The 288358-nt window shown below is 41.6% G+C and overlaps 1 protein-coding gene across 1 annotated transcript; it reads right to left on the reverse strand.

Annotated features, from left to right (window-relative positions):
* Positions 1–7714: 7714 nt before the first annotated feature.
* On the reverse strand, positions 7715–183378 carry SMPD3 (sphingomyelin phosphodiesterase 3). The gene is made up of 8 exons (XM_073307569.1): positions 183290–183378; positions 75668–77291; positions 51023–51098; positions 35966–36121; positions 29793–29882; positions 28136–28199; positions 16417–16579; positions 7715–12697 (listed from the first exon to the last, which is right to left on the reverse strand). Exons 2-8 carry the CDS (start codon positions 77009–77011, stop codon positions 12596–12598), a joined length of 1995 nt encoding a protein of 664 aa, XP_073163670.1. The 5' UTR covers positions 77012–77291; positions 183290–183378; the 3' UTR covers positions 7715–12595.
* Between the last annotated feature and the right edge of the window lie 104980 nt (positions 183379–288358).

Here is a 288358-nt window from a genome sequence, read left to right on the forward strand (position 1 = left end):
ATTGTAGGCTCTAGAGGCTGCTCTCTGACTCTACCAGAGTTGCCACAACTGGGCACCAAACTTAGACATCAAGCTCTGATGTCTACGTAGGAAAGAAGAAGGAAGGTTGTTGGTGCTTTTTGCCTCTGTCGTGAGACAATGGTAAAGGCACAACTTTCTAGGCCTAAGCAAAAAAACTTGATTAGAATAATCACTGTGCTCCATTGAGTTGTCTTGGACCCTGTTTGGGTCTGGCCCTGAATAGCTAAAACCGGGGGGAGTTATCCATGGTTAAAGAAATGAAAAAAACACTTCCAGGAGGAACACTTCCCTTCCCTCCCCAGCAGCAAGATGCATGCATATGGGCTCCTCTTTGATTTTTACCCTGGAATGTCTTTGACTGGCCAGCAGTTTGGGTATTCTCTAAATGAATGATTTTTCAGGGCAAACCAATTGGACTTGACGTATTTGTGTGTGTGTGTGAGTGTGTGTGTGTGTAGCTCCTCTTAAGGTTTAGTGGACGTACTGATTCAGCTGAAATGTGGAATGTTCTGCAAAAACCCAGTATACTTGAGTGCTTTGGAGGGACAAAAACCTGATCTTTTTGACTGGCCAATACAATATTTATCTACTATTATTTCTGTCAACACATAAGTTAGAACGTGTAAGTGTGGTGTTTAACAGTGGAGCAAACAGTCGGTCCATAGAATAGCAGAGCTGGGAAGGGTTCCAAGGTGAGGTTGAAACCTATGCAAGGCCAATTGTGGGTTAGTGGAGAATTCCTCACTGGGGTAAGCAGCAGTGTGTCCAAGAGTCCCCCTCCCCCTTCCTGTTCCAAGTAGTTAAAGAAGCAACAACAGCATAAGGTCCTTGCTGTGAACTACAAGACCCTCTCTATTAGAAAGCAGAGTGTATCATGGCTACAAATAACTTTTTCCAGCAAACATGGCAAAGGGAAATTATATGTAACCAAGAAGAGATTTTTACCAGAGTCTGAACTGCCATTTTTATAAACAACTTTATTTTGGGGGTAGGTTAGTACAGAGGATTAGTTTGAGTACGTTGCTAATGACATTTACTGTTTTCCAAAGTATTTTGAGCACAGTTGCTGGCATGCTATTAGACTAAAGATAGATTTCACTTAGTTAGTGTCTTGTATGTGTCCTGCCAGCCATCCCTTGGGATCCCAAAGGGCTTTATGTGCTTAATCATCTGACATACAAACACTCAGTGGGAGTTCTGACTTCAGCTGGGCCAGGATTTCACCCAAAGAGATCACTTTAACCACCAATGAAATGCAACCACATCTTGGTTGGCATGCATCAGGTATTTAACAGCACACTGCAACACTAAACGATTGTAGTTTAAACTAAGAAGTGAAGAACACTGTACTCAGTTGAAATAGTAGAGAGAATTTAAGTAGCGAGAATGTTATCAAAATTGTAATTTGGCCAGGACGCTGAAGTTAACAATGCCCCAAAACCCTTGTGATTCCTTGGCATCTTTAATAACCAAAAATAGTCAGGATCTCTGCTTCCGTCCCATGTGAAAGATGGCACCTTCACCATCATGTTGCCCCTTATGTTCCACTGCAGGATTGATTTAGAATTCATGCTTATATGCACAAGTGCCACCTACTGAACAATGAATACATCACCTTCAACAAATACCTAGCTATCCTTTGGAGGCCTCCCATCCAAGAACTGAGCTAGCCGTACTGAGTATGTGAGCGCTCAGCAAGATCCCAGCATAACGTGATATGGCTGCAGTTGTAACTACAATAGTTTAAAATGACTGTATTGTTTTATCATATAAATAGAGCACAGAATTACAAGAGAACAGATCCTGGCCCTGAAGGGTTTACAATTTTAAACAGACAAAAGCAGATGAAGGGTGGGGGAAAGGATTACAACACAGAAACAAAAATGATTGAGGCAATGTTAGGCACATAGCTTATAGTTTTCATTATATTTGTAGTTCCAGTTTTTAAAATCTGGACCCTGAACTACTGACACCCTTTGCTACCTTATTCAGAGATCACAAAACCACTGTTTAGTCCTTTACCCATTGTATTTAAAAAAAAAGTCTTCACAGTTTTCTCTTTCCCATGTGGGGTGTCACTGCTATTTTGTCTATAATTTAAAACTCTTCTATAATTATTGAACCTGTTTGTTGACTCATCCCATAGTTGGCATACTGCACTGTACCATGTGCACACGTTATCCTGCTTGGCATTCACATGGGTTAGTGGTTTAACAAGGTTAAATTGTAATCCTTTTTCTCTTTGGAAATGCACTTCTATCCTTCACCATTATTTGCAAGTAGCACAGCTCCTCTGACACAATACAGCAGTAAGCTAGTAATAACCCCTGCATTTCATATAGTTAAAGCAAATGGATTTGTATCAATTACTTGCTAATATAGTGCTTGGCATATGTATCTGTGAGGCAAATTCCATTTTAGCGAGATGAAAAGTGGTCCGAGACATCAATATTCACTATGCTAATGACAGCGCAGCAGCGAAGAATGCATTAGGGTTCCCTCCAAAGCTCATCTGACTGACCTTTCCTGTTGCTGTGCTTTGCAAAAGTGTCAGAGGCAAACATGTGTCTGCTGTTTGCTTTTCCACTCTGAGGTTGAGTTTACAAGCTTACTGGCTGCTATTAAGGTAACTATGTTACATCATGATTTGCACAGTGTTAGGTTCGGTTTTTGTGCAAAGCCAGTGGTGAGCTGGAGCCGGTTCCCACCGGTTTGCTAGAACCGGTTGTTAAATTTAGCAGTTCTTTTAGAACCGGTTGTTCTGTGAGGGAGAACCGGTTCTAAAAGGGCTTCTAAATTTAACTGGCCAAAAGTGGTGCCTTAGGCGCCGACTCCATTGGTGCTCCAGCCCTGGAGCACCCAAGGGGAAAATTTGGTGGGTGCAGAGCACCCACCAGCAGCTCCCCACCCCTGGCCCCAGCTCACCTCCGTCTCCTCCTCTGAACGCGCCGCCCCGCTCTGCTTCTCTGCCCCCCCCAGGCTTTCCGCGAATCAGCTGTTCGCGCGGGAAGCTGGGGCGGCCTGAGAAGTAGACGGTGGCTTCGCACTCAGGCCCAGGGAAGCAGAGGTGAGCTGGGGGAAGGGGGGGGGCGAAGAGGGCCGCCTGCGCCGCAGCAGGTAACATGAGGGAGGGAGGGCACGCAGGGGAACCGCACCCTGCCCCAGCTCACCTCCGCCACCCTCGGCCTGAGCAGGAAGCCGCTGCCTGCTTCTCATCCCTCACAGGCTTCCCGTGGGAAGCTGGGGGAGTGGGCGGAGAAGCAGAGCAGGGCGGCACGTTCAGGGGAGGAGGCAGAGCGGAGGTGAGGTGATCTGGGGCCAGGCAGGGAGCTGCCGGTGGGTGCTCTGCACCCACCAAATTCTCCCCGTGGGTGCTCCAGCCCCGGAGCACCCAGGGAGTCAGCACCTAAGGCGCCACTTTTGATGTGATCAGTGGGGGAGCAGCCGCTCCCCCCAGCTACGCTCCCCTGCCCCCTAGGAGCCAGAGGGACCTGCTGGATGCTTCCTGGGAGCTGCCCCAGGTAAGCACCTCCTGGACTCCCCACCTCGCCCCCTGGCAGGTGCCTCTGGCTCTTAGGGGTGAGGTGGGCACCCACTACGGTGTCCCACAAGACCCTCCTGCCCGGTTCTGGGGGCAGTCAGGGGACAGGGGAGGGGGGTGGATTGGGCAGGAGTCCCGGGGGGTGGGGGTGGGCAACAACCCCCTCGTGGGGTGAGGAGGGAACCCGTTGTTAAGATTTTGGCAGCTCATCACTGTGCAAAGCTCTGCTAATTTAGATGATGAGCATTTGCATCTACTTTTAAAATGTTTTAAAAAGCTCTTCTTTTGGGGGGAACTGGATGAACTCTAGAGGTCTGGATTGGGAAATGCAGCCTAGGTTGTTGTTTGCTACTTAACCTGATTGATAGAGATTTGAACCAACTGTTGTTACTATGGGAGCGTTTGGTGGGCTGTGTGAAATGGTCTGGTCCTATTTCCCATTTTGCAGTCAGCAGGCGTCCACATCACAAAATGTATCCCTATGGCTAATGTTAATTGACACACTGGTGAGCACTTTCAGCAGTGAACTGGCCTGAATTATCCACCCATCCTACACACACATGGTACGGAGGGTGAACTAGAATTGTTCCTTTTGCAGATTCAGATTCTACTGATTTTTGAGCAAGGGTCTTTATATAAAAATGGGTGTATGTGTGTGGCGGGGGGGAAGGGAGGTAGGAACTACTGTTGTACTACAGCAACAATGAAAAATAGTACACCATAAATTAGAGATAGCGGTGGTTTGGGGTTTTACTGTAGTGTTTTTATATATGACTCCTGGCGGAATTCTGCACTAGTGCACATGCTCATAATTAATGAGCCATGGTTGTTATTAATTTTTTGCGCAGAACAAAAGCTTCTGCTGAACAGTTGCTGCAGTTCCGCCTTTTGCCCACCAGAGGGCACTGTGGTGATAGAACAAAGCAGCAGCTCCCAGACAGCTGGGGAAGAAAGAGAGCCTGCCTTCTTTGCTGCACTTGTCAGGCCAGATCAGGGGCTATGGGGAGACAGACAGTGTGGAGTGCTGGGGGCGGGGGCTGGACAGGGGCTCATAAGGGCTAGTGGGCGAGGACAAACTGGGGCAGGGGCTGAGTGGGAGTGGAGGCACAGGGCCATGGGGGCGGGAGGAGCAGGGCCACATGGTGACTGGGGAGGGGGTGCAGAGCTACATAGGGACAGGGGGTGGATGAGTAGGAGCACAGACATGAGGAGGGGGTACAGGGACACAGGGATGGGAGAGGGGATGCAGGGCCATGTGGGGTGGGGGGAGTGGGGGTGAAGGGACACCTGTGGACAGGGGATGCAAGGACACACGGGGGGTGCAGGAACACGGGCAGATGTACCTGGCTGAATGACTCAGCTCCTCCATTATCCCTGACTCCCCCATGCCTTTGCACTGCTTCTAAGTGGTGTGGGAAATACGGTTCTGTATTGTAGTTTAAATGAATTACTCAGTTATGTATTAATATGCCTACTAAAGAATCTATTTGTCAAAAAACATTTCCTGAATCTTTTTTGTTGTCTGTATTGTTAGACATACTTGGTCATTTATTTCAAAATACCTGTCAGCAAAAATAATTGAAACAGGTGTGATTATATTGTCATTTCTGCATATTTTGTTTGTCAAATTCTAACATATTGTGTGCAGGATTTTTAATTTTTTGGCACAGAATTCCCCCAGAAGTTATATATATATATATATATATATATATAAAGGGATGCTGTGTGTCTTTTCCAGTTTCAAATACTGTGCACCTGAAGCAGATGACCATGTTTTTCATTTCCAGTGAGGCTAAATTCTGGGAACCAAAGGTCAATGGACATGAAAGAGAGGAGGGAGAAGGTATGCAAGTGAAGGGTATATAAGTAACTAATGCAACAACAAAAGCTGTAAATGAGATAATCCATAACACAGGCTCATTTGGGAAATGAGGGAGGTTAAGAGTGGACTTTTGAACACTGCCACAGGGACAGAGTCAGCAGGAGTCCGTCTTTAGCAAACCTGCAAGTGGAAGGTACCTAGACCCATTTTTTGTAATCAAGTGACCATTTGAAGTTGGCAAGAAATAAGTTTTCAGGCAGTCTCTCAACTTAATGAGAATGAAGAGACTATGTGCTTTGAACTGTTGTGAAGAATTCTACAGCCGTCCTGTGAACTTAAGGTGATGAGATAACTGAAGATAAGAACGGCCACACTGGGTCAGACCAATGGTCTATCAAACCCAGGGTTGGGCAAACTTTTTGGCCAGAGGGTCACATTGGGGTTGCGAAACTATATGGAGGGCTAGGTAGTGAAGGCTGTGCCTCTCTAAACAGGCTGGCTCTCGCCCCTATCCACCCCTCCCACTTCTTGCCCCTGACTGTCCCCCTCAGAACCTCTAAACGCCCCCTGCTCCCTGACCCCTATCCACACCCCTGCCCCTAACCACCCCCAGAACCTCCGCCCCATCCAACCTCCCCCTGCTTCCTGTCCCCCGACTGCCCCTCGGGACCTCCTGCCCCTTATGTAACCCGTCCCCACCCCCTTACCAGGCCGCTCAGAGCGGCAGGACTGGCTTATTGGAAAACCTGGGAAGTGGGCTGGTGCAAGCCATGCTACCTGCCTGGTGTCATGGCTGTGTGGGAGGGGCTGAGGGCTAGCCTCCCTGGCCGGGGGCCATAGTTTGCCCACCTCTGATCTAACCCAATGCCAGGTGCTTCAGAGGGAATGAACAGAACATGCAATCATTGAGTGATCCATCTCCTGTCATCTACACCCAGCTTCTGACAATTAGAAGCTAACTGAGGCTAATTGAGTATAAATACAAAAAGCAACCCCGTTTCTATTGAGCTCAGGGTGCTGTGCATAAACTCATAATTAACCAAATTAAAAACTTGGGAGAAGGAGGGAATTATAATTCTTAGCAGGGCTATAATTGTCATACTGCTTTATATGTATAAAGTGCTCTATAAGCCTTTAACTAATTAGATTGTAAACTATCTGGGGCAGAGATTGTATCTATGTTTCCATAATGCCTGTGACAGTGGGGCCCTAATCTTGATTAGGGCCTATTGTAGTGCAAAACGGTAACATCTGAGGGCTAACACTACTGCTGGTAAAGAGTGAAGTTTGCAGGTGGTGAAGAGGTACAGACCAAGAAGGATGTCAAAGAATGAGTAAGTCCGACACCCCAGGGGTTCACCAGAGCAATGGTCAAACTGCCTGCCAACCCAAGGTGCAACAGTGACAGTAGGGTGCAGACAGGATCAAGGAGGTAATAAGGGAGGGGGCTACAGGGGCCAGTTTCTGATTTCCCGTTTCACAAGATGAAAAGGTCCCTTCCTAGCTAATTAAAAGAAATACCTGCACTGTACACATTCTTATTGACTTGTGGTCTAGTGATTTCTTTTTCTATGATCATAGAATAAAAAAAAATTCTAGTAGGGCCCCTGTGGGTTTTTTTCAGGTGCCTTTGGGAATGGTCAAAAAGGGCTGAAACACCATAGTGGATTCTCTTCTTAGTAAAGTGAATTGAGTCAATAGAAACTGAACTCTGAACACTCGTGTATTTTTTGATTAATTTTAACTGAGTTGACTGGAAGCACAGGCTTTTTCTGAATCTATACTGACTAGTTCAGGGATTGGACTAAAGTCACGGAGCCACCAAGATTACAATTATATAACAAGAAACATGGCTCTGTGAAGTTTTCCTTTGCAAGTAGCATTTATTAGAGAAAGAGGAAGGAAGATTATCTTGTGGCTAAGGCACTGGACTGGGACTTGAGAGATCTAGGTTCAGTGCTATGTGGTGTACCCTAGATTTCCTGGGGGATGATGTGAAAGTCACTTAATCTCTGTGGCACTGATCCCCTCCATCTGTAAAATAGGGCTAATGCTTTATTTCTCCCTTTCTTTAGTAGTTTAGATTGCTGAGCTCTTCATGATGGGAACTAATGTCTTCCTATGTGTTTGTATAGTGCCTAGCACAGTGGAATCTCTGTTGGGCAGAGTAGATATTACAATAATATAAATAATGATAACATGATGAGACTACATAGGAAAACTTAATAAAGAATCATAGTTCTATCAGCTGCATTAGACTCTTTTCAGCATTAATATTTTTAGACTCCAACACATTGAAACCAAAGTAATAAATAGACTCCAGAGAAATGTTTGAGCCTTGAAATTTTATTATCTTGTTTGCATCAACCATTAATTCCTTTCAGCACCAGTAAAGAAAAAAAGCTTTTTTCCCCACAAAATATCTGGTTTTTATCAGGTGTAAGACTGTGGTTTTCTTACAGGCAAAGAAAACAATGAACGTTTGGTTTCTTGTTTTTTATACATTTGTAACAAAATGTCAGGTGTGTGCTTACCATATAAAAACATTAGGTCCCAGAAGGATACAATACCAAAAAAATCATTGAAATAAAAAAGTTATTTTTATATTGGGTTTCTAAACCTCAGCATTAATACAATATTTTAAAAACATCAAGATTAATAGTCATATTTAAAACAAGATGGTTATGGACAAACAATCTTAATACCTATTTTTAGTGACCATCGTCATGATGGAGGAGAGCCAGGAATTCTTCATCACTCTAGACTCCTATGTGTTCCTCTTCTCTCATCCCTCTTGACCCAGAAAGAGAGTGGAAAAAATAACTTTCTGAGCTGGGCTGAACTCAGGCCAACCGAAAGTGGCCTGAGAGCTGCTCATATTAATCCGAGGACAGTCAGATCTGTTTAATTTGAATCACTGGACAAGTGCAATTTAAAAAAAATATTTTTTTTTAAAGAAAAATAATTGCAGGCCCCATCGTAAATCTTCATGCTTTATCCAACAGGTAGGAGTCAGGGACTGGCTGTCACAGCTACTGGGACAAGATATTGCAGTGAGGTGTAAAAGAGAATTTTTATTAGGCAACATCCTCTCCTCAAAGTAACCGCAGATGCAGATCTCGGTTCAGCAGCGCAGCTCTTCTTGAAGTCAATATTGAGTACAATTCACCTTTATTAGGTCACATTTATTGAGCAGCCCATTTCTAAGTCTAACTACATACTATGGCAACTCCATCAGAATACATAAGCCAAAATATAACTGTCATAAGTATAACATTACACTATGTGGAATTCAGCCATAATGTCACAAGCACTCTTGCAGGCTGTAGCATGGTATCTCATTTGATCGCATATAGTCCAGTGATGCCTTTCAGAGCCCCAGGCAGGCAAACAAATAATACACAGATTAACCAGATCTGAACGAGCCCCGAAAGGCTAGAGACTGTTCTTTTGGGCTTGGATTTTCGAAGGCCTAAGGGAGTTAGGCATCCATCTCCCATTGAAAGCCAATAGGGTTTGGATGCCTAACACCCTGAGGCCTTTTTTAAAATGCTATCCTTAGTTTATACGCATTTAAGGAACATTCTCCTGTTCTTCTGAAATTACTTGTAAAATGAGAATTGAGTGTAATAAAAGCAGAAGTTGAAGCTTCAGGGCGTGTGTGTATATTATGTCTTTTTAAAAAATCATGAGGTGACACTTCTGCTAGTGTCTGCTGTCCATAGTCATCCCATAAAGAAATAGTACTGATGTTCAATGATGCTACATTATTAAACACAAAGTAGTATTATCACCCACTCTTTGGAGATAACTGAAGTTCCTATGCCCAATAGGGTGATAGCTGTTGGAAGTTTAACTCAAACCCTTTGTAAATCATATATTGCTAATGGGGCTAGTCATGCTGTCCTTAATCAGGCTGGAATTTATTTTAGAAGAATTGCTTGCATCTTAATTTCCTGTAGTAGTTATTTTTTTAAAAAAGTAAGGAAAATAAAAATATCCCATCACATGACCTGGGTTCTAAGGCTTTTTTGGATCGATATTCTGCCAACAGAATTACTGAGTGGTTCTTTTTGAGTCAGTGTGGAGAAAATGGTTTCTGTTCCTCTTTCACATGGCACACTGTCCTCTGGAGTGGGAAGTGTGTGTTCTACAATCTTCTAAATGTATTTTCTAAATCCTTCAAGTGTATCAAGGCATCAGAAGGCACAGGATCGATGCAATAAAGCAAAGAGCATTTGTACAATGGAGTCACAATACTGTACCTCCCAGCATCATCCTCTTGCAAAGTTAGATCTGTAAGATTAGTAACAACTAACTATATTGGTTAGTTGGTGTGTTTTGTTTTGTTTTAAATAGAGACTGTTTTACAACTATCCATTGATCAACAATTAAAAACAGAGAGCACTGAAAAATTAAGAACGTCAAAATCTAAGAAACTGCTTACTTCAAAATTGAAAAGATCTCTCATCATATCCCAAAAGGGCAAGGAAAGTGCCTGTGTTTGAGTCAGCATGACTTCACAGAACTAAACTGAAAGTAATTTAGACATCATTAGTTTTTACTGTAAATAGCATAACACTGTTTGGCAGTAATTGTTTATGTTTACATCCCACACTGTGTCAATAAATTCAGCAACTGTAACTGATACTCAGTGAATTTGATATCAAACTAATTTACACTGTTAGGAAAGCTATTAAAAATACTGAACCTCAGATTTAGTTCTACTACTGATAGCAGTATGGCAGCATAGCTGCTGGGCAGTACACAAATTGCTATTGGTACTGTTGTTTTTTTTTTCTTAAAAACGTTAATAAAATACAAGCAAGATAGAAAATAGGATTACGAGCATTTTTTTCAAAGTCTTTCTGAGTTAACTGCAGAGCTAAGAAAGCAGGAAACTGTGCACACACACTCTGTATAAGGAGAGAAATAATTAGTGCTTCAGACGTCTACCTCTTGGCACTTGGTTTCAATTCTTGTTTAGACCATGAGGGGTGCTAAATTTGGTCTCTTTCTAGTCTCCATTTGTTGTATGTCACAAACCCCCATGCAGTTTGGCACAATTCAGTTGTGAGAGGCAGTATGTGTTCAAAGGAGCCCAGAACTGGAAAATGAGGGATGTGACGGGTCAAGATTGAGGTGCAATGGCAAAGCAGTGTGAGGGAGAAAACTTGCTAGCACCTGCCTGGCTCTAGCCAGTGATATCCGTCTGTTTCTTTCATTAAGGGCTTCTCTGCATGCAGAGTGACACAGGTTTAACTGAGTGTTTGGTTTTTAAATTTAGGTAGTTAAACTGATGCAAGAATCTGCATGCACTCATTTCTGTTTTAAACAGGCTTATTTCAGTTTAGTTTAAGTCTGTAGCAGGTTTAAACTGAAGCACAATATAAGTATTCACATGGATGTTTGTATCCGGTTGGCTAAAAATTGTTTAAACTGGTGCATGTTTGGGCCCAGATGAGATGTAAATTCAATATTTATTTTTCCTTTAAAAACCTATATATATAAGAGAATAGGGAAAACATTGTAAAAACAGAGCAATGGCTTGGATTAAAGAGCAACAGGTAATTAGTGGATTGTGTGGGCCCAGAGGTATCCTTTTGAGTAGAATACTCTTCTCCCTAGGAACAAAAGCCTATTTCTTCAGTGTGGTGTTTGCTTCCATCCCCTCCTTTGCTCGTGCCCCATTTTACATCCCTAAATGGACAAAGGGCCGAGAAGCTCAGTTATGAATCCCCTTTTTAATTACGAGTCGGGGAGGTAGGAAGGGGAAAAGGGTAGGGTACTGGGATAGGACAATAAAGAGAGAACTCACTGCTAACGGAGGGGCTGATGTACATGTTTGTGCAGTGGAAAGAGAAAACCACCACCAAAAATATACAAATTAACTGGCCAAGTCTCGAAGAAGGATTTTGTTCCATACATTAAAAATTATTTTCAGTTCAGGAGGAGAGTTCTCCTTTACAAAAGTCTTCACATTTCAATTCCCCATTCTTTCTTTCTTTCTTCCGCCGCCACTTTTTGTTCCTTTGAAAATCAGAGTCCTAACCAGTCTTTTGTCAATCACACTCTGCTTTCTTCATCTGTTCTCTGAAATAGTCGCGTCTTTTGTTTTCCCTATGTCTCGCATGTTTGTTACAAGCCTTCCTTATTCATTGTATCCAGTCAGGGCAGTGAATTGACTCTGGTATTATCAATGGTACCACGTGAATCTATTCAAAATGACCATAATATTCTGTTACTGTATACTGTAAATCAGAACTGCCCTAAATGTGGGAAAGGAAGTCTATGACATTGAGAGAGAATATGGTCCCCTTTTTAAAGTAATAAAGTGATTAAAGTGATATCCTGTGAATAGCAAACTTTGGGCTCTATTCTGGAGCTGTTACTCAGGCAAAACTTGTTGATTTTAATGGGAATATAGTTGGAGTAAGGATTGCAGGACTGGATTCTTAAACTTTAATGTCTGATTTTTAATCATAATCCTTAAATGGAGGACTCTGAAAAAGTAAGATTCTTATCTGCCAATTGGATACAGATTTTTGTTTTAAAGCCCATCAAGTTGGTTGGAAAATGTTTAGCCAGTCCCAGAATGCTTTTCTTTGGCTAGTTTCTGATTTTGAATTCCCATTTCTATTCTTGTTTCCCCATGGTATCTTAATGACTACTATCTTAGAGTGGCATGCAATGCGGGCGCATGCTACTGATGCAGGCATGCTACTACGACATTAACAGGCTTGGAAAAAGAAAAGAAATAAAAAGCTTTAGCTTAGTTTTACAAAGATATTATGCAAAAATCCATTGAGCAGCACTAACTCACAGACGGATTACAAACTAAATTGTGCTATATATTAGTATAAAAACATGGTTTAGTAAGAATGGCACTGGTTCAAAAGGAATAAGGACTTCCATCTTGGTTCCTTACAGTCCACAGTGAAAGCGTTGAGATACAGCCCTGCCCTGTTGCCTGACCAACTTGTGACAGTGGTTTGTTATTGGTCCCAACCCACACAATTTCTTCCCTTTATATCCTCCAATGCTGGTACATTCTGAGAGGAACTTGAAAGCCAGTTGAGTTGTGGGGGGGAGCCTGGGTCAGGTCTAGTAACCTTTTCTAACGTGGCACCAGAAAAGTTCTTTCCTATCCTCTGATATAAGTCATAAACTGAAACTTCCCTCTTCTAATCTTCTGTCTAAACTGGTCAGTTTTAAGAATCCTCTTCCCCTGTAGATACCATCAGACGCATAGCAACTGGCAGGTGGTCTGTCAAACCTGCTAACTGTGTAATAAAGTTGAACTCTTCCACTTCCTGCAAAGGAACAAAAGGGGAATGCAAAAATCAATGCAAGGTATTCAGAATGCACCAGGCTTAGATTTTCTACATCTCCTCCCAGTTTACTTTCTTAAGCCCAAAACCTATCTCCCTGATTCCGTGGATGCAGAGGGCCCAAAAGACAGTGGCTCCACTGTGCTAGAGGTGGAGTAAGCTGCCACAGAAAGCTCCAGGGGAGAGAGTAATCAGTGCTCTGGGGGTGGGGTTCTGTCTGCTGGAGTACAAAGGTTACACTTGTAATATATACACACCTACTGGATGAGACAGGTATCCTGTTTGGGGGAAAATAGCATGTGCTTATGTAATTCAATACTGTCATATTGCATATGCATGAGGAGACTGAATTTAAGGCTGCAGAGACAATCTTAATTTTGGCAATTTCCTAACTCATGAGTGCTTAGCAACCTAAACCTTCTTTAATGTAACTTCCTGTGTCCTTAAAAAAAAAAAAGAAGAAAGAAAAAGGCAGCAAACAGGCAAAAACAAACTGTCATGTGTAACCATATTGGTATCAACAGGGTTAGAACTTTTAATCTATGTCACAGACCTCTGTTACTTGAGGAACACTTGATAGCACTAGTAAGTTGACAAACTCTGTGGCCAGCCACTAGTGGGAGATACGGCACACATTTTGCCAGTGGGCATCAAAGCTATCTGTTAGCTGTAGAACAGTCGTTCCCAAACTGGGGTTCACAGAACATTACAGGGGATTTGCCAGAAAAACTTCACTCATGGCGGCCAGAGGATCCTGGGCATTGGAGGCAGCAGGTGGGACCCGGTTGCAGGGCAGACATGCTGAGCCCCAGGGAGAGCGGGGCCGGGCAGTTGGGGCTGGCAGCCTGAGCCCCGGCAGTCAGCGGGACCTGCAGCCGGAGCTCAGAGATGACTGGGGCGGTCAGAGGGGTTCAGCAGCAGGAGCCCCATGGAGTGCGGAGGAAATTTAAACTTAAATCCCTCGAAATATTCATTTTTAGGAGGGGGTTCACGAGATTTCACAATTTAGTGAAAGGGGTTCGTGGGCTGTTAAAGTTTGGGAATGACTGCTTTAGAAGAATACTGAGACTCAGGAATACTGTTTTCAGTTCCAGATTTGGAGGAGTGTACCGTAGTTTATTACAGCGACTTCTGCCACCTGGCCCTCCAGTCTGTCCTTGTCCCAGTCCTCATCCCAGGCTCTCCTCTCCACATCTCCTGACCCCTCTGAATTCAAGTCAAGTTGATTCCTTCTCCTCTGCCCGGGCTTCAGCAGCAGGAGCATTGAGATATTCAGAGCACAGGACACTGTCTCTCTGCTCCCAGTTCTGGACCTGTGTCACAACAGACCCCAGCAGCCAGGAGGAACAATAGCAGGGAAAGTCCTGCTCAGTCCCCACAGCCCTTGAGTGGTGCATGCCCAGTGCAAACAGAACCTTCAGACAGTCTGCCTGCCAAACTTTAATGAGCCTGTGAGCATCTGTGAACTGAGACTTTCAGAGGCTCATAATTTGGATAGCTGTTCACAGGAATGGCAAAAGGCACACCCCTGACCCTAACAACACCTCTTCCCCTCCCCCCATGGTCAAATCACAAACTCTTGCTTCAAAGCATAGAGGAGCTAGTGCTTGTCAATAAAATGGCTATGCAAATCCTTTAACCCGGACAAAACCAAGTATTTTCCCCTCACCTCCATCTCCGAAAGAGCTGAACTATTTTTTTTTTCCCAAAAAAATTCCATCAGGCTGACATCCTGGCACAGAGAATGTCAGCTCAAATTGACTGAAGTTTCACAAAGTCATAACGAACCAAAACCAGGGTCTTCTGATGGCAAGTGTTGGAGCAACTTTAACTACTGATGTTTCCAGGGATGCCCCAACAATTTTTCCACCATCTATCTCTGTGGAGCCATCCCCAATGCAGCTGCTGATTCCATGCTTCATCCACCAAATCTGTGCCACACTCAGCCCCCACCTTGCAGCCTGGCCTGCCCAGGTGCAGTGTCACTTCCCATCTCTGAGGAGGGACACAGGCTTCTAGAAGAAGGGGGAGGCTCCATGTGTGGCCGGGAGCCCTAGTGCGGGAGCTGGCCCCAAAGCAGCAGTGTTGGTCACCCACTACCCACTCAGGTTTGGCTCCACGGCCCCTCTCTCATGATGGGGCAAATGGGGTGGTACAGCAGGGCCAAACTGGTGTTGCGACATGCTAGACAAGGCGTCCCCACAGAACTCACGTTTAGCCCCACAGCCCCTACATTATGTGTACAGGGGTCATAATACCACTCAAATTTTAGCCCCTCCATCATGACGAAGGAGCCACATGCTAAAATCTGAGGAGTGCTGCAACCCCTGTGCACTGTGGTCCCAATGCTGCTCACTTAATTTTGGCCAAAAAGACATGATTGAAGGGCTGCCAGGCCAAACCTGAGTGGGCAGCGGGGCTATCCGTGCCGCTCTTCCTCACCACTGCCAGTGGTACGCACTATTCATACTATGCATATGGCTGCGGGCATCATAGGGTGCCCCTATCTGCACCAACTGTATAATTTCACAAAAAACTACATGCCATCTTAATTTGGCTCCCTTGTGCGCATGCATTATGATAATATTTAAGTATGCAATCACATTTTTTTCCTTCTGCCTCATTCAGTGGCCTTATAATGAGACATTTTGGGCAGCCTTAAGAATAGGCAGCTTTATCAGCTCTGCATATAGTATCACATAGCAAACAGGTTTAATATTACTTTGAGGGCCTCCCAGATTCACGGTGCATTGGCAGTACAGTGTATTTATTTTATCATCATCATCGTGTTACACTGGCCAGGATATTCTATAAGGTTTTGCAAAAGTTCAAAAATTGGTGACCATCAAATGAAAAACTAGAGAGTAATGCTAGAGGGCATAAGAAAAAGCACCTTCTGCCCCCACAAAATTACCCCTGCCAAATTTAAGGCTGGAGGGGAAAAAAATTCCCATTTTTATTTTGTAACATCCTTCCACTTTCCAACAATCCGTATGCAGTATTATCTGTATTACTGTAGCTAATAATCCTACCACCCTAGCGGCCCCTACCAAGACTGGACTCCATTATGCTAGTCACTATATAAACATGAAATAAGGGAGAGTAGAGGATGTACTTATTGGTGCTATGTGAGATATTAGAATCAAACCCATTTGAACTGAGCCTATTTTTGAGATCTGATGCGTTCTTGCACAGAGCCCATGCTCATGGAAGTTTGGCAAACATTATCTTAGGCTGCTTAAACACTTAAGTAGCTGGTTAACCTCTTTACCCCACCCCACTTCCGAGACACCTTCTCTCACTTCCAAGAAGTCCCAGACCTCACAGGACAGAAGCAGGAGAGAGGGTCTGAATGGTGAGTTCCCTTTGGAGATGTGAGTTTGAATTTAGCCCTATGCACAAATCTGCAGGGCCTTATGTGCCATCCAAGCACTTTACATTCTGAAAAAAGAAAAGGAGTACTTGTGGCACCTTAGAGACTAACCAATTTATTTGAGCATAAGCTTTCGTGAGCTACAGCTCACTTCATCGGATGCTTCCGATGAAGTGAGCTGTAGCTCACGAAAGCTTATGCTCAAATAAATTGGTTAGTCTCTAAGGTGCCACAAGTACTCCTTTTCTTTTTGCGAATACAGACTAACACGGCTGTTACTCTGAAACTTTACATTCTGAGTTACAGTTCACTTCACGGTAGAACTCACCACTTTCCATTCCAGGTAGACACCGTCTTCTGTGTAAAGCATGTAGTCAATCCTCCTCCCACTGCCTTTTAGTGATGCCTTCCTCCCCTTTTGACTTGAACTGTGGTTCTTGCTGGTGGGATAGACCACGTATCCTTTCCTCCCTTCTTCACTTTCCAGCACCCTGGTTTACAAAAAACACAAGCCTGTTAAATATCTCCCAGCTCTACCCCTATGTGTAGAATAAGCTATCATCAGTATTTTTAATGCAGCCCCCCCCCATCCCCTCCCCCCACGCACATTGTGTTATGTGCTGTCCGGAGGAGTCTACAGTGTAAATAGTAGTGGAGTGAAATCCATTATTTCAGGCATGCATAAGATTATATTAATCTAGAGCTGACTGAGGGGACAGTTCTGCTTGGATGTTCTCACAATGAGTCTCAATACTGATATCCCACTATGTGTGTGGATCTGACCCTGATGTCACTAGGAGTTTTGCATTGGGAAGGAAAGTAGAATATTGGCATAAAGATCCACCATGTGAATTTGGTATATACAATTACTGCATTTGCAGATACCTGCAGCAACTCCATTTGCAGGCTATCAAACTTAACTGGTCATCAGCATGTGCAATCACAGAAATTTTGAGTGTTAATTTAGGCATGCAGATAGGTACACCCTTTTGTGCATGCAATCTTATGAAAATCTGGGCTAAAATGTACAAACAAATGATTTCTAAAACCAAGTAGTTGAAAATGATTTACTTTACTTACCTGCCAGAACCTGAGCTCAGAGGTCTGTGGTTTCCCTTATAAAAGTTGATTACATCATTAAGCTACATCATCAACTGTTGCAGCAGAAACACTGAGCCATGAACTTGGGTCCTAGCAGGTACAAAGCCTTTAAATTCATCTTGAGAAAAAAAATGACATTTTGATGTCCTGGCTTTTTAAAATGATCATGAAAGGGTTTAGTTTTTGTGTGTGTGTGTGTGTGTGTGTGTGTTAAAGGTGACAAGTACAGGACTCTTATAAAATGATTTGATGTTAGGAAGAAAAATCGTCCCTGATTTTATCATCATCTCTCAAAATTCCCTCCTTCAAAAGAATCTGAACTGGGACAAGGCAAGAACTGCAACACTTAAGAGGACAGTTTAGTTTTTTGGCAAGTTGGGAGTAAATGCAAATTATAATTGGCTAAAGTTGATTCTTATAAGAAGTACTTTACCCACCTTTACAAGATAATAGCCAACCATACATGTTACGGTGGATTATTAAGTCTATGGAATATAAACGTATTGCAGTTCATTTGTTTCCTCTGATTAATTTAAATATGAATGTTCTGATAGTTATCTAAGACCAGACAGATTATTTTTAGTAACCATCTTATAAAGGGAAATTTTCTTTCATATAGGATGTTTCAAATTTGGACTGTCATGTAATTTAATTGTGTTAAATTAGCTTATTAAAACATTCTGATCCTGTTACATGGAGAGTCAGACTGTTCATTCTACAGCTTGTTTCTGAAAATTGTGCTCTTTGTGAAAGTCTCATTTAGATTCAAGAAAGTGATCTGGCTATAATCAAGCTGACCTCTATTGAAAAGCAGCAGCCCACGCAGACTTGGGAAGCGCAAATTAAATAACGAAGTTGAGCAAAAGCTGCGCAGAGCTGGACAAATACTGGGATGGGGACAGACACACACACACACTTTTATATTCACTTCCTGTGACCATTTCAGTGACTGAGTTATCTGCACAAATGTTTATGGAAAAGGAATTTTCATCTCAAATACTCCAGGACAATGAATTTTAAATTTGTATGCTCAGTAAAATTAGTATCATTTATATGTGAGGGGATACTGCTTGATACAGCAGGGTGTATGCCATGCCACAGAAGTAGCACATAACTACTCCATGTGAATGTAATAGGTTATGCCAATATGATATACACAGCAATCTAAACTTTATAGGGCTGATGCCTCAGATAGGACCTAGGACACAGGAAGGAGAAAGGGTTTAAAAAAAATCTTCCGAATCTTTTCTCCTTGAGAGATTTAATATCCCCAGGAGGCTTTTTTTAAAAACTTTCTTGCCTATTACAAAATTTATGACTCCTCCAATTAGAGCATGTGACTACAGTGGCCAATCACAACTAATCCGCACAGCTCATTTTTAATACTGAATATCAGACTGTTTGATGAATCCACACAGAAAAGCAACACCTGCAAAAAGTATGATGCATGAGTGAGAGAATGTGATCTGGTATCTGACATTCTGGAGTCAATTTCACTCCACCTGCATAAAGCTTGGGTAAGCCATCCCACAAACCAGGGGGGCAGGAAACTGTGTAGGCCCCATAGCCCTTCTGCTGATGTTGTTCCAGCTTGTGGCATGGAATTGTGGACCACACACTCTACACACACATTGCATTGGGGCCACTGAATCTTCATAAATGTAGATCTGAATCCCATCTCTTGCCTGGTCCCTAATGCGGCCTTCTGTGCTGGACTATGGAGACCTTGTTCCAGTATAGAGCTCCGGTACTTCTGTAAAACCAGTGAATACTCCACCCGCCACTCCACCTCCACAGACCTTGTGTGGTGTTTAAATGATGCAGATGGCCTTGTGTTGGCCCTCTGAATCAGGGTACTTTTCACCTTCTGAGAGAAGAAATTACTTGCCCTAAATTAAAAGCTCAGCATTACAGCTAAGGCTCTTTCAAAATGGAAGTGTGTTCACCTCTGAACAATGGTGCACTGTAGAGTCCAAGTTGTAAAAGATCAATATCTACCTTATTAACTTGTCCCAGTTTTACGGAAAGATTAGTTAATAAACAGCTTGCTCACTATTTATGCTTATTATATTCTTCTAATGAGGGGGTCAGGCTTGTTCTGGCTCATACGATAGTTCCCATTACTTATCCTTTTAATAAGGGACAAGTCCGTGCTGTACCTTCATTGACTAGTCTAAAGCAATTAATGATGTGGACGGTGATTTTATTAATAGACTGTAGGAGATTGGCATTGATTGTGATTTGCTGAACTGTTTCCAGAGCTACCTATGTCAATATAAACAGTTTGTTAAACTGGATGGGTTTATATCACAGCCAAATTTTATTACTGAGGGATTTCTGCAAGCATCTATTTTAAGCCCAATCTGGTTTGCCATCTACATTAACAATATAAGTCGGACAGCTGGAAGCTCCTCTCCATCTTTATGCTGATGATACCATTTTAGATTCTCTATGCATATCAGTTATGAATGAGCTTTGTAAAAGTTAATTAAAATGCTTTTAAAAATCTAATCAATCTAAAATCATTAATGTAATGTGGATTCTAAAGTTACAGATAAATGTTTTTATTAATAGTACCTGCAAATCACTGGCCAAGGCCTGAAGAGGAAGTTACTCCCTTGTGCAGTAATGATGGTTCTTTGAGATTTGTGCCCGAATGGGTGCTCCACTTTAGGTGTCTGTGTGCCCCTGCACCTCTAATTGGAGATTTTCGATAGCAGTGTCCCGTTGAGCTGCGCATGTGCTCTCCCTCCCTTGTGGTCTGCCTCGAGGCTATTTAGCAACGCACAGGAGAACCCCCCCCCCTCACTTCCTTCTACCACAGAGCCCTATAGAGAACTCCAAAGTAGAGGGGAGGAGGGTGGGTTGTAGAGCACCCATAGGGATACACATCTCGAAGAACCATTGTTACTGCACAAGGTGAGTGACTTCCTCTTCTTCTTCGAGTAGTGTTCCTATGGGTACTCCACTTTAGGTGACTCCGGAGCAGTACCCACCACTGGAGGCTGGGACTTCGGAGCGGAGTCTTTTACTTCAGAGAGTACTGTGGAGTCGAAGATGGTGTCAGCGGCCAAATCATCAGTGATCACATAATGTTCTGCGAAAGTATGGACAGAGGCCTCAATCCTTACTCTATAGATAGGGGAGATAGGGGTATCCCTATGGAATGTGACTGAGGTAGGAACTGATCTAATGGAGTGTGTATGGACAGAAGCAAGTTGCGCCCTTGCTAAGCGATTAATGCAACTAGAGACTCATTTGGATAGTCTTTGAGGAGTTATCACAGAGTTTATCTTTCTGTGGACGAAAGGAAGAATTTAGGGGATTTCCTGAAGTCCTCAGTCCTGTCCAAGTAGAATGCTAATGTCCTTCTAATATCTAGCATATGCACAATTGTCTCCCAGTTGTCACAATGTGGTTTTGGGAAAAAACAGGGAGATGGATTTGTTGATTCATATGGAAAGTACAGAAAAAGTAGGGAGAAACTTGGGATATAGCCTTAGAGTTGTTTGTTTTTTAAAGACAAAGGCCGTGAATGATGGGTGTGCCATCAGGGACGCTTTTCTCCTATGTGCCTAGCTGAGGTGATGGCAATTAGAAATGCTGTCGTCATGGACAGGTATAAGAGAGAACAAGTTGCCCTGGACTCGGAGGGAGGTCTAGTCGAAGCCCTGAGAACTAGATTAAAGTCCCAGGCTGGAGCGGGTGGTGTCACATGGGGGAAGAGAGTCCCAATGCCCTTAAAGAGTCTACGCATTAGTGGTTGAGCAAACTCTAAGTGGGAAGCCATTTTCGCCATGAGATGTACCTTAAGAGAGCTGAGTGAGAGTTTAAAATGTCATGAAAAATCACAGGGAGGAAAAAAGAGGTTGGGTCTGTCCGTTTGGAATGGTACAAACTTTGGAGTCATTTCCATTCTGTAGATAGGTATGTGGAGTGGTCAACTTGTGGTTGTGTTGTAACGTGTTTCAGCTTGTCAGAGCATTCTGCTTCTAAGCCTTGGAACAAAGAAAGATCCAAGCCTGGAGGCGGAGGACCCAAGGGTTGGGGTGAAGGGTCAGCCCACTGTTTTGAGAGAGTGGGTGAGGAATGGGCTGACGTCAGAAGAACAGGAGGGCACTTGCCATCTATGTCAGGTAAGGGAGCCAGACTTGTCATAGTCAAGAGGGGCAATCACAATCTTGCTTTGTTTTGTTGGATTTTCAACAGAATCTTGGATAGGGTAGGAAACTGGGAAAAGACACAGAAGTGGGCCCTGTCCGCTGGGAAGATGAGGGCAACTATCAGTGAATGTTTCCCCAATGGAGGCTATATCTTGACACCTGTGAATGAAGTATACACTCATTGTCATGAGAAAATTCTAACTGAGACTGTTGGTTATCCCGTTCTGTATCCCTTGTAGACAGACAGCTGAGATGAGCACATTGTGATGGGTGCATCAATTCCAAAGTTTGAATGCTGTCTTGCAGAGAGAGGGCGATCTGGCAGCTCCTTGGCAGTTAATGTGACCTGTATGTTTTGTATAAAGTCTATCATAACCTTTGTGTGTGTGGGTTGTTTTTTTGTTTGTTTGTTTTAAATGAAAGGCAGAGTTTGTGCACAGGCACTCCTGACAGCCCCTAGCCCCAAAAGAGTGATATGGAAGGTCATTTCTGTGGAAGGCCATTTGTCCTGAACCTTGTTGCTTTGTAGGTGAGCTCCCCAGCATATTACAGAGACATGTGTCCCAGGGTGGTGAATGTGGGTAGTAAGAGGAGCACTCTCACTTGTACTACATCAGGTTGGTCTTGATACAGTCCAGTCACTGTACCAGGGTTAGTATGCCACTACAATGAGGTGAACCTTGGAGACTACCCTGTGTGGAGCAGTCTGTACCTATAATGATCCTGCCCCAAAGGTAAGCAGTAGGAAATCTCCTGCACAATGGTTGTACTGAGATATGGAAGTAGGCACCCTGTAAGTTCAGGGCTAAAATCAATCTCTTTGCTCTAGAGCTGGTCCTAACTGCTGTGAAGTAAGGTGACTTCTGAGTGGTGTGACAGGTGTATAGATGGCAGCTGATGCTATCATTGTTCAGTGCTTATAAGCGGCAGTTTGAGAGGTCATGGACTGGGTTGCAGACTGTTCTCACTTTTGAGACCTGGGCCTCTTACACTGTGGCTCATAACAGCACAGAGATGGTGAGTACTGAGAAGATTGTGATCTGTGGTGTGGTTGAGAGGTATATCTTCTCTTCTGTTCCACAGCGTAGATTCCTAAGGAGTGTAGTGTGGTCTGAGAATCCTTCAGGATGTGGAGAGAAAATCTGTCTTCTCCGCAAAGAGTTTGGCCCTTCAAATTGGAAGTCTGTAGTTCTTTGGGCAATCTAGAGAGGTGTGGCGAACAAAAAAAACAAACAAACCCCACAACCCACCTCAGTACCACTGTCATGGAGACTGGGCGGGCAGCTGTAACAGCTACATCCAGTGGTGTCTCTAGGACCGGTCTATCTCTTAACTGACCTTCTCTAAGAATGGTCTGAATCTGTTCTTTTTGTGTTTCCAGTAATGTTTCAGAAACATCTTGGGTTTCCCAAGATTAACAAAATTGTTTTGGCCATGACAGTTTGGTAATTTATGACTCTAAACAGTAATGCTGTTGATGAATACGCCAACTTGCGAAGCCTGATCATAGGGAGTTGACTTGGCATTATGTTGCTTGCTTCATGCATTAACCACATCCACTATGATGGAGTTGGGTTACAGATGTTGAAAACAAAGTCTGCCTCTTTGGGAAGAGATGTAGGATTGTTTGTGTTTACACTCTGTTGCTGGTTGGTGCGATGGAGGCTGTCTCGGCAAGACTATTTTGGCAGGATCTAGAATCATCTCATTAATTGGGAGGACAGTTCTGGATGAGAAGGTAGTGTGCAGAATGTCCACCAACTTGTGATGTGTATCTGCCACCACCTGTAAGGGAATCTGCAGCTCGTCTGCCACCCTCTTGATAAGATACAGAAAGTTCTTAAATCTTCACCTAGTGATGAGGGGTGGGCAGCACACTCTCATCTGGGAGAGATGAGAAGTGTGCTGAAGAGGTAGCTTCCTCTTCAGGTGGTTTTTTTTCCCCCTTCCCCCTTCTTTCCTGTTCTGAAAAAGCTTTCTCCTGTCCTGGCTCAGGTGCTCTCCTACCCTGGCTCAGGTGCCAGGCTGTAGCAAACCATCTGGTGGACTCTCCCTGAGAGACACCGGAGACGGTCGCGCCATGTGCGTGTATATACCCGAAGAGTTACAATATGGCCTTGGGAGGAAGAGGCAGGAAGGCAGGCACAGGCGGTTGGCGTGATGGAATTGGGGATGACCCTTGTAGTGTGGTGGTGGGCCACCTTGAGGGGCCAGGGAATGATCTCCTCCTTGCCAGTGTCAGATTCGTCAGTGGGTAAGGGTGCTGCTGACTGGGGTATTGGCAGTATACAGTCCAATGCTAAGAGCGATTCTGGGTGCCGGGATGTGCTCGATACAGGGGTCCTGGTACCAAGTAATGGGGATTGTGGCTCTTCCCCAATCATCAGGTCTCCACGGTACCAGAGCTCATGCAGTACCACAGGTTCATTTGGTACCACAGAGAAGGGTCCGGGGTACATTGTTAGTACCGATAGTTGGGCAGAGCACTCCTAAATGAGAGTTTTGCCCAGTACAAAAAGTTTGTTGGTGCCACTTTTTTAGAGACAGTATGGTAATTGTCTCTCTCTGGGTACTGAGGCCACAGGTCTCCAGAGTATCAGAGTACCTGTGTTACCATGGGTTCATCCGGAACCCCGGAGGAATGTCTGAAGTCAGTATCAATGGTTGGGAAGGTACAGAACACTTCCTAGATGGGAGTTTTGTTGCATCTGGTACCAAAGGGTTTCTCTATGCCACTCTTTTAGAGATGGTACAGTAACTGTCCCCTCTCCTTAGGGGATGGTACCATTGCCTCAGAGAATGAAGGTGGAAGCCTCTGGTGTCTCTGTGCCAAAGCAGAGCTGACAGCCGGGCTTCTCTGTGTCGCTCTTTTAGAGATGGTACGGTAACTGTGCCCTCTTGGTGCAGTAGTTGCCCAGATTAGAGCTCAGAGCAGCACAGAGCTTACAGAAGCCCTTGTAGGTGTGGAGAACAGAGCTCAGAGCAGGGCAGAGCTCACAGCAGGAAGCCCCTTCTCAGGTTTCAGCTTCCAGAGCTTCTGTGCTGACCCCCAGCGGCAGCTGAGCTCACAGCAGGAGATTCCGCTGCTGGTATTGTCCTACCGAGGCAGGAGAGGCACCGCTTGGGGCAGAGAGAGCCAGGCAAGCCCCCGGACAGGGGGTGTCGTCCTCTAGCAGGGAGGAATATGAAGAAGAACATCGTCTTTACTTTTTTTTTTTTAAACTGAAAAAGAAAATAATTATGAGTCTACTAGATGTCTGCGGAGAGGGGGGAATGCCCCCAGACAGGGAAGGAAAGTGAAGTTCTTTTCCTTTTTCTCTTTTCTTTTTAAACCAAAGGAATAAAATAAAACAAAATACTAGCCCGAGTACTTTTAGGGAGAACAAAGGTAACAAAACAAACACTACTTATGCTAATGACACAGATAAGGAAGGGACAACTGCTCCTTCCCTCAGAGGCCAAAGGCGGTAGAGAAGGAAGTGAGGGGGGTCCGCCCCCCCAGTGCTAAGAGGCAGACCATGAGGGAGCGAGAGCACATGCGGGGGCTCAACGGGACACTGCTACCAAAAATCTCCGAATAGAGGTGCAGGGGCTCACAGACACCTAAAGTGGAGCACCCATAGGGACACTACTCGAAGAAGAATCCAAGTTCCAATGCTTCCCTCCTATAGGGGATGGCCTCTCTAAAGCCTTAAATCACTTTCAGAAAAGTTATGAAAATCCCTGTCCTCCTTTAGGGCCTGATTAAAAGTCCATTCAAGTCAATGCCAACTGTGTCCACATATCTATTCATAGGGCCTAATCACATCAGCCACACTATCAGAGGCTCGTTCACCTGCACATCTACCAATGTGATATATGCCATCATGTGCCAGCAATGCCCCTCTGCCATGTACATTGGCCAAACTGGACAGTCTCTACGTAAAAGAATAAATGGACACAAATCAGACGTCAAGAATTATAACATTCAAAAACCAGTCGGAGAACACTTCAATCTCTTTGGTCACTCAATTACAGACCTAAAAGTGGCAATTCTTCAACAAAAAACCTTCAAAAACAGACTCCAACAAGAGACTGCTGAATTGGAATTAATTTGCAAACTGGATACAATTAACTTGGGCTTGAATAAAGACTGGGAGTGGATGGGTCATTACACAAAGTAAAAACTATTTCCCCATGTTTATTCCCACCTCTCCTCCCCTCCCCCCCCCCCCCCCCCGCGCAGTTCCTCAGACGTTTTTGTCAGCTCCTGGAAATGGCCCACCTTGATTATTGCTACAAAAGGTTCCCCCCACCCCCCCGCTCTCCTGCTGATAATAGCTCACCTTACCTGATCACTCCTGTTACAGTGTGTATGGTAACACCCATTGTTTCATGATCTCTGTGTGTATAAATCTCCCCACTGTATTTTCCACTGAATGCATCCAATGAAGTGAGCTGTAGCTCACGAAAGCTTACGCTCAGATAAATTTGTTAGTTTCTAAGGTTCCACAAGTACTCCTTTTCCTTCCACTGACTTAGGTAGGTTTTGGATGAGGACTTCAGAGGATGAGGGAATTGCTAAGTGTTCCAAGAGAAGAAGAACCCCAATGCTAATCTTGGCAGGTAAGAGGTCTTTCATTTAATCCTGTAACAAAACTCCTGAACCCTTTCTTTCAGTCATACTTTATATTACGGTTGCACATAAATAGTTTCTAGATAGTTAATAAATGACAGATGTTTGAATAAATGGCTAATAAATTAAGAGTTCAGTGGGTTGCTTATAACAATCTATACTATTCACCTATTCATGCATGTAACGTAAGTATTAATCCTTTATAAACCATTTATCAATGTGACCCATCTTCATTACTAAATGCAAATAGCTCCTTTTATGGTTGGGGTTTTTGTATATTTGTTTTTTATTTTAATAGGAACAGTAAATCTGTTCAATGACAAATTGTCCCAAAGGAGCCCTTGAAAATTAATCCACAAAAATTTTAGGGAGCTCCAGTTTGTAAGTCTCCCTGCCTGCACTTGGAGCCAAAAAATGGGGAATCGTGCACATGCATATTTACATGTGCAGATTTGCTTGTGCAGGCCAATTGGACCCCTCTTTTACTTGCATAAATGCCTTTAGTACAGGATAGTTTTGCATCTTGTACATCTGAATGGATGCGCCTGCAAATGTACATGTAAGAGAGGGGTCATTTGGCTTGCACAGGCAAATATGCAAATGTAAATAGATTTGTAGATTTTGGAGGCCTGTTGAGAAGTTTACCCTTAATAACTGCTCCTAACTGCTGATTAATAAGGTGTTCCTAAAACAGGCTACAGCTTGTAAATTGTTGAATATAGGCTAGGCACAGATTTTACCTTTTAAAATCTGTAAGTTCCATACAACTAAATTTTAACTTAGTTAAGTTTCATGTCAACCCTTGTTTTACATATTTAACCAAGTTTCAAACAACCTTATTATCACTGTAGTATATTTCATTTATAGACTTGCTTCCAGAAATTCTGTAGAAAGTATGTTTTGATACCATGCAGCAGCTGGATCTTCTGTACTTATCATTATGATTTATACAATCTACTAATGAAGACAATGTCCAAAGGACAAGCACATGCTTGTCTGTTAAAGATGTTGCTCAGCAAAGTACTAAACTAGCATCGGAATTGCTTCAACAGTATATTATCTAAGGTCTCATATAGTCCTTAAAGAAATGTCTCCTCAGGTTTTGTCAGCCTTTGGTAAGTGGTCTTTTGCAGCAGTAAGTTGGAACATGCCCAAGACATATAGCTAAATCAAACATACCTTGAAAATAAACTGCAAGTACAGGCCAGTACTACTGGCTGATACTCAGCTTCCCTCCCTCCCTCCCCCCCGCCCCCCCCCACCATGGCATGTTTGATGTAATGATCATCTTCTCTCCCCCTCCCCCCCCCCGGGTTGGTTTATATACAATGAATTATGGGAACTTTCTACTACTATGACAGCATCTACATAACCTCACCGGGTTAGTCTGGGTTGAGTTGTAGTTCTTGGGCCAGTTATTTTATTCAACCAGTTCCCTCATTGTTAGTACCAAGTCCACCGGACTGGTCAGGTGTGGAGAGATCTTCAAACAGGCTGTGTTAGGGCCAGTCTAGTAGCATTCAGACCTTTGTTTTGTTGTCCTGTTCCAACAAACCGAATGTATACAGAGGTGTGAATTCACTGAATATTAGCCAGCTTTGAATTTTATAGTGCATACCTCTTTTGATAATATGGTTAATAGCCACAGGTTTTGGAGTCATGATCCAAACTTCCTCAAAATTCAAGGTTGGTTAGACCCAGAGTTTACTTAGTCCTGTTTCTGTCCCCCCCCACACCCATTTCATTTTTTAACTGTTTTGGTGTAAATCTAGTGCTGGTTAAAGATGTCAGAGTTACATCTCTAGAATCTGAAGTCTTCCACTTGGGTATAAGACAGCATGACTCCCCTATCTGGCTTGGGCAGTAATACGATAGTGCTTTATCCTTTTATTATCGATACATATTTACATTATGCCACATTCACAGTATTCCTGGGGGTCAGGCAGGACCACCTATAGAGATGCAAAGTAAGTACAGTTTCTAGAATTAATTAAATCCTTAGTACCTCTGCTGCTGTTGCCAAATCAAAGGTAAGCAACATTTCTCAAAGGCAACCAAACAGCCATCAGATAATAAATTTTAGTCACTTATAACCTGAATTAAAATATTAAATGGAAAATGACAAACTAGCTTTTCAATTAATAGTGAAAGAGAGAATGAGTGCATACTTCTGTAGGTTATCTGGTGTGCACACTTCTTCGTCATACAATCCTTCAGGATCTAACAAGGTACCTGTGAACAAAACAGAAAATGTGACTAACTCAGCATATCTATTGCTACTTGCACCTTGCGTAATTACTTGTAGCTGTGCAAAGGGAGGGGAATCAGAAAGTGTTCCTTTCTGATTTGATAGCATTTTATACTCACTTAGCACCCTTATATTAAACCGACTGCATTTGCTTTGGACATGTCCTCCCTTCAGGGACTGTATCTTGCCCATGCAGGCTATGCTTTTGATCTAATGGGACTCTTCCATGTCAGAACGAATGCAAAAAACCTTCTAATTGCAATGAGGATGGGAATGCTTGCACTCAGTTCCTCCATCCTCCCTCTTTCTGATCCCTTTGTGTCTCTTCTCCCTTGCCTCCTGCACAGAACCTCTTCCCCCCCCCCCCCCCCCGAGCTTTTTAAACCTTCCTGGCGACCTACCCTCCACTCTGTTGCAGACATGGTCTATTTTTTTCTTCCTCATTCTTCCCCACAGCAGAGCTGTACACTCAGGTGTTCCTCACCTGTTGCTATTTCCAGGCCCTGATAAGTTGAAAACTGGCTGCAGGGAGGCAGGGTTTAGTGTATATAGGCTATCAGCAAAAGGCTTCAACAGCAGGGAGCTGGGGTGAGACTCCCTCTCAACTGCCAGAAACCCTCCTCCCAACCCTGTATATTTGTACTTTCTACCTAACCCTTAAAAGCAGCCAAGTGTCCACATCTGAAATTTTTTCTATCACCACCTCTGCAATGCTGTCTGGGTAAACCACTGCCTTGACTCCATCTCCACTGAAATCCCTGGGTCTTGATTGTAGGGATCTGCTTCTCTTTAGCTTTTCCAAGTCTCAGATTTCCTGAATCCTGCTGTCTACTTTCTTCCACATGTGACTAAATACAACCACTTCCTCAATCAGTCAAATAAAGGTAATTAATTAAAGTGAATCCTCCTCCACTCCTGTTTTTAAAGCTTTTCAGTGGAAGACCAGTGGGCAAAGTAATCTCCAGTGTAACTCAGTTGAAATCAGTGGAATTACACCAGGAATAAATTTTTTCCTAAGGTATGCCATTTGAACTGGATGTAAAAATGAAAACAGTGCCAATGGAATTGTTTAATTACCTTGTCACAAACAATGGTTTATAATATTATATATAATATAAAATTAATGGGGCTGGAAGAGTCAGATCATAAGCTGAATACTTCAGTTTACATATAAATAGCTTGGTGCAACTGAGAGATTAGAATTGGAATACAAAGAAACCACAATGGTTCAACTGGGTTTTAAAAACTAATTTTAACGTCGCTAAACTGTGGCAGGGTACTTGAGTAGTCTTCGAAACTGATGCCATGTTCAATTCCAGCAGGGGCTGCGTTTTGGCAGAGATCACCTCATCCACTATCTGGGTACAGGGTATAGTACAATAAAGCACTCTGAGGTTTGCAAAAGATATGACATGGGTTGAGGACAGTACTTTTAAACCATAGTTTGTAAATATTTAGTCCCCACTTAATTGCTGTTACTGCCCCTTAGTTATACCATGTGCTGCCTGGAGGTGGTGTCTCAGGGCCACATAAGGATAAAATAGGTTGCCTCTGACCGTTTTGAGACAAAACCTTACCAATTGCCCATGATTTTTCCTCCCCAGGACCAAGCCGGCATGGATCTTTGTAGCGTGTAAACAGGGAGTGCTGCTGCTCCAGCTTGTCCTCTGCAAGGAAATAACAAGTCCAAGGAAAAGCAAATCAATCACATAGTGCAAGCTTTAAAATACAGTGCAAAAACTGGTACGATGCAAAAGCAAAACTTGACTCTCCAGTCTGTGTCCTCAGCTCATGCCCCTGGAAGGGAGAGGAGGGTCCTTCCATCACTCTGAAGCAACCTCTCTGTTCAAGACTACAGCAGCACCAATTTAATTTGGAACCTGATTTCATTTTGGTTTCTAAGGTGATATAAGCAACATTCTGTAATGAATTTTAAAAACACACAAAAAAAATCACAATAGTAGTCAAGATTCTTAACTATGAGCTACATTTTATAAATTCTCTAAATCTTAGTCCTCAGAGTTGACAAAAGTATTTCCTAAATGTCTCCCTTTCATCACTAGTTTAATGCTAAGTCGACAGCTGAAGGAACTGATGCCCCTTATTTATCTTCAAAACAGGTCTGATTGCAGGCAATGGCAATGTAGATTTCCCACCTTGCCTGGGTAATTTACATAACCCCTGTCCTGGAGGGACCAGTCACCGTGCCTTTTCGATTTCTAGTCTCTGCAAGACTGCCAACAGCATACCAATTAGTGCCAGTTGTGGTGGCGGCACACGGTGGGTTAATATAACTCATTTCAACTGGCCCATTGAACAGACAGCAAATGATGACTTTTGGGCCCTAATTACCTGGGCTGGATTTGAACTGGTGACCTAAAGGTGAAAGACCTTAGGCCCGTTGAGATTAATGGCATTAAAAATGTTACCTGTATATCTCAAATCCTCCAAAACTGTAAATCATGAAAAATAGGCCACTTTCCTATCCCTGGTCCTCTCCACCCCAAGCCTCTACTTCCTCATTATACTGCCTTGTTGCACCTTGTCTTAATTAGGAGCCTAAACTCTTTAGGGCCAGATTTTTAAAGGTACTTGGGCACCTAGAGGTGCCCAATGGGAGTCAGGCATTGCCTAATTTTGAAAAATTCCAACAAGGCACCTATCTGCATTTTTAGGTGTCTAAATACCTTTTAAAAATCTAGCCCTTACTGTTACTGTGCATTGATAGAGCACCCAGCATAATGGAGCCCTAATGTCATTGCAGCTGGTTGCTGCTACTGTATACAATTAGTTAATATCCTATTCTCAACTTCGTGAACTCTCCAAATGCCCCTGCCAACAAAACTCCACTAAGTACAAAGATTCACTGTTGGAAAATATAGCACTCTAAAACAGAAGAAAATGTCTAAACAACAACAAAAAGTGATTCACTGCTGAATCCTGCCCATCTGATTTTTGGGAGCAATTAATGGGCCTGATTCTCCATTGCCTTGCACTATATACTGATGTAAATGACTACACAATGTAGGTATTAAATGTTAGACAGTGCAGAACTAGCTCCGCTGGCTTCATATTGACAATACATATGGAGAGCTGGGCACGTATATAGTTTCTGCAGTGCAGTTGTTGAAGTTAGAAGCTTGTGGTATGACTGCCTTACAAGATGCACTGTTCATGAAACACTTAGGTTACATAACAGACTGAAAGAGACAGAGAAATGGTATTTTGTGTTGTGATATTGTTATCCTGAGTATTAAAGTAGTACAAATTACAATCAGAATACTACATGCATTTTCAATGCTTAATTTCTGTCAGAGCACAATTAGTACCAATTATTCTACTTCAAGTCTAATAGCAAATATATGCCTCTAGGATTATTTAATGCAACAAACTAGTACTATTGGCACTGGATCAAGGAGAATTATAATTCAGGGTACACTATTGATTATAGTAAATCTCGTATCTAGTAGGATTTGCAGGATCAGACTCTCAAACTGAAAATACCAACACTGCTGTAAATCCAATAATATTTTTTAAAATCTTTTAAACTGAAAGCGTCCCTTGACAATCTTCTTCTTTGCAGCACTTCCACCGTTTTAGAATTTCTTATCAACAGTTCAAGTTCCCTCTAGGGATCCTTGGAACATTCACAAATGCCTGCACTTGGAACTAATGATGTCATTTGTCACAGTCTATTGTCAAGGCAACAAAATCCATAAATGTGTATGAAAATGGACACACTCAAAAACAAGGGAGGGGGAACTTCTTTGAAGTTTGAGCTAGATGCATCACCTAAGGAGGACATTGATCTGCATCAACAGGAGCAAACCAGACCTGCTTCTACAGGACAGCAACATTATTCTTGGCAAGGGATGATGCTGTGTGACAATCTCAATTCCAACTAGAAGGGGTCAGAAAATGGAAACACGAATGTTCAGTCTGTAGCCACGTTCGTACTAACCATCTACTACCCCAAGGCTGTTACAGGCTCTTATGTTATTGTATCTGTTTTGTCCCTAGCTATAGGGCCACAGGATCCCATTCTTGCATTTTGTTCAGTGTATCTTACTGAGCTGAGAACTGATACCCCTATTTCAACTATTGCACCCGCAATGTCTCAGCTGCCGTCTTTAGAACCACAAGACAATTCTGGGGCTAAGCAGTAATAAATTAGCAGTGACATCTTGGAGGAATTGGAGAGGATCAGAAAACTAGGGTATTTAAGACTTGACAGGTACGCTTAAACCAAATCCCTCCGTTCTCAGCAGGTTATTGATTTTGTTCAGGTATTTTTATTTAAGGACCAGATGAAATCTGTACAATTTTATTTCTTCAAGTTTTGCTCTGTCACAAGGTTTCATATGCCTATAAACTTTCATCAGCGAAGCCATGGAAAGGAATAACGTTCTGTGATGATTAATACACTTTCATACAGCAATTGTTACTATTCATGGCTGAGAAGTACAGCCTAGCCCCTCTCATTGAACGGTTTTTTCATCTCATAGCGAAAGGTTTAAAATATAATAGATTTCCATCAGAGTCAGACTACATCGGCCTGACATTAAAGACAGCCTTATAATAAAGTTCCTGATAACTGAGAATTCAATGTACTGATGTTAGAAGTGTGATAACTCTCTAGTACTAGGGTACAACTGACTTGCTGCAAATGGCCCTAAAACATGGGATGACCAAGGAACTTGCGAATGTAAGATGGATTAATGGTATAACTTTCAACAAAGAGTTAGAGCTAGATTTTCACGGGAGCAAACAAACTATTCTACAATTTCACAGTTTGTAAAGAAAGTTGGCATGTCTAAAAATATTCAGTTAATATTTTTTTCCTTAAAACCTTCCAGACTCTTTACAGTGCAAAATTGGTAAATATCAAGATTTAGTACTTAAAAATACAAAACTTACATTTTCGGTCTAAAGTACATTACCTAACAAAGATCTGTGACTTTTTAAATTAAAAACATTCCCCTGCAAAGTTGTAAACACAAATACTGCAGCACTGTTCTAATTTAATGCATGAGAACCAAAAAGTGAGACCGACTATAAATAGAAAATGAAAGTGATCAACTTAATTTCAACTTCCATTTCAAAAGTGCAAAACAGTAAACTTCATAGCTAGCAAAAGTAAAAGATTTTAAATGCTTTTAATAATTTTAATTGTTAGCAACACATCTAAGAACAGCTTTTACCTTGATAGCATCCCCTTTAACAATGGGTAAGTTTCAATAATTTAAACCCCTACGCAAACATGCCTACAAAAACTCAACCACTGTACCCCGGTTCACAAGTATAAAAATAGATTGTCAACCAAGTAACATCTGACACTTGGATAGAATGCACATACTATGTTGTACAATTGCTACATAGTGTATAAAAAGATTATTCTAGCTCATTCATTGACTGAAATGATCATGTTTTCAAGCCAGGAAGCTTCTTTTATTTAAGATTTGGAGCAAAGCTACACAAGCATGTAAATAACTGAATTCTGATTTGGCTGTATCTGAGTTCAGCTAAAATTGATTTACCTCTGAGCCAATAAAGTATAGGGAAATTTTTGCTTTACTAATAAACTCCGGTCAATAAATCTTGACTTTCATTTCTAGAATGCTGATTCATAATTCCAGATGCCAGCTCAGAGTGTCTGCCAACTTCATGTTCTGTTCTTCAGATACCTTTCTACTCAACTTCAGGGTTCATTTGAGATTGGAGATGCAATAACTAAATTGACCGTGAGCATCTGATCCAAAGCTGAGCATGGTAGGTTATTCATCTCCTGAGAATCCTGGCTGCCAAGTAGTAGCACAAATGAGACCAGACTAGGCAATGCAGGGGCAGTCAATATTTTGAATTTTTTCATTTGAACATCTATCTACCCAAACCAGATTAATTAACCTCTTCAGTGGTGATCAGCACTATATTGATCTCATCAGCCATTTCAAAAGAAAAGCACATGATATGAGAGGATAGTCGTTATTTTGGACTGTACTGGAGGTATCTTTTTCTTTGACATAACTGGTACACCCAGCTTCCTTAGAAGGGATAGATTCCCTATGGACACTAATATCTCCACTAAGCAAATGGGCATGAACAGTGACTACGAATCCATAAATCTGCTGGTCCTAAACTTTAGATCCCAATCTGAACACTTGAATTTATCTCTAACCTAGCTGACTAAAAGCACAGTATAAACCACTATGCATAATAGAGAACATTTTAAGAGACTCGTGGGGATCATGATTCTTCCCACCCCTTGTCTTACTGGTTCGCACTCTGAGGATCCTAGTGGATCCATCTCTTTGTATGCCCATGTAGTAGTGGTAGCTCAGACACTGACCTTTCCTCTCAGATGTAGCCCTCTCCATGCCTTTTGCCATCTCCAGGCTGCACTGCTATAATGTGTTCTATTTAGGGTACCATTTGAAGTCATTTGGATGCTTCAGCAAAAGCAGTTTGCAACTACCTGCCTATTTAGTGGGGCACGCACACACACACACACACCTGTGCTTTACACCCTGTCCTGGCTTCCAAGCTGCTTCTTGGTGGTGGTAGCTAGTATCTATAATGCTGGCTGTCTTAGACAACCCCTCTCCCTATACTCTTCAGAGCAGTTGCTGTTCTGGCAAAGCTTGTGTTGTTTGGGCCCAGGGTTAAACTCCTTTGAGCAAGCAGTAGGACATCACTAGCAGACAGCCTTTGGTTCCGGAATTTGCTCTCTCCTACAGTCCACCAGAGTCCAAGTTCATGTACTTTTGGAACATAATGCTAGACTTTTTTTACTTGGAATATTTCTTACTTTTAGAACATAATTTGGAAGGATCCCGCATTAACTGGCACTAGTGGTAGAAGCTGGGATGGATTTTTTTGATTTGTGCCAATTGCTGGTAATAATTGTTTTTTAATTTCTGTGGTATGCCCAGCTAGTATAGTGATGAGCCAGCTAAAATAAATTCACATCTATTTATGTAACTGCCTATACACACTGTGCAAATCTATACAAACACATACAGTTCATGCCATTAAAAACAACATTTACTGTACCATGTTTGACTTTATCCTAGTGTGTGAGATATTCTTTACTCCGAATCCCACTGTAAATTTAACATCTATTGGTAGTAAATGTCTATTTTTAATGGTGCCCTCTGCCCTCCATATAAGGAATAACTTCCAAAAAATAAGTTAAAAGAATATTAAAGTTGCAAATTCAAGTCCTTAAAGTTAGTAAATGCCAGAATTAAAGTTGCCTTCGGAACATTAATTCAGCCCCCTTGTGCGTATGCATTATGATACAGTCTTCAATTACATAGTTATGTAAGATTTTTTCCACAGGTACCCCGTGATTATATGCCTGTTGATATATATTAGTAACTAGAAAGAACGGGTATATAGGTGCCATAGTGACAATAAAAATGCAGAGGAGATAAGAGCCACCTTTCTGATTCTTCTAGACTTTGGTGGAGATTGTCAAAGGCACAAATGATAGAACTGCCCTTTGTGCCTTAGAAATCTCCCCTTTAATGAATAGATGTCTCTTAAACATTGGGTTTGCCCACTCAGATTAACAATCTTTACTCCCATTTTTAAAAGTTTTTATAGCAGTTTATTCTTATTTAAATGTGATTGCAAAAGCCATATACAATTGCAGATCACTGCTCTAAAGCAGTTAGACGTGACATTACAACAACTTACTAGCTCACTGTGATGCTACGTATTCGAGAGGAAGGAAAAAAGCTTGATTTACCAGATGAGCAGTTGTCAAAGTTGAGGTCTCCACAGATCACATCAAAAGCCACCAGCTCCTCTGGATTGGCTGTGCTGGAGGAGGAGGTAGATTTTCGGAAATCAGCCAGCCAATCTTGAAGCAGATCGAGTTGCTCACATCGAACAGTAGTGTCTCCTATGGGAAGCACGAAGTAAAAACGCCTGAGTACAAGGGAATGTGCTTAAAACAATATTTAACTTTACAGATAGATACTCTGAATGCTGCATGCCTCTCGTGCAGTTAACGAACACAGTTAGGGACGTAAAGCAAAATACGCAGGAGGGAGATAAAAAGAATAAAAGCATAACCCACTCCAATCCCTCCTATCCACCCTCTCCCTAAACAAGCCCTTGTATTTCATCTTTTCTCCTACTGCAGGGTGTATATTTAAACAATTTGGGGAAAGGAATATCTTACTATTTGTATGTAAAGTGGCTGGTATTGTTTTGGACAGTATGAATAAAATTCACCCTCTGTGCAGAGACCTTTCACAAAGCCTATACACTGTGTAAGTCCTTGACATAAGGTTGAAGTGGGACTTAAATGGTTTGTAGACCTTCTGCTGGCTCTCTGCAAAGGGGTGAATTACACTCTCTTTAAATGTAGTTTTTATATGTAATTTGTATAATATTAAGGTTGCAAAGTAAAGCAAGTTAAGTTAAGAAGTTCCAGAATTAAGGTTGTATACGCATTATGATACAGTCTTTAATTTCATGATTGCAAACTATTTTGTCCACAGGACCTCCACTCCATTCAGTTCTCAGAATGGATGGTCATTTTATACTCATTGTTTGATATGAGGCTATAGGCTTGCTAACCATTCAAACCATTCATAGACTACAGAATTATTAGTTTCCCCAGGGGCTTTACTATAGCATGCACCACCATAAACACCATGGACGAAGAAGAGCTATTTAAGCTATACGACAGTGTTGGCACAAGAACAAATGGGTATGAACTGGCCAGGAATAAATTTTTTCTGGAAATTAGAAGGTTTCTAAACATCAGAGTAGTGAGGTTCTGGAACAGCCTTCCAACTGGAGTAGTGGGCGCAAACAACCTAGTTAATTTACCCTAATTGTGAGCTTGTCATAAATGTAAAGGGAAGGCTAACCACCTTTAAATCCCTCCTGGCCAGAGGAAAAACCCTTTCACCTGTAAAGGGTTAAGAAGCTAAGATAACCTCGCTGGCACCTGACCAAAATGACCAATGACGAGACAAGAAACTTTCAAAGCTGGAGGGTGGAGGGGGGAACAAAGGGTCCTCTCTGTCTGTGTGATGCTTTTGCCGGGACCAGAGCAGGAATGCAGGTCAGGACTCCTGTAAAGAGTTAGTAAGTAATCTAGCTAGATATGCATTAGATTCTGTTTTGTTTAATAATAAAATAAGTTGCGCTGAATGGGATGTATATTCCTGTTTTTGTGTCTTTTTGTAACTTAAGGTTTTGCCTAGAGGGATTCTCTGTGTTTTGAATCGGATTACCCTGTAAGGTATTTACCATCCTGATTTTACAGAGGTGATTCTTTTACTTTTTCTTTAATTAAAAATTCTTCTTTTAAGAACCTGATTGCTTTTTCATTGTTCTTAAGATCCAAGGGTTTGGGTCTGTGTTCACCTATGCAAACTGGTGAGGATTTTTATCAAGCCTTCCCCAGAAAAGGGGTGTAGTGCTTGGGGGGATATTGGCGGGGGGGGGGGGAAACGTTTCCAAGTGGGCACTTCCCTTGTTATTTTTATTAGACACTTTGGTGGTGGCAGGTTCAAGGACAAAAGGTAAAACAGTTTGTACCTTGGGGAAGTTTTAACCTAAGCTGGTAAAAATAAGCTTAGGGAGTCTTTCATGCAGGTCCCCACATCTGTACCCTAGAGTTCAGAGTGGGGAAGGAACCTTGACAGAGCTCATCTCTGAAAACTGAATGAAAATTAATAAAATGTTACAATAACCTATAATAACAAATGTTGGTGTGAAAAGATGCAAAAAAGAGACAGAGACAGACTGTATCAATCCAAACAAAAACACCTACTTATGTAATGCAAGGACTGTGTTACGAGCACGCCACATAAACAAGAACAATGCAAGACCAGAAATCAATTAATCAAAACTGGTGTCAGAAATTAGGCCTGCAGGTGGACAAAATAGTGGGTGGATGGACTATTCTGCCCTTCACTCCCTTTCAGTGTCCTTAAAATAAAAGAAGCTTTGAGATCAAAGTTGTTACAGAGGAAGTGAAGGGGGACAACTGCTGACTAAAAGAAGGGGAAAGAGCAAGCTTCACTATCATGGCTGCCACCGTCATTTATCCTTGAGATCCACTGTAACATCAGTGGGCCTTCGTAGTCCTGATCCCAAGAGCTGTCCTTACCAGACCGATCTAACAGAGGAACTCGGATGACATTGCCACCTCCACCAGTTCTGGCTGATTCCTTACTGCCACCAGGCATGTGAGACCTTGTCACCCCAATCCAATGAGTCTTTTTTCTTCCCCACCTTTTTTCTTCTATTTCCTATGCTTCTCCTGTTGTCTTCTAACAAGAGTCTGGCTTAGCTGGCCAAGACTGCATATTTTGCAACATTACTGTAAGCCTGTGAGCAGAGGCAGATAAAAGCAATCCCCTAAACAGCCTGATGAATAAATTTGCCAGTTCTTGGAGTGGTTGAAAAGCTTGTATGCTGTGCCCATGTTTTTCCAGCAGTGAAGTTGCAATTGAGCGTAAACACCAAAGAAAGAACCTGCATTTTCTTTCTTTCTTCTGCTTTTGTGTGTGTGTGTGTGTCTTGTTTTGCTTTCTAGGAAACAGGATTGGACTTTAACAACAATGGTAGCTCCAGCCTCTCTCAATTAACTTCTTCTTTCCCCCCCAAAAAGAATACCCTCTAAAGACTAACTCCAGAGAAAAGGAAAGGGAACAAAGGATGTTGTTAAAATGAAAGCCTTACTTAATATGTTACATTTCAAATGCTTTAACTGTTTTTTCTTCATTTTCTGTATCTTTAATAAAAGGTTTAAAAGGATTTTTAATTGTTTGCCATAGTATTTAGCAGGCTGAGGTTTCTGTATATCAAACTTTGTTTAAAATCATTTAATGTTGGACAGCTACAGGATCATATTAACACCTTTGACTCTGTGGGCCCATATATTCCATCTAAATTAATACAACAGATAATCATCTCCTTTTTCCTATGCCAAGGTTGCGTAGGGCCAATCTTATAAGCAGATTCCATGCAAGTCTGTTTTAAACCAGCATTTGAGCCTGTTGGGGGTTGCTAGGATGGCTTTATATACTGTATTGTACTACTGTCTTCTTGGACATCTCTGGACTCTCTCATTTTCATAGACAACACTTTTGGGCAGTTTTAAGATGAAGCTTGATAAATTATGAAAAGGATTGTATGACACTGTTCCCTGCAATAGCAAGGGACTGCATGAGATGATCCAGAAAGTCCCTTTCAGTCCTATTTAGCATCTGCGTGTTACACAGACACTGACGGATTTAGCTTCACAACTCCTCTTTCAAGGGCAACTGAAGCACAGACCTTCATGTCAAAAAATGGGTACCCAATTCGAGAGCCCTGTGGCCTGATTTTTCAGATAATTTATCATTTTCTAGAACCAGCCCTGTGCTGCCAATAATACTCCATCCATTCAGCACATCATTGAAGAATGACTTTCCTCTGGGAAAAAACTGGTGGATCCAAACAACTGAACACTCAAAGAAGAAGAAACAAAATGTATGCAAAAAGAAGTACTTGTGGCACCTTAGAGACTAACCAATTTATTTGAGCGTAAGCTTTCGTGAGCTACAGCTCACTTCATCGGATGCAACTGATGAAGTGAGCTGTAGCTCACGAAAGCTTATGCTCAAATAAATGTGTTAGTCTCTAAGGTGCCACAAGTAATCCTTTTCTTTTTAAGGTAGCTTTAGAGTCTTTCGGTGTTCGCAGAGACTCCTCCATGCCATCTGCAAATAGCTGGACTCATCAAAAAAAAGGTCCTGTACTGTACTCTGGACCTCTTTCAGAAATTCAGAGAGTTGGAGCCAGGAGGCTCTTTTCATTCCCACCGCTGAAGCAATCGAACAGGTGGAGGTATCAGCGGCTCAGAAGAGGCTTGCGGGGTTGTCCTGGGAAGTAGCTGGCCCTCTGCAATAACTGCCTGGAACTGTTCCCTGTATTCTGTCAGTAGATGGTCCACAAAAGAGGTCGGTTTGGTGTAATTCACATGGTTGTTGTTTGCCATCGAAGCCTGATAACTGGCAATTCTAAACTTTCTCCCCAGTATGTCCCTACACTTGTGGTCTTTGTCATGAGGCATGGTCTTAGCATGGTGCTAACTACCATGTTCATTCACTGAGTCAACTATCAAAGAGTAGGTGATGGATAAGAATATAAACATTTCGTTTCCTAGGACATAATACTACTTGTCTACTCTTTTGTATGTAGGCAGAATCGAAGCTGGGGTGTGCCAGACGATCTTCACTGGGTTCAGAAGAGCCTCATTAACAGGCAAGGCTCTGCAGGTTGAGGAGAGTGAATGGATGATGCCAAACAGTTTATGATGAGGCTCTGTCACCTCCTTGAAGGTCATCTGCAGCATCTGCGGCCCTCCTAACCAGATCCTGGAAATGTTTAAAATCATCTGCCAGGGATGGAGGAGGAGGAGGCATAAGTGTTTCATCTGGCGATGAAAAGGAAATGTTAGCCATAGGAGAAATCCCTTCATCAGCTCTAGCCTCCTGTTCTTCAAAGGATTCCCCTGGAGGATCAGGCCTCCTGGAGGGAATAGGTGATGCTGGATGCCTCTGTCTATGATGGGTGGAACCTGATGCTCTGGAAAACTGTTGGTGATAAGCTGCCCCTGGGTCCCAATATGGACATGGAGGAGGTGCCTAAGACATAGGAGGAGCCACCCAAGGGCGCTCATACTAGTGAGGCATTGGTGGTAATCGTGGGCCACGAAAAGTTGCAGCTTCAGCAGAGGCTTCTAGGAAGGGGCTTCTGTTGGAGTTAGGAGGAGAGCCCTGAACTGACATTTGAGAGAACGAGGCAAGGGCTTCATCAGAATCCTCTTCCTCAAGTTCACTCTGGAATGGTGGCGTGCCTGGAGAGACGTGAGGTGAAACAGCTGATATCGGGCGAAGTTCAGGCAATCTGGATGTTCTCAGTACTGACAGCACATTGGAGCCAAGGAGCAGAGAGCCGGGCATCTCAGATACAGCCAGGTCCCAGGGAAAACAGAACTCCTGAGGCTGAAGTCTCTGCTGAGGTAGTTGTGACCAAGGACACTAAAGGTACCCAGGCTTTGGGCTCTTGGAGGGAAGAGCAGTTGTTGATGGTACTGAAGATCTCGTGAGCTCCAAGGGAAGCATGGTCAGAGGAAGCACAGGAAAAGCTCTTCTTGCTGTCTCAGTCTGATAATGGTACTGATGGTCTCTCTGGGCCTGTGGCTTTGCTGCCTTGCAGTCTAGCTGTGACATGGGTTCTGAGGAACTGGGAGCCTCAACAGTACCTGACTGAAGAGCTAGTGGTGCCATGGTAGCTGAGAAAACCAATGACCTCTGCTTTTTAGAGCCAGGGGCATGTTCTTTCAAAGGCTTATGAGAGGAGTCCTGTGTCGTCTTCTTAGATGCCTTGGAAGTGTGGGGTTCCGAGGCAGCAGACTTGCTTGGGGACCAACATACAGGGGAAGGGGATTGTTCCTTGGCCTGGGTCAGAGGCTGGATGTAGAGAGGTCTCCATCATAAGGAGATGAAACTTCCTCTCTCTTTTTTTCTGAATCTTGATTTCCGTGCCAGACAAAAGTTGCACTTTTGAGCAATGTGCAATTCCCTGAGGAAATGGATACAGCAGGAGTGCCCACTGCTGACCGGGATCACCTCCCAGCACAACAGACAGTGCTTGAAGCCAGGAGAACTGGGCATTACCTCCCAGTAAGTAGTAGTAACTATCAAATATCTAAATACCATATAGAAAAAAGAAAATAATTTTTTAAAGAAAAAAATCTATATCAAAAGTATTTACTAATTATGGAAAACTACCACTGCGACTAATATCAGTAAGACTGAGAAATTGATTGTGGAAATCTCAATAGGACAACTGCCAGAGCTCCAGCAGAACTGAGGGCAGTTCACCCATGCAGTGATATTAACAATGGCACTTAAGACTGACTAACACGCATGCGCGGGCCAAACAGACGCTGCTATGAGAAATCTCTGATCAAAGGTGCAGGGGTTGCTAGCGCACCTAAAGTGGCGCACTCATAGGGACACTCCTTGAAGAAGCCCCATTCCCTACATCTGAGAGATTAAGGTTAACTGATCCCCAGAGGCCAGCCCCACCAAGAATTTCTTCAGGAATGCAGGAAGTCCAAAGCTGCACGACAGCTACTCTACACTGTGTATCTAGCAGCAGGGGGACTATTGGTGGTGCCCAGTCCTACCAGACCTGAGCAATCAATAGCTTCTGATGCAAAACTAATGACAACTAAGAATGGAGAAGTCCTGCCAGAATACAGAGTACCCAGCCAAGTAGTCATTCTACAAACCACTCACTTACTGTTCACTAAACACAATTGTCCCAGCAAATCTTAGAATAGGGTTGCCAGACTGTAACTAAAAACTGTAATTTCTTTGCCCCCAGGCATGCAATTCTCAGTAACTGTTCAGACTCAGACTCTCTGTGTTCTGATTGGCTAACATCAGTACTTAACCAGAGTACAGAGATTTGCACTAATTGCTCTACAGTTATGTCTCTACAACTGATTTAGAAAAAGACAAAATCCTCTGTTTTAACTGGTTCCTGCATTCAACATTTTCAAGCTCTTGCCACCAAGAAAGATGCTTCCTAATCCCTTCAACTCCACCATTTTCAAGGAAGAACATGGTGGGAAATACCAAAGAGCAACAAAAACCAAACTGTCAAACCACAGAAAGAGAATTTTTTTAAAAACCCTCTGGATTCTCTCTTCCACTTCCTCCAGGTCAGCCAGTCCCTTTTGCCCAGAATGAATGGCTTGTTTGTGTTTCCAGTGGAGAATCACAGCTTCTCCTTTCCATTCATTTTTGAAAAGCAATGGGTGAGTTCCTGGCCCCAGTGAAGTCACTGGCAAAGCTCCCATTGATTAATATAAAGCTAGGGAGGAGGGCCTTGGTTATCTGTAGGGAGAAACTATGCTGTTTTTAAGAAGGAAATAAGGTGGTAAAAACATGGGAGTTGGTGAAGCCTGGCGACAAGTGGGGAACGAAAGAAAAGTGAAATGTGGATTTTAATTTTTTTGTTTTTAATAAAACTTATCCCTTACCAACTTCACTTATCTTGATATTTGTATTTTTCTTTCATTTAAAATATGAATATTTACTTACAAATTGTAATTCAATAATAATAGTTTTGGAGTACTGTCTGTTCACTGGGTAACAACCATATCCTGTGCTAAAACTCCTCAGCCTGCATCCTTGAAGATTTAAATGGTTTTTTTGGTTGATTTGTTTTGCTGTCAACATGTCAACCTCAGAGTTCATTCAGGACTATTGTTACCTTGTAAACAGAAAGCATCTTCAAATAAATTAATAATATAATTTGGAGATCCACTTGCATAGTGGATATGCAAACTCCTCCGGGACCATTAACAACTGAAGTGTTAGTTGTACTTCACTGAAAAAAATGGTCCTTACATTTGCAATAAGGTCTCTGACTTCAGCCAAGCCAGAAGATGATTACCCCACCTTCCAAACAATAATACCTGGCACTTTTAAAGCAGCTTTTATCAGTGGATAGCAGAACATTTTGCAGGCATGAAAGAACCAATCAAGCTTCATAATCCCCCTGTGAGGTAGGTAGGTAAGAAGTTCAAGCCTCATTAAAGGAACACTCCATCTACCACTGAAATGCAGCTACTTCTGGAATGATTCTAAGCAGCAATTTAATAACAGAAACACTACAAAACAGGTCCAGGACAGTAAATTAAAAAAAAAAATCTATATCCAGTTCCATTTTAATGAAAAGGGTGAATTTTAGGTGTAAAAAGATATATAACTGCTTACAACAGAATTTGGCCAGGACATCTCTTGCAGTAAGTGCTATGGTATCTTTAATAGCCATAAGGGCTCAGATCCCTCCATTTTACATCTTATCCAAACATCAAAGCTGTTGTGTGCAAGTTTATATATCCTAGAAGGGGGTCCAAATTACCCTGAGCAGTATCTTATTATTTGAATGAAATGGTAACCTTTTAAAATGTTTGTCTTTTTAATAGATGCCACACCTATTCTTTTTCTATCATTACTCTTTTTTAAAAAGGTGAAATGTTTTGAATCAAGTCATTAATACACTTAACAGAAAACAGCTGTGCCAAACTGTTAGGAGTTTGTTTTCCATTTCATTACATAAAATAATATGACTAACTGAAGGACATGTAGGCTCTTAAATGTAATTCTGTTGTCTTTGATATAGCTTGACAGATAAGCCTGAAAATATGAAGCAAACATACGAAAGTAGAACTACGAAGGGTACTTCTTATTTTTAAAGGGAGAAGCTCAGACTCTGAGAAGTGAACATGTTTTTCCCCATTCTGTTAGATTCCATAAAAGATTAGAGGACAAACAGACAGCACTGGTGTCAAAACCTAGCTGAGAGAGTGGGTTACTGGGTGGTGAAAAGGGACCAGAGCTAAATGGAAGCTAAGAATCTAAATCAGGACTCAGAACAACTGCAGCCCTAGGCTCCAGAAAATGAATGCTCAGAGCAAGATGTTACCAGAATACAGAGATAAAAATAGAAAACTGAAGAAGAATCTTACATTATTAAAATGGTGCTGAAAAGTCATGTCTCTTTTTAAAGCTATTCAGTCTCTTCAATTTACTATAGTGATTGCCACTTCTGTTCCAGACTGTCTCACTGTTGCTGAAACACTGACCAAACAAAATGTGTGCTACTTGTCCTTGTCTAGGTTAACGTGAACATGCTCTGACCTGGAGCATAGGTTCAAGGTTCCATCCATTTATAATAAATCTATGTTTTGCATAAGGCCATATCTGCAGTAGTCTTAGTGCAGCCCAAAAGGGATTGTTCTTCCCATCTACTTCAAGCACAATTATAGCCACATTAAGTAAAATACAGCTCATTGTGGGCACACACAGCTCCTGCTAACTTGGGGTCTGATCCTATGTATTGAGTAAGGGTTTGCAGGATTGTCCTTTATTTTATTATTGCAACTACTATAAATTCTAACCTGAACAGGACATTTTTGGTTTTAGAGATAGGGCAGCTAATTCTCACAGCTTATTTTCCAAACCTGAATTGCTGATATTGCAAAATATATTATGAACTTTTACAAATCAAATCCTTAGAATCCAGTTAGTGTAATAAATGAAACCACCTTTGAACAAATAACTTATTTTGCTAAGGAACACTGACTTACCCTTCAGTAACTGATTCTTTGAGATGTTGTAGGCAGCGTGAAACCAGCTGTAGGGGTCAGTGCTCCTTGTGGGCGCAAGACTGAATTATTCTGAACCGCAGTGTTCATTAGGGCCATTCATATACCCTTTACCTCCTTGTGCTCTTGTATGAAGGCACAAAGGGTGGAGCGGCTGCAACTCTTTGTTTCCTCATAATTCAAAGTCTGCACTAGCCAAGAACTATGAAAAGCAGGGACAGAGGGCAGGCCACTGGATCCACACTGACTACAGCACCTTGAAGAACCACAGTAACTTATTTTTTTTTCCTTCAAGTATGTGTCAGTTTGGATCTCACTAGATGGTGGGAAAGAGGTGTTTCAGCTGCATCAGTCAAATAACAATTGCAGAACGGCTCTCTCAAACTCAGCATCAGCTCTAGCTGCCATGTCAAGGGCAAAAAGATCAGTGAGTTGCTCCATGTTGCAGATCATGTGTCTAAAGCAGGCGGAAGGCGCTGCCTGTGCCCCCGGGGAGTATGCCTTGACGTTTAGAGGGAGCAACTGTCTGGCAGCAGGTGGAATTACACTGCATGATCCACTTAGATTCTCTGTCACAAGAGGCCTGGCCTTTGGATGAGACTGACATGGCTACCAAGAGATGGGGAGACAACATAGGTCTCGCTGTAGCTGTATAGGCTAACTACAACATCTCAACATTTAGGTCCATCAATGGCTAGTAGCCGGGATGGACAGGGATGGTGTCTCTAGCCGCTGTTTGCCAGAAGCTGGAAATTGGCGACAGGAGATGGATTACTTCATGATTATCTGTTCTGTTCACTCCCTCTGGGGCACCTGGCATTGGCCACTGTGGGAAGACAGGATACTGGGCTAGATAGACCCAGTATGGCTGTTCTTATGTTCAAAGAACCACTCTTACTGTAGGGTAAGCAACTGTTCTTTATCAAAATCATTTATTCAACGACTGTTTCATTTATTACATTAACTGGATTCTAAGGACTTGGTCTTGGTAAGGTAAGAGCATGACTCTTGAAACGTCCAACTTATGTAGCTTCTTCTCTTCCAGCATCGAGTGAGTTTTCAGGAAGATGACTGGCAGGTTGATGGACTGTTTTAGGTGAAACTCCAAGACCACTTTAGAGATGAACTTATGGTGTGGTCTCAATACCACCTTGTCCCTATGAAAGAATGTCTGTCTGTAAAGGCTTGGAGTTTGCTGACTTTCCATACTAAGGTGATAGCAAATAGAAAGTCCATCCTGAGGGTAAGGTGATATTTTGAACAATCTAAAAGTGGCTTGAACAGAAGCTCCCTGAGTTTCTTGAGGACAATGTTGAGATCCTACATCGGAGTCAGGTCTCTCATAGTTGGATAGGTACATAGGAGGCCCTTGAGGAACCTTGACTCTGTCAGCTGTGAGAAAACCAAGCATAACTGTGTAACTGAAGCTGAGCTTGCACATGTATTTGTTCAGTCTCCTCAGGTCCAGAAAGGGACAAAGATGTCGTTTCTTCTTTAGGATAAGGAATTACCAGGAGTAGAAGCTTCCTCCCCTGAATTCTAGTGGTACTTCCTCTATGGCTCCTTGATGAAACAACCAGGCGACTTCTGCCTGTAACAGACTTTTGCAAGAAGAGTTCCCGAACAAGGATGAGAAAGGTGGGTGGGTGAATAGGGTGGAAGAGTAGAACTGAAGAGGGTAGCTATTGGTGATGATCTCTAGCACCCAACTATCCAGTGTTATGACAGACGGTGCCCAATGGGATAAGGCTGCTTCTGAAAGTCAGTCATGCACTCAAACCCTTTTTAAAGGGACTTGGCACCTCTGTTCCACTCATAAGAATGGCCATACTGGGTCAGACCAAAGGTCCATCTAGCCCAGTATCCTATCTTCCGACAGTGGCCAATGTCAGGTGCCCTAGAGGGAATGAACATAACAGGTAACCATCAAGTGATCCACCCCATCGCCCACTCTTTTCACTATGGGTGGTATCATGGCAGGTATTTGCCCAAGAGCCTTAGCAGGATTGAGAAACCCTTCATTTATAGAGAGGACAATTCTGGCCAGGCCAGAAGTTGTCAATATTTCAAATACCTCATAAGACTTTTCTTGCATCATCATTGTCTCTATTTCTAGGGTTTGTGCAATTGTCATGACAAGTTCTTGAAATGACAAAGTACAGTGCCAGTACCTGTGCTGATGGCACAGCTTCATCAGAAGATGAAGAAAGGTCATTAGGTGGTGAATTAGGATGATGATGATACTCTGGACTGAGGTCTGGTTCCTCGTGGTACTCCTTGCTGTCTGTTGTCAATGGTCTGGCGAGGGATGCCACCAGGGAGTGTAATCTTTTCTTCTTCCTCGAATGCAACAGAGATTGGCTTGCAGAAGAATATGAGGGTAGATCCCAGTAAGCCCAACAGGGAAACAGAGGTATGTTGAATGGATATGTATGGCTTATCTGATACCGTACCATTCCTGATGTGACAATGGCTGAGCCCTGTAACAAGAGACAGCTGCCTTTTCTAGGATATCTCCATGGATCTAACAGGAGAGGGTTCTCCACTTTGAGGAAAGTGACAATGTGTGCTCTGGTAGTGAAAAGGAGTACATCTCCTCTATGGACAACACTAAGGCATATGGTGCTCTCTGTACCAAAGTCTACACTGACGTTGGAAGGTGTCCAGCACCAAAGCCACTTTCAGTTTTTTCAGGAGCATCTCAGGTGGCCTTGGTTCAGCTGTTGACATCAAAGGATGTGTTGCCAGTACCATGGTCTGTGCTGGGGAGCTTTCACTCTGTGCTGTGCTGGTAGGCTGCTCTTTACCACTGGGTTTTATGCCATGAGGGGCTTAGTGATTTTCTTCCCAGAAAGTATGTGGTCTGTCCCTGTAGAAAGACATTGAGTTCACCTGGAGTCTCTGCTCCTGTGCTCAGGATGGCCTCTCTTCATACCAGAGGCATTGGTTTCTACATCAGTGCTGGTATCAGTATGAGCACTGGGTCTTTTCTGGGCATTTTCTTTTCTATGCTGGTCTGAGGTGTGGCATCTTTGTTCATTGGGGCACTCAAGAGGGTCTGTTTATCTGGTATCTGAGTTTTGCCGTCTCCTCCCAAATCTTCAGAGATTGCTTTAGTAGATGAAACTTCAACTGTGCATGCTCAATGAGAATGACTAGCATACCAAGCACCTCTCCAGTATATGGGTCTCTCCTAAACAGAAGAGGCATCTGCTGTATCCATTTTACAGGAGAATTAATCCTTTGCAAGAAGAGCAGGGCTTAAAGTCCGCAGGTGTTGAATCTGCCATGTTCAGGTGCTCTGTACCGACTGGGGGCATACAAGTCGGTCTACATTCAACATTCAGTCCAGATGGTAGACATTTTTTGGTTAGCTGATAAGTCCAAAAACATTTGGAAAAAAATTCTTTCAATCCAAAACAATGTTTTATTTAAATTTCAAGCTTTTCTACCTCTAATTAAAAAATAAACAAAGGTAATTTTGAAATTAAATGTCATTTTGAATTGAAGTTGGAACATTTTATTTTGAAAATGTCAAACATTTTGACTCTCTTTTTTAATTGTAAATGGTTTTTCAACTGAAACAATTAGCCAATATTCACAAATTCTTTAAATAATTTGGTTTCAGAGTGACAGCCGTGTTAGTCTGTATTCGCAAAAAGAAAAGGAGTACTTGTGGCACCTTAGAGACTAACCAATTTATTTGAGCATAAGCTTTTGTGAACAGTATGCATCCGATGAAGTGAGCTGTAGCTCACGAAAGCTTATGCTCAAATAAATTGGTTAGTCTCTAAGGTGCCACAAGTACTCCTTTTCTTTTTAAATAATTTGGTTATCCAAATCTGCATTGTTTGAAGGAAAAAAAAAAGAGAATTTTACCCGGCTCTACCACATGGCTTGATTTTGTTTGTGGTGGTTCTTTATCAATGGATCAGAAAAGTTCTGAACGTTTCAAATAATTTCAGAAAGACTCAGTGGGTGGTAAAGGTTAGTTCGTCAGACCGCTACCAGGTTCTGTCTCGCTGTACAGAAAGAGCTTAACGAGACGCAGGGCACATGCACAGCCCCAACACATACTGCTAATCAAGACTTTGGTCTCATGTACATAAGGGGCATATGTACCTACAGTGGGATCCACAATGATATACATACACTAAGAAGAGCTGAGAAATCTACTGATAAATAACATCTTCCCCATTCTTTTTTTAAAAGAGTTCAAAAACATATACAATTCGTAGTCTCCGAGCCACTGCTGGGCTTTTTATTGTATTTTATGTAGTCTGTTTTACATGATGTTGGAAAGTATTTCATGAAACAATGCATATAACATAGCAAGCACTATATATGGTAGCAGCTGAAGAAATGGAAAACGTTTTTAAAATAGGACCAGTAATATTTTCTAAACAGAGCATAAACTTATTAACAATTTATGTTGGAGATGGCAAGCAAAAATCAGGCAGAGAATCTGGGCTTCTTCCAACTTTTTGATTTCTACTTGAACTGCTCTGCGTGATGATGGATCGGCTTTACTTAGCATGGTTTTTCAGGGTGCAGGAAGTTATTCTATTTATAAACTTTTATTATGATTTTCTGGTGCGTTAGAATGAGTCTCAGAAAACACTGTTCCTTTGGATTCTGGGAAATATCTTTATAGAAGCAGGTCAGAAACTTGGTATTTCAAAGTTTTTGGTTTTATCCCCAAGTTTTGGGATGAGAAATTCAAAATTTTTCATGGACTGGAGAATTCAGAAAAAATTTCATTGGGGAATCAAAATATTTTGTGTAGACTTGGTTTGACAGTAATCTGTGTCCTCCCTGAGCTGCTGAATTCAGGAGTCTCATTGCCCCCAGTTTCCCATAGGGGTCTGCTGTCTTCATGCTGCTATTGTCCTCTACAGGCCAGGAACATTAATGTGTCTGCCTGATCAGAAATGTGTTTTGATTTGGGTTAATCTGACCCTAACTAAATATTTTCTTTAGATTTTCCCAACAGAAAACTGAAATAATTTCCATTTTCCCATGAGAATGTTGCAATTTTGCGAAAATTGTATTTTCTGTCTCAAACATTTTGATGGAAAATTCCTGACCAATTATGGTACTGTCATCGACAATTTTATTTTATTCTTCTTCTTGGTGCAGCAGTGTGAGTTGCAGCGTAATATATAAAAATAGTGACAGTTTTGGATCACCAACGGATGCTTCAGAAAAGAAATGGTTTATTTCTCCATTGTACCTAATGCCTGGGAGTTACTTTGATACTTATCGGCCTGATCCTGCATGGTGCTGAGCACCCTTGATTTTTAAGCCAACAGAATGTAGCGGGTACTCAGTGCTGCACAGGTTCAGGTCCCAACATACCATCACTAAAATCTTTACTGGTGTGCAACTTTTGTTTGTGTTTCAAGAAGTGGCTGAAGAATCTATGATGTGTGGCTTTTACAGATATCTTATTCTCTCTTTCCATTCCCTTGCTACTTGCATGACATTGTTACAAATGCAGAATGGGGAAAGATGTACTGCTCTTGCACTTGATTAGAGAAACTTCTGGCACAGAACTAGAAACACAATGAGAACAACACTCAGAAAAGGAAATCCAGACAATACCTGCCAGAGCTTGCAAATGAGTGCAAGAAATGTATCCCACAATTCTTTGGTCCTGAGGTGTATTTCCCACTTGCACCTAAGAGAAAGGAAGAAAGAAGGCTGTTAATGAACATGTCACTACTATGGTCAAGGCCCTCTGTCTTGTGCAGCATGTAAGATTTCAGTTGTTCAACAGAAGCTCTTGAGTTACACCCCTGAAAATACTCCTTCCCTCTCTCATCCAATACCACTTTAAGCATTTACATGGATCTAAGAGAAGCAAAAACCACAGGAGATTTTGCCTTAATAGAAGTCCTACTTTCCCTGTCTGTTCACTGCCTAACTTCTCCGTCCACTGCTACTTCAAACTGCAAAGCATTCCCTGTTACTCTCTCCTGCCCATTCACATCTCACTGGTTATCTGCCTGCAAACAACTTCCCAGCCCCAATCCTCCCAGCCCCTTCTGGCGGGTGCAGGATTAAAGCCCCACTGAGAAGCACCATGAGACTAATTAGCAGTCTCCACACACACAAAAATCTAGACATTTACAGAAAACTGGAATTCAGAAAAAGGGAAGGAGGCTTTGAAAAACAAAATTATACACTGTTTTCTCTATTTCACTATGTTTTCCCATTATTTTCTCTATTTTTGTTGTTGGGGGAGAGGGAGTAAGGGTGTTGGAGAATTTTGCTTTGTGTTTCAATTAGACATTTACATTTTCCTCCTGCAGATTTTCATAACAGCAGCCTCTGTACCTGTCAACCAGAGCAGGGAAAACGTAATTTTTTCCTCGCTCTTCTAGATTCCCCCCCAACTAGGGCATTCCACACCCTCTAAAACACAGCTAGGGGATTCTTCCTTACAAGTGTTTACTTCCCCAGTAAATGTAGAGGGGGTTTCGGAAGCCCATTTTGCTACAGTGTAATGTACTCCGTCTCTCCCCCACACACGTTAGACTGTAGATCTGTAAGACAAACCTGTTGGAGGACACACAGGCACTAGAACTAAGTTGTGCTTTAGTCTTTTCATCTTATTTAACACTAGATCTGCCTCAGCCTTATTCAGCCACCAAATAATAGTGGTGAATAAAGAAGGATAATAAAGAGAAGATTTAAAAATATATTAGGAACATAAAGAATCCTGACAATGTTATTGGTCAATTACTAGGTGGAAATGCTAGAATTATCAGTAATAATGCAGAACAGGCAGAAGTGCTCAATAAATATTTCTGTTCTGTATTTGGGGAAAGACAGATGACATAGTCTCCTCAGATGGTGATAACATACTTTCCATTCCACTGGCATCTTGGGAGGATGTTAAACATCAGCTACAAAAGATAGACATTTTAAAATCAGGATGTCTAGGTAACCTGCATCCAAGAGTTTCAAAAGAGTTGGATGAGGAGCTTGCTGGACCATTAATGCTGATTTCCAATAATTCTTGATGCACTGGAAAAGTTCCAGAAGACTGCAAGAAAGCTAATGTTGTGCTAATTTTTTAAAAAGGGAAAATGGAATGAGCCAGCTAAATATAGGCCTGCCAGCCTGTCCTTGATCACAAGCAAGATAATGGAGAGGCTGTTACAAGACTCAATTAATAAAGAACTAAAGGAGAATAACATAATTAATGCAAAACAACATAAGTTTATGGAAAATAAATCCTGTCAAATTAATCTGATATCTTTTTTTCATGAGATTACAAGTTTGGTTGTAAAAGTAATAGTGTTGATATAATATACTTAAGACATCTGCAAGGTACTGAATTGGTACCGCATGACAATTCAATTAAAAACTAGAATGATGTAAAATGAACATGGCACACACAAATGGATTAAAAACTGGGAATCAGCCTCAAGTGGATGTGTTTCCAGTGGGTTCCCAAACGACCAGTTCTTAGCCATACATTATTTAACAATTTTATCAGTGATCTGGAAGAAAATATAAAATCACAGATAAAGTTTGCAGATGACACAAAAATTGGGGGAGTGGTAAATGAATAGGACCGGTCATTTATTCAGAGTAATCTGGATCACATGGTAAACTGCGTGCAAGCAAATAATATGAGTTTTTAAACATGGCTAAATTTAGGAACAAAAAATGTAGGCCATACTCACAGGATGGGGGACTGTATCATGGGAAGCAGTGACTCTGAAAAACATTTGAGGGGTAGATAATCAGCTGAACATGAGCACCCAGTGAGACTGTTACTGGAAGAGACAATGCGATCCTGGGATGCATAAACAGGGGATTCTCTAGTAGGAGTAGAGAAGTTATTTTACCTCTGTATTTGGCACTGGTGTGACCACTGCTTGAATACTGTGTCCCGGTCTGGTACCCACAATTCAAGAATGATATTGATAAATTGGAGAGGGTTCAGAAAAGAGCCATGAGAATGATTAAAGGATTAGAAAACCTGCCTTGCAGTGACAGCCTCAAAAACCTCAGTCTATTTAGTGTAAAAAGGAGAAGGTTAAGGGGTTTTGATTACAGTCTGTAAGTGCCTACGTGGGGAAAACTATTTAATAATGGCCTCTTCCATCTAGCAGGAAAAGGTATAATGAGAGACAGTGGCTGGAACCTGAAGCTAGACAAATTCAGACTGGAAAAAAGGTGTACATTTTTAACTGTGAAAGTAATTAACCATGGAAACAATCCATCAGGGGTCATGGTGGATTCTCCATCACTGACCATTTTAAAATCAAGATTGGATGTTTTTCTAAAAGACCTGCTCTAGGTATTATTTTGGGGGAATTCTATTGCCTATGTTGTACAGGAGACCAGACTAGATGATCATAATAATCCCTTCTGGCCTTAGAATCTATGAAGTAAGGAACTTCCCCATGCTTTATATCGTCTGTGTAAGGGTCAGGCAGATTTGCAGTTGCTGCCTTCATTGAAGCACAAGGTCTGGTCATTGGCTAGTTCTTGTGGGAGCCCTGGACCCTCAATGAGTGTAGATGGAGTCATGGCTTGTTCCCCCAAAGTACTGGCCAGCTGTACCCAAAGATGGGGAAGTATGCTAAGCTCCTTAAAAGAGTACAGTAATGTGGACACTCCTCCTAGGAGTCTGAGAACTTCTCCCCATAGGGTGGTGCATCTCTGTAAAACCCCAGTGACGGCATGTGGTCAGCAGACATAACTTAGCTCTTAATGGGGAAATAGTCACCAATGACAAGATTAAAATGAAACCTACCAGCTATGCTTTATAGACTGAGGGCACAGATACCGCGTGCACATCAAACCAACCCTCTACCAGATTTCTAAAGAGCAAAATTCGGAGGAAGGTCCGCTTGCCTAGAACTTACGACAGAGCACAACAACACAAGAAAACATCATGAAAATCACTTGATAGACACAGACTTCAGGCGGATTTTTTTTTTTAAACTGAATAAGGGTGGAGCATGTGTACAGAATATGTTCTGGCCCCATTGAAATCAATGCCAAAACTCCCACTGACTTAAATGAGATCAGGATTTGGCTCTAGATGGATGGAACAGAGAAGCTGCTGCAGGTGCTTGATTTTCCTACTCAGGATTTAAAACAGTACAGTAATACAGTATGTCTATCAAAGAAAATGCCTGGAAGGGAAAGTTTTATCTGAGCCTCAAAAAAAAAAACAACAAAAAAAAAACTCCATAGCTTTGCTGATGACTCCTGTATCACTGGACTTGATGAAGCCGCCGTAAATGTCATCTGACAACCTTAAATAAAAATGTAACCTAGTTTTAAGATGGGTAGAGTTTTGTCCATTTGTTTGGATTTTCAGGTTCTCCAACTGTCCGAGAAATATCCCATTAATTTTACAGGCTTTGCAGGCAGTGAATTTACAGGTCATTTATGCTTGATAATTTCCTGTCAATGTTCATTATTTTTCCATCTGGAAAAAGAAAGCACATAATAAAAATCTTACATTGTTCTGGCCCTAGCTTTCTCACTCATCTTTTAACCAGTTTTCCAACTGGACTTTTGAAGCTCATTAGAGTTATTAACTGTGTATGAATGGTAAAGATCATTTCCAGCTAAGTGATGCTTTTCTATAGAGATGCTATGCTGAGCCTATAGGTGGCTCTATGGAAAGTGTCTATTAAAGGCATTTTAATATAATAATATATAAATTCCTATAGAAACTACTCTCATTGCCCTTGATGGATTACACTTGCACAGCGGTAGAGAAATTCAGTGTTCAGACTTTACTTTGTGTTCTTCATGGAAGTGGAAGGGGAACAAGGATAGGGGAGATTTGGAATTAACTCAGCTTTACTCCAAAGCCAATAGATCCTTGCAGACCCACAGGGATATCAGGGAATCCTGGCTGGATGCCACTGACTCTTGCAAGAGTCTTGCTGCGGTTGTTTCTGCAGGCTGCCTCATTACATACACACCATTTTCCACATGCACATTAAATGAGTCTCTTATGCAGTAGGTGCAGCCCCAGTACAACACTGTGGGATTGTTTTACTTTAAAAACAACAAGCCTCTATCCTATAACACAAACCAGGGCGCAATATATATTTTTCAAGCCATCTACCTGCAGCCAAGTGAAATGAGATTTTTCACTCGACTACCAAAAAGGACATCTACACCTCTAGAGTTTCTGGCAAATTACACATTTCTCCCACATCTGAGGAGAGACAAGCCTCCCACTCCACTCTGCAAAAGGAAAAACAGCAGTTGCAAAACTGTTCTTTATTGTGGCAAGAGTGTACACTTTACACCTCGGTGTCTAAAACTGTCTGAACCATTTTCACTTTCAGGCTGTGACCAAATGTGGAAAGTTTCAGTCTGAAAGGTCAGTCTGCGTAAGTTTTATAGCCAGCTGAAAAGGCCCGTTAGAATGGAATCACTTATGCCACATTACCTTTGTAATTGATCTGAGAAGCACAGCTACGATGTATGTATGTACATGTAATTGTATTTACATTATATATCAAATTTATTTTATACACATATCTCACACAGAAACACGAAGTATATGTATGAATATAATATGTATGTGTGTGAATAATATGTGTATGAACAGAAATGGAAGGGACCTCTCTAAATGTTTTTGAAGTTTCCAAAAAAATAGTAACAAGTAACAGCCAAAAAGTTAACATGGCCAATATTTCCATGGAAAGTATCAATGTTCGAGTGCTTGCTGAATAGCCCGTTCCCAAAACCTAAAATTCTGCCATTTTGTAACAGGGAGCTGATTTTTCTGTTTCACTGAGTGGCACCATTACCCTAAACTACTGGGCAGGGTCCCTGTAAGCAGTCATGATGGAAGAAAAGATCCGTGGTTACAAATTGAAAACAAAATCCTTGCAACCTCTAGCCCAGTACAGAAAAAAAACCAAAAAACAAAAAAACAAAAATAAACTAAATAATAAGTAAAATTTGATTACATATCTATTTGTTCTGTAAATGAAAAAGCACTGAAGTATGGACAGCCATGATAGCTACTGGACCTCCACAATATTACTAACCCTATAATTCCGTACGTAAGCAGTGCATTGTTTTGCTGAATACTGCGACTCCCCTGAGAGTGCTCCATTTTAATGGCTATATTATATTGTGAGAACGCTATCTGGACAGCTCTGCAGGCAGGACAGTGGGAAAACAACCCAGAGCATTCACTGTCCCTGCAACACAGATCTTGGTGTGTTAGTTTAGCTTTGGAAGGAGTTTCCACCTTCACAGAACTCAGTCATATGGTCAATATTTGACCAGCAGATTGCTCAAGTCTGGGACAAGAAATAAGTGTATGTTTCTGGTTCTTGCTGCCAAACACAGAAGGTGCTCTCTAATCCACTTTTGTACAGAAAATAGCAATTATACTAGGGCAACCCAATTCAAAATCACTCAAATAGGTATTCACTTTACCTGAACTGCATTGTTGGTGCTAGAAGGTCAGTGCCATAACAGATAATCTAGAAGACTGTCCCATGAGGCATTATCCTAGATAGTGTTTTCCAAAAATGTCAGATAGTCCACAGGCTGAAGTTCACATAAATCCTGTTTACTGGCACCCAGGGCCCAATCTTCCCACCTTTCCTTTGAAAATTTGTAGTCTATTCAATGGGACTACTAGTAAAATGAGATACACTGACTGTGCATAAGGATGGGGATGTGGGACCCCAAGAGCCTAGATTACAAAACAAAATAGTATGGTCTGCACAGTGTGATTGCAGACCACATCCAAAAGCACCACAATCAGAGTCAGTGGACAATTCACATAGTAAGGGATGCAGCATTTATGCAATAGTTTTTAAAGTGCTTTGGCATGTTTTAGGTTGAAGGGTCGTAAGTGTCAAATATGACCACTATCACAAGGAAATATCCTGGGTACGCCCACTAAAACAAATGTTTGGTATTAATAATCTCAGGAATGGCCTTTCAGTCTCCTTTTCTACCTTGTTACAGAGAATATTTTATACCACATATGAACTTAAAGGAAAAATCTTGCTCTGATCAATGCAAGAGTAAGAACCCCAAATTAGGCAGTTTTGGAAAACTATATCACAGGTTATGCTATGGCTGGGTCTAATACAGCCACACAGGGCAATCTGGGAGAGGAAGACCCTTAACTCTAGTTGCATTAGAACTGCCCAGATTGTGATTCCAGGTGTGGGGATGAGACCAGGGTTCCATTTCTGATGCTCCCCACCGTGAAGCTGGCAAGACAGGAGAAGGGAGCATGCTGTGCTCTACAGGCCTGTAACAGATTACTTCTGCCTCAGCACCAGCTCAGAGGACCACAGGAACTGCATTGCAGAAGGGTGCCTGAGGTACACAATGCCTCTCAGGGCTACACTCCTGTGGTGGTGCCATTTTCACACCAACCCTTGCTCTGGAATGTACCTAAAGGCAAAACCTAGCTTAAAATGCATAATTTATTGTCACCTGCCATTGCATCCTTCTACTGAGTTTCCTGTTATAATGGCATGGGATTGTGAAGAAGTGCCTAAAACAGATTCCCTTGCAAATTCAAAATCCCATTGCAGTATCAGGCTCAATATTGCTCATGTGGACATTTCTGAAGTGTATCTGTATGAGTTATAGATTCCTTCTCAAACTGTATCTACTAGGGAAAATTCCAAGAAACTAATATTAAAATATGCCTTTAAAGATTCCAAACCATTTTCGGTTAGATAAACCACAGCAAGAGGAGCTAATTTATAACGGCCATACATAGCATCCTGCTAAACTCTGATGTTATCTAAAGCTGAATTAAAATTGAGAGAATGTGTATGTGATTGAATAAAGTGACCTGCATATATAATTATACATTGACAAATGCAAAATTAGTACCTCTCAGTATTATACTGCAACATACAAAACATGTTTCAGTTCATAGTACATCTGCAAAGGTAAAACAAGATATAAATGCACACCCATTAATCAAACATTAAGACAGGTATGGAAAGATCCAAGGACAGATTCTGATCTCTGTTACACTGTTGGAAATCTGAAGCTTGTTAGTTACTCAGCTAGTAAGGCTCTGAAAAGATCTTTTTATTTCAAAAAGGGTTTAGGAGGCAATTCTATTAGGAAACAAGCATAAGTCTCTGTTGCTCCTTGTTTACATTGGACCTCCACTTGTGAACTATAAAATCAGTGAACAGCTCTGGTACTCTTTCATTTTGATTCACAGGAGACTGAAATCAATAAAAAGCTCTACAAAGGGGATTCCTTCTTTTCTTACACTACTCCCCCAAAATACCCTAGCACTGACTCTGGGCCTAATAGAATAAGACACTCATTCCCTAGTGACTTACCTCTTTCCTTCCCATAAATGAAATCAAGCCAATAAAGCTTGTGACAAAACAGATACTCATTATCAGCAACAAAAAATCCACAATGCTTGCTAACAGCAACAGTTATTTGAGTGCCAGAGCTAAGGGAGCCACTTTCATTTCATCACATGACTGGTCATAGTGAGATTTTTCTGAGCTGCTCTTTGATCGAGCGTCACTTGGAGTTACCATATCCTGGCATGACTGTCATACTGAGCTGGAGAACATTGATATCCTGCCTCCCAGGGGGATACATAGAAGTCCCCAAGATATTACTTGCAAAATAACAGTCAAATTCTATCACATCTTTGTATCTTTTAGGTGCCGACATAAGAAAGGTTGGAAACAGGTACACACATTTTAAACCCATATTGAAATGTGCTAGCATAGGTTGGGGGGGAATGGTAAACTCTTTGCTCACCAATAAGCACTGTAGCTCCTGAGCAGGGACTGTTGGCATCACTTATCTCCATGCTACTATTAAATTAATATACAAATTCTTGTTCTTTCACAATACCCACATGCAATTAAAAACTGATTTCCGAAAAGCACTGTAGCGAAGTGACGACTCACAGGTGTGGTGCCTCCTGCTGGTCATCCTGGGAATTAGCTTTCCAGCATATGGAGCGCCATCTGCAGGCAAGTGTCTCGCCCAGACTCCGGTCCCCTTTACCTCAGAGTTCTGCCCATTGCAGTACCCCACAGTCTGGGTCTCCCCTCCCAAGGGAACCCCCAACCCTCTATCCCCACCTCATCTCAGTGGCTACTGCCAGTCATCATCTAGCCCCCACTCACCGGGGCAGACTGCAATCTGTAAACTCATCATTGGCGAGGAGGTTTGGACCTGGTGCCTCTGCCTATCTCTGGGCTGCACCTCCCAGCCCCAGTATGTGCATAGGCTTTTAACAAAGCCTCAGCCTGGGGACTTGCCAGGCTGGAGCTCCTCTGGCCTTTCCCCAGCCCTGCTCCACTCTAGGTACCCTTTTCTCCCAGGCAGCCAGGTCCATCTCTCTCAAGAGCTAGAGAGAGAGTGTCCCCCAGCTCCTCCCTGAGCCCTTATACAGGGCCAGTTGTGGCCTGATTGGGGTGTGGCCCAAACTGTGGCTGCTTCCCCAATCAGCCTACCCTATTGGTTCACCGGGGCAGTCCTTTCCCAGGGCTGTTTTAACCCTTTCAGGGCCAGAGCGGGGTGACCGCCTCGCTACAAACCCCAAGCTGGAAAAGGGGAGAAAACAATGTAATGCCACAAATCTCTCCAAAAGACAGAATTGTGCGATGCAGTATACATCCAGCACCCTCTGTTAGGGTGAGAAAAATCGTTCATTTTATAGGGTTTGGCTGCTATTCAGATTCTAAATTTGTCTTTATAATGAGTAACAAAACACAAGCTGTCATAGTGACGAGTTAATTTGAAGATTTACCTCCAAATGATAGAACTCCATGATAAATTTGCCTAACATCATGGCAAAACTCCAGACAGTTACCTTAATACTGTGAGGTAAGACTAGCTCAAGCTGACAAGCATAGTGGTATGAGATTACAGCAATAATTCTCTCTCCTTAACGACAAACATTGTGTTTAGGAGCACTGCTGCTCAAACAAACTACTCAAACAGGGGCTTTCCATTCTGATATATAAGTAGACTCAATGGTGTTATTATTTTCCATGGAAATAAAGCATCCCAGATTAAGAACAGGAGCATGACACATAAATAGGACTTTATAATATATAAAGCACAGTAGGCTACCACTACAGGAAAATCCTCCTAATAAGATTCCGTCAACGTGGCTCAAATGCAAGGGAATGCTGAGAAATCTCAAGAAGAACACAGAATGTGAGTTTGAACTATATGTTATAGACAGAGCTACTGAGAGAGGGAGAGAGAGTCTGTATATCTATATATAAAAGCTATATATCTATCTCTATATAAAAGCTAATAGAGATAGATACATATTGAGAGACAACACACGTAGTAAAGGGAAAAAACTGGAGTATCTAGTTTATCCCCGTGATTGGAGTAAGAATATTCCATTATAGTAATCTCTCAATTTTTTTCAACAAATCACCTAATGAATACTTCTATCAAAAGTGCCTCAACGATTTCCCATGGCAAAACATTTTCTAAGGGACATGTCTAAGCCAGGGAAATTGACCAGCATATCTGAGCAATTTCTTCCCAGTAGACAAACCCTAATTCCTATTGTTAAGAGATGTGTTCTACCTTCTCCCTTCAGTTTCTCCTTTTCTCTTTTTCAAGTAATTGCTTCTCCTGATGCTATCTCAGCTCTTGTGACTAGGCAGAGCTATTTATATACTTAATTGAAGACTTCACTTTCAGGATTGGGTTCAGAAATCTTGCAGGATGCTGAAGTTACAACCTATCTTTTCAACTCGCAGTCAAGAGGCAAGACCATAAATCGAATACAATACTGAATTTGCTTTGGGCACCTAAGAACCAGAATGGTACAAACATATTGGCAAGGATAAGAACAACAAAATGATTGCTGGGTTGGAGGGATTCACTTATGAAGAATGAGTGAAGGGCTATATACACATTCCATCACCAAGCTATATTTAAGGGGTGACACGATGGCCATCTACAATTCCTGTAAAAACCAATAATGCAGAGGGATTATTGAGAGGTATAATTAAGCATAAGGGGATGAAACTACCAGAAGAGAACATTTAGATTGCATATCAGGAAAAATCTTCCTCATAGATCAATTAGACTGGAATAATCTCCAAGAAAAGTGGTGGAAATCCTATTGCTTGGAATATCTAAACTAGATTAGAAAAAGCACTTAAAATATATTGCAGGAAAGAATTCTCCTATACTGGAATTGATTTAAGGTTGAAACAAGTCAAAATATTTTGATTTACAAATGGTGAACCACATCATTTTGACCAGAAATGTCTAAAAAAGTATTTCAACATGTCCAAATTAAGTTGTTGAGTTTTGTCTGGAAATTTTCAGTTAAAATTTTTTGGTTGTTCTGCTCTTTGATTAGAAGTCTAAATTTTCTGCAGAAAGCAGTCTTTTTTTCATAAAAATTTCTTTTAGTCAAAACTAAATTTTCTATTGAAAAACAGCTGCAATGGAAAAACGTCCACCAGTTCTACTGGTGATTCCATTGCATTGCTATCCTATGGGTTAGGTGACCAAGCCTAATGACTCTGTGAAGCTTCCAAAGAAGATATATTTTATTCCTACACTATCTGCCTGTAGTCTCTCTTGGTTAGTTTAGATAGGTTCTACAAGATCTCCAAAAATTGTTATTTTACTATTTTGGCAGCTTTCTGTCTCTCTTGCCTTCAGGGATCTGTTGTAGTTTCTAAAGGAGATAAATTATTAACATAACATAATTAATGTATTATTACTATATTATTTAAGCACATTAAATTTAAATAAATTACATGTAAGTTAAAATGTTAGTGAGATTAGCTCAAAACTCTCTTTGGTACCCATCCTACCAACTACTGCTCTGAGTTCATGTCACAGCAGTTGACTTCACATTGAAGTTGGGGGGAAAATATGATGCTGAAACAACTGCAAGGGAGAATGGGACTAGCAAGATTTGCAGAAGTTTTAAAGTGGAGTGAAGGGGGAAAGTGAAACTATTTGGATATGATCAATACCATTAACTGGCAATTACTGGCTGTGGAAAGGATACGCCTATGTTCCATAATCTCTCCACCCATGCTCTATCCTTGTAGCATTTTAACTTCTCCCAAGCGCAAAAAGAGAAAGGATGGGGCCGGTAATTCAGACTTTCCTGTCACTAAAGAGGGAAAAATATCCTTCTTAAAGATATTAATTGTAACAGAGTGGAGATACATGGTATTAAAAACAAACAAAACCCCCAAAATATACCAGTGTCTGATACATCCAGGCCTAGCAGATGCTAAATATTTTTTGCATTAAAACTATATGATGACAGAAGTTGAGTGTGTAGAAAATATTTAGGTCACCTACCTGACTTAAATGGAACTGCTTTTAAAAGTTGCTAAACAAAACCATGCATGGCAGTATATGCCCCTTTTATACATATTAGGATAACTGCAGGTATGCGGGTAACAAATTTATAAAAAAACTCAAGAACCATCCCAACCCTCAGCCCAGATCCCCAAATAATCTTTTATTCAGTTCACAAAATAAGTAAGCTAACTACCTTTATACATACATTCACATCCCTTCCCAGTCCCAAATCCAAGATGGATTTCCTACCAATGCTGAAATCCATCTTGGAGCACCAGCAAATCTAAACACCTACTCTGGGTTGGCTGCTTTCCTGAATGTTGCGAGTTCCAGAAATCACTGATCTTTAACTTCACTCCACACCTGCCCCTCCTTACTCTCTTCTCCCCAGCCCTGTCCTCTTCAGTCCTTCTTCCATTCAGCTGATTCCATCCTAAGAAAACCCACCGCAGTGCAACAAAAACAGTACAATTGCTGCCATCACACTGCTCTTTCTGCTTGTGGTTTCTACAACTTTTGCCATCTTTTGTCTGCCTTGTCTATTTAGATAGTAAGCTATTTGGGGTGGAGACCATCTACTATGATGTGTTTGTACAGCACCTAGCACAGTGGAGATGCATTTTTGGTTGGCCCTTTGGCACTATCATAATAAACATGATAATAAAATATGACGTCACTGAAGGAGGGGCATGTTGGGCGTCAAAAAGGGGGAGCTGGTTGTCAAGAAACTTGTTGGGTGTTGGTGAGAGGAAGCTCTTTGCTTGAGAAAAGGGATCTAGGGACTGGGGTTACGGGAGTTGTTGGGAAATGGAAGATAAGGTCAGGTGGAAAGGAAGAAGTTAGATGGCTTGGGAGGTGGGAAAGAGAGACTTCAAATGGTTCAAATGCATTGGAATAAATATCCAAACTACACCTTGTGAGCTTGGAACATAGGGTAATAAGATTGTACAATTTCCATAACCCATTACAAGTACAAGCACCTAATGAATGTTCCACACTTCAGGAAGAAAGTTTCCAAATCAATCATACAAATAAAACTAAATGATGGTAACTTATGGTATCTGTAATCACATTACCACTTACTGTTCTACAAAACATAGGTATTTGTTGAATGTGGTATTGAAACAGGGAGTCTGTCTGGAAAGAAACAGGAAGAGCTGGTGAAGGAGAGTGAAGAAACTTTATCAAAGTAAAAGCTATTTAAATCACTAACGTAAAAAGAAAATCTCTCCCTAGAGGGTGATTCAAGGAACTCCTCTTTGATCAGCTAAAAGAAACCTCCAGGGAGTGACAAATGCTAAAAAGTGCATTTCAGAACAGACTTGGAATAGAATCAGCTGCATTCAGAGTCATTGACTATCCTATAATCTATGATGGAGATATTAGTGGTAAATCCATAATTAAGGATGTGTTGTGTTGTGCACCTGAAGTAGTGATTAAAACTCTTCTTTTGAATGTATGAAAAATATAGTGTATCCTCACTAAAACTACAGCACTTACTCTGAAGAGTCTGAGTACAGCATGAATTTCTGAGAATTTACAAGTAAATCTGTTCCTTACTTTAGGAATTGAAATTCCTATGGGTTCATAAAGAAATTTAGCAACCAGTTTCACTCTATTTTATTTTTTATTTTTTCCTTCCCCCAATGGCTCAGTAACAAAACACCTTCAAACTTCTGATATACTTAAAACTCACGGTAATCTTGCGCATTGTTTACATTTGAATATTTTGTTTTAGGACATATGGTCACTTTTTCTCATTATTCTTCATAGCTAAAAGTTTCTCTTTCAGGAGAGGCTGAAGGATACAATAATTTCCTGCTGAGAATTCCACAAATAACTGCCTTCTTTCAAAATGGCAGCCATCTTCCATCGTTCTCAATGGGACTGAAACCACAGCTGTGCTCATTGTTCTCAGTGGTTGTCTGAATGTCTTAACTCTACATTTACATACTCTTAAGATGTTTGGAATTCTTTTAAGTTTAACCTGTGAACTTCCTGGGGCTATAAAGCTTATTTTTGGAACAATTACAACATCTCTGTAATTTACCTGAAATTGTGGATATTTACTCTTACCTTTAACTCTACTTAAACATAGCTTTTGTCTGGGAAATATGTATTTATTCAGGCAAATTGTGAAGTGGTGATCATATTTGTAGCCGAAACCAGCAATTCATCAGGACTAGATCGGTTTTAGTGGCTTTCTTGATACAGATGCATTATTAGGATGGAATCCAACAAATTACACAACATGTTTATCAAGAAATGCTGCTACAGGGTCAACAATCACATGGTCACCAAAAGCTTTGGTTACATGATAAGATTGCCAGTAATGGACACAGAGTCAACATCCACGTAGGTCATCGGAGGGCCCTACACAGAGATCAGCTTTAACTACCCAGGTATCTGTTGGAAAAGTAATACAGCAAAATACAAAATCTCCATTTAGTTCTTGCACTGTACTGGGGACAACTTCTAGGTTCAGCAGGTGGGGGAAGTAACCAAGAGGCCAGGCATTTTAGACTGGCTTCTAACAGGGAAGAAGTGGTTGTGAATCTGATGGTAGAAGACAATATGGGTGAAAGTGAACATGAAAGGATATGTAATTCTAAAGACAGGAAAGAGTGAGAACAACAAGGTAAGGACAATGGAGTTCACAAAAGCAGACTTTAACAAACTCAGAGAACTGGTAGGTAAGGTCCCATGGGAAGAAAGTCTGAGGGAAAAAAGGAATATAGGAGAGCTGGCAAGTCCTCAAAGAGACAACACCACAAAAACACAATAGCAAACTATCTCAATGCAAAGAAAAGACAGGAAAAATAGCATAAAGCCAATATGGTCCCATCAGTAGTTCTTTAATGACCTGAAAATCAAAAAGAATCCTACAGAAAGTGGGAACATGGCTAAAGGTGAATACAGAAGAATAGCAAAAGCATGTTGGGACAAAATCAAAAAGGGACACAATTAGTTACACCTAACAAAGCACATAAAAGGCAGTAAGAAGGTGTTCTATAAATACATTCAGAGCAAGAGAAAGAAGAAGGGAAGTGCAGGTCCACTATTTGGTGTGGAACGAGAGGTAATAATGTATGACATCAAGAAGGCTCAGATGTTTAATACCTATTTTGTTTAACTTGACACTAAAAAGGTTAATTATGGCCAGATGCTTAACACAGTTAATATTAACAAGGGTGAAGGAACACAAGCCAGAATAGGGAAACAACAGGCTAAAGAATATTTAGATAAGTTACATGTATTCAAGTCACAGAACCTGACGAAATTCACCCAGGAGTATTTAAGGAACTAGCTGAAACAATCTCGAAAATATTAGCGATTGTCTTTGAGAGTTCATGGAGGACAGGTGAGGTCCCAGAGGACTGGAGAAGGACAAATATAGTACCTCTCTTTAAAAAGGGGAACAATGAGAATTATAGACCAGTCAGCCTAACTTCAATATCTGGAAAGATACTGGAACAGTATCAATTTGTAAATACCTAGAAGATAACAGGGTAATTAATAATAGGCAAGATGGATTTGTCAAGAAAAAAACATGCCAAACCAACCGAATTTCCTTCTTTGACAGGATTACTGTCCTACTGGATGGGGGGAAAGCAGTAGATGGGATATATCTTGGTATTAGTGAGACTTTTCACACAGTCACACATGACATTCTCATAAGCAAACTAGGGAAATGTAGTCTAGATTAAATTTCTATAAGGTGGGTACAAAACTGGTTGAAAGACCATATTCAGAGTAGTTATAAATAGTTCCCTGTAAAAGTGGGAGGATATATCTAGTGGGATCCTGCTGGGGTCAGTCCTGGGTCCAGTAAAATTCAACATTTTCAGTAATGACTTGGATAATGAAGTGGAGAGTATGCTTATTAAATTTGTGGATGACACCAAGCTAGGAGGAGTTAGGAAAAACTCTCTATAAGGATAGTTAAGTACTGGAATAGGCTTTCAAGGAAGTTTGTGGAATCTCTACCATTGGAGGATTTTAAGCACAAGTTAGACAAACACAGGTCAGTAATGGTCTCTAGGTTTACTTGGCCCTACCTCAACATGGGGCTGGTGGCTGGACTAGTGACCTCTTGAGGCCCCTTCCAACCTTACATTTCTATGGATCAGATGGTGCTTGATCTGCAAGGAAACTACACTCCTTTTCTATATGTCATGCTTCTGCTGCTGCTGCTACTACGAAACAATTATTAGACGACACTGTGGATGAAAGCTCCATTACCTATTTGATTGAAATTGCACACAACTGGAGTCTCCTTTTCAAAGCAACTTCCACTTCGGAGAGTTCAGAATTAAGATTAGGTGGTGGCATAGTTTTCCCACTCAAATGCAGGGCAAAATGCCATAGAACACACTGCTCTATGAGAAAAACTATGGGTGTAGCTACACTTCAATAAAAGACAACTGCAGTTTGTCTGAGTCAGTTGACTTGGGTTCAGGGGTGTTATAAAACTGCAGTGTAGACAGTCAGGCTTGGGCTGGTACCCAGGCTCCATGAACCCCACGAGGAAGATAGGTCTCAGAGCCAGGGCTCCTGCCTCAGCCTGAATATCTACACTGCTATTTTTATCTCTGTGGCCCAAGCCCCACAAGCCCAAGTTAGCTTATCCAGGCGCTGTCACAGTGTAGAAATATCTTATGTCGATGAGAACTAGAGATCCTAGAAACCTATTTGCCATGGAAAAATGCAAAATTTGCGTTTTTACAGAGAATCTTTAATTTTTACATTTGGTTTAAAAAAAAAACAACATATACAATAGAACCCCATACCACTAGTGTTCACACAGGAATATGGGAAACTGATGCTTCAGGGCCGGGCAGCAGGGCTCCCATGGTCAGATTTCATTTTAGTTATGGAAAAATGCAGATTTTTATGTTTTTTTATTGAAGAAGTTTGTTTTTTTTTCATGGAAAACTAGGATCCCTGATGAGAACTCACAAATATTTTCTTATCTTTGTCCTATCAGCAAAAACATTGATTTATAAAGAACAGGCCACTGTCAATACAGAAATATACAAGTTTCTGAGTTTATCTAAACCATTACATAAACTTGTTTATTTTAAGCCATTTTCCTGTTCTATGCAGTAACATTGTATTTGTAAGCATCTATGAAATAGACACAAATACATAGTAACTGAGGACATGCTGTATTCTGTAGCATGTTGCGTGTAAGTAAAGATGTCCACATACCAGGACACTTCATTACAGCACTGTGCTATTCTTTGTTCAGAAGAGGAGAGAGACAGGGTGTTAATATTAGCCAGAATGTACTATAGTGAGATGGGGAGATTGAGATCCCCAACTTGTACCGTGGTAGGAAAGAAGATTAGGTCATAGGATACAAAATGATATCACAATGCAGACATAAAAAATATCAAATATCAGAACCCAGCTTGGAAGAGCATTGGAGTTTCAGTGGCAGGGAAGTGGACAAATTTTATGGCATACACTCTTGGGTAGAACAAGTGGATAAGACAAAGTCCATGCTTAAAAGAGGTTGCGGGTAAGACCTCACCTTCTGACAAATACAGTGCACTGTTTGTTCAGAATAAAAATGGACTGATTTTTTCCCTTACCTAGTGGAGATAACACATTCTCTTTTATATAAAATTTATGATACTAAGTTATTCTTCAGCTGAGTGTAGGACAAAAAAATGTGTGTGCTTGTGTGTGAATGCACTCACGCTAAAGCAAAGTTCATGACTACCATGGACGTTCACAGACATCATCATGAGCACAGAAGAGCATGTAAGCCAGTCATACTTTGCAAAGATATCTCTCCCCTTTTTGTAGTGAAACAACATTAAAGGATATGACAGGAGATGTAAAATCTGCAAAAGAGTCTAAGGTTGTTTCCCGAGGCAACAAATGGGGAACTCTGTGCTAGAACACAATGTCACCAAATCCAAGGCAGAGTCTTGCAGGGCCCAAGTTGTCAGAGTATGAAAATGGATTGGTTTTCCGGAGTGTTTGGTAACTTTTTCTCATTAGTCTTCAGTGGCAGCAGAGACCAGTTGATTTAATGCATTAGCTATTAAATTGTCTCTTAGATGTGAGTAGAATTTTTTTCTCCTAGATCTCTGTTATTATGTACCAAAGGGACCCTCATGTTTGAGATGGAGAACCCTGCCAGAGGTTCAGGGGAACAAGGTGCTGGGTTGACAGTTCTGAAGACTTAAGTTCTCCACTTACCAACAGAACATGGAGCATACAGGAAGCAACAGCCCCTCACTGTCTTGCTAATACATAGGCTTGGCAGGATTCTAATTAAATTGAGAGATGTCAGTAAACATGGATTTCAGCTCACACACTGAAATCACAAAAAAATTCCAACAGTAATTCCAACAGTGACTCGGTGCAACACCTTGCGCATGCAGTGATTGGGTGTCACCAACCCTGCAGCAGTAGAGAGAACCCTCTGTAGCCCTGCAGTTATGGGAGGGAGGGAGGGAAGGACAATGGAGCTGCAGACAGCTCCTTGCACAGCCACAGGCCAGTGACACTGGAATCCTACATGCACAAGGTGTGTGGAAGGCTGCAGTCTTGGCAGGGCAGAGCAGAGACCCCAAGACAGGGCCATCAGGAGAAGGCCAAACCTCAACTGTGCGGGAGGCCATCCCACTGTTGAATGGCTCCTGCCCAGGGACGGAGCTGTTCAAGTGGGGAGGTATCCCCAGTGACCGGAGGCTCATCTCCCTCTTCCTCCTCCTCCTCGCAATCCTGGCCAGGGGTCTCTGCTCTGCCCCACCAGGACTGCAGCCTTCTCTACACCTTGCACCTGCTGGGATCAAGTGTCATCAGCCCTTTGCAGCTCTGCTGTCATGGCCCTGCTCACTTACTCACCAGCCAAGAGTGTTGGAGCCCACGTTGGGCAGGAACTGTTCAGCAGTGGGGTGGCCTCCCCTGCAGCCCAGAGCTTGTTTTCCTCCTTGCAACCCTGGCCCAGGGTCTCTGATATGCTGGCCCAGGACTACAGTTTCCCCTGCACATTCTGCCCAGGTGTCTTTCGCCCCGCTGCCCAACAGGGAGCCCCCTGCAACCCTGCTATCAGTTCTGGCAACCCCCTGTAGCCCTGCTGTCAGCGCTGCCCTAGCCCTAATCCCAATTCTACCCCCTCCATTTCCCACAACTGTAAAAATAATTAAAAATCAGGAAAAATAAAATAATCAGTACCAGTTGTCAAAATTCGAAAAATAATAAAAATTGAGTTCTGCCAAGCCTATTAGAATGCCTTAATCTTGACCTGGAGATATCACCTTCTACAGAGGAGAAATTAGTTCAAGCTTCCATGCCTAATCCGTGGTCTAGCTCATGAAATTGCCAGCCAAAGTGCCAAGGATGATGGTGGCTTCTGTGATGGACTATAAAATCCACCTTTACACAGGCCTATGAAAAGCGGTCAGCTGGCATCAAGTCAGCCACCACTGATCAAGGCTAGGTTTGAACCAATATTAAAAGGCTCTGGATTCCATTCTTCTCTCTCTAGGCCTGGCTCTGCCACTGACCTACTATGTTACCTTGAATATGTCACATCAGCTTTTTGTGCTTCAATTTCTTCTTCTGCAAAATAGAGATAAAGATACAGACCTTTCTTTATAAAGTGCTTTGAGATCTATAGATGAAAAGCACAAGGTAAGAGTTGAGTGTTTTACAGATACTACTACTGATACTTCAGCTATCTATAGCCCCAGATAAACTATATTGTTTGTCTACACAAGCCCCTCAAAATCCAGAACTTCCCAATCGGGGGCAGGGTAATCCTAATTTATAACGGAGCTCCCTCTTGACTGGAAAAAGGGCTTATTTCAAAGATGCAAGTGTGTGAAATGTAGGGAATTTTTTGGTGAAATAGTCTCATTTTGTAATGCAAAAGCCACTCAAATTTCAAACAGTTTTGAATTTAAATTTAATCTAGCTTCATGCTGCATTTGCTCTGTAGCAGGGGACAGATGATACCAATAAAATAAGACACACATCCACACCCTCCTTTCCCCTGTGAACATTCTTCTGATTTTGGAAGCTAGCTTTTTTTCTGAGATTCTGCAAGATTTAAGAGTTTGTCATCATGATGGCTGGAAACTGTACATGATTAAATACATAACCCCATGACACTCACCCCAATCAACTCTTCTTCCCCCCCTCCCCCAGCCTCTCCCCCACAGTACGGAGGTCATTCCTCTTTTACCTTGAGAGCTGAATCTGTGGTATAGGAGAGGTAAGAGGAAGACTCTGAAGTACTACTCTGTTTTTGAAAGAGATAGCTTTCCTCTTCCTAAAATGGCAGCATGTTCTCTTTTCCACATGAAGCAGACAGAATCTAATCACACAGTCCTGCAATATGCCTGCCTGCATAAAGAGTAATTTTAACTCCATCCCTGAAATTAGAATGGGGAGCAGCTAGGCTCTTCCTCAACAAGACTACATGGACTCATGCTGAGATAAACCCTTAATTTAAATCAGATTAGGTTGAATATGGTCCAAAGCAATCTGGGAATAACTACTAGCAAATGAAAAACTTAATCTGGAAACTAGCGACATCCAGTTCCAATCAGGGGCTCCCAAATGACTATGGAAAATCAAAACAGGATCTAAAGAATGTACTTTGTGAGAAGATAGATGAGGATTGCTTGGGAATATATTTGCAAAATGAGCATGTGGGGGACAGCAAATTGAAGAGGGGTTCCAGGGAGCATTTGGAGGCTGAGAATGAAGAATGAGATAAGACTAAGAAGAGCCAAATGATGAAGCCTGTAAAATTAGTGGAGAATAGGACTGCCAGACACCTGGCGTTATGTCAGGGACATTTTCCATGTTATAACTCTTGTAAGACACACCATGTTCCAGCTTGAAGGAAATAGGCAGCTGATTACCTCATGGCCATGTGGCTCCCCCATGGTCAAGGGAGAAGCTCAGATGCTGCTCTCCTGTATTACTGTTAAGCATGGTCACCATATTTTCTATGAAACAGTTAATTTGAAAAGACAACTTTCAGGTATGGCAAAAAAAAGTATTTTACAATCAGAGAGATTTTATGCTGATGATGTGATGATTTAACTTAGTGCTCCCTTGGTTTAATGTACTGGCACTTGGATGACTTTTAGGGACAGAGATCTGCTGAAAATTACCTAGAATGGCCTCTCCTCACATGTAGTCTAGTTAAGCTCTTATTAAAAACACAGTTGTCTGTCCTATGAAATCTCATTACTATTGTTCCAAACACAACAAAATGAATTATGTCACTCCGTGATAAGAGCTCTAGAGCTTTACAATACCAATTGTCCTCCAGGCTGTGTTCCATTGCATGGTATTTGCTTCCCGCAGGAAATACACTTCCCAGCTGCAGAGATGTCTGCAGGACTATATGTTCTGTACAGATGCAGACATCCCCATATAAACCCTTATCTACAGCCCACTGAAATCAGTGGAGATTCCTGCTAACTTCAGTGGTCTTTGGCTCAGGCTCATAATATCCAAGCCCCTCATTTGTTGTAGGTTACCGTTTCAGTAATACATAAACTCTGCTGTTTGTGAAGTGTTAAAAACTTTTTTTTACTAAATAAGTTGTGTCAAAGCTAAACTATATAGATCATCCTGCATCTTCTGATGCAAGAAATGACCTGTGACCACTAATGTACAATTCAAACTGAAAAGCATTTCATAGTACAGAGTATACTTAATTCAGAATAAAAACATTTGGGGAATAAAATACAATATGTCAGAATCGCACAGGCATGAAACAAATATTGTTTTCAAGCTGGGTCTGAGATGTGTACCAATTTAAGTGATCTTGGCCCTTCTGGAGTCTTTATAGTAAATTGGTCCCTCATCCCCTACTAAACTGTGACTTTAAGAACTTGAATCAATAATTAAGTCTATTATCCCAATGGTATCTGGAAAAGAGGCTTAATTTTCTGCAAGGGGAATGGAAACACTGCTGACTTCCTAGCAGGGTAACAAATCAATGACGCAGCAATGGGCAGCTGAAAGCAGATTAAAAACAATCTCTTAATCCTTAATATATGCACAAATTGAAGTGGAATCACTGTGACCTGAGTAGTTTCCATATTGTAGAGAGTTTATACTTGTTTTATGTATGCAGCTCTGAATGATGACAGAACAAACTTTAGTTCTTTTTTTATTGATAAACATACCTCAGGCTACAAAATTCAGGTCCAAAATGTGAACCTCATTAGCTCATGGTGTACAGACCTCAGATTTTGGTTCTGTAATATGTAATATACATTAGGAATGGTAATTGATTACAAATTATATACCGTATGTATGTGTATGTTTGCTTGTCTTCTAATTCCCATATTTAAAGGTTCTGATTTGATTGTTATTAGGGTTTACCAAAACATTCTATCAGCTATCCATTCACCTATACACCTTATAGAAAAAATTACAGGAGCTCCCATTGTTCATTACTTGCATTGAACCTTATTAAGCTGTACTTTCAGTCTCTTATTCTTAATGACTACTGCAACAATGGATTTTGAACAATCTAAACTGCACTTCTGCAAGAAAAATGTATCTGCTTGAGCACTTGAAACATTTTATTGTTTGTAAATGAAACCTTGGACTTAAATTATTGGAGAAAATTCTTAAACTGGAGGTATATGTGGCACTCTGTACCTTAAAGCAGTACCCTGGAACCCCCATATTCACCACTGACACATAATGATGATGTTTTGTACAAGGTATGCCTTGTGAGGTATCATTTTAAAATTCTTGATCTGTTGAACTTTAATATCCTGTTAGGTTGTATGTGCTATCATTGTATGTGAAGTAATGAAGTTTTGCACTATGTGTGTTACTGAAATATGTTTGAGGTTGGGAACACCCACAACCAGCCTTTCAGGTACAACGATGGAGTAGCCAGATGTGCTCATGGTCTGTTAAAGGGAATCCACACTCCCAACCATCCCAGAAGACTTCTCAGAGACATCATGTAGACTATGGAGGCTGCTTGACCAATGGGGGTGGATCTCCATGTCACAAGCATAGATCTTTCCAGCAAGCTGGAAGAAACTATCAAGAGGGGAAGTGACATTATTACTTGGCCTCACTCTCCCCACAACTCAACATCTGGAAACATGTCTGGAGGACAAAGACTTTGAACTGGGAAGGGTGGTCCTGGGCTGGAGGAGAGTTCCAGCCTGAGTACTGAAGATCTGTGGCCTGTTTATACTATCAGGGTGAGACACTGCTCGATTCAAATCCTGTTTAGATTCTAGTACTCAGATAGCAAATTTACTTTTATTTCTTAGATAACCAACCTTGAGCTCTATACTTACTATTTATAATCACTTAAAATCTATATTTCTGTAGTTTATACCTTTGTTTTATATTTTACCTAAAACAATGTGTTTTGGATGAAGTGTTTAGGAAATCTCAGCTCAGCTTACAAAGGCTAGTGTGTGTCCTCTCAACATCGAGGAAGGGGCAGACTGGGTAATGAACTTACACTGGTCAGGCTTCTGTCCAGGGCAAGATAGTACAGTTCAGGGGTGCAAGGCTGGGGAGCTGGAGGGAATTTGCTGGAGTCTCTCTATTGTTGGTTCATGAGTGGCTAGGAGAAGCATTCGTGCAACTCAGTTGGGTGTGTCCCTGCCTGTGGATGTCTGCGTAAGTGCAGTACCTGCCAGAGGCTTTTAGCTTTCCAATAGCATCACAGTGTAAGAGGGAGCCCAGGTTGGTGGGACAGGATGACTCAGCAGACCCACAGTCCAGGTTGCACCCTGGGAAAACTCCTCACACTATATCAAAGGCCAGAACCTAAAATCTAATATTCCTGGGGATTTTTGGATACGTTTGGATTAGAAACCCTGGATCTGAGTCTAGCCTTACAGTTTTGGTTCTTGGTCAAATCCAAAATGAGAAGGGGTGTGCTTTGTAGTTTCCGGTGAGATATACAGCCAGTCTCATAAGAATTCAACACAATATGTTGCCAGTCTTGCAAAACCAGCTCATTTTATGGAGATGTCTAGTATCTGCCTCCTCTGACTCTGACAAGCACAACTCTTTACTTCAGATCATATATTCTCACAACTATCATCTTATTTAAATTAATTGTCCTAAGAAAGTGAAAAAAACATAATGCTCCCAAACTTCTGATGTGGAAAACAGAATGGGCAGTTGCACTCTGATTGTAGAAAACTGTCCTCCCAAAGAGAAGCATCTCAGACCTGCTCTCCAAAGCCTGGAAAATTTTACAAGACAACCCTCTTGAATAGTCACTACGTGAAACAGGCTCCCCAGACTTTTTGGTCCACTCGTTTTGCACTTGGTACTCACCACTGTCCTCCACTACATCTTTTACTCTGCATAAACTACTATCATAATTTTCAGTGCCAAACATTTTCCTTTGGTTTTGCTTACTTCTTTATCAACTGTCACCTCACACAATGGGAGAGGCATCATTACATGCTAAAAAGACAGTTCACATATCTCTTGAAATAATTTTAGTTTTTGTTTTGTTTTGAGGCTGCCTGTCCCTCAAACATCCCCAGTTTGCTCTGTAAACACACAGTGCGAGTGAATGCTAGCATCATTATCCCTCACCTGTTAATGAGTCTCTCGAGGCTTATTTAAAGCATACATGTTTTATTAAAAAGAGATTTCGTCAAAATGAGAGCAAAATCCCAAGAGAACAGCTTGATACTTTGACACCCTTAAATCTGAACTCAAACTCTACCCCCAAATCTTCAACGTTTCATGCACGTCTATCACCTTAGTACATTCCCTAAACCACAAATTCTAGCCTAAATGTAATCCAGATCTGAAAACTGCTTCTCTGACCCATCTCTAACAAAGTTTATTGACCAATAGTACAGGTTATTTATAACCAAGTGTGCACTAGAGACAATTACGGGTTTCAAAAAGAAAGGGCCTTACCTTGAGAAACAAGGCCCCCTTGGAAGCCAAGGAGTCCGTTCCTTTTCCATTGGGGTAACAGTGATAGGCAGCATCCATAACTGGGTAGCGGCTGGCAAAAAGCAGGCCACTGTTAACAAACTTAAAGCTACAGCAGCCATGGCAGCCATAGACCCCAACATCATATAGAATGTATTCAAAATAGTGATGGAGCTGCTGTTTCAACTTCTCTGCTGCTCTTTTGTCAAACACTTCCTGCAAACACAGGAAGTCCAAGTTGGCAGGGAAGAAAGCAGAGATCTCATGGTCAAAGATTTCATCCATATGCTTCTTTTTCCTCACAGAGGTCTTCTTCATGACCGAAGCTTTGTAAAGGAGCTTGTTGTTAATGTTACTTTGGTCCACTGTTCCATCTCCAATGCGAACCTTAACCAGGGACTCTCGTGAGGCAGTGTAGCTGTCTAAACTCCCAGAATCTCCTTCTTTCTGTTTATGGTTGGGTATTTGACCCTTTGGGCTCTCTCTTTCACCTTCCAATGAGTGTTCTGCTGGGCTACTGATATGAGCCTGGCCACTAATGGCATCCGCTTCTGGGTCTGAAATGTGGCCATTATCCTCCCCACTTATGCGCACAATACATGTGTTGTTGTCCTCTCCCTCATTTAGTTCCCCTCCAGTTTTAGCATCTCTGCTATCCTCACTGTTATTTGAGCCAGAATTGTCTCCTTTGTACTCCATAGATGATGTCCTTTTGATGCCTACATTGACAGCACGATTAGTGCCATCTCCAACTTGGGGAGAGACCAAGCTGCTGAAACTGGCTGCACTGATGGATGTGTTAGTGGGGGAATCTATATATATTTTTATCTGTGGTCTGCTTGCCCCATTTCTGATTCTCCGCCCAATTTCTCTAGCCCGTGCCTGTGTGTTGAACACATTGTTAAATCTTGCCAGAGAGTCTGGTAGCAGACAAACATTGGCACTACCAAAGCAGAAGCTTTTCCCATTGCCTGTAGCTTTCCATTCAGTAAGTAGTGTAGCTCCATTGACCTGGCTCTTGTCTTCTAACCTGGAGTAGATATATGGCCTTCTAGCTGACTGGAGAGGTGACCATAACAAGAAGCCAATCAGGGCAAAAGGAAGAGATGCCACCAGCAGTGCCAAGTAGATGGGAGTGGTAATAATGATGCAGAGTGCTTGAAAGTAGCATGGATCATCTGCCCTTTGACGTTTCTCATAGGTGGTAGGAACAAAGGAGGCCACAAGCCTATCTGCAAACCAATAACATGGGAAAATCAGGCCCCAGGAAAAGGAATGCAGAACTGATAGAAAGCTGTTGGGAAATGGGGAAGTGTATAAAACCATTGCAACTCAGTTATGACAACACTTCAGGGACTACTACATGATGTCACTGTCAACCGTCCATCAGAACACTGCGGTGGAGGTCAGGGAAAAATTGTCCAGCCAACAGTTTGGGTTTGCAAGTGTAGTAAACACTTATCACCTTAAGAGCACCATTTCACTTTGTCAAGTACGAGGGAAACAAGGCCACTGTCTCTCTCTTTTTGGCACCTATAGTCTTCAGAGGAGGTCATTGCTCACTGCAAGGTACCATAATGAATCTCAGATGGGGCAGATGAAAAACCTGGAGAGACAAAAAAGTAAAAATATACTTAATATTTACTCAAGGTTTAAAACATGTTCTCCCCTCGTTCCCCCCACACTCACACCAGTTTTTCTTCTAAGTCAATGGTTATTTTCCTTTTGGTTGCTGTCATTTCATTCTAAATGGCAATGTGTGATTGTCTGCCAAACATTGGGTGATATCTTCTTTCAGCTATATGATGTAAATCTGCAATAACTCCATTCACTTGTACTTCTGAATCCGGCCCATTCAATGCAAATGAGTTTAAGGTTACCATGAAAATTATAGGTTTCAGAGTAACAGCTGTGTTAGTCTGTATTCGCAAAAAGAAAAGGAGTACTTGTGGCACCTTAGAGACTAACCAATTTATTTGAGCATAAGCTTTCATGAGCTACAGCTCACTTCATCGGATGCTGTAGCTCACGAAAGCTTATGCTCAAATAAGTTGGTTAGTTTCTAAGGTGCCACAAGTACTCCTCTTCTTTTCATGAAAATTATAACACTGAATTCTCTGCTGTTGCAAATTTAAAGTCTTAACCTGAGTACTACATTAGCAAGTTTTTTTAAATTTTATAATCTCTCTCTCCTTGAGGCTGCACTGTTATTTAAATCAAATATATCTACATCTCATCAAATTCTATTTGCCAGTTATTTGTAGGTAGTTGTAAAACAGTATTATATTTAGCATCTTATCACTTAAGTTAATCTGTCTTGGAGTGACATAAAATTCCTTGGATGAACAAGAAAATATTTATGTGATGAGGGTTTGAAGGCAAAGGCACATTGTGATAAAGGACTGAGAACAATTTGATGCTTGTTTACCAAAATGAAAAAGTCTTCGCTATACTGTTCTCTAAAATTTGCATTAGAGTAGCAACAGTTATGGCAACTCCACTCTGCTCAAACTGAGAAACAGGGGACTTAACCAACAGGTGGACAGCAGTGAAGACAGGAAAAGGTAAGTAATCAGTACAGCCATGATAAAGGAGCATGAAATAAGCATGCCCTTGTTGCCAAGTCAACAGTGTGCCCTGGTTGCCAAGAAGGCCAATGGCATTTTGGGGTTTATAAGTAGGGGCATTGCCAGCAGATCGAGGGACGTGATCGTTCCCCTCTATTTGACATTGGTGAGGCCTCATCTGGAGTACTGTGTCCAGTTTTGGGCCCCACACTACAAGAAGGATGTGGAGAAATTGAGAGAGTCCAACGAAAGGCAACAAAAATGATTAGGGGTCTGGAACACATGACTTATGAGGAGAGGCTGAGGGAACTGGGATTGCTTAGTCTACGGAAGAGAAGAATGAGGGGGGATTCGATAGCTGCTTTTAACTACCTGAAAGGTGGATCCAAAGAGGATGGATCCAGACTATTCTCAGTGGTAGCAGATGACAGGACAAGGAGTAATGGTCTCAAGTTGCAGTGGGGGAGATTTAGGTTGGATATTAGGAAAAACTTTTTCACTAGGAGGGTGGTGAAACACTGGAATGCGTTACCTAGGGAGGTGGTGGAATCCCCTTCCTTAGAAGTTTTCAAGGTCAGGCTTGACAAAGCCCTGGCTGGGATGATTTAGTTGGGGATTGGTCCTGCTCTGGGCAGGGGGTTGGACTAGATGACCTCCAGAGGTCCCTTCCAACTCTGGTATTCTATGATTCTAAGAGAGTAACAGCATGGATAAAAGGATTTTATATTCTTTACCTTAGGCTAAACAAATTCAAATCAGTGTCTTTGTCAACACTGCTAGTAAGACTGAAGTGACAAGTGTTTATTAATTTTTGGAATAAAAATCCCTTCTATAATTGATTTCTATAATTCTAAAACCTAGAATTTGTACAGTATTAAGCCATGCTGACTAAAGGCATAGCTACCAAATGAGAAAGAAAGGGGATATAGTGAGCTATGCTACAATGCTCATCTCTTTCCTTTCGTACTTGGGGAGGGGACAAAATGAGGATTGCAAGAGAATATTTATTGGCATGGTCAGAGTTAATGTTTGGGGCTGGATCCACTGATGACTGCTTGAGCACTGACAGTGAATTTAAGTGATTTAGTGCATATTTAGGTCTTCTAATGGGCATTTCTATTAAATGTGTTACAGCAAGCAAAACAACTGTATAGGAAGAATAAGTCTAGCTATTGAGAGAGTGAACATGTGCAGAAGCTTGGGTTAGACACTGCACTGAATACTATTGGAGGAAAAACAAAAACAGTTCCTCAATTTTCTTTCACTATGTAAATTTCCCTCCCATTGGGCCAAGCTCTTAGTATTGATTTATGTTGCCACCGCTAACATATTTCTTTGCTGTGCTTAATATGAAGAACCAGAGTGCAGCCTCAGAGTCTCCTGTACAGGTCAACAGTAATAATAAAAATAACACCGTTATAATTTGTGGTGTCAATAGTTCTCCTCTTTCCCAGCCATGTTATCCATTTAAAAGGGATGAGAAATTCTTCCCTAGTTCTAGGTTTTCTTTCCATTGTGATAAGGCCTTCACATCACATTTCTAAAATCGGAGTCTTGAAACCAATGATTACTAAGGTGAACTGGAATTCCTCTCTTTTCACACAAAACTACCATCAGCAACGAGCCTGTTTTGTTCTGGGAAGTGCAAACAAAAATCTAAATTACCCAATCATTAGGCTGAGTTTCTTTCTATATGACAATGCCTTGCAAAATCCAACCACCACAGTAAAGAGGAAATTTAGGTTCCTCCCAAAAATTACATTTCAGCCCTACTCCTTCTTCCACGCAGGTAAAAGGCTGAACTTCCATTGACTTTAGCGATAGTACAGGAGGATCTGAACCTTTACTAAGGATGTGGAACAATCCCTCTTATTTTAATTAAAAAATGGATGTCTAGATTGCTTGGTTTGGAGGCTGCAATAAGACTCACTTTTGCAAATCTTTGTCTGATCCTTCTCTGGAGCAAAGAGCTTAGAAGTCTAAGCATCAGATCTGAATCTGTTTCTAGATTCCTTGGGACCACAGGTTAAAGTTTCAGCATCAGCTCAGTTATTCAACCTTTTGAAGCAAGGTGTGCAAGAAACTCCGTTCAGTTTTTACTGTGTGGAGGTCAGATGGATGAGACTTCAAGTCAATTCCTATTCAGAAATGCACTTAAGCATATGCTTAAACTCCTACTGACTTAAATGGGACTTCACCACATGCTTAAATGCTCTGCTGAATAAGATACCTGAAAGCTGAAGTTCTTTCTGTTCTATGTGAACAGAAAAGATCCCATGAGAGTGTTCATAAAAGCAGGGGTTTCCCCTTCAACCAAAATTCCATCAGCTTGAATCTCCTCTCATTTACACTAGTGGAATAACTATTTAAGTCAATGGTAATACATCAGGAAAAAACTGAGAGGAGAATCTGGCCCACCAACAATGCTCCACACAAGTACGGATATAGCGACACTCGGAAGAGGGTTCAAATGAAAAATTAAAAGGAGTCCCTTTCCCTAAACAGCTGACACCAAGTCCTCTCTTTGAGAAGAGTCATATTCTCCCCATCACTCAAAAGCTAACCACACCCTTTGCTAATGTCAGGAGGCCAACATTATTCACTGGAGTTTCAGTGAGCCCTACAAGTCTCTCAGTTCTCTGGGCCGATGGAACTGCTCCAGCCTCCCAGAGTCTGACTGAGAAGTGTAAATTTTTTTTAAAATCAGCTCAACACATTTTTTCATAATCTCATAAATAACATAAAATCAGTTATTCAGTTTAAAGAAAAGTCTTATTTTGCAAGTGTCAAGCAACTGACTTACTATTTACCATCTAACAGTTGTTGGCACTTTGGGGTGGTGCTGATGGAGAAAAACTAATAAATCTGCTCTCCTGAATTTTTCCAAAAGATTTTAGGGCTTTTAAAATAATGTAAAGAGACTACACAGAAAGGCATCTTTCCAGTCTGGTATGTACAAATCAAAGTAACTTAAATCCCATCCAATTATGTAATTATCCAGTAGACCAGAAGATGTGTGAAGAACCCTCTCTAATCTACTAGGTACTTAAAATGTTTTTTTAAAACCCCTGCCTAATTACATGATTACCCAGTAGGCCTGAAAGGCTCTAATCTGCAACTGTCTCCTGGCTAAATAACACACAATTGTTTGGGGCATGGGAAGAGAGGGTAGAACATGGATTTATATTCCAGTTTTTTGTCTAATGATATGTAACTTTTTGGTGAGACTGATTTTGTTCCACATTAGAAACTCAATTTAAATTTAATATTTCCTCTCTTTTCTACCTCTTTAAAAATACCATACCAAACAAGTAGAACTATGATAGAGACATAATTTATCACATCGATTTTCCTTGGACAAAAGCATCCTTAAATAGATCATGGTAGATCCAATGGCTCCCAGGGGGACATATGATTCCTGGTGTCAATTTTGTAAATAATATAGTCAACACCTACTGGATGACAGGACACAGTAAAGCTAACTAAAGTAGGCCTTCACACACTCAATGCAAGTCTGTTATGGATTTAAGGGTCAATAAATTGTATATTAAGTATTCTTCAAGTGAGCTATAATATGATCAATGAAAATGGCTTCACCGAGTCGATTATACAAGCATAAAGAACTCTTGCATTCAACATGTTCTCAATATGCTGTTGTATACCTATTTTTTTAAAAAAGGAGATTTGTACAAAAATATTGTTGACTATGACTTCTGATGGCAAAAACAAATCAATTCAGAGGAAGGGCTGAACAATACCCCTGAGACAGTAAAATATCCCCATTTTACAGAAACAAAGAGAGAAGTTAAGTGATTTCCCTGTCAGAGAATCAGTAGGAGCCAGGAACAGACAGACCCTAGATCTCTTGACTTTCAGTCCTGTACCTTAGCCACCAGAACGTGCCCCCACCCACCCATCACCTACAAGATGCACAAAGAGCAAATGAACCAACAGAACAAAACAGGGGAAGAAATGTGAAATTTGTGCCACTCCAGCTCTCTGCAATGCCAAGAAGGAAAGGGCTCTGTACGTGTCAGCAGCAGTTTGTGGTTTTGAAAACATGAACAATGACATCAGTAATATTTCTCCTAGTGCAGTGGTTTAAATGGAACCTGAGGCTAAATGCGTAATTCCTCATGTTGAGGGATATTACTTGGTAATCCAATGCTTTATTCACAGGGGTTGGAGGGATTAAGGGAGAACTGAAGATTGTGCAAGGAAATGTATTCTTAAAGCATACAGAAGGTAAACAGCAGTTGTCTTTAGTCGTTTACTAAGTGTTTGAAGTCTTAAAAAAAGAACTTAATTTCTTAAACCTGCTGGGGTGGAAGTTCTTGGTTGAAGTGATAGCAAGGCATCTGGTGAAAAGATTTCAACTAAAGATTTTTAGAATTAGTATTTTCTGTTATCTAGAGTGGCCCCAAAAGTGCACTAAAGAGAAGGTGAGGTAATATCTTTTATTGGACCAACTTCTCTTGGTGAGAGAGACAAGCTCTAGTGGTTCCTTGGGTTGTTTATTTGCATGTCTTATTAATTTAACAATAGATGCACCTACTAAAAAATTAAATTAAAAATTCCCTATCTACTTGCATAGTGATTTGATGAAGAGTTAGGAGCTTTTAAAAATTGTACTGTAAATGATTTGGGAGCATACGTCCCCTTTTCAAAAGCACCTAAGTGACTTAGAAGGTTACATCAAATTGGCTTACAGTGAGTTTAGTCTCCGAGCTGCCTTTTTTGAAAATGGGACTTAAGCTACTGAAATAAATAGTCCACTGGTTTGATCCACTATGGCAGGTCCTATGTGAGTCAGCTTTACCACAATGAGAAACATCATCTGTAACCACAATACCACTTAAGGTTTCTGAATTACCATTCTACAATCAAATTTGCATGACTGTAAAGGGTAGAATTTTAAAAAGCTCTTAAATCCCTCAAGTCAATGAGATTTAAGCTCCTAAGCAACTTGGGAGCAGTGTTCCCTCTAATTTTTCCCACCCATGTGTGGAATCAATTTTGTTATTTGCACCAATATGGTGGTGATGTGTGACATATCACCTCCATATTGGTGCACATAACAAAATTCATGTGGCGGGATGGGATCGAGGCATTCAGAGTGTGGGAGGGGGCTCAGGGCTGGGGCAGAGGGTTGCGGTGCAGGGAGGCGGTGAGAGCTCTGGCTGGGCGTGCGGGCTCTGGGGTGGGGCTGGGGATGAGGGGCTCAGGGCTGGGGCAGAAGGTGGGGGTGCAGGGGGGTGAGGGCTCCGGCTTAGGGTGTGGGCTCTGGGGTGGGGCTGGGGATGAGGGGTTTGGGGTGCAGTGGGGCTCCCCGAGGCACCGGTGGGGAGAGAGGACTCCCCCCAGCAGCATCTGAGTTGGGGGGAGAGAGGCGCATCTCCCCCGGCCGTGACAGGTCCAGGCCAGACTGGGTCGGGGCGCCTGTCCCCTGGCCACGGCAGGTCCAGGCCAGGCTCGTTTAGGGCCAGGGGAGGGGCACCTGGCCCCCAGCTGCAGCAGATCCAGGACTGGGCTGGGTCGGGACGCTGCAGCAGATCCGGGGCTTGGGGAGAGGCATCTCTCCCTGCTGCAGCCCTGAGTGCCTATGCGGCGCTTAATAGGCAGCTGCACGGCCACGCAGCTTAGAGGGAATTTAGCTTGGAAGCTTTTGGAAATTTTACTCTTGGAATCTATTGATTAACTTATAAATAAATCGGAATATAGTAACACAAAGTTTGAATACAGAATGATAAACTCAGAGACCTTAAAGGTGTTAATGTTATAGACGATGTGTCTCTCTGTGGTGAAGCTGACTCACACAAACTGCCATACTGGATTAGACAAGTGGTCCATCTTGTTCAATAGCCTAGCTCTGACTATGGCCAGGGCTGGCAGCTTCAGAATTGTGCTCAAGAACCCCTGCAATAGGCAGTTATGAGATAACTTTGCCTGGGGGCAGGTTTCCTACAAATTAGAGTTGTGTAAATAACTGATCTTTTGGTTCACTAGCTGTTACAAAAAACCGAAAAAACTCTCATTGTTTCAGATTGACCCAAAATAAAGAAATATCAAATTTTTCATTGAACCAAAAAAGTCTTTAAAATTTTGTTTCCAGTCTAACTAAACATTTTGGTTCAGCTTTTTAAGATGTTAATTTTAAAAAAATTAAACTAAGTAAATTTATAAAAAAATCATTTTGAATCAAAAATATTAAATGTTTTGTTTCCAGACTGTCAAAATGAAACATTTTAATTTTTTTTGACTGAAACAATTCAGCGGATTCAACACAAATTCAAAAAATGTTTCGATCAATCCAAAACTGCATTTTTCAGTGAAAAAAAGTTTTGGATGAAAAATTTTGTCCAGCTGTACCACAAGTAATTAGAGGTTGATGGATGCCCTGAAGCATGAGGATTTATATTTTACTTCCAGAATTCATCTTTATTAGGGAGGGAGAACAGAAGTTCCCAATCTACCTTCTGTATACATTACTTTTATCACAGAATCATAGGACTCAAGAGGTCACCTAATCCAGTCCCCTGGACTTATGGCATGACTAAATATTATCTACACCATCCCTGACAGGTGTTTGTCTACATCAGGGGTAGGCAACCTGCGGCCCGTCAGGGCAATCTGCTGGTGGGCCGCAAGACAGTTTGTTTACGTGGACCGTCCGCAGGCACAGCCGCCCGCAGCTCCCAGCTCCAAAGCACTTGCAACCCCTCCCAGTTTGGTATCATCTGCAAACTTTATAAGTGTACTCTCTTTGCCATTATCTACATCATCGATAAAGATATTGAACAGAACTTGACCCAGAACTGATCCCTGTAGGACTCCACTCAATATGCCCTGTCAGTTTGACTAAGAACCACTGATAATTACTCTCTGGGAATGGTTTTCCAACCAGTTATGCACCCACCTTATAGTAGTTCCATCTAGGTTGTATTTCCCTAGTTTGTTTATGAGAAGGTCATGCAAGACAGTATCAAAAAGCCTTACTAAAGTCAAGATATACCACATCCACCGCGTCTCCTCTATCCACAAGACTTGTTAATTTGTCAAAGAAAGCTATCAGGTTGGTTGGACATGATTTGTTCTTGACAAATCCATGCTGACGGTTATTCTTATCATGTCTCCTCTTATTCATCTCCTCTCTAAACAGTCCCAATCTTTTAAATCTGTCTTCACGAGAGTTTTTCATACCTCAAGTCATTTGCCACCTATCTCAGAACCCCCTGTATTTCTGCTATATCCTTTGTGGGACAGAGTGACTGGAACTGAATACAGTATTCCAGGCGAGGGTGTATTATTAATTTGCATAATGACATTTTTGATATTATTGTCCATGACACTCTTCGTGCACCCTAACAGTTTGTTTGCTTTTTTGATTGCTGCTACACATTGAGCAGATGTCTTCATTGAACTGTCCACAGTGAAGGGATACAGTGATCCGATAAATGCATTGGTAAAGGATTTAAAGAAGGTATTTGTTAAAGGAGTGGAAACGGGGGGTGGAGGATCTGGGCTCCTGTGACTGGCATGGCAGGGAGCCAGCCCCTCTCCTTTATAGCTCACCTTAACCCTCACTTGAACGGGGGATAGTAAGGTCCAAATAGTGGGTAGGCTGGGGACCAGGATGGCAAAGGGGGAGGGCCAGAGGTGAAAGTAAGCTGGTACGCCCCGGTACGGCGTACCGGTAAGAGCCAGAGTGCTGCACTGGGACCGGCTTTCCCAGAGGGCAATTTAAAGCCCTGGGGTAGCGGCGGCGGGGCTGTGGCAGGGATTTAAAGGGCTCTTTAAATCCTCACCTGAGCCCTGTTGTCCGAGCCCTGGGGTGGGGGGGCTCTGGCAGGGATTTAAAGGGCAGGGCCGATAGCAGTGGCTGGAGTCCCGGGGCCCTTTAAATTCCCGATGGAGCCCAGTTGCTGCTACCCCAGGGCTTGGGCAGCACGGCTCAGGTGGGGATTTAAAGGGCTCGGGGCTCCGGCAGCCGCTAGCACAGTGGAGCCCCAGGCCCTTTAAAGCTCTGCCAGAGCCCAGGGATAGCGGTGGCAGCCGGGAGCCCCCAGGGCTCTTCAGTGATTTAAAGGGCCCGGGGCTCTGCTGTGGTAACGGCAGCTGGAGCCCCGGGGTTCCCAACTGCCTCTGCATCTGGTAGCTCGGGGGTGATTTAAAGGGCCCCGGGCTCCCAGCCGCCACTACCGCAGCTGGAGCCCTGGTCCTTTAAATCAAGATTTAAATGGCCCAGGGATTTAAGGCCCTGACTCTTCCAGTTGAGGCCACGCCTCCTGCTCAGGACTCCAGCATACCAGTAAGTCCTCTAACTTACTTTCACCCCTGGGGAGGGCTGACAGAAGTCCCCCAGGTATATACTGAAATGATCATGCACTGTACACTTTTACCTGCACAGTACACTCCCAGACAGTTAATAATAAAGTTGTGGCCTAATTAAACCACATCCAGGGTCTCCTGTCCTTCTGGCATAGCAAGACAACGATGCTCAGGTCTTTTTCCTGAGCTGATACTGATAATTGAATTATCTGACAAAATTACATTATATATATTTTTATTTTTCCTTAGTATAATACTTGTAATTTGCTAATGATTCATTAGTGATGAGAGTTTCTAAAATGTAAATAAAGAGAAAATGTTAACTGATTCAATTAGTCTTAATTATTTGCTCAGCTACATTGTGAATACCATATTATACCTCAATCGTATTGTACTATTTCATTGTTCACAGATTTAAAACTGGTGAGAAAAAAGGGCACATCTCTGGAATATCTCAGTAAATATTACCTGGATTTTTTAGAGAGTGTGTGTTAATTCTAGACAAAGCGATTCTTCTTATTAACCCTGATGGGGGGCCAGCCAAGCAAAATTTAAGTGAGTTGCATGACATTGTGACATGGCGCAGAAGGTCACAATGCCACTTGCTCAAATTTGGCACCCTCCCCTCCCCAGAACCAAGCAGCACTATGACCCCATTGTTGGAGCTGGGTTGCAATGCCTGGAATGGGGAGCTAAACCCAGCCAGCCCCACAGGACAGGAGCCACTTCAATCAGCGCAGGGCAAGGGGATTTGTGGGTCAAAGCAGGACTGTCCTGCAAAAACTGGGACTGCTGGAAGATTTGCATATGCATCACACTTATAGAAGTCTCCAAACAATAGGCTGTGACACCTTCTCAAAGACAAGGTGACAAGTATCTTTTATAATGGAAAGTGTTGAGCACCCTAAAGATAGGAGTTGCTATCTTAAATCATTACAGACCCAAAATTTTTTACTGAAATCTTGTTGTCCTATATGAGAACATGACATGGTGATGCAGCTCTAGGCAGTCATCGTAGATATACTGTGAGAGAATTTCAAAAGCACCATAACTCTGCTCCTACTGAAGTCAATGAGAGTTTTACAGCTTTTGCAAGTTCCACTCACCACCAACTCCTGGATGCGAATTCTCACAGGGTCTATGGCACATGGTATTGAAATAAGAGTATTACTGACGCAGATGAATAAAGCTGCATACAGTCCACCTAAGGATTTGTTATGCAGGGAGGAAGGAGTGTTGTTATAGACTTGAATTTTAATATGTATTTGGCACATTTTTTCATGATCTTTTAAAATGAGCTAATCAAACAATCTCCAAATGCCCCGTAACTTGAATCTATAAGCTACCGTCAGGCATAACCCATTGTAAACATGCTGTTAAAATTAATTGAGCTATCCTGTAAAAACGTATTTAAATGTGTACTCATAAGTCTTGTAGGATGCCTAGCCAGGGCTGTCAGCCAGCAAATGAAGGTCCACAGCAAAAATCCACAAATGCTCAGATCACTTTCTATTTAAATGAATGGACCCAGCACTGCATTTAGCATGCTTATTGAGGAGTTTAGTGCTATGCACTCTGCAACTTTTTATAAGAACAAAAAGGTATTGAGGACTTGGGCTGGAATTTTCAAAGGAGCCTAAAGGAATCAGGCACATCACTACTATTGAATTTGTATAAGAGCTGCACACCTAACTCCCTGTGGCACAGCCTTGGTAGCTCAGGGTATTTGGAATGGGATACGAAGCATACCAACTTTATAGATCTAATTCAGTCCTGGGGTAACTGTCCAACTCTATTAGAGTCAGATCAGTAGGAAGAGAAAGTTACCTTCTGTTGGCTACTTAACAGCTTATATAACATGAGTTGGCGGTTGCAGTTGTGTTTACTCAGCAGAGCATTTGGTTTTAATTGACATCCTTTCTGTGTCTCAGCAGAGAAACTAAGTACTGAATTGGCATGGAACCTAAACTACTCTCTCACACCTAGAGGTGGGTTTCTCTATTTTCCGGTTGAGACCTATTGGTGGTCAATATTGCACTGTGCTTTGCCTCTTGTGTGGATAGACAGGAGACTACTACCATCTCCAGAGCTCTCAATCAGGTATTTTTACCAGTCCCAAATTCTCTACAAATTCTCAGACCAAAACCCCCACAAAACCCTATATCAAACTGGAGTTAAGGTTGAAAATACATATCACTAACTTTAAATGATAGACTGTGGTAATTAACCAGAATACAAGTATTGTATATCCATGAAATTCAGAGTTAAGATTAGATTTAAAATCCAAACATGTTAATGTATGAAAATACATGTTTATAAGACAAATAATGGGAGCTAGCTGAAAAATGGGATACATTTTTCGTTATAATTGTCACTCTTTTTTCTATCAAAATTGCTAAAAATGTTCAACCAGCCCTGCAAGTAGCCTTAATTCTGCCCTGTTGCAACAGATTTATTTTAAATTTTCTGGGAATTTATTTCTGTACTCTAAATGCTGTAAATTTGGAGAAGACATAATGTATCATTCAGACATAAGAGATTTAACCCTTGCTTTAAATGTAAAACTCAGCTCTAACAATGGAATCACAACCAGTGCCCCCATAATCTGGGCATTAATACTACCATTGTATCCTCTGCCCAAATGGAGCCCTATTGATTTCATTGGGGTCTGTCCATGCAAATTAGGTTGCAGTATTTAGGATCATAACAAAAAAGAAGGAAGCATTTTTCCAGGTAAAAACTGTGCAATGTCATTTTCTATTCTTTTGCTAACTGTCTCATGAAACCTGAATAAACGTCATAAGTGAGCTACATGCATTGCTTGAGAAAACTACTAATTTTCATTTGGCTGGGGACACCACCTTGAACACAGGTGCATTTGGACAATGCATGAGAACAAACATATCACTTGTTTGGGTTGTGGTATTGCTTGGAGAGGTCTGCATGAGTTCCACACAAGAAAGAGAAAGGATAGAAGCATTTTCTCAGATACTAGAATGAGCAGCTGATAAGGTATCAAAAATAACTAACTTAGCATTATCTGTAGAACTTCACAGAGTTTAGCATGGCAGAGAATGGAGGCTCTCAGTTAACCTCATTGCTGAAAAAAGAATTTTGGCCATTAATTTTACCAAAATCCTCTGCCCTATGAATGAATCTCTGTAAGTTAAACCTTCCAAATGGAAGTGCCTCAAAAATGCAAGCCCCAAGTTATGTGGACATGAAAACAGACATGCACACTCAACTCTTTTAGTGATGTATAAAGACCAAGGATACATACTTCATTATTAAAACCCTTATTTTGTGGGTGATGTCATTACACTTTTTCTTCCACGTGAAGTCTTTATGGGATGTCACCCAGGCTGTTCTTTAATCAGTTGAAGCATTATGATTGAGTGATGTAGGATACTCCTCTCTCAGCCCCAAGAGATGGATATCCTTCTACCACAGTACTCCCAAACCCTTCCACCCTGAAGAGCAAGAGATTGGGACTGTGATGCAAACTTCTGACTCCTGCATAGCAGTGTAGAGTATATACTCTTAGGCCAGAGAACTCAGCAAATGGCTTTTGTTAAAGCGTGTTTTATTAATGATTATTAATTATGCAGTTTTGTAAGGCATTTTGAAAAGATAGTATTAAATTTGCAAAAATGGCCTATAATTTTGCATTATCCAAGTTTGTGTGTGCCCCAGGAATTTGTACAAACAACCTGAGCAGTTAGACATCTGCCACGTGGAAACCTGCGTTTTAGGGTGTGCAGTTCTATACAAATTGAGGAGGGGATAGACCAAAAAAAATAAAACCAAAGCTACCTCTGCTCATATATTATGCTGTTGCACATAACGTGCCTCTCAAATTCTCAGAATGCTCCTATAGTAGCACATTGCAATAAATCTTAAGAAGGTTCTCGCAGTCTCTTGGACTGGCAAATGATGGAAGTAAGACTCCATAACATATATTTCTGCCAAGTGTGGAAAAACAGCAGGCATACAACTAGGAGTTTCAAGGGAGACTTGCTATTGGGCAGGACTTGGAAAAATCTCATCCACCCGCTTGCTGATCTCATTGAATACCTGAAAAGTAGAACGATCTTTATTTTGAGTCCTTATTTGGTGCAGAGTGGTAGTAGGCCAACCACAGCATGGAAGCATGTGAATCTGTGCTACGAAGTTCTGTTTATACAATAGAACTGGAATGGGCTCTATTTACAAAATCATTTTTGGTCTGGTTTAGCCTCCTCTTTCACAGGAGCTGGTGTAACTCAATAATGGCCAAATAAATCTGATCTTTGCAGACAGGTTGTTTAATTAATCTTAGTGAAGGAAAACAATATTAACTTTGGCTGCCAGAGCCAGAATTGGAGAAAAACTTTTCCTGTTCATATGTCACCATCTCTGCTAAAACCGACAAGAGGCCAGAATACAATATCTGCTACATACATTGTGTGTGGGTTTCCCATTAAGCGGTGAGGCTATACATTCTCACGTGACACCCATGACCTTCAAGCTTCTCATTAGCCAACTATGGGTTGGTTAGTGGTCATTCTCCATAGCACTGGCCTTTTTATACTGCTGAACTGGTTCTTACCACCTGGTAAGAAGTTATTGTAAGCTACAGTAAACACACGAGTCTTTGCTAATAAATAATAGTACTTCTATAGAGATTCTCATCCACTGCTTACAAAGTACGTAGGAGAAATTAATTACAATTCTTCACATATAGAAAAGTTGAAAGGCAGACAGGCTGTGACTTGGCCAAGGTGTCACAGAAAGTCTGAGTCAGAGCTGGTAATGGAAATCAGGTTTCCTGACTTTCACTCCCATATCCTATCCTGATCATGTTGCCTCTGAGCAGATAGAATTAATATTGTACTGTGGTGATCATAAAAGAGTCAGCACTTGCCAAAATGCACCACATAGTGTTCAGGCTCAGAAACAGGATGTACTGAAAATCTTTCAAGACCCTGTTTTCATGAGTTGCAGTCCTCATGACAGATTTCCAGAGAACTATCCAACCATTGAAATTCTCATCTAAACCAAAATTTTTGAGATTCACCAAACACAGCTCACTGACCTTCCGTAAATCAGGAATTTGATTAAGATTAGGGCACTACTTCTTGCATCATGGTGTTTCAAATCTGTTCCAGTTTCTATCATAAATGATTTTTTGTTTTGTTTTTAAACCCACTCCATCACTGTAACATTGTTAGACTGGATTGTTTTAATTCTTTCATATCCGTATATGCAACAGAGAAGATATACAGTAACTCCTCACTTAAAGTCATCCTGTTTAACGTTGTTTTGTTGTTATGTTGCTAATCAATTAGAGAACATGTGCGATTAAAGTTGTGCAATGCTCCCTTATAACGTTGTTTGGCAGCCGCCTGCTTTGTCTACTGCTTGCAGAAACAGCAGCCCGTTGGAGCGAGCTGGTGGGAGCTTGGAACCAGGGTGAACCGGCAGCCCCTCATCAGCTCCTCACTCCCCTAAGTTCCCTGTGTGGCAGCCGCCCAGCAGGCTACCAATTGCCGGCAGTTCAGCTGTCCCTCCCCCCACTGCCATGTGCTGCTCCTGCCCTCTGCCTTGGAGCTGCTCCCGGGACCCTCTTGCTTGCGGTGCGGAGGGGCAGGGGGAGAGAGGTGCTAATGTCAGGGTGTCCCCCTCCCCCCGCTCCTGCCCCCACTTACCCCATCTCCACAGAGTGGGGTGGGGGCGGGGAGAAACACGACAGGGCTCAGGACGGAGGAAGCTTGCTGGCAGCAGCTGCTGTCTTAACTTAAAAGGGCAATGTACTTAGAGTGGCGTCAGAGTACTTAAAGGGGCAATGCGCATCTCTCTCTCTCTCACACAGGGTGTGTGTCTCTGTCTGCCATGCTGTCTCCCCTCCCTCCATTTGTGCTGCCTTGTAGAGTGTGAGGCTACATTAACAACAATGTGTTTACCCTTGAGGGCTCAGCCGAGTACTAGTTCATCATTTAGCAGCAAGGCATTCCCTGGGAAATATCCCACCTTCTTCCACCCTCTGACTTCACTACCTCAACCAAGCTTCACAATGATCATTGCTGTGTACAGTATTAAACTGTCTGTTTAAAACTTATACTGTGTATACTGTATATACATACTTATATACATACTTATACTGTATATACATATATATAATATAGTCTTTTGTCTGGTGAAAAAATTTCCCTGGAACCTAACCTCCCCCCCCCATTTACATTAATTCTTATGGGGAAATTGAATTCGCTTAACATCATTTTGCTTCAAGTCACATTTTTCAGGAATATAACTACAACGTTAAGTGAGGAGCTACTGTATAGAATAATAGATTTTTATATTCAGTCTAGTTAACCTGTACTTTGGCTGGGGGAACAGAGGGATTTCTTGACATCTTTAAACAAGCTATGGCTGAATTTTGTTCAGATTTTACAAAATATTTTGCTCTTAAGTGCTGGTGTCTACAATATTTGATAGATAATCCCATCTGATTTTGATCAAGGGACACTGGAATCACAAAGTTTGGATCAGAATCCAGGACAGAACTTTCCCAAAATTAGCAGGATTCCAGAGCCATAGTTAAGAGGCTGGGGCCTAGTGCAGTGATGAGGACCTGCTATGCAGTTTGGAACAGGAACTGGATCATAAAATGTGTGACATTCACATGGGTTCAGATCCAAGGGTTTGATAAAGACCCATTTCTGGTCTTTCATACATACAAAGGGGGTAACTAGCATTTGCATATGCAGCTGCCCATTCAATTCCCCAACATAATGAAATTCTTTGATACACTATCCGGCATCAGCTTTGCTCTCAATTATTTACTTTTTATTCATGCTCCCAAAAGAGCATCCTTGAACAGTCTTTCCAGACTCTCACTTCTTACAGGAAAAAATGGCTGATTGCAACATACTCCTACTTGCTCTTAAAGTTAAATTTCTTTTTCAGTTTTAAGCATAATAACTTTACAGTTTTTCAAAAGACAAAATCAGTATAGATAAAGTCTGTTCCTCTCCTTTAGGAATCCTGTTTAGAAATCCTGAAAAATTACAAAATATATGTTCTGTATGATTGGACGCCGTTAGTGCTTTAGTATAGGAAGCATTGCTCAAAAATAAAGCATCTTTGGAAATGTATTAACACTGATTGACAAGAACCAGGTTTCTGGCACTTTCCACTTAATAGCCTATAACTCTACTGTTCTTATTGCTTGCTAACAGATACTCGCTCATGTCAGAATGTCTCTAATTGCATTACAGTGCTGCCTTTCAGTCTCAAATTTCCAGCGGTTCCTAGTCCATGTGTCCCATTGTATTTATATATATGAATGGGTGGGCACATTTAGCACAACCAAACAGTAGTGAAACCTCAGAAGTGTTTTTCTCATTTATAGCTGCTGGTGCCAGCCACTCAAAATATTTTAAATCTTTGTATCAGAAAAGCAAGAATAAGAGCAATCTTGCTACTGCTCATTTCTGTTGTTTGAACAGTGATCCTTGTTTAAAAGAAAACAGGCAAGCAAAACTGTGACAACAGCAGCCTAGTCATTATACCACACTACATAATACAAAATAATATATCAGTATGAGACGTTTACTGGCATCTTAAATATAATAAAAAAATTAATGAACAAGCAAACAATAAGCAACTATTCAGATAATTTGGTGTTGCATGTTAGAGCACAGTATTGTATAGATCTCAGTATTGTCATCAGCTGGAAAAAATTAGATGTCTCAAAGTTTCTGGAGGTTAAATTCTATACGTTTCTTAAATTTTGTTATTTTAATTGTCCTTCAGTTAAGTGTGGTTATAACCATGAGTTAACCAATTGTTAAATTGACCAAAGTTCTATTTTTTCTTAATTCATGTTGCAACAGAGCTTTGAAGGTGTCAAATCTTCCATTTGTTCCAATGGTGAGCTGCATTTTCCTTCTCACTTTTTTTTGGAAGAGGTGACCCCATCTAATGAAGTATTAGCAAAATATCAGACTCAGAGACAGCTGCACAATAGATTTAGTGAAAAATGATAGGATTTTAAAAAACTGTTTCAAAATATCATTTCTATATATGTCTATAGATATTTGTGTGTATATATATTTATATACATACTCTTTCTAGAGAATATTTAGCAATTTAAAATTAATAATTACAGTTTTCTTTTAGCATTATCATATGAAGATATAGTAGCACTGAAGGTAAATATGGTTAATACTTAATACACTGGGTTTTTAAAATTTTACTGTGCCAACACTGTCATAAATTCTTTTACTTGCAATTGAAAGTCAAATGTTTAACACAGCAGTTGTTATATAATCAATCAGCAGAGGCTATGTGCCTAACTAGAGAAGGAGATGAGACAACAAATCAAACTCAACAAATCAACTAATCAAAACAACACTGATTTTTAAGGTGTTGGAAATCTGCATCTTCATTTAGACGCGGGCTTATCCCCAATATGAACAGTATGGTCCTCACAGAACTTTTAGCATACAAACATCTCCCAGACCCCTGTTTTCTCAATTGCGGTTCTATTGCTGTAATGATATTGAAGAGGAGCCATTGGGAAAACAATATCTTGGTAGTATAATTATTTAATTGAAAAAGTGATCGTAGTGGACTAAAGTTTGACGATGGTCAAAAGAGTGACAATGTAAAAATGGCACCTTTTTATTCAACAGGGCTGCTTTCTGTGTGTATACTCAGAGCCAGAGGAACTAAGTTTAATGTGAAAAATTCTATTTTTACTAATCAGCCCCTACAGAGCCAGCACAGCTCTGGGACTGAACTTGATCTTTTTTTATTGTTTTTTTTTTTGGCATGTGGATCATCAGTATAATAATCAATTACGTAAAATTTACCAGGCCATTTGTGTGGCCCATTATCATCAACTGGTACCCTCAGTAACATCTGCAAATCACCATTGAAGTTAATAGGTTTGTGCAGGTACAAATGAGGGCAGCATTTCCCTGTAGAATCTTTATTATTGGTGACGCATGAGCCATAGCGGATTTCCAAATCCAATGACAAGCTTGCAGTGTTGCAAGTATTTACTTATAACTAAACAAATTTAATCTGGAAATCACCAAGCTGTGGTAAATGTGGGACCCCATATAATTTTTAAAGAGTCAATTTATGTAGCAGAAATGCATCTCTAAAAGTATTAAGGAATCCTTGCAGATTCTTTATTAGGATAGATAGCTGTGCATGTCACATGCTCAACACTGCCATAAGATACCTTGGTCATGAAACCAAGTGGAAATGGAACTCTCATTCCATTATGAGTAGGCTTGAGAGGATTATATTTGTATTGGTAAATGCCAATAAACAGTAATTTCACTGTACACACATAAACTGAAGACAAAATATTTCCACAGATGATCATCTGAATGTACAGATAGGCAAAGTAAGGAAAATAATGCTTGAGAATGTACTAGAGTTTGAATTAAGGAAATTTACTTTGTATATTTTGAAGTGTGATGTTGGCTCCCCCCCCACACCACACACACAATTTCATACAACTGTGCAAGTTTTCTTCAATTTAAATCTAAAAAATGCTTAAAAATAAACAAACATCGCTATTTGCTGCTGAAATAATATTTAAAAAAAATCAGATTCTGCCAAACCTAACGTTGAGCATGCGCTTCCATTTGGCATCGAAGTGGTTGCCATTAAAAAAGTCCACCCTTACCACCTACTGGTGGTCTGACTGTCTCACTGTACTTTGAATAGGTTAAAACGATAGCGACCAAGTGACATCTGTTGGCTTTTAAATGGCCACAACAGTTCTCTGCGTTAGTTGTTATGGCTGTGTGCAGTGCCATTGCTGGGAACTCCCCCGACCTGTGCTGTATTTTGCAGGTCCTATCAGGTACACTCATATAAATGCTGCAAGTAAAGAAGCCCTTTGTTGGTCATGCCTAGATCTCCCACACAGCCTTTACAGGGATTATTTCCAGAGACAAATTTGCATTAATGAAGCAAATGCATACTGAGCATCAGAGCACTGCTAGGCAGAGTAACTGATTATTAAACATCCTGAGTTCTGTAAAATTGTAAGTGAAGTGGAGGGAACATACTGTTAAGCACCTTACATAATTCATCCTGATCATTTAAATACATTCTTAAAACAGCATCCTTTGGAATCCTAGCTTTTTAAGTGTTTAACAAGGTGTACATAAAGAGGGTAATAATTATAATAGGGGTCTAATGAGCTTCACTGTCAATGGGAGTCAAACACAGTAGATTTCTATCTGAGATAATTATTGCTGGGTTCACCAAGTGTACCAATAAGACTGAAAAAACAACAACAAAAACTGGAGCGAACACAAGAGCAAACCTGCTAAAAGAAGAACGCTTATTTAATTTTAGTCCTAATATATCATGTGAATTTAGCTTCTGACAAGTGCTAGATTTTCAGCACTAGGAACTGAAGTGTATCCACAGAGAAGTGAATCCACAGTACATGAAATACCTGAAAGTCCAGTGTGCCATGGCCACATACATGCAGAAACCATTTTCATGAACAGAACAAACTTGGATGCTCAGAACCAGAAGTACAAGCTACTACAACGTGACCTAAAGGAGTAACTCCCTTGACTGTATGTAGCAGGCTGTTAAAATCTTTAGGTCCAGCCACTGAAAGACATGCCCCAAATCTGTATATTATACAAGTACCTCTATACCATGATCTGTGGAGCCCTTTTTGAGGGTGAGAATGTAGTTATCTCCATGCTCCTTCACTGTTAGCAGGCAATGCTAAATAGTTTTGTGATAGACATCTATCTATCTATTGGGGACTAGAGTCGGAGACTATAAACTCACATGGGGCACTAAACAGCCTTCAGCTGGTTCAGCTTTTGGCTATAACTGCCTGTGCTGGACTGAACAGATGACAGAGATAAAAGGCTGGATAGCCCATTAGCAATTGCCTAAGCACCCAGTCTCTAAGCTATGAACCATCATACCAAAGGACATTTTTTCTTGTCCAGCATTTTTATTTGTTCCCTTTGGTATTGCTATTGAAGATATGTTCTAATGAAAATTCTCTTCCTTCTAGCACATCTTGTCTTGAGCATGCAACGAATTCATCACCCTGTGATTAAGATCACAGCCAATCACTTTGGAAGTGACTGTTCCGTCACCAGCTAAGCCCTGTGACTTCGCTGAAGCAAAGAGGCACAGATAGTGAGCAGTAAAGGCAGTAAGATGTTGCTGTTGCTCATGCCCTCACTAGGGCTGAAATTTTCAGAGTGTAAAGGACTTAGGCACCCAAGTCTCACAGGCTTCTTTGAAAACTCCAACCTAGATAAACAGCAGCCTAGAAACATTCATGTTTAAGCATGGCTGCTTCTATTCAAAGGGCTCTTGAACATGATTCTTTGTATATAATTATCTGTAGCCTTTCCATGACTTTTATGTACATGTACAAGATATATATTATATACACATATGAACATACATGTATACATACATCACTAAAATTACAAGAGAAAGAAAAACAAAGAGCAGCAATACGCAAATGCTACGGATTAGTGTTTAAATTTGGTATGTTCTGAAAACTTTGTCCAAGAAGGAAATCCTCTCTTTAAAATCAAACATTAATTATTAGGTTAAATATTGTCACACTGAATATTCTCTGCAGCACTCAGAACTTCCTTTACTAGACACACCTGAAAACAGATACTTCCTAGTTTTGTCTTTGTGATAGGACATACAAAATAAAGCTGGTTAAATATTTTTTTTAAAACCCCATGTTTGCGAACCTTTGTTTGGATTCCAAATAGCTATTCTGTTTGACTCTGTTTGTATCTCTTATTTCCCATTTGCAAACAAACATTCTCAAGTGCAGGTTTTGTTTGCTCAAATGTTTGGGGAATGGCCGTTTTAATACCAACCCCTGTTTCCCTAGGTGAAAAAGAATGTTGGCTGTTGACCATTTGTTATCCTTCTGTTCAGCCAGTTTCAGTCACCCAGTCAGGCAGGAAAAATGACATTATATGACATGGGCAACCAACCACACACCAGAAATTATGAAATGTTCACTTTGACTACTTGCTTAGGACCCACTGTCTACACACACACACACACTCAATCAACCAAATCAGCAAACAAGTCTCCAATAGAAAAAAGCGTGAAGTTCCCTGGGTAATTCATTGCAACAAACAATTTGAGTCAACCAATTCTAAGCAGTCTTTCCATAGCTGGGTCTCTTCAAAAATGCCATTCAGCCCACGCAGTTTTGCAGTCACTAATGCTCAATGCCAGTCTACACATTATCTTTTATCAAGTATAGAAATCTATCCGGAATCTACTGTGTGATGAAGTGCTGTGAAACAAAAGTTGATTGGTGCTGAGAAGAGCCAGGAATCTCATGCTTAACATTCCTGTTTCAGTACTTTAGTCACTGATTATCTAATAGGGTACAGTTCAGTTCAAATGTTCCCCCATTGTGTTGCTCTCAATAGTGTATTTAGAAGGCTAAAACAACAAAGAGGTTTATGGGCTTTCCAGGGAAAAAAAATAATTTTAATAATAATCAATTTTGTATTGTCCTCCTACCCACACATGTACTTAAGCTGCATCCCCTCAGGGCTCATAACAAGGCCTACTTTCATAATCATGGGTAGATTATGTTATAAAAGCAACATGCTTAAAAACACAGTTTAATGCTCTTTATTGCCAGTGCTATATTTTTAAATAAATGTCACAGGCTTCAAGACTTTAATAACACTGGATGCACAACACTCATTTGTGCATTTATTACTGAACACACACTGTGATGTCTCCTGTAAATTCTTGAAACAGCAAAGCAGCTGAGTACCCGCTTCTGCTGTAGAGATACAAGGGGCTTTCACGCAGCATTGAGGTTGGAAAGATGCTGCAACCCACCCAGAAGGACATAGTGTCTCTAGTCTTCTATGAAATGCAATTAGTTATGTTGAAAATAACCTTCTATCTACAGTACTTGCACAGCCCTCTATCTTTAATGTACTTATTTTCCTCACAACACCTCTATGAACAGGGCAGTACCACTATCCCCATTTTACAGATGAGGAACTGAGACACAGAGAGGCTGAGTGACTTGCCCAAGATCTCATAGAAAGTCTGTGGCAGAGTAGGGAATTGAATCCAGGTCTCCTAAATCCTAGGCTAGTGCCCTAACCCCTGAACCATCCATCTTAAAAAGGTAGGTGATGCAAAGGAATTCCTGTGCTCTTAAAAAAATCAGAATCGTTATTCATACTTAAATGTTCAAAGGTGACTAGCGACTTTGGGTGCCTCAGTTTAATTTGAGACATCTTAAAGGAAAAATGGTTACTTACCTTCTTGTAATTTTTCCTTCAAGATGTGTTGTGTGTGTCTATTACACTATAGGTGAGTATACAACCTGTGCACTGGTGCCAGAGTGTTTTCCCTAGTGGTACCTGCTGGAGTGGCCCTGCAGACAGCCAAGTGCCTCATGCTCTGAAAATAATACATAAAAGGTGGAGTCACCACCCTCTCCTTCAGTTCCTTTGTACTGGAAGCCAATAGTAGACTTCACTGCATTGGGAAAGGAGGTGGATTGTGCAATGGACATATGTAACACATCTTGAACAAGTTATGAGAGAGTAACCATTTTTCTCCTTTGTGTGCTTGCATATGTCCATTACACTGTAAGTGATGCTCAGGCTGTTATTCCAGACAGCAGGGCTCAGAACCTCATTGGAAGAGGGACTGAAGGGCCGCTTTCCCTATGCGTGTACCTTCCCTTGATGCAGCAGACAGTGCATAATGTCTGGTGAATGTATGAACGGAAGACCATGTCACTGCCGTGCAGATGGATATCCATAATTGAGATGTGTGCCACAAATGTTACACCGAATGTGCTCTGAGTGAGCTGTGAGTTTGTCAGGAGGCGCAATCCCTTTGATAGCATAACATACTGAAAAGCAGCTGTTGATCTATCAGGTCAGAGATTATAATATCCTTTCTGGAATGCATACCAACTTGTCTATATGGTGAATCTGAGGACGACAGGCTTACTCAGGCCATGCCTGCAACGTTCTGAGATGCAGCCTGGCACAGAATCATAGAAATGTAGGGCTGGAAGTGACCTGGAGATATCATCTAGTCCAGCCCCCCCGTGGTAAGGCAAGACCAAGTAAACCTAGATCATCCCTGACAGATGTTCTTAAAAACCTCCAGTAATGGGGATTACACAACCTCCCTTGGAAACCTACTCCAGTTACAAAACATTTTTCCTATTATCTAACACAAATCTCTCTTACTGCAGTTTAAGCCCATTGCTTCGTGTCCTACCTTCAGTGGGCATGGAGAACAATTGATCAGAGTCCTCTTTATGACAGCCCTGAATATTTTTGAACATTGTTATTTGGTCCCCTCTCAGCCTTTTCTTCTCAAGACTAAACATGCCAAGTTTTTAAAACTTTCCTGATAGGTCAGGGTTTTCTAGGCCTTTTATCGTTTTTCTTGCTCTCCTCTGGATTCTGAAATTTGTCCAACTCCTTCCTGAAGTGTGGGACCCAAAACTGGACACAGAACTCCAGCTGAGGCCTCACGAGTGCCAAGGAGAGCAGACAGTCACCGCCCATGTCTTACACGGAACACTCCTGTTAATACACTCCAGAATGGATATTAGCTTTGTTTTTGCAACTGCATCACAATGTTGACTCATATTCAATTTGTGATCCACTAACCCCCACATCCTTTCCAGCAATACTACCACTTAGCCAGTTATTCCCCATTTTGTAGATGTACGTTTGACTTTTCCTTCCTAAGTGTAGTATTTCGCACTTTTCTTTATTGAACTGCCTCTTGTTGAATTCAGATCAATTCTCCAATTTGTCAAGGTTGTTTTGAATTCTGATTCTGCCCTCTAAAGTGCTTGCAGTTTCTCCCAGCTTGGTGTCATCTAAATTTTATAAGCATGTTCTCCACTCCATTATCCAAGTCATTAATGAAAATATTGAGTACTACCAGACCCAAGACTGACCTCTGCAGAACCCCAAAAGATACAGCCTCCCAGTTTGACAGTGGATCTTTGATAACTACTATTTGAGTAAGGTCTTTCAGCCAGTTGTGCACCCAACTAGACCACATTTCCCTTATTTGCTTACAACAGTGTCATGTGTGACTACATCAAAAGCCTTACTAAAAACCAGACCTATTACATCTAGTTCTTCCCCCTTATCCACTAGACAAGGAACTCTGTCAAAGAAGGAAATTAGGTTGTTTTAGCATGATTTGCTTTTGACAAAATAGAAGCTGGCTATTCCTTATAATCCTGTTATCCTCTAGGTGCTTACAAACTGATTGTTTAATAATTTGTTCCAGAACATTTCCAAGTATCAAAGTCATCTATAATTCCTGGGGTCCTTTTAGTTACCCTTTAAAAAAAAAAAAAGATATTACGTTTGCCCTTCTAAAGTCCTCTGGGATGCTGCTGGCCTCTGTGAGTTCTCAAATATAATTGCCAATAGTTCCAAGACTGCTTCACCTAGTTCCTTCAGTATTCTAAAATGAAGTTCATCAGGCCCTGCGGACTTGAATACACCTAACTTATTTAGATATTCTTTAATCTTTTATTTCCCTATTTTGGCTTGCATTCCTTTCCCCTTGTTGGTAATACGTGTTGTGAATCTGGTCACCATTAACTTTTTCAGTGAAGATGGAAGCAAAATAGGCATTAAACATCTCAGCCATTTTTATGTTCTCAGTTATTAGCTCTCCTTCCCCACTAAGTACATCACCTCCAATTTCCTTCATCTTTCTATTGCTCCTAATTTATTTAAAGAACCTCTTCTTTCTGCGTTTTATGTCCCTTGCTAGGTGTAACTCATTTTGTGCTTTAGCCTTTCTGATTTTGTCCCTACATACTTGTGCTATTCTTTTGTACTCCTCCTTAGCAATTCATCATGTTTCTACTTTTTGTAGGGTTTCTTTTTGATTTCAGGTCAATAAAGAGCTCCTGAAGTAACCATACTGGCCTCTTCCTAGTTTTCCTTTACATCAGGATAGTTTGCAGTTGTGCCTTAATATTGTCTCCTTAGAAACTGCCAGATCTCCTGAACTCCTTTTTCCCCTTAGGTTTCCTTCCCATGGGACTTAAACCTTACCAGTTATCTGAATCTGTTAACATCTACTTTTTTGAAGTCCCTTCTCCTTATTCTGCTGCTCTCATGCCTTCCTTTTCTTAGAATCATGAAATCTGTCCATTTCATGGTCGCTTTCACCCAAATTGCTTTTCAACTTCAGATTCACTAACTGTTCCTCCCTGTTGGTCAGAATCAAATCTAAAATGGCTATCCCTCCTGGTTATTTCCTCTACTTTCTGAAAAAAGAAAAGAAAAGAAAAAAGTTGTCTCCAGAAGCTGGAAATGGGCGACAGAGGATGGATCACTTGATGATTACCTGTTCTGTTCAATCCCTATGGGGCACCTGGCATTGACCACTGTCAGAAGACAGAATATTGGGCTAGATGGACCTTTGGCCTGAGCCAGTATGGCTGTTCTTATGTTCAGTACATTTGAAGACCTTATTGGAAAATTGGTGTTTTGCCTTATTACTTTTCCAACAGATGTCTGGATAGTTAAAGTCCCTCCTTACTACCAGGTCTTGTGTTTTGGATATTTTTGGTATTTGTTCTAGAAATGCATCATCCACCTCCTTTTCTTGATTTGGTTGTCTATAGTACGCCACTTTCATGATATCACCACTATTTTTTATCCCTTTTATCTTTACCCAGAGACTTTCAACTGGTCTGCCTCCCACCTCCTTCTGGACCTCAGAACAAGTGTATGTATTCTTCATGTATAATGGAACACCTCCTTGTCCTTCCTGAACAAGCTATATCCCACTATACTAATATTCCAGTCATGAGACTTACCCCATAAAGTTTCTGGGACACCAATTAAATCAAAATTTAGCATATGTACTAATACTTCCAGTTCTACTGGGTTTATTCCCCATACTCCTTGCATCTGTGTATGGACATATAAGATGCTGAGCAGATTCCCCCTGGTGATTTCCCTCTTGTTGATCCTAGGACCCTACTGTAAAATTTTATATCCCCACCAAACAACGAGCCCTCTGTTAAAGTCACCTTTTTTATGCTTAATTGTGGGCTTTTCTCACCTGGCCCCTTAAAACCTAGTTTGAAGCCCTCCTGACTAGGTTGGTTAGTCAGTGCACAAAGATGCTCTCCCCATCTTAGTCAGTGGGCCCCATCTCTTCCCAGAACAGCATCCCATGGTTCAAGAAGCTGAAGCCCTCCCACCGACATGATCTGCACAACTATACATTCATATCCAGGATGTGCATATACCTGCCTGGGCCCTTACCCTCAACCAGGAGGATGGATAAGAACACAATCCCTTCATCCCAGCTCCCAGACCCCTACAGACACTGTTGATCTGCTCAGGGTTATGCCTGGCAGTATCATTAGAGCCCACGTGGATGAGCAGCCTGACATGGTGGTCAGAGGGACGGATGAGCCTTGACGAACTTTCCATAATGTCTTGGACACAGGGTCCAGGCAGGCAGCACACCTCCTGGGACACATCATCAGGTCGGCAGATGGATGCCTCCATCCCCCTCAGAAGGAAGTCACTGATTATCAGCACTCTATGCCTCCTTCTCTTGGGTGCAGTGGCTGTAAGCCTCCTATTTTTGATCTACTCCTCACCTCCTGTTGCAAGTACAACATACTAGTTCTTCACCTTGGTGGCCAGCAGCCAATTGCCTCCCATAAAGTAGCCAGTTCTCCTTCCTCCTCTGGTGCTGGTGTAGTCATCTGTGACCATACGTAGCCATGTGACCTAGGAGCCTAAGGCAATTCCTCTCAGTGATCTGAGGATGGTCCTTGAGGAATGCACTGAGGTCCCATATGGTCTGAAATCTTGAGAGAGGCAAAAATGCCCTGGCAGAGGTCAAGTCCAAGACCATTCTGATTAATTCTATCCTTTGCAAAGGTGACATCAACTTTTCTTTGTTTAATTTTAGGCTCAGGGCATTAAAGAGATGCAGAGTTTGATGGACAGCGGCCTGTGCTTGGTGTCTGGAACAACCGCAAACCAATCAGCTGTCCAGGTAAGGATACACATGGATCTGTTTTGCAAAGGTAAGCTGACACTACTGCCATGTGCTTGGTAAAGAACCTCAAGTTCTGATGACAGGCCAAAAGGCAGGATGGTGAACTGATAATGGTTGTCTTCTGTGACAATCCTCAGAAACTTTCTGTGGCCAGGAAGGATTGCCACATGGAAGGAGGTATCCTGTAAGCCAAGGGCAGTGTGCTTATATCCTGGATCCAGGGAGGAGATAATCGTAGCTAGGGCTACCATATAGAACCTTTCTTGTTGTATTTGTTGAGATTCCAAAGGTCTAGGATGGATTTGACACTTCTCCTGGCTTTGGGTATTAGAAAATAACAGGATTAGAAGTCCCTACCTCAGTGTAGAAGAGTACCTCTTCTATGGCTCCCAAAGAACATAGGGTCTGCATTTTTTGTCTTAGTACAGATTTGCCTGAGGAGGACCTGGGAGAGAGAGAAATAAAATACAGTGTATATACTGATTCCACTATGCTTAGCGCCCAGTTGTCTGAGGTGATGGAAGGCCAGTTGTGCAGGAAATAGGAAAACCTGTCTTGGAAAGGTGGGGAAGGGCCAGTAAGATCCAGCTCAAGGGAGTATGCTGTTCTTGACACAAGAGTCAAATCAGCTGCTTCAAGGCCTTGGGATACCAAGATGAAGAGACCAAGAAAGCAGAAGTCCTTGATCTCCATCTGGTACTTTTGTCTTCTCTTAGATTGGACGGCCTGATGTAAGGTGTAATACTACTGACTAGGTTGGTATTGAGAACAATATTTTGTCCTCTTCATCATCATCTTTCAGCGTGTGCAACACCACATCTGTTTTGATGAGAACAATGCACATGCCTCAGTTGTGTTGCACCCCCATAGGAATCCCATACTCATCCATTGCCCTAGCTGCAGAATCTGCCACATCCAAAGAAACCTGTAGGCCTGACTGAGAGATGAGGTGGCCCTCAGCAATGAGTGACTAAAATTATTCTCTGAAACCTTCTGGCAGCTTGCTCACAAACTGAAATATTGTCTCCCAGTTAAAGAAGTCAACCCGCAACAATGGAGAATGGTGATTGGCAATGTAAACTCGCTGCAGAATAAATTTTTCTACCAAACAGGTTGAGCTTTTTGGCATCTTTGTCTTTGGGAGTAGCCTTAACCTGTCCCTGCCAGCTCTTCTCCTTCACTGTGGCCACTACTAGTGAGCCAGGTGTGGGATGTATATAGAACTGCTCAGACCCATGGGATAGAACCTGGTATTTATGTTTCATTTGTCTGTCAACAGGTGGAATGGAAGAAGAGGGTTGTCAGAGTATTTTGGCTGGCTGCATAATGGCCTTGCTGATAGGCAGGGCTTTTCCTTCCACAGGGGGATGGAGAATGTCAATCAGTTTGTAGGTTTTCCCCTCCACTTGAATCCCAGAGATGCTATAATTTTTCTGAGGAGCTCCTGATATGTCTTGAAGTCATCAGGAACTGAGGATGATGCCTCTGGTACCAGAGCTTCATCAGTTGATGAGGAGGATGCCTGAAGGAAAGGTAAAGATTTCTCCTGAGGCTGTTCCTGCAGCACCAGGGCAGTCTGCAGTGAGTCCTGAGCATCGGAATCTGAAGGCTGATTGGTACCAACCATCACAGTTCTCTTGGTACTGTCAGGAGAAAGCTCTCCCTTGGGAAAGCTCCATATAAGGTATGGGTGATCTAGATCCGGATGCTGGAGGCATCCCCCAAGGCATGTCTGGTCAAGTGTCCCAATTGCTGGCTGAAGTCTTCTCCAACCCAGGCCAATACATGTAGGAACAGGATTGGCAGAAAGTGCTGGACTCTGAGCACTGAGATACCTAAGAGGCTACCTCACAGTCTGATGAAGAATCAGAGTATCCTGAGCCAAAGTGGCACAGTACTCGGAGAGGTCCTTGGTGACCGAGATCTAAATCTGCATTGGGGATGCAGTATCAGGGAAAGCATGGACAGCCTCCTGGCTACCAGGAATGTGCAGTGTGGGGGATCCAGTACTGAACCAGAAGAGGTGGAAGGAGACAGTACAGAGCCCAAAGCTGATAGCCCCAAAATGGAGTGTACTGGTGCCAACAGTCTCAGCAGTTGCACTTGTGCCAGATAATGGACTTTGACCTGAAGCAATGGTGACAACAGTACCAACAGGCTTAACAAGTCCCTGGCTGTGATATAAGCCTTTAGCATAATTGGTACAGACATGAGCTTCTGTTCCGCAGCGAGCAAAGATGACTGCTCCATTGCCGACGGGTAACCAGTCTTGATGGTCCCTGGGAGGGCACTGGAGTCGATACTCAGGTCTCTCCATGTGAGCTGGTACTGGGGAACTGTGGTACCAGAATGATCTTCTAGAGAGGAATCCTGGGTTCTGGACTTTGAAGAAACTGATGCCAAATTCTTCTTATGTTTCTGTTCCCTGGCCTGATCTGAAGTTTTGGGCCTCCGAGAAGACTGTTCTGAAGAAGCAGATCTCCTATGGGCCTTGTATGCAGGCAAAACTGGGGAAGCACTTCAGGATGGAGTCAAAGAACTACCCTTCGACCACCATAGGGGTTCCAATGCCAGTCTAAGGGTAGCCTCCATGAGGACATAATGGAGACTCTCCTCCCTCATCTCCTTTGTCCTGGTCTTGAAAGCAGGACAAATACAGCACCCATCTCTAATGTGACCCTTACCTAAGCACTTGAGACAGCATGAATGAGGGTCACTGTCAAGCACAGGGTTTCTGCAGCCTGAGCATGGTTTAAAACCTGGGGACCTTGGCATAGGCTCTTCCAGTACTGGGCAGGACCCAGAGAACCTGCTGCCTGGGGAAAACAAAACAAAACAGAACAAAAAGTTCTTGAAATAAAATAAAGATTTTTAGAGTATATGAAAAGTTTATGTTCTCAGGGAACATAAAAGTTCCAACCACAGATGATGGCATGCAGTTTGCAAGTCAAGAAGAAACTGAAAGAGGACTGGCACAGTTCTGCCCTTAATACTCTTACTTTGGAGTTTGAGGACCTCTGCTGTGGGCAGAACCACTGCTAGGAAACCTCTCTGTGACCTGTGCATGGGATGCACACACACCTACAAGAACTTGAACACCTCGCCCTTCAAAAAGTGTGTGCTCAGCACTTTCTGAAGATCAGGCCACTTAAGGCATCTTAAGCTGAGCATCCAAAAACTGAGCCCTCCCCCCCACCAAAGATATGCTCTAGAGTCTAGGAATTATTTTGGGGAAGTTTGATAACCTATGTTATATAGGATGATTGCAATGGTCCCTTCTGTCCTTGTAATCTATGTAAATCAGTAGACACCTTGAAATATTGAGGTTTCAATATGCAATATTATGAGTAAAAGATGATAAAAATAGTCACCCTCAAATGAGTGTTCAGAAGTCCATGTGAACTAAGTTGGTGATCTCAGCCCATTTCCCAGTACATGAGTCCCCACATCACAGAAACCAAAATACACTACAGCTTATTGGCATACATCTATGGGCCCAATGACTGCACATTTTTGAACTATTTTCTGTGCACATTTATCCCCCTATCTTTGAATTGAAATAAGGCATTTGAACATAAAAACAGGGTATTAAGGCATGCTAATATCCAGCATACTGACTGCAACTGTAGTAGCTGCATATGCCAGAGTAGATTCACAAATCCATGTGAACTTTTGACTTCATCCTAAAGACACACTGATGTGGCAAGCTGAGAAAGCTTAAAATGCTGCAGAACATGATGTATCTGGTTAAGCAGAGGATTTAGGTGCCCCAACCTTTAAATAATTGCTGAAGGGGGTGGTTAAAAAGGAGAATAATCTTGTGGATAAATCATAATATACATAAAGGCTCCCCAGCTACATATTACAATAGAAACTTCTTTGTCAATTCTTCAGTAAGCTGCAATATTGGTGGTTGTCTCTCCCCATTTCACAGCAAAGATTTAGAAGAGGGCTCTACTGAGGTCTATGACTAAGCCTTTCTTACTTCTACAAAACCTGTAATAGTTAATTTACTAATACATCATAAGTAAAACTAAACAGCAATTTGCCAATATTGAAGTACTTTTTTTGTAATGCATTCTTGGGAATTTTTTTAATTGTATTCTTACTTGCTATCACATAACGTAACATAAGAACATAAGAATGGCCATACTGGGTCAGACCAAAGGTCCATCCAGCCCAGTATCCTGTCTACCGATAGTGGCCAATGCCAGGTGCCTCAGAGGGAGTGAACCTAACAGGTAATGATCTAGTGATCTCTCTCTTGCCATCCATCTCCACCCTCTGACAAACAGAGGCTAGGGACACCATTCCTTACCCATCCTGGCTAATAGCCATTAATGGACTTAGCCTCCATGAATTTATCCAGCTCTCTTTTAAACCCTGTTATAGTCCTAGCCTTCACAACCTCCTCAGGCAAGGAGTTCCACAGGTTGACTGTTCGTTGAGTGAAGAACTTCCTTTTATTTGTTTTAAACCTGCTACCCATTAATTTCATTTGGTGGCTCCTAGTTCTTCTATTATGGGAACAAGTAATAACTTTTCCTTATTCACTTTCTCCACACCACTCATGATTTTATATACCTCTATTGTATCCCCCCTTAGTCTCCTCTTTTCCAAGCTGAAAAGTCCTAGCCCCTTTAATCTCTCCTCATATGGGAACCGTTCCAAACCCCTAATCATTTTAGTTGCCCTTTTCTGAACCTTTTCTAATGCCAGTATATCTTTTTTGAGATGAGGGGACCACAACTGTATGAAGTATTCAAGATGTGGGTGTACCATGGATTTATATAAGGGCAATAAGATATTCTTCATCTTATTTGCTATCCCTTTTTTAATGATTCCTAACATCCTGTTTGCTTTTTTGACTGCCGCTGCACACTGCGTGGACGTCTTCAGAGAACTCTCCATGATGACTCCAAGATCTTTCTCCTGATTAGTTGTAGCTAAATTACCCCCATCATACTGTATGTATAATTGGGGTTATTTTTTCCAATGTGCATTACTTTACATTTATCCACATTAAATTTCATTTGCCATTTTATTGCCCAATCATTTAGTTTTGTGAGATCTTTTTGAAGTTCTTCACAGTCTGCTTTGGTCTTAACTATCTTGAGCAGTTTAGTATCATCTGCGAACTTTGCCACCTCGCTGTTTACCCCTTTCTACAGATCATTTATGAATAGGTTGAATAGGATTGGTCCTAGGACTGACCCTTGGGGAACACCACTAGTTACCCCTCTCCATTCTGAAAATTTACCATTTATTCCTACCCTTTGTTCCCTGTCTTTTAATCAGTTCTCAATCCACAAAAAGATCTTCCCTCTTATCCCATGACAACTTAATTTACGTAAGAGCCTTTGGTGAGGGACCTTCTCAAAGGCTTTCTGGAAATCTAAGTACACTATGTCCACTGGATCCCCCTTGTCCACATATTTGTTGACCCCCTCAAAGAACTCTAATAGATTAGTAAGACATGATCTCCCTTTTCAGAAACCATGTTGACTTTTCTGCAACAATTTACGTTCTTCTATGTGTCTGACAATTTTATTCTTTACTATTGTTTCAACTAATTTGCCCGGTACTGATGTTAGACTTACCTGTCTGTAATTGCCAGGATCACCTTTAGAGCCCTTCTTAAATATTGGTATTACATTAGCTATCTTCCAGTCATTGGGTACAGTAGCTGATATAAAGGATAGGTTACAAACCGTAGTTAATAGTTCCGCAATTTCACATTTGAGTTCTTTCAGAACTCTTGGGTGAATGCCATCTGGTACCGGTGACTTGTTACTGTTAAGTTTCTCAATTAATTCCAAAACCTCCTCTAGTGTCACTTCAATCTGTGACAATTCCTCAGATTTGTCACCTACAAAAGACGACTCAGGTTTGGGAATCTTCCTAACATCCTCAGTCATGAAGACTGAAGCAAAGAATTTAGTTTCTCCGCGATTACTTTATTGTCTTTAAGTGCTCCTTTTGTATCTCAATCGTCCAGGGATTCCACTGGCTGTTTAGCAGGCTTCCTGCTTCTGATGTACTTAAACAACATTTTGTTATTATCTTTTGAGTTTTTGGCTAGCTGTTCTTCAAACTCCTTTTTCACTTTTCTTATTACATTTTTACATTTAATTTGGCAGTGTTTAAGCTCCTTTCTATTTACCTCACTAGGATCTGACTTCCACTTTTTAAAAGATGCCTTTTTATCTCTCACTGCTTCTTTTACATGGTTGTTAAGCCACTGAGGCTCTTTTTTAATTCTTTTACTGTGTTTTTTAATTTGGGGTATACATTTAAGTTGAGCCTCTGTTATAGTATCTTTGAAAAGTGTCCATGCAGCTTGCAGGGATTTCACTCTCGTCACTGTACCTTTTAATTTTTGTTTAACTAACCTCCTCATTTTTGCACAGTTTCCCTTTCTGAAATTAAATGCCACAGTGTTGGGCTGTTAAGGTGTTCTTCCCACCAAAGGAATGTCAAATGTTATTATATTATGGTCACTATTTCCAAGCGGTCCTGTTATAGTCACGTCTTGGACCAGATCCTGTGCTCCACTCAGGACTAGATTGAGAGTTGCCTCTCCCCTTGTGGGTTCCTGTACCAGCTGCTCCAAGAAGCAGTCATTTAAAGTATCGAGAAATGTTGTCTCTGCATTTCGTCCTGAGGTGACATGTACCCAGTCAATATGGAGATAATTGAAATCCCCCACTATTATTGAGTTTTTTATCTTGATAGCCTCTCTAATCTCCCTTAGCATTTTATCGTCACTATCACTGTCCTGATCAGGTGGTCGATAACAGATCCCTACTGTTATATTCTTATTAGAGCATGAAATTACTATCCATAGAGATTCTATGGAACATGTGGATTCATTTAAGATTTTTATTTCATTTGATTCTACATTTTCTTTCACATATAGTGCCACTCCCCCCCGCATAAGTTTTAGATATTCATAACGAGCTCCCCAGTCACATTAGTGCTAATTAAACAGGTATTTAATATTAATAAGATCCCTTATCATGGTGCATGCATTATCCACCAAGTATAAACTGTCAGTGTCTCTAGGTAAATCTGTGTTTTGGTACAAGTGTTGATATTTTAAAACATGCATTTGCTTTTCAATCACCCTTAGGTTGAACTCTCTAGTTGTTTATGAAAGAGCGGCTCTCTGTCTGAGGAAAAACACTTGAGCTTTCCCAGGAATCACAACATACCAGACAGATCATCTGTTGGAACTGTGACAACCTCAGGGAAAACTTTCTGGGAGCATCATTTGATTTTGAAGGCTGGGTCTGAAATGAAGAAGCTGAGAGGTGCTGAGAGTTTAACTGTTTTCTTGATTTCAAACAGTGACATTGGAATCCGAGTTGATGCTTTAATATGAAAATCTCAGCCAGGGATTTTATGTCTGGACTGGAGAAGTTTCACCTGAGTTAAAAAAGTAATGAAAGATGAGTATCTTCCACGCTGCTATGAAAATCATAGCCTCTGTGTTGTGAAATAAGTCAGTTATGTAACCTTTGGGTAACTAGTTTACTGATCAACCAGTTATTGTGCATTATCTCCAGAAATCCTGAATCTCTTCTATTCCCTTCTTTGACTCTTGTCTCTTGTATAGAAGCATCTGTTGTATACACCAAAGATACTGCATTCCCTTTCTGTTAAGGTTGAAAATGATCATTAACCTATTTCATTTTATATATATATATTTGGTCTTTCCGCTCTTGTGACATGACCTGAATATTAACATCTCAACTGAGGAGCAGCATTTAGACACATTCCTATAATGGGCAGGTGAAAAAGTTCAATATGCACTTGAGCAATGATTATTTCCAAGAAATTAGTTAATGGTAGTTGGGCTTCACTTGAATTTTAATTTAAATATCTGAACGTTTAGTATACATGTTTGCTGGTTATTATGAATAAATGCTTATTCCTGTCATAATTATTTACCATATGTTGCTCAGACTGTTTTATAGGGTTGATTCCTCGATTGTGTTGTTACTGAGAAGATTCACTGGGGAAATGCAAATACTAGTGAGATGTTGTGACAAATCTACAACCATAAGTTATTTATCTATTTATTTACTATAAGTGCAGAATCATTGTGTTAGCACAGATGCAGAGCTCATGAGCTATACAGTGCCCTCAGTCTGAAAGTGCAGCTCCCACGAACATCAGTGGAAGTTCAGTAGCAGATTAGTGCACGGTCTGAAGCCTGAAGTTTACAAGTCATCCAAAGAGCTTTCTCTCCTTCTTAGCTACTGGGTGACAGAGGAGTTTCAGTCACTCTCTTTCCACTTATCTAAACATTAGTGGGGAACTGCAAAGACTGTAGGAAAAGCAGAATCCTCTCTTTCTTTAAACTCCACCCACACACAATTTTTGTCCAGTTTACTTAACAAAAACATTTAAATAAAAAAATAAAAAACCTTCCCTTTGTCAGACTCTCAGAAAAACCCCTAAAAGCCTGTTCTCCTGCCCTCCAGGCTAGAGATACAGCCTACATTTAAACATTTTAAATATACTGTCAAATTTCACAGACAGAAAATGGATCGCTCTCACCCTCTACCCCTCACTCCAGATAATTACATTAGAAAAAAAAACATTCCTTCTGTGCCACAGTGCTATCGCCCCACCAAAATGAAAACAATCCCTGATTCTTGGTGGGCAAAAGCACCAATGTCAGGGAGTTAGGCTTCATGCATTTTTTGGGCATACATTTTACAGTGTGCATGGATCCTGTATGGTATTCCTGCTTTAACTGCTATTCTCACTCAATTTGAGCTGGTAGAATACTGAAATTTACAGGAATCCTGAGCTTCAGCACTAGATTATTGTATGTGTCAATACCCCGTGGGCTTCCCATTGAAATCTGTGAGGGTCCTGTGTTTATGGGCAGGACTGTTGTCCATTTCAGCACACTGCAGGCTCACAATAACAGAGCCAGCTGGCAGAAGAGAGCAGACAGGATATGCCTTCATGAATCGCATGCATGCTCATGCCTGGAAACTTGAAACAGAGCTGGAAAGCCTACTCTCATGCCTCCCAGACTTTGAAATGTCTGTGAAAATCCATCCTCCCTTGGAGATTCTTACAAACTGATGCTGCTCTACCCCATCTGCTTCAACTAGTATCTCAGCGTGGGGACCAAAGCACTCACTGAAGGTCAGCAGATGCATTTTCTCTGTGGTTCCCTAGCTAACTGAGTTACCAGCAATGAATATAGCAGCTAAAGAACATGAGCATGGAGGGGTAACTCTAGCCATCATACATTATTGTTATGTGGTGTCAGATCAGCAACCGTGATGCGACTCTCAGTTATGTAATTCACTGGTGCATGCTCTCTCTTTTTGGATTGAAACTCTTTATTATTAACTGACTGTGATAATCTGCAGCAGCACCAATCCTAATGCAGCAAAGAAAAAACAGAGACGGGAATAAAGGAGCTTGTTTCATGCCACATTTTAAGACTGAGCTCTGGAGCACAGCTTTAGAGGGGGTTCAGGTGCCACATTGGAGCCCCAAACCCTGAAGTCCTTATGAAACCCCTCTTTGCCAATACAAGGACTTCAATGTGAAGAGGTCCAAGTGGATTTCCAGTGATTCACCGTTTCTTTCTGCTTTACTTTTCTTTGCATTTCTTCTTTTCCCATCACCATAGAATCTGAGCCCCTCCATAGGAGACCTCCAGAAGACACTCTCCAAGAAAACTAAAGGTCACAAGACATGTTTTGAAAAGAACACGGAATAAACCTACAGCCTCTACTCTCCTGTTTCAAGTCACGAATAGCTGCCATTAAATGTGACTTAACTCAGTCACATCTTACTGCAGAAGGTTGCAGCCCCTGGTCAGCTTTCCTTCTCTCAATAAAATAAAATGTCCCAATGTCAAAAGCTGTGTGTGCAACCCTTACCTATCTCCAGCCTCACTTGTAACCAGTCCCCCTACTGGCAAGTCAGGCATATGTACATGGGATTCCTGGGCAGGGAGGTCCCTATGCAGTTGCATAGATAACATGGGTCTAAGTAGTGAAGTAATGCTGAGTGCATATGCAGGTGGCTGTCACATTGCACCACATGCCATCTAAATCATTCCTTGTAAAGGGACTTGTCTTACCTTTATTGTGAATGCTGTGCAAACAAAACCAGATTTGATTCTATTGTATTTTAACTTGTTCAGCCAAAACAGGAATAAAACAAAAAACAACACAGGACTTTGTACTTACCCATCAGGAACAAGCATTTGCCCAACACAGTGGCTTTCTGACTGGAAACAGTGTAATAGACAGTCATAATATCTTTAATTGATTTTCTCAGTGGTGGATAGAGAGTATGATTGGGAGGGTTACAGTCAGGTATCTCCACTGCAGTCACACTGAGAATGAGATGTTGGTCTCAGGAAGTTTGTCTACGTTTTAGGCTCATCTCAGTTGGGTGATTTCATCAACTGAACCAAGATGGCTACAAAAGCCCCTGCAATTAACATGCAATTTTCAGTTGATAGACAAACCAATCATTGCACCATGGTTTACAGTACCACTACAGTACCACCACAGTACCACCACTAAAAATTCTTACTTGTGCTACAATCCATTCAGCTGCACTGCCAGTTGCCTAGTGCAAGGCTCCTCAGCAGTTTAACTGACATAATGGGAAAAGCTCTGGGTTAATTCAACCGACTCTTGACTGGGTTTCACTACCAGGTAGTTAAGCTGCAGGAAGGTGCTACAGTTTTGTTAATACTTGGGCTCCCACCAGTACTATTCCAGTGTTGTTGGACCAGTGATAGCAGCCATGAGAATTTTGCTTAGATTTCCTAGTGAAGGGCACAACCTTTCAGGTACCTCAGACAGAAGCTTCCCATTGTCAGAAACTATGATGGGGATGATCAGGCCTTGAGGTCGAAGCCATGGCTGTCAGTCCCAGTGGTCAGAGTCAGGGGTCAGAGCCAGTATCAGGAGTCCACAATGGAGTTGGAGCGAGACTGGAATGAGAGCAAGGCTGGAGCAGGACTAGGAACAGAGTGGGAACAAGAGCGGGAACAAGAGCAAAGCTGGAGCAGGCTCAGGGAGTCTTACCACATTAGGCAGGAGAGAGTTCCAAGCCCTGAAGTGAGGTAGAGCAGACTGAGCTGCTGTTCCTCCTGAGGAGCTTATATATTTGCCCAGTAACGAACAGAAGGGAATAATCACTTCCCTTGATCTACTGGCAATGCTCCTACTAATGCAGCCAAATATGCCGTTAGCCTTCTTTGCAACAAGGGCACACTGTTGACTCATATCCAGCTTCTCGTCCACTGTAATCCCAGAGACCTTTTCTGCATAACTGCTGCTTAGCCAGTCGGTTCCCAGCCTGTAGCAGTGCATGGGATTCTTCTATCCTAAGTGCAGGATTCTGCACTTGTCTTTGTTGAACCTATCAAATTTCTTTTGGCCAGTCCTCCAATTTGTCTAGGTCACTGTGGACCCTATCCCTACCCTCCACCGTATCTACCTCTCCCCCCAGCTTAATGTCATCCAAAAACTTGCTGAGGGTGCAATCCATCCCATCATCCAGATCATTAATGAAGATGTTGAACAAAACCGGCCCAAGGGCCGACCCCTGGGGTACTCCGCTTGATACCAGCTACCAACTAGACATTGAGCAGTTGATCACTACCTGTTGGGCCCAACAATCTAGCCAGCTTTCTATCCACCTTATAGTCCATTCATCCAATCCATACTTTTTAAACTTACTGGCAAGAATTCTGTGGGAGACCATATCAAAAGCTTTGCTAAAGTCATGCAGTAATTCACCTGGACTTTTGAGGTTAATTTGCTAAAATAAAGGTGTGTGTTCCACTGAATAACTGGGAAAAATACTAGATGCAGTATGCCTAATTCTCTTCTTGGTTACACTGCTTTTACAGTAGTGCAACTCCACTGATACAAGTTTAACCTGAAGTGTACAAACAAACAGCTTTTTAATATAAATACTAACAAAGCCAGGATAGTCAAAATATTCTAGCAAACAAAAACAATTAGAAATAACATGGATTTAAGATCACTGGGGAATGACCAGATGAGTGATTCAAACCAGCTGACATATGAAAACTGAGAAGAAAGGGCGTCTCAGATTAAAGGGATTTGATTCAACTAGATATTATTGCATAGAAAATAAGAGCCCCAATTTAAATAATAATAACAACAACAATACTTTGTATTTAAATAGCATCTTTCATCTAGAGATCTCAAAGTACTTAGCAAATGTAGTTAGGTTTCAATATTTCCACTTTACATCTGGAAAAGAATGGCGTCACACAGCCTTTATGGATTAAAAGTAAATACGTAAAAGCAAAATAATAATAATAAAAAAATAAAACAGTCTTTAATACCACAATCAGTTTCTTGTAAGCCCCCTCAGACCTTCTATCAAAACATTTCCTTTTCCCCTCTGTCCAAATCTATTCTCAGTCTTCCAGTCTTGCAAATGAAAAAGCAAGAATTTAGACTTTACCCCTTCAAATCCTTTGCAACTGAAAGACTTCACCTAGAGAGATGCAAGAAAATTTTCCCCAGCTATTTCTTTTACTGTTACTTTGCAAATTGTTTACACTTAAAGAAAGCTTTCTGGAACCACCTAGATGATGTATCCCTAACCCACTAACCATGTCATCATGTTCCCATAATCTATGTCCTATCTTAACCTTGTGCTTTCCTCATGTATATTACAATTTTATTTGTCAGTCATGTCTGTTCTTTAGCATCCAGTTCTGCCACCTATACTCATGGTGAGTAGCACATTACTCCATCCTACAGATTAAAATTTATTGTAATAAAGTTTTAACCCCCAAGAAACACGTTGGGTTCCCAAGTGACAGAGTAATTTTATCTCTGGATCCGATCCAATGCCCACTCAAATAAATGCAAAGGCTTCCATTGTGTTGGTGGTTTGTAAATAGTTCGCCCCATTCCCCAGGTTCTTGACTGGGTGCCAAATCTCACCCCTATACAGAGGGCCAGCACAAGGCCTACATACTTCTTAATACAGACTAACGCCCTCAGGGAGGGATTTCACACTTAGGCATTCACTGGCTGACAATGACAAGATTTTAGAGTGTTTAATATACAAATGCTAGAAGTCTAAATAATAAGATGGGTGAACTAGAGTACCTCATATTAAATGAGGATATTGATATAAGAGGCACCACAGAAAATTGGTGGAATGAGAATAATCAATGTGACACGGTAATATCAGGGTACAAAATATATCGGAAGGACAGAACAGGTCATGCCGGTGGGGGAGTGGCACTATATGTGAAAGAAAGCGTAGAATCAAATGCAGTAATAATCTTAAATGAACCAACTGTACCATGGAATCTCTATGGATAGTAATTCCATGTTTGAATAATAAGAATACAGCAGTAGGGATATACTACCAACTACCTGACCAGGATGGTGATAGTGACTGTGAAATGCTCAGGGAGATTAGAGAGGCTATAAAAATAAATAAATAAATAATGAGGAATTTCAACTATCCCCATATTGACTGAGTACATGTCACCTCAGGATGGGATGCATAGATAAAGTTTCTTGACACCTTAAATGACTGATTCTTGGAGCAGCTAGTCCTGGAACCCACAAGAGGAGAGGCAATTCTTGATTTGGTCTTAAGTGGCGCACAGGATCTGGTGCAAGAGATGAATATAGCTGGACCACTCGGTAATAGTGACCATAATATAATTAAATTTAACATCGCTGTGGTGGGGAAAACACCACAGCAGCCCAACATGGTAGCATTTAATTTCAGAAAAGGGAACTACACAAAAACGAGGAAATTAGTTAAACAGAAATTATAAGATAAGTGCCAAAAGAGAAATCTCTGCAAGCTGCAGGGAAACGTTTTAAAGACACCAATTTAAATGTATACTCCAAATTAAAAAACATAGTAAGAGAACCAAAAAAGTGCCACTGTGGCTAAACAATAAAGTAAAAGAAGCAGTGAGAGGCTAAAAGGCATCCTTTAAAAAGTGGAGGTTAAATCCTAGTGAAGAAAATAGAAAGGAGAATAAACTCTGGCAAATGAAGTGTAAAAATATAATTAGGAAGGCCAAAAAATAATTTGAAGAACAGCTATCCAAAGACTCAAAAAGTAATAGCAAAAAAAATTTTAAGTTCATCAGAAGCAGGAAGCCTGCCAAACAACCACTGTGGCCGTTGGACGATCGAGATGCTAACGGAGAACCCAAGGACGATAAGGCCATTGCGGAGAAATTAAATGAATTCTTTGCATCGGCCTTCATGGCTGAGGATGTGAAGGAGATTCCCAAACCTGAGCCATTCTTTTTAGGTGACAAATCTGAGGAACTGTCCCAGATTGAGGTGTCATTGGAGGTGGTTTTGGAACAAACTGATAAATTAAACAGCAATAAGTCACCAAGACCAGATGGTATTCACTGAAGAGTTCTGAGGGAACTCAAATGTAAAACTGCAGAACTACTAACTTTGGTTACTATTTAAATCAGCTTCTGTACCAAATGACTGTAGAATAGCTAATGTGAGGCCAGTTTTTAAAAAGGGCTTCAGAGGTGATCCTGACAATTACAGGCCAGTAAGCCTGACTTCAGTACCAGGCAAACTGGTTGAAACTATAGTAAAGAACAGAATTTTCAGACACAAAGATGAACATAATTTGTTGGGGAAGAGTCAGCATGGTTTTTGTAAAAGGAAATCATGCCTCACCAATCTATTAGAATTCTTTGAGGGGGTCAACGAGCAAGGTCCCTCACTAAAGGTTCCTAAGCAAAGTAAGCTGTCATGGGATAAGAGGGAAGGTCCTCTCATGGATCGATAACTGGTTAAAAGATAGGAAACAAAGGATAGGAATAAATGGTCGGTTTTCAGCATGGAGAGAGGTAAATAGTGGTGTCCCCCAGGGGTCTGTATTGAGCTGAGTCCTATTCAGCATATTCATAAATGATCTGGAGAAAGGGGTAAACAGTGAGGTGGCAAAATTTGCAGATGATACAAAACTGCTCAAGATACTTAAAGTCCAAAGCAGACTGCAAAGAGCTACAAAAGGATCTCTCAAAACTGGGTGACTGGGCAACAAAATGGTAGATGAAATTCAATGTTGATAAATGCACATTGGAAAACATAATCCCCACTATACATATAAAATGATGGGGTCTAAATTAGCTGTTACCACTCAAGAAAGAGATCTTGGAGTTATTATGGATAGTTCTCTGAAAACTCAATGTGCAGTGGCAGTCACAAAAGTGAACAGAATGTTGGGAATCATTAAGAAAGGGATAGAGAATAAGACAGAAAATATCATATTGCTTCTGTATAAATCCATGATATGCCCACATCTTGAATACTGCATGCAGATGTGGTTGCCCCATCTCAAAAAAAAGATATATTGGAATTGGAAAAAGTTCAGAAAAGGGAAACAAAAATGATCGGGGTGTGGAACAGCTTCTGTATGAGGAGAGAGTAATAAAATTGGGACTTTTCAGCTTGGAAAAGAGACGACTAAGGGGGGATATGACAGAGGTCTATAAAATCATGACTGGTGTGGAGAAAGTAAATAAGGAAAAGTTATTTACTTGTTCCCATAATATAAGAACTTGGGGCCACCAAATGAAATTAATAGGCAGTAGGTTTAAAACAAACACAAAGGAAGTATTTCACACAAGGCACAGTCAACCTGTGGAACTCATTGCCAAAGGATGTTGTGAAGACCAAGACTATAACAGGATTCAAAAAAAGAACTAGATAAATTCATAGAGGATAGGTCCATCAACGGCTATTAGCCAAGATGGGCAGTGATGGTGTCCCTAGCCTCTGTTTGCCAGAAGCTGGAAATGGGCAACAGGGGATGGATCACTCGATAATTACCTGCTCAGTTCATTTCCTCTGTTGCACCTGGCATTGGCCACTGTCAGAAGACAGGATACTGGGCTAGATGGACTTTTGATCTGACCCAGTATGGCCGTTCTTATGGCATTCAAATGTACTGCATATCTCATATACTGTTTATCCCAGTAATGTTATGGTCATTTGGCCAGCCACCAAAACACTTTTCTATTAGATTTAAAAAACAAAACACAACAAGAAAGCCTGGTTTAGGAGCACTGAACATACCTAATGTCCACATGCAGTATGCCACAACAAAGCCACACATAGCCTCCTCCAAGGAATGGGGAAGGGATTGCATTATAAATAGGTCAAAAGGTGTCAGTTCCAAAGACTAAAAATGAGAATATGGGAAAGTGAGATTGGAATAATTCAGAACAATACATAACAAGAACTACATTACAAGAAGTAATTATAAAATTGCCAAAGAAAACATCTGCAAATGCTGTCAGAAAGCCAAATGTTACAGCTGCTGTTAGATAGTATCTTCCATATTTTGTCATCTAAGCCTTGTGCCACAGTTACAGGATAATTTGCACCTTTGACTCCTCACTGGTCTCTGCAGAATGCAGTCCCCTGCCTTTTCCTATCCCTGGTTAGAATCCTGTGATTCACCCACTGACAGACCGGATCCTGAGTTACAGCCTCACCAAATGTGATTCCTCAGCAGTCCTAACTGGGTTTAGCACCTGCAAAAGAATTCTCTTTGGAATTCATTTACCAGCAGGTAAATGCAGTGACTCAGAACAGCTTCTTCAAAACACCATTTTATTTATTTATCCAGAGGAAAATAGCAGTCAGAGAAGAGCACATCAGAAGAAGGAAACAACCAGTGGGGCCACTGGACAATTGAGATACTAAAGGAGCATTCAAGGAAGACAAGACAATTCAAACACTTGCTTACTAGGTCTCCCATCTTCTATATGGTGTACATGCCCAACCACCTAAACCTTCTTTTTTGGATAAGGATGATATTTTCTAACATATGCAGGTCTGGCTTAAGAGGAGTAATTAGATGTGAGTAAGGACTCATTTCTTGAGAGAGACAGGATTAGGCAGGTAAATGGATCAGCAGGCTGGAAACAGAATGTCTGTGCTAACCAAGATAGGTAAATGGGTTGGTGTGACCGGAGGCCCAGGGGAGCCAACTGAGGACACTCAATTAGGGTGAACTGCAAAGAATGGGGTAGACAATCCCCAAAGCTGGTGAACATTCCAATACTTAGATTTACCAAGCCAGCACAAAAAAGCTTCTATAATACCTCATTGGTTACCCAGAAGCCAACAATACAGTTCCCTTAAAGTAAACCAGCCTTAGGCCTCCACCCAGATACCCAAGTTAAATATGATGAGGGTCACTGAAAATCTTATTCATCATATAGAAAAGTTCTACCAATTCCAACGGATTGGACACATTAACTTCCAGGTTAATGAATATTCCCGATTTTACCCAAATACACGCTTGCAGCCAATTCTCACTAACTAAACTAAATTAAAAAAAAAAAGAGAGAGAGAGTGTATTGGTTAAAAGATCAGTATACATACAGATCTGAGTACAGTGTTTGAGATCAAATTCATAGTAGAGATGGTCAGCTTTGTAGTTGCAGAAAGTTCTTTCAGAATTAGTTTATAGGGTATAGTCCAATGTCCATTTTCAGGGACATTCAGTCAGGACTGAAGATCTCAACCTTTTGACTTAAGCTTCCCCTGAATGAAGCATTAAGCAGGTCTGAGATAAAAAGGATTAGGACCAAACGGGTTTTTATACAGTTTCAGATCTTCTCATAATAATAATAATCATAATCATAATAATCTTCTTTGACAGCTCAGAGTCCTTCGGCGAACAATAGACAATTATGGAGACAAAGTAGATCTATTTCCTAAGCATCATCAGTAACTAGCTACACAAATTAACATAAGTCAATTTATCCATTAGGCAGTCTATCACAAACTTTAAAGAGATATATAGACGATCACATTATTTCACCCAAGATTCATCTAAATGTTAATATTCCCTTTTGATCTCTGAATCAATAGCTATAGTGACAGACAGGAACTGTCTATTTACATGGCGAACATTTAACAAGATAGGAGTACACACATACAATTAGCATCACCTCTGATTTCTAACAATATAGGTTTGTATTTCAAAGTTCTAGGCTATCTACCATGGAGTGGCCCTAATTACATTCACATACTTTTCTAACATGTCACTAAAGGTTGACTTTGGGTCATTTAGCCTGCAAGCTGCTTAACCCTTTCTGGCCATATGTCACACTTTGTATAAGATTTGTTGCAATTATATAACAGTGGGAGCAACAATGGTTTGCATGGTCATACTTTAATCAGATGATGTCACAGTCGGTAAGCTAAGAGACACAACGTCCATACTAGCTAAGATAAGTGGGTACACCCAGTGAACCATTTACAATAGACAAGATAAGCCTAGAATGTAAGATGAGGTAAACAGTAAGTCGTGCATGGACAGTGAGTGGATTGAGCAAGCTGTCCAAGGAGTGGTTCAAACAAAGTAACCAAGCCAATCCCAAAATGTGTGATGCAATGTACAGTAAAGACAACATAATGTGTAAGTGTAAATTTATATAAAGGAAGAGGTTTTCTGTGTAACTTTTGATGTATGGTACTTCCTATACACTCCCTATGCTTGAGACTGATCAACTAAGTTTAGCTTTAGTGTATGTCAAATAAAGGAACCTGAGTAATGAGACTGGAGTCAAACTAAGCTCTCAGAAGCTGAGTGGAAAGGAGTCTCGGAGGGAATTCCAACAACATGAGGAATCTGTAAATCACAAAGGCCACAAGGACATAACAGATACGTCTTTCCATGAGGTATAGCATAACTACTGTGTAACAGAGTGGGAGAAATGGTGGGGAAGAGGGGCAGAAAATCAGCAGACTCAAATCCAGTTCAATTTCATCATAACTCTTAACTTACTGAAATATGATCACGGTTTGCTTTCCTCTTTCCTCCACATTTGTATTTGTTATTCACAGAGTGGATTTGGTAGGCTTTTACCTGTATCTTTGTCTTTTCTTTTGTGACAATCCTCTGTTTTCTACCACTGAATTCATTTCACTCTGTGCATGTCAATGAGCATTAAAGTTATCTTTAGTTTCAATGTTTTCAAAATGCAGGTGCTGTGCACTGTGCTTGTACAGACAGCAACATGCGATAAAAGGAAGCAACAATCTGGAAGAAATCATCGTCAATGGTTCATGTTTGGTGGCTCATCTCATGTAAATGCTGTTATGCAAAAATAAGAGATAATTTTAATAATGCAGAGCAGAGAGCCATCTGGCATTGTGGTTTTCACCCTTTGAGCTCTGACATCTTCTCTGCAATAGAATACACCAATAGAAACACCTTTGTGAGCTGACCAGGAAGAGATTAACTGGCAAGTTGCAAGTATGTTGGTTTAGAACACTGTATTTGTAGTTCCAAGAAAAATTACATTATCTAAGGATGCCTGAAAGCTATTCCAAGGATACAGGCTACGCAGAAAATAAACCAGTAGATAACCTAAGTGTTTACAAACCTAGCACCATATAGCACCATATAATCCAGGGGTGGGCAAACTTTTTGGCCTGAGGGCCACGTCTGGGTGGGGAAATTGCATGCAGGGCCATAAATGTAGGGCTGAGGCAGGGGGTTGGGGTGTGGGAGGGAGTGCAGTGTGCAGGAAGGGGTTCAGGGCAAAGGGTTGGGGCAGAGGAGGGGTGCAGGGTGTACGAGGGGGCTCAGGAAAGGGGGTTAGGGTGCAGGAGGGGGTGGATAGTGTGGGAGGAGACTCAGGGCAGGGGATTGGGGTACAGGAGGGGTACAAGGCGCAGCAGGGGGCTCAGAGCAGGGAGTTGGGGTGCAGGGTATAGGAGGGGTTCAGCGTGCGGGCTCTGGCCCAGCTTACCTGGAGCTGCTCAGGGGTGGCAGCAGCACGCACTGGACAGCAGCTCCCTGCCTGCCTGCCCTGACCCTGGCCCCACGCCGCTCTGCGAAGCTGACAGCACCACGTTCCTGCAGCCCCTGGGGGAGGAGGAGCAGCAGAGGACTGAGCGGGCTGCCCTTGCCTGTGGGTACCTCTCCTGAAGCTCCCATTGGCTGCAGTTCCCTGTTCCCAGCCAATGGGAGCTTCGGGGGAGGAGTTCCCCGTTCCCGACCAATGGGAGCTTCGGGGGAGGTACCCACAAGCAAGGGCAGCGCGCTCAGTCCTCTGCCCCTTCTCCCCCAAGGGCTGCAGGTATGTGGTGCCTGCCACTTCCCGGAGCAGAGCAGGGCCCACAGCGCCACGGGGGTGCCAGATCCAAAGCCCTGAGGGGCTGGATCCGGCCCGCAGGCCGTAGTTTGCCCACCCCTGATATAATCAAAACTGCCATAAAACTTGGCAATGCACTGGTCATGGAAGAACACAAATGCTTTCAAGTGTGGCTCTGGAGAGCATGATCTGGACCCAGTCCCACCGTTTATGCCCACAGAAGTGTTGGGTGTACAAAGACTGCAGGACCAGTGGGGCTCCATGCACTATTTTTGAAGCAGCATTACAAATCTGAAGGGATTACACTGGCTCAAGCAGGGTTCTCAGACGAAGACAGGTCTTGTCTAGGCAAGTAGAAATGCTCTTTGCTTTTAGAAGAGCCAGCTACATGATTTACTAAGGGGGCTTTATCAATAAGTATCAATATTTTGGTGACATATTGCATGGATATTAACTGCATGATACACACTTCTAGTGTTTCACAACCACATTACTCCCTTTTTACACTAATTACACGTTTTTCCTTCAATTTTTATAGCTTTATTTTCTTTAAAAAAGGAAGAAGTTGCTCAAACCCTTGTGTATCTATAGATAGGCCAAGACCATTTATCCAACTCTGTCACTAGCTAAACTTTGCAGAATTGTATAAATAAAATCTGGATCACCTCTTATTTGGATTTTATAAAACCAAGAGCCATCTGACACAGGTTTTACAAAACAAGAATCATCTCCAGTTTTGCTTGTGAAATATCAGTATGTGAGGAAAAGTCAGCCAAGCTGACAAGAAATGTTTGTTTTTAAATTGTAGTCTAGGTAATTACCTTGAAAGTGTTGCAAAAAAATAAAGAGAGTGTCTAACCTATTTGCTGTGAGTAGGTTAGCTGGCTGTTCTCTGTCTTGGGTACATGTGATCACCTCACAGGTAGGTTTCTCTGGTAACTGCACTGTTGTTGATTTCGTAGTAAAGTACACACATAGCGGGGACACACACAACAACATAAAACAAGAGCGAGACCATGGACTTCAGAATCTGGCCCACTAAAAGTATTAAACACAGCTGTCTTCCATTCATACAGTGCTGCTGGCACTGGAGGCTTACTTATCTGTTTCTCCCCACCTCCTTTTAATTGTTTTATTATTGTAGCACTCTAGGAGCACCAGTCATGGACCATGATGCCATTGCGCTAAGCGCTGTACAAACACAGAATAAACAGACAATCCCTACCTCAAATCTCTTACAATCCAGGTATTTCTTCTTATAAAAAATCATATATGTGCAGGGGTGGAATCACAAAGTAATGAGAAATGCTTAGTAGTTAACCAGATGGTAAATTACTAAATATTAGCACTTCTGCAAACCACATCAATGTATTTGAAGAGTGTGGCTATGATAAATGCCCAACCCTGAATCCCATACTTCACATTATTTAAATACAATGGGCCCAGTTCTACATGCTATTACACTTGTGCAGTTTGTGCACCTCAGTGGGGCTGCACACTGTAACTAAGTGCAGACCATGGCCCACATTACAATTGATAATGCTGTATTTTTTCCTGTGGGCCAGATTCCTCCTTCAGATTAGGTTAGAATAGACTCAATGGGAGCTAGATTATCTCAGAGAAGAATTTGTCCATAGGCCCCAATCTTTCAAGTTTGTTCCATATGGGCAGACCCATGCTGAGCCCTGATAAAATTAACAGGGTTTAGCATAGGCTCTGGGAACCCGCTCAGGCAGAACAACGTGGAGGATCGGAGTCTTAGTCTTTATGTGAGTTGTTCATTTGTACTGTACATGCCTGCTTGACTTTTCCACTAAGATTTTGTCTGTGTGAATTAATGAGTGTGTAGATGTGCATAAACTTTAAATTCTATATTTGCATATATTAATATTGGCTGGTAAACCTGTTATGTGATTATACAGCAGCTTAATAATAGCAGGAAAGAATTGGGGGCTTTTTCTTGGTTCTGGTCTGCCTACCTAACACTGCTTGTCTTCCCTCTGTTTGGTGCTAATGGCTCTATAGAGGAGTGCTTTCATTCATGCAATGCAGAGTATTTTATTTTATTATATATATATAGATACACACACATATATACATATACATACACACACATATACATGTATACATAGACACATATATACATACGTACGTGTATACACACTCACACACACACACTTTAATTTACCACAAAAAATAATAGAGACAGAGAAGAAAAAAAATAAAAGGCTGCAGCAGTGTTCTCTTCATACAGTCTTTTCTCTCCAGTGCACAGAATGTCATGCTTAAATATTCATCACAGCAGCTCTGGAATCAGCAGGGGTAATTCTACTGTGCAATGATCCCAAAGGGGAGTGAGAGAAATTTCTCATAGATCTGGAGACAGGTCCATTCTGGATCCTTCTAAAACAGTATATAAAGAAACTTCAAAATATACTATTAAGAATTTTCACCTGACCATTTGGAAAGGGGGGGGGCGGGGGGGAAACGGGACAGGAGAGTTTCAAAGGCACAAATGGGAGTTAGGCACCCGACTTCTATTGACTTTATATAGGAATTGGGCATTTAACTGCTCTTTGTGCCTCTGAAAATCTCCCCCTGAAAGACCAGCTACTCTAAGGGTATGTCTATGCTGCACGTGAGAGGGGGATTATAGTTTTAATCTAGCTAGTACAGGTGACAGTAGTAGTGTAGATACAGCTGCCTGGGCTCCAGCATGAGCTAGCCATCTCAGCAGGCACACAAGGTTCCCAAGACAGTTTGTACTAAGGCAGCTAGCTCATGCTGAAGCCATACCATCACATCTACATGTGCTTATTTACCCATGCTCACCAAATTAAAGGTAGCACACATGTATCTTCCTATGTTACAATCACACCTTCACTTGCATAATATTATGCAGATCAGTGTCTACTAGGGTAACATATGAAGTGTCTTTGCCAGAGCAAAAGATGCTGTTTGCACTCAACCATTGAAAACAGAACCTCAAATATAACATGTGATGAATATTTATATTCCTAGAACATCTCACTGTAAGTGTAAATCTGTCTCTAAGAGGATAAGGTAATTTATATGCTGAAATGAGAGATCCCTTCTAATTTGCAATGGCAGGGAGAGGTGTGCTTTTGAACAGTCACACATCAGTAATCCATCAATCCTCTCTAAATTGGCAGAGGTTTCTAATCAGCCAGTATGCCAACTAGTGGCTCATTATTGCTTTCTGAAGCAGATGGAGCTGCAAACAAGTAAATTGCAAGAAACCTCCAACTGTGCAAAAGCCAGACTTCTAAACCCTATTCTCTCATTTGTACTAGCCTTCTCTTTTCCTATAATTTGCAAAGAAAAAAGCCACACAATTCATTACACTTCAGTTTTTTCAGTCAGACTCAACACAACTAAAATGGTGGAATACTTTATCTCCTTGCAGTTCACCAGCAAACCAGAAAACATCTATTGTCTACTACGGGTCGGGGAAGTGAAATGTCTACCGGGGGGGGGCAACGACAAGTACTATAGGCTGGTGCCACATGGCATGCAGAATCACAGACTGTATCATTCAGGGGTAATTTGTGTAGATAAGAAAAATTCAGCTCCATCAATAGGATTTTGCTTTTGCAGCAAAGTAGCTATTAATTTTAAATATATATTGTGGCATTAACTGAAAATAAGGAAACTAATGCCAGCCACTGAGCAACAAAGGATGAATGCATCACATTTCTTCATAGGAGTTGTAGGAGCAGTAATGGGATCATAAAATAAAAATATTCCTATCTATGAAAACAGAATATTTTCTGAGGTGATGGTATTTAAATTATTATTGAAATTTAATCTGCTCATGGATGTGTGTTCGGCAAACAACAAAACCAGGAAAAGCACCCTAATATTACTATTACCATGTAATTACAATTACTGGTCCATCACAACCCTCTTTGTTTCACCTGCTTGTTAAGGCTTTTCTTAAACTAACATTTTCAACTCTTTGGAGCAGGGACTATCTTACTACATGTCTATACAGTATCCACTAAAATGGAGTCCTGATCTAATTGGGGCCTCTAGATGTTACTGGATATATATTGTGACAGGGTCGGGCCAGATTCATAGACACTAAGGTCAGAAGGGACCATTATGATCATCTAGTCTGACCTCCTGCACAACGCAGGCCACAGAATCTCACCCACCCACTCCTGCGAAAAACCTCGCCTATGTCTGAGCTATTGAAGTCCTCAAATCGTGGTTTAAAGACTTCAAGGAGCAGAGAATCCTCCAGCAAGTGACCTGTGCCCCAGGCAACAGAGGAAGGCAAAAAACCTCCAGGGCCTCTTCAATCTGCCCTGGAGGAAAATTCCTTCCCGACCCCAAATATGGCGATCAGCTAAACCCTGAGCATATGGGCAAGATTCACCAGCCAGATACTACAGAAAATTCTTTCCTGGGTAACTCAGATCCCGCCCCATCTAACATCCCATCACAGGCCATTAGGCCTATTTACCAGATGGCTACAGGAGAGTGACAGAAGGCAGATATATTAGCCCCAGTCCATTAAGTCCATTAAGTAGGTCCATTTTCCCTGGGTAAGGTAACAGGGAAGGTTCCAGAGCAATCAGGAACTTTCTGGAAACAATTAAGGCAGACAGGCTGATTAGAACACCTGTAGCCAATCAAGAAGCTGCTAGAATCAATTAAGGCAGGCTAATCAGGGCACCTGGGTTTAAAAAGGAGCTCAGTTCAGTTTGTGGTCTGTGTGCGAGGAGCTGAGAGTGAGAAGGTGTACTACTGGAAGACTGAGAAGTGCAAGCATTATTAGACATCAGGAGGAAGGTTCTGTGGTGAGAATAAAGAAGGTGTTGGGAGGAGGCCATGGGGAAGTCGCCCAGGGAGTTGTAGCTGTCACGCTGCCGTTACAGGAGCCATTGTAGACAGCTGCAATCCACAGGGCCCTGGGCTGGAACCTGGAGTAGAGGGCGGGTCCGGGTTCCCCCCATCCCCCCAACTCCCTGCTTGATACCGGAGGAGTTGAACTGGACGGTGGGTTCCACCAGAGGGGAAGGTCTCTGGCCTGTTCCATGATCCACTAGGTGGATCAGCAGAGACTGCAGGGATTGTTCTTCTTCCTTTCCCCATGCTGGCCAGTGATGAGGCCAACTGAGTGAACGGCAGATTTGAGCCACGAAAGTGGCCAAACTGAGGGCTGCCGTGAACCTCTGAGGCGAGCAAATCCACCAATAAGCGCAGGACCCACCAAGGCAGAGGAGGAACTTTGTCACAATATATATAATTGACTGATTGACAAGGAGTTGAGCTTCTACATCCAAGGAATAAGCATACAGTATTTTAATTATTCACAGTAGTTAGTTATTGGCGATAGAAATGTTAGTATAGAAAAGAACTTGAATCTAGATACCTCTGACAAAATTGAAGTCTAGAGCAAATACAGGTACAATGAAGTCAACAGCAAAAAGAATTTACTTCAGTGGGACCTGAACCTAAGCCAACATGTTTTATAACTAGCAATAAACTAACAAAGCCTTCATTTTTGTTGCAGACTGGAGCCATGAAAATGAGTATTAGGAAAGCTAACACATTTATTTAATAGTCAACAATGAGTTATTATGCTCTGCCATTTTTAGGTAGCATTTTTCAGTTTTCGTTCACAAGACTCATCCTTTCCACAAGTATCAGGGGGTAGCTGTGTTAATCTGTATCCACAAAAACAACAAGGAGTCCGGTGGCACCTTAAAGACTAACAGATTTATTTGAGCATAAACTTTCGTGGGTAAAAACCTCACTTCTTCAGATGCATGGAGTGAAAGTTACAGATGCAGAGATAAATATACTGACACATGAAGGGAAGGGAAGGGAGTTACCTCACAAGTGGAGAACCAAATTTAAGACCTGTTATTCCAATAGGCATTGTGGTTGCCTATATTATGAACAACACATTTGGGAGAGTGCAGTTTTATTGCTACGTGACTGCAAGTTAGATTACAAAGGTTTGAACTACAACTGTAAAACTGATTAAAAGAAAAACTTGTTCAAATGAGAGGAAAAATCTTTTGAATGACCTTTAACGTGCCTTGTATGGTCGCGGCGCACCACAAGGAGGGGCATAGCTCCCAGCATTGGGGCACTGTTTACTCTGGCGCTTTACAGCGCTGCAACTTGCTGCGCTGGGGGGTGTTTTTACACATGCTCTGAGAGAGAAAATTGCAGCACTGTTAATTGACAGTGTAGACAAGCCCTAAAAAGATAGGAGAGGGATTTTCCAAGGAACAAAGGGCAGTTAGGCACACAAACTCTTTGCGCCTTTGAAAATCTCCCCTTTAATTAGGAAAGGAAGCAGACAAAGAAGTCTTGCAGTTCTTATTGCTCTTTTTCCTAGCATTACAAATCAGTGCTATGCTCCACTACTGCAAAAACACCGACATAGATTTATTCACTTTCTTGGAGGAATTAAGAGTGAAATACTCCCCAATATAAGCAAAATATCTGAGGTGGGATTATTTTTTTTGTCTCTTTATAAACCAGCAGTTCAAAGTTAAATCTTCATTTTGCCCCAAAAATCTCAAAGAACATAACTGCTCCAGAATGTAATAACGACAACGACACTATGAAATCCTCCTTTTGGACAGAGTTGACCGAATTCAATAGTATCAATGGAATTAAATAACTGGGGGGACATGCCTCATTCCTAAAGAGCATTTGTAAAGAACTGTACTGAATACAGAGAAGATCACGCCAGTTAGTGGAGATCAAACCTAGGAGCTTTGGCAAGAAAAGCACAACTTATCTACCATGTGATCTTGTGGAGAACTCATAGTTGTAAGAAATCTGCAATCTGTTAAAGCTATTAAAATCAGTCAGGGGTGCGGTGAGGGATACAGGGAGGAGAGCATGAGCGCACACACAAAGTTACAGCAAAAGGAAAAGAAGGGTTGCTGACAAGACAGTAGATCAAAGTGAAGCTCAGAAACTGGTCCAGGTTTGAATTTCAGGTGAGAGTGTAACCAAATTGCTTTTATATAACTCAGTAAGGTGGGGTAAGAGCATCACTCTTTAGAATTCAGGACTGGGATCTGCAAGCTACTGTTACATTAAGTGACTCAAAGTACTTGAAAATACAATTACCAAGAAGCACTTTAAGGGATTCTGCTAATGGAAAAGGTCACATTATTCCAAGTGACAACTGTTTGTCATAAGATGTTTTAAATCCATGCACACACATTTGAATTTATATACAAGCACTGTATTCTGGAACACAATAAGATGTTGTCTCCTTGCCATGAGAAGAACGAAGACAGAGACCATTGTAGGGTACAACTGCAGAATGGATATTCAAAGATCTAACAGGAAACAGCATGTCTGAAATCCACCATTTAGAATCATGAGTCCATTTTCAGATTCCTGAGCAAGGAGACAGATGCGCAGCACACACTGAAGCAATGTTGCCCAAGTCCCCACTTGAACTCCTCTGCATATCAGACTCCTGAAGGCCTTGAGAAGAAAGGAGCTTGCACAGAGTTATCAGCTATGTGAAGACACTGTACCTAGAAAGAAATGTGTTGTGCTCAAGGGCTATTCTGTTCAGGCAAACCTGTATGAATAAACCCCATGACTAAGAATTAAATTGATCAGAGTTTAGTAAAACTTATGTATTTGATTTATCCAAATTAGTTACCAACTTAGGGATGGAAGAATTCCATGTGTTTTAGAATATTCAAGTTTAACAAGAGATTTCCCTTCATTTAAACCAGTATTTTTCATGAGAATCTTAATTTTAAAATATGCAGTTCTAATGAAATGATAGCTTGTGCTACACAAACCATATGTCCTTGCTCATCAATAATCTAGCCTGCTTCTAGAACTATGGTTTTCAACCTGTGGTCCGCGGACCCCTGGGGGGCCACCGACTATGTCTAAGATTTCCAAATGTATCTGCACCTCCATTTGAAAACTTTTAGGGGTGTTCACAACGAAAAAAAGGTTGAAAACCATTGTTCTAGAACTACCGGAGGAATACAATAGTAGTAATAAAAAGGCATGCAGACGCTTCCAACTTGTCTTTTTGCTAGAGCTCCGTGTAGTTTGTATATCAAAAGTTTGGCATTCTCTTTGAAATCTAGAGTTTCACAGAATAATAGAATCATAGAAATGTAGGGCTGGAAGCAGTGATGAGCTGCCAAAATCTTAACAACCGGTTCCCTCCTCACCCCACGACGGGGTCCTGCCCCACCTCCGCCCCCCGGGACTCCTGCCCCATCCAACCCCCTGTGTTCCTTGACGCCCCTCCACCCAGAACCGCTACCCCATCCACTCCCGTCCCATCTGCCCCCAGAACTGGGCAGGAGGGTCTCATGGGCCACCGTAGTGGGTGCCCACCCCGCCCTGCCCCTAGGAGCCAGAGGGACCTGCTGGGGGACAAGGTGGGGAGTCCCAGCGGTGCTTACAAGGGGCAGCTCCCAGGAAGCATCCAGCAGGTCCCTCTGGCTCCTAGGGGTGGGGTAGCATAGCTGGCGGGGAGCAGAGGGAGCAGCCACTCCCCCCACTGATCACATCAAAAGTGGCGTCTTAGGCACCAACTCCGTTGGTGCTCTGGGGCTGGAGCCCCCACCGGCAGCTCCCAGCCTGGCCCCAACTCACCTCCGCACCGCCTCCGCCTCCTCCCATGAATGTGCCACCCTGCCCTGCTTCTCCGCCCCCTGCCCCAGGCTTCCCGCGAATCAGCTGTTCGCATGGGAAGCCGGGGAGGGCTGAGAAGCAGGCGGTGGCTTCGCGCTCAGGCCCAGGTAGGCGGAGGCGAGCTGGGCCGGGGAGTGGTTCCCCTGCTTGTCCCCCAGGTTACCTGCTGTGGCGCGGGAGGCCCTCCTTGCGCCCCTCCGCCCCAGCTCACCTCTGCTCCGCCCCTGCCTCCCTGGGCCTGAGCACAAAGCTGCCACCTGCTTCTCAGCGCTCCCCGGCTTCCCGCACAAACAGCTAATTCGCAGAGCGGCACGTTCAGGGGCAGAGGCAGAGTGGAGGTGAGCTGGGGCCGGGCGGGGCAGGGAGCTGCTGGTCGGTGCTCTGTACCCACCAAATTTTCCCCATGGGTGCTCCAGCCCCAAAGCACCCACGGAGTCGGCACCTAAGGCGCCACTTTTGGTCGGTTGTTAAATTTAGAGACTAACCAATTTATCTGAGCATACGCTTTCGTGAGCTACAGCTCACTTCATCGGATGCATACTGTGGAAACTGCAGAAGACGAAGTGAGCTGTAGCGCACGAAAGCTTATGCTCAAATAAATTGGTTAGTCTCTAAGGTGCCACAAGTACTCCTTTTCTTTTTGCGAATACAGACTAACACGGCTGTTACTCTGAAACTTGAATTTTCATGCAGCACTGCTGCGAGTCCCTGTTATAGCCTCTGTCCTTCATGCCATTGGAGATTTTTTCAAATATTTTGGCATTTCGTCTTTTGGAACGGAGTTCTGCCAGCATGGATTCATCTCCCCATACAGCGATCAGATCCCGTACCTCCTGTTCTGTCCATGCTGGAGCTCTTCGGCGATTCTGGGACTGCATGGTCTCCTGTGATGATAAGCTCTGCATGGTGACCTGTGCAGGTGAGCTCGCCACGCTGGCCAAACAGGAAATTAAATTCAAAAGTTCATGGGCCTTTTCCTGTATACCTGGCCAGTGCATCTGAGTTGAGAATGCTGTCCAGAGCGGTCACAACTGAGCACTCTGGGATAGCTCCTGGAGGCCAGTACCATAGAATTGCGTCCACAGTATTCCAAATTCGACCCGGCAAGGTCGATTTCAGTGCTAATCCCCTCATCGGGGTGGAGTAAAGAAACAGATTTTAAGAGCCCTTTAAGTAAAAAAAAAAAAAAAAGGCTTCATTGTGTGGATGGGTGCAGGGTTAAATCGAGATAACACTGCTAAATTCAACCTAAACTCGTAGTGTAGACCAGGCCAAAGCCTAATCAGATGGACTATATAGAAAATCTTATCTTCAGAAAGAAATATTTCATTCATAGTGACTGAAGTATACATATGCCAAATAACAGCAATGGTTTTATAATGATTCTTGCAGCTGCTGTTACACTCCCATCGGTCATTTAATGAAAAGCATGCCATATTTCTCAAAGTTTTTCTTGATTACAATGAACAGATTTTGCATATAATTAAAAAGCCCATAAACAGACAAAGGTGAAAAATCTTGCAAACAGAAAAAGCCTAGTACGTGTATAATACTGTGCTTCTTTTTGGGGCAGTAAATTAATCTGCTTTATGACAACAGCTCCTTGCAGCATACCTGAACACTGCAGAATAAAAATGTAAGATTACCACATTGCTGCTGTCTTCCCTTTAAAAAACAACAACAAAAACCACGATGCTCGTATATCATCATTTTTCTGTGCTCTGAGATACTCTATGCTCTTTTACCTAACCACAGGATTTCAAAGAGTTGTAATCCATTTTCATATCTTTGCCTCTTCCTTACACGTGATCTCAGAATGGTCCCTCACCTCAGGTACTTCAAAGCTCAGCTATTTTATTAATTTGCACTATTTCACCAAGCAAAAAATATACTGAGATTGAATGATCTCATTTCTAACAGGGTGGATAAAGATCAATTTAAAAAAAATTGGATTTTTTTTATTTAAATCAGATTTTTTTATAAGTTTTTTCCTCAAAAAGCATTTTATATAAAGATAGTTTTAATTAAGATACCATTATAGCTCAAAGATATCTCATCATGGAATAGGGATTATAAATTCTAATTCTATAGTATGAGATAATATATTCATGTAATGTTTAAGAAGAGTTTTGTAAATGAATTCCAATAGTTCATGGATTAGGGACCCAATCTTATGGGGTTCCACAGGCTTCTGTATAGATTATTTAGGTTAATCTTTCTATCTACCCAGTGGGACTCAGTGTTCAGTCTAGAAGATACCATCAGAGATGCTTAGTTTGTTTTGCAGTTCTCAAACTGTGGATTTGTGTCTCCAGAGATAACATGTTTGTTAACAGCTAAAATGTTTTTAAATAAATAATATATAGAGGTAAGAAATAACAGATTTCAACTCTATTGTCCCTCTGCAAATTTGTGTACACAGAGCCAATCCCTTACCTCTCTCTAAAAGTGCAAAGTTTCAAAAAGTTCAATGAATAGAAGATTTTGGGGGAGGAATAGATCTGGACAAGGAGAAGAAGTCTGGAGATAAATGTGAGACGTGAAGGACATATGCTTGTTTTGTTAAAATATTATGTTTGCTGTTGAAGAAAAAAATCCAGAATACTTAATATTGTTGTTTTAGTTAAATAAAACAATTTAAATGTCTGTCTGGTAAAGTTCTCCTCCTAATACAGCATGGCAAGAAAATCTTCCGAATATTAATGATTAACCTGTTGAATTGGAGATAGTTCACCTCCCAATGACTTCATAAATATTTGCTTCAGTTACCTTTGGTAAATGAAATAACCAAACAATCATTCATTTTCTGATATAGCCATAAAACTAATCTGAAAAGTTTTCAAAATAAATCACTGTTTACAAATGTATAGTGTGTACCTTCAAAAAATGAAACCTACATCTATCTCGGAGTTGTGAAGAATATGTATTATGGTTATAACAACCAACAAGAATGCACTTTTATGTAGAAAACTATGATTAAATCGAGTCTTCATATCCACCGTTTCTAAGGATGTCCTGGGGCAAAAAAAGGAGGGAAATAATGTATTTTTAAAAGTGATGAACCCAGATTCACTTGAGTCTACATAAGTGGAAAGTGTATTAAGGAGAGATGATAAGCAGGCAGCAACCTGCCCTGTAACAGAGGAACACAGAGTGCCAGTCCAATGTGGTTAGTGTTGGCTGGAGTGGATGTGACGAGCTGATACTGATTAAAGTGAACCCTCTACCTGCAGAATTCCAATGCAGCCTCAATAGAAATTTACACCTGGCCTTCCCAGTGGAAACCCCAATGGAATTCAGTGGGTAATAATACCTGCCTTTCCTGGGAAAGGATACAGGTTATACAAGTGGCATAACCCTCACTTCTCTGTGGCATCTCGGCAGACTTAGCCTTCCAACATCACTGAACTGAGCTTTCGCTCTTGTATAAAATCTCAGTTTATTTGGTAAATAAAAAATGAGCCAAATATGGCAACATATTCATCATTACTCAGGCTTAAATGGTGACTGAACAGTCAAGAGAAGAAGGTTTTTGTTGTATCTACTCTAGCTGTAATAGCCAATAAGATATTGATTCATGATATTTAGTTTCTCGTAGCAGTGCTGGCTGGTTCCCATCACTCTCCTTCCAAGAATTTCCATAAACATTTCTCATTTAAACTCTCCAGGCTTCGCCCACAACTACTGAACTCATTATTTCTGTATTTGAAAGATGGGTAAATCCTGATTTTAGCACTCTTCAGGTAGATAGCTGACCTACATCTCTGCAGCCTGGTTAGGCTCCATAATCACAGAGTGCTAGTTGTACTTTGAAGGGCAAGCCCCTCTCCAGAGTGCCTTAAAAGTAACTAGCTCCAGCTTCTTTTTCATGGAACAGCAGAGAGGGGTAGGGGGCAAAACGACCGGGGAACTATGTGATGTGGGAAAGCAACACCTCCCTCTACTTCAGTTCATGAAAGGGTGGAGTCTCCCAGATTTAGTGGCTGAAAAAAAAAATATTCAGGGATATCATCCAAGTGGCTCTCTCCTTTAGATACTAAGTAAACTTAACTCCTGTTACATTTTCCCTTAGTCATTCCTAATGGAACAGTACAATCTTACAAGAAAGTATACTCCTAACAGGATCTCTGGGGTAACAGATTTTGTATGTCATTATTTCAAGGAAGCAATTTGCAAGCTTTCTTCTCAGAGTATAACAGAATCCATGCCTTTATCTCTTTCATAAAGAACTGTTCTATACATATCTCTCCTTTCTCCAGTGGATTCCAATCAGTTGTCTATACATAATTTCATTTTCCTTCCAAAGTTAGTCCACTATATTTGTTCAGTTACTTCCTGAGCCTGCCCTAATCTCACTTCTAATTACAATATCAAATGATCAAATCACTGAGGTTCAAACTATTTTGTGTCTTTTATATATCTTATATTGGCTCATTTCCTAAGGTAAACGTATAACTGTCTTTCTGCTAGGAAGCTGTTAGACCCTCCTCTGAAAAGAAGGAGACTCTGCAGTGATTCTTTTAAAAAAGGGAAGCATATTTCCATTGTTGTTTTGAAATTATAATTCCAGTCAATGTCCAAATAGGCTATGATCAGTGTCTTGGCCTGTTCGCAGATATCCCTTATCATACCAAATCTTTGCCTTTTCTTTTCATGCTGTCCTGAAGGGTCATAACAGTCTCCTATAATAAAATTTTTAATATTATTTCTGTCATTCACCTCAAAGTAACTAGCCCTGCTCAGGTAGCCAATTTATATCTATTATTCTTCCCTGAGCAGTATAAGTAATAATCTTACTCACCATCATGCTCACACACACCCCCACCCCTGATTCAGATAATAATAGTCCTGTTAATTTCCTGATTTACCCTAATATTATACTAAATCAGGGGTTCTCAAACTTAATTGCACCACGAACCCCTTCTGGCAACAAAAATTACTTCACAACCCCAGGAGGGGGGGACCGAAGTCTGAGCTTGCCCAAGCCCCATTGCCCTTGGGGGTGGGGACGGGCTTAGACTTGCTGGGGCCTGGGGCTGAAGCCCAAGCCCCACTGCCCAGGGCAGGGGGCCCAGGGCTTAAGCTTTGGCTTTGGTCCTGGGCAGTGGGGCTTGGGCTTCAGCCCCAGGCCCCAGCAAGTCTAAGCCAGCCCTGGCAACCCCATTCAAAAGGGGTCATGACCCAGTTTGGGGTCCCAACCCACAGTCTGAGAACTGCTGTACTAAATCAGACATTTCCTTTAAATTTTTGTTTGGAAGTCAAAAGGATTTCTCTCTGAATCCCTTTATCCATGAAGCAACAGCGTTTATTTTCTACTCCTTCCTCTCTTTTCACTGATAATTTTCCCTCTACTGTTCCTTTCTGACTCATTAAAATTGACTCCTTCTAGACTGATTTCTGATAGCTGAGAAATGGGCCTAAGCACCATTCTCAAGCACATTTAGTGTTTGTGGACAATCTGCTCCTTCTCTTATTCTTTAAACGACTATGTACTGCTATGACTACCTGAAACCAGGACAAGCTGCACCACGTCAGATCACGGATTACAGCTGCGTACCCTCTCTAAACTAGGAGTTTGCACTACTGCTGCTACAGCAATCGCTGTGATCAGGGCAAATCCACACTGCAGGCATAACTGCTCTTTCCCACAGAGTGAGTGCAATCTAACCGGCTGTCTCAAATATTCTCTCCACTGCTCTAGCACTTGTACAGCATCACCAGGGCTAGCAGCAATGCATACAAGGCACAGGCTTCATATCATTGTCACCTAGACATTTTCAGTGCAGACAAGGTGACAGGAGTCTAACAGATAAAGTTCTATACCACACTACACACATTTGTGAACCTATCTTCTTCTCTCTAATGTGCAAAAGTTGTACACAGAAGTTAAATCTTCACAGAAAAAATCTGCATGATGTATGAATACATCTTGAGTACAGTGCGCAGTTCTGGTCACTCCACCTCCAAAAAGATATTGGAATTGGGAAAAATTCAGAAAAGGGCAACAGAAATGATAGGGGTATGGACAGAGTCCATATAAGAGGAGATTAAAAAGAATGAGACTGTTTAGTTTAGAAAAGAGATGACTAAGGGGGGATAGGATAGAGGTCTATAAAATCAAGAATGGTGTGGAGAAAGTAGTAAGTGTTATTTACCTCTTCACATAACACAAGAAGCTGAGAATGGATGACAGGGGATGGATCACTCACTCAATGATCACCTTTTATGTTCATTCCCTCTGAAGCACCTGGCATTGGCCACTGTCAGAAGACAGGATACTGAGCTAGATGGACCACTGGCCTGACCCAGTATGGCTGTACTTATGTTCTTATTAGTCTAATTATTTGCAATAGGAACTGAATTGACTTCCACTAAATTAGATAACCTTGTGAAATTTTGAAACATTAATTCTCTTAGTCAGCAAATAAAATCTAATATTGTTCATGAATTCTTTATTTCAATTTAACTTAAGGAAAAAGATGAAAGGTAATGTATTGTTTTTATTGAACAAACATTGCGGATTTGTCTTAAAGCATGTTTGTTTGTCTGTCCAAGAAGTACTGGGACTCTGCATACTATAGGGAGATGCTTTGCAGAGACTTTTTTAGCATAACATATATCCTTTACAAGGTCTATATGTAAGATTGAGCCTCAAATTTAAGTTTTAAGAGGCTTTCATTTGACTAGTGAGGAAGTCCCTTTGCAATTTGACAACAGAAAAGAATGCTGAAGGGAAAAGCATCTCATGCTGTAACAATTTTGAATAAATTGAGATGAGTAGTCTCTTTTCCCTGTTTGCTAGAGGTTCGTGAGCAGATCTTGAAATTAATTTATTTGATTCTTTGAATACTTTTTCCCAATAAGAACTGTTTATGAAAAAAGTCATTAAAATATTCAGAATTTGCTCAATGTTGGTAAGCCACATGCATCACATAGCACGATTTTCATTCTTTGACTGATGGAATTTACCAACGTAGTGCAAAGTCTAAATTTCAGATACTTTATCCTTATGAATTTTTATAATTTCATTTTTAGTGGATAGTTGAATTTAAAGCCCCCCCAGTACTTATGCGGTGAAGCTTGCCCTCTTGAACATTTGCAGAAAAGAGAATCCAGAGAGTCATGCAGGGGGACTAAATGAAATTAGTATTCAAATGGATTATCATAGAATTTTTCCTGTACTCTTTGCTGAACTCTAACAATAAATAATAGCAGGTGAAAACAGAAATTAGAAGGTGCACACAAGGAAGAAAAGGTAAGTGTTCCGATGAGATTCGAAAAGAGCTAAGCTGGAGAAGGATGCTCCAAGTGGCAGGAAAGGCAGACAAAAAAGTTGTCTCACCATATTTAATGGGACCATGAAGGTACAGAAAAGACTAATGTTGAGAGTCAAGTAAAGAAATACAATAAAGGCAAAATAGACTTGTCACAGTTCAGGGCAACTGCATTTGTATTTTTCCTCAGTAGTCCAGAAAGTGCACCCAAACGTCAGACTTCCAGCTCTCCAGCTGTTGCCTGGATGGAGACACAAATTCCTCTCTCTTCTGACTGGGGTATTTCCAATTGAATACCTTCACTGTGTATTTCCCAGCACAGTCAAGTTGCCAGGACACCTGCTGGTTCTCTCTTAAGAGATGGTTAACAGATGTGATTTCATAGATGTAGGTGTAGTTGCAATTGGTAAATTTTTCAGAACCATGCAGTTTCTTCTATCAAGCCTATTTTATTCTTAAGGTAAAAATCAGTAGAGACAACACATTAAACAATAAAAGAACCCACAGGCTTACAAGAATTAACCTCAACCCTAACATGGATTCTGACAGGACCAGTCTGTCAACCCCTCGCCCAAGGGAGATTCCTTGTGGTTACCCGTTCATCACGGGTTCATCCCAAAACCAGTACCCAGTCTTTCCAACCCTACCCTAAGGATTCGGGTCCTCTGCGGACCAGGTGTCTTGTCCATTTGCTGGATCAAAAAGAAGTCCATGAGGCAGTTTAAAGCCAAGCTATTTATCCAAAACCCCTTTCATTGTCTGTCTCTCCCTGGAGAATCCAATTTGAATTAGTATATGCATACCAATCAGGGCAGAGTGGGAGGAAGGAGGAGCTTGGCTTCTCTGAAGATGTTACTACCTAGTGAATTTGCCTAATACCCTCTGCTGTTCTCCTATGGAAGTACACACATTTCCACAATAACACACATGCAATGGCACTTTTAATACAATGAACTCCAAAGATGTTAAAACTTACTCAGTAAGGTTTAAATTTAATCTTAATTCCATAAAGCTTGCCCAGGGTAATACAGGTCAGTCTGTCACAAGACTGAAGCAAATTTATGGAATATTTTACAATCATGGAAGGCAAATTTGAACTGGATAGTGAAATGAATGGGAGAACACAGGTTTTTGTGCAAAGAAAGGTCTGGTTCGAACAGACAATGCAAGTTGAGTAGCAAATTATGTGGTAGATATACTATAGTAATGATCTTTCCTGTCATCACCAATATATACTGCTGTTGTCATCAGAAGCATTCAGACAAGAAGGGACACTGGAAAGACATACCAAAGAAATTTAAGAACACAAAAACGTACTAGATAGAGGCTGTATGCCATAGGGAGCTGTCTAATGACAGAGAAAATGTACTTTTGTTTCTGAAATTGACTGCTACAGAAAGTATGCAGTTTCCTACTGAGATACCTGTATTATTCACATGGCTTTGAAAACAAATAGCGCTGTGGAGATAGGAAATTTCACGTACTATATATAAATTCCTGCTCATCTGTTCAATAGAAATCATTAACATTTGTAGACTCATTCACCTCCTTTTCAGTGATTTATAGACCAAATCAGATAGCTAAATGTTTCACATGCTGGGTGGCTTTGGCAAGAACTCAGATTTCTAAGATAAATTGATCAAGAGCTTTCAGCATCCAGCAGTGAGGGTGAGAATCTTTACAAGAACACCTCATTCGGAGTATTATTGGAATGCAAGCTGGCATTGAAATATAGACAACAGGGGTGAAATATTACAGTGCAGACACTATACAAACACATAGCAAGAGGCAGGCCCTGCCCAAAAAAACTTACAGTCTAAATATATGCAGGTGGGAATTTGAATACTGGGATGGACTTTCCAAATCACATTTTGTCTTGCTTTTTTAAAATGCAACTTTTAGAAAACTACAGCACATGTATTCCAATATTTTATTGATTTTAAAGAAACTTTATGCAAAATAGTGGTCTAACACCATTTACTCCATAGATCTTATTTCTCTTTACTCCCTTCTTCAATCACTCCTTTCATGCAATCTCACCTATGTTGACATGCGAAAGCCTTTTCTACAGCTGCCATCACATAGAGCATCATTCCTGCATCTCCCCCTCTTCAGCTCTCCATCTTTCTTCCAAAACACATTTTTCCTTTGCTTACATCTCTTTTTAATTGTCCATTTTCAACTTTGACTACTAGTAAATATTTTGATCAACAGTATTAAATATATAACAACTATGTACAATACCTGTTGAATTTGATGGTAGTCTTATAGTGAATACTCAAAAATATTACCCTTATATTAGCATGTAAAAATGACATTGTCACCAGTACTAGCGGGTATAGAACAGTTTACTAACCTGTGTTGATAGAAACAACCTGAGCTGGTATTAGAAGTCCACATTTTACCTTAGAATATGCTACACTGTATTTGTACTTTTCACTGCTAGTATATATAACTGTATTTATTTAGTTATAAATACTAAAACACACACCTATAAGACTTCAAGGTGCTCTGACAATTAATGTTACCACAATAAAATATCACCAGAGACATTAAAAAACAAAACTTTCAAATGGGAACAAGTATCACATTACCTTGCCACCACTACAAACAAGACTTAGAAAACACTCATGGTGGGTTTATTTATTTGTTTTAAGGGCATTTTTATTTGGCTGGTTTTTGGGGGGGAGGGAGTTGTTTGTTTCTTTGTTTGACAGCCAGCATGATCCACTGGCAGAAGTAGACAATTTTCCAAATGGCAGAAGCATCTCTCTCCTCCAAGAAACAGAGCTTGCATTGAGACCTACTCGGGAAATATCTTTAGAGACTTCCAGCAACAAGTAATTAATGTTTATCAATTTTAGTTATGATCATGTTAGGAGAACCTTTGTTGGCAGATTTTCATAAATTCCCCATAATATGGTGTAATTTAAACTCTCTCTGAGTCTAAGTGGTAATTAGCTGGGGTGAAATGATGAAAAGAATTTCAAAGTGAAATTCTAGAGCTATTTCAGGAAGCTTGTCAGACCTTACTATCATCTTGGAAAGCTCTAGTCACAGAGCTCTGCAGCACTGGCATAAACATTCAAATGGTTGCCTCTGAAATCAGACCAACCACAGCATAATGCTACTCTTAACATCTTTAACTCAAATCCCTAATGTTTGTATTAGATCAGCATCAACATCCAGTGCAATCATAGCCCCTTCCTGAGTTTCAATTTTCTACCCCTCTATTTCTTCACAAATCAAGGCTATTTTAGTAACATTCAATCCAGCACCCTACTGGATCCAGCTGTAAACTCCAGACTCTGCTCCTTATTCAACAAATTAATCCACTGAGGGAAAGGTCAAATGACAGGTTTCTCCTGCAACATCCCAGCAGAAAATGGAGTGGATAAAGAGTAACGAGTGCTAAGGAGAGGCCATATGTTTATTACGCTTGATGTTTTAATATGCCTTCTATTTTTAGAATGCAGTCAGAGTTAATATTTATAAGGTGCACTTTCAATCAGGTGGTTAATTTCCACATTCAGGCAATCTGATGCGTTTTAATTCGGGGCAGAGCTTCACTTATGTATCAGAATACAAAGTTCATTTCCTGTTTAGTAGGAGGCAGATGGAGTGAATAGAGTTACCTCTTAAATCAGATTTTCATTTGTTCTGCCTGAACAATGCATGGTGTAAGATTAAAGTGTATTTAGCTTGGTTTGTGCTAGTTCAGGATTAAAGGCTTTGTGTTAGCCACAGACATGCTTATTACTGCTTAGAGGATGAAATTTTTGAAGTTTAATCTTGGGGAACAGACATATATATTGCATGTTGCCTTAACCTTGCTGTCATGCCCCATGTCAACTGGTTTCCACACTGTCTAGCTCTTGCTTAGCCAGGCATACCACACTTCATAGGGTGTCAATTTATAAGTTTTTTTAAATGATACTTAAATTTGTTAAAATATTTTATTCCCCTACATTGACAGCAAGAACAAGGGACTTAAAAAAACAAAAATCCAGCACGTTCAGAGTAACGTCAAATGTCAGTAAGGATGACAAACTATGAGTATTATCAAAAAGAAAAGGAGTACTTGTGGCACCTTAGAGACTAACCAATTTATTTGAGCATGAGCTTTCGTGAGCTACAGCTCACTTCATCGGATGCATACCGTGGAAACTGCAGAAGACATTATATACACACAGAGACCATGAAACAATACCTCCCCCCACCCCACTGTCCTGCTGGTAATAGCTTATCTAAAGTGATCATCAAGTTGGGCCATTTCCAGCACAAATCCAGGTTTTCTCACCCTCCGCCCCCCCCCCCCACAAACTCACTCTCCTGCTGGTAATAGCCCATCCAAAGTGACCACTCTCTTCACAATGAGTGTGATAATCAAGGTGGGCCATTTCCTGCACAAATCCAGGTTCTCTCACTCCCTCACCCCCCTCCAAAAACCAGCTGGTTTGTGTGTGTTTGTGTGTGTGGTTTTTGGAGGGGGGTGAGGGAGTGAGAGAACCTGGATTTGTGCAGGAAATGGCCCACCTTGATTATCACACACATTGTGAAGAGCGTGGTCACTTTGGATGGGCTATTACCAGCAGGAGAGTGAGTTTGTGTGTGTGGGGGGGGGGGGGGGCGGAGGGTGAGAAAACCTGGATTTGTGCTGGAAATGGCCCAACTTGATGATCACTTTAGATAAGCTATTACCAGCAGGACAGTGGGGTGGGAGGAGGTATTGTTTCATGGTCTCTGTGTGTATATAATGTCTTCTGCAGTTTCCACGGTATGCATCCGATGAAGTGAGCTGTAGCTCACGAAAGCTCATGCTCAAATAAATTGGTTAGTCTCCAAGGTGCCACAAGTACTCCTTTTCTTTTTGCGAAGACAGACTAACACGGCTGTTACTCTGAAACCTATGAGTATTATGTAGCACTAGCAGGTCTACAATAAAATACTGTCAGATTTTTTTTCCAGTGGGATCCCTCAGAGATCAGTTCTTGGTCCTATGTTATTTAACAGTTTTATCAATGATCTGAAAGAAAAAAAACACTGATAAAGTTGGCAGATGACACAAACATTGGAGGAGTGCACTGATTCAGAGTGATCTGGACTGCTTGGTAAACTAGGTGCAAGTAAACAATGTGTGTTTTAATATGGCTACCTGTATATGTGCACATCTAGGAACAAAGAATATAGGTCATACTTACAGGATGGGGGACTCTATTCTGGGAAGCAGTGACTGAAAAAGTTTTGGGGATCATAGTGGATAGCCAGCTGATCATGAACTCCCAGTATAATGCTATGGTGAAAAGAGACAATGCAATCTTGGGATGCACAAACAAGGGAATCTTGATTCAGAGTAGAGAGGTTGTTTTATCTCTATATTTGGCACTGGTGCAACCACTGCTGGAATACTGTGTCCAGTTCTGGTGCCCACAATTCAAGAAGGATGTAGATAAATTGGAGAGAGTTTAGAGAAGAGCCAGGAGAATGATTAAAGGATAGAAAATATGACTTACAAGAGTTCAATTTATTTATCTTAACAATGAGACAGTTAAGAGGTGACTTTATTACAGTCCATAATTATCTATATGGGGAACAAAAATTTAATAATGGGTTCTTCAACCTAGCAGATAAAGGTATAACATTATCCAATGGCTGGAAGTTAAAGCTAGACAAATTCAGATAGAAAAGGAGGTGAAAAGTTTTAATGGTGAGAGTAATCAACAACTGGAACAATTTACTAAGGGTCGCCATGTATTCTCTATCACTGACAATGTCTAGGAATTATTTCAGGCAAGTTCTTTGGCCCACGTTATATATAAGGTCAAAGTAGATGATCACAATGGTTCCTTCTGGCCTTGAAAACTATGAATATATTGTTATTCCATTGCCTTCAATGGCAGTTTCATCTTAGTATTGACTACAGTATTTGGCCTACTAATAATATTCAGCTCTTGGAGAATATGAGCTGTCTATGACAACAGAGGGATTCTAAGACACCAATAAGATTAGAACTTACAACTTCTAGTCTCTCAGAGACAACTGTGCCACAATGCTGCTTAGTCACTGACATCTTCATAATGGTAAATGCTTACAGTAAGAAGTATAGTATGGGTGGTCATTATTCAATCCCTGGTGCCCACAGTATATCAAACATTTATGATGAGCTCCAAACTCAGATAAGGTGTATGCTAAAAGTATCTAGGAAAAAAGAAATTTATCAAGCTTTGCCCTAGAAATCTGATTGTAAGAGTTATGCTCATTCAATGAAGGAAAGGAAAAAATGCGTTGTGACCAATGACGAACAACCAACAGCTCAAATCTCATGATTTCAAGTAGCTAGCCACAATAAATTAAATTTGTAAATAATTTTGGGAAATTTGATCTGTTCAAGGAAATTCCATGAACAGGAAAAAAGGCAAACTTTGTTGAGTAAGTTATTACTCCAAATTATTATCTCAGCAGTGTTAATAAACCTTTACTATGAAGGTTTGTGGCTTACAAAATGTTTTGCAAGTCAGGTGTATAGTTCTCAAGCTTCAGTGGCTAAATCATTCTGTTACATATGTAAATTTCACTTTTCATCCTGAAGAATTGCAACTTATATTACAAAACCCTGGCTAAATCCTGCCTTTCTTACATAAGTAGTGTTAATGAAGCAAATGGTGCTATCCCATGAGTGAGATGACCCACTCATGTGTCAAGATCACTTTGCACTGTATCACAGCTGCTCTGCACTATCATCATCATAATGCCGGCTTTAGGAGGGCACGCTAAGACAAATTCATCTTAAATGGCATTCATATGCTAAAAAGACTATATGATGATGTAGTATGAAAATTTGATTAGTGTGTCTGGGTTAGGAGCACTATTCTCAAGTGGCAAAGCCATATGTGAGTTATTACCAGTCATACTTACGTATCATACAACATCATCATGTATTCTGATGATGTATTTTCAATTTTCTTTTTTTTTAAATTTAGGACTATTTTTGTATCCATCTGTTGGTAACTAAGACACCAAGCTTAACAAAGACTCCAGCTGTGCAGGGATCAGATATGGAGGAAAAAATGACATTTTTGAACCTCTAAAAATGATACCAGATAGCTTTTTATACATAGTAATGTAATAATATAAAGTCCAACATCTCAGACCCTTCCAGGGCTAGAAGTGAGTGCTGGCTTCTGTTGGAAAGGGGTACATCTCTACAACCCAATGGCATAAAGTTCCTGTTTCTATCCTTCTAGGTTCACAAGATATTGAACTTTAAAATCATGACACTTTGGGTCTAGAAAACCTGTCACTGGCCTAGCACTCAGAGCTGGGTGAAATATTTTTGGAAAATTGTAAATTCTCTGAAAAACGCATCTTTCAGGGCATTGGAACTGTTTATTTGCCAAAAGCATATGCAAAATTCACAAACACACATACAATCCACCCTGAAAGCAAAAATGAAAGTTACATTTCTGAAATTAAATATGAAGGAACCAACATGAAAAAGGCTTTGTTTGACCTGAACTAATTTTGGGTGGTTTTTTTTATTTTGTTGAGAACAACAAAAACAAATCCGTTTCAGTTCAAAAGGATATCTACTTTCCACCCTTTCTTCATGGTTTTTGGTTTGGCCACCAAACTAAACCTATCGAATATTTGCTCAGCTCTAATTGCCAATCCTGGGCCTGAGCTACTTCTGATTCTGGAGTATTTTCATATTTTTGGGGTAGAAACATTTGGAGCAAACATTTTGGAGGCTGACTAAAACAAAACAACACTGGTAGATTCTCAGGCTCTTCATATATTAAAATAGGTCACAGGGAAATACTTCAGTGGGCAGAGGGCAGGTGAGCCAGTCAAAAGTGCATGACAAATAAATGTATCACATGGCTTTCTGATTTATCACCTGTATACCATCTCCATGTATGTATATATTTAAACTCTGTATTAACAATGTAATCTGTTACACAACGACTCCCAGTCAGAATTTCAGTATCTATTCCCCTCTCTCAGCCCTACTGAGAAAGTACCTGGGGATTAGATTTACCTTTTGAAGGTTCTCTCTGGAATATGAAAGACTTCCTTCTGTCACATCTAAATGATACATCCAGGCAAAACCAGTGCCTAACAAGAAAGACTTGACAATGGAGCTGCTGTCCTTTATAATTTTTGACTAGATTATTATTTATAACACTTATCTGTGTGATAGTAAGGTCAAATTTAAACTCTTATAGCTACAATATACTCAACTGCCTCCAGTGGGTCTAATCCATGTTCCAGACCTTTAGCCATCTTAACTTTCTAGCCAGTGATGTATGTCCAATGGCAAAACAGCTCTTTGATTTGTTCCATGTTTAAGTTCAATAAGTCCTTTGAATTCTTAATAGGCAGCAGGTTTAAAACAAACAAAAGGAAGTATTTTTTCATACAACGCACAGTCAATCTGTGGAACTCCTTGCCAGGGGATGTTGTGAAGCCAAGACTATAACAGAGTTCAAAAAAAAACTAGATATGTTCATGGAGGATAGGTTCATCAATGGCTATTAGCCAGGGTGGACATGGATGGTGTCCCTAGCCTCTGTTTGCCAGAAGCTGGGAATGGGCAACAGGGGGATGGATCACTTGATGATTATCTGTTCTGTTCATTCCCTCTGGGGCACCTGCCATTGGCTACTGTTGGAAGAAGACAAGATACTGGGCTAGATGGACCTTTGGTCTGACCCAGTATGGCTGTTCTTATGTCCACGCGGCTAATATCCACAGTAAACTCAAAATTAGTTTAATTAGCTTTTAGCTTGGATCTGACCATTTGGCTGCATTTTTACTTTTAAATGTAAATTAAAGACATGATTCTTTATTGCTGTACTGAATAGCATTTGAGTGTCATGTTCCAGAAAAAAAAAATCTCATGAAGGACACTATTTAAATGTATTTAGTATTCATTCTACTCCATTGTTTTTGCGGATACAGACTAACACGGCTGCTACTCTGAAACCTCCATTGTTTTATGGCTCTGAAGTAAAATCAGTCTAACAGAGGTAAAACTATTGTAATTTAGAGGTTTTTAATTAGCTGTTATTTCGCCAAAGACACTTCTACTTAATCTAACAAAGACTAGTAAATTTTGCAGCTGCCTGGGCTTTATGAAGCTTTCAGTCTTCATGGATGTCTTCCAACCCAGGTTTTACATTAAACAATGCAATTTCTAAAATGATTGAAAAAGCATCAGCAAAAAAACACAGAATTTCCACTTACATAACCAGTCTCCGTTTTTTCCAGGAAAGTTCAAGTAAGCAACCCTGGCATATATAGTACGTATAAATGATTGTATCTGTATTTAGCATGCATCCTCTCCAACCCCAGCTCCTCCCTCTCCCCTGCCCATATCCACCAAAGACACAACTATAGTTCCAATTAGTGTATATGATGGCCATAAAAATCACCATTACTTGTACAAGGTCTACTCATGAGTAACCAGCCTCTTATTCTGAACCAGATTCTGCCCAGCCCTTACGCAAGGGTATGATAGTTGGGAGAGGAAAAAGGAGGCCTCCCTATCCCTTGCAGTGTCTGCTTAGCTGTCAAAGAATTGCAGTCCCTGAACTCAGTAAAGAGCAGACTGTTAAGGCACCCAAAGGGAGCAGGGAGAAAGCCATGCAATTGTCCAAGCCTTTCTTTATGCAGACGGCAAAGAAGGAACAGTGTGCAACAGGAAGCAGGCTGTGCCCCGAGGAGTGTTTAGTACTGGATGTGCATACCTGGCATGTTGGGCTTTTGGAGGGTGCGCAGAGAGGACTTCCGCTTTCCTGATACTGCCCTGTGCAGAGGAGCTCTGCACTTTATCTCACTCTGGGATGTGCCTTACAGGTCTAATCTAGCCCATGGATGGGTCAAACTGTTTTGTTTGTGAAGCTCTGACTGTAGAGTAGGGTGACACCTGCATGTATTTTACGACTAAGCGGGAGAGGACATAAGTCTACACTTTTGAAACCCAAATATCCTCTTTTTATTCTGTTTCTATTTTACAAGAAAACAAACATTCCTCAGTTTAAAAACAATTCTTTTTTCATATCATTCCCCATATATTAATGAGAAACCTATTAGTTGCTGTGTGGAATGGTACCCTTCATGGTCTCTTAGATGTGGTTGTGCGTCTTCTGCATTGTAACATGACATACTATAGTGTAGCTACTTATTCCTTTAGACCAGCGGTTCTTAAACTATGAGATGGATCACTTGATTCATCCCAAGGGAGGTACAGGCTGTGTGCCTTTTTTTTTTTTTTTAAAGTGGTCTGGCTGTCAGCCCTGGGTGACTGGGGCTCGTGCAGAAGAGCTGTGCATACCCGGGAAGTGGGGATAAAGGGGACAGCCAGAGCCCTTCCCCTCTCCCCCCAATTCCTCACCGGGAGTGCAGAAGTCAGGATGGCAATGGGGCCCTAAATATGCTGTGAAAAGTGATATTGATGAATATCACTTTTCACATTGCCACTCTTACTTCTATGCTGCTGCTGACATGCCACTGCCTTCAGAGCTGGACACCCAGCCAGCAGCCGCTGCTCTCTGCTCTGCCTTCAGAGCTGAGTGGCAGTATATGTACTTGTGGGAGGGGGGGTATAAACAACTAGGCACAAAGAAGAGGAGCCCCAATCAAATAAGTTTGAGGACCACTACTTAAGACTTATCTCTGAAGCGGAAATCTGTTAGTTGTTTGGCACTGTCAGGCTGCTGTGTCTTGTCTTATTCTCAGATTGTAAACTCTTTGCAGCAGGGACTGTACCGGGGGTCCCGGTCCATGACTAGGGCTCCTAGGCACTATAGTAATACAACTAATAAATAAGAAGTTACCTAATACATAGCACTGTGTACATTTATGGGTCTGTCTTACACACACACACTCCCCACATCAAAAATACAAGTGCACTTTGGAGTAAGTTCTGCCACAGTACAAAAGGTCCCTGATAGCTGCAGAACAAAGGCAGTTCCACTATGTAAGGCCTCACTTATCCCTTTTGCAACTACTACTAATGGGGCTGTGTGAGTGCACAGTAAATGAGGGTAGGATTTGACTTCAGGTACTTGACTGCTTGTCAGGATGACTGGGTTGCAGATAAGATTAGAGTCAGAATTCACTCTCCCCCTTTTTTACACATACATCTTGTAATATCTTACATGGAAGATGGATTTCTCTCGCCTGTGCCTTAATATGCAGAGCTCCCTCATGCTATATGGAGCTAAGGCACTGAAGCATGTGAGTGGGGTGCAGAGAATGACAGAAAGAGAGTTAATGTAGAACACTAATATGCCAGTTGCAGTATATAATCTACCTGGGGATTTAGTGTAACTCACTCCTCATCCCACCCCACCCCACGGAAAGGTACCCCCCTACCTACTGAGCAGAGCTTAATTTCACAGCATTCATCTCTGCTTGGTAACACCCCAGGGAACAGTGTTACCATGGTAACTGCAGGTTCTATGGCTCCCCCCCATTAACAGCCATATGACTGTTTTCTGTTAGCTTCAGGATTAGGAAAATACTGATTGATAGCACTGGTTGGTGTGGGGGGAGGAGGTTTATTTAAAGCTGCAGCTAACTCGGCAGGAGAGAGCAACACAAGCACAACTGGCCTCAGATTGTAGAGCAATTCAAACAAAACCTGGATGAAGAGGGACAGATTGGTCTGGAAAAAATCATACATGGTTGGTTGTTATTCTGCTTGACACTGTAGCTGGAGAGAATTCGGATATCAAAGCCTTTTAGTCAATCTGAACATAGGTTTCAGAGTAACAGCCGTGTTAGTCTGTATTCGCAAAAAGAAAAGGAGTACTTGTGGCACCTTAGAGACTAACCAATTTATTTGAGCATAAGCTTTCGTGAGCTACAGCTCACTTCATCGGATGCATACTGTGGAAAGTGTAGAAGATCTTTTTATACACACAAAGCATGAAAAAATACCTCCCCCCACCCCACTCTCCTGCTGGTAATAGCTTATCTAAAGTGATCACTCTCCTTACAATGTGTATGATAATCAAGTTGGGCCATATCCAGCACAAATCCAGGTTTTCTCACCCCCCCCCCCCCCCACACACACAAACCCACTCTCCTGCTGGTAATAGCTTATCTAAAGTGACCACTCTCCTTACAATGTATATGATAATCAAAGTGGGCCATTTCCAGCACAAATCCAGGGTTTAACAAGAACATGGGGGGGGGGGGAAAGAGTAGGAAAAAACAAGGGGAAATAGGTTACCTTGCGATACAACCGCATTTGCTCCAACCCCTCAGACAGAGACAAACACCTACAAGATCTCTGTCAAGCATTCTTACAACTACAATACCCACCTGCGGAAGTGAAGAAACAGATTGATAGAGCCGCAAGAGTTCCCAGAAGTCACCTACTACAGGACAGGCCTAACAAAGAAAATAACAGAACGCCACTAGCCGTCACCTTCAGCCCCCAACTAAAACCCCTCCAACGCATTATTAAGGATCTACAACCCATCCTGAAGGATGACCCAACACACTCACAAATCTTGGGAGACAGGCCAGTCCTTGCCTACAGACAGCCCCGCAACCTGAAGCAAATACTCACCAGCAACCACATACCACACAACAGAACCACTAACCCAGGAACTTATCCTTGCAACAAAGCCCGTTGCCAATTGTGCCCACATATCTATTCAGGGGACACCATCACAGGGCCTAATCACATCAGCCACACTATCAGAGGCTCGTTCACCTGCACATCCACCAATGTGATATATGCCATCATGTGCCAGCAATGCCCCTCTGCCATGTACATTGGTCAAACTGGACAGTCTCTACATAAAAGAATAAATAGACACAAATCAGATGTCAAGAATTATAACATTCATAAACCAGTCGGAGAACACTTCAATCTCTCTGGTCACACGATTACAGACATGAAAGTTGCGATATTACAACAAAAAAACTTCAAATCCAGATTCCAGCGAGAAACTGTTGAATTGGAATTCATTTGCAAATTGGATACAATTAACTTAGGCTTGAATAGAGACTGGGAGTGGCTAAGTCATTATGCAAGGTAACCTATTTCCCCTTGTTTTTTCCTACCCCTCCCTCCCCAGATGTTCTTGTTAAACCCTGGATTTGTGCTGGAAATGGCCCACCTTGATTATCATACACATTGTAAGGAGAGTGATCATTTTAGATAAGCTATTACCAGCAGGAGAGTGGGGTGGGGGGAGGTATTTTTTCATGCTTTGTGTGTATAAAAAGATCTTCTACACTTTCCACAGTATGCATCCGATGAAGTGAGCTGTAGCTCATGAAAGCTCATGCTCAAATAAATTGGTTAGTCTCTAAGGTGCCACAAGTACTCCTTTTCTTTTTGCGAATACAGACTAACACGGCTGTTACTCTGAAACCTGGATTAATAAAAACGCCTCATGGCTTAAACTGTGTAACAGCCAACTGGGATATACTACCTCACATGCTGTAGGTCTGCAACTTAAGAACATAACATTTCAGTACAGAGAAACCATATGAAAAAAGAGAAGTTAGTAATGTGCTAAGAAACAGGTAGTGTGAGTGAAAAAAGAGATCCTTGGTTACCTCCCTTTTCCTTACTGACACATGCTCCTTACATACCAGATTGTGAAATACATGACCATTGTCTCAAATGGCTTTATTGCATCACACTTTTCAAAGGAGAATGTATTTATCAGTTGTCTAAAGGAGCCCCCAAGACTGTCTATCCTCTCCCTCTCTTCCCATTGCTAGGAAAAACTCCTCCACCTCCCTAGGCTCCCCTACCCCCAGGCCTGAAGATAGTTTGAACCTGACAAAAGTGGCCACCAGAGGAGTCCCCTGGTGTGTGTGTGTAAATCCTCCAGTGGTACAGAGCGGGAACAGCTGGTTCTCAACCACTGAATTTCACAACCTCTGGTGTAAAAAATGCCAGAGCCTGTCAAGAGGCTGGCAATTCTGGCTTACTCTAAGGCCGTATCACATAAGACCAGCCAAATGTCAGGCAGGCCTGAGCATTGGACCCAATGGATTTACTCCTGTATAACCGAGAAAAAATTTGGTCCCTAATGGTTCTGTCCACTAATCTATCAGCAAAGTGACTATTTAATTTGCTCTAAATATATCTGTTTTCTAAGTATATCCTCAGTTTTCAGGATTTTGGGCACGACAGAAGGGTCTGAGATAAATTCTTCTGTTATACCCATGAAAGTCTATGAAAATCACAAGTTACTGTGTAACTGAAGGCACAATTTCCCCAATATTTAAATTAACTCCTATCTGAGTTTTGCTCACACACTTTGGATATATATTTTTAAGTGTGAAATTTAAGTGTAGAGAAGGAACTTTACTAGTGAGATGAATAATATCGGTGCTCTATAGTAGTCCAGATATGATCTCATATAACTTAGTCTAATGTATTTTGTATTCTATTCTGTTATCTTCAATAGGTGAAAATGATAAATGTATTATAAACTACAGACTCTGTCCTACAAGGTACTGAAGAGTCTGACCCCCATCCAGTGAAGCATATATTTAACTTTAAGTATGAGTAGTCCCATTGATCCCAATCATACGTATCCGATATGTATGATCCCAATGAGACTTTTCACGTGTTTAAGTATGTGCTTTGCTAGATCAGGGCCAGAGTGCTCAGCAACTTGAAGTATTGAGCCCTGTGTATACAGTAACCTAATTTTTACTCAAATTCAGTTATGTTGTTGGGTTTTTTAGTTTTAAGATATAAACAAACAAGAAATATTGGTATTTATCAGTAATCCTGACTTGTCAGCTGGCTGGCTGTTATCAGGTGGTACTTTCCCACATGCATCACTGTGAAGGGATTTGAAGGAGGACAGGGTAGTAATTTTATGAGTGAGTTTGGAAAATTGTTTCATGCTTGAGGGCTGGTACAGAAGAAAGCATGACACAGATGAAAGACATAGTCCTGACCCCCAAGTAGATGACAACCGTCATGAGACAATATAAAATACAACGTGGGACCAAAGGAAGGTCCTACTGTAGACCAACGTTTTATTTATTTGATAGCTGTTTGGTAATAGGTATAAGATGGTATTTTTGGTGACAAAGACTATTTGTGAACCCCATAAAAATGAATACTGAACTCAAAGGTCACGACTTACACAGCACACATAGCAGACAAAGGTTTTTCTTTAGTCATTCTCCTCTAACTGAAAAGCAAATTTGAATGACAAGTATGTAGAAGCCAGATCAATGTAATTAAAATATGGATAATGAAAGCAATTCAGTATCAAAGGAAAGGTCTTGGCTTCTGTAGCTATGGTAGCCTAACAACAACAGAATATTTTTAAAAGGTCAGGGAAGTTAAAAATGTAAGTCAGAAAGGGTGGTTTATAATCTTTCACTTGGAATTTAAATGGGTCACACACTTAAATGAAATAAAAATCTTTCAGAAGAATTAGAATGTCATTGGACAGTAATGTGTTAAGACTAAATGGGGCCTGATTCCTACACAACCAAAAGGGTCCCAAACCTCAAAAGAAAGAGAAATGGGCCAAATTCTACTCTTGCTCCCACTCAAATCCAGTGACTTTCGTGGAAATGCAGAAGTGTGACAGAGATCAGAATTTAATCCATTAATATTAAATTCCTAAAAAGCTACTATTTCTTTGTTTTAAAAGCAGTTTATTTAAAGTAAATCACTTAGGTTGTTTTCAAACAGAGCAGAATTTGCCCCAAAGTTATTTTATAATAACCACATTAGGATCTGGTTTCATACATAGTGATACAGTTAATATGCAAATTGTTTTTGTTTTTAACGAAAGACAAAGGAGTCGTTCTTCAAGTTATATCCAGGATATTCATGTGGAAACTTGACCTGCAGCGTAATTAAGCATGTCTTTGTATATCAGGGAAGAGAAAAAGGATTGGGAACCAGGATCACTGGATTGTAATCCCATCTCTAACACAATTTACCTATTTGCCGTCACGGCTCTGTTTTCCCCATTTGTAAATGTACATCACAGATAAACTTGACCCAGTTCTGTTTACCTACAGTACCTGACAGCTGTTATGAAGATTAACTAATTAACACTTATAAAAACAACTTGAAATTAAACATCACTATATTGGCGCTAACAATAACTACTACAGTATCCAATGACTTTACTGAACTTTAACATAATGCATTACCTTTTCAATCAAACCATTTGAGACGCTTTTATAATATCCTGGCATTTCTACAGTAGTTAGAAAATGCATCAACTGAAACTATACCCTGGGCAACTATAGTAAGTGATGCATTATTGCAGTACAACTAGGATCATCCCTCTGCTTGCAGAACTTAGCTTGATGGTTTATGGATTTTCCCCCGCTCACTCTGAATTATTTGTACTGCCAAATCTATTCCTTACATTGTAATTTGGTCTTTCAAAGAGAGTCATTCATTCCTCAGATTAATGCAAAGAGATGTTTCTCTAGTTTTTAAATCACATCTATTTCAGAAGTGTTCTGTTTATTTCCCTTTATTGGTTGCCCACACACTATTTCTATTCTTGGCAGCAGCACAAATTAAATCCTAGGCATTCTTTCCCAGGAAACCTTTGTTGTGGAACGCTAAGGTAATGAGTTGAATTAATTTGTCAAAAAACAAATTTGTGGCACCTGTGACAAAGTTCCTCCTCTGCCTTGGTGGGTCTTGCGCTTATTGGCGGATTTGCTTGCCTCAGAGATTCATGGCAGCCCTAACCCCATCACTGGCCAGCATGGGGAAAAGGAAGGAGAACAATCCCCACAGTCTCTGCTGATCCACCTAGTGGGTTGGGGGACAGGCCAGGGACTTTCCCCTCTGGTGGGACCCACAGTCCAGGTCAACTCCTCCCGTACCCAATAGGGACTTGGGGGGATGGGGGAGCCCGGGCCCACCCTCTACTCTGGGTTCCAGTCCAGGGCCCTGTGGATCACAGCTGTCTACAGTATTTTGTATAATGCTTGTGTGACAGTTACAATTCCCTGGGCTACTTCCCCATGGCTTCCTCCCACCACCTTCTGTATCCTTACCACAGGACCTTCCTCCTGATGCCAGATAGTGTTTGTACACCTCAGTCCTCCAGCAGCATGTCCTCTTACTCTCAGCTCCTTGCGCACCCCTCACTGACTGAAGTGAGGTCCTTTTTAAACCAGGTGCCCTGATAAGCCTGTCTTAATTGATTCTAGCAGCTTCTTAATTGGCTCCAGGTGTCCTAATTAGCCTGTCTGCCTTAATTGGTTCCAGCATGTTCCTGATTATTCTGGAACTGCCACTGTTACCTCACCCAGGGAAAAGGGACCTGCTTAACCTGGGGCTAATATATCTGCCTTCTATCACTCTCCTGTAGCCATCTGGCCCGACCCTGTCACACACCTTAGAGACTAACAAATTTATTTGGGCATAAGCTTTTGTGGGCTAAAACCCACGTCACTGTGGAAAATACAGTAGGAAGATATATATACACAGAGAACACGAAAAAATGTGTGTTACCATATCAACTGAAATGAGACTAATCAATTAAGGTGGGCTATTAATTAATTCCAATTCCAATTCTGGAGTTTCTCACTGGAGTCTGTTTTTGACCACATCACACAATGCATTGTCTACAGCCAAGCTCTAAGATACAACTGCATTTGCTCCAATCCCTCAGACAGAGACAAACACCTACAAGATCTCTATCAAGCATTCTTAAAACTACAATACCCACCTGCGGAAGTGAAGAAACAGATTGACAGAGCCAGAAGAGTACCCAGAAGTTACCTACTCCAGGACAGGTGAACAAAGAAAGTAACAGAACATCACTAGCTGTCACCTTCAGCCCCCAACTAAAACTTCTCCAGTGCATCATCAAGGACCAACCTATCCTGAAGGACGATCCCTCACCAGATCTTGAGAGACATGCCAATCCTCGCTTACAGACAGCCCCCCCAACCTGAAGCAAATGTTCACCAGCAACCATACACCACACAACAAAAACACTAACCCAGGAACCTATCCTTGCAACAAAGCCCGTTGCCAACTCTGTCCACATATCTATTCAGGGGACACCATCATAGGACCTAATCACATCAGCCACACCATCAGAGGCTTGTTCACCTGCACATCTACCAATGTGATATATGCCATCATGTGCCAGCAATTCTCCTCTGCCATGTACATTGGCCAAACCTGACAATCTCTACGCAAAAGAATAAGTGGACACAAATCAGACATCAAGAATTATAACATTCAAAAACCAGTCGGAGAACACTTCAACCTCCCTGGTCACTCAATTTCAGACCTAAAAGTCGCAATTCTCCAACAAAAAACCTTCAAAAACAGACTCCAGTGAGAAACTGCAGAATTGGAATTAATTTGCAAACTGGGCACCGTTTACTTAGGCTTGAATAAAGACTGGGAGTGGATGGGTCATTACACAAAGTAAAAACTATTTCCCCATGCTAATTTTCCCCCTACTGTTACTCACACCTTCTTGTCAACTGTTTGAAATGGGCCATCCTGATTAGCACTACAGAAGGTTTTTTTCTCCTGCTGATAATAGCCCACCTTAATTGATTAGTCTCTTTATAGTTGGTAAGGCAACACCCATTTTTCATGTTCTCTGTGTGTGTGTGTATACACACACACACACACACACACACACACAGAGTATTTTCCACTGCATGCATCCAATGATTTGGGTTTTAGCCCACGTAAACTTATACCCAAATAAACTTGTTAGTTTCTAAGGTGCCACAAGTACTCCTCGTACTAACACGGCTACTACTCTGAATTAATTTGTCTAACTTGGCTGATTTCAAGTAATCATCCCAGACTTCTCAACCCTGTGACCATTTTGTTTCATAACTGCTCTGGGCTAACGTCATCCCACCAATGAAAGTCCAACCCTCCCTACCCTCTCCCCCTGTGAGCGTTCAGAACGTTTTTGCGAAATCACTGGGGACCAGGTGGATGTTAGGTCAAAATATTTCATTGTTTGAAGCTGAATACTACTAAACTGCTCACTTTATTCTGAGAATGGAATCCAGGTCACATATACTACTCTACTCATGCCTAATAATTAAATGACAGGCAGAAATAGAATTGATAATTATCAAAGTTATATTTTTACTACACTGTGAGGAATGTAACCATGTGGTCATCTTTGTTTTGCCATTGGAAAGAATGAATTTCCTCTATAACAAGAACTTTAAGACATTCCTGAGTAAAACAGTGGAGCACAGGAACGACTAGTATATTTAGATCCTACAGCAATACATGGTGCAATTTTATTTCTATCATCTGGATTCTTATAAGGGTGGGTTGCATATTGTTCTCCTGGCTCGTAACGTTGCTACTGTCCCACATTGTTGATCATGTTACAAAACAAAAAACATCAGTACGTTTCAGTCTTGATAAAAATAAAATAGTGATAAGTGACTCTTAATACTTAACATGTGCAGAGGTTAGCTGCAAATGAAAATCCTTCAAATGCATTTTGGGACACTTCATCATCCAAATTTGTTCATGGAAAGCAGTGAAAGCATTGTAGGCAAATTTAAACATAAGCTGATCTATAAGTCTACAGAACCCATTTAAAAAAAATCACTCAGATTCAAGCATATTCACACTGTCTCCAATTTATTTGCAATAATCTCTGGGTATCAGCCTTAGGCTTGTGGCTCATGGTTAATTTATAAAGGCTGGAACCAATCAGGAAATGCAGGATTGCATTACACAGCTATGCACACTTTTTAATATGGAATAGAAGCATAAATCTCCATATCATGACCATCATAGGTTTTTCATATCATTTGGAAACCTAGATGTATTTTATTTGGGAACTGAATATCTGTATTTTAACATAGAGCTGAGTTCTGCATTCTCACCTTCCTCGTGCAGTACCATCTATCTTACAGCTACGAAAAAAAACCCCAACCTTTCCCTGTGCATAGCACCTCTCCTCCCAAATCATTTTTGGAACTGAAATGCAGCAGCTGTTTAACAGGTGCTCAGATACTACAGAATTAGGCGCATTTAAAAAACTCAGTAGAATAGTAGACAGAATAGAACTCAGAACAACATTGAACAACAGCATATGGTCAGAACTAAAGAATTCTGTATGCAGATGACGCTACAGAGATGGAGAGTGTAATTACCTGGGAAGAAATCTGGTCAGGGTACAATAGTTAATGCCCTTAGTCTTGTGAAGAATGCAATAGCACAGTATCTCTATTGACCACAAGTTTCCAGGATTTTAGTTTCTTAATTTGACTAAAAACATGGCAGTTTATTAATTCATTCTGCAGCACCTAGTTGTCTCGCCCACAGACAACCCACCAACCTGAAGCATATTCTCACCAGCAACTATATACCACACCATAGTAACTCTAACTCAGGAACCAATCCATGCAACAAACCTCGATGCAAACTCTGCCCACATATCTACATCAGCGACACCATCACAAAACCTAACCAGATCAGCCACACCATCACTGGTTCATTCACCTGCATGTCCAATGTAATATACACCATCATATGCCAGCAATGCCCCTCTGCTATGTACATTGGCCAAACTGGACAGTCCCTACGTAAAAGGATAAATGGACACAAATCAGACATTAGGAATGGCAATATACAAAAACCTGTAGGAGAACACTTCAATCTCCCTGGACACACAATAGCAGATGTAAAGGTAGCCATCCTGCAGCAAAAAAACTTCAGGACCAGACTTCAAAGAGAAACAGCTGAGCTTCAGTTCATTTGCAAATTTGACACCATCAGCTCAGGATTAAACAAAGACTGTGAATGGCCGGCCAACTACAAAAGCAGTTTCTCCTCCCTTGGTGTTCACACCTCAACTGCTAGAAGAGGGCCTCATCCTCCCTGATTGAACTGACCTCGTTATTCCCACTTGATTCTTGCTTGCATATTTATACCTGCCTCTGAAAATTTCCATTACATGTATCCGACGAAGTGGGTATTCACCCACGAAAGCTTATGCTCCCATACGTCTGTTAGTCTATAAGGTGCCACAGGACTCTGCCGCTTTTACAGATCCAGACTAACACTGCTACCCTTCTGATAGTTGTCTCTTGTAAGTCTCCTGCTGAAGTACTAGGTTGGTCTAAATTTGCAGTTAGTTTGAGATCTGCTTGGGATCACAGCACAAAGTGATTTATGGCTGTAAGCTATTTAGAAGCATTTCAGTTATTTATATAAATTTCCACTTGTATCCATTCAGTCCAGTCGTCACTCTCAGAATGAACATAACATGCTGTTAAGAAGCACACTAACTGTTTTGATTATTTCATGATATGACCTAATCACATGCAATGACGAGACAGGATTTAATAAAGGCAGCACAGGAAATAAAAGGAAATAAGATTATACTAATTCAAACACTGAATAACAAATGGGCTGGCTGTCTTAACTCATTCAATTTGAATTATTAATGAACCATTTGCTTATTCTATTGGAAATATTTCCTCAGCTGTCTGGATCAGGCAATTGGGGCCTCAGCTTCTAAAAGGTCAGACGCAACAGAGCGGAGAGAGCTGTTCATTTCCACAGCCTGGTTCTCTGCATTCAAACGGTGAAGAAGTCACGACCTGCTTGTCTTTAAAAACAAATGAGCAACAGAGCAAAAGCAGGAAGACTTGGGGAGGCAGGGGAAATCAGCAGGGCAAATTTTGCTCTAGATTCACACCACCAGAAGTGTCAATTAAATCAAAGGCAATATTCTAGACTTGCACCAGTGTAACTGACAGCAAAATTGGGTGAGTTACTTTAGATGGAAAGCAGCTGAGATAGGGAGAAACAGACAAAGCAATACAATAAATTCTAAGGAATATACTGGTTTGCTGTCACAATTATGAGCTTCTGAATGCATGTCAGTCTTTCTGTACAAAAACTAGTCAGAATTTTTGAAATTTTGTTGAAAAAAAGCACAAATCTTCAAAACAATTGCCTTTTTTAAAGTTTATAGAGCTAGTAAAAAAAATCGTTTGAAACTGACAAATTGTCAAAAAGAGGTAAAAATTTTATGTGAAAGACGTTCACCATTTTCTGACCAAATCTATTCCTTAGTCCCAATCTAGGGCATATATGACAGAATACTATAAGGTAGTTGTAATCTAAGCAGGAGTTGGGGGAGGGGGTGGAAGGCTTCTTAGAGCACCATGCTTATAGCCTTTCAAACTCCATACCAAATTTCCTTAAGATAAGATTTTTTTCCACTCCAAACTCTACCTGGAATCTGCATGTAAAGCTACGTTCACTCTGGCTCATGCATCATCTCATCTAATCTGAATTAATTGGATACACTTTTTTGGTTAAGATTACTGGTAATGATGCATGAACAGGAAGGAATACAGCATACTACTTTTGATTTGTGCTTTGGGTGGGAGCCTATCTGAATATTGTTACTACCACGCAAATAAATCCCTAAAAATGCACTGTCTCTGTCAAATGGTCTCAACATAATAAATTGAATCTCAGGCTGTGTGCAACTGCAAAACCATTGGTGAACACCAGGGATCCTAGAAATCCATCCGCGACAGAAAAATGTGGATTTTGTATTTTTACAGAGACTCTTCAGTTTTTAAATTTTGTGGAAAAAATTAAAATATATATTAACTATTAACTAAATTTTACTAAAAGTACCAGTGTCACTTATTCAATGCATGCAACTTCCCCATCATCTTGTGGCTTATTTTTGAATGCGCTTTAAATTTACATAGCTAAACATACCTCAATAAACTGCTTCCAGCGTATAGAGGTTACTCAATGGCATCATAGGGGTTCGTATTTTAATGCATCTCAAATTTCACTTCAGTCTCCAGACATAATTAAACTTATGAAAAGATGCTGAAAACTTTAAAAATCACCCCAAAGACTGTGTCACTGAGTTTGACAAGGAGAAATTTCATGTTGATAGTAGGCTTCAAACTTGCTTAAAAATTATAATCAATAAAAGACTGTGTTCAACTGATACCTATATATATTGTGGCTAGGGAAACTAAAGTTCAGCATTTCATTTTCATTGCAGAAAACCACGGATTTTTATAGGGTTTTTTTAATCGGAGACCTTCGAGGTTTTTATCAGGGAAAACTAGGATCCCTGGTGAGCACCCATGCAGGGGAAAAAAAACGAGATGAACCAGGGACCTCTAGTATAAATCCATTTTTAACTGTTATGGATGAATGATCAATTGGATCTGAGTTTTAGAATAATTCAGCTACTTGCTAAGAATAGTGTTGTTGTTTTTTAAAGGGATGTTCATCTTCCTTCTGATGGTTCAATATATTTAGTGCACTGTAATATGATAACTTAACAGGAGGCTGAAACTTTTAGTTTACAGCCACATACTGTGAAAGTTCACCCAAATATTCCATTAATATACCTCAGTTCCGGAATGGATAATTTAAAAGATAGGAAGGAAGGAATGAAACAAAGTAACCTCTAGCTCTTCAAATTGTCCCATTCAGGTTCCAATTTCTTGCAGGTTATTGTGTGAGAAAACTTACAGATATGAGGGTAAATATGGAGTGGCAGGCGTTTACTTCAACTTTCACTCCCTATAACAGCAGCCAAGAGGCTGCTCTGTGGATCCTCCATGCACGTAGTCAAAGGGGTATTCTGGGTTTAGGGGAGAAGGCTGTGGACCTGATTCAAAGCAAACTGAAGGTAATGGGAATCTTTCTACTCACTACAATGCGGCCCTGCCTGTTTATCTATATTCACATTACATAAATGATTTCTGCAAGGTGTGAAATGGATTGGGAAAAGGAGGGGCTGTGCATGGGGCTACTGCTAGCCAGAAAAAAAGACTCATGATAACACCCAATTTATAGGGACATTTGCACAGTGTTTGACAATTGTTTTCTTAATATCTCTCACTGAGGATTTCACCTAAATTCTAAACACTAAAACTAAGAACTCTATCTTAGTATTCTGTGGACTGCATCAGCAGTGCACTTAATTATACTTGCTTTCAGAATAAAATCATTAAACTTATCTAATGTCTTTTTAAATTTGGGGAATCTAAATGTATTTCCCACTTAGGGAGATGCAAAACCCCTTTTATTTACTACATCCATTACTTGAGTTACATTGCATCACATAAGGAAGTGTTCAATGATATAAACCAGTAACATAATATTAACAATGAGAGGAAGGAAGAGTCTTTTGTGTAAAACAAACAAACAAAAACTTAAATCACCTTTTTGATTCAACAGAATATGGACTGATTATTCTACCTGAAAACTGAATGGCGGCTGAACTAATCACATTTTTATTTGTTCGTGTTTTGCATAACTAGAGAACAGCAAGACTCTTACAGTGTGTTGCATATGAAATCATTCAGAAGTAAAGACAAATCATTTACATTAGTGGACCTCCAGGTTTGTATTAATAATCCAATTTGTTCCTTGTACTTGGCAAACTATTAGAGTACTGCACCATCTGTCAATATTTGGAAGCTACTGAGACTTCCTAGTAGAGAATTTATTTTTAGTAGTTAATATAGCTCAAAGGATCTGCTGCTGTCCTCCAAACTAGACACATTAGTACTGTTAATCTTCTTCTTTAATCAGTTCTTGTAGCTCTTTATTCATTTTGTTAACTGTTGTCTGAACTATGTGTTCCATCTACCTTAAATTTGTCAGCCTTCCGAATTTACACCCTCTGTGGTCTCCTGAAATAATTTCTCTCCCTCTTTTCTAATGCTGTGCTTCCAACATATCCTATATCCCATGTTAGGGTTTTGTAACAGTCAAAGAAGAAGAGAGAGACGTGATTCCTTCCTGGGCAAGCCAATGCTCGGACCAAAGACAGTCAAGTCACCATACAGCAGCATATAAGTGCTCTCTTCTCTTCCTCTTAGGTGCTGAGCATACCACCTTTGAAATGCTTCCACTCCTCGAGCTTGAGCTGTGCTCATGACCCAAAGATTTGTTTCTCTGCATCAGGCTGCTATTAGACTGCCAGGCCAGCCATGGATAACAACCCCTTTATTATCTAGCAAGACATTGTAAATAAGAATGGACAAGAATATTTCCAAGCAGCTATCTCATATTGAAAAGACTAGTTAAGCATAAAATTTTGGTACCAAAAACAGTAACAAAAATAAATAATGTATGTTCTAAATGTGTCTCACCAATGGCTCAAACAATCCATACTTTCTAGTCACAGAAACTCAGAAGGATTTTCACTTTAAATGGGTATAATCAGAAAACATTGTCACTGAGCTAGGCATGAGAAGTGGTAAGCTCCATAAAAGAGGCTTGCTATCATCTGAATTGAAAAAGGTCATATTTTATGGCACTTTAAGCTGAGCTAACAATTAAGATGAATAAAAATGTGCCACATACTTTTAATGTCTACAACTATAGCACTCTGCTTCTCAGTCTGTACTGCCTATATTTGCATTGTGAATAAAAATCTTGTAGGCAACGTGATAAAATTAATTCCCCCTCCCTTTACCAGTAAAATATCACCTGGACTAATACTGACCTGCTCCTTAAACACCATTTTTTTAAAAATGCAATTTTTAAATATCTATTATACTCTAAAGTGATTCCTGTATATCTGCTTTTGCCTAATCTCTTCCATGACGTGACAGAGTTGCCATTAATTAAGTTACCAAGCCCGAATTCACCAGCATGTCTATCACATAAAGTAGGGCTTTAGCAAAGTAGTGAAAATACATTCTAAAAGTAACTTCTCATGGTTCTGTGATTTAAGAACATAAGAATGGCCATACTGGGTCAGACAAAATGTCCACCTAGCCCAGTATCCTGTCTTCCAACAGTGGCCAATGCCAGGTGCCCCAGATGGAATGAACAGAACAGATCATCATCAAGTGATCCATCCCCCTGTTGCCCATTCCCAGCTTCTGGCAAACAGAGGCTAGGGACACCATTCCTGCCCATCCTCGCTAATAGCCATTGATGGACCTAGCCTCCATGAACTTATTTCTTTTTTGAACTCTGTTATAGTCTTGGCCTTCACATTTCTTATGTGGCAGTGATTAGCCCAGTGTGTTACACTACATTTATCTTGCACTTTTGACTGAATCATCTACACTATCTAGTCATCCATTTCTGCCCCAACTACTAACATTTCACACCTCTGAGCAGCTTCCCAGCAGCCATCGTCTTTAACAAAAAACCCAACACACACAAACAACTTGTCACAAAAATAATTCTTTCCCCCACCAAAATTTTGGACTTGTTGCAATTCCTGTGGAGCTGCAACCTGGGCTTGTTACTCTTTCATAAACTACAACTAAAACCCTTGTGTGCTACTGTGAGAATAAAGTCTCTTTTTACTGCTACTGCAGCTGTTGTTCTGCCTGCCAGTGTTCCTTTGTGCAGGGAATGTCTGCAAATCCTACCTCTAGTAAGAAATGCGAATGGGATGACCATGTCCACAACAGAGCACACAGCCCCTGAGTTTAAATCCAAACTCATCCCTCTTCCTGGCATATAGCTTTACTGGTAAGTGACAAATTCTAACAAACACCAGACTAACCTGGTTCCCCGAGCTCAGCTGTCCCCATGCTATGTCCTCCTCAGCAATAAAAAAGGGAAAGCCAGGGAAAAGCATAACAGGTACTTACAAGCTGGAAAAGAAGGATACGGCAAGCAGATCCTAACTACAAAATGGCCACTTTGGAGTCACAGCCGACTGTCTCTGTCAAATTTAAAGGGCCAGCCCTAGAAAGGCATGCTGGAGGAAGCATGCCTCTCAGACAGCAACTGTGCATGGAGGAGAGTAAGTAGAACTAAGAAGTTAAAGGGGCTGCTGTAGTAGGGATGCCAATTTTCTAATTGCAGAAAACTGGACACCCCTGCCCTGCCTCTTCCCCTGAGGCACCGCCTCCTCCCTTTCCTCTTGCCTCCGAGGCACCGCCTCCTCCCTTTCCTCTTTCCCCTGAGGCCCAGGTGCCAGGGATAGGACCGAGTGAACTAGAAACATGCCGCGGGGAGGGGCTCCCGCTCACTTGACCCCTGCCCCTAGTAGCTAGGGCAGCATAAGGCCGCCCCCTGCCTGGGCCCTGCTGACAGGGACAGGGACCAAGCGAGCCAGAGTTGTTACCCGCCTCTTCCCTGCATGCTCAGTCCCTGTCCCTGGGCCTCTGCTACCCCCTAGCCAGGTTCTTTCAGGAAGAAGCAGTTCCGTCCTGCGCACAGCTGCCAAGGAGAGTGCCTGAATGTGCCAGAAGGCACAGGGAGAGAAGGACAGAGCCCCTCTCCTTCCCCGCCCCCGGCAAGCCAATCTTGGGGGGGTACACTTGACCCCGCAAGCCCCTCCTATGCATTGTCTCTGGCTGACGGCACACTGCCATATCTCCTTTTCAACCAGACTTCCCGGTCAAAAACCAGACACCTGGCAACCCTATGCTTCAGGGTTATACCTATCACCTAACATTTCCCTCCAGCACCTCCTGTGTCCTAGCTTCTAGTTCCCTCTCTAGAGAGCCACTCCCACTTTCTTCACATCCTGGGTGCAGTTAGTTAGCAGTACATAACACAGATTCTCTTCCTCTCAAGCCTGCACAGTTGGACTCATGGTCCTAAGTAAATCTGGCTTTGGAAATGGAGGTGAATGAACAATAGGATCTATTAAAACTAGTTCAGAAATACTTCAGAATTTTACTGTAAAATATGGCATCAACAAGATGCAAAGCTATCTGTGTTATACAGATTATTGGCACTTATTTGGGATGAATAACTGGCTTTACCCCTTGTGAGTTATGCAGTCACTCCAAACTCATGTATGAAGATTTTATTAACATTACCACATCATCATGAACCGTACATCTGAATGCTAGCTAGCCTTCTTACAGTCATCATCTGACTAGTTTAATGAGCCTATAGCACAAGAAAGGTAAGACAATGGGTACTTCCTATTGAATTCCCCCAGCTACCTTGTTCAGAAGCAGCCACCCATAAAAAGAGACATACTTTTCTCTTCACAGGCCGTTAGAGACAACGATTCAACTTTTCTTGTATACATAAATAAAAATATGATAATCTCTACTGCTATTTCTTAAGTCTGCAGGTATGAGTGAAAGGGCTTGGTCATTCTTTAAATGAAGGTTTTTCCAGGTGCACATTTAATAAAACATTAATTTTATATTAGGGCCAGACTGTGCCCCAAAAGATCCAAGTGTAAAGGGTAAACTTCTACGTGCAAATTCTGCATTCACCACACAAGGCAGGAGGATATGCTGCCACAGAGGAAAAAACGGTTACTCACCTTTTGTAACTGTAGTTCTTCGAGACGTGTTGCTCAAGTCCATTACATTCTAGGTATGTGTGCGCCCATCTGCATGGACATCGGAGACTTTTGCCGTAGTGGTATCTGTAGGGCCGGCTGTGGCGCTCTCTGGGGTGCCGCGGTATATCAGGCACTGCCAAATCTACACCCTCTCTGTTCCTTCTTCCCGACAACTCTGATGGAGGGGTAGGAGGGCGGGTAATGGAATAGACATGAGCAGCACATCTCGAAGGAGGATAGTTACGAAAGGTGGGTAACTGGTTTGTCTTCTTCAAGTGCTTGCTCATGTCAGTTCCATTCTAGGTGACTCATAAGCAGAATCCTCGGTGGTGGGCTCAGAGTTCAGACTTGCGGACTGGAGCACCGCTGTGCCAAAACTGAGCTTGCTAGGTCAGGGCATGATGCAAAGCAAATGTGGGGATGGATGACTAGGTGGCGGCTCGACAGATTTATTGGATCAACACCCAAGCACGCCTGCGCCCTAGTTGAATGAGCAGTCACAATCGTCGGCGGGGGCACCTTTGCCAGCTCGTAACAGTAGCGGATGCAGGCCGTAATCCAGGACGAGATTCTCTGGAAAGACACTGGACAACCCTTCATCCTGTCTGCGACAGCAACAAACAACTGCATAGACTTACGGAATGGCTTTGTTCATTCTATGTAGAAGGCCAGTGCCCACCTGACACCTAGGGTATGCAGCCTGCGATCCTCATCTGTTGCATGAGGCTTAAACACAGGACCGGTAGCTATATGTCTTGACTAGTACGGAACTGGGAGACGACCTTTGGCAGAAAGACTGGGTGTGGGCACAGCTGGACCTTGTCCTCATAGAAGACCATATAAGGCGGTTTCGATGTGAGCACCCTGATTTCAGACATCCTACGGGCCGAAGTTATAGCAACCAAGAAGGCGACCTTCCAGGAGAGAAGCAGAAGGGAGAAGGAGGCCAAGGGCTTGATGGGGCATGAGCCTTGACAGCACAAGATTCAGGTCACAAAGGGGGCCCGGGTCCCGGATATGTGGATAAAGGTGCTCCAGATCTTTCAGGAACCAAACCATCATTGGATGGGCGAAGACTGACCTGCCTTGGAACGGAGGGTGGAACGCTGAAATGGCCGCCAGGTGAACCTTGACCGAGGATAGTCACAGGCCCTGGAGCTTAAGATGGAGCAAATAGTCCAGGATGCCTTGCAGTGGGGCCTCTTCTGCATGAACGTGATGATCCAAGGCCCAACACATGAACCACTACCACTTTGCCACATAGGTGCCCCTGATGGAGGGTTTCCTGTTACCCAGAAGAACCTGCTGCAAAGCAGCAGAACACCACCTTTCGTCCCCACTCAGCTACGCAGTAGCCAGCCTGTTAAGTGCAGCACTGCCAGGTTCAGACGCAGCAGATTGCCATGGCTCTAGGACAGTGAATCTGACTGAAGAGGCAGCTGCAGCGGGGTGGCTCCCGGAAGACTCAGCAACATGTCGAACCAGTGTTGACAAAGCCACGCTGGGGCTATGAGGATGATCGTTGCTTTTTGTCGCTTCACCTTGAGCTGGACTCTGCGGATTAACGGCACCGGTGGGAAGGCGTACATCAGTGCTCCCAACCACGGAATCAGGAAGGTGTCCGACAGGGAGCCCTTGTCCCTGCCCTGCAGAGAACAGAACATGTGGCACTCTCTGTTCTGCCTGGAAGTGAACAGGTCCACCTGGGGAGTCCCCAATCTGTGGAAGATTAGGCTGATCACCTCCTGATGGAGCGACCATTCATGGCGAGACGAGGAGGTCCTGCTGAGGCGATCTGCCAGGATGCTACCAGATGAATGGTATGTTGCACACAAAAGTCCCAGAGGCTGAGTACTTCCTGACAAAGGGCTGAAGACCTGGCACCGCCATGCTTGTTCATGTAATACATCGCAGCGGTATTATCTGTGAGGCCCTCCACCACCTTGCCTTTCAGGTGGGTGAAGAAGGCCTGGCAGGCTAGGCGAACCGCTTTGAGCTCTCTGACATTGATATGAAAGGCGAGATCATTGTGGAGCCAGCGGCCGGTCCTGGGTGCTGAGCTCGCCCAGATGGGCTCCCCAACCCAGATCTGATGCATCCAAGACCAGGGTGATCAATGGAGATGGGATCACAAAGGGGACTCCCTGCAGCACCGACCTGGGATCCCACCATCAATCCAGAGACAGGAGGACATGGTTCAGCACTGTGACCACTCAGTCCTGTGGATGCCTACTGGAGGTGTAGACCGAGCCTAGCCACGCTTGCAGAGGCCACAGATGAAGACGGGGGTAGCTGACCACATATGTGCATGTGGCCCATCAATTGCAGGCACATGTGGGCCAGGGCGAGCTGGCTCTTTATGTGGGAGATTAAATTTGACATGGCCTGAAAACACACTTCCTGAAGGAAAGCCCTGGCCCACATGGAGTTGAGGACCACTCCAATGAACTCTATGCATTGGACTGGCATTAACATGGACTTTTGGACTGGCATTAATATGGACTTTTCTGTGTTTAACAGGCCCAGGTCACGCAGGTGGACCACATCAGATCAAGGCTCCTGCACACCTTCCCCAGAGACCTGCCCTTGATGAGCCAGTCATTGAGATACAGAAAGACCTGGACCCCTCAACATCTCAGGTAAGCCGCCACTAGTACCACACATTTTGTGAACACTCTGGGGGCCAAAGACAGGACAAAGGGTGGCGCTGTGAACTAGAAGAGGTGCCTGGCCACTATGAAATGCAGGAAATGCCTGTGTCCCGGGGATATGGAGACATGAAAATAAGAGTCCTTTAAGTCAAGAGTGGCGTACCAGTTCCCTGGATCCAGGGATAGGATGATGGAGGCCAGGGAGACCGTACAGAACTTCAACTTGTTCTTGAGAGACTTGTTCAGGCTATGCAGGTCCAGAATGGGTCTGAAATCCAGGCTTTGCCTTCAGGATTAGGAAGTAGCAAGAATCCTCTTCCCTCCATATCCCAAGGAACCTCCTTCCCCAGTCCCCAAGCCAAGGAGCTATTCAACCTTCTGAATGAGGAGTTGCTTGTGAAAAGGATCCCTGAAGAAGGATGGGGAAATGGGGAGGCAGGAGCGAGGGGCAGCCAAAAATTGCAGGGTAAAAACCCAAGCCACTATGTCTGGGACCCAACAGTCCGATGTACCCGCAACCAGGCTCAGAGGTAGGGAAAAAAGGTGGTTGAGGAAAAGGTGGGAAGGTTCCGGACTTTTGGCTGGTGCATCACTCCCGAATGCGTCCTCAAAATAAGCACTTCTGGCCCCCTTGGTGCTTTGCCGGGCGAGGCTGTGCAGGAAACTGGGACGATGAAGGGTGGCAGTGACTAAGCCCTACATTTCTTTTCCTTGCAGGTGCCTGCTGAGGCTGCCACTGTCGAGGTGGCAGGGGAACCTGAAACAGCTGTCTCAATGTCTGAGGTGTGTGCATCCCCAGAAAGTAGAGGTTCACCCGTGTGTCTTTCAGGCTATGCAGACGAGCATCCGTTTGGTCGGAAAAAAGGCTGACACTGCCAAATGGGAGGTCCTGAATAGAGGCTTGCATCTCCTGGGACAGGCTGGCGGTCTGGAGCTAGGAACTGTGCCGCATGGCCAACGCCGAGGTGACCACTCAGGCATCTGAATCAGCCACATCCCAGGGCATTTGGAGGGAGCACCGAGCTGCCACAGTCCCCTCCACCACCAGAGTTGGGGACTCCAGGGACATGGAGTCCTTGACCTTCAGGAGAGAGTCCCACAAGTTAAAGTTATAGGGACCCAAGAAGGCCTGGTGGTTCGCCATCCAAAACTGGAGGCTAGCTGTAGAATAAATTTTTCGACTGAAGAAATTCACCCTTTTGGCCTCTTTATTCTTAGGCATGGAAGAGGTGGGCCCCTGTTTATCCCTCTTGTTGGCTGCCGACATGACCAACTATCCTGGTGGGTGTACAAGTACTCAAACCCTTTCATGGGAACGAAGTACTTCTTTTCTGCCCTCTTGGAAGTGGGCAGGATGGAGGACGGGGTTTGCCAGATGTTTTTGGCAATGTTCAGGACCGCACCAGGAGTGCGATGTGGGCCAGGGTGGATGCTGATAACAAATTAAACAATGTGTCCATCTGCTCCTCCATCTCCTCTGCCTTGAGGCCCAACTTGGAAGCCACCCTGCGGAGCAGCACCTGATGCGCCCTAAAATCGTCCGGTGGGCTAGCTCTCGAGGGGCCCGCCATCGACTTGTCCAGAGAGGAGGAGGAGGATTGGACTACCAGCGGAGGGCTGGTGGTGTCCTCCCACACCAGAGAGGGCGGCCTAGGGGTGGCTAGTGGCTCCTCACCCGTGATGGCTACCGGAGCATCCCGCATCGAGTCCGGTACCATCAGTACTGCCTTCATCCTGTATCTGGTTCGGTGACTGAGGACTCGTGGGAGCGCGGCAACGGCATGATGGGAACTCCCCAGGCATTCCAATAAGGCCATTGGGTCGGCCACTGGCCTTGCTGCTAGGATGGCACTTATGCCGTAGATGTGCCCTCTGGAGCCCAATTGTGTTGCTGTCTGGGCAAAGAGTTGAACTGCGCCTCCAAGCCCAAGATGTTGTCCCCTTCTGGTGACCAGGGCAGGGCTGTCGAGGCTTGGGTCTGGCAGGTCACCATTGCCGCCAGTGAACAGGAACTGGGAGGGTGTCGAAAGCACTGTTGGCTTGGGCCCTTTACTGCTCCCTGGAGTCGGTGGTGGGTCCTTTCGGGGGAAGAAACTCTCTGGGGTTGAGCCCTTTTGTGGGTCCAGAGTGGGCATAAGCTTGGTTGGGCTTGCTTGGTGCCATCTTCTTAGGTTTCTTCTTCAGCACTGGCAATGGGGATCAGTGCCGGGAGGAACCCAGTGCTGGGGGTTCACTCTGCACCAAAGTAAAAGCACTAGGTGCCTCATCAGCGCAGCTCCAAAGTTGAGCGCAGAGCAGCCTGCCTCTGGAGGGCCCTGATACATATATTGCAATCCCTCTGAACCAGAGAACAAAAGTTTTTACTTTTGCGACAGCACTCCTTTACGGGGATTCTATGAGACAGCGTAGACAACTGGCACAGAGTGGGCAGGAATCTTCCTGGTGACTTCTATAGGAATTGGATTCAGCCCTATGAAAGCAAAACTTGCAGGTGCAATTTTAAAGTTTGGCTATGAGGATGGCTGAGTTATTTTAACTGTGCACACAATATTTGCAGGCAAATACCTCCTAAACAGAAAAAAAACCCCTGTATCTATATGTATAAATGGGGGGGTTGCAAATGCAGTGGATAGACCCACAAACGTTAAATTTTCCATCCATCTACACAAATAGCCTCAGAATTAAAAATCTAATTATGGTACTGAAAGGAAACTCATGATAACTTAATTAAATTATTTGCAGTAACATCTAGAACATCGTAGGCTCCAAAAAGACATACAAAGAAGGGTCAAAAAGAACCAAGGAGTACTTGTGGCACCTTAGAGACTTACAAATTTATTTGGCCATAAGCTTTCATGGGCTGAAACCCACTTCATCGGATGCATGCAGTGGAAAATACAGTGGGAAGATATATATACACACACAGAGAACATGAAAAAATGGCAAAAAGAAAAGGAGGACTTGTGGCACCTTAGAGACTAACCAAAAACTAATAAATTGGTTAGTCTCTAAGGTGCCACAAGTCCTCCTTTTCTTTTTGCGAATACAGACTAACACGGCTGTTACTCTGAAACATGAAAAAATGGGTGTTGCCATACCAACTGTAATGAGACTAATCAGTTAAGGTGGGCTATTATCAGCAGGAGAAAAAAACTTTTGTAGTGATAATCAGGATAGTCCATTTCAAACAGTTGATAAGAAGGTGTGAGTAACAGTAGGGGGAAAATTAGCATGGGGAAATAGTTTTTACTTTGTGTAATGACCCATCCACTCCCAGTCTTTATTCAAGCCTAAATTAACGGTGCCCAGTTTGCAAATTAATTCCAATTCTGCAGTTTCTCACTGGAGTCTGTTTTTGAAGGTTTTTTGTTGGAGAACTGTGACGTTTACGTCTGAAATTGAGTGACCAGGGAGGTTGAAGTGTTCTCCAACTGGTTTTTGAATGTTATAATTCTCGACGTCTGATTTGTGTCCACTTATTCTTTTGCGTAGAGATTGTCAGGTTTGGCCAATGTACATGGCAGAGGGGCATTGCTGGCATATATCACATTGGTAGATGTGTAGGTGAACGAGCCTCTGATGGTGTGGCTGATATGATTAGGTCCTATGATGGTGTCCCTTGAATAGATATGTGGGCAGAGTTGGCAACAGGCTTTGTTGCAAGGATGGGTTCCTGGGTTAGTGTTTTTGTCGTGTGGTGTATGGTTGCTGGTGAGTATTTGCTTCAAGTTGGGAGGCTGTCTTTAAGCGAGGACTGGCCTGTCCCCCAAGATCTGTGAGAGTGAGGGATCGTCCTTCAGGATAGGTTGTAGATCCTTGATGATGCACTGGAGAGGTTTTAGTTGGGGGCTGAAGGTGATGGCTAGTGGTATCTGTTATTTTCTTTGTTCATCTGTCCTAGAGTAGGTGACTTCTGGGTATTCTTCTGGCTCTGTCAATCTGTTTCTTCTCTTCAGCAGGTGGGTACAGTAGATTTAAGAATGCTTGATAGAGATCTTGTAGGTGTTTGTCTCTGTCTGAGGGATTGGAGCAAATGCAGTTGTATCTTAGAGCTTGGCTGTAGACAATGGATCTTGTGATGTGGTCTGGATGAAAGCTGGAGGCATGTAGGTAAGTATAGCGGTCAGTAGGTTTCCGGTATAGGGTGGTGTTTATTTGACCATAGCTTATTAGCACTGTAGTGTCCAGGAAGTGGATATCTTGTGTGGACTGGTCCAGGCTGAGGTTGATGGTGGGATGGAAATTGTTGAAATCATCGTGGAATTCCTCAAGGACTTCTTTTCCACGGGTCCAGATGATGAAGATGTCATCAATGTAGCATAAGTAGAATAGGGACAGTAATTGAAAGGTTAAGATTTTCAAAACAAAACTTCCATTCCGGAGTTTTTCCAGTCGTCTGTTAAATGTATGGCGTTGTCTAAAACTCAGGACAAATGCCAGAGAAGTCACAGAAATAAAATATATGGTCATTATACCAAATGTAGATTCTGATGTTTTTTTCTTTTTGAAGTTGGGTGGAGAGAAAAGAAAGACACTGACCAGTAAACTCTGAATGCAAAAATGTGTTCAGCCTAATCTTCCCAGTAGGATATGAAAAGTGTCAAATAAGAAGGTCTGCACAAAGTATACTAAAGTGCTCTATAAACCATGTAGAACTTGCACTGCAATACCCACATTCATATGGCAATATCAGTTTTGGCTTAACAATAGTCAGGTGAGGTCTCTTCTACACAATATTGAAATTAAAAGGCTAATTGCAGGGGACATTTTTAAGTATTACACTATCCCAACAAATACTTTGCCACAGGGTGATGAGCCCTGGAGATTAAGATAGGGCCAGGGCCAGGGCACGGGCACCTATGTCTGAATGATTCGACCCTAAGCTAATTGATTAATTAGGCCCTGGAAGAAACAAAACAAAACAATATTAAAAAGTGGACTAAGAAGAAGAGCACAAAACCAAGAAAAAAGAAGTGGGGAGGAAAAAAAACTATAAAATGGAAACTATCCTTAGGCAAACCAGGAAATAAAATCTCAAAAGTAAAATGTGGCAAAAGCATCTTTGTCAACCACAAACACGTGTCAAAAACATAGCAACTAAGGAGAGAGGAAAAAAAGAACCTGCATTCAAAAAAAAAAAAAAAAAGCAATGAAGTGAGGAGAGAATTCTCAGCGCACGCGGCAGAATATTATAGATGGCAATAGAGAAAGATATAAAGCATGTGTGAAAGTGTAATTTTTGTCCATTTGATCCCTTGCAATGACTCATCTAGAGGCATTGTAGTCCCTCTACCGATAGTGCCTTAGACTGGCATTCAGGAGATATAGAGTCTATCCCTGGGTCTGCCACTGGCCTGCTGTGTGACCGTGGGCAAGTCACTTCCTCCTTCTGCACTTCTATTTCCCCTCCCTCCTTTTGTGTGACTTGTCTCCTCAAAGTGTAATCTCTTTGGGGCAAGGACTGCCTTACTATGTTTGTACAGTGTCCAGAACAACTGGGATTCAAAACACACCTGGGCCTTCTAGGCATTGTAATTATAAAATTACACGCAGCAAGCCTTTGGTATGCTAAAGTGGTGCAGGAATCTCTTATGGTGGTTGGAACCCAGTCCTTGCTGTAACTGTAACCAGTCAGTCGAACATTTATTTCGGTCTAGCTTTTGTATCATTATGTATTATTTGAATTACCGTAGTGCCTAAGAGCCGCAATCACGCACCGGGACCCCATTGTGGTAGGTGTTGTACAAAACGGCTTCTAATCTAAGTAGGATTCAAATCTGCACAGTGCTGAATCTATTGTGAGACACTAGGCAGAAAAAAAGTTTTCAAAATCTCAAATTTTTCCAGGACAGGAAAAGTTTCCCCCATCCTAAATTGGAACAGAAAGTCAAAAAAAATCTCAAAAACATTCGCAAACTGAAAAAAAAAATTCAGTTTGGCTCTACCAAAATGTTTCATTTTGATAATTATGAAACATTCCAGTTTGGTTTAAAATTTTTTTTTTATTATAAATTATCTTAAATTTTAAAATAAAGTCTTTTCAAACTGGAAAAAAAAATTAACTTTGTTCTGAAAATGCCATAATGAAGAGTCTGACAATTGCAAAACTTTTAAAAAAAAACTGAAATGGGAAATTTGTCAAAACCAGTCCTTTCTCGGTAAAAGTTTTAGTTTCAATGTACCGTATTTTTCAAACAGAAAAAGGTTTATCAAAAATTTCCTGACCGGCTCTAGTGCCGAGTACATTTACTTGCAATGTATTTCAATGGAAGTTGAGGGACCAGCGCTGTTGAACATATTCAGAGATGATCCGGAAAAACGGGTAAACAGTGAGGTGACATGGTTTGCAGACACAAAATTACTCAGGATAGTTAAGTCCAAAACTGACTGCAAAGAGTTATAAACAGATCTCACAAAACTGGGTGACTGGGAAACAAAATGGCAGATGAAATTCAATTCAGATAAATGCAAAGAAATGCACCCTGGAAAACATAATCCCAACAACACACACAAAATGATGGGGTCTAAATTAGCCGTCACCACTCTAGAAAGAAATCTTAGACTCATTGTGGATAGTCCTCTAAAAACGTCTGCTCAATGTGCAGCAGCAGTCAAAAAAGCTAACAGAATCCTCGGAATCATTAGGAAAGGGATAGATAATAAGACAGAAAGTATCTTAATGCCATCCTATAAACCCATGTTAAACCCACACCTTGAATACTGTATGCAGTTCTGTTTACCCCACCTCAACAAAGATATTAGAATTGGAAAAAATATAGAAAAGGACAGCAAAAATGATATGGAACAGAGTCTGTATGAGGCGAAATTAAAAAGACTGGGACTGTTTAGTTTAGAAAAGAGATGACTAAGGGGGGATATGATAGAGGTCTACAAAACCAAGAATGGTATGGAGAAAGTGAATAAGGAGGTGTTATTTACCTCTTTACATAACACAAGAACCAGAGGCCACCCAATGAAAATTTATAGGCAGCAAGTTTAAAACAAGCATATGGAAGCACTTCTTTACATAAAGCACAGCCAAAACTGTGGAACTCATTGCCAAGGGATATTGTGAAGGCCAAAAATATAACTGTGTTCAAAAAATAAATAGATACAATCATAGAGGATAGGTCCATTAATGATTATTAGCCAAGATGGTCAGGGATACAACCCCATGCTCTAGGTGTCACTAAACTTCTTACTGCCAGAAGCTGGGACCATATGACAGGGGATGGATAGGGTGTTATACCAATAAAATAAAAACCAGCAGGATCTTATTAAAGGGAAAAAGGCAAAATACCACATTTATTGTGAATACAGAAAGAATCATAGTAAGCAGTTAGTTATAGCTATAACATTCCATTCAATCTCATATTTATTCACACATTCATTCATACAAACACACACACGCACACATACACACCCACACACACAGGTTCTGCAAGGTTGTTATCATAGTTACCAGCCTTAGAGTTGCTCATGCCAAGCCACTGGCCAGGTGGCCTGGACATGAGGAGGGAGCAGGGCCTTGTCAGATGCTCATCTGATGCTCCTGGAAGTTGGTTTGCAGAATCAGACCCCCAAAATTCTCACTTTTTAGAGTCTATTTTTATAGGAATTTCTTCCTATGCCAGTCTATGGGAATTGCTTCATCATGCTGTTGCTGAATCAATCAGCAGATAGCACATTCCTGACGGCTCCAAGATGTTATCTTGTTCTTTGGTTCTCCCATTCTTGAGGCTGTTGGGTGGATTCCAGTCTGCCCTCCGGGTGGGGTCCTCTGGTTATTTCCACTTGACGCCTTCTTCAGCCGATGGACACTGGATTCTTAGGCTGGCACCTCCCTGATCATTCAGTTATTATCCACACCAAGCATCCATCCACATACATCCTCTATCTCTATTTTAATCACAATGGTTAATACAACAAAAGGGTGGGGAGTCTCTGGGTGCTGTTTCTGTTGTTAGAGTATTGCTTTGAGTCTCTCTCTCTGTGAATTGCTTTGAGAACAGACTCTGTCTTAGAATGTACTAACACAATTAGCAGCTTGCAAGTTTCATACATAGAGGGAGAGAAACAGTACCAAAAACCAAGAGACCTCTTAATTAGTAGTACCCTGGAATTTAAACTCTGGGGAATCAAACTCATTTGTGATTTTAATACAGAACTTCTTTAATATGATCCAACAAGGGTTGCCAACTTTCTGATTGCAGAAAACTGAGCACTCTTGCTCTGTCCCACCCCCGAGGCCCTGCCCCTACACCTTTTCTGAGCCCCCCCCCCCACTCCATTCCCTCTCTTTCGGTCGCTCACTCTCCTCCACCCTTGCTCACTTGCTCTTTTTCACTGGTCTGGGGCAGGGGGTTGGAATGTGGGAGGGAGTGAGGGGTCCAGCTAGGGCTGAAGGCTCTGGGGTGGAGCCAGAGATATGGGGTTGGGGGTGCCGGAAAGGGCTCCGGGCTGGGGCCACGGAGTTCGGAGTGTGGGAGGGGGTTAGGATGCAGGAGGGGGTGCGGAGCACGGGCTCTGGGAGGGAGTTTGGGTGCAGGAGGAGGCTCAGGGCTGGGGCAGGGGTTTGGGGTGTGGAAGGGGGTGCAGGGCACAGGTTCCCAGCGGCGCTTACCTCAGGCAGCTCCCGGGAAGCAATGACATGTCCCTCTGGCTCCTAGGCCCAGGGGGGCCAGGACCAGGGGGTCTCCGTGTACTACCCCGTCTGTAGGCAACGCCCCCACAGTTCCCACTGGCCGCAGTTCCCAGCCAATGGGAGCTGTGGAGCTGGCACTTGGGGCAGCGCCTGCACCATGGGCAGGGGCAGAGCGGGGAGCCGCCCCCCTGACCGCCCTTGCACCCAGGAGCTGGTGGGACATGCCAGCCGCTTCTAGGAGCCATGTGGAGCCAGATGCTGTGGCCAGCCGGACTTTTAGTGGCCTGGTCAGCTGTGCTGAGCAGAGCCACCAGGGTCCCTTTTCAACCGGGTGTTCCGGTTGAAAACTGGATGCCTGGCAAGCCTAGGGACGGATTACTCGATAAAGTGCCCTGTTCTGTTCATTCCCTCTAAAGCATCTGGCAATGGCCACTGTCGGAAGACAGGATACTGGATTAGATGGACCATTGATCTAACCCAATATGGCCATTCTTATTTTTTTATGTACTTGAGACCTTGCACAATCAAGCCTATAGTGTCCTTTGCAATGTCTCATCATATATTAAAGAGTAGTATTATTTAACCTGGAAAATAGAAGAGTTAGTGGATTCCTATTTGAGGTGTAACTAGAGAGCAGTGTGGTTTTGGGATTATTTCATTTAGGGCATCTAAAGTAGAAGCAGTTCAACAATACTTCCAGTGTAAGAAAATTTACTATTCAACTTCCTTTAATTTTTGATATAGCTGTTAAAATGCAGAACAAATGTGTGACTAAAATCATTTTAAACCTGTGGCTAGAAACTGAAAGGAACTGGATAGTCTCACAGGTCACATATTGACGTGCTGCGGTGGAAATCCAAGATAAAAAAAACTGACATAGTTATCAGTGTTATCTCCAATACAAGAAGGCCTTTCAAGAAAGCAGCTTGAAACCTGACATGCTAGTCCATCCTGAATCCAGTTTTTGCTGTTCATTAATTTAGAGATGGATTAAGCATCTATTACTGAATGGCTCTCAACATTATGTGTAAAGTAATTTGAAAAAATGATAATCCAAGCAGGCCTAATGTTTTAGGAGCAGACCCTCAGCACCGAAGCTATCCTCTTGCTGCAAATAAAGGCATGTAAATGGTCATCTATGAAATGACCCAAGCAATTCCTCTTTGTGAGTTCTGAGAACATCTACAGAGGATGTTATTTACTGGTATGATACAGTTGGTGCCTTTTAGTAGGAGCTTGATAAATGTGCAATAAAGCCTGAGTCCTCATCCATAAAGGTTGAGGAGACTGTTGTAACTATTTTCACTGTAATCAAGGCAGTTGCAGCAGTACCGTTTTATAAATAAACTGTATGCTAAAATCGTCATTATTGTATAAACAAAATAAACATTACACAATAAGATATATTTGGTATGCAGGGAATTTAGGCACTGTGTATTGTATTGCAAATTAACAGTGACAGTTATACCAAAGGAACCTAGAACAGATCTACTGGTGCAGGCAATTCAGCATTCCGCTTCTTCCAATAGTGTTCAGTATCAGATACTGAAGAGAAAAGTAACTGTCCCTCTTTCCCCCACTCCAAAAAAACCCAAAACAAATTGTCAACAACCCCAATTCTGCATATGAGAAATTCCTTCCTAATCCCCACATTCTCAAGTGATAAAAAATCATGCCAGGCTTTGAATCATGAAATGTGGTTACTCTTATCTCTTAGCTTGTATAGCTGTAGGTGTTACTAATGGTCAAAGTTATATAGCTCATTTAAAAATCCAGCCACAATGTTTGTTTCAGGGACCTCCTGTGAAGGTGAGAGCCACAGGCTGACTCTGTTCTGCACAAAGCAGAGTTTCATTTGAATGCTTCAAAATTACTGCAGTGTAGTTTAATTTAAAGTAAAAGTAAGGGACAGTGGGGACAGAGAATATCACAAATCTGAAAACTGAAATTTTCATTTTTGAAGACTGAAATGAAAATTTCAACTTGAAACAAATTTTTCAAACAAAAATCTCGAATCAAAACAAATTCTCCGGTAAAAGTGTTTCATCTGAAATCTTCACAGGAACCAATTTCAAATGTGACTGGCTTTAGATATCAACAGCATCAAAAGGATAACTGGGGGTTTGACATTAGGTCTTGTTCCCACTCATATGACTGAACTGATCACTAACTTTGGTCATGGTCTCAGCCATGGTACATTAGCAACAACCCTGGGCATCCATCCACCTTTCTGTAGGGCATGGAGCTATCTTCATCTCTGAGTGTACATCACAGACTCAACTTCCTAGGTTTGAAGAGCTGATGTTGATGAACTTCAGTCCTGTCTACATTCCTCTGCTTAATCCACCCTGCTGTATGTGTTAATGGGTTTCACAAAGTGCTATTTTCCCATGCTTCTAAATTATGTTTATCAGCAACAAAATGACAAATTACAGAAACTAAACAATACTACTTGAAATAGAAGAGTCATCCATGCTTGTATATTAATTCCATTCTAAAAAATTATATCCCCTCTAACTGGCAAAACGAACACTTACCTTCTTCCACCCTTTGTAAACTCTTAGGGGCAGCGACTATCTTTTACTATGTATGTATAGTGCCTAGAGAAATGTGGCTCTGATCTTGGCTGGTACCACCATAAACACAAATAATTAATCAGAGTGCCATTGCATGCAACTGAACAAAGTGCCAGGTGGACAGGAAATATGGAAATTAATATATAGTACTCGTACAGAATATCTGCTAGAATACAGGTTCTTAGCCAGTTTTTGTTTTGTTTACTTAAGACTAAAGCAAGAGTGCAATTCTTCTAGTATTTTTAGGATTATAACAAAGAAATACCATGCCATTAGTAAACTAACAAATTGTTTCCAAGCTTGGGTCATCAAACTTTAAGTTAAGGTTCAATTATAAAAGCAAAAGTAACATACCTGGAAAAGAATGTGTATAGTTGGTTCTTTCTGTTTCAGATTTTCATTCAATCCTTGCTGCTTCTGTATATGTGTATCTGAAAATTTCTTCACCTGAAATTAGATTTACATTATGTAAGATTTCTTATGAAGATGGATACAGCAGTTGCATCAATTACTCATACACGCTATAGTAACTTATCTGAGTGTTAGACTACCCTATTGTTCCGATATTAGATATGCAAGTTAGCCTATATAAATTGTATGTATGTTTATGACAACCACGCAACAAAAACTATCTGGCATATAAATACAATTGTAGTAACTACACAAGAATGAGGCATCTACATTGCATGAGCATTTTTGAATACACAATTCTATAAGCACAATTTTTCAAAACAAACAGTCTCCTAATATTTACATGTCCTCCAATTTAAATGGGATGTAATGATTCATTCATGAGCCACAAACAAAATAAAATTTAGTTTTCTCCAATTACCAATAAGTAAACAAGCATAAAATATAGTATTTTAACAGCCTAAACTTTCTAAGTATCAAACTACAGTGAAATGTATATGGATAAAGATGAAATTTTAAACAAAAAAATCCTACTTTTTAAATCTGAATGTGCACATACAACAAATTGGTTGCAAAAGAAAAAGTTTCCTTGTCAAATGGGCAGAGAAAATAAATTGTCACATCTGTTGGGCCAATGAATGTTCCCCTATTCACATCCCATTGCTCTCACAAACAGGATTTTGCCAGTAATGGATATGCTCTAGGGCCAATGGTATATGGGAAGAGGTTTTGAATTTTGCCACTACAGTTCAAAGGGTTAAAATTAAAAACACTCCTGAATGGGAGTGGATAGAGAGGGAACATCATCTCTCTTTGCCCTTATAAGGCTGAAAATGGTTCGAGATGTTCAGATTATTATGTCTCATTAAGCCACTGGAAAAATCTGGAGGGACTTTTCTACAGCAAGTGGAAGAAACTTAAATACAAGAGAATGACAGTACAGGTGTATGAAAAGACAATCAAGAGGTATAGGTTGAACAAAGACAGAGCACCTTTCTAGTAATGGGAGGATGATAAGTTATTCTTCCTTAATTAAAGGGATTACATATGATTAGTGATCAATAAATGCCAGGAGATGTAAGGTATTTATTTCCAATTCTGGAGGCATTAGGACCCAGGTTGTATCTCCCCTCCAACCCCACTCCCCCCACACATAGGCTTGCAAGAAAGCTGCAAAGAGGAACCAGCCAGGACTCAGTCGGGGCAAAAGTAGCCAAGGAAGGGACCTTTGGAAATCTTTCTAGAGTTCTGACTGGACTTTCTCTGCCCTGTGCTGATTGGCTATTTGCTCCAACCCTCCCTCTTCCCCACAGTCTCTTCACCTCTCCATCACTCCTCTTACCCTTTCTTCCTCTTCCTTTCAATGTCCCCTCTTCCCTTCCCTGTTCTTTCCATTTAGCTGATGCCCTCCTAACTAAACCTACCAACAAGAAAGAAATCATTGCACTAACATGACATTTGTTGTCAACCCACTGTTCACTCTGCTGGTGTATTCTACCCCTCACCAACCCAGGTCTGTCATGTCTATTTAGATTGTAAGCTCTTTAGGGCATGGACGGTCTCCTACTCTGTGCACCAGCAGCCCCATTCTTGGTTGGCCCTTAGGCACTATTATAATAAACATTAATTATTAATATTTTTAACTGACTTGTGCACCGTGAATACTGAAGTATTTTAGCAATGCATCCTCTAGTTAAATAACAGAGTAAAATTCATCTCTGCCTGCAGCCTCTCTGTAGGCGTTTGAAAAATAAAATCCACCAACTCAAATCCATGGGAAGGCAGTGAGGCTAGAGCACAGCCTCTCAGCAGCTACTACCGTAACTTCTCGCTTAACGTAGTTATGTCCCTGAAAAATGCGACTTTTAGCAAAACGATGTTAAACAAATCCAATTTCCCCATAAGAATTAATGTAAATGGTGGGGGTTAGGTTCCAGGGAAATTTTTTTCACTAGACAAAAAACTACATACATACATATACACATACACATACACAATAAGTTTTAAACAAACAGTTTAACACTGTACACAGCAAGGATGATTGTGAAGCTTGGTTGAGGTGGTGAAGTCAGAGGGTGGAAGAAGGTGGGATATTTCCCAGGGAATGCCTTACTGCTAACTGACAAACTAGCACTTCGCTGAGCCCTCAAGGGATAACACATTGTTGTTAATGTAGCCTCACACTCTACAAGGCAGCATGAATGGAGGGAGGGGAGACAGCGTGGCAGACAGAGACAGAAACACACACCCTGTGTGAGAAAGATGCACATTATTCCTTTAAGTATGCTGACACCACTTTAAGTACATTGCCTTTTTAAGTAGATCAGGAAGTTGAGACAGAAGCTGTGGCCAGCAAGTTCCCTCTGTCCTGAGCCCTGTCTTGTCCCCACCCTGCTCTACAGAGAAGGGGTAAGCGGGGTGCAGGAGCAGGGGGAGGGGGACACCCTGACATTAGTGAGGAGTTACTCTACTTTAGCCTATAGGCTAGAATAGTAGCCACTGCCCCTCTGTATCTCTAATATAAGCAGTTTGGACCTCAAGTGGGACACATTGTGGGGGTGGGAATGCTGGAAAACGACGAGTGCCTCACTAAGGTCTGATTTAAAAGATCTTGCAATGACATTCTAGATCCATGTACATTTATAAAGGGTAGAAATGTACACATTGGCCCTAATCGTGCTCTCAGTGAAGTCAGCAGTAAGATTTCCATTGACTTTAACGGAAGCAACACTATAACTATCTTCTGCAGAGTCATATCTAAGGCCCCAATTCTGTAACCCCTACTCATGCTTAGTAATCCTGTTGGGTTTGATGAGATTACTATCCTACAGTATCTATCTACGATAACTAAGGGTTGTGGATCTGAGCCCTACAGTATACAGAACCTTACAGGCTAAGGAGGTACATAGCATGCACGATACTATACCTAATACATTCACAGTTATACAGCAGAAGAAATTCCAGCCTAAGTAACAAGACTTCTGATGTTTTCCAGGTTCTTTAGTGGGATGTTCGCCAGACAATAACATTGAACTTTGTGTACTCTATGTGAAATTGTTCCACCACCCCCACCCCTCCTGGAACTTCTCAAATAAAGAGTGTATATTCTACACATGTCGCTCAGTGCTAGATAATGCAGTTTATTTCCCAGGAGAAACATTCTCAGTATTTCCTCTCCTTAAAGTTTCAAGTCTTCTACAGGCTTGGAGACGAACCAAAGAATCCCTCTCTAGAGCACTGGATCTTTTAGTGTTGCAATTTACAAGAAAAAGCACCCTCTTTAATACGTTAATGGTTCCGCTTTTTACATACACATTCCACATACAGTTCCCATTTAATGTCACTGCAGGTGATTCGGATATATGCCAACTTGTATGAAAGTCCGAACAAAGAAAACCATTTAGTAACACTATGCAACTACTGTAGTTAAACTGTTCACATATCAGAGAAAAGCTTTATCAAAGTTTTTCATTTAAACAGTCTTTAAAAATAAACTTATAATAATAAGCTGAAACAACAGTTCCAGGGCATGAGATATGTCGAGATACCGTCCATTTTGGTAAATTTCATCATCATAGGATTTAAAAAATAATAAATTTCATGATTTCAGCTATTTAAATCTGAAATTTCAGGGTAGTGTAATTGTAGGGGTCCTGATGGAAAAAGGAATTGGAGGTGGAGGTCACACGGTTATTGTGGGAGGGTTACAATACTGCTACGCTTACTTCTGTGCGACTGCCGGTGGCGGCGTCGCCTTCCGAGCTGGGCAGCTGGAGAGCGGCAGCTGCTGGCCGGGAGCCCAGCTCTGAAGGCAGAGCCATTGCCAACAGCATCGCAGAAGGAAGGATGGCCTGGTATGGTATTACCATCCTTACCTCTGCACTGCTGCTGGCAGGGCACTGCCTTCAGAGCTGGGTACCCGGGCAACAGCTTTCCAGTCACCCAGCTCTGAAGGCAGTGGAGAAGTAAGGGTAGCAAGACCACAATCCCCCTAAAATAACCTTACAACCCCGCTTCAACTCCCTTTTTGGGTCAGGATTCCCAATTTGAGAAAGACTGGTCTCACCTGTGAAATCTGTATAATATAGGGTAAAAGCACAAAAAAGACCAGATTTCACAGGGGGGAAAACCACATTTCACGGTCCGTGACACGTTTTTAGTGGCCGAGAATTTGGTAGGGCCCAAGATATGTCTCTTCATTACCAGGGTCTCTCCTGTTCCAGAAAAGTAGCTAGAATATTGAAAAGACATTTGCTAAAAGCACTACAAGGGAGTAGTTTGTGATCCATTACTAAAGTCCGCTTAATTCATCTAAGGGAGACGCTGCAGAGTTAGGGCTTGTTTAGATGGTGGGGTAATGCTGAACTATAGAGGTGTGATTTCTCAAGAGTACTAATGTTGTGGATTCACTGGTGCAAGTAGACCCTGCTGGTGTGCTTTAACATAGTGCTATTTGAAACAGCATTATATTAAAGTGCACTAGACCTAGGGAACCTTTAGCACACACCACCAGGGTCTACACAGACGAATTAATGCGCAACACATTCGTGCACTTTAGAAATCACATGCCCAAAGAACATCTTACCCCACCTTGAAGACAAGCCCTTAGTCATTCACACAGGACAAAAGATCACTGTTTTGAACGCAATTGGTGGGAGAAACAGACTGGTGGGTAAAACAGTCTGTTTGCTTTTAGTGCATTCCAGGCTTTTAATACATACAAACATATTCCACTAAAAAGCCATATAAAAATATAGATAATAAAAACCCGATAGTCAAATAGATGCATGTAACCATGTTTTCTCACACCTAAGTCTAGCAGCTGAAATTAGCAGACAGCTGGAAAGCAATAGTCTGCAAGTGCAATATGGAAGATACAGGTCTGACTGTTCCCTTAAGGCTCTTACTTGTTACTTCGGTTGAGACAAGGAGAGTCACGTAAAGTATAATATTGGCTTGTGAGTACTGGGAAAAGTAACACCACCTCTAGCTGACCCATGTATTTTTCTTCCCTTTTCATCTTGTCAGTGCAACACTGTGGCTCTCTTAATGAAACCATAACTACTCCATTGTGTAAACTTGCAAGCATGTTAGTTAAGAAGCCAACAGAAATTGTCTGCCATTTATCACTCATGGAAATCCCCCTCACAGGCTCTTAAAAATTAATGCATTTCAGTGTAGAGGGACCAAGTCATGCACTCACTTGTTCTTTGTGCAACCCACCACAAAACCCATTTGAAGTGATGTTTCACTGGGCCAACGTGGCTGTTAGTACCTAGAATGTGTCATTCTGGTGCCTGACCTCTGGAGCTCCCATTTGCTCCCAAGTGTCTAATCCTGAGTTTGGCAAGGTTCAAATCCTCTTTAATGTTTTCAATAATTAGTCAGGATTTGGACTGTTCCTCCCCACCCCACCCCACTATATTTTGTTTATTGATGCTTTAGGCCATGCAAGCTTTCATTCAGGACATGATTTTGTATGTAAATCAAGTCTACTGTGTTCAGTATTGTAATTATTTTATTGTACCTGCATACTTTTGTCATAGGTACTTTACAGATAATAATTCAAATTTGCAACACTGCCATGAAAATTTCCCAGCCTAGGAACAAAATCTACACTTTTTTCTACTATGATGATGGTAAAAATGCAAACACTTATATTTTACTTACTCGTTTAAAAAAAAAAAAGAGCTCTTCAGATAACTCTTCTTAAGTATGCAATTAATATCTTAAGAGCTGCTGCCAAATATGTTACCATTCAATCCAAACTAAGACTTGAATCTTAAAAGCTATAGTACTAACACTAGTTAAGTAGACCGCTTTAGTTTCCTGAAAGGAAAAAATAATCTGGTGCCAAATTTAAGTCTAAAATACACCACCATGCTTTGCAAGAAAATTGCTTGTATAACAATAATAGGCATGTTTTACTAGCAAAATAACTAATTAAATTGCACAAAATATGGCCTTTTTTGCTATAAAAGATACATTTTGTCTAGCAATGGAAAGGGCACAACCATTTGTCTTCATACTAGACTTTCAGCTTGATGTGCTGGGCTTTAGTTATGTAACTGTACTAGCATTGATGAGAATACATTGAGCTGAGACTCTTTTGTGCTCATGCATTTCAGAACTACTGAGAGCAAAAGGCTAAATTCCTCGTAGGTAGATCATTAACTACTATTTTCCGTTCCAAATAACCCAATTTTCATATCTGGATGCCCAAGTTAGGCATTAAAAGCAGTGTCTAATCACTTCATTTGAACACAAGGCAAAGACAACGTTTGCCAAAGGGAACACTCCACACTTTACTGGGAAAACTGCTAATCTTGAAGGAGTAATGGAAGGATAGATCTGGTCACCTACAAACTTTTTTATCCCATTATGCTTAACTTGAATTAGGGTAAGTGGGCTGTCTGAAAAGGAGACCTACTCAGGAGAAATGGGACATCCCAGACAATATGGTCATTCAACTGGCTTCTGGAGACCAGACAGTTCAAATACGAATCTGAAATACCCATGAACCAAGCCTATGGCCATTTGAAGGTTCACTCATCACAGGCAGGCCAACAGTGAAGATGGGATGTGTACATCTACTTATAGGTGTTAATGCACAGCAGCCGCAGAGAGGAATACTCTCACAGCAACTTCTCCTGAGTTTGTTCATTTTTGAGTGAAGAGGAATCAGCTATGACTAATCCATGTTCAGAACTGTGATAAATGTGAAAAAAGCTTTGCAACAGCCCCCTGGGAAAACTACATTAGGATATAATCATTCAACTTCTGTGAGGAATAAGGTTATACAAAGTCTCCATTCATTGTCTGGCTCTCTGTGGAAGGACAAAGAAAACAGTTGTGCCAACAGAGTCAGTCCTATGGACATAGTGTCTCTTTTGGCAGCTAACGTCCCAGGGCTAGGAGTGACTGCAGTAAAGTAAGCTTTTCTTTAAGTAGAAATGGGCTGAAATGGGGAGGAGCTACAGAAGAAGGTGGTTGAGTGGCAGGACATACTGTTGCTGAAGGAGGGGAAATGAAGAAACTGAGCTCTCCCACCACCAGGCAATTCTTGCACTTCCCATTAAAAACATGCAAAACTGATGCTGCCTGTGTAATAGATCAAAGGGGAAAGGAGGATGCCTTTTGTGCATCCTTCTACAGGCTTTTTCCATATATGGAAAACACTCAAAATATCTTTAAGACTAAGACAGAGAAATAATCTGGATTAATTTTACAGCCAGCAGCTAGTGCAGCCTTCCTACTAAAAATGACAAACAAGGCAGAGATTTCCTAGAAATACATTAGCTCTGTTACTTCTCTCTAGGAGAAGTTTCCCCAATAGGTGATAAGATTTGGACAATCTTCCCAAGAAATAAAAAAGGATGATTTTGGTGTACTCCCACCAGTGCTTTTTATTAAAATTCAATTAAAGTCTCTGCTGCCTGGCCAGATGACTACTTAAAAAAAGTGGATGAAAAAAGGATTCCGCACTGCTTATACCTTATGTAAGTGTTTATAATGGGGAAGTTATATTTGCTCTTAACAAATTTTCACTTCTTTGGTTACAAATAGGCATGGTTGCCAAGAGGAAGAATGTTACTAACATTGTTTCTCAAATATATCTGTTTATTTTATTAAGGCAAAAACCACAGAATTACGTTGTTAATAAAAATACCATAATGAATACAAAAATTATCTATATGCCTTTATATAGAAAAAGTATTTTCAAGCATTTTACAATAATAAATTTAAGACCCCAGTCTGCAAAGGGTTACACCCACCTATCGTTCCAAATGGAAGTACCTGCCCATCAAGGCCCAACTCTTTCCAGAATCAGGACTTAACTCTCTAGGAGGAACATAAGGTTTTACGGTTAAGACACTGGACCAGTTGTTCTTCGAGATGTGTTGCTTGTGTGCGCACCGTGTGCAAAATAGTCGGAAGGTTTTTCCCCTAGCTGTACCCATCGGGTTGGCTGTGGAGCCCCCTGGAATGGTGCCTTCATGGTCCCTGCCAACCCACTGCCTCTTCTTTTCCTTCTTGCTGGACACGCCAATGGAGGGGAGGTGGGTGAATCTTGGAATGGACATGAGCAACACCTCTCTAAGAATAACAGTTACAAAAAGTAGGTAACCGTTCTTTCTTCAAGTGATTGCTCATGTCAATTCCAAGTAGGCGCCTCCCAAGCAGTTCCCCGGAGGAGGGGTCAGAATTCACCACATTGCAGACTGAAGCACTGCTCTACCAAATGCAGCATCATCCCTAGCCTGCTGTGTGGTGGCGTAGTGTGATGTAAAGGTATGGAAAGATGACCATGTCACCACCCTGCAGATGTCCTGAATGGGGACCTGTGCCAGAAATGCTGCAGATGAAGCCCATGCTCTGGTGGAGTGCGCTGTCAACGCTGGGGCTGGAATCTTTGCCAGTCCATAGCACGTCCTGATGCGGACCATGATCCAAGAAGAAATTTGTTGGGATGAGATAGGAAGCCCTTTAATTTTTTTCCAGTGATGGCGAAGAGTTGCATCGACTTTCTAAACGGCTTTGTATTCTCAATGTAAAAAGCCAATGCACATCTAATATTCAGGGAATGGGGCATACGCTCCCTGTCATTGGCATGCGGTTTCAGGAAAACCACTGGCAGGAAAATGTCCTGATTTGCATGGAACTGCAAAGCTACTTTGGGGAGAAAGGCTGGGTGCGGCCGCAACTGCACCTTGTCCTTATAGAAAACTATATAAGGGGGCTCAGAAGTTAACGCTTTGAGTTCAGACACCCTTCTGGCCGAAGTTATGACCACTAGGAAAAGCCACCTTCCAAGAGAGGCAGAGCAAAGAGCAGGTTTCTAGAGGCTCGAAGTGGGGGTTCCATGAGCCTGGAGAGGACCAGGTTGAGGTCCCATGGGGGATCGGTTGCCGCACCTGTCTGTCTAGCCCCTTAAGGAAGCATCCAACTAAGGGGTTAGCAAATACTACCATCCTACCGCACCTGGGTGGAAAGCGGAAATAGCAACCAGGTGCACCTTAATTGAAGGGACCGCCAGCCCCTGTTGCTTTAAGTAGAGTAAATAGTTCAGTATAAAGGGGATTGAGGATTGGAGTGGAAGGTTTCCCATCTGAGAGGGCCAAACAGAGAACTGTTTACACTTGGCCAGATAAGTGGCATGAGTGGAGGGTTTTTAACTGCCCAGAAGAACCTCCCTAATCGAATCGGAGCACTGGAGCGCTAACAAGTTCAGTCATGGAGTTTCCAGGCTGTGAGATGTAGAGACTCCAGATTGGGATGCTGGAGGCAGCTGTGGTCCTACGTGATGAGGTTCGGAATCATGGGCAAGGACATGGCCGTGTCCACCAAGAGGTCTAACATCGTGGGGAACCAGTGTTGGCAGGGCCACACTAGTGCTATGAGAATAAGCGATGCCTTGTCTTGCCAGACCTTAAGGAAGACTTTGTGGATGAGAGAGAAGGGTGGGAATACATACAGTAGTCTTCCTGACCACAAGAGGAGAAAGGTGTCTGAGATGAAGCCGGGACTGTGATTCAGGGAGGAGCAGAACTGCTGGCACTTCCTGTCACTCCGTGTCACAAACAGATCTATCTGGGGAGGGCCCACTTCTGGAAGATATTGCTGACAATGTCTGAGCAGAGAGATCGTTTGTAGCCATGAAAGGACCTGCTGAGGTGATCAGCTAGTTCGTTTGGTGAGCCCGGCAGGTATGACACCTCTAACTGTATCAAGTGGGCAATGCAAAAGTCCCACAGTTTGAGGGCTTCTTGGGAGAGGAGCAAGCACCACCCTGTTTGTTTATATGGAATGCCGCTGTGGTGGTGTCCATCAACACTGAAACACATTTGCCATGAAGACAGGCCTGAAATGTCTGGCAAGCTAGTCTCAACGCTCGGAGCTCTCTGACGCTGATGTGCAGTGATAGCTCTGCCTGGGACAGAAGCCTCCCACACCGAGGCCGGGGCACTGTGCGCTGAAGTTCCTGGTGCCAGGTCCAGCGCTGTCTGGGGGCGAAGGGCTGACTCTGAGAGGAGGAGTTTCAGCCAAGAGTTCCGCTCCTTTTTAGTTCTGGGGGTAAAGTCCCTGCAGATTCTGCACCTGTTGGCTGGTGACTTTCCCCCAGGCACTTGAGATAGGAATCGTGTGGGTCCCTTTTGGGCATGGGCTTCAGGCATGAGCCACACGACCTGAAGCCCTGAGACAGAGGCAGGCCCCAGTCCTGGGAAAGAAGTTATGGGGGGGGGAACCCCCAAAGTAAACTAACATATATAGCTCTAGTTGTAGTTTAATATAACTATTTACAGATAGACAAGAAAGAAGATCACCAAGGAAGCACTTGCAAACCCAAGAGAGTTATACCAAAGTTATAAACATAAACTGAGATCATGACTAAAAGTATGTTTTCCAAAGACACCTGGGGAGTGGCCAAACCAGTTCCTCAGAGTCAAAGGGCAAGCTGACACCTGATGGACCATTACTTGCTAAGTGGGCAGTCTTTAGCAGGAAAGGGGGCAGGGGCATAAAATCCACATCTTAGAAAAGAAACAGCAAGGGCAAATTCCCTTCCACACAGACTGCCTGTTGTTTTGTTCCCAGCTGGAAATTGCTTCTCAAAGCGGAGACAGGACTACAAAAAGAAGGGGAAAGACACCGACAGGTACCCCTCCTCTTTCTCTTTCTGTCCATCGATTCACTACGCTAGAAGGAACAAAGAAAGCTGCCATTGAACTGGAGAAGGGGTCTTGGCCTAAGATGTTCAGCTAGTAAGACTGCTGAGAGCATGTGATGAGAAAAACTTTGCCTTGAATTTAGCATAGTTTGTTAAATTAGGCACCAGTTGCATTTTATCTTTATTTTTCTTACAATCATTTCTCACTTTTATGCCTCATTACTTGTATTCAATTAAAATCTCTCTCTCTGTAATTAATAAACTTGTTTTATTGATTTACCTAATCCATTGTTTTTAAATCGAAGTATCTGGAAAACACCATTTTTGGTAACAAGATGTGTGCATATCATTTCTAATAATCAAATGACAGACTTTATATACATTTGTATTGTCCAGGAGAAGGCTGGGTAGCACAGGACATACATTTCCTTAAGGAAAAATATAGGACTGGGTGTGCGTTGGGGTTACCCTGCAATATAACCAAGGCTGGTAAAAGTCAAGGTGTGGTTGATTGGTTGCAACACACTTACAATCATAGCTGGGAGTGACTTGCATGCTGGAGGCTGTCTGTAAGGTGTCCAGGCTGGAGGCTACAGCAGCAAAGCAGTGTAAAGAGCACCCCAGGTCAGAGGACAGGAGTGACACAGCTACTCATTAGTCTGGATTGTACCCTGGGTAGGTCACAATCACTTAAAGTGATACATGAACTGTACAAATGATATGCATCAGCATTCAACATCACCCTTTCAGATAAAGAAATAAATATGCTAATTCATAGACCCCGTCCCCAATATAAATCAGCAAAATACTGCCAGTGTGTGATGCTAATAAAAGAAGAGCCTCTTAAATTAGTTAACAAGGAATATATTTAGGATTGTAACTAGAAGAAATAGGAGTTGTAATAAATAATCAGATAGCATTTAAAAGAGGTGTCTCTCTTCTCTTCTAAATCCACCTCATTTTGTGCCTTTTCAATAACTCAAAAACAAGTAGGATACATAGGCAAAAAAAATTATTGCCTGGCATACAGAATATAATAATAGTACTCAACTTAAAATGCTTTTTCATTAAAAGATTGCAAAGTAGTATTCCCATTTTGCAGACGGGGAAAAGGTCCCAGAAAATTTAAGCAAATTACCCAAGGTAACACAGTGAGTGTGGGGAAAAATCAGGAATACATAACCTAGGTCCTGTGTTTTGACCATTAGAAAACAATATCTGCCCTTAAATGTGTTTAAGGCTCAATCATGTCTCAATTCAAGATTTAATTTGTTACAATTGCCAAGTGAAAAACATACGAATGCTTAAAGATTCTCTGTGCTACGTCTAAACAAGAGTATAACTTCCTTGTTGGGCTGGAGTCAGAAGTAGCATATCCCTTCTGCATACTGAAACCAAGAAGACTGATCTGAGTCTGACATGCACATTAAAAAAGCATCAAGCCCTCATGCTGGTTTTGAGAGCCTCCTCCACAATAGTTTCACCATTCACCTCTACCACCAAAAGGAACATAATGAAAATGCAATTTTCACCTTACTTGGAGGCATAAAGAGGCAGCAACCACTCTTTCTCGCCAACCTTCTGACAAAATTACCTCTGTTAAAAATATACATTTCCAAAGATTTCTAGCCAAGAACTCATTAAGTTTCAAACAGTATTCTTTATCTCACCCTTAAAGGGCAACAGAATATAAATTTTTAAAATTAATTGCAGTGTCTGTGAGGAGCCCAAAATGACATGTTCTTACATTTCATGATCAGAGTGACAGCTCTTGAGTTGCCTGTGATATTAGTGGCTTTAAAATGATGTCACCTAATGATACCCAACATAAATGTCCATCTTTTGGAGGAAAATGTTTAACACACATGACATGGAAATTAACGTAAATAGGGTTTAAATTCCTTTTCTGTTGTAAAAGGAAAAAGTTTGAGCAGTCTCTTTATAAACGGATTGGGGACAGATTATATTGATTCTCTTTGTGGCCCCAACATTCAAATACTACACTTTAAATTTAACGTGAGGTGAGAGAAGAGGAGGAGAGAAAGCAAAATATCATCCCTGATGCTTTTTGCTCAGGTCAGTGTCAAATATACAGTGACAGGATAAAATATGATAAAAGTTACAGTAATAAATGCTACCTAAGTGTTATCTTCACAAATTTAAAAAGCACAACACTCCTATGATATAGGCAGCTACTATCCACATTTACAGATGGGGAAAACTAATGCACAGAGGTGAACAATCCCCTATGGGTCTGCAAGGCCAGCTGGGGAATCACCAGAAAGCAGCAGCATTTCAGCATGTCCTGTTTCCCCAGCCACAAAACTAAGTTGGGGCAATGAAGAGAGGGGTGATAAAGGCCAATTATAAAAGGCTCTACTATAGTCAAGGATTCTCCCAAAGTAAGGGAATCCTCAGTGGGCTGATTAGGCCAGCTCATCTAGCCTTTTGTGCCTTACAGAGCCACGCAAAAAGTGGTAGCAATGGCCAATATCTGTTGTGTCTCTCACATGCAAGCTGCATTGCAAAAGAGAATGGAAGAGAAGAAATTTGAAGTGTGTTTAAAAGCAGTATGAGGTTTTTTTTGTGTTAGAATGAGACAAAAATACACCAACCCCCCCCCTCATTCAGATTTGTTTCTCAGCTGTAAAATGTATATATCATGAATAAAATAGGCTACTTTATAAAAGAGTATTCTCTGAGTAAGTATGCAAAGGTGTACCCTCAAACTTTCTGCACACACATTTCTACACATACACACTGTATGCACAAATATGTGCCAACATTTAACTTAACATGGGGGGAGGCTTCCTGAAAATTTGGCCTTCTGGGTTTTACCAACATGAACCTCATTGATTTTAATGGAAGTTACGTGACAAAGTGAAGAAGCTTTGAAACTTAGCAGCAGTTTTGTAATCACTCTGGCACATTTTGGCATTTTTTATAAAAACAGGAAAACAGCAAAGTGCTTAACAGCTAAAGACAGGTACATATTTTTACAGTTGTGGCTTTTGAGACACACTCCAGGTATTATTAACACCTGGATGGTTTCACACTAAGGGATTGACCTGGGGGCAGTTGCAGGGTATCGTGGCACATATCTCCATTACTGCCTGTCATGAATGATGCATCGTAACAGCTGTGAAATTACTGTTAGGCTGTATCATGTCAGCCATGTGTTATTAATTCTACCAGGCACCTCAACAGTCAGAAATTGATACGATTGTTTTTTTCAGGATGCATCTGTGTATGTATGTGGCCAGACATTCTAAGCCTGGAAGGAGCTCTTGAAGATCCAACAGCTTTGCAGAATGGGACACTGTGAGGGCCTGATTCAAAGCACTGAAGTCAAAGGGAGTCTTTCCACTGACTTCAGTGGGTTTGGAATTAATCCCTACATTTTTAAATGTTCTTTCTGATGATTTCCTGGAATAAAAATTCTTTTTCACAAACAATCCTAGCAGAAATTGCTTGGGGGTGTTATCACCAGTAAGCTTCCTCACTGAAGGGATGACATAATATCAACAAGTTTTCCATTAAGTTATCTGATATATTTAGATTCTGGTTTCCAGCATGATACATCTTATAAAAGACAACCCTGAAATAATATTGCAAGGTAAAATGAGAGTATTAAAATGTGACATAGCGCCTCTAAGGTTATCATGTAAATTTGAGCAGAGTGGCTTGGATTTTTTTCCACCCTTTAAAAAATTCTTTGTAGCCAAGAACAAAACATTTTTCTCTCCTGAGATTAATAAAGCAGTTATTAGCCATGTACAATAAAGGTTTTTCATGGCTCTACATCTGAATTGTATCTATGATTTGAACAAGAGGAGGGAGCATGACGACATGTTTTCTTCCTGCATTATTTACAGAGGTACATTTCTAAAGGATTTTGCCAATATTTTATTATAGTCCAACTGTATTACCATGTATATTATCCCAGAGGATTACTTTCACAAATAAAGGACAGGTCCCTAATCCTGCAATGAGCTTCAACAGACAAATCCCTGTATCAACAGTGATCCGTCCAGCACAGAGACACACCCATTTAGAGCGCACTGATTAGGACCTTGGATTGCATGCCCCTTAGAGTAGGGACCCTGTGTTTGTGATAGCATATACAGCTAGTATGTTCTGTAAATGGCTTTGCTATGCTGTGAAGGAAAGGTAAATACTCATTCCTTCATTAATTTATAACACAGAGAGCCTGCTCCTCACCCTTTTCTGCTCATAACTCTTCTTATAATTTAAATTCACCACACTAGCAGCTGCTAGCCAACTCTAGATAGACCATCATTAAGTCAGGTGCTGCCTTTTTGAATTGCTATGAAGACCACTTTGCCCAGCCAGTATGTCAGAGGTTGTGCTTTAAAAAAAAAAAAAAAAAAAAAGTTCCATTGCCCTCCCTCCAAGCCAAATTTTAACTGCCTTCTTTGTTCTCTGCCCTTCCCCCTCTTTCACCCTCAAAGGAATTTCTCCTGGTTTTCCCTTGAAACCATAGTTCAGTCCAGATTTGCATGACACTTGTCCCAGGCTTGCTGACATCAAAAAGAACTGGTAAACCTGGCCATACTTGACATGTATAATGAAAGCCAAATCCAGGTGAGTTTCTGCTGTTCTCAGATTTCACAAAGAAAGTTTTTCCCAGTGTTAGCCCCTACCAATAATCTGTTTATTTGATGGTTACTTGCTGTTGAGCTCCTGTTAGGCTACTGTGTTGGGCTGCTAATCTTCTCCTTCCTTAATGGTGATTGTACAATTGTCCCTGCCTTTTTCCAATTCCTCTCCCCGAGAGCTATTGATCTTTTAATATTTCAGGATTGGGTTGCAGGCTATCCTTTTATTGCACACAGGAAATTGATAACCCCATTACTGTTTAAATCAAATATGAGACATTTAGTTCAATCTCATAACTTTAATGATTATCACGTTGCAGAGGATAGTTTGTTAATTCATTGGCTGTTTCTGAACCACAGTATCAGATATTAGTGCAAATGCTGAATTAGAAACAAAGATAAGAAGATCGTGACCCCTGGTCAAACTATGGATACATTTCCCTGTCCTCCTCTTCTTCTATATTGAGTCCAATCCAGGGCTTAAATTCATCCAGAGCTGTCTGGAGTGGAGCTCTGATAAATATTTCAAACTCAGAGGGAGCCCTGGTGCACCCCATGGGGCTGAAGCGCCAAGCCCCAGCATACCCCTTTCCCATGGTCCTAAAGCCCTGAGAACCTCCTCCCCATAGCTGCAGCCCAGAGCCCTGCCTCCCTGCAGAGCAGAAGCCCTAAGCTCCCTTTACCAGCCCAGCAGCTGAAGCCTGGAGCCCCAAGGGCAACCCCTCTCCCTCACTAAACTAGGGCCCTGGAGTTTTTATAGCATGTTGGGGGAGGAAGCTAGGGGCTTCAGGAAACAGTATATGGGAATTTAAGTCTTGATCCAATCCTACTTCTGTTGAGGGGATGAGGGTAGAAAGGTCTAACCCCTAGACCACCAACTCCTCCAGAACTTAGAAAGGAACACAGAATTCTTGAATCTTAACATTTCTCTGTTGTCTAGTATATAGCTGGGAAATGTCCTGCCATAGCGTCTCTTGTCCCAACTAGCGGTTGATATAAAGGGGATGACAACTTGCTACTTCTACCCATTACTTCATCACACGATAGCATAACTCTGCCTGTAGTGACTCAAAGGCATTAATACCAACTTCAGGGCAGACTGTTAGGAACCAGCACAAACCCCAAATTGGTTGTGAATTCTATACTTAAATTTCACCAGCCAATTCTCAAGTGTAAACTTCTCAGGTGCTAAAACAGCCTAATCATGGAGTCAACGATAGTTTCTTAGAGTACGCTGATCTATCTCACCACCTAGGTCAGCATACCTTTGTGATAGATAGACCTTTACACCAAGAATCACAGCAATATTCAGGTTACTCCCAGTGCCAAAGGACGAGTCATTTAACTCAAGTCAGTTGCACCTTAGATCTCACACCAAAGACACGTTTGTAGCCAATCCTATAATAAAACTATATAAAGATGTATTAAATAGGAAAAGGAAATTAAATTTATTTACAAGATTAAAGCAGGTAAAGATACACACACACACACACACATATATACACACACACACAAATAAGTTACTATCTTCCGTTTCAAAAGATACTAGACACTTCTAGGATAAGCAAGCTCTATCTGTCCTTTAGGGCTAACTCAGACTAAGCAGCTAAGGATCTCTTGCTCACACCTAACCGCCCCCCCCCCCCGAGTCCAAGCAGCATAAAGATAATCTGTTATTTCTCGTTAGGGTTTTTTTTAAATCCCCCTCCTGCTATGTACTCTGAGCTGCAAACTCAGTTGATGGGAGGAATCCACTTACAGCTATGCATTTGTCAGTGTTCAGTCGAGATATGGGGACTGTGACATAAGCTGGCACTTGGTCTGCCAGTGTCACAGACAGGTCTGTGCTGTGGACCTAAAGTTTCCAACCCTGTTGACAACCCACATGGGGTCAATTTGGTTCCACAGGATATATTTTGTGTGAGATGTTTTATCTGATTTCCTATGTTTTTAAAAAGAAACTAGGTTAAGAACACAGTTACAAACTCAAACACTCAAAAGTTAGGAAATGCTAGAACTAGGGCTGCTTCTTAACTCAGTCTCCTTGTGCAACCTAACTACATGGATAGAATCCAGTTCCCCAGGATGACAGTCAATTGCCTCAACCACAAGATCATCACTTCTCTTCCTATGATCGCCTGTGTCTCATTCACTACACAACCTTCAATTTCTGCAGCAGATGAGCATCTTAAAACAGCCTCAGCCACTATGTAGCCCTGATTGATTTGCAGAATACAGTCAGTCCTGTTAACTGAATGAGGCAGTGATCAACCGTAATTTTGCATTTCTCATCTTCGGAGTTCTTGGCTTTACAGCCAGACCATTCTTTTATTAGAGCTTTTTAATGTAATAAAGAGTTTTCCAGAATAGAACCTCTTGTGACATTGCACCCCATAATGCTTTATAAAAGTATGCTTATGAATTTAAATATGACATAACTGGAATATGCTTTATGCTACATATTCCATGTAACGTTTCTTTGCAAAGGTTATGTTCTACTGAATGTATTCATCCCATTTGCATGCACGTATTTTGTTATATCTGAAGTTATGAGCATTGGCTCTATGCTTGTATTTAAAGTGTTTGCTGTAGAAAGCACCTAAGGCAGCTTTGGTCAACACAGTGTGAAGGGGTTATTCAAGTAATTGGGAGTACTTGGCCAACAATGGACCTTGATAGACACCAATCCACATCTGAGGTTTCCTGGGAACGTTTGGGCTAACATGGCATCAGCCTGTAAAGAACTAAGTCATATATGGACATGTGACTTCCCCATGTGACTCAAACTCCACCTAGTAGCTGTAATTCTACACAGGGAGAGACGGGGGGGTTTCTACCCACAAGAGGGAGGCTATATAAGCCCTTGGAAAACCCCTCCATTTTGTCTTCAGCTAGCTCAAGAGATAGCCTCTCCACCCCAAAGGATGCCTGAAAGAAACTGGAACAAAGGACAGTAACTATGGGGGTGTGAGTGATTGCTGGACCCAGACTAGAAGGAGGTTAGTCTGTCAGAGAAGCTTATTGGAACATCTCTGAGGGTGAGATTTACCTGCATTTAGTTTCCTACTGTATTAAAATAAAACACGTAAGTCTAAGTCTATTTGGTAATTTACTTTGTTCTGTCTGTTATTACTTGGAACCACTTAAATCCTACTTTTTGTATTTAATAAAATCACTTTTTACTTATTAATTAACCCAGAGTAAGTATTAATACTGGGGGGAGGGGGAAACAGCTGTGCATCTCTCTCTCTCAGTGTTATAGAGGGTGAACAATTTATCAGTGGATTTATTTGGGGTTTGGACCCCATTGGGAGCTGGGTATCTGAGTGCTGGAGACAGGAGCACTTCTTAAGCTGTTTTCAGTTAATCTTGCAGCTTGTGGAGGACGTGGTTCAGACTTGGATCTGTGTTTGCAGCAGGCAATCGTGTCTGGCTCAAACAAGGCAAGGTACTGAAGTCCCAAGCTGGCAGGGAAAACGGGCTCAGAGGTAGTCTAGGCACATCAAGTGGCAGTCCCAAAGGGGTTTCTGTGATCCAGCCCATCACACCTCTCTTTGTATGAAACATCCAGCATGAGAGTGAATCAAAGCACATTTGAACAGTTGAGACTAACTTCTCTTGAATCATCTGGCATTTGCAAATATTACACATGAGTTTAGCTAGATAACATTTTTCTCAACTGCAAATAATAGCTTCTCAGTCATCTCAGTTATGGAAAGAAATAAAATTGTATTCCAGAATATGCAAAAGTATTCCACATTTAAATGACTGTCCATATGTAGATTGTATTTGTAATTCCTTCTAAAATTTATCTTAATTTACTATATGCCGGTAGATCATACATAGGCGCTGACTTCTACTCACGCTGGTGGGTGCTTGACCCCCCTCTGCCCCCGGCCCTGCCCCCTTCCCCAATGTCCCCACCCCAACTCTGCCCCCTCCCTGCCCTGATTCCGACTCCTTCCCCAAATCCCCGCCATGTCCCCGCCTCTTCCCTGCCTCCTCCCCTGAGCACACCGCTGTTTGCGGCAGCAAGCGCTAGGAGGTAGGCGGAGGAGCAGGGACACGGTGCACTCAGGGGAGGAGGCAGACACGAGGTGGGGCAGGGAGCTTGGCTTCCAGTGGGTGCAGAGCACTCACTAATTTTTCCCCATGGGTGTTCCATCCCTGGAGCACCCACAGAGTTGGCGCCTATGAGATCATGTAATAGTTTAGAAGAAGAGCAAAAATGGCAAAAAATACTTAGTTATAATGTATACACACTATGAAAATAAGCCTACCAAAGCAGTACAATTTTGCATTTGCAGTGCGGCATGACTGCCCTCCCCAGCGTTCCAAAACACTTTATAGTGGAATAAGAAAAGAAAGCAGAGCATTCTAGTTAACCTTTATTTGATTGGGTTTTGTTGCAATATATATTTCAGCCTGCCAAGATATTGCTCCTAAGGTCCAAAACCAAAACAGATATTTCTATATCAGTTGCTGGTGAATTATGATCTGAGAAAATAGCAGCTGTACCACCTCACTTAGACAGAAGAATTTTGCTTATTTGACAAGTACTGACAAATTCTAAACAATGAAAATCCTCATTTGTTTTTAACTTAGGTGTATTTACAGAGCTTTAAACGAAGCATTGGCAATATCTCCTTACAACTGCATCTGGTACAAAAATACTAGTCTGAAAAAGTAATGACAATCTGAAGCTTTCATAAAAAGCTTTTCAATTTTGATTAGAGAATTAAAAATCCTTGATTCCCAACAAGTCATTGTAATAACAGATCTAAAGCCATGAAAAATTTGGGCACAGATGACTGCATGTACTCAGGTTGGAAGATTGCAGAATTCTACTAAAGCACAACCTCCACATGAGATTTTAAATAATGTCATTTTGATTTAATATTCCATGTCTCAATAGACAAGTAGGTGGCATTGTCAAGGAAATTACAGTCTAGGGGTTAGCCAACCTTAAATCTTAAAAATAATTACCCATTTAAAAACTGCTGAGGGAAAGAGGGTGCAGAAGGTGGTTTTCAAGCCATATTATATGAAAGGAAACAAGTTTAACTGACAGTTTCAGTCCCACATTAATTGTTCAGAGAAAGGTTTTGTACAGAGCATACGTGTAAATATCTTAGTAAGAGGCATATACAAAAAATCATTTTGTGCATATTTAAATGAAGCAACAAGCCTCTCTAACAAGTGGGTTTTAAACTACTTCTGGAAAAGACAACCAAGAATTTAGACCAAATTTTCAATTAGCCTCCATTTTATCAGAATATTTGCATGCACTGCCTTTTGCATGTACAAACCCCACAACTAGATAGGTGCACAGGTGTTTGCATATACTAATAGGTCACCACAAACCTATTCACTCAGGTTGAGTGTGCTCAAGTAGGGTTTGTGAGCACTTGGCTGTCCAGATTTATGTAGTTCACAAAGCTATAAAATGCTGAAATCTCAACCCTGTTATCTAGTCTTACTGGAAGGGAGGTTTGTACTGAAAAGTTACTGATCCTTGTGTTGAAATAATATCTAAGAAGAAAGCATTTGGCATTAAAACCAAATGGATGTTACTTTTCCAACCCAAGGACTCATAGTTCTCTATACTGAAAATCCAAGTTCTTTTATAGCTTTTACAATGCCCTTTTCCACTAAATGTGGTTCAGCTTCACTTTTCTGCTAATTGTTTAAATTCTCAACGTTATGTGACCTTTAGTCACTCGCAGAGTGTCATGAGTTTAGACCTTGTCTACACTGCCACTTTACAGCACTGAAACTGTAGTTTACATTATACTGAAACTGAAAGTTACATTATAGGGGGAAATGAATCCTGCAGTGGCCCACGTGCATCCCTACTGTAATTTCATTGAAGTCCATGGATTCATTTGGCCCTATGCGTTGATGAGCATGCAGTCAGGATTCGGGAATGAGGTGTATAGGCAAAGAGTCCTTAGTACTATCACGTCCCCAATTTTTAAGCATGATAGAATCAGTCAGCTTTAAGACTTCTCAAAGTAGAGTCTTTGAAGATTTGAGAAGCTAATTATATTATTAGTTTCTGTTGTATCGCCATGATTAAACTGTGATGGACTGCCACCACTGCAAACACCACCACCTTACAGGATTATTTGGGAACTGTGAAGTCTTATTGTTTATACCAGAAATTATGTACCTGGCAGCCGAGACTGGCCGCTACAATATTTTAGATAGAAGGAGTACATTCTGTATTTTCAGAGAATTAGCTTCTCCTTCTTCACAGGTCTCAGTACTCTGGCTGTGAGAAAGTGATGCATATCTAGCCTCGCTAAATATTAGTTAATTCAAGCTGTTATTGGAGCTTAAGTCTTATCCTTTGAGTAACTCCTCTACTTCCTGTGTTTGAGTTCTCAGAAAATCAATACTTTAAACTCTAAGCGGGAATGGCATAAGACACAACCAACTATAATATGCTTTTTTTCTCCAGTACTACTCCAAAGGGTTTTTTACAGGTGCAGTTGGGCAGACTGACACATTATCTGTAAAGCAGAGTTACATCTCTGTTTCCACTGTAACTAACAGCGAGCTGTATGTCCTATATTTTCTTGGTGTTAGTGTCTAATTCCACCCATTGTATTTTGTAGGCTTTACTAAGGCCTACTCTCTCTTTGGTATCTACTGTAGCTGAAAGTTACTGGTAGATTTTAGTGGTTAGATGCAGGGCTAGATGCAGGCAACCCAGGTGACCGCATGGGGTGCCAGGCTTGAGGGGATGCCAGGCTCAGGGTGTTTTTTTTTGTTAATGACAAAAGGGAAAATAGAACATTTGAAGTAAAACATTTTAGGTATTCCGTATGTGGATTCATTTTTTCACTAACCTCCTAGAATGTTCTGGACTTTTGTAGATTCTTGTGGAACATTCCAGACTTTCTGAGAGCTATATTTTCCTGAAATCTCCCAGAATGTTATCAGCCATGCCCTCCTGGGTATATGAGGGATGGAGCACCACCAGTCAGTCAGTGAGATATAAGAACAAAGTGACAGCCCAGCTGCGATATTGTGAACCTTGTTTTATTGTGTAATTGTGAAAGTGTACTTGTGTTTTAAAACTTCAAGAGTGTAAGCAGGAACTAATAAGGACATATTTAATGAGATGCCAGAGATATTTATCTACTCAATATAAAAGAAATACTGTTATGTCTTTTGTCATGCTTAACACCTCATGTCTGATGACTTTCTAAGACTGTGGAACAATGACTTTTGCTCTCCCTAATACTGTCTGTTTTCCCCCCCGTAAAAAATAAAAGATGCCCCAAAGAAGCCTTCAAGAGCTCAGTATAAGAAGTGAAAAGCTCAGCTGCAATCTAGTTTGCAGCAAGGGGCAAATTTGATGGGAAAATATCTGAAACAGAACAACATAGACCAGGCTTTAGGCAGTAGTGATCATGCAGAAGAAACTGAGCAGCAAAGCATAAATGATGGAAGTCTTATTACTAAGGAATTAACAGGTTTGCCTGAAGATAAGGAATGGAAATGTGAGAAAAGGATGGAGAATCATCCAATTTTCCTGGCGGCATAAAGGAGAGTGATGATAAAGAAGAAAGTGGCTCACATGAAAAGGAGAGAGTAATGACAAAGAAAAATCTGGTTTACATGAAAAGGAGAGAAACAATAAAAACGAATCAGCCTCAGATGATGACAGAAACAGCAGTGAGAAAAACTGCACACCACAAATCGATACATCAGATCTTGCTTTATGGGCGGCAATCCTAAACTCTGTAGATATTGATCATACAATTTTGAATGGGCCAGGCAAAATCAGGGATATGACATTTCCAATAAATGAGTAGAAGTGACACGAAAGCTTATGTCCACGAAAGCTTATGCTCAAATAAATTTGTTAGTCTCTAGGGTGCCATAAGTACTCCTGTTCTTTTTGCTGATATAGACTAACATGGCTGCTACTCTGAAACTTCTTAAAGTCACACTGCAAAAGAGTGCTTGACAAATGGTGAGAAACTGAATTGGTGTTGGCTAGTTTACTTGAAATCAAAGTGTTCTGCTTTTGTTGTCAAATATTTGACAAGAATGCCAAATCATTGCTTGAGCTTTCTGGGTACAATTACTGACATAACTTAGCTGATGCTTTGAAGCAACATGAAAAGTCACCTGGCCATTTTATGGCCTATTCCAAATGGATGGAGGCAGAGTCCAGGCTCAAGATGAATAAATGCATAGGTGCAGAAAATCAGTACATTATTAATGTAGAAACCCAGCATCGGAGGACCGTGCTCAAGCATCTAATCTCAATTATCCTCTTCCTTGCAAATAATAATTTGACTTTCTGGGGCTTGTCAGATAAGTTGTTCACAGAACATAATGGTAATTTCCTCCGTTTGGCAGAGCTCCGTGGGAAATACAACATCATACATAGTACCAATGTCAAGTACTTCATAAAGAAGCTATGGACCCTTACTGCAGCAAAACAATTCAAAATGAATTGATTGACCTTATGGCAAGGAAGATGCTTGATAACATATTGATGTGACTTGGCAAAGCTAAGTACTACACTGTAATAATGGACTGCACTCCCAACATTAGTCACAGTGAAAAGATGTCATTTACAGTAAGATTTGTTGACAATGAGGATGACTGGTATTCAAGTAAAGGAACATTATCTTTTTCTGGTGCGTGGATAGCTTTGAAGATTCTGCTCATGGTGCCGTCACAGTCGCGTGGTGAGCACAGCTTTTCAAAGCTCATGGTCATTAAAACATCTTTGATTGATGATGGCCAATGAGAAACTGACATGGCTTGCTATTTTATCATTTGAAAATGCCATTGGCCAGATTTTGGAGCTCTCTGACACTGCTTCAGTTTGCAAGAGCAAAGGCAAGAATAGAGACCTTTTAAACTAAAGGACTAGGATTAATATTCTAACTGTAACACTATTTAATATTGGTCCACCCAATGCTGGCGCACAGTTCAATTTCTTGATGTTAGTACATTTCAGTTATTCTTAAAATTAAAAAGTTTTATAAGCTTAGAGGAAATGATTTTTATTTGCTTATATGGCAAGATAAATACAGATTTACAGATCCTAGCGTGCAAATTTATCGTCTAATATGAGAGGGATAAATCATGCATGCAAATCAGGCAAAGTCATGAATGGGCTAAAAAGGCAATAAAAAAATAAGATATTCAAAAGTTTAACAAATGGAAGGGGTGCCGATGACGCCTCTTGCCGGGGTGCCATTTGGTCTAGGATTGGCTCTGGTTAGAAGTACTGATGAATCTACACCAGCTGGCCCTGGCATAAAGTCCCTCTTGGCCAGAAGTCTGATGGAGTAAGGTAGATATCAGAGAAGGTTGCTCAGGTACCTCAAATCTTGGCTGTGTGGCAACAGTGTTTGTGATGGAGATAGTCAATACACAGTCACAATCTAGACAGACTAGGTCACTGATGTAATATTTCTTTACTATCAGGCATCGTTCAAATTGTTTATTTATTAAAGTTATAATGACTACTTTCACAAATACAAAAGGACATATAGTTGGTCATCCAAAGGGAAGGCTTTATATTTAACTGGAACATTTAACAAGATTGTTAAATTTGTGCTCATAGAGTGAAATTCTCCCCCAGGAAGGAGTCCTTAAAATAGGGTTAAGCAGTGCATATGCTTTCTGCTAGCCCTCTATACAGCAGATAATTATACATAAAGTCCAAGATCCTCAAAGATATTTAGGCTCCTAACTTCCATTGAAATAAATATTTCTGACAATCTGGGCCAAAGTGCTTATTTGCCTGTTTTACCAAAGAGGTAACAGACACAGAGATTTGCCCAGGATCATATAAAGAAAAATCACTGGCAGCATTAGGGATAGAATCCAGATCTGTTGACTCCTAGGTCTCGTGTTCAATCCATTACACCACATCAATGATTCTAGTACACATAGAAAGCGGTAATAAATCTCTTTAGTCTCTAGACTGAGTGAACTTGAGGTTTAAAAAAATTATGAACCAAAAATACATTGTTGCTTTGAAGGATCAGGCCTTCTAAAGAATAATTGTGAGGGTTCAGATACAGACAGGAATTAAAGGAAAAGAAAATGGCAGAGATTAAACCATTACTTTGCATTAGCCTTTGGAAACAAAGACAGCAGACCTTTGAAAAATTAGATTTACAGAAAAAGAAAAATGAGGAATCAAGAAGTGAATGATAGAAACAGAACTGACTTGTGAAAGGTACAGAATCTTTCAAACAGACATGCTAAAAAAAGGACATGTTCCAGAGAGCTAACTGAAGTGGAGATACAAATAAGAGGCTCTCAAGTATTCCTCTGTCTCGACAGAATTATGTGATTTAGATTAGGTAACGATGGGAAAGCTGACAACACACTGGAATGCCACTATTCAAAGGTGGGGAAAGTATTAAAAAAAGAAAAATCACATAAGGTTCCCATACTTCAATGGCGACTTGGACACCAGAATATGAAACAGTTAAGTTCAGATTCCAAGCAGGCACACTGAAAGGCCTTAAATCCAGAAACAGCAGCTTTAACATAGCAGCTGCCCCATTTCATTTGTCTTTCAGTTACCGTCAGCAATGAGTGGAAGATGCAAAACTAGATTATATAGCAAGCCTGATAATCACTAGTCAGAAGATGCAGTGTATGAAATCTTAATACTGTCTGGGAAGAGACTAGAGACATTTTTTTGTATATCAAGGAGAAATTAACAACAGGTGATAGGGGGATGGGATTACTGCTGTATAAATTACTAGTTAAACTTCATCTGAAGCATATGGTCAATTGCATCTACTACAGCAAGACTTGAAAGAGTGCAGAAGAGATCAGGCATGTTCAAACCATCTCCCAAAAAAGAGTAATTTAGCCTGTTTTTTTAAAATTAAAAAAAAAATAAGAGCATAAATGAAATAGAACCAATCCTAGTGAATTCTTCACACTTTGAAAATATACTCAAGCACAACATGCATTGTGTAGAAATGGGAGACACAGAACTGAGGGACTGATTCACTGCTAAAACCAATGGAATTCCTCTCTGAGGAATTTTGTTATTCTTCACTTAAATCTGTCTCTTTGTGTCAGTGATTAAGTGAGATTATAGAATGGCTTGGGGAAAAAGCTTTGATCTGATCAGCCAAAGGTGTTCCACATGCATGTAGAACTATTTTGTAACACTTGCTGGGAGTATAAACTCTTCACCAGCTTCCTTCCCAGTGCAGAATATTTATATAAAACACAAATCATGCTAAATAGAATCATAGAATATCAGGGTTGGAAGGGACCTCAGGAGGTCATCCAGTCCAACCCCCTGCTCAAAAGCAGGACCAATCCCCAGTTAAATCATCCCAGCCAGGGCTTTGTCAAGCCTGACCTTAAAAACTTCTAAGGAAGGAGATTCCACCACCTCCCTAGGCAACGCATTCCAGTGTTTCACCACCCTCTTAGTGAAAAAGTTTTTCCTAATATCCAACCTAAACCTCCCACACTGCAACTTGAGACCATTACTCCTTGTCCTGTCCTCTTCTACCACTGAGAATAGTCTAGAACCATCCTCTCTGGAACCACCTCTCAGGTAGTTGAAAGCAGCTATCAAATCCCCCCTCATTCCTCTCTTCTGCAGACTAAACAATCCCAGTTCCCTCAGCCTCTCCTCATAAGTCATGTGTTCCAGACCCCTAATCATTTTTGTTGCCCTTTGCTGGACTCTTTCCAATTTATCCACATCCTTCTTGTAGTGTGGGGCCCAAAACTGGACACAGTACTCCAGATGAGGCCTCACCAATGTTGAATAGAGGGGGACGATCACGTCCCTCGATCTGCTCGCTATGCCCCTACTTATACATCCCAAAATGCCATTGGCCTTCTTGACAACAAGGGCACACTGCTGACTCATATCCAGCTTCTCGTCCACTGTCACCCCTAGGTCCTTTTCCGCAGAACTGCTGCCTAGCCATTCGGTCCCTAGTCTGTAGCTGTGCATTGGGTTCTTCCATCCTAAGTGCAGGACCCTTAGGAACAGGAATCCTTTCATAATTGAGTAGGTCTATCGGAACATCCTACAAAGTGCATGAGATGTGTGATTAAATTTTGGTAAGTTTCCCTTCTCTCACTCACTATTTTCCTTCCTCTCACCTTTTCTTCTCTCTCATCCCACCCACCTTCTTCTTGGGATATATGGCAGTAGTGGGGCTTTGAATGCAGCAGCCTCCAGTGGCCCCACTTGCATCAGCTGTTTGGCTATAGCAGCGGACCTACCCCTCTTTGAAATGGCAGTACGTCAAAGTCCAATATGGAAGTTTAACTGCTCAGTAACAGGGTCCACATGGAAACTTACCACATGGAAGCCTAGCGCACTGTATGCTTACATCCTGGCTTGCTGCACAAGTCATCATGTAAACAATCCTTGTGTCAAGGAAAGGAGCCTGCTATTGGCAGACAGACCTGCTGCATCTAAAAATTTGCAACTGTAGCTACTTAGTCTGTAGCTCAAACTCTGTGGGAAATTTTGTTTGGCTGATTAATACCTTATAAAATTGGTCTATGGGGAGGGAAACACTTTAAATGTTTAGAAGTTAGACATGGAGGAATATTATGAGATAATACACCAATATGCACAAAGCTTGGCTCTTGGCACTCAGCATATCCAAAAACTGCATTACAAACACCACTAAGGAACTTTTAGTGTACACCAGAATGGTCTACACAGACCAGCTAATGTGCAACATGTTGGTGTAAACTTTAAAATCCACACCCTTTTAGTGCACATTGCCACACTATGTAGACAAGTTCTCAGTATTTAAAAGGAGACTTCAGATTGTACTAGAGAAGTTCATAAACACTTCAAAGTATATACAAATCTTGCAGGTCTCATACAATGTCTTACAACAGCCAGAACTTTCATAAAATATTTGTGACCTCACCCTTTCCCAAACTCTCTTGCTGCAATGCACAGATTCTAAGTTAGCCATGGCAGCCTACACATACAGATAGTCAGCTAGTGAAAACCTGTCATTGATACTTTGACACACAAGGCTGCCTTTTCCTTTCATTTGCTTCTCTTCACGGTTTGCCAAGTTTAGCTCTTCACATGAAAGATACCATCAAGCCAGTCCCAAGAGAGAAACCTAATTAAACCAAACCTCTTTTCAGAAGCCAATTCTCTGCTGATAAACAGGTCTCATATTGGGAGGCATATGCTATTGCAGCATCTGCATGCGGCCCATCAGATATGCTAGGAAGCCTTGAACTTCAAGGTTTAATGCAAGTCTCAAATTATTTTGAAATCGGGAACACTTTACTTTTAAAACAGCATCTACCATCCTAAAGAATCCTAGACTACCTACCATACAAACTAGAAGCTATAGCCACCAAACACTAGTGAGCTTAGTGCCTACTAAAGCAAATAGTTTCATTAGTGTCAAGTTAGGGCTACATGTATGTACAGGATTGATTTCACCAACCAGCAAAATGCTAATACCTTTGGGATACAATGCAGCAGCTGCTGTTTAACTGTGTGCAACAGTTTAAAACAAAGTAAAGAATATCAGAGCCCACTGAAATGGCAGGAGAAATGTAGGCAGGCAAGATGTAATTAGTTTTGGAGCTGGGACCAAATCCTAATTTGAATTACTAAGCCTTATGCTCATGCAAGAAGTGCCATGGGCTCTTGAATGATCACCAGTGGTAAAGATATCAAATTTGCGTCTCATCTAAAAGACAGTAAACTATTAAGCTATAAGATGCCAGTTAAATATGTATGTGTGTTACATAGTATAATTTGAGTTAAACTTTGTGTTGAGGAGTTTATTTCCAATAAATAACTTTAGTGACGAGTCTGAAGGAAGTCTGTTACTACACAATAAAGATATTCATAGGCAGAATTACCACTCAAACAAAAAAAGCGACAGTTGTGGTCAATACTTCCCTCAGAAGAAGTATCCCATATTGTAGAAACATGTTTATTTAGGCCAAAATCCTGTTATGAGTTACTCAAGAATAACTCAGGCAAGACTTCCATTGAATGCAGGAATTGGACATAAGGAAGTTTCTTCCATTTTCAAAATAGGTTGGTTTGTGAAGGACACACTGGTTTACACAGAATGCTGAAATGCATGGTGTTATTTGCATGGGGGAGAAAAAAGTCAGCAACAGCCATCAGATTTATCGGACTTGACTACAATATTTAAACTTGAAAGTTTTGTATATCAGTTTGAGTGAATTGCATTAGTATTTCAGTACATGCTCTACACATTTCCTGAATGAAATGTAAACAAAACAATCTACACATTAAGCTGGCATTCGTTATATAGCCCTTCTTTCTGGAAAGATACAGAGGTCATCACTATTTACTGAATTACCATATGCAACACCATATGCCTCCTCGTAAATTTGTAAATAGATTGGTGGTTGCCTAGATTTTTCAGACCAAGAGGAATGACAATTTTAAGTTAGCAGGCATTTTGAAATGCATATTTAGTACCTTTTGACAGAACTTGCTCACGTAGCTAACTTAAACTATGGAGGGGTGATCAACATAGCTGAATAATATACAATCAACATTTGTAGCTCTCAAACCCAAGAACAGCTTTCTGGAGGGAAGTGTATATGATATTTTATAGGCTTGTGAAGCAATGTTGAGGTAGGGTGAAAATGATGGCCGCATTGAAGTCAACAGGGCCAGGATTTCACCTACACTGTGTATCACTGAGCTATACCTTCACAGAGTCTTAGGTTGAAACAGGTCACTGAGAAAGAATATTGTTCCTTTTGTACCTACTGGAGCAGATTTATTCTTATTCAGAGAGCCATCATTTAAGCCCTCAAAATAAGGTTTAGGGAGGACTCAAATGCTGCACAGAGGGGCATTTTACTCAGTACACAGATTGTTTACACAGGTCAGATTAAGATCACTTCAGCCTACAACTCAATGTCTATGCATAGCACAAGGGATAAAAACTATACAGTGAGGTGCCCAACCTACAGCTTTTGGGGTGTTCTTCCTCTGATTAGTTAAATCACTTCTAATTTATGACCAACTTACAATCACTTTAAGATACTTTATAGAATTCAATGGGCCCTAAAAAGTATACTTTAGGGTCCAATGATGTTCAAGGTGGCAAACTGAACAAAGATGAGCTCAGAGGATGCATCTGGGTCTGAAGGCTTTTGAAAGATGACAGCTTCAATAAAATGTGTCCTCTTTAGACAATCTACTAATCATTTTAATTCTCTGTTATGGATATTACAGTTGACTGCTTCCTGTACCCTTCTTCAGTCCTTCACCACTACTTGGCAAATTTGCTTCGTTAGCTAGGGATGTGAGGAAGGAGTGCTCAAACTCCCCACTCAGCCAAATTTAATAGTACAAATATATTGTGCATAAAGCCTCAAGGTTTGGCTGCACAGATCATTGCAAACGCAAATACCTGAATTGCCCCAAAACATATCCTTATCATTAGGGCTTGTCATCAGCCCAGGATTAGTTTTGGGCCTCAACATTTAAATCAAAGTTTCATCCTGAAGAATCCAAAAATGCTTCACAAATGTATATGCAAGCTATACGTATGGATCACTTCACCCACGAATGAAGTCATCTTTGGGGTGGAACACAAAAGCTGTTTAACACATAGGAACACTACATGACAGTGGGAATGAAGAATGCTGTAATTCAACAGAAACTATGAATGTAGTAGGAATTTGGCCCAGACACCCCACTGTTACGAGAAGTGCCATGCGCACTTTAGTGACCGCAAGCAATCAGCTCTCTGTTTTAAGACATCTTGAAGTAAGTCTCTAAAGGAGTGCAATGTCTCTGTTCATCATGGTGGGAGCACACAAGTGCCATCACCTGAATCAACACATCACCAACATTTAGACGGGGAATCTCTTAGCATCAGCCAAGTAGTGATCCAGCTCAATGTTGCTTAGCTTGTGAAATAGGATAGGATGATACCATAAGGTGGAATGGCTGTAAGCTTGTGTAGGAGAAAATTTTTCAGATCTGCCATTCCAAAACGGCAATAGAATTGTACAGTTCACAATATATTTTAAATGATCCCTATTGCAAATATTATCACACAACCAAATATGTTGCAGATATATATATTGTACAAGTACAAACACTGAAAAGTATACCAAAAACCTGAACTATGAATGGATTAATAAGATCAGCATCTCATATTCACCTGTGAACAGACATGCATTTTATGCCGTCAGCCCTTTATATATGCAAAAGAGCACCAGCGCTGCATGACTTTGTACGACACTGTGACTGAAATAACCTGGTTAGTGATGCCCTTGTGAAATATCCCATGAATTCACCTACAGACAGTTTCCTTTTAGTTTCATACGTAATAATTCTCCCCCTGCAGCACAGAAAAATCCTTTCATATTACATTCACCAAGTCTGCTTTTTCTAACTATAAAGGGATAGTGTTTTATTCTGCTTCGCTTCACAATGTGGAGCAGCCACTTCCACTCAATAGCTTTTGAAGCACAGCATAAATAGTAAACTATTTTCTCTATCTGCAATCTGTACATCTCCTTAATTTGCCTGGATTCCTTACACTTTCAGGTAATTTGAACATATATATATATATATATGTGTGTGTGTGTGTGTGTGTGTGTCTGAAGGATTTCAACCCAGCTTTGAATTTTGTGACCTCAAACTTCACGGGTGAAATTCACTATGGGCAAAATTTTGTGGATGCAAGTGATGGGACTTAGCCATTTAATTATCTGGTCTATGGTCAAAGAGTTGCATCATTTGCCGCAATGGCAAAATTGCTGTATAAGTTTAGATGCAATTTTTGAAAAATTTGACCCATAACATCCTATTAACAATAGTGTTTTTTCTTTATTCTGCAGCATCGTTGCCATCGCTTGCCATATTTGCTTTTTCTTAAAGCCCAGCTCCTGCAATCATGTGACTCTCCATTCTTTTAACGAGGTGCCTAGCCCTCATGATTTCAGAGAGAAGCTGGAAATCACAAACCTGACAGACTCAAATGCCAGAAGGCAAACAAAAAGGCTTAGGAGTTATTTAAAACTTCTGTTTAAGTTGTTCATTTTGGGGAATCTTACTTTTAATGCTTAGAGTTGACAGTACTGTAGTTAGGGCACTAGCCTAGGACTTAGGAAGCCTATGACAGAGCAGGGAATTGAACACAGATCTCCTGTGTGACTTTGGGCAAGTCACTTAGCATCTCTGAAAAATGGGGATATTATGTCCATACTTCACAGAGGTATTTAAGGATATATACATTAAAAGACAGTGAAACACTTTGAGATCTAGTGATAAAAACCACTATAAGATCTAGTTGTTATTCCTACTTCTCAGAAATTGTAACCTACTGATCTGTATACTCTGCCTGCCTAGGCAAAGCAGCAGTCATTTTTCTGCTACAGCTATATTTTTATGCCATTATTCGTACTTTCAACTTTCTGGAAACATCCATGGTTGTGGATAATGTTTTTATTAAGGTTTAAAGTCTGCTAAGTACTTTCTTACTCCTTGATATAAAATTTAAACATTCAATAAGTAAGGGAAGATTGCAAATTAAGAAAGTGAACAGATGCTGTCATAAATATAAAGGGAAGGGTAAACCCCTTTGAAATCCCTCCTGGCCAGGGGAAAGCTCCTCTCACCTGTAAAGGGTTAAGAAGCTAAAGGTAACCTCGCTGGCACCTGACCAAAATGACCAATGAGGAGACAAGATACTTTCAAAAGCTGGGAGGAGGGAGAGAAACAAAGGGTCTGGGTCTGTCTGTATGCTGCGCTTGCCAGGGACAGAACAGGAATGGAGTCTTAGAACTTTTAGTAAGTAATCTAGCTAGGTATGTGTTAGATTATGATTTCTTTAAATGGCTGAGAAAAGAATTGTGCTGAATAGAATAACTATTTCTGTCTGTGTACCTTTTTTGTAACTTAAGGTTTTGCCTAGAGGGGTTCTCTATGTTTTTGAATCTAATTACCCTGTAAGATATCTACCATCCTGATTTTACAGGGGGGATTTCTTTATTTCTATTTACTTCTATTTTTTATTAAAAGTCTTCTTGTAAAACACTGAATGCTTTTGCATTGTTTTCAGATCCAAGGGTTTGGGTCTGTGGTCACCTATGCAAATTGGTGAGGCTTTTTATCCAACATTTCCCAGGAAAGGGGGGGTGCAAGTGTTGGGAGGATTGTTCTTAAGATCCAAGGGTCTGGGTCTGTAGTCACCTAGGCAAATTGGTGAGGCTTTTTACCAAACCTTGCCCAGGAAGTGGGGTGCAAGGTTTTGGGAAGTATTTTGGGGGGAAGGACGCGTCCAAACAGCTCTTCCCCAGTAACCAGTATTAGTTTGGTGGTGGTAGCGGCCAGTCCAAGGATAATGGATGTAATATTTTGTACCTTGGGGAAGTTTTGACCTAAGCTGGTAAAGATAAGCTTAGGAGGTTTTTCATGCAGGTCCCCACATCTGTACCCTAGAGTTCAGAGTGGGGAGGAACCTTGACATGGTGGCGCAGTGGTGGGATTAACCTGAAATCATTTTGAGATCCAGTTGAGATTTTTTGAACTAGAAATACAGATTTTAAAAAGGAATTTTTAGGAAGTCCAGAAAGCAGCTTTGAAACTGAAAGCAGCTTGGTTTCTCTCTGCTTTGTGGCCAAGCAGAGACAAAAGGGGATTATCTTGTGAATTGCAGGTTTTCTTTGCCTGGAGGCAGGGTACTTAACTCCTGCAGGGAAATTCACAGTCTTCCAAACCAGAGTTTTTTTTTTTCTTTTCTTCCTAAAAGTAAATAGGGGGTGTGTGGCTCTACCCATTTGCCTGGAGACAAAAGTGGCAGGGTTTTTTTTAGGATTTTGATTTTTTTTTGTTTTACAAGGAGCACAGGTTTGAAAAGAAATTTTTTTTTTCTTTGGGCTGGGTAAGTAGGTTTCCAAGTAGTTGGAGGTTTTTTGCTTTAATTTGGGCCCAGAGCAGAGACAAGGGAATTGTCTTTTTCTGTAGGCTGACAATCACTATCAGAGAATAGGTATTCTATTCCAGCACAGCAAAATTTTACAGCCAAGTTTTGTTTGTTTATTTCTAAACCTCGGGTGTAAAGTTAGTTAAAAACAGAGAGGTTAGAATGGCCAAATCCTCGGCTCGACTACAGCTGGAATTAGCCAAATTTCAGGCTGAGGAAAAACAAAGGGAACATGAAAGACAGATAGAACTCATGCGGCTGGAGAAGGAGGTACAGGAGGCTGCCCACAAGAGGGAAATGGAGGCAAGGAAGCATGTGGAGGAGATGGAGAGGATAAAGGCCCAGCAGAATATACCAACAAACCCTAGCAATCCTTCTCCAGGTACCACTTCCCATCCCAGAAAGTTCCCCACCTACAAGGCAGGTGATGATACTGAGGCCTTCTTAGAAAACTTCGAAAGGGCCTGCCTTGGGTACAACATCTCTACTGACCAATACATGGTAGAGCTGAGGCCGCAGCTCAGTGGACCCTTAGCTGAGGTGGCAGCTGAAATGCCTAAAGAACATATGAACAAGTATGAACTGTTTAAATCCAAGGCGAGAGTCAGAATGGGGATAACACCCGAGCAGTCTCGTCGGAGGTTCCGAGCCCTAAGGTGGAAACCAGACATGTCATTTACCCGACATGCCTACCACATTGTGAAACATTGGGATGCCTGGATATCAGGAGCAAGTGTTGAATCTCCAGTAAATTTGCCCTTCCTAATGCAAATGGAACAATTCTTAGAGGGTGTTCCTGAGGAAATAGAAAGATACATCCTAGATGGGAAACCCAAAACTGTAATCGAGGCAGGAGAGATTGGAGCCAGATGGGTGGAGGTGGCAGAGAAGAAGAAAACTGGTCGCAGTTGGAGCGGAGACCAGAAGGGACCACCCCAGACCACACCCTATTACCGGGGGCCGCCCAAAGCCCCACCTACCTCCCAAAGAACCCTCCAGACCCCTTATCGTCCCACCACCCCGTTCTCCAGCAACCCACCTCGCCCCGGTGACCCGTCAGCTGGACGATGTTTTAAATGTAACGAGCTGGGGCATGTAAAGGCCAACTGCCCCAAGAACCCCAACAGATTACAGTTCATTGCACCGGAATCACACCAGAGGTCCACAGGCCCAGATACCTCCCAGATACCCTTGGAGCAGAGGGAAACTGTGAGTGTGGGCGGGAAGAAGGTCACCGCGTGGAGGGACACCGGAGCACAAGTGTCAGCTATCCATGCTTCCTTAGTGGACCCCAATTTAATCAACCCAGAGATCCAAGTGACGATTCAACCCTTCAAGTCCAACTCTTTCAATTTGCCTACAGCCAAGTTGCCTGTCCAGTACAAGGGCTGGTCAGGATGTGGACTTTTGCAGTCTATGATAATTATCCCATCCCCATGCTGTTGGGGGAAGACTTGGCCAATCATGTGAAGCAGGCCAAGTGGGTGGGAATGGTCACCCGCAGCCAAGCTAAACAAGCCGTGAGGCCTAGCTCTGTTCCGGAAACTTCTATCAGGGCCCGGTCAGAGGTGATGGACCCGGACCCCAGGCCAATGTCTGCAACAGCAGTAGTGGATCCAGTCCCAGAGACCCAGACGGAACCAGTCCCAGAACCGGAACCAGCCAAACAACCAACACCAGACCCCATGTCAGCACTGAATCCAGTACTTGCAACCTCAACACCAGAGGGCCCCACCGAACCTGAACTGGCAGCAGCCGATAACCCTACACAAGAGGCTCAGCCGGAGCCTGAATCCCAACATAGTGCACCAGTGGAGAGCGGTTCACAGTCAACAGAAACAGCTCCATCCCCTATATCGCTTCCAGAGGGCCCAAGCCTAGGTCCACAATCCCATGAGGAACTGATGTCTCCAGCATCAAGGGAACAGTTCCAGACCGAACAGGAAGCAGATGAAAGCCTCCAGAGAGCGTGGACGGCGGCACGGAGCAACCCACCGCCTCTCAGCTCTTCTAATCGATCCAGGTTTGTTGTAGAAAGAGGACTTTTATACAAGGAAACTCTTTCTGGTGGACACCAGGAAGACTGGCATCCTCAGAGACAGTTGGTAGTTCCAACTAAATACCGGGCCAAGCTCTTGAGCTTAGCCCATGATCACCCTAGTGGCCATGCTGGGGTGAACAGGACCAAAGACCATTTGGGGGGATCATTCCACTGGGAGGGAATGCGCAAGGATGTTTCTACCTATGTCCAGTCTTGTGAGGTGTGCCAAAGAGTGGGAAAACCCCAAGACCAGGTCAAAGATCCTCTCCAGCCACTCCCCATCATTGAAGTTCCATTTCAGCGAGTAGCTGGGGATATTCTGGGTCCTTTTCCGAAAAAGACACCCAGAGGAAAGCAGTACATACTGACTTTCATGGATTTTGCCACCCGATGGCCGGAAGCAGTAGCTCTAAGCAACACCAGGGCTAAAAGTGTGTGCCAGGCACTAGCAGACATTTTTGCCAGGGTAGGTTGGCCCTCCGACATCCTCACAGATGCAGGGACTAATTTCCTGGCAGGAACTATGAAAAACCTTTGGGAAGCTCATGGGGTAAATCACTTGGTTGCCACTCCTTACCATCATCAAACAAATGGCATGGTGGAGAAGTTTAATGGAACTTTGGGGGCCATGATACGTAAATTCGTAAATGAGCACTCCAATGATTGGGACCTAGTATTGCAGCAGTTGCTCTTTGCCTACAGAGCTGTACCGCATCCCAGTTTAGGGTTTTCCCCATTTGAACTTGTATATGGCCGTGAGGTTAAGGGGCCATTGCGGTTGGTGAAGCAGCAATGGGAGGGATTTACACCTTCTCCAGGAACTAACATTCTGGACTTTGTAACCAACCTACAAAACACACTCCGAACCTCTTTAGCCCTTGCTAGAGAAAACTTACAGGATGCTCAAAAAGAGCAAAAAGCCTGGTATGATAAACATGCCAGAGAGCGTTCCTTCAAAGTAGGAGACCAGGTCATGGTCTTAAAGGCGCTCCAGGCCCATAAAATGGAAGCATCGTGGGAAGGGCCATTCGTGGTCCAGGAGCGCCTGGGAGCTGTTAATTATCTCATAGCATTCCCCACCTCCAACCGAAAGCCTAAGGTGTATCATATTAATTCTCTAAAGCCCTTTTATTCCAGAGAATTAAAGGTTTGTCAGTTTACAGCCCAGGGAGGAGACGACGCTGAGTGGCCTGAAGGTGTCTATTACGAAGGGAAATGTGCTGGTGGTGTGGAAGAGGTGAACCTCTCCATGACCCTTGGGCGTATGCAGCGACAGCAGATCCAGGAGCTGTGCACTAGCTACGCGCCAACGTTCTCAGCCACCCCAGGACTGACTGAACGGGCATACCACTCCATTGACACAGGTAATGCTCACCCAATTAGGGTCCACCCTTACCGGGTGTCTCCTCAAGCTAAAACTGCTATAGAACGGGAGATCCAGGATATGTTACAGATGGGTGTAATCCGCCCCTCTGAAAGTGCATGGGCATCTCCATTGGTTCTAGTTCCCAAACCAGATGGGGAAATACGTTTTTGCGTGGACTACCGTAAGCTAAATGCTGTAACTCGCCCAGACAACTATCCAATGCCACGCACTGATGAACTATTAGAGAAACTGGGACGGGCCCAGTTCATCTCTACCTTGGACTTAACCAAGGGGTACTGGCAGGTACCGCTAGATGAATCTGCCAAGGAAAGGTCAGCCTTCATCACACATCTCGGGCTGTATGAATTTAATGTACTCCCTTTCGGGCTGCGAAATGCACCCGCCACTTTCCAAAGACTTGTAGATGGTCTCCTAGCGGGATTAGGAGAATATACAGTCGCCTACCTTGACGATGTGGCCATATTTTCAGATTCCTGGGCAGACCACCTGGAACATCTACAAAAAGTCCTTGAGCGCATAAGGGAGGCAGGACTAACTGTTAAGGCTAAGAAGTGTCAAATAGGCCTAAACAGAGTGACTTACCTTGGACACCAGGTGGGTCAAGGAACTATCAGCCCCCTACAGGCCAAAGTGGATGCTATCCAAAAGTGGCCTGTCCCAAAGTCAAAGAAACAGGTTCAATCCTTCTTAGGCTTGGCCGGTTATTACAGACGATTTGTACCGCACTACAGCCAAATCGCTGCCCCACTGACAGACCTAACCAAAAAGAAACAGCCAAATGCTGTTCAGTGGACCGGAAAGTGTCAGAAGGCCTTTAACAAGCTTAAAGCGACACTCATGTCTGACCCTGTACTAAGGGCCCCAGACTTTGACAAACCGTTCCTAGTAACCACAGATGCATCCGAGCGTGGTGTGGGAGCAGTTTTAATGCAGAAAGGTCCTGATCAAGAATTCCACCCTGTAGTGTTTCTCAGCAAAAAACTGTCTGAGAGGGAAAGCAACTGGTCAGTCACTGAAAAAGAATGTTATGCCATTGTCTACGCTCTGGAAAAGCTACGCCCATATGTTTGGGGACGGCGTTTCCACCTGCAAACCGACCATGCTGCACTAAAGTGGCTTCACACCGTCAAAGAAACTAACAAAAAACTTCTTCGGTGGAGTTTAGCTCTCCAAGATTTTGATTTCGACATCCAACACATCTCAGGAGCTTCTAACAAAGTGGCTGATGCACTCTCCCATGAAAGTTTCCCAGAATCAACTGGTTAAAATCGTCCTTGAGATGTGGAAAATATTGTTAGTCTTTATGTACTTGGTAGTATATTTAGAGATGCATGTGTCTTATTAACTCTGTTTTCCTAGAGCTCCAGGAAGAAATCCCAGCCAGTGTTTCACCCTAGCTGAGATTTGGGGGGCGTGTCATAAATATAAAGGGAAGGGTAAACCCCTTTGAAATCCCTCCTGGCCAGGGGAAAGCTCCTCTCACCTGTAAAGGGTTAAGAAGCTAAAGGTAACCTCGCTGGCACCTGACCAAAATGACCAATGAAGAGACAAGATACTTTCAAAAGCTGGGAGGAGGGAGAGAAACAAAGGGTCTGGGTCTGTCTGTATGCTGCGCTTGCCAGGGACAGAACAGGAATGGAGTCTTAGAACTTTTAGTAAGTAATCTAGCTAGGTATGTGTTAGATTATGATTTCTTTAAATGGCTGAGAAAAGAATTGTGCTGAATAGAATAACTATTTCTGTCTGTGTACCTTTTTTGTAACTTAAGGTTTTGCCTAGAGGGGTTCTCTATGTTTTTGAATCTAATTACCCTGTAAGATATCTACCATCCTGATTTTACAGGGGGGATTTCTTTATTTCTATTTACTTCTATTTTTTATTAAAAGTCTTCTTGTAAAACACTGAATGCTTTTGCATTGTTCTCAGATCCAAGGGTTTGGGTCTGTGGTCACCTATGCAAATTGGTGAGGCTTTTTATCCAACATTTCCCAGGAAAGGGGGGGTGCAAGTGTTGGGAGGATTGTTCATTGTTCTTAAGATCCAAGGGTCTGGGTCTGTAGTCACCTAGGCAAATTGGTGAGGCTTTTTACCAAACCTTGTCCAGGAAGTGGGGTGCAAGGTTTTGGGAAGTATTTTGGGGGGAAGGACGCGTCCAAACAGCTCTTCCCCAGTAACCAGTATTAGTTTGGCGGTGGTAGCGGCCAGTCCAAGGATAACGGATGTAATATTTTGTACCTTGGGGAAGTTTTGACCTAAGCTGGTAAAGATAAGCTTAGGAGGTTTTTCATGCAGGTCCCCACATCTGTACCCTAGAGTTCAGAGTGGGGGAGGAACCTTGACAGATGCATATCCTTCATGTATCTTGAATCACTGAAAAGGTTCATGAATCTATAGAGCTTTCAGAGAAATGGAGCTCAAGATTGAGATCTAGGTTTCCAATGGAAAACATTTCTGTGCAAAACACTGCCTTTTCAAATATATATTTTTTGAACTCATCATCACCCAGTAGCGCTTCTGTCTTCAAAGGGTCTCTGAGGAGTGGACACTTTTCTTGGTAAGCAATTGTCGTAACTGACAAAATGAATGAAAGGCAACATTTTTCCCCTGTCATTCTCAGCATAGGATGATCAAGTGTAGAAACCCTCAGTATCTTACGGATCTTGAAAATAAAATAACTGCAGCTTTGGAGGAGGTTTGTTGTTTGATACATTCTACCTACTGTAAAGCACTGATAGCATTTAAAGGCTCTATAAATATTGTTCAGAAAATATCCCTTGTTCTTTGAAATGCAGGTGCAAAGTGATAGGCTTCATTAAAAATGACTGCGTATTGTTACTCCGAATGCACCATTCCTTACGAAAGACGGATCCCTGAAGGCTCTTAGTCTAGCTGACCTGTCAAAAATAATTTAAATCTTGGGGGAAAAAAATTCAGCTTGTGGTTCATGGTCAGTCATTCAGAGGAGGGGTATACTTGCTGCTTAGTGAAAAGAAATCCCCATGTTGTACATCTAGATTAAGTTATGCTGTATTTAAACCATTAATAGCATTCATTCTCAGCACTTTGCAGCATCAGCCTATCAAAAAGCTTTCATACACTGTATCATCTAAAGGAGTTCGCTCACCACTGTTACACCTCCTGCGGGCTGTCTTGGGAATTCGTTCTGCATGGTAGTGTGCCCTCTTCGGGTGGTGCCTCACCGCTGTCACTCCTGCTCTAGGACCCAGGTCTCTCCAAGGATCGCAGCATCCTCTTCAGCGACACAGCCCTCCAGCTGTGCCGCACTCTGTGTTCCCCCGTTCCGGGAGACCTGCAGTCCGTTGTTCAGTCACTTCTCTTAGTGGCTACTGCAGCAAATTGTCTGGCCACTTCCTCGTGGCCCCAGCATCCTCTTTTCTCTTGCCTTGGGGCCTCAGCCTGTACCCCAGCAGCCAGCCAGGAGCTCTGTCATGCTCCCCTGGTCCCTACTAGCAGCACTGCTCTGTCCAGTGTGCTGGCAGTTCTCTCAGCCCTCGAGAGACACAGTCCTTCATCCCTGAGGCTCCAAGCAGAGAACTGAACTCCTCTGTCCTGCAGCTCCATTTTTATATGGACCTGCTTGGCTGCTCCCTTTAGCCCTTCTCTGATTGGCTGCCTCCTGTGCAGACTCCCTAGGGCTCTATTAACCCCTTTTCTGCCAGTGAGGGGCAGATGCCCCATCACACATCTGTTTCAAGTTATTTTTATAGTAGACAAAGATTTTAAAAAAAAGATACAGAAGGATGTTACAAAAATGCATTTGTTTGTTACATTACCGGTGTATTTGTTTATAGACAAGAATATGCTAAAAGCTATCAGATACATTAGAAAAGAAGCATTTATTTTACAGGGATGGCTAAGAGTTCCAGTCAGGGATCAGGGCTCCATTGTGCTAAGCTCTTGAACAAATATCTAATAAAACAGTCTACATTCTGAAGCTCTTACAGTCTGAGTGCAAATGAAAAACAGAGAAATACAAACTGGGAAAGCACCAAGGTAACAATGAGATGCTTTTGAACAGCATTATAAGCAGTAGTCACTACACACCAGCTGCCCAACCATTGCAGAAGTTTTCTGAAAGTATCACAGCAAGAGGAGAGTTTTAAAGGAGAAGATTTGGAACAATGATGTCATGGATCTTTACAAGGAGGTCCTCTCATGTATAAGGGGCACCACAGGAGAAGGTACTTGTTGGAAAATTTGATAAATAAGCAATCAAGACTGGCACCATTGTCCAAACGGAGGTGGGAGTCAACAACGAGAGCATGAGATTATAGACAGAGGTGAGATAAGCCTCAAGGGGCTTTAAGAGTTAAAACAAGTACCTTTCTTTCGATGAGGTGGATATGGAGCTATTGAAAGAATGCAAAAAAAAGCAGGGGTTATGTGCTCTAAACCACATTTTGAACAGCGAAGTTGTGGAAGATGGAATTTGTCAAAGCCAGAGAGGAGATTTAGTACTATAGTGTAGCACACCACAAATTCCTCTGAGAGGGAGGGAAAGTTGCTTAGTGGCAGAAGCATGGAACTGGAAGTCAGAACTCTTTGGTTCTATTTATATTTCTGCCATTCATTTACTATATCACCTTAGGCAGGACATTTAGGGCTCAGTTCTGCCAGGTGCTCAGTACCCTGAACTCTGAAGTCATTGGAGCCCCAACAAAGCCACCCCCAAAAGTGAGCTGCTTATTTGACAGCAGAACCCCACCCAGTCTGTTTTAAAGTGAGAATCAGCATCTGCAGAGGCAAGTGCTAGACTTGTCCTATAGTAAATACTAAAAGCCATATTGTGCCATTTTTTAAATCCAGGACCCCTAATTCCATCTAACTCTAAATATCTGAATTCCAACCAGCCCATGATTTCTCAATTGCTGATCAATTTGTGAAAAATTGAGCTTTGTCTTCTACGTAATTATTTAGATAGCACAATTAAAGGGCCAAATATCTTGTCTGATCTTAAGATTATAAGCTTTTTGCTGGTATAATAATGTCAGTCAGGGGTGTGATTATTTGAGACATTTTTATAACAGCAAAAGTTTCTAGTGTAGACACAATTATACTAGCAAAAAAAGTCCTCTTACCAGTAAGGCTTACTTCATTCAGTGAACTGGTATAAGCTACATTGTCAAAAGAACTGTTTTGCTTGTATAAGCTATCTCCCCACTGGGGTGGTGGTGCTGGTATAACTAAGCCAGCAAACTCCTTCTGATGTAGACAAGTCACAGTTCATGTCACGAATTAATGTTCAACCCTACTCATCAGCTACGTTAGCTACATAACTACCTGTCTCATTCCCCACTCCCCAAAAAACAACAAAACCTCAACACTTCTGACATCAGCATTCTTTTCATAGCACCTGGAAGACTTAAGTGATTTTTTATGGTTTAAAACACAGGGTAGATTATTTTTTTAAGATTTATATGCAGGATGATATTTAATAATTTAGTAAAAACTCTGCCAAACAGCAAGGAGTAGCTAAAGTGCAGGCATGCTGCAAGTCCAATTCTCAAATGTACACTGCATATTTAACCCCCACTTTTTTTTAAATTGTCTAATGCTTGAGATACAATTCCTTAGGGCTTCACAAGAGAACCTTAGAAAGCGACCATCTCCAGTTGCTGAAAACAGAGTTTGAGTATTTTGTTTTTAATGTCAGAAGCTTGTATTAGACATTTTATCAGGAGAACTGAAAAGTCTCAAATGCACTATAATAGTGCAAAGTGTCCCTATAGCCAAAAAGCTTTTAGTAAATACATGGTCTGCTGAGATGTGACATGATAGTAAGTAAGTGTATATAGTAAGTGAAGGAAGACTGTGCTATATAGGACATATGGTACAGATTTGCTCCAATGGCCTTTTTATGAAGACTCCTTTCTATCCAATTGTTTAGATATAAGTTGACAGCTAGAGGTTCAAAGCTGGAGTTGGCTATTTCTTCTTGTTTACACCAGCACAACCAGATCCTTCCTTATTCCTCAAATCTACTTTTTTCCTTTCTTTTGCACTATAGTTTAGAGCATTCATTCTGGCTGTTCCTTCTGGCATTGGACTCATGACTTCTAGTCACAGTTCTCATGAGGTTTCCCTCTACTCCTCACCGGCACCTACAACCCGCTCTTTAACTGACTCAATTTCTGTTCTAGTCCCCCATGCCCCGCCACTCCCAGATCAGCAGGGAGTCCCAGCAGTTCCGTTAATCACTCTTTAGGTCTGTATATTTGCTATCTTCAAATCTCACTAACTCTGGTTTCAAGAATTACCAGTTTATCTTGGGATCTGCATCCACACCTGAAAGCAGAATTTGGCACATTGTGCATCCACACTTGAAACCAGAAAGTGATCAGTTGAGCTGGGTAAGGAAACCATTTTCCCATCCTGCAAATATTTTTGAGTACAAAAATTTTCCCCATCCCAAATCAGGGTGAAAAGTCAAAAAGTCTCAAAAGCTTTTTTAGTTTGGGTCAATCAAAATACCTTGTTTCAGTAATTTCAAAACACTATTTTGAGTCATACCTGTAACAGGGTGCTGGCCAGGAGGTTTGAGCCAGGCCCCTGTTAGCCCAGCCCCAATTAAGGGCTATTAATTGGTGCTGGCTGGGTATGGCTCGCCTAAGGGCTTCAGCAGAAACACCTGCTGGCCTTATCAGACAGGGGGCTATATAAAGCTGGCAGAAAGGAAGCTAAGGGGGGAACTGGAAAGGGAGGAGCCTGTGGCTGTAATTCCCTGCTGGCTGAACAAGCTAGCTGTCCCCCAGGGAGCTGCGTGGAATGGATTGTATATAAATGGTGATGGGAACTGACACTGTAAATAAAAGGATACTGGTGCTGGCATGCTAAGAGTCTATGACTGATTTGTGGCATGAGCAGAGAAGGGTGCCGTTACAATACTTTTTTTCTGACTTTTTTAGTCCAATTTTAAATTTTGAAACAAAAAAGTTGTTCAAAACTGGAAAACATGGATTTTGTTTTGAAAACAGAAATAAAATGACAATTTCAAAATTTTACAAAATTTTTTGAGTCAGAAGATTCATTAAAACCAACCTTGTTTCATGAACAGTGTAGGCTTCAACAAAAAAATATTCAGCTGAAAAATTCCTCAACCAGCTCTAGTGATTAGTAATTTGGATTGGAAGCAGTTACATTTGAGAAATGGCTCAAGCAACTTGAAGGGCTAATGGAATTTAGTAGCGTTGACTGAATTTTCAAGTCGCTTAAAATAGTCACATCTATGAAACATGCAGGGAAGTCAGTTTTAATCAAACCGCAACAAGATGCACTCTCCATGAAGTGGCCTTAAGGTGGGTGGGAGTTTCTCTTGAAAAGCTGTATGGAATTCCACAGAACATTAGATCAGTCTTATAAAAAACTACTCACCCACTGAACAAAGGGCTGGGAGAGCAGATTTCATGCCCCATAAGTGGTAATGAGGAGTCGTGACTCTGCCTGGACAGTGCAGGTACATTGCACCTTGGGAAACAGGATGCACCATACGCAAATATGGGTGCAGTCTGTGCACTCTCTTTACATGAGAGTGTGTTCCCTGAGGCAGAGTCACTCCCGGAGCTCCCCATAAGGTAGTTTGGCATCACACTGCCTCCTACGGCCCCTTCTAAGCGCCCAGACAAAAATGTTTTGTTTCCTCAGCTGCAGCAGTCAACTAAGGGTTTGTGTACACTTACAGTGATGCAGCTGCACCACTGAAGCACTTAGTGAAGACACTACATATGCCGACAGGAGAGCTTCTCCTGTTGGCATAGGTACTACACCTCCACAAGAGGTGGTAGCTTTGCCAATATAGCGCTGTCTCTACTGGTCAGTATAACTGAGTTGCTCAGGGATGTGGATTTTCCATACCACTAAATTACATAGTTATACCAACATACGTTTGTAGTGTAGACCAGGGCTAACAAACACTACCCCAGGACTTATGCTGACACCAATGACAAGTGGAAGTTGTTAAAAACAGCCATGTGGATTTCCATTTTAAAAGTGTGTGGGGGGGGGGACACCAGTTGAGAAATACAATATCAAAATTTTTTCCAACTTGTAAGAAGGCATATATAAAGTTTAGAAAAGCCTATAACAAATCTGAAACTATTCTTCTATTAAGAAAAAGAAGCATAAGCTTCCATTTATGTTTATTCTATGAATAAGGAAGTAGAAGTAGTAAAGTGACAGCAAGAAACTCATCCATGTATTTTATTAAGCTCATCTATACTTTTTTCTTAACCTTTCTAAGGTTTGACTCATCATGAAGATTCCCTGTACGTGGAGCCCTAGATATTTTGCAAGTTCATTTTATATCCATATAATTATTCTTGGCGCCTTATTGGTAAAGAGGCTTTTTAAAGTCTTTATATACAAGTAGTATAATTATAGTAAGAAAGAGTTCTACTGACAAAAGCCATCAACCCAAGAAGAAGAATACAGAAAACCTGATTAAAACTTAAGTGTTGAATATAAAATATTCATGATGACTTTTCTTTTAAAAGATTCAATTTTGAGGTGCTGAGCAACCACCCGCTAGAGGACAGGGTGAATACATAATGGATTTGTCTTAAACTGGTTTAAGATTAAGATGAATTATTCAAAGACAGAATTGGGAATCCTCTAAAGAATACAAATATGTAATAACTAACAAATCATGTAACTTCACAGGAAGTCAGGATGAGTCAAACTTTACCATACCCTGACAGCTCTGTCAGCCTTTAAAAGGTAGCTAGACGAAATACGACCTTTTCAATTTAACATTTATTTTGTGTTCACTTTAACTATATTAATAAAGAACGCAGAATCACTTCCATTGAAGTCAATGGGAGTTTTGTCATTGACTTCAACAGCAGCTAAAGTTTTTAATAAAGTTTGCCCAACCTTTACACAGTCTGGAGCCTACTATAGAGACAATACAGATGCTGCACAGTAGGCAACATTATGATTACTTATGAAGTTTAAGTGTTTATATAGCACCCAAAAATAGAGAGTCTGAGGATATGTCTACACTGCAATTAAAAATCCATGGCTGGCCCGTGACAGCTGACTTGGACTCTTGGGTCTCGGGCTAAGGGGCTATTTGATTGCAGTGTAGATATTCTGGCTCAGACTGGACCCCAGGCTCTAGGACCCTGTGAGGGGGGAGGGTCCCAGACACTGGAGCTCCAAGTTGGGACCCAGGGTTCAATAATTCCTAACCTGGGGTTACAACTGAATGTAGCTGCTCAAGCTCTAAGTTAACAAACCCAGGTTCTGCTAACTTGAGTTCTGCTAACCTTGTACTTACACTGCAATGTAGACACTCCCAACTCCCAGCCAGTCAGATCCCTGACTCAACAGCTGGGCAGGTTCCAGAACATTGGACAGGATGACAGAGGGGCTAGTGGGACAGAGAAAATATGCTTTGCCGTTATCTATCTAAACTAGGTATTTACAGCATGCTCATCTCCATGGTATCTGAACGCCTGCTTCTCCCACTACTGCTGCTGACTAATTCCCTCTCTGCAGAGTGGTCTGTGGCCCCATCACTCCAAGTGATTCTGAGGTTTTCATGAGTGGTCCAGAGCCACAGACCTGCAACTCTGACCCCATTCGAAAGATACGGGGTGCTACCGAGCAGATTTCAAACCTCTCTGTCCAAATGCTATGGCTGTTCCCACTGCTTGAGAAGATCCCCAAATAAACATTAAACTATGCTATTTGGGCCAGATATTCAAGCATTTAGGCACAAAACTAAATGTACAGATCTTCAAAAGGGCATAGCACATTGGTGCTGAGCTCTTTTCAAGATCTGGTGCAAATTGTAGATGTTGAGCACTTAAAAAAATCTGACCTTGAGCTTTTTTGAAAATGTGGCTTCATGTATTCAAGAGTTATACTGCAGCTTCTAGAGCTTTGTGGGACGTTTCATTATGCATTTCCAGCCAGCAAGAAATGAGGCATGTGTCAACCAGGATCTGACTGAAAGTAGCACTACTTCAAGTAGCAAAACTGACTGCTGAATTTATCACTATTGCCCATGGGCCAAGTTCCTGTTTTCATGCTTCTTTTGTTTATGCAACACTGTTTCTGAAACAGCATTGGGTAACACTTCTGTTGCTCTGGGTTTCCCTCAGTTATTCAATTATGTTGGCCCAGCCTGTCACTAGTAAAATTATACTAGAGCCAGAACCAGGTTATAAACCTCTTAACTATCCTGCTAAAAAAAAATGCAGTGGTCCCTCATGATTTGATTTCCCTGTGATCAAAACAGGCTGAACTTGTTTCAAAGAAGATACCTCCATTCTAACTACGGAAATTTGATTTTACATTTATAAGACATGTTTAAAATTTACTAGAAAAAAGTGTACATGCAGCAAATAGAACTCTATATTATATATGTTTCTTAGTGAGAAGAATATAATCACTGTTTGTAATGTGTTCCCTAAAATGTTCTGTAATTGTATCATTTAAATTCAAAAATGTTTTGGGAATCACTTTCTATGAAAGTTGGTACAGTACATAAAATAAATTTGAATTGTACTGTTTTTCAGTGCTTGTCCTTCTGAAAATGTACAAACTGGTCGTGGCACTATGTTCCAGTTAAGTGTCCTGCCTGCAAGACAAATCCGTACTGAAGTCAATGGAAACTTCACTTTTGACTTCACTAAGTCCATTGGTCTTTTCTATTTAGTATTTTCTCTTTCTAAAAAAAGAAATCAGTTATTTACCCTGCTATTACTTCTGAATGTGCAACTACAATGGCATCTATCACAATTCTGTGCAGTTGCTTTACCATAAAATCAGTTCCTGTTAGCATCGTAGATTGCTTCATAGCTCAAATAGAAAACAATGGACTTGTTTGTGCACTGAGAACAGAGTAATCAGGAGAAGGCCCAGAGCATTTGCTAAAGAATTATCTTTGGAAAACACATTTAAGACCTTGCCCCCAGAAATAAAAAGTTGCGCAGTTAGCACATTCCCCGAAAACCTAAACATGCTACATTTTTCAGTTTAACTCTTTCCCCACCCATTTTTGGATGTGTGAAAATGTAATTTTTGTTTAATCTGATCTTAACTCCTGGTTTATCCAAATGTAGGTGATTCCTATTAGGCAAAGCAAATTTCAGAGGATAAATTTAAAGCCTTTTAATACATTTGCATGTAAGAAATTAAGTTACTTAAAACCACTTACTAATAAATGGGTGTAATTTAAATGCATTTATCCTGCCCCCTGAACAAGTACCAATTTGCTAATCAATTTGGCTCCAAGTTCCTAAAATCCTCAGTTAGGAAAACACAGTATAAAGACTTGCGTAGATGGGTTCCACTCCAGCATAGTCACCAGAGTTCAGGATACTCACCTTCTCACAGGATCAACCCCTTAATCCACTCAGTAGTCAATGTTTGCTTGGTCTAATTATTCAGTAAATTCAAAGTGTGAAAGCACTTGCCCTGCGAGGTTTTGTTACTGTCTGTTGTTCCCTTTGACTAATTATATGTTTTGCAAGCAGGATTCTTTATTCATAAGGTACAATGCAAATTAGTGTGATGTATGACTGCACTGATTCTAGCCTCAGACTTTTAGTTTCAATAAACATAATAAGTGGGTTGTATTATAATTATCTGTAGAGATCTCATCTTGATATAGCGTTCAGTAACAGACTATACCTATACAATAAGCCACATTACAAGTTTGGAGACTAGTTCTGCCTCAGACAAAAAACTAATATAAAATAAAAAGTCTAGTGCAATTTAGGTATCTTTAATTTATCCTCAATATGAATGTTAATTTTGAAGGGAATAAAAAATGTTTAGTATATGAGGGCAAGTAAATTGGGCAACTTCAAACTCTGTTAGCATCAGCTGTCCTGCAAAAAAACATGTTTCACCTTACACAAATCATCCAGCTGAAGCTGTGCCCCACATCTACCCATTCAATCAAATAACTGTGCACACCTCCAGCCCCTCCTCAGTTCTGTGCCTAATTTTGTGTCCTCAGTCCCACATCAGTGCTCTCCATCCAGGCCCACATCTTCCCCTTATCCCCACCACACCTCTATTCCCATATCTCCATGGGCTCATCACCCAACCTATCCCCCATGCCTTGAGGGTTGGGGGGGGGAGCTAACCCTGCCGCAGAGGCTCTTCACCCCTACCTCTCCCCAGGGGTAATCTCACAAGGTTGGAGATAGAGTAGCCAAGTAATTTTCCTCAGAGGGGAGCAATGGCACCCTGAGCTGCTGGGCATTTTCTACACCCCCCGCCCCCAATGAAAATGCTACTGGCTGCTCCCCCATCAAACACTCCTTTGTTCCAGGGCACAGGGTTGGATAGCTAAGCTTGCCTCCTGCAGCAGCTCTCATTGGAAGAGCTCTTATGAATGTCCACTCAGGTGGCCCTGCAGGCCTGGGAGTTGATGCTGGAGGTCATCTCCTGTCATAGCGAGACTGGGTCCACCAGGGATCAGAATAGCAATAGGCAGGATGGCTGCCTTGCACACATCCCTCTGAGGAGGGGAATTCCCCACTTTATACACAGGGGTCAGGCTGTGCAGGGGTGCACAGCTGGGGGAGCCAATGGCCCATGGGCATGGCTAACTTATAGGCAATGAAAGGCAGCTGCGTCTTTACAAGAAAAGCCAGAAGTGGGAGAATGATTAGTAAGGGTTAGCTGTACAGGAAGCAGCCTGCATGGAGGAATGGCCCACAGCCTTTAAACACAAAGCCCTCCTCCCTCATTATTGCCATTCCCGCTGGAGAGGTTTAGGGGTTGCAAAAACAAGACTAGTGTCAACCTGTCCTCTAGCCTACCAGTTATATGCTAACAGTTTGTTTGGGGGCACAATAGAACCGTTAGTTTCTTTGTTGTATTAATTTTAGGAATTAAACCAGTTCCAGAGAAGAATTTTGGTTCCCACACAAACTATTGCATTGTGTTTTGTTACCTGTGTCTTTCTGATACTGCAACAGCATGATCAAGCTACACAGCCAGACTGTGTCAAACTCAGGAATAAGATACAAGTAACCGAACTTCCAGGCTGGATACTATTGCAGTGGTTTTCAAACTTTTTTACTGGGGACCCAGTTGAAGAAAATTGTTGATGCCCATGACCCAACGGAGCTGGGGATGAGGAGTTTGGGGTGTGGGAGGGGCTCAGGGCTGGGGCCTCTAGAGAGAGGGTTTGGGGGTGGGGCCGAGGGCTGCAGGGTGGGGCCGGGAATGAGGGGTCCAGGATGTGGGAGGGGGCTCTAGGCTTGGGTAGAAGGTTGGAGTGCAGGAGAGGGTTAGGGCTCTGGGGTGAGGCTGGGGATGAGGGGTTTAGGGCAAGTAGGGATTCCAGGTTTGGGAAGGCTCAGGCAGGGGTTTGGGGTGCAGGGTTGGGGCACGGACTTACCTCCAGCGGCTCCCGGTCAGTGGCGCAGCCAGGGTGCAGAGGCAGACTTCCCGCCTGTTCTGGCACCCGTTCAGGCACTGCGTCCTGGAAGCGGCCCGAAGTGGGTCCCACTCGTAGGCTGAGGCGTGCAAGCAGCTTCGAACAACTCTCACCTGCAGGCACTGCCCTCCCAGCTCCCACTGGCCGGGAGTACAGAAGTGGTGCTTGGGGCAGGGGCAAGATGCAGAGCCCCATGGCCCCCCTGCCTAGAAGCCGGACCTGCTACTGGCTGCTTCCGGGGCCCAGCACGGCGTCGGAAAAGGTAGGCACTAGCCTGCCTTAGCTGGGCAGCACCGCTGATGGGACTTTTAACGTCCCAGTCAGCAGTGCTGGCCAGAGCAAGGAGACCCAGTGCCTGACATACCAGGACCCAGTTCTGGGTCTTGACCCACGGATTGAAAAACACTGTACGATAGCCAAACAACTGGCATTGTGGTGTACCCAAAGAAGTCTGAGACTTCCATTAACATCAGTCTGAATAAGATCTATCTCTTTAAGATCTGCAATATCTGGCACTTCACAGTGAAATAAGCAGGGATAGATTTTCACTCATAGGTTTACCGATGCTTTAGACTGGGGTTAATTTTCTGCAGCACGCCAGCTCCCCGCAGCCCCCTCTCCAGCGTTTACTTAGAGTGGCTCTGGCCTGGCACGCACTGGGGACAGGGCAGGCTCCGTCCCTGCCTGCCTGCCCTGCCCCCATGCTGCTCTGGGAAGCAGCCAGGACCTGGGGCTGGGAGGGGGGGCCACAGGGGTCTGTGTGTTGCCCTGGCCACTCCTCTAGGTACCTCCCGCGAAGCTCCCATTGGTTCCCCATTCCCGGCCAATGAGAGCTTCAGGGGAGGTACCTGGAGGAGCGGCCAGGGCAACACACAGACCTCTGTGCCCTGCCCTGCCCCCCCCCCCGCCCCCGGCACAGCCCAGGTCCTGGCTGCTTCCCAGAGTGGTGCAGGGGCAAGGCAGGTGGGCAGGGAGCCTGCCCTGCCTCCGATGCGTGCCGGACCCAACCGGCCCCCTGAACCCCTCCTGCAGCTGAACCCCCTGCCCTGAGCCCCCTGCTGCACCCCACACTCCTCCTGCACCCCAACCCCCTTCCCTGAGCCCCCTGCTGCACCCCAACCCCCTGCCCTGAGCCCCCTGCTGCACCCTGCAACCCGACCTCCTGCCACACCCCAACCCCCTGCCGCACCCCGCACCCCTCCTGCACTGAGAGGCCCTTGGTGTTCTCATCTGGAAGGTAGCAGTTTCAAAAATTGAAGTGCTTCTGAAAACCCTGCTGACATTCATTCACCAATTCAACCAGACAAATGACTCCTACATAAGTCCCCTGAATCTCCCATCCAAGCATTGATCAGCCCTAAGCATTTAGCTTCTCAGCTCTGATGCAATCACATTACAAGGTAGTACATCTGCAGGGTTTTGGTGGAATGGTTTTCAAAATGTCTGTCATTAGCTCTTTACAGTCAGCTTGCACTAAAGTATACATGTTCATGAATGGTGAGAAGTTGAATGTAAAAGTACGTCGCAGAACCATGATAAAGAACCAGCAGGAAGAAAAAAAAGGAGCATGCAAATTAATGTTTCAGAAAAATTTAAATTCCAGTTGGTCTTTAGAAAGAAAATGGGTACTTGTTTCATCCCACAGTAACATATTACTTCACACTCTATGGGAGTCGGAGAGGGAGCATTCATTATGTTTAAAGCACTGACTAGTAGTCAGAAGAACTGGATTTTATTCCCAGCTGTGCCACTGATCCACTGTGTGACATTGGGCAAGTCATCTAGTCTTTGTACTTAAGAAAGTGTCTGTGCTAGAAAGTTTCAACGCTTTAACGATACTATTCAAGTTAAAGCAGCAACCCAGCTATATACCTGTGTGATGTGATTACACTGGTCTAAGAGTGCTTATACTGATCTAGCTTACTCTGCTTCAGGAAACAAAATAAGCTATAGCGATAGAAGGCATTTTTAGACCAATATAATTGCATGCACACTAGGGCTTATAACTATATTGATTAAAAATCCACTATGCCTCTATGAGGTACACTTCTAGAAGTACAGAATTTCTGGTATATACAAGGTCTCACTTTCACTTACCATAAAATAGGTCTAACACACCACACAGGGATGTTTAGTTTGTAAAGGGCTTTGAGATCTTCTAAGAGAATGTGTGCCAAGTATTATATGTCAAAGTCTCTCAAAAACCTTTATAAACATTAGTTTACCTTGCCTTACAAGGATGTGATTGCTGTAATTGTTCCCTTTACCTAACTCAGAGATACAAATGCCTTCCTTCAATAGGAATGAGGGGTCAACCCGCCAAAGCTCCACAACAGAAGCCCAGCCCAAACCAGCCAACCTCCTCTGTTTGTTCCACCGTTCTGTACCTTTGTTTCAGATAGAGAACTAGCCTATTATCTTTAAGGCCTAGGATGAATGTAGCATGCTGCTAACAACCAACAAAATAAAACATGATAGCAAGGGCACTTTTAAAAAAACTGGACCATGAAGGAACAAGCTATCACAGCACAAATTAAAGGGAATCTTAATGAATTTCCTCTGCATAGAAATTAAAGGCACTAAACAGTTTAAAAATTACTTTTCTACAGATAGCAGCAATGACCAAAGAGACTTCTACCCTATGAACAAGTCAGAAGTTGAACCATTGCACTTTCAAAGGTAACAGTTTATAATTATCTTTGAATATTTGTGTATTAAGTTAATAATTTTTACAAAATGAAAAAAAAAGTGAGAGCCTTGGCTTAATCATTGCTCTACATTATTCTAATGATTTCTAATTCCATTTAATAGACGTCTTTGCCTGAATGCATTACATTCTATCAGCTAGGCTACAGAAAGGTTTGGCACAATAATTGTATTCTGAAGATGTGCAGAAATACAAGCAACACATACCAGGAATCCTCTATTTTGGATTATTAGAGGCAGGATTTGCAGGATACTGTGGCGGAGAGACACAGGGTGGTCATACAGTAAATTGGGGAGAAGGTTAAGGAGCCTGACAACTTTTGTCTGCCATTTTTAACTGGTTTAGGTTGGTTGGAAGGTAGGGATAGGGTTAGGATAGAAAGAGTACAAAGAAAAGTAATCTCTGGTGTAATTCCATTGACTTCAAGAATTTATTTGGCCTGTTCACCTAAGTAAGATGTTTCAGATAAAAAAGGTTTGTTTGGCCCTTTGAAAATCCCTGTCTCACCATTGCTCGGATGCTTGCAGCTGGTGCTTTTAGAGTAGAGAGAACATCCAGGGTTCAGTTACAGATTAAGGAAAAAAATGGATATGTGCCACATCTGTATTGTACTGGAGTGAACGCCAGCAGAGTTTATATATATATATACACACACATACATACACACTCACACACACACACACACATTATATAAAAATAAAACTTAAGTGTTGCTGTGTGCCAACACTTCCTTATGTTCTAATCCATGTGGGTTCACATTCAGAGTTTCACTTAAAACTCAGGCAGAGCCATTGATTTTCGCAAACCCTGTGAAATTGCACACTTTCCTTGATCTTCAATCAGTCCAGGATTACACCAAAATGTTATGAACCTTAAATGTTTTTCACAGCTGTACTCTGCACCCAGGATGACCACCTCCTCCTGTGTGTAGTCAATGGAAAATTACATTCCCAACATTCCAGGTTAGTTTAGCATTAACTGTGCCATCCAGGTGATGTTTTATCATGTTTCTTTAGTGTATGAGGACATTGATTCATGCTTTTTTTTTTTAAGCCCAGTTCTTTGTAGGTACAAATAATGAATAGCTCTGAATATCTGATCTCAGAATCAGAGTCACAGTACCTGTGCACATCTTTACCGTGTAATCTGAAGAGACCGGTTATTCAGAAAATACTAGCATTACACAGTTTAAATTAATAAAGCAACAGCAAGAAAAGGGCTTAGATGCAAGGTATCTAGATGTCTCCAAATATTGTAGTTCAGCTGTGAAGAGTGTTACTACTTTGAACACCACAAGGACTGTTAATTTGCCTTTTCATGATCTTTTTGATTTGAAATTATGTCTCCAAGTGGATGCTGTTATTTAATGCCATTATTGAAAGCATCTTTCTTTGATGGAATAGTCATAGTTTTGTTTCCCCTTCTCTAATAGAGCAGAGCACTAAAACCATAGGGGTAAACATGCATGTGCAAATCTAACTCTGTTCCCTTGTGCATTAGAATTGCAGTGTAGTTACATGAGCATACTTTTTCTCAAATACAAACTCCACCCCCCCTTACAAAGCCATGCCTTATTTAGGCCTTGAAACAATGCTAAAGCTAGTCTGAATGTTTTTCCCTGTGGAAACTTTCGCTGAGAAAAATGAAATTTTCCATGGAAAGCAGCCACTTTTCACTAAAAGTTTGGTTTGGTCAAAAACTCAATTTGTGTTTTGTTTTTTAACTAGATGAAGATTTTCAACCAGTCCTAGCCAATTGCCCACGGAAGTCAACAAAAGATACCTACAACTTAATGAACTTTGGATCAGCCCTTCACTGTGCACCTACTGAGTGTTCGGCTGTGAATACATGTGTAGCCACATTACCATCCCTGTGAACATTGCTAGAAAGTGCTCTTAGAATTTTGCATCATTTTTACTGCACAAGTGCAATAATTAAGAGTTCATAGCTCTTTCAAAACAAAAACAAGTTCTCTAGAACACTGAGGTACTTCTCAATGGAGGGTTGTTTCCTAGCCAAAATTTCAAAACTTCTATCTAGTCATTTGGTGCTAGGGCTGCGACCTTTTTTGAAATAGTTTCTTAAGAAGTTTTCCAACTTTCTGCTTGTACCCCAAAATGGCTCAGCTGTTTTTGCTTAACGTTCACTGCTCAGGAGAGACCCAGCCTTAAAAGCACAGACTAAAATAAAAAGTTTCTGAAGCCTAAAAGCAATTGAAAATGGGGGTTTAGAATGGATTATCTTATGCAACCTTAACTATAGTGATTACTACCACTCCTACCATAAGTAGTCAAGGAATGAGCTCCTGTATACAAATAGCGAGCAGCAGTAACTGCCTTAAAGAGATTTGTAGTAGTGTAGTAAAAGCTATCCTTTCTCCCAATGCCATAAGCTTTCATATGCTTGCTAAAGACCAATGCAAAGCCCACTAAAGTCAAAGAGGCTTTCCAACTACAAAGATAAGCCCCCTGCCCCCCAAAGAATACAGCTTAATCTAATACACAACATAATGTTCCATTATCACATTAATCAAGCTAAAGGCTTGGAAGAATTGCTGGAAATTCATCCCCTTCACTACTTGCAAAATAAAGCAGGCTCTTTAGTTCCCTACTCCAATTAAAATCCCAACCCCCCCGATGATTACATTTCTTACTCTGTCAAAGGAATGGTGTGGTGTAAACTTAAAGGGTAATGGAACTAGTATTGTTAACAAAACAAGGTCATGCAGATTGTCCCAATCAGCTCCAAAGCTGAATCTTAAATAGCAATTGAAAAAGCTGTTACTTGCAGAAAGCATGCATTTTAAATTCACATATTAACCTATATACAGTAATGCATATTCCACACTGACCCCGTAGTCTACTGGCACAATGTTCTGCGCGGTCGTGCAGCTTGATTTTTTTTTTCTTTTGTTCATAGTCTCTTCCAGCTAAGATCGCTCTGGAGGCAACAAATATTCTCATTTGTTTATCAGTTTGCATTGTGCTGTACAGCAGAGTTAAACAGGTTCTCCACCCTAACAGCCTTAATATTTAACTTAGATATATGGTTAGATAGTCTAGATCAGTGGTTCTCAACCCACGGCCCAATCAGCACACAGCTGCAGCCCATGTGACATACTCAGGGGCATACAGGTTGTATATATATTGTGTGGATGAGACTCACAAAACAAAGGGCTGCATATGCAGCCCACAATGGTAAATAGGTTGAGAAAAACTTTTCTAGATGGGCAGGTCTTGAAACAGCATGTCTCTCCCTCTCCACTTACAGTTAACTGAACTACACTGAAAGACCTCAGAAAAGAGATGTTGAGGAGGGTTTAGGCCTTGAGGCTGAGAAGCGTGTTTTACATTGCTTAAGTGACTCCTTTGGTTTATAAGGAAGGGCTCCAGATCTTCCTACTATACCATATTATGTCTACTCCTTTTATGCCAGATGAAGTTGCCTGCTGACTTGTAATTTGATACTAGATAGGAGAGTGAGGTGGGAGGGCCTGAATAACAGAATCTTCAGAACTCAAGGGATATATTCCCTCCCTCCTCTCCCTGAAAAAAGCTGGGTGTTTTAATTTTATTTATACCTACATAATACAGAGGGTAGTATATAGCTATAATGGATAACTGTTCTACTGCAAACTGAAAGGGTGACTTGCAATGGAATGCAAGAGTCTGAAGGACTACTTGTTCTATACAAGGTAGGATGGCAGCAGCCAAAGTAAAGTAGTTGGACAGACTTTTCAGAAATTCTCCCACTCTTGGTTTATCACCAGGGTAGCTCCCAGGGTTATCAACAGTGGAAACAAGAGTGTAAACTAGGCACAGCCATTTTTACTAGGGTGTAGTCTTATGCTTAGAGGGTACATGCCATTTAGCATGAAGTTCACACACTGGGGAGGTGTAGCTTATCCACTTAAGGGCTTCATAGTGCATATCCCTTGTGCGGATAACAAGGAGCCTCTCCTCTACGTTGTGCTCAATAAAATGGGACTCTTTATGCTCAGGGAGATAAGTATTAGGACTTGCCCGATTCCCAAGACTTGCCCCTGAAAAGAGAGCATGGAGGGACTTGGCTCATGGCCCTGCATTCCCCATTCAAGCTGGCTAGAAGAGATTGCCAACTACAGAGGAGACCAGGCATTCTAGCCTCCACTGATCAGGGTGTCAGTGATTGCATGCTCCTTGAAGTGCCAGAAATTATGCCTGCTTCAGGCAATACCACCCAGAGCTTCTACTGCGGTGGTGCACTCTTTACTGCCCCAGTCTGAGCCTGTAGCTATTTGCCATACTGCAGCCCACAGAGACACTTTGTTCAAGCAACACAAATGTTTTCCTCGGTTATGGGGCAAATGTAAACGTAAGCCTTTCCCAAGTTACGCTGAACTTAAAGGGTGCAATGGAGTCTGAGGCCAGCTTGTAGAAGCTGGCTTCTACTAGCTTGTCATTACTCTTCTGCAATCTGCCGAATATTGACTTTTCAGTTCATGCTTCTCTGATCTAAGTCATTGATTATTTTGCAGTAACAGCATGGTGAATATTTGTTGTACTCGGGTGGCAGGCACAGGAAAAAGAAAATTATGAATCTTGTCCAAGATTAAAAGATGCTGGTAAAAAGCTCTGAAGAACCAGACAAAATCTAAAAATAACTTAATCCCGCTCCCCAACATTACAGCAGAAAGCAAGCTCAGTACCATACCCATAAGTAAATGGCTCTCTAGCTATAGCATTGTATATTAATCAGACCGATGGTCTGAAGGTTGACAGGAGTCTCTATGTGAAGTTTACACATACCCCTAGAATGCTGAGCACAATATAAGAACCTATATAGAACCGAAGGGAACCTACCAACTCTAATTACTCAAACTGGGAAATTTAAAGTCCTACAGGGCAAGGCCAAAACCCAGTGTTTGGGCTGGTTGTTAAGTAGGCACTTAGAGGAGGAATCCTCCAAGCTGTGGAGCCACCTAAGCCAAGGCTGCTTCAGACCAATGGCTGGAATTGCCTCCAAAACTTTACTCAGTCTTTCCCATGCCAAAGTAGGAAGGATACATGCAATGACCTTCCCACGTTAGCATGGGAAGGATCTATGCAGTACCAGATTTCCCTGACTCTCCCTCTCCTTCCTCTGCATGCCACCCCAATCCTGCACCAGTTCTATCACCTAGAGATAGTGTACACTGAGCGGCAAAGAGTCTGGATCTGGGCCACAGCAGAATAAGAATCCTGAATTGCTTCAGTGCATGTATTTCAATGCATGTTCACTCCTTCTTATGACAAAGTTTCATGTAATTAGGTATCATTGACACAGGATTTCTTAACTCTTCCAACCCAGGACTGCCTCCAACCAGATAGCAATATGTGAAGGGCAGGGTGGTTATGATCCTTTGATGCTTACTTGTGATCCCTCTCAAGGGACTGAACTCCTAGGCTGAGAAGCTTTCCACTAATTCCCTTGGAATACAGCAGTTATACCTGACCAGACAGGGGTTAAATGCTGCATTCCACAGAGATTTCCTCCATCTCATGATGGCTGAGCAAAGCAGGAGGCAAAATTGCTACCACTTAATGTGGGAAAGATTTACGAATCTCTGCTCCTGGTCTTGCTGCAATTGCTCCCAGCAGGGGATGAGTTTATGACTTTCCTCTCTTCCTCCGCCTCCCACAAAATACCCAGTACCCGTGTGAAGAAAAGTCCTAGTTCTGCTCAGGGTGGAGAGGGGATATTTTGCCAGGCAGGTATCTCTTGTCAAAATGAAACTGCTTAGTGAGAGTTCATATAAAATTTCAGCATAGCAGGGTTTCTGCCATGTGTGAAGTACAGCAGGAAATGTAGGATACAATGGAGCTGCAGTCTTACATCATGCGAAAGAACAGAGATACAGGCTCTCCCACGGAGATTTATCATTTGGCATCTTGAATGCACCACTTGAAGATAGGAACTTAACAATAATTTCTCACTAAATTAATTCAGGCAGAAACAGGGAGTGTGTTCAGTGGTACTCTTCTAGCCAGAAGCCACTACAAAGCTTTATCTCCAAGTTTCTTCTGACAATGTATGCAAATCCTAATACAAAAATTTGGCCAACTGTACAGTTCTTGGTTGTACTTTTATCAAGAATTGTGACAGCATAAACAATCAGAATAATCTCTAGTTGTTTCTATTTTTTCCAGAATTGCAAGATTTAAAAAAAAAAATCAAATATTTAAAATATAGTTAAAATAGGACTTTAAAGTGGTTGCATAAATTGCCATAAAAACATGATTGAAATGTTTTGCTGTGCAGCTATCGACTGGCGTGTGCACTGACTCGTTCTGCATATGTAAATTCATACAATGCACCATTAGCTTGCTTGTATGTGCATGTATGTACTACAGGTAAAGCTACATTTTAGTCACGGGTATTTTTATTAAAATCATGGACAGGTCACGGGCCGTAAACAAAAATTCACAAGCCTGTGACCTGTCCATGACTTTTACTAAAAATACCTGCCCTGACTAAAACTTGGGCAGGGTCCCACTGGTGCTGGGGGAGGGAGGGCCACCCCCGCTGGTACAGTGGGCGGGGTGGCCAGGCCACAGCGCGCAGCCCAGGACCCCTTCTGGTGCTGGGGAGGGAGGTGGGGAGGTATTGGCAGGGGCTCTAGGCGGCAGAGCAAGGGGCCAGGGCACGGGCTCCGCTGCTCCCGCCACAAGCGCTGGCTGCCATAGCTTCCATTGGCCGTGAACCGCAGCCAATGGGAACTGCGGGGGCAGGACTTGTGGGTGTGGGCAGTGCCCAGACCTTCCACCACCTAGGAGCTGCGGGGAGGCCATGCCAGGAGGAGCCAGGGAACCCCCACCCCCCAAAGTAAGCACCCCCCTGTACTCTCCAACTCTCAGCCCTTAGCCCTCTCCCACACACCCCAACTGCTGCCGCTGGCTGCTGCAGAAGTCACGGAGGTCACGGAATCCGTGACTTCTGGAACCTCCATGACAGACCCCACAGCCTTAACTACAGGACCAGCCCTTATGAACTGATTTTAATTCTCAGAATCAACAAATAAAGCCCAAAGGAATCTAAAATAAATGTTAGAGTTTCACTTAAGTTTATATTTACCATCTCAATATTTTAAGCTTATTGTTCCTGTCAAGTAGCTTGCATAAAAAATAAAGGAAAAGAATATCATATGAACACCACCAAGAAAAATAACATTTTACCCTCATAAATAAAGCTAAAATCTTTGACACTGGTCTTCAAAAAATAATTTAATGGCATATTTAACTCTATTCCCCTGTAGCTACTAGCTCCATGGCTAGAACTTCAAGAAAGTATACATATAGTTGTGCAAGCAGATGACGTAAACAGGAAATTCTCTGTAATCTAGGGAAGTGGTTCTCAACCAGGGGTACGTGTACCCTGGGAGTACACATAGGTCTTCCAGGGGGTACATCAACTGATCTAGATTTTTTCAAGTTATACAACAGGCTACATAAAAAGCATTAGCAGAGTCAGTACAAATTAAAATTTCATACAGACAAAATGAGAAAGTAAGCCATTTCAGTAAAAGGGTGCTGTGACGCTTTTGTATTTTTATGTCTGATTTTGTAAGCATGTAGTTTTTACGTGAGGTGAAACTTGGGGGTACACAAGACAAATCAGACAACTGAAAGGGGTACAGAAGTCTGGAAAGGTTCAGAACCACTGATCTAGGGTATGAAGTTAACTTTCAATTGCTACAGATGTAGCAGGTAGTCAAGCCTGTCTTTGTTATTGTAAATCTCTTCTATTTATCTGTCTATGCATTTACACTGTGTTTAAGGTGATTGGTAAACAAGCTGCAGGTAATCAAGAAGCTACAGCATTCAACTGTGCCAGCATATGATTAGAAATTGGTGTTGCATTAATCCAAGTACACAAATGGTTTAAGACTTAGATGTAGCAATCCAGCAGAAAGGTAGGTATACAGCAGAGTTATTTGTAATGCGATAGCACCTCAGAAATCAAGTCATGGACCAGCACCCCCATTTTGCTAGTCACTGTACAAACAAGAACAAAAAAAATGGTTATAAATGGGCATATAGACAAGTAATTGGTCTTGGGCATATAGATAGAATATGCTTCAGTGTCTGAGAAACTGGAATCATGCTTTTAATTTTGCACATGCAACTCTGCACTAAGTTTTGATTATGTACAAGTTCAGCTGTGCACAAAATGTTGCACATCTGAATTACAGCACATTCAGAAAGTGAGCCCTTTATGTCATTTTATTTCCACACTGTCTGGCATGCATTTTTTTTTAACTTGTTCTTAAACAGTCTTTCACATGGGTGGCAAGTGGACCCCCCTCTTTGGGGAGGCTAGCACACCAGCCCCACCCCTTCTCCCCGAAGCCCCACCCTCACCCTCCAGAGCCCTGAGCCTCTTCCTCCCATGGCCAAAGGAGCCCCAGCCTGGCTGCCCTGAGCCGCCAGCTGGCCCGCCCCAGCCAGCCTGAGCACAACCCCGAGCCGCTGGCTGGCCTGCACCAGCCACTCCGAGCACCACCCCGACCCCCGGGCCACCCCAACCCCCAGGCCGGCCCCAGCGCTGCCCCAGGCCACTGGCTCAACCCCTGGTCTGCCCCAGCCTCTGGCATGCCCAAGCCCCAGACAAGAGGAATTTCAGCAGGCCAGAATGGTGGTAGTTGTCTAAATTGATTGCTACTCTAAAACATGCCTGCTTTCTACTTTTAGGGTATGTTTTGGGAAAGAAGTGCTAAAAAATTTAAATCTGCTGTTATGGATCAGCCAATATCTGCAGTACAGTGTTCAAACCACTACAAAAGCATACAGAACATCTTTGATCTCTGTTGGCCTATTCTATGCAAAGCTAACCAGACTAATTAAAAAGCAAGAGAAATCTTTGGGAGAGATTCAGGGAATCAGGACATTTGTTTGAAGGACCAGCCTAGTGGTCAGCACTTTGTGCGAGGACATCGAAGAGCTGGGTTTAATTCTAGGGCCCAGTGCAAATTTCTAGGAGCTTGATCATAGATTTACCACATCCCTGAGTAAGAAACAGTGCATAATTGTGGTGCCGTGGGCAGAGACCTGTGACCAATTGTGCCTGTTATAACTTGGTTCCTGGTTTTCCCTTGCTCCAGGGGCAGGAAGAAAGCTGCCCTTATTCATCAAAAGTAGTAGATCCTGATAGACATGGAGAACCCCTTCAGGTTTCAGAGTAGCAACCGTGTTAGTCTGTATTCGCAAAAAGAAAAGGAGTACTTGTGGCAACTTAGGGACTAACAAATGTATCTGAGCATAAGCTTTCGTGAGCTACATGCATCCGATGAAGTGAGCTGTAGCTCACGAAAGCTTATGCTCAGATACATTTGTTAGTCTCTAAGGTGCCACAAGTACTCCTTTTCTTCTCATGTGAAGGAGTTAAAGTGACAAAAGTACTTCTCCAGGAGATGATTTGACAGTCAAGTTTTGTAAACCCTATTTTGACCCAGTAGACATGATTCTGAAGTTGGTCTTCTTAGAAACTAAGGAAAAAAGCAGTGATCTCCTTGTGGACAAGGTCTGATACCACTACAATGCACGATCTATCAACCTAAAATCACTTCTAGATAAAAGCAAGTATTTATGCCAAGGTCTTGGAATTTAGATGGAAACAAAAATAGCCACAACTGTACATCCTTCATAGATGGGCTTGAGTAGAAGAAAGTCAGAGGCCAAGAGGACTTCAATAAACTTATATGGTACATTCATGACTCACCCTACCCTGTCACTGCTATGTCTTAGGGTAGAATGAAAACAAGTCTTCATCCAATCAAATGTGTTTCATATTCTATTTGACAGAGCTTCTGAGGCAGGCTGAAGGTACAGGGTTTTGGGTGGAATGGGAAGGGGGTATACTATGCTGCTGTATACACTAGCTAGTATGTTAAGGTTTTTTGTTATGGTATTAGTGGTGGTTATCTCTATGTAGTTTGAATTTAATCAGAGTCAGCAGCCAGAGCTTCTTTAAAGCAGAAGCAATGAACAACCAACATATGATTCCCTAGAACACCTTAGCCCCTACGACAATTCTTTCAGTATTAGAACTTCCATCTTACTCTTAAACAATGGCATTCATTTTTCTCATTCTACTGGTATTTTTCAATCTCACATTCTCAGTCCTCAAAGTTAAACATACTTCGGCATGAGAGAATGTTTAGTAGTAGACTACGCAACTAACTTCCTATTAGTTCAATATAACAAATCAGATGGCACTACACACTTGTTCAAATCTGGTCTATTGATGCATGTGGGTACTGTGGGAATTAACATGCTAGTCTGACAGAGTACTTGCAACAGCTTAATAAATATTGGGGTGACAGTAATATAAAGCATACCTTACCAGATAAATGAGAAGTAGTTGCCGTATTTTTTTAATCCACAGTCTTTAAAAAGAATCAATTATGTTAGATTATGCAAAGAGTTTGATCCATAGAAAATGCCTTATGTATCACTTGTTTAAAGAATTGTTATGTAAACATGGCAGAATATACTTCATAGTAACATCTTTAAAATGGTGACAGTTGGAGAGCTACATGTGATATGGAAAAATCTTACCTAAAGAGACAAAAGATGTACAAGTGAGAGATGCATAAGATTGCTAAAAAGGGGGCACAGGCAAAGGAGTGTAGTAGTCCAGAACTGTGTTTAAATGTTGGCTTGTTCTTTTTGATAACATATAGCTAACAAAATCAAATATACTTTAAAATAGCTTTAGTGAGCAGGCAAGTAGAATTTTGTAAGATTGTCATTATCTGCAAATTAATCCATGCTTATCTCCCTGGAGGACCATTAAAACCAATACCAATCAGAACTGTAAGGAGTGGAACCCAATGATATGCCTATCTTCAAAATACATATTTAGCAAAAATACCACACTGTGTGTTTGCTATAGCCAAGGATAAAAATATGCAAAAGAACATGCCAAACAGCCAATACCATCATACAACAAATGCTTCAGTGCAGATTTCCACTCCAAAATCCCACACCAAGTCGCACTGCCAAGAAAAACATTTCTGATGTAATATCAGCATAGGAAATCTCTCCAACATAACCAATAACCTAAGAATAATGCGCCAAGACACAGTGAATACAGCCCTTAAAATTTCACCCAGCAGCTGCATGAAACGGAAAGTAAAAATAAACCAGCTCATGTGCATGTTTCCTTGAAGTGATTCCCTCACCCAGCCCAGAACTGTCATTGCTACTTGTATTTTAGGCCATTTATGCAGGTGTTATCATAGAAACTAGCCTTTATTAGGTATAAATGCAGATTTTAGTGCAAAGTTCATGGACATTCTTGCATATTATTTTCTCATGGTACTAGTCCTGGAACCTTAAAAATCCTACCTGTTTCAAAGGAAGGGAATGTGGTTTATAGAGGAAAACACTAAGCATAATAATTCACCTTGCAGAGTATATGGAATATTAAGGATTTTTTTTTTGCAGATATACTCTCTTTCTGCACAAAGACATATTGCCCTCCTACTGCCAATGAAGATAGTGCATTACCCATTCTTGTTCTGATCAACAGAGCTCTAAGTCAAGAGTACCTGGGAAAGGCTCGCTCAATGCAAGATGTGAATATACATAACAGGTTGGATGGTGGTTTGTGAGGTATCTGTTCTTCACAGCTCAGGAGAGACTGGCTATTTTTATTGTCATGCAATCTGGAGTAAAAGGAAAGTATCAATATAAATGTTTAATGGTACTTGTTAGTCTTAATTTGAAATTCTCTGAAGTTACTTTGATGTGAAGTCTAAAAATACTTTTAATTTAATTTTAAATATTGACAATATTTCCTTTGAATTTGCACTGGCATCAAAGATGGTTAACTATCTCTGGCTTAGTCTCTGCCTCTCATTACATTTGGAATCTCTTTAGACAATATCGTAAGTGACCCCTTGTTTTGGCAGTCCTAAACCAGTGTCTCAGTATGATGCTACAGAGCACTGTTGTGATGGCAGTGCCTCTCTGGTGGGATGAAAAACCAAGCTCCTAAACACCTGTGGTCCTTAGAGATTCCATGGCATTTTTAGAGTGTAATAGTACTCAAACCAGTCTGTCAGGTCATTAACCTTTTGTACATAAATGTGGTTTAATCTGAGTGGAGTTCATTTCTTATCCTAAAGTGGTGTGTGGCTTTTGCTTTGTTGAACAATTGTTGAACTGCTTCTCAGCAGTGGCTGTATTTCAGGGGTGGGTGATAGAAGGTCAGGCTGTGGCTCCCCCTTCAAGTACACACCCTGGGGAAAAGGATGCAAGGAGCCTTCCCCTTTTCCCTGCATCGGACTCTATCACAATCCCAGTCCTCGCATGTTCCAATACTAGGTTTAAACCTGCATTTCATCCTGCTCCCTGTCTGTTGTTTCTTTGAGCCACTGTATTATCTGTCCCTCACCCGCTCTGCAAGTTGTCCTTTATCGCCACTTACCATCCATCAAAAGACCAGACAGACATCTTCTGTCTTGCAAAGATCCTATTTCTCCTCCTCCTTTATGTCTGCCCTCTCCGTGTGGTTGTCCACACTTCCTCTCAACTTCTGAAGTCCCCTCTCCCTTCACTGAGATGGCTGTTGAAGATGAGGGAGGGCAGATTTCCCCTTCTCCCCCGACCCCCAACCTTCCCAGGGTGCTTGGATGCAGCACTTCTGATGCTCCTCTTTTAAGTGTGAGGCTGGATTTCCTTTGCATCCAGTCATCTGCCTATCAATATGTCCCTCAGAAATGCCTACACTGGAGCTGGGAGTGAGCCTACCAACCCAGACTCACACTAGCAAGCCTCTAGCTAGCACTTTAGAAATAGTTGTGGATGTTGCATTTCTGGCAGAGCCATGTGCTTTCCACCTGAGCTCAAGCTCATCCGACCCCTTAGGTTTTAGCTTGGATAGCTACATAAAAGACTGCAGTGGCAGCTCTGTGGAAGAGATATTTTAGGTGCAATCAATCAGCTGATGGCCAAAAGATCACATCAGCCTTACAAACCCTCTCCCATTTCCCAAAATAAAATCAAGGCCCCTGTGGCTTGTAGAAAAGTGGCACAAAGATGTGCAGTCACTGTCTGGCCTCCAGCAGCCATGAAGCTGTTAATTATCGGTTATCAATTGTCATAGTGAAACACTCTGCCCTCCCATGCCTGGTCAACTCGAGACCGGGAGGAGAACAGGGTCTGAACTGCAAAGTTTGAAAGTAGATTTGAACTTAAGCAAGATGAAGGCATTTAAATCCTAGTGAGTGGATCTGGGGTTTTGGTTTTTGCCCCACCTACATCTAAAAGATGGGCAGCAAGCTACTTTTTCCAAATGAGATTACTGTAATCTTAACTTCTTTAAATTAAGTCAAAAGAAGGTAAAATGGGATCCTGTGATTAAAAGTATCTTTTCAGACTCAGTCTTTTTAAAGTAACTCTTTGAAGAGTTCAATATGTATGTGAATTATAACTTGGGTTTACCAATATGTATTTAGAATCCCACATGCAGGTTACTTTTGCTGCTATTATTGCTTAACTAGATAGTGGTTGAGTTACTTGAAAGGGCTCCCCCAATTATTGTGCCACATTAGAGAAACAATTCATCTTCTATTCATTTGCTCAGCTAGCAGATTTGAGGAACTGTGGTACATAAACCCTGAAATTATAAGGCAGTAGTAAAATATACAAACCAAGCCAGTGCCTTTTTAGTCGCAAGACAGCAATTTATCTTCACTACTGACTATAGTAAATACAAGACAAAGTTCTGTCCTATACAAACTGCTCAGAAAACCCTTAATTATCAGAGCAGCTCTCAAGACACTTTTTTCTAGGATTTGTACTGCATTAGTGGTATTTTTAGCTATATTTCACCAGCAGACTGATAGAGTGTGGCCCTTGATGAGGATGATGATCTGATTTAAATAATAGAAACAGAGCTGGAAGGGACCATCTAACCCATCCCCCTTGCTAAGGCAAGAGCAAGTATACCTAAAATATCCCTGGCAGGTGTTTGTTTAACTTCTTTAAAACCTTCAAATATGGAGATTCCACAACCTCTCTTTATAACCACTTCCCGTACTTTAACTATCCTTATAGTCAGGAAGATTTTCCTAATATCTAACCTAAATCTCCTGGGCTGCAGATTAAGCCATTACTTCTTGTCCCACCTTCAGCAGACATGGACAACAGTTGCTCACCATCCTCTTTATAACAGCCCTTAAGGTACTGAAGACTATCAGGTCCCCACTCAGTCTTCTTTTCTAAAGACTAAACACGCCCAGGTTTTTTTTTTTTTAAACCTTTCCTCATAGGTCACAATTTCTAAATCTTTTATCATTTTGTTGCTGTACTCTGAACTCCCTCCAATTTGTCTAAATCTTACACACACACACACGCACTCACTCACTCCTGGTTTACCCTAGCGTAACTGATCACAATCTGTTTCTATTTGTTTCTCGCTCTCTCTCTCTTTTTTTTTTTTGATAGGTTATTAGTGGAGTGAGCAAATAAACAGTTGATTAAATGGTTTTCAGAATGTCCAAATACTTTTTGGAATGCATTTGTTGGATATTAGACTAAGATTTTAGAGAAGCTTATTTTATGGCCTGCTGTTTGCAGTGTAAGCGGTACTGCTGTTGGTCACATGATTTCTGTTTTGATAAGTAAATCAAGCTTCTGATGAGCATGTCTGCAGAAAAGGCATTTCAGAGATTGCTTTCTATACATTTTGTAGCGTGCATGCTTAACACTTGTTCTAGTATCTCATATCTTTGCAGAATTAAGACACAAATGGGGCATTAGCACAGTTGAAGTGATGTTTAGGAATTCACATGAAAATTCAGAATTTTGTAGTATTTGCAGAGCTCTGCTTAATACACACAATCCAATTTTTTCCCTGAATATAGAAAGTTTAACCATTTTAAATGCTTTTATTCCATTGCTTTCAGCAAAAATGAGACTTAATAAATCCCAGTTTGTACATTGTTCATTGTGGAAATTTCATTGTTTAAACTGATTGTTTAAAAAGGTTTGGCAGGTGTGAAACACTTTCTCTAGCATGAGGTGGTCCCAGACAAATGCTGCCTTGTATCTGCAGTCTTCTCATCATCATCTCCTTGTGCTGCTGCTGTGTATTCATGGCATGACCCCAGTGGGAAACGTCCCTGTGTTGTCATCATTGTAAACCCAGGGCCACACTCAAGCAATGTTTCAGATCCTTGTGAGTCTATTTTTTTTTGATGTAGTCATTTTAAACAAAAGCTTTTGAGTAAAAAACCCAGCAGTTTAAAAGGCAACATGCTGGAAGTCCTGAAATTACTGTACTTTAATTTTGATTAAATAGATGAGCAAAATTAAGTTTATACTGGTTTTGCTACAGATATTACTTGCAAATATTAGGAAGCATTGCTCTATATTCAATGGATTTTCCCATTTAAACTTGATTGAGATTTTGCAGTATGCCAATATATTGTTAGGCTATGATAAGCTTTAATATATATACTGTGTACTAGTAGTGTGCAAAACTGTGGCTCCTACTTATACTGTGTAAGAATAGGAGTACTTGTGGCACCTTAGAGACTAAAAAAATTTATTAGAGCATAAGTTTTCATGGGCTACAGCCCACTTCATTGGATGCATGCAAGTGAGCTGTAGCTCACGAAAGCTTATGCTCAAATAAATTTGTTAGTCTCTAAGTTGCCACAAGTACTCCTTTTCTTTTTGCAGATACAGACTAATGCGGCTGCTACTCTGAAACCTGTCAATATGTGTAATGACCCAGCCATTCCCAGTCTCTATTCAAACCCAACTTAATGGTATCTAGTTTGCATATTAATTCAAGCTCAGCAGTTTCTCGTTGGAGTCTGTTTTTGAAGATTTTCTGTTGCAAAAGTGCCACTCTTAAACCTTTTACTGAGTGGCCAGACAGGTTGAAGTGTTCTTCTACCAGTTTTTGAATGTTATGATTCCTGATGTCAGATCTGTGTCCATTTATTCTTTTGCCTAGAGACTGTCCGGTTTGGCCAATGTACATGGCAGAGGGGCATTGCTGGCACATGATGGCATATATCACATTGGTAGATGTGCAGGTGAACGAGCCCCTGATGGCATGGCTAATGTGATTAGGTCCTATGATGGTGTCACTTGAATAAATATGTGGACAGAGTTGGCATCGGGCTTTGTTGCAAGGATAGGTTCCTGGGTTAGTGTTTTTGTTGTGTGGTGTATGGTTGATGGTAAGTATTTGCTTCAGGTTGAGGGGCTGTCTGTAAGCGAGGACGGGTCTGCCTCCCAAGATCTGTGAGAGTGAGGGATCATTTTTCAGGATAGGTTGTAAGTCTTTGATGATGCGCTGGAGAGGTTTTAGTTGGGGGCTGAAGGTGACGACTAGTGGCATTCTGTTATTTTCTTTGTTGGGCCTGTCCTGTAGTAGGTGACTTCTGGGTACTCTTCTGGCTCTGTCAATCTGTTTTTTCACTTCCGCAGGTGGGTATTGTAGTTTTAAGAATGCTTGATAGAGATCTTGTAGGTGTTTGTCTCTGTCTGAGGGATTGGAGCAAATGCAGTTGTATCTTAGAGCTTGGCTGTAGACAATGGATCATGTGGTGTGTCCTGGATGGAAGCTGGAGGCATGTAGGTAAGTATAGCAGTCAGTAGGTTTCCCGGTATCTTTTGGTTTCATTTCCCAAACATTTGGGAAATGGTACTGGGACCCAGTAAATGTAAAATTAAAAGCAAAAAACTTAACCAAAACTGCCATTTTTTCCAGATCACAATTATACAAAGCTACCAAAATCCATAAAGTATGAGAAAACTATCTGAAAAACTCACCAAGTCTCTAATGCTAATCTTGCTGGAAGGCTTGTGACCTGACCAGATGCAGGATATCAGTACAAGCTTTGCATAGCTCTAGTCCACTGCCCTTTACACCAAGGACTTCTGTGGAAGCCAACACAGCCTGACATTTGATGCAAATGGAAGTTACATGCTTAGATTGAGTTATACGCTTTCATTGTGGTCTGATCCTACAAAGACTTAAGCACATATCTAACTTTTACATACTGAATAGTCCCTAGAGACTTTTATAAGGCTAGTCACAGCGTGTGAAATTAAGCATATGCTCAAGTCTCTGCAAGACTGGAGCCTCTGCTAAGAATATTGCTTTTACATACATTTAAATTGAAATATAGTTACAGGTGATAGGAAACTATGAAGCCTGTCTAGTTTAGTCCTCCTTTGAATTAGCAGGAGCACTTCACAACCTTCTCCTCAATACTCTGTCTCAGTCATTTCTTAAAGCTATTCAGACCATTCCGCCTCTTATCCTTGGCAGTATGAATGGCTCTGAAAGAGATTGTCTCTATTCCTTCAGTGTCTTTCCCTTTCTTTACGTAAGCTGGTATATACCCTTGTTCTTTTAATTTGACAATAGCTGAAATAGCCTTGTAGAAATTTTCTATTCCCATCTCAAGTTTTTCTAATACCTCATACATAGGCAGGGAAATTGGGCATGCTGCCACAGCATCCCCTGCCACACAGTATACTGGTCAGTTACACACTAAGCCTTAGAGTTTTGGCCTAAGTTTCAGGCTCTCGTTTCTCAGGCCCTCAAGTCTTTGCTATGGGTTTTGCAGGTGATATTGTCAGTTGCACAGCAACCCTGCAATAACTTGATCCTGCTTGATTTAGGTCAACAGGAACCTTACCGTTCACTTCATTAGGACCAAGAGAGAGTCTTGGTTACTGATGACTAGATAGAGGATGAACAGATGGGTCCCATCCAGGCAGGCCTCAAAATGAACATTAAAAGGGGAGTTCTTGAGTGAAACCACTCAGACTTTTCAATTTCAATTTACGCACAGTCCCATTCTTGGACACACTGTCTCCAGACGGCTGCCTCGATCTCTCCCAGAAACTTCTAACCATCCAAGATAAAGTTACCACATATGGTCATACAAGTCATTTTTTTAAGATACCATACTCTATTGTGTGCTCAAGTTATGGACTGTTTCTTCTACCAGTGTGTGGTGTTTAGATGCTGCTTGTAATTATTAGAACTGGGAGCACTGCCTGTTGGGAGTCAGGAAACAGGAGTGGGGGGAAGTTGAGGCGGCGGAGCGAGAGCTACTGAGGGTGCAGCAGCAGCTTGGAAAAGAGGTGGTTTCCACTTTAAAAATAAAGTTCAAGTCTGTAGTACCTTGCCTGGTTGTTACAACATTTTGGCGACGAGGATGGATCTTCTGCCTCTGAACCTACCTGCCACCCTTTCTGCAAAGCCCAGGTGAGCCTGCAGTTGCTTTTACTGCCTGGATCCATATGTTTGAGACTTATCTGCTTGCAATCATTGCTACAGAGATTTCTGAAGTAAGAAAGCGTGCTATGATAATCCACTGTCTTGGAGCAGAAGGGCAGTGTATATTTTACACTTTTCCCCTTGCAGATGATAAATATGAGACTACACTCACTACATTAAAGAACTTTTTTGTGCCAAACGTGAATGTAGTAGCTAATCGCTACCGATTTCACCAGCGTGAGCAGAAAACAGGGGAGACTATAATGCAGTGTATTGCTTCCCTGAGGAGTCTGATTGTAACTTGTGACTTTGGGAATATGGCAGATGAGATGATTAGAGACCAGCTCATTGAGAAAACCACCATGCTTTCTGTAAGAGAACGTTTACTTCTAGAACCACAACTTACACTAGAAAAAGCAATAACCATTGCTACTCAGATTGAGTCAGCTACAGCTGAAGCCAAAATAATGAGCATGGATACAGGAGGCACAGTCCAGGCTGTGACTCCTTTGCAGAAAAGTTCACTATCGCTGCAGACAAATGATTACAAGAGGAAAACTAATGGAAAAATCACTGAATCAGCAAATTCAAAATACAGTAAAAGTATGCTTTCGCTGTGGATCCCCACAACACCTTGCAAGCTACACAGGATGTCCGGCAAAAGTAGCTCAGTGCAATCATTGCAAAAAGATTGGGCATTTTGCTAAAGTATGTCGCAGCAGCCAGTTCAATCAACAGGTGCACACAGTTACAATACCAGATGTTACTGTGCCGAGCGTGGACAAAATCACTACTGCACATATTCCAGGACAGATAAAGTGCACTGTAAACGTTTCCACCATACCCTCAGGCAAACCACTCTCTATTCAGCTAATGTTGGACACTGCCTCAGCAGTATCTATACTACCTGATTCCATCTATTTGCATTACTTTAAAGATGTGCCTCTTACTGAACCCAAAACTTCTCTTGGTGTGCTATTTGAAAAACCATATTCCAGTACATGGCTGCCTGCCAGCAATAGTTACTTTTGGTGATTGCTGTGTAACTGCAGAGTTCTACATTGTCGACAAAGGCATTCCTATCCTTGGCAGAGATTTATTAGCTGCTTTAAATCTCAGGGTAGTTAATGGACAAATTGATCTCCCTCAGCAAAGCACTCTGGCGGTACACACACCAATTTCAGCTGGGACCCAACATCAGGTTGAGGAGAAACTCCGCTGTGCTTATGGGTTTCTGCATAAAGTTAAAATGAGGAATAATGCGATGCCTGTACAACAGAAGTGACGGCGCTTACCGTTTTCAGTTAGGGAAGATGATTCAGAGGAACTTAGAAAACTTGTTCAAAAGGACATTATTGAAGAGATCGACTCCTTGGAATGGGTTTTACCTGTAGTAGTGACGCAGAAGAAGGGTGGAGGCATTCGCCTTTGTGTGGACTGGATGTCTGGCTCCATAGCTCCAGAGCAGAGCTATGGAGCCAGACATCCAGCCCAGACACCCACACCCCCTTCCACCCAGAGCCAAGCTATGGGGCCAGACACCCACACCCACAGCTATCCGGGGGAGAAACAGCCCAATGCTGGTCAGACTGGGCTTGTATGAAGTTTCCTGAATACCACCTCCTTTCTTCAGGATGTGCTGGGCAGCTGCCAGGAAGCCTCCAGCTCCCACTTCCCTTCCCTCCCTCTGTGAGCTGGGGAACTGAGCTCTGCCAAGTCTAGCAGCCCCTAGTGGTGGCCAGCAGCTCTGCAGCACCAATTCTGCAGGATAAAAAATAAAATTCTGTGCAGAACATTAATTGCGCATAAATTCTGCATTCAGCAGTGGCACAGAGTTCCCCCAGGAGTAAAGCATTGTCTTGGGTAAGAGACCAGGGATAAGTGACTGGTCTTATGGGACAGGGAGTAACCTGAATATATTTGTGATTTTTGGTGTAAGGGCATCTATCACAAAAGCAGGCCTGCCTGGGTGGCAAGATTGACCTAAGTGCCCAAAGGGAGACTATCTATGACTCCATGTTAAGGCTGTTATAGTGCTTGAAGAGTTCACACTTGGTTGGTGAAATCTAATTATAGAACATACCACCAGCTTGGGATTTGTGCCTGGTTCCTTGACAGTCTGCCCTGGGACTGGCACTCATGCTTGTGAGCTATTCTAGACAGCTTGACAGCAATACCGGGACATCTCAAGTCAAACCACTTTATGCTCAAGACTTGCATTGGCTTATACGCTGTCAGTGCCCTCTAGTTACTCAAAATCTGCTGGTAAAAGGGTCTAGGTTTACAACCAATACCTTATAATCCCAAAGTTAGTGTTCTTGATTTAGGACCCTTTCCCACAAATGTTACTGAAAATACTGCTTACTACCCTGAATAGTTCCAGTGAGATTACTCCTATTAAAATCAACAGGACCTCTCTCGCAAGAGTAAGCCCTGTGCTCAGTAGTGTTTGGTGAACTGAGCCTTTAATTAATTTCTTGAAGGGAGAATTGTGTAAATACACTAACAATAAGAACATTTACAGCAGATAAGAACTATTAATTAACTATTAATTACAGTTAATGCAAAACGTACTGCTAAACTGAGGTGGACAGGTGGTACAATACATGGGAGTTATTTGCCTCTTCTCTTTTAGAACTGAATTTCTGAATAAATTACATTCACTATATGCAGCCACCCTCTAGGAAGGTAGGGAACAGTAATATACTCTGTTTAAACACAAGATACTGAGTGACATATTGCACTACTTATTTGGTATTGTTCGGTATCTAAGTAAATATGCTTTTCTGTCACTTTTTCTAGTAATACTAGTAATTGAGAAATACTGAATCACTGGTTTCCAACAGCATCCATGCACACTTTATACTGAGCCTGTTTATAAAGATGTATAGTATTAATCAAAACTGCTATTTCCTAGCTACATACCCTGATTAACTGTAATAATAAATGGGAGCACATCATTTTAAAGATATTTCCCTTTGGTTCTGGCACAACATTTAGTGTCTGAAAAAAACAGCTTTTACATAACTTAAGTACAAAATAAATATTTCCATGACTTCAGTAGTCCAGTATAAAAAGCTTTGTTTAAATAAACATTTCCCTCCAGTGTTTGCAACTTAACTTTCATGCATAATGCTAGTTAGTGCATGAGAACTGGAAAGGGACATTAACTGAAACAGAATCTGCATGCAAGATGGATGCTGACTAGTTATTGTCCAGGCTGAGAGAAATGTAGGTAAACTGCAGAAATAATTAAAAGTTAGTTGTGCAATATATGCTTTGTTTTAATTATCTGGGGACAGCATAGGTAAGGAAGCTTATTTTTAAAAATATCCTTGGCCTGATTAAGATAACTTTGCATTGGCTCAGTACCACAAAGCAGCCGTAAAGCTGTTTTAAATGGCCCGATAAGGAAAGTCTAAGAGGTAAAAAGCAAGTGGAGCTCCCTTTATGCCACTCTTCAATTCTCAGTGTAGGAAATGTTTCTTGGGAAAGGGTGTGGCCAGCACACCTGCTGCTTAGCTGACCCTCAGCTATTTTAATGGCCCCTCAGAGGCTATTCAGTAGTGAGTCAGAAGAGGGATCTAAAGTGGCCCCAGCACCTCCTATAAGCAGCCACCTTTGTCCCATGATCCAAGAAGGGGGGGGCTATTTTTAACTTGACTGCTTCCTTTTAAATTATAGGTAAATAATGGCAATTTAGTCAGAGAGAAGACACTGTTACCACCATTAAGTAAACAAGCCAAAGGAGTTAAGAGCCAAATGACAGATCTCCCAATCTGCTCCCTTTAATGAACCCATATGAGAAAATTCAGCAGCATGGCAATCGTAAATGATTAATCACAATCCACAGTTTCCCCAATTACTGATGTAAAAAGCTTATTGAAAGGAAGTAGCAGTTATGGGGAATATGCATTATTTTTTCTGGAAGGGAACATAAAAGGCAGCCAAGAGTCTAACAATTTTACCTGTAGGAAGGTGTACAGCTAAATCCACCCCTTTGGATCTTACACCTACTTGCAATTTTTAAAAATTGTACCTGATTTTAAAAGCATACTGCACAAAAGGAGCTTGATCCTGTGCTCTGTACACCGAAGACTGTCACAGAAGTCATGAGAGTTTTAGGTGTGCAAGCAATATAGTATAGAGCCCAAGATATTCCATTTAGTTTTTTATGCAAGCATAGAGCATGATTTTATAAAACAATAAGTCTTTTATAAGCCATTTGTACAATGGGCTTAAAAAGAAAGCAAAACATTTTAAAAAAATGTTATAACGTGCAATGGCTCTATTGGACTTACTATGAACTGTGATTAACTAGTCTTTCTGCATGATAAAAAAGGAATCCACTTCAACTAGCTTTACCCTGCATGCTGTACTAAGTTACTGCCAAACTGAATTACACAAATCCCAGGCACTTGGAGGCTCGTGCACATAAGGCTCATTAGACAAAGTGCCCTGATAAACAAAACAAAAGTCCTTTCTTCTAGAATTTAAATATTACAGTAACACTTATGTGGACATTAAAATCACAAGTGCATCAAAAATGGCTGACTCTCAGTCAATAATGAAAAGAAATACAGCAAAAATCTTTACTTGGAATATGCTGCCTTTAATAAGATAGAAACTAAGACTAGACACATCTATTTGACTTTAAAATAAGTGGAACTGCATTACTATTCCCAGTAACTGTTTATGTTACTTGTTTCTGGAACAATACATTAGAGTAATAAAAAAAAATACTTTACTCACAAATCCCTTCTTACTATAACCTGGAAGAAGAATGTGAAGAGTACAGAACATATGCCAGTGTGCTAACTGAATTGCATTTGGTTCTCTCAAAGTAAGCAATGCATTCCTCTCAGTTTGCATCTTCCCCTGCTTAAGTCAACACAGAAAACATTTGCATGCTTTTTGTATTGCTGGAAGAACAATCCTAGATTGAACTTCTTCTCATTATCCACACCCGAAATAAGCACTTCACTGTGCCAACCTCTTATTTCAGCATCTATGAAATAGTAAAGCAACCATAATCCCCAAATTGAAGAATAAGGAGATATCCTCAATCTACTACACCTACTATGACTGGTCTGGGACAAAGCATATGATTTAAGTTTATAAACCACTGCCTTTTTGAAGATACATGCCACTGTATAAAGAAACAGTTAAAGGCACACCATGCTTTATTATGCATGTTCAATATTCATATTCCACTCCCTTTCCACCACCCAACACCATCTGAGGAAGTCTGAAGCATCAGGCATAGAAGCACAATGGATGTCAGCAGAATGAATTCACCAAATAGGTAACTTGACATTTGGCCTTAAATATATTTGAGGGATTTCTTCCTCCCTCCCCTTTCTCATGCATATTCATAGGAACTACATTCACCAGCCTGTCTCAGCCACTTGATGTTGCTAGCAACCACGACACGAATGAATTAGAAATTTCTGCAGTGGGCAAAAATCATACAATCACTACCGATAATGGGGGTACACAAGGAAACCATTTTGCAACCTTTACTACAGCATTAGGTCGTAGCTAATACTAGATCACAAATGCTACATTTCGCTTGTATGCTGCTTAACCACGAATTTGCAAACATGGGTGCCCTACAAAACCCACTTCACTGCACACATGAGAGGGTTTGCAAGATGCAACTAGGGCACTGTTTTTTGCATATTTTGATTCAACCTCTCCCCCCCCCCCTTCAGGAAATTAAAATAATGCAACTGCTTAAAAGCATATGGAGCGTGCAGCTTTGTTCCCAGTGGTGCGCTACAAAGTGCTCCCCTCAGAGAATCCACTCTTCTGTCTCAGAGGCATCACGAAATGCCCCGTACGGACTTGAGCCTCGCAGCCACATGCAGCACAAAGCCGCGAGGCGGAGGATTTACCTGGGCTGCCCCCCCCCCCGCCCCGCAAAGCAAGTGGGGCGCTGAGGCTGCCGCATCCAACCCTCCGGGGCTGAGGGGCGGCTGGAGTCACTCACTGTGCCTGCAGGAGGCGGCGGAGGCGGTTTGAGACTAGTCCCATCGCAGCCCGTGGCAGCGTCCCGGGGAAAGAGCAGCAGAACCGAAGCCTCCCTGAGCGAGCGGGGAGACTCAGCACCTGGGCGCTGAACAGCTCCACACAGACCCGCGGGCGGAGCCAGCCTCGGAGCGCGCAGCCTATCGGCGCGCGCCGGGGCCGGCCCCCCTCTCTCCGCGGGCAGCGCTGCTGCTGCCGCCGCCAGAGCCGAGCTCACGGTTTGACTCTGCCGCCGGAGCTGCGGCCCGCGGATTGATTCGGGCACGACCGCGCTCCTTCCTTCCTTCTCCGAAGGGAGCCGCCTCGCGTGCCGAGGACTGAGGGAGGAACTACATCTCCCAGCAGCCTTCGCGGCCGCTCCGGCTGGCCTCTGGGATTTGTAGTCCTTTGACTGGGGGAAGCTGCGTTCAGGAAGCCATTGGCCAGGCTGCTACGTTCGGCCTGAGTGGGCGGAACAAGCGGGGGAGGGTCGCCGGGAGAGGTTCTGGGGCCAGGCCTACGTTTCCCAGCATGCCCCTCTGTGAGGCGGGAAGAAGTCTGATCCTCGTGCCCGGGTAGCCGCTGGTGTGGTAAACTGGCCGTTGAAGGCAGGCTCGTGCCCGAGGGCAAGCCCGAGCCAGTGGGAACAGGCCAGTGCGACCTCTGCCTGTTGCCGAGAGCCGGACTGCCCAGGCCACGGCGCCTCGCTGCGGAGCCCTTCCGGTCACACCGCCGGCCGGTGCCCAAAAACCCACAGAGCAAGCTACCTGCAGGGCCAGAGCCGGCTTTCTTCGACGCCTCCCGTGCCTGGTCAGCTCGCGGCAGCAGGTGTGTGGTATAAAAGCCCCGCCCAGCTCCTCGCGTGGTGCGACAGAGTCTTAGATTTTACTTGGGGGGGGGGGCGAGAAACGGAAGTTGTGGTCCTCGGTGTTCCGCAGGAGAGCTGAAAAAACGTGACCCCTAAAGGCTCAGAGGGCAAATAAAACCATGTTGAAAATATAAGGCACGGGGTTTAAGCTGATTGCAGAGGGCTAGTAATACTTCCTGGAACCCTAGAACGGGAAGGGACCTCGAGAGGTCACCTAGTCCCCACCCCGGCGCTCAAGGCAGGACTAAGTCTTCTCTAGGCCAGTGGTTCTTAACCTTTACTGCAGCCCTTTGGGTCTGCAAATATCTTCTCGCGCCCCTTATCAAAAATCGTTGAAGTAGGTCAGTTCTTTAAACCTAGTTCTTTAAACAAACTTTTTTTGTTTGTATATTACAGTCATCCTTAAAAAACGTATAATGTTCATAAATACATAGGTTTGATGAAACAAAGTAGCTGTCCTTACGTGTCTGTGCTTAATTTGTGTTTTCGATGATTTAGCTTCTAAAAAAATCTGGCATGTCTCGCATCCCCAGAAAGGGCATCTCTCATCCCTAGGGGGTGCATGCACCCCAGGTTAAGAACCATTGATCTAGACCACCCCTGACAACCCAGTGGGCAACCCAGGTGTTTGTCTAAACTGCTCTTAAAAATTCCCAGTGATGGAGATTCCACAAGCTCCTTAGGCAATTTATTCCAATGCTTAACCACCCTGACAGGAAATTTTTCCTAATGTCCAACCTAAACCGCCCTTGCTGCAATTTAAGCCCATTGCTTCTTGTCCTATCCTCAGAGGTTAAGAAGAAAAATTTTTCTCCCTCCTTCTTGTGATAAAATTTTTCAAGTACATAAAAGGTTGTTATGTTACCTCTCGGTCTTCTCTTCTCCACACTAAACAAACCCAGTTTTTTCAGTCTTCCCTCATAGGTCATGTTTTCTAGACCTTTAATCATTTTTCAGTATTAATCAAAATGTTTGTGAAAGTTTCTGCAAACTTAGCTGGAATTTAAAATTTATAATAAGAATTGTTCCAGGCTGAATTTTACTGGCTTGTAGATAAGTATCACTAAATACTGACACTTATACAGTGCTTCCCAGGCCATTCTAGAGCATGGTGAGGATTGTTCTGTAACTGTTTTGCAGTGGGGGAAACTGAGGCAGAGTTGAAATTAGGCATAGAACCCAGTAGTACTGCCAGACATACACATTCTACCCATTAAACTGCAAAAGAAAAGAATGGGGGGCTGTGCTTGGTAGTTACAATTTAAGGTCCCTAATTAATTAAAAATTAAATCAAGTTACAGTAGGGATTGAGGCAGGAGAGGCTTGCATTTTTAAAGAAAAGGGTTTTTTTTTAAATTTAATAATCACCTAATATTGACCAAAACCAATGGAAATGTACTGAACAACTCATTTATTTCAACTGTTTGAACCTTAGATTTGGCAAGTTTCAACATGCATGTTACAGCCTTTTTTAGGTGTTAAAAGTAGTTTGTGTTAAATTTAACTTCATTATTTAGAAGAAGCAGGACCTGAAATGTATATGTCATATTGCTATGTACTCCCCTGGTAAGGCTATCTAAACTGCCTTATACCCACCTGCCCCTCTTTCCTTTCAGGACCAAAGGATGCTTTTCCAGAAATAGTACTGAAAATAAACCGAGATGCAGGAAATTATAGGATTAGTGTATTCAAGTAGGCAGCTTGTTTTCTTTATATTTTCCCAGCTGCAGAAGCTTCCTTTGGGCCTCATTATCCTCTGCATAGAGTACTCTGACACAGAGGGTCAGGAAAGTTTACTATGTTTTCTTCCAGCACATAGGGACCACACTGACTCCCCATCTCTTTTCTCCTCTTTCCAAACTTCTGTCAGGAATGGCTCCAGGAGTCCTGATGGCAGTCTCCCCTGCTAGTACTGGACCAGTAAAGAAGGTGCATCCGTGGAGTCAGGCCTTGAGGAGGTGGGTAAGTTAATGTTCACTATACTGTTATATCTAGTCCAGCGATTCTCAGACCTGGAGTGCCACATCAGGCTAGTCTATACAAACACTTAGTTTGTAGCAAGCTTGGATGTATATGTAGTGCATGGCAGTCTAGTGAAAGGTAGTGTCCTTGTGAACCCTGCTGCCTCACACTATGTTCTCTAGTGTGCTTTGATCTGTTTTGAAATGGGAGTAGATGAAGATGCACTAGGGAACTTTTAGAGCGTTGCAGCAGGGTCTACGCAGACATGAATTGTGTGGCAGACTAGCTCATACCTGCATACCACCCTACTGCAGCTTGTGTACCATCCGTGGTACACGTACAGCAAGCTGTGAACTGTCTCAGTCCATTCCCACCTGACCAGTGTAGGATTATTCCCTAGACTATGTTTTCCAGTGCTTTGTCTGCTCAATTTGTAAAGGACGCATTTAGGCCAGATAATTTTTTGCTTTCTTGAATACACAAGAAAGGGAAAATCTTTTCAGCATTATGAAGTTTTGATAATATGAATTAGGCAAGGTTAGAACAGCATTTACCTTATTGCAACTGAAATAAATGTTAGTATTTTGGGTTGTAGCGGTGATTGTAAGGTAAATGTTCCACTTTTAATCCTGTTTACTGTATGATCTTACATATATTCTTCTGAACCATAGTGAAGAGACAATCAGATATGAGACTATCAGGAAAATAAGCAATTTCTTTCCTATACCTGTTTCTCCTTCCTACCCAGCTCAACCAATCAACAGTAGCAGCATATCTCATGTTCCTCTGTGCTCCTGCCTATAACAATGGAGTGAAACTGCCAAGTTTTGTGTCAGGACCAACTTGTTGATTTTAGAGAATATGCCATAACTGAGACAGAGGCACTGGTGTAATTCTCCCAAAGAGGAATTTAAGAACATAATGGAGCGGGGTGACAGGAGCACAGGAAAATAACATATTTCCATAAACCTTTCCGGAATTCAGGGCATGAGCTAAATCTCATTAACGTCAATGAGAGTCTTTTCATTGACTTCAATGGATTTTGGTTCCAGCCCTTAATCCTCTGGTTTAGGCAATGAGGGCCCATTAGGTCCCTTTCTCAGCTGAAGCTTCTCTGATGTAGTGGTAGGACTACTCTGCTTTAGAAAGAACAAAAAACCAGGATACACAAGGAACGTATCCAAAACGTAGGCAACTTAAATTTCATTCATTCAGCAAGACCGTTCCTATTGTCCTCCACTTAAAGGGCCTGGTGAGAACAGCCATTATATGTTACCAGGAGAGACGTTGGCTCATCCAGAAACACCTAAACCTCAAACTCCAAAAGTGCTCTGAAATAGCACTGCGCTGCAAATGCTTTCTGGGCACGGTTATGGAAGAACAAGCATCACTTTAATTCCAGATTCCAAAAAAAAAAAATTCCACTAGGAACAGCTTTGAAAATGGAATAAGTTCTGCTCAGGATGAGTATGCAACCATGGGCTTGCATATGGTTTGTTTGAAATTATCATGGTTCAAATCCTTCATTAAAGTGGAATGGCCTTATCAAATCGAATATAAAGTGTGTTTTAAGATCTCCCATAGGCAATATTCCGGCCTTCAAGGGCCAAGTAACTGAATTTATACATCCTGGCTGCTGCTGACAGCAGCTGGAGTGTATTGTTGCTGACAAAAGTTCCTGCAAGCCAGTTACTCTCCTTTTTCCTTAGCACATGGTTCAGGAGAAGCAGGAAATGAGAAGAACCCATGCCCAATCTTAGGGAGAAGAAATAGCTCCCACCTCTATGCCAGCAGCCCAGCCCTCACCCATCCTCATGGAGAAGAGAGGAAAGGTATTAGTTCTGTCTATTAAGAGTAATTTAATGTGTTGCTTGTTTTCAATTTGTTATACACCCAAATGCTATGTTGATGGGCATAGAAAACATTAAAATAACCAGGCCAGAAAGTCATTAATCATTCTGTCTAATCACTTCCCAGGTCTGCTTCTTAGCATTTGCTTTTGTTAAATGAAAGAACTGCAGCTGCAGTGACTCATCCTCAGTACCTCCAGTCTCTCAGCCTCAGTCAGTTACAGCCAGAGCAATATTGCACTTGTTATCTTGCAAAACAATAAACTGAGAAACACTGATTGACAACAAATTAGAATATAGGAAGACCCCTTTGTTAGTAGAAGGGGTTACAGTCTATTTGATATCTTAACAGCAAAGTAGACATTGTGCCAAATAATATAGCCAAAAAGGATGTTACATCAGCATGTGGAATGAGAATCTTATTTGAACTTTAATTTTAGTGTTCAGAGGTGCAATATTAACAATATTTGAATATTTAATTCTCCAGAAACTCTAAGTAGGAGTTAATGATCAGAGAGACTGGAGATGTAGTGTGTACTCATACATATAAAGTAAAGCCTCTGTCCAAATGTCATAGGAAACACTGAAAAGATGTAACAGTTTGGATAGTCTAGGTTATATGGGTGCGTATATATAATATATGGAGAGGACATCCACAGGATAAATTGCCAGGCCATGTGAAATATTTATTGTGGGTGAAGAACAGAAAAGATTCAAACCTGGGCTAGTGACAGGGATTTCTTTATGCTTAAAAAGTCATGATTTTAATATTTTACAGTCCTTCTGAGCTAGAAGAAAGAGCTTTATGCCATTAGAAGGAGATAAGTCACTCTGACCCAGTATTTTATGTTGTAGAATAGAAAATTTTAAGTCCGTTTTAGAACACCGCTTGTATCTGCCTTCAAATAGTCCATTATTTAAGAGTAAACAATTCCTAAAGTTGTTTTAATTTCTGCAGTGTACATAGAATATACAAAATACATGATTGTATGGGGTGATGTGAAGATTTTATCAGCACTCAGATGAGGTGACCTGTATAACTTACTCATGCCACTTGTGATTAAAGGCTTTTTCAGCATGTCATTGTGTCGCACCAATATGTTCTCCATACACATGTAATCGTGTTTATAGCATAGTTCAGGGAAGAGTGCTAACTACACAGAAAAACTAGGCACAGAATGGAGGAAGCAATTAGTCTTAGAATAGCAAGAAATGTTGTTTTTTTAATCAGGGATGACTAAGTCTAGAAGCAACAAGGAACAAAATGGGTAGAGGGAAGAGCTAGTAGAATTTTGCAAGGAAAGAACTCAAACAATAGAGCTGGGGGGTGAGATTAGTTTAAAAAGAATCCAGCCTTTCCTTGTAATTCTTGAAGCTAGTAGTAACCCAAGCAGATGATCAGTTTGTTTTAACAGAAAAGGATCGTGGTTGCTGGAAGTGAAATGGGACGCTACACAATAGGTCTAACTGCTCTTGATTATTTTGAAGCAGTCAGGAAAGCATTTGAAGAAAATGTACCGACATAGTTGGATGAAAATAGCAAAAAAAAAAAAAAATACACTGTACACTGTTTCTGGAAATAAACATTGAGACTACTGCCTTTTAGGTCCCTATTTGGTCACTGCTATGTAGGCAAAGATCCCATTGGCTTCAGTGGGAGCTTTGCTTGCATGAAGGTGGCAAGATTGTGACTTTATGGATGGCTCCTTTGAGCTGCAATTTGAATTTTTTGTACACCTTCACAATATTAATATCCACTGGAAGGGAACTGCCTCCAGCTCCAGTAGCTAAAATGCAACATTCTCCAGCCTCTGTTAAACTCACTTAGGGCGTGTGTGAAGAATGAAAGGTTCTGGTCTGAGATTAGATAGGTAGTGGAAAGAAATCTGATGTTGTAGAGAGGTCACATAGGCCTCATTTACTGAGAGACAACTATCCTAGGGACTAAAGGAAAGAGGATTACTAATGTTTACAGTCTGTCCTGGTGACAGTAAGGAAGTGTTGGGGGCTAAGAACTTCCACTATTTGATGAATGAATATATCTAAAAATATTAGGAGAGTAAAAGTGACTGCGGGAGTTAAACTAATGACCAAATGCAGACCTGGGTTAAGCTGGTCTGAATTTACTCATTTACCTCTAGTCTGAATGTAGCCCCACAGTTGCACAGGGTGAGTTGCCTGTGATGTGAGGTATTATGGCGTCCTTTAAAAGAAGCTTAGCTGTTAGAGTTTCAAGTTGTAGTAGGAGCGGGGAGTTTATTCTGGGATGGTGTTCCATCCGAAGACAATACACAAGCCAGTATCATAAGATAATTGCTTGTTACTTGATCTTGGAAAGGAAAATGGTTAGTTTAACTACTATATGTGTACATTTAGAGATTGGGAATACAGAGTTCTTATCACATTTGAAGGAACTGTTAGAGAACTGAAGGTTAGTAGGTTTGCAGTGGACAGAGCCTCTTGAGATGTCTTCCAGTAAGTCCCAGCTTGCTGAAGCAAACAATCAGCAAATAGCAGTCAGCTAGTATTTGGGCCCCTATCCAGTGCTAGGTCTAGATCTCTGGATCTTCTCTTGATCCATTTTAGATAATATAATTTTGTGTACTGTGTCACTTTTTCAGCCGTTTCAGATGGTCCAGATCTGTCAGATCTCAACTTTTACTGGCATAATGACACCTAAGAGATTCTGTAAACCAGCTTCAGAAGGCGACTTTTTAAAAATAATTTCTTGCTGCTCCTCTAGATTAACTGTTGTAAAAGAATAGCCTTATGTGTTGATTTCTAAAAGTCTGGTAAATCTGGACCCATATATCATGTTTTGTAGCAGATATGCACCATTTGAACAGCAATCCCTTTAAAAGAGAGTTTGTGCCAGCTGTCTAAATACACTCAAAATAAAGTTGACAAACCTAGCCACTCTACATTACTGGTAGTTGCATAACAGTGGGATAGCAATAGGCTCTGAATTCAGCATATCCATTAAAAATTTAGGGTTTATACTGCACAGAGCCATTACTCCTTATAACGTTGATTGTGGTGATGCTGTAACTTTCTAAATCAACTGTTGGACCACTTATTTTGGAGGGGAATAACCATAGATTAGGGAACTAAGGCATCTAATGCTTGGCAGTTAGTTTTCATGCTCCGTATTTATGGGGCACATTTAGCTTGGGGCAAGTTGTAATTTGCAGAAGGAACTTTATTTTTTATTGTTATGGTTCAAAATTCAAGCTTCAAGCTTCTTTCATAATTTTTCATGCTGAAAGATTATGATAGCTTTAATTCAGCAAGTTTTTTGACACAGACAGACTGCTTCAATTGCAGAGTATAAGAGAACAAACCAGAAGTTTTCTGCATTGTTACTGGATATGCCTGGGGTCTGTGGCAGCTTTCTTTGGTCCAGCACAGGCAATTGCATTTTAATCACTCTTTTATACTTTAAAGCACAGCCTTGGTTATCACAAATCAATATTTTAGTAGAACATCATATTAGTACAAAATATAAACAAATTAAGTGTCCTCATTTAAAAACTGCATAAAGAATAAGTCGTGAGTTAGAAGTAGCATCTTTTACAAAAAAATTCAGATACTTTTCTCCCAAACACACCCCTTCACTCTGTCCCAATTTCTATTCATGAATTTAAGATGGAAGTAAACTCTAGTGGTATTTTAGCTGGTTGCCACTACAATATAAAGCCAGCACGCTTAGCCATAACACTTTTTTAGAGACAGAGTGTCAAACTAATTGTTTTGGAGAAATTCCAGGTCAATTCCTTTCTACCAGGTTTTGTAATCCCTCAATATATTTGTTTTAACTCTTTCAAGACAATGTCTTGATCATTTGGTTTATAAAAACAGACTGTTTTCATTTTCTATTCTCTGTTGACTACTGTCTTCTCAAAATAAAATCCAGTCTGTAAAATAGGTTCTGAAGTTGTGCAGATTTGGATTTGTGCAGGAAATAGCCCAACTTGATTGTCATGCACATTGTGTAAAGAGTTGTCACTTTGGATGGGCTATCACCAGCAGGAGAGTGAATTTGTGTGGGGGGGTGGAGGGTGAGAAAACCTGGATTTGTGCTGGAAATGGCCCACCTGATGATCACTTTAGATAAGCTATTACCAGCAGGACAGTGGGGTGGGAATAGGTATTGTTTCATATTCTCTGTGTATATATAAAGCCTGCTGCAGTTTCCACGATATGCATCTGAGGAAGTGAGCTGTAGCTCACGAAAGCTTATGCTCTAATAAATTGGTTAGTCTCTAAGGTGCCACAAGTACTCCTTTTCTTTTTAGGTTCTGAAGGTTTCTGGACATTTGGGGTTTTTTTAGACTATTCTCCATATTAAATTATAATAATATTCTTTTACTTTATTCCATGGCAGCTAACTGCTTTTTATACATTAAGGACCAATTCTGCAAATAGAGGATAAACTTAATTCATATGAGTAATACCACTAATTTCAATAAAACTACTCATATGACTAAGGGTATTCAATGCTTCATTGTTTGCTGGATTGGGCTTTTAGGGTCAACCCCTACAAATTTATTATTATTTAATTTACACTAGTGCCTAGAAGCACCAATCAAGATCAGGGCCTCGTTGTGCTAGGCACTGAACTAACACCTAGTAAGAGATGATTATTGTACCAAAGAGTTTACAATCTATTTAGAGAGAGACTATACGATCTATACAAGAGCGACAAAGAGTGGGAGGGTATACAGAGGCACAGAGAGGTGCCCTAAGTCATAGAAATGTCAGGGGCAGAACTGGCATAAACCCAGGATACTTGAATCACAGTTCCATACCCTATCCCCTAAAACACAATGCCTCTCTTCTTTTTTTTTTTTTTTGGCCTCTTATTCAGGAAGGATTCCCATTGTAGAATCATGACCTTAAAAAACAACATATGGCATAAAGCCACCCACTGTGGCTAGGTGAAAGGGAGAAACTGTTTACTCAGGAATGAAATTAAAGCGGAAACTGAAAAAAAGTCAGACCGAGGCTAAATAAAATAATCCTGTGTCATGCTCCAAAACTTTCTAAACTCAAACTGTCGTGAAACTCCCCAGAGGAGTGATGAGGACATAAACTAGAAAGCCCTAAGGCTGGTCCTGCAATTTTTAACCATATGATTGACAGTGAGAGCCTCGGTGATGGTTTGAACTGTTATGAAAAAGTATAGAGTCAGACAGACCCTCAAATAGCCATGCTTCAGATCATTCAGAGCATTAGAGTCCCCACCAGACCTATGAATTGTACCCAGAAGCAAATAAGAAGTCAGTGCAAAATGTGTTACGCGCTCACTGCATAGGTGCCGACTCCGTGGGTGCTCCAGGGCTGGAGCACCCATGGAAAAAATAGTGGGTGCTTAGCACCCACCGGCAGCCCCACCCCGGTCAGCCCCCCCCCGCCCCCCAGCACCTCCCACCCACTGGCGGGCCTGGTTGGTCAACAACTCCTCCTCCCTCCCAGTGCCTCCCACCCACCGTGATCAGCTGTTCAGCGGCATGCAAGAGGCGTGCGGGGGGGGAGGGGAGGATTGAGGGCGGAGCACAGTTGGGAGGGGGCGGGTAGAGGTGGGGCAGGGGCAGGAAGAGGTGGGGTGGGAGTTTGGGGGAAGAGGTGGGGTGGGGGTGGGGCTTGGGACAGACTGGTGATCGAGCACCCCCCAGCAACTCAGAAAGAGCCAACCTCTGGCTTATAGCATTATACCCCACACAGTGCACAGTCCAGCTGCCCTGTCCTATGCTGCATTTATCTAAAAAGTCTCATGACCTTTGAGGAGTCTATATTAGGCCAGAATGGTTGCAGTCTCCAGGCCAGCCATAGATACTTGCTGTTATCTGAGAATCAGGAGCAGCAGTGAGTTTGATAAGACCCCTAGTCTGTGAACTATTTTGATGAAAGATAAGTGTATGTTCTTAACAGATGCTGCAAGCACCATTTCCATCCATGCTTTTAACTGTCAATAAGCATCACCTAAATCAGAATCTTTGTACAGATAAGTAGTTCTAAAGATTTCTGTGTATGAGAGAGCATCTTGTATTTTAGATCAGATGATTGATTCAAGAAGTGGGCACATTGGAGGGGGATGTGGAGGGACTGCATAGCACAGGAATCCCAGGAGTGTTTCTGGCTGACAACCCAGATTTCTTGGTGGGGGCACATGGTACAGCTACCTTTTTACTAGTTGCAATGTTTACTCCACTTATGGTGGGTGAGCCATGCTGATCCTGTGTCATCATGCTCCTCACCCTACCCTCCTTTGGGAGTCTAGTACAAACATTATAAAAACAAGCAGACCCTTCTTCACTCCATTTTTCTTCTCAAATAACCTTTTAGGCTTTCTTTTTACATGATACAGAAGCAAAAAGGGCACATATCCAGTGTATTAAGATATCATTTGCAGGTAACCTTTTAATATTGTATTTTACTATGCTAGTTACCAGAGTTCTAAGTTGTCCTGATTTCTCCTTGCTGTTTTTGAGTGATGCCCCCTTGTGTAATTTGATCCTCTAAACCAGTGGTTTTCAACGTTTTTTCATTTGTGGGCCCCTAAAATATTTTGAATGGAAGTGCGGATTCCTTTGGAAATCTTAGACATAGTCTGCGGACCCCTAGGGATACATGGACCACACATAGAAAACCACTGCACTAAAATGTCTGTCCTTTCATGATATTGCTTTCTTTGCTCATCAGTTAATCCGATTTTAAATTAATGTTGACTGCTGCAAACTAGACACCACCAGATTTTTGGCCGTGCTCTTCTGATTTAACCTTCATTGTGTTTTGAGGAGGCTGTTCCTTTTGTGGGTGCAAAAAGCCATTGCTATTGTAAGATGGTGTAACACCCTGAAGTTAGGGTCTCTTGAAGGCTAAATAAGTCATCTTAATTAACTTCCCTTGCTTTTTGACATTTGAGTTTTACTAGCTTTCACAAAATGAAGGGTCTGCAAGGCTTCCATTGGAGCATGAGAAAATAAAATTAAAAGAGGTGATTTCCCAGAAAGCCTATGAAGTGCTAGAGAAGCACTTTTGACTTTAAAGCCTTCTAAATCACACCCAGTTTTTTGGAACGAGTTTGGTAATGGGGGAGCCTGCATAAGTGGCTCTGTCACTTGGGTATGTACTATCATAATTTCTGGAAATTTATGTGACTTTAGAAAACATGGAAAATACAGCTACACAAAGATGTAAAGTGTCTTTACAGATTTAAGTATCACTATATATAACATAAGGTGTGAGGTTTGGGTTGCTTGTTTACTTTTTTTAATCTGTTTAGAATTATCTGTTCTTGTTGCTTTGTTGAACAATATGGGTTTGTGAGCTTCAAGGTTGTTACTTTAAAAATAAACTTTTTTGAACTATTAGAGATGTTAAAATGGACGTCAAATGAATGCATTTCATTGCCAACCATCAGTAAAAAGCTCCCTGTTCTGAAATACATTACCAGCTTCTGTCTGTGCTATGTTTTAAAAATACCCTTGTAGGTAATGACCTGGACCACAGGTTACCCACAAAAAACTCAGAGTAAGAACACTCTTTAAAAAGAAAAAAGTGGATCAGCAAATCCATTTCAAAAAAATCCTTATAAAACTGCTCTTTCAACAATGTGGTTAACAAGCCAAGACTTGACTCAAAGTATTTTTTATTTTATTTATTTATTTTGCCAAACATCTTATATGGCATAAGATGATCTAAAACAACATATCCAAGAGAGTCCAAGGTAATGTTTTATAACTTACCCTGAGTTTTCAAAGTTTTCCAGCTAAGTAAAGGGCAGGTTTTAAAGATTTCACATATGGCACAGCCCTTTTATTGTCAGGTACATGAGCATGATATGAAGGGCTGGTGAGCCCTGGAGAATGTTTTTATTTTGGACAGAAACAGTCAGATGTAAAATATTAGATTTAGTGTGCGTTGGTTTTGAACACAACTAATGAACTGATACCTTCTTCCATGATTGTAAGACATACACAGGTGCATAGATATGGTGGGATGATGCTATTTTGGCTATCTTCCTAGCTTCCAAATAGGCTTAGGTGCATTTTTGGATTTCTTGTTCTCTTGGCACCACACACACTATATGGGGGTGGGGAAGGAAAAGGGATAAGTGATGTAACCCTAAATCTTAAAGTCTTATTTATCACACAGAACAGTCCAAACAGAGGTCATAAGTGGGATCCTGTGGAACAGCCAGATATTTTAAAATGAAGTAGGAGAGTGCAGGCATAAACTTAATTGTAAGAAGAATCTGAAAACCAATATGACATATCATCAGATAAAGAATGCTTAGAACTGCAGAAACATGTTGAGAGAATTTGGTACCATCCAAGGCCTTTGCATCAGGGATAAATGGTTAATGTATCATATGGAGAGTCTTGTCTGTCAGAGGAGAGTGTAGTCATGTCTTAACAGCATGAGAAAAGCATGATCTAACATCTTGGCATCTACATGTAAAAATGTCTGTTTTAATCCATTTGATCCCTAAACTGCAAATAGGGTAGTTTGGCAATATGCTGTACGTGAGTCACCTAGCCCAAGTCCCGACTGAAGAGCGCACACAGATTTCTTACAGAGCTAACAGGGAGACAACGTTGGTACTAACAATAAAGATGTCATTGGGAGATGTCTTAAGTTTCAAAATTATAAGCAAACATAAAGTTAAGACAACTCTGACTTTACCTCACAAGCTTGTCCAGCTTACACAATCAATAGAATGGATAAATAAACCTGTGTGTGATCTACACAGCAGTAGCAGCTCAAAGTAAAACAGTGAAAAATAAATCCCACTGACAGTGCTACATAAACACACAAACGTGAGCCCTATAATGGAGCATTGAGGAGACATCACAGCATATCTATACCCATCTCTCTATGAAAGGAGATGATAGGATTACATAGTCAAATTTTTAAATATATTATACTGAGAAGTTTCTGTTCTACCTGTAACCCTAAAAAAATAAACAAAAAGTATGATTGGTAACTAGTTGTGAGGAGCTGAGTGATTCCTGGGATAAAGGGTAGAAGATTTACATTTTGGGACACTTACAAATAGAAATGTTATTTATCCACTTCCAAATGTTAACAGGCTCTTCTAGTGCTAAAACCATCCAGAACTTTAAATCTGGATGCCTAATGTAAAGCTCCTAAATCTGCCTAAATAAAAGTGGCAGATTTTCAGAGGTGCTGAGCACCTGGCCCTAGATCCTTAATGGTATCTTGGTGCCTAAGTAGCTTTGAGGATCTGAGCCCTGGAGCTCACAATGACTGGAGTGTTTTTTATAGGCATTTGGTGCCTTGGAAAACCACTACTATTTAGATGCCTAACCATGGGATTGGGCCTAAATTTTCAAAAGTGACTAGTGGTTTTTGAATATAGAATTGTTTCGGGGCCCAATTTGATGCCCTAAAGGGGCCTGCTTCCCAGAGTCCAGAGGCTTAGCTCTCTTTATAAATCAGGTCTCTTTAAGATGTCAGGATGGGCATCTAAAATCACTATCACTTTTTTTTAAAGAAGTAGCTCTAGGAGCCCTACTTCAGCATCCACCAGCAGCCTCCCGATCAGCTGCTCCTCCTTCCTCCCCAGTGCCTCCCACCCGCTGGTGGGCCCGCTCCATCAGCTCCCCATCCCCTCCAAGTGCCTCCTGCCCACCACGATCAGCTGTTCAGAGAAATGGTCGCTTACGCTGCAAGTTACACCATATTCAAGTTGCTTCCAGTCCCAGGGGACCAGTTACTTCCCCCAGATCAATTGGTACCCTAGATCTTACACCAAAGACAGTAGCCAATCCTGTAATAAACTATCTAAAGATTTTTTTTAACTATTCAGTTCAAAGGCCTGGTCTACACTGCAGAGTTAGGTTGATGTAAGGTAGCTCACACTGAACTAATTATGTCAGTGTCTACACTACAGCCTTGTGCCCTACTACACAGACATCTAACTCCACTTCCACAAGAGGCATAGGGCTTATGTCAGTGTTGTTCGGGCAGTGCATTACTTACTTTGGCTGACTGCTGTTATTTTTCTCAATTTCACAGCTCCTCTCTGGAGCTGTGAAATTGACAAATAAGGCTGGTGGGTTCCCTGCTGTGACCCCCATGACTAGCTCATAGCTGGGGCTGTCACCCTGGAGTGGGTGGGGGGGTCCAGCTGTGAGCCTGGCTACTGCCTGGGTTCTCAGCTCCCCACTCCGGGCTCCCTGCCAGGAACCCAGTTGTTTCTGGGGCTCCCGGCAGGGAGCTCCATGTCTGGAGCCCCCCACACTGCCCCTCTGAAGTCGGTGGAAGTGTTTCTGTTGAGGATGCACACCACTGACGGAAGGAGAATAGTATGGACGTGAAAAACCACAGTAATTATTGTGGTGGCTGTAAGTCGACTTAACATAGGTCAACTTAATTTTGTAGTATAAACATGCCCAAAGTGTGTCTCAGGGTGGACCCAGGAGGCAGCCCCTGGGGTTTTCTGGCTTCAGTTTAGTGGCTCTGGCCCTGTGAGAGTTCAAACAGCGAAGAGATGGAAAATTTTCCTGTGACTGTTTTGGTTCCTTCATTCAGCTTCCAAGTCCATAGGATGAGCTTCCTTGCACATAGCATTTCCAAGATATGATAGGGCCATTAACCAGTCCTTTTTATTGTGATGTTCCTTGATGACCCACCTGATTTTGATAGTCCTTATGGATTGCGGGGGGAGGGACGATTCCCATGGTTGGATTCACAAGTTCAGAGCAAACGTTCTCAAAATTATAAAGCAAAACTTACATATTTTCTTATAGCATGGAATACCGACATCACAAGTGAGATAAATGCATGCAGCAATTTACAGGCATTTCATAGATGCTAAATGCTATATACATTCTTATAAGACTAATATCTATTTTGAACAAAACTAACATACAGGTGAACTGGTCTAATCTCCAGCTATGAATTTATCCGTTCTCAGCTAATGCCTGCAGCCTTGGCAAGAGCTGGCATCTGGTAGCATCACACCCATATTTGAAAATATTGGCTTGAAACTATAGCCAGAACTTCTCAGGGATCAAAGTAGATTAATATGCATACATTGACATTTAGTAACGTTCACAAGAATAGTATTAGTCAAAATGTGCTATAATTTATCTGCTTGGATCTTGCCTGCTATTCTTAGAAAAAATGTTTGCGTAATGTACAGGCTGTGATCCATTTATGGGAGCGCAGTTTTCTTAAGTATTCAGGTAATTCTCATTCCCCGAGACAAAATGACTCCAACTTTCTTTTGAAAGTTTAAAAAAAACTCTAAGCAATTACAATTAATACTAAAGATTTATAGGCTCAGCCTGTCAGCTTTATTCTTGTGAGCAGACAGTCTATTCAAATTTACAGGAATAATAAAACAAAATTATGTGTTGTTTTCTTACTCCTGCCTAATTCACTTAATGTTAATAAAGTCCTGTTGCAGCCTAACAAGCAGAGTTCTTGTGAATCAAAATACCCTGTTTTTCACAAGAACAGAGCAGACAAGGTAAACATGGACACTGCAACATACATATACACACTTGCAATACAAAACTGGCAGATCTAATTTTTGGCCTACAAGCCTTGGCAGTGCCCCTTGAATCTGATACTAAACTCCGAAGAAGAATATTAATTGCACAGGGCTCTCAAGAAGCAGCAGCCTCCAATTTCCACATTAGCACTAAGAGGAAATGAAATGATCTATACACGAGCACTGTAATAATAAAAAAAAAAATCATGCTAATGCCCTTCATTATTCACCTAAATTAGGTGCTTTGTTTGGAAAGACAATTTTATTAACATTGATTCAGTTATGGGTGGGGCAAAGGAGAAATTATCTTGGTTAATGTTGTATTTCTTTATTTAGGAAGATAAGATCACATGATATGGTACCTCAGATATTTTCTCTTTTGTTTAAACAGTAAGTCATGCTTTCCCTCTTGAGCAATTTAGGGCAGAAAATGCTACTTGGCACTTCTGTAGCACTTTATATGTTTGAACTGTTGGACAAACAGTAACTAAATATTCCTAATTAGCTAAAGAAAATCATGGTAGAGGATTGTCTCCATTTAGACTTGTCTACAGCACCTGTCAGTCTTACAGGTAGTATACCCAGAACTACCTGCTTGCCAGAAGTTACTTTTGATTCCTCCCAGAAACATAATGCAGTCACCCCAATCCCTGGCCTAGCCCTTTGGTTTGTTAGGCTTTCTCCTATAAAAGAATACTATTCTAAAGAACTTGAAATTAATTAACCGTGGAGTCTGGGCCCATTTAGCTTTCCAAATGTGGGGTGGGAAAGAGTCTCCAATAGAACAGGTGGATTGTTTGTTTTGGGGATGCTCTAAATAGATTTCATCTCAGGGTAGCAGAACCATGCAAGGCACAACACAATACTTAAGCCTTGCATTGAAGTGAATTTCTTTAGTACAAGAGATCTTTTATGCCCACATCACTTTATTTCTCCTGTGACTTCTTACCTTAGCAGTATGGCCAAAGGACATTTTTACCTTTTTAAAACAGGGTTTTTAAACTTCGTATCTTCACATTTGTAGCTGTCATGCTTCAGCCTCAATTTCTCCCACCTCATTGACAGTGTCGTGTAACCCCTAAAAAAAAGTTTTTTCCCTACAACTGTGCTAAGGTATTGGATGCTGTGCATAGTGTTTTCTTTCCTGTTCATAGCTTTTTTTGTTGCCTTGTACTACCTAGCAATCTTCCAGCTTTCTGATTATAGATAGTGCCCTCTGGCAGCCTGAGTAAGCTACTTATATGGGCAAGATTTATATTCGATTAACAGAAATGTTTCTTTAAAAAAGTACAAGAAGTGTTTATAAGATCTCAAAACTTTTAGAAACTTTTAAATTACAACTAGATACATTAAACATTAACTTATTGACTATCCAAGTGTAATTTACTTTTTAAAAAACCCCTATTTATTACGTTCTGTATAATAAATAACTGATGGCATAATAACATGTATTCCGAAACGGGGGGAGGGTAAACTTAAGCATCTAAATAAATGGATGGATTTTTCAAAGAGGCTGAGCAGCTGCAGCTCCTAACTGAGTTGTGGATACTTCGCACCTTTGAAAAGACAGGCCATTTACTTAGGTGCCTAAATATGGATTTACATGCCTAAATTTAGACACTCGACTTGGGAAAATTCTGCCTCTCTCCAAGCAAAACCACTTCAGTATTGAATAATTGCAACAGTTTGCAAACAAAGTACTAAACCAAGAATTTCAAAATGGATTCTGTGAATAATTGTGAATAACAAATTATTGCAAGAAAATCCTGATCAGTTCATGAATAATCAATAGAAAAAAAGCAAAATTAATCAAACAGTGATTAGCCTTGTTCTAATCAATACATTGCCTAACTAGTGAAAAACTCACAGTAATGAGGTGGTTTAAAGAAGCTTTACAAGATTCAGGAGACCAGAGTTCATTACCTGCAAAAGAAGACATTCTTAGGAAATGTTATTGTAGGGATTGGACTTAATTATTTCATTGTTTAATGAAGCAAATCAAAGGACCAGCTCAGAAGTCCAGTGTGTGTACCATGTCAGCAAAAATTAGAATGAGACTAGATCTTTTTTCATTCTAACTTTGTGCTATAAAGAATATATGATAGTTACATATTTCCTTGGTGTAGGCTTGGCAACTAATTTAAAATTCAAAAAGGAGAGCAGGGAAAAAAGGAAAAGTTTAGTCCATTCAGGTTCATAACTTGGCCCCCTGCATATTATATATTATGCTTTCTGAAATTGTTCCTTAATATTTGTTTTTAAAGAGGATTGTAAGAATTAATGTTGTTTGTTCTTTGCTGTTTCAACTATTGTTACAAACTATTCTTTATTTCATGTGAATATTTCTAATAAAGTCTAATTTTCTTTCTAAGGGCCTGATTCAGTAAGGTATTTAAGCATGTGCACAATTTTAAGCATGAGTAACATCATTTATTCAAATACTTAGTTAGGCATATGATTTAGTACCTTGCTGAATAAGGGCCTAAAACAGGACAAAGGTCTAATTTGTACAGTTATTCAACCAGACTTCAGTTCCAATGAATAACACTTCCACTGTTTAAGGTATGGCATCTTTCAGTCACAGAACTGGGTTTTCCAAAAATAAAGGCAGCTAACTTGCTAGAATTTGTCTCTTTCAGACACCTGAGTGTTAATTACCTTCTGGATGAAAAACATTCAGAGATCTAGGACCACTTCAGACTGAGTCACAGAATTCTATCAGGTGAACTGCAAACCAAAAACGGAAAATGAACTCAAGCATGGATTTCTGTGCTGAATCCTCCACCCACCCAGTAACCAGACTTCAGGGGCAGCCCAACTCCCTGTTCGATCAGGGAATTGAGCACAGAAATGTGTGCTTAACTCTGTTTTCCTTTTTCTTCCATTTAAACAACTCCACATGATCTTTCCAATTTTGCTCCCTTCTCTTTTAAAAACACAACTTGTTCTATAACTACCGTGATTGAATACTGAATTGAGTCATTCTTTTGAGATGTAGCTTTTCAATCACCCAAAAGTAATTCCTCTCCCCGATCCCCAAATAATTTCAGTCCATCATTAATGGTTTTCATGGATGCCAATCTGGAAGAGTAGCAAGTTCATTTCACGTAGACATCAACTCAAGGTCAGTGGACCATAGAAGAGCAAAGGCATAGCATCAGCTGACAGTAATTACAAGGTACCCAGCTACCACCATCATGAGGAGACTTCTTATTAAGACTAATGAGTCTGCTGCTACAGTCAATCATAGTTGTGTATTTCCTCAGATACAAGAGGGTGTACCTTTTATGATCCAAGGTGTTCTAATTACTCTGCACTTTAACAAACTGATGTGTCAGCCAACTTCCGCCTTGGGCTGTGCATGTGCAAAGTAGGCTCTTTAAGAGTTGCTTTCATGCCAGGTACTGTATATGGGGATATCATGATTATTCTGTATTGGCTTGATGGAAGTTGTTGATGGGCTGTTTGAAACTTTTGCTCTGTACAGTTCTTTCCACTACATAGGGAGGATCCTGCTATTTGGGTAATAACTCCATGTACATGACATGAGACTTCTTAGGCCAGCAGTGGGGATCTTTCTTTGTGCAGCCTACTAAATTTAATCCTCAAAGAAATGTCATAAAAGTTGTCACTTAATATGTCCTGTCTTGCTATTATTCCCACTGCTTTCTGATTTAAATTAGTGAAGATCAGAAACCATGTCTCCCTTCACTTTTTTCCACTTTTCTTTTGGAGGGCGTAATGTAGGGTGTACAAGGTCAGCATCTTTTACTTAGTTTTCTTTTGTTTTGTTTTATTTGGAGTACAGCTGTTAGAGAAGTCAGTTTATCAAAGTTCAGTCAGACTTCAGAAGAATTATTAGGCTATATTTACAGCTGTAATGTAGGTTGTTACATCCAGAATGTGAGAAGTTTGACCTTTGATCACTGAAAAAAATAAAGGGGATTTTTAAATAGCAGAATCTGAGTTACATTGGAAAAGTAGAATTGTTAATGAAAATTGCCCTTGTGAATAGTCATTAGATTCTTTGAAATACCTTCCATTTGTTGTTAAAATAAACAAGACAACAATGTGCATTATGAAAACAAGCATGTCCTTTTAAATATAATTGATGATGGTGTATTGTCATATGGGGGAAGAGGAAGCACGTTTTCAGATTGGCAAAATGCACATGAATTTATTGCCGCCCTACAAGACCCATGCCTTTTTTAAGTACAGGCAGGATAATTGCATGTTCAGTGGACAGTTCTACATGCACTTACCTAGTTCCCTCCTCCTGCTGCCCCACGCCCGAAATGTCAGGTTTTGTGGGATGGTTGCAAGTGCTACTTTGCGCATAGCTATGAAAATTTGGCCCAGGTTTAGTCAGTAGGGTTGTGTAATGAATAAGGACCAAACTTAGTTAACTGACAAGAGAAATTCTTCTTGGACCATTCCCTTGGATTCGTAGCAGTGATCTGCTGGAGGTGGGCACCTGAGAAAATTGTGCAACTGTATTGCAGTTAGGTTTTGTATAATTTCCTTAGCTTTGACAGAGTTCAGTCTCCCTCTTTGTGAATCTGAGTGTTTCCCACACCATCAGTCATTGCTCATGGAAGAATAAGGCTCAGTAATCCCCGTCCATTCTGGACTGTTCTTTGCAGGTGCTCTGTTAAGTCCCATAAATTTCCCCTCTCTAAGTGCTTTTTGATAGAGGGAGTCTTTCAGTTGGCCCCTTTTGTGTATTTCTCCAGCTACCTAGCAGAACACCTGCTATGCAGCTGTACTGGCTTCAATCTTAACACATGCCTCAGATACTTCCGTTTTCTTTTCTGGATAACTTTTTGAAGAAAGGGGGTTGTTGAATTCTCTGAATCTCTACATCTGTTTTAAATTCATTCCATTTAATACGTAGTATTTTCCTGAGATATTTCCTTTCAAAGACATTTAGAAGTCCATTTATACCTTTAGTGGATTTCCAGCTTTCACATCCACATATTAAGTTGGAAATGACATTTGAGTTGAAGATTCATAGTTTGGTTTTCAAGATGTAGCTTTTTGATGACCAAATCTCATTTAAACTGGTAAATGCAGTTGCTGCCTTGCCAATTTGTGACTTTTTTTCCCTTTTAAATATCCCTATTGGCTTGTATGTTAATGTCAAGGTATATGAATTAACTCACTTCTTGTCCTTCTTTGTCTTCTAATGTAATGTTTGAATTGGGAGTTGCTGGGGTTCTCATTAGATTTGTTTTTTCATAACTAATTATTTACCCTGCCTTCTTTGCAACACCAAACAGTCTTTCAATTTCTGCTTCCATGTTAGTTGAACTGTAACTTAGAAGAGTTATGTTATCAGCAACATTTAAATCTTCTAGTGTGCTGTTGTTAAGCTGTACGATGCCTGTGTTGTATCCTTCTATGCTTTCTCATAAAGAAGTCAATGGCATTGCAAAGCAGGAAAGGTGAGAGAGTGCAACCTTGTTTGACACTATTATCTATGTCAGACCATTTTCTGAAGTCTGGGTTTAGTTTAACTGTTTATATTGCACATTGATGTAAAGCTTTGATTCTATTAATTATTGTTGCTGGCATACATAACAATTCTCCAGAGAAAATTGCAATGGAGGTTGTGAAATGCTTTCTTAAAATCTACAAAGTTTGTGCTGAGTGGTATTTTGCCATTCGATACTCTCTGATTATTTTTGGTCTTATCTACACAGTGCCTTAGTCCACACCAGCAGGGTATAAATTTTAGTCAGCACAAACTGGTCGGTGTGGGCCCTGCTGGCGCGCACTAAGAGTTCCCTAGCATACATGAATGTAGTATTGCTTGAAATGGGCCTACATTAATGTGCACTAGGGAACTTTTAGTGTGCACCAGGATGGTCCCCATGGACTAGCTAATGTACAACATGAGTTCAGACTAAAATTTTCATCCCTCTGGTATGGACTAAAACACTGTGTGGACAAGCCTGTAGAGTGAAAACTCTGGTCAGCATGATAGTCTGGGTTGAAATCTAGCTGTTCTTCACTTAGCTTTTCCTCAACCACTTCCTCTGTTGTGCAGAAGACTCTGGACAGTGCTAAATACATTTTGCTCTGTCCAAGTGTACATGACTATAGTTCTCTCTACCCTACTTTCTGTTTTATAATAATAATATGCTATAATGCAGGTTATATTTAGTAATGTACATAATGCCTCTAGTAAAGATATATAGATAGGGCTGTTTATAGTTGCAGTCTTGCAACATAAAGGGACATGTCTTGGCCTCTTCCTCATCCCCTTTGGCCACTGTAGTGGTACAGAGGGAACATGAGAATCCTCCGGTGATGTACAGCCAGCATAGTATTCTGTGCCACTTGCTCTTGCCTCACAGCATAAACCATGTGGTGGGGTACATTGGAGGTGAGAGAAGGAATGAGTGTGAGGCATGCCACTTTCTGATCTTGAGCTGCTGACTACTGATGCAGGTTAGAGCAGCACTGAGAACTAGCCCCTGGCTGCCCATAGAATCCAGGGGAGGGAAAGTGGGAGATAAGTACCTATGGTGCTCCATCCATAAGTGCACTGAGAATAACTCCAATGGACCTGACGATCTGTCCCAAACACTGTTGTAATACTTTTTATATGTACTCCAAAAAAGTTGCTATACAACAAGTGATGCTTTATCAAGTTTTGAGAAATTAAATCATTGATGCCAATGGCAATGCTATTGCAAGAGGGCTCTAACATGGGCAGTAGTCTAAATGGTTCTGAAACTTAAAATTAGACAATATAGTTGAGGAAAGAATGTGGCCAAGCAGGATGGCTGAAAAGCTTTTTACCCATGAGAGCCATGGTTCAAATTCATCCCAGTCACTAGAGACGAGTCTTTTACAATCTGATAGCTGTTGGTAGCCTGTGTGAAATTAAATATTTTTATAGTAATTGAAATGAGGATACTGCAAGTGGACAACTGTCAACCTCACAAACCTCCTACAGAACTAGCACCAACTGGAACCCTTGTTGGTATTCTCAGCAAAGAAGCCATTAAATGAATGATCTTTGAGACTGAACAGCCTCCAACTCCTAGGAGTCAGAGTAGAAGTACATTGATGATGTGCTGTGGGAAAGCTTATATTGCCCCACCTCGTGCTTTCTGTGTTCTGTTGCTGAATAAAGGATTTTAGCTTGCAGGAATAACACCTTTTCTAAGACATGGGCTTTATTTTTATTTTTCAAATTTGCCTTAAGAACCAAATGAACTGATGTGGAAACCACAATGTATTTTATAAAAGGCCAAGTCCCAACTTTGATGACAGTTGAAGAAAAAGTTCAGGAACGCTTCATTTTGTGCTGGACTGGCTGTTGACACACCCACTATATTGAAGGAGCACTGAGCATGATGACCTACCTGGCACCTCTGCATTTGTATGCATTCATATAAAATTCCTTCATGTGTTCTAGGACTTGATTCTGCAAGGTGTTAAGCACCTTAAAGCCCTAATTCAGCTGTTTTAAGTCAGTGAGAGTTGAGCACTCTCAGTATCACAGAGGAGGAGTTTGACACCTTTCGGGATTGGGCCGTTTGTCTTTTAAACCATTCATATTTCTGGATCATCAACATCTGTGGTTCTGGTGCCCTAGATAAGAAGATGTAAAGTCTTCTGTCTTTCACAAAGTGCCTGAAATGCCTAGGTAATAATGGGAATTCTGAGAACTATATAGGAGGTTGCGTACGAGAACTGCAAAATACTCTGTAAATCATCTCCAGGGGCATTATCTGTATAATGACCGGTTTCAGAGTAGCAGCCGTGTTAGTCTGTATTCGCAAAAAGAAAAGGAGTATTTGTGGCACCTTAAGAGACTAACAAATTTATTTGAGCATAAGCTTTCGTGAGCATCCGATGAAGTGAGCTGTAGCTCACGAAAGCTTATGCTCAAATAAATTTGTTAGTCTCTAAGGTGCCACAAGTACTCATTTTCTATCTGTGTAATGTAGTTCGAAACTGGATTATGTAAATTCTGTGATGAGAAAGTAGGTAGAGAGACTGGAGACAAGCATTAGTTCATCTAGTACAAGGATTTCAAAACTTTGTAGTTCAGGGTTTTTGACATGATAGTTTGTATTTTTGTTCGCTGTAAGATTCCTCCTCATCTATACTTACATATTGTGTGCACAGGCGTTTCACCAAGAAAGGTGTGAGTTATTTCCCCAGAATGTATTTTAACCCTTAAACAAGGGCTTAAAGATGCCTGAACTAATATGTAAGCATGTCTGACTAGTTGATGTCAAACGTTTTTAAAGCATGGTTCTTAATTTGTAAATTACTGAAGTAGATATAATTTTTTCTCTTTGAAATTTTAATATGATGGTTTGGGCATGGAGGATAAAATAAATTAGTGTATACAAATGCAGTACACCCTGTGTATAGTACTTCTAAAAGCATTTTAAAAAAATACATGGGGCTTGGTCCTGTGAGCTTCTCCACTTGCCCTCCTACATAGGGACCAGGCACAACTACAGCCTGACTCCTGGCATTGGAGAACAACAAGGACGTACTGGCTACCAAAGAGTGTGTGGGCTGGAGCCATAGCTTTCTCCTCAAACCAGCAGAAAGTGTTTGACAAGCATCCTATTTCCCATTTCTTCTCTATGTATTTATCCCAAGAATTGCACACTCCCCTTTAGGCTCTGTGGTAAGCAGAAAGAGAGTGTTGCTCTCCCCTGCACCATGTTGCTGTGTGATCCTCCATGCTGAAAGAGTAAACTAGGAATAGCACTTCAAAAACATAAAGCACGAGACAAGCATGCACTAACCTTTAACTCGCAAGCACAGAATGGGTAAGTTAGAATAACCCCGTTTTATTGGAGGGGAAATAGAAGCACAGAATAATTTTAGGTAGATTTGTGATAACAGGAGCATTTCTTTAATTCTCTACACACTTCTTCACATAGAATGTAGTAGCTATTATTTTAGGTGCATTTTTAATTAAGTTTAACTAGTGTAGAAACAGTACACTGGCAATTATGCACAAATGCAAAAAACAGAAGTTAGAGAAGAACAGACTGTCAATAACCTTAGTTCTTTCTCCTATGGGATCAAAATGTATTTTTAATCAAATATTAAGCTATTCTCAATTCTGAGGCACAGCAATAGTGTAATCTCTGGTGGAAATGAGAGCAGTTATCAATGACAATACTACTACTTTGCCTTTTATCAGATGATTTTAAAGTTCTAATGAATTCAGCCCAACACTCCTATGAGATAAATCATTGGCTCCGTTTCCAGTTGATAGATAAGTAGTTCTCAATTTCGAGTTGTGTAGTATGACAGAGAGTAGACATTTTAATAGTAAATAAATAAAAACACAGGAGTATTGCAAAAAGGTTTCAGGTACTGCTATTTTTTTCAATGTCCCTAACTTTCAGTGGCTTTATCAGGATTTTTTGTAGGATTATTTCCATTACTCTTCATTAAATACGAGTTAACTCGTTGTTCAACATATACATTGGCTCTCTTGCTCATTTCAGACATTCTCACTCTCAGGTTAAGTTTCTATCAAATGGCATTGTTGAAGCTAACCTTCCAGTAAATTAATTAAATGCTCTAATACAGTGAGTACTGTTGAAGTTTTAATCAAATTAAGTCCCCATAATCTCTGTGCAAAGTGTTTCCATCGCCCTTTACTAAAGCAGTCCATGCATGTTCCTATTTACCTTTGTATTGGTTTCTGTGATCTCCAGTAGTAACGTTCTTGTCGGTCAGAAGGCTTTCAGTATAGTACTTTACTTCAGATGAATAAGAGTGGTTACATGATTTGGCAAGTAAAGAAATGCAGTAGAAATAGCCTCTTCCCTGGGTGATTGAAGATAGTCATCTCTATCGTGTTTTTCCCCCCACCGGCCCAAGGGACAGGAATTAAGTACTGAGAAGATTCTGAACCCATGCACTGCTATCATTGCATATACTTGGCTCTGATTATCATGTGCTGCATAAACAAAAAGATGAAGAGTACAAATGAGGGTAAATAATGTATATATGAACACAGTGTGCTATAATGTACTATGAAATTTAGTTCTGTGCATAGTGTGACTTTAAAATGGAAAACTAAAAGAAATCAAGCTGCTCTGATGTCCCAGGTTGGGCTAGTCCTTTTAAAGGGCGCTCAGGCCGTGCTGCCACCTATGCCTGGCTTTGCTCCCAGTTCATGGGACTTGTAGTGTAGGTAGCAAATGACTGAGAGTGAGTAAGGTCTCCTGTGAAGGATCAGAGGGGAGGGAGGGGAAAGGAGAATGCTGTAAGGCTTTGTCTACACTAAAAAGTTAGGTCAACTCAGCTACATCACTCAGGCATGTGCAAAATCCACACACCTGAGTGAAGTAGTTAAGCTGACCTAACCATCTGTATAGACAGTGTTAGAACAAAGGAAGAATTCTTCCACCAACCTAGCTACTGCCTCTGAGGGAGGTGGATGATTTCTGCTAGAACCCCTCCCTTCAGCCTCGGTAGAGTCTACACTGAAGTGCTACAGTGCCACAGCTGCAGCACGGCAGTTGTGGCCCTGTAGCATTTCAAGTGCAGATAAGCCCTAAGTTTCCTGCCCTCTGTAGGGTAGGATAACAATACCTTGTTCTTATGCAGTGCATTTCATCAGTATGTCAACAGAATGTGATGGGAGAAGACAGTGGTAGACTGGGGACACTCTAAAGGAATTGGGGGCTAGATTCCCAGGGGAGATGGAGCTGGTAACA

The sequence above is a fragment of the Lepidochelys kempii genome, chromosome 12 (assembly GCF_965140265.1).
Source record: "Lepidochelys kempii isolate rLepKem1 chromosome 12, rLepKem1.hap2, whole genome shotgun sequence".
Lineage (NCBI taxonomy): Eukaryota > Metazoa > Chordata > Testudines > Cheloniidae > Lepidochelys > Lepidochelys kempii.

What these genes read in the sequence shown, in the direction of transcription:
- SMPD3 (XM_073307569.1), bottom strand. Translation starts at nt 77,011, where the DNA reads ATGGTTTTATACACTTCCCCATTTCCCAACAGCTTTCTATCAGTTCTG. An exon ending in ACACCAGATAACCTACAGAA is followed by an intron (nt 16,580 to 28,135) that starts GTATGCACTCAT and finishes TTTGTAAACCAG; the next exon opens with GGTGCTGGAAAGTGAAGAAG. An exon ending in TCTACCTGGAATGGAAAGTG is followed by an intron (nt 12,698 to 16,416) that starts GTGAGTTCTACC and finishes GTTCCTTTGCAG; the next exon opens with GAAGTGGAAGAGTTCAACTT.